Below are 288,358 nucleotides of genomic sequence, written 5' to 3'. Positions count from 1 at the left end.
ATAGTCATGGTGAGAGTGAGAACTCTTGTCTTATTCCTGATTTTAGAGGAAATGCTTTCACTTTTTCATCATTGAGGATATAGTGTTTGTTGTTGGTTTGTCATATATGGCTTTTATTATGTTGAGGTATATTTCTTCTATGCCTACTTTCTGGAGAGTTTTGACCATAAATGGGTGTTGAAATTTGTCAAAGGCTGTCTCTGAATCTATTGAGATAATCACATGGTTTTTATCTTCCAATTTGTTAATATGGTGTATCACACTTATTGATTTGGAAATATTGAAGAATCTTTGATCCCTGGAATAAAGCCCACTAGTCACGATGTATGGTCTTTTTAATATGTTGTTGGATTCTGCTTGCTAGAATTTTGTTTAGGATGTTTGCATCTATGTTGATCAGTGATATTGGCCTCTAGTTTTATTTGTGGCATCTTTGTGTGGTTTTGATATCAGGGTGATGGTGGTCCCTTAGAATGAGCTTGGGAGTTTGCCTTCTGCAATTTTCTGGAAGAGTTTGAGTAGGATAGGTGTTAGTTCTTCTCTAAATATTTGGTAGAATTCACCTGTGAAGCCATCTCATCCTGGGCTTTTGTTTGTTGGAAAGTTTTTGGTTACAGTTTTGAATTCCATGTTTGTGATGAATCTGTTCATTTTCTATTTCTTCCTTGTTTAGTTTTGGAATGTTATACTTTTCTAAGAATTTGTCCATTTCATTGTTGTGTTTTCATCATCATTCGTTTCTATGCACATTTTGATTCCTTCCATGATCTGTTGGTTTATTCAGGTGTGTGTACTTTAGCTTCCATAAGTTTGTGTTTTTTGTAGGTTTTTTTTCCCCCTGTAATTGATATCTAATCTTTCCACACTGTGATCAGAAAACATGCTTGAAATGATTGCAGTGTTTTTTTTTTGTTTGTTTGTTTGTTTTTGTTTTTTACTTTATCAAAGCTAGATTTGTAGCCCAGGATGTGGCTGTCCTGGAGAATGATCCGTGTGCACTTGAGAAAAAGGGGAAATCCATTGTCTTTGGGTGAAATGCCCCATATCAATTAGGTCTAACTGGTCTATTGTATCATTTAAAACTGTGTTTTCTTGCTAATTTTCTGTTTCATTGATCTGTCCATAGGTGTGAGTTGAATATTAGAGTCCCCCACTGTTACTGTGCTGCTGTTAATTTCCCCTTTTGTATTCGTTAGCATTTGCCTTACATATTGAGATGCTCCTATGTTGGGTGCATATATATTTATAATTGTTATATCCTCTTCAGGATTGATCTCTTGATCACTTTGTAGTGTCCTTCTTTGTCTCTTATCACAGTCTTCATTTCAAAGTCTATTTTATCAGGTATGAGTGTTGCTACTCCTGCTTTCTTTTGGTCTCCATTAGCATGAAATATCGTTTTCCAGCCCTTCACTTTCAGTCTATATGTATCCCTAGGTTTGTGGTGGGAATCTTGTAGATGAAATATATGTAGGGGTTTTGTTTTTGTATCCATTTGGCCAGTCTATGTCTTTTGGTTGGAACATTTAACCCATTTTCGTTTAAGGTAATTATTGATAAGTATGATCCATTACCATTTACTTTGTTGTTTTGGGTTCAGTTTTATAAACGTTTTCTGTTTTTCCTGTCTAGAAAAGATTCTTTAGCACTTGTTGAGGAGCTGATTCGGTGGTACCAAATTCTCTGAGCTTTTGCTTGTCTATAAAACTCTTGATTTTTCCTTTGTCTGAAAGAGATCTTTGCTGGGTAGAGTAATTTTGGTTGTAAGTTTTTCTTTTTCATCACTTTAAATATGTCCTACCATTCCCTTCTGGCCTCAAGAGTTTCTATAGGAAGATCAGTTGTTATCCTTATGAATAGCCCCTCGTGTGTTATTTATTGCTTTTCTCTTGCTGTTTAATATTTGTTCTTTGTGTTCAATTTTTGTGAGTTTGATTAATGTGTGTCTTGTCATGTTTCTCTTTGGGTTTATATTGTTTTGGACTCTCTGGGTTTCTTGGACTTGGGTGGCTCTTTCCTTCCCCATTTTAGGGAAGTTTTCAACTATTATCTCCTCAAGTATTTTCTCATGCCCTTTCTTTTTGTCTTCTTCTTCAGGGATACCTATGATTCACATATTGTGGCATTTAACATTGTCCCAGAAGTCTCTGATGTTGTCCTCATTTCTTTTTATTCTTTTCTCTTTTGTCCTCCCTGCTTCATTTATTTCCACCATTCTATTTTCCACCTCACTTATCCTATCTTCTGCCTTAGTTATTCTACTATTGGTTCCCTTCAGAGTGCTTTTAATCTCAGTGCATGCATTGGTCATCATTGATTGACTTTTTTTTTTTTACTTCTTCTAGGTCCTTGCTAAACATTTCTTGCATCTTCTCAACCCTTCTCTCTAGTCTATTTATCTGTAACTCCATTTTGTTTTCAAGACTTTGGATCATCTGTACTATCATTATTCTGAATTCTTTTTCAGGTAGACTCACTATCTCTTTTGTTTGGTTTGGTGGTTTTTTTTTTTTTTTATCATGTTTCTTCACATGCTGAATATTTTTCTGCCTTTTCATTTTGTTTGGATTGCTGTGTTTGGGGTGCCCTTTCTGTGGGCAGGAAGGTAGTGATTCCTCTTAATTCTGAAGTCTTCTCCCTGTGGGTGGAGTTGGACCAGTGGCTTGTCAAGGTTTTCTGGTTAGGGGAACTTGTGTCTGTGTTCTGGTGGTTGGGGCTGAATCTTCTCTCTGGAGTGCAATGAAGTGTCCATTAGTGAGTTTTGAGGTGTCTGGTCTGGTATGGCTTTGGGCATCCCTGTTCAGGATTGTGTTCCTCTTTTGCTGGAGAATTAGCGTGGTGTGTCTTGTACTGGAACTTTTTGGCTCTTGAGTGGAGCTTTCTTTCAGTGTAGATATGGAAACTTTTGGGTGGGCTCTTGTCTATTAATGTTCCCCAGGGTCTGGAGTTCTCTGATGTTTTAAAGTTCTTGAGTTGAGCCTTCTGTCTCTGAGATTTGGTCCACCTCTTACAGTAGCCTCTAGACGTCTCCATTCATACAGCAGAGAAGATAAAACCCCTATTTTAATGGTAAAATGTCTTTCCACAGCCAGGAACATCCAGGAACACCCAGATATTCACAGAGTTATATATGGAAGAGAAGAGGGTAGAGGCTGATGGCAGTGACCAGGAGAAGAAAAGAGACAGTCAAAAGGGGATAGAGCAATCAAACCAGAAATCAAATCCTTAAGTGAAAATGGACACTGGAGATGAGAGTCTCAAAGGTACAAAATTGATAACAAATATCAAAAAGCAAAAATTAAAAACCTAGAATGGAGGTTAGACTCTCAAAAGTACAATATAAAAAATACAAAAAAATCGATCCCCAAAATTAAAAAAATATATATATGGAATTTGTTTTGAAAAATAGTTTTCTTTAGAAAGGTAGGCTATAAAAATGAAAGAACTGAAATTTTTAAAAAGTTAGAAGTGATAATGGTAAAAATATATATATCTAAGAATTTCTCTGGAGCTGTTGTGGGCAGTGTTGGGTCAGTGCAGTGTCAGATAGTCCCTTGTTCCAGCTTGCACTTGTTCTCAAAGTCTATAGCTGCCCCCTCAAATGCACGGTCTCAACATTAACTGCAGGGTTTTAATCTATTGCACCTGTCACTTTCAGGGCACAACCCCCTCCCTTTTTTTATGTTGGCGTCCTTTGTTTTCAAATCTCTTCAATGCCTTATTTCTGCCCTGATATCAGAGGGTGAAGGTGGACTCTTATTCAGGCTCACTTGTTCAATTGTGCTGTGGAAAGGGAGTGACACTGCAAGCAAATACCACTAGTGTGTGTGGGGAGTGCTTGCAGTAGATGGACCACAGTGGGTTTGCCACAGTTCAAGATAGCATGTCCTTCCTGGGTCCATGCTGCTCAGGCTCCAGGGTGCTCTGTGAGAGTACAGTCCCAGGTGGCCCTGCATTTTTGTGCACTTTCAAAGTCCAAGCCACTCAGGTTTTTGTGTGATCTGCATGGGCACAGAACCAGATGGGCTGTGCGTTTTGTGCCCTTCCCAGGTCCAAGCAGCTCAGGCGACCAGGTGCTTCACGAGCCCACTGTCCCAGGTAGGCCATGCATCTTATTCATTTCCCTGGTCCCAGCAGCTCGGTTTCCCAGTGCACCACAACAGCACAGTCCCAGGTGTGCCAAGTGTCTCCTCTGGGGAGCTGATCTCAGGTTGTGACACTCCTGGCATATGTCAACCATCCAGGATCCCAGGAAGACTTAGTTAGCAACTGGGAACCTGCTCACAGTTTGGTGGAAGATGCATCTCTGGGGCCGAGACTGCAATGGCCTATTGCCTTCCTGCTCCTGCTGTCACACACCTGCCTCTCTGCCTTTGGGAAGGGAGGGCCACAAATGGCAGCCAGGTTGCTCTCATTTGGTATTCTCTAGGGAGCAATCCTTTGTTCTGTGAGCATGTTCTGTGAGCTTTCCAGGGTCATTGTGCTGCATTAGAGCCTTTCCCGGGAAAGATTTTTTTTTTTTTTTTTTTGTCTCTCTGGAAACCCCATGGTTTTGGTCCTCAGATTTTCCTTAGGGCATTCAAGCCTGTTCCTTACCCTAGGGACTGACGAAACAGCACACGCCTCCCTGTCCAACCCCCACTTGCTGCTCATGGATGTGAGTGTCTGAGCAGCTTCTCTGCTGGTAGTTGTGGTTATATGTGTCTTCTGTGTGTGTATACTTTTTGTCCAGTTGTGTTGCTCTCTGAGATTCCAGAGCTCCCCACTGACATGCCTGTGAGAGAGTTTCCTATTGTGTGGAAACTTCTCCTTCTCAACTCCCTCCCCAGAATGGGCCTCCATCCCTAAATCCTTTGTCTCTGTTTTTGTCTTTTCTATTTTGTCCTACCTCGTTTCAAAGAGACTGGGCTGTCTTTTTGGGTGTCTGGTGTGCTCCGACAGTGTTCAGAAGTTTTTTTGTGGGAATTGTTCCACATTCAAATGATCTTTTGGTGATTCGTGAGAGAGAAATTGGTCTCTCAGTCCCATTCCTCGGTCATCTTTGGAGTGCCTCCTGCCCAGTTTTTAACTGGATTGCTTATTTTTTTTTTTTTATGTTGAGTTGTATGAGATGTTATATATGCTGGATATTAACCCCTTATTAGTCATATTGTTTGCAAATATTTTCTCCTATTAAGTAGGTTGCCTTTTCATTTGTTGGTGATTTCCTTTGCTATGCAAATGCTTTTAAGTTTAGTTAGGTCCCATTTGCTTATTTTTGTTTTTGTTTATTTTGTTTTAGAAGATGGATCCAAAAAAATATGGCTGAAATTTATGTCAAAATTCTTTCTTCCTGTGTTTTCCTCTAGGATTTTTATGACAAGTAGTGGATTTTTCTATACCAGTAGTCAAAATGGAGTTTAACAATTTCAATCGGTGGTGAAATAAACTGGGTTCATTGATGTGAATGTCCTGTGGGCAATTCTACCAGGAAATTGATACAGATTACAGATAGGAGTTTTTGCTTAGGCAGTAATGGGGCAGTTCATCTATTTGTTTGTCATCAGTGACTTCCTACAAGAGGCCATAAGTCTGTATTCCATCTCTGGAGGGAAATGAGGTGGAATCTGACAGGCAAATACCACCAGTAAATCAGGCAGCCTGGAGTGAGAACCCAAGCTCTAAGTAGGACTGATAAGAAAAGCAGAATTATAGTTTTAGAGAAATTTAGAGACAGAATATAGAGACAGAAACAAGATGAAAACCTAGTAATATAGGTAGAAACTGTGACAGGAGTAAAGTGAACATCTAACAGCAGAAAATGGATCAGGAGCTCAGAAGAGAACTTGGAGCACAGCTGGTCAGATGCTGAATTACATGGGCTACTTATACTTTCTCTGGCTGAAATCAGATTGTCTTAGAAGCTGAGGTAGGGCTGAGCAACAGGTGGACTGATGGTCAAACTTTAATTCGAGGTAAAGTTCCAGATGGGTAGTCAGACACCCCCTACATCCAATTCTTCACAGCTTTCAGCCGGTTCTTTCACAACTTCATTCCCTTTTGAAATCTGTTTGTATTACCTAAAGTTCCCAATTTCAAGCTCCTTAGGTTGTGTTCCTTCAGGATTCAGTTTAAAAGCATCTTCTCTGTGACATCCTTCCAGGCTTCTCTGGGGTCCAGGAGCACTTCATATACTTCGCTATTATGACACTTACTACATGTTGCCTCATCCTGTTTTTCTTTAAACATCTCTTCCCCTGACCATTCTTCAAGCTTCTTGTCAAATGAGCCTTGGCATTCCCTGAACGTAGCATAGTATCAGCCTAGCATAAGATCTCAATAAATATTTGATGGTAGATAAATGTGTGATGGTAAAAAAAATTTTGATGGTAAATGAAGTTTAAAAAGTGTTCAACAAATAAAAATCAATTAATATACAGGTTAATGAGTAAAAAAAATAGTATATCCCAGGATATTTTTATAAAAAATACTTTTTTCATAAAGTTAAAAGACAAGCATAACTAAGAAATATACTTCCTGAACTTTATATTCCTATACAAAAGTTAGGAACTGCTAAACTCAGGATAGGTAGGGAGAAGGAATTTGAAAGAAGTTCATAAAAGATGCAGCTTTTAGGTAATAGTTTAGATTTTGAAATGTGTAGTAGTTTTTCTGGTGTTTATTATATTATTAAAAGTGTTATGATAAAAATTTAAAAGAAGAATATGGATAATTCTTACTAAGCATCTAGCTAGTTACCATTCAAGATTTGAACATTAATTTTTGAGAGTGGTGAGATCAATAAATAAGTGTACAAAAGAGAAAGAGAACTGTGGATGGTGACTGCAGCCATGAAGTTAAAAGACACTTGTTCTTTGGAAGAAAAGCTATGACAAACATAGACAACATATTAAGAAACAAAGACATCACATTGCTGACAAAGGTCCACATGGTCAGAGCTATGGTTTTTCCAGTAGCCATGTATGGATGTGAGAGCTGGACCGTTAGGAAGGTTGAACTGCCAAAGAATTTTTACTTTTGAGTTTTTTTGCTGGAGAAAACTCTTGAGAGTCCCTTGGACTGCAAAGAGATCAAACCAGTAAATGTTAAAGGTAATCAACCCTGAATATTCCTTGGAAGGAGTGATGCTGAAGCTGAAGTTCCAATACTTTGGCCACCTGATGTGAAGAGCTGACTCATTAGAAAAGACCATGATGCTGGGAAAGATTGAAGGCAGGAGGAGAAGGGGATGACAGAGGATGAGATGGTTGGATGGCATCACTGACTCAATGGGCATGAGTTTGAGCAAGCTCCAGGAGATGGTGAAGGACAGGGAAGCCTTATGTGCTGCAGTCCATGGGGTCACAAAGAGTGGAACACAACTTAGTGACTAAGCAACAACAATGGTTCAAATATTATTATATTATTTGATTGTGAATCTTGAGTTACCATCTAATCATAATTAAAGGCTTTTGTTTTTGCAGTCTTAAAAATAATGCTACTTTCAGTATGTACCACAAAATAGGATCTGATGAGTTAAATAACCTTTTAACTGCAGCATTTTTGTTTTTTAAACATACTGAAAGATTGTTTGCTAGTAACAAGAGAAAGGTGACACAGTAGTTATTCAAATATTATAGCATAGTAATTATAAATGTATTAAGCTGACACATGAATCACAAACATTACTGTGGATTTTTCAAATTGTGATGCTTAATCTTTATAGCATAGATGAAAGTGAAAATGAAGTCGCTCAGTCGTGTCCAACTCTTTGCAACCCCGTGGACTGTAGCCTACCAGGCTCCTCTCTCCATGGGACTCTCCAGGCAAGAATACTGGAGTGGGTTACCATTTCCTTCTCCAGGGGATCTTCCCAAGCCAAGGATTGAACCTGAGATTCCCGCATTGCAGGCAGATGCTTTAATCTCTGAGCCACCAGGGAAGCTCTAGCATTTGTAAGCACTGCGGTGGCTGCGACTGAAACACTAGGCGTGGCGGCGGCTGTGACCTGTGCACTAAGCGCGACCAAACAGGAGCTACCCCACGTCCGAGGGCAGGGGCGGTGGCCGGGAGGAGCAACCCCACGTCCAAGGAGCGGTGGCTGCAAGGGCAAGGAGGGCCTAGAGAAGCTATCCCACGTTGAAGGTCAGGAAGGGCTCAGTGAGGAGATACCCCCTCGTCCAAGGTAAGGAGCAGCGGCTGCACTTTGCTGGAGCAGCAGTGAAGAGATACCCCACGCCCAAGGTAAGAGAAACCCAAGTAAGATGGTAGGTGTTGCAAGAGGGCATTAGAGGGCCGACACACTGAAACCATACTGACAGAAAACTAGTCAATCTAATCACACTAGGACCACAGCCCTGTCTAACTCAAAGAAACTAAGCCATGTCCGTGGGGCAACCCAAGACGGGCAGGTCATGGTGGAGAGATTTGACAGAATGTGGTCCACTGAAGAAGGGAATGGCAAACCACTTCAGTATTCTTGCCTTGAGAACCCCATGAAAAGTATGAAAAGGCAAAATGATAGGATACTGAAAGAGAAACTCCCCAGGTCAGTAGGTGCCCAATATGCTACTGGATATCAGTGGAGAAATAACTCCAGAATGAATGAAGGGATGGAGCCAAAGCAAAAACAATACCCAGCTGTGGATGTGACTGATGATAGAAGTAAGGTCCGATGCTGTAAAGAGCAATATTGCATAGGAACCTGGAATATCAGGTCCATGAATCAAGGCAAATTGGAAGTGGTCAAACAAGGGATGGCAAGAGTGAATGTCGACATTTTAGGAATCAGCAAACTAAAATGGACTGGAATGGGTGAATTTAACTCAGATAACCATTATATCTACTACTGCAGGCAGGAATCCCTCAGAAGAAATGGAGTAGCCATCATGGTCAACAAAAGAGTCCAAAATGCAGTACTTGGATGCAATCTCAAAAATGACAGAATGACCTCTGTTCGTTTCCAAGGCAAACGATTCAATATCACAGTAATCCAAGTCTATGCCCAACCAGTAATGCTGGAGAAGCTGAAGTTGAATGGTTTTATGAAGACCTATAAGACCTTATAGAACTAACACCCAAAAAAGATGTCCTTTTCATTATAGGGGACTGGAATGCAAAAGTAGGAAGTCAAGAAACACCTGGAGTAAAAGGCAAATTTGGCCTTGGAATACAGAATGAAGCAGGGCAAAGACTACTAGAGTTTTGCCAAGAAAATGCACTGGTCATAGCAAACACCCTCTTCCAACAACACAAGAGAAGTCTCTACACATGGACATCACCAGATGGTCAACACCGAAATCAGACTGATTACATTCTTTGCAGCCAAAGATGGAGAAGCTCTATACAGTCAACAAAAACAAGACCAGGAGCTAACGGCGGCTCAAATCATGAACTCCTGACTACCAAATTCAGACTTAAATTGAAGAAAGTAGGGAAAACCACTAGACCATTCAGGTATGACCTAAATCAAATCCCTTATGATTATACAGTGGAAGTGAGAAATAGATTTAAGGGACTAGATCTGATAGATAGAGTGCCTGATGAACTATGGAATGAGGTTTGTGACATTGTACAGCAGTGAGGGATCAAGACCATCCCCATGGAAAAGAAATGCAAAGAAGCAAAATGGCTGTCTGGGGAGGCCTTACAAATAGCTGTGAAAAGAAGAGAAGTGAAAAGCAAAGGAGAAAAGGAAAGATATAAGCATCTGAATGCAGAGTTCCAAAGAATAGCAAGAAGAGATAAGAAAGCCTTCCTCAGTGATCAATGCAAAGAAATAGAGGAAAACAACAGAATGGGAAAGACTAGAGATCTCTTCAAGAAAATTAGAGATACCAAGGGAAAATTTCATGCAAAGATGGGCTCGATAAAGGACAGAAATGGTATAGAGCTAACAGAAGCAGAAGATACTAGGAAGAGATGGCAAGAATACATAGAAGAACTGAACAAAAAAGATCTTCACCACCCAGATAATCACGGTGGTGTGATCACTGACCTAGAGCCAGACATCCTGGAATGTGAAGTCAAGTGGGTCTTACAAAGAATCACTACGAACGAAGTTAGTGGAGGTGATAGAATTCCAGTTGAGCTCTTTCAAATCCTGAAAGATGATGCTATGAAAGTGCCGCACTCAATATGCCAGCAAACTTGGAAAACTCAGCAGTGGCACAGGACTGGAAAAGGTCAGTTTTCATTCCAATCCCAAAGAAAGGCAATGCCAACGAATGCTCAAACTACCGCACAATTGCACTCATCTCACATGGTAGTAAAGTAATGCTCAAAATTCTCCAAGCCAGGCTTCAGCAATACGTGAATCACGAACTTCCTGATGTTCAAGCTGGTTTTAGAAAAGGCAGAGGAACCAGACATCAAATTGCCAACATCTGCTGGATCATGGAAAAAGCAAAAGAGTTCCAGAAAAACATCTATTTCTGCTTTATTGACAATGCCAAAGCCTTTGACTATGTGGATCACAAGAAACTGTGGAAAATTCTGAAAGAGAGGGAATACCAGACCACCTGACCTGCCTCTTAAGAAATCTGTATGAAGGTCAGGAAGCAATTTTAGAACTGGACATGGAACAACAGACTGGTTCCAAATACGAAAAGGAGTACATCAAGGCTGTATATTGTCACCCTGCTTATTTAACTTATATGCAGAGTACATCATGAGAAACGCTGGACTGGAAGAAACACAAGCTGGAATCAAGATTGCTGGGAGAAATATCAATAACTTCAGATATGCAGATGACACCACCCTTATGGCAGAAAGTGAAGAGGAACTCAAAAGCCTCTTGATGAAAGTGAAAGTGGAGAGTGAAAAAGTTGGCTTAAAGCTCAACATTCAGAAAACGAAGATCATGGCATCTGGTCCCATCACTTCATGAGAAATAGATGGGGAAACAGTGGAAACAGTGTCAGAATTTATTTTGGAGGGCTCCAAAATCACTGCAGATGGTGACTGCAGCCATGAGATTAAAAGATGCTTACTCCTTAGAAGGAAAGTTATGACCACCTAGGTAGCATATTCAAAAGCAGAGACATTACTTTGCCAACAAAGGTCCATCTAGTCAAGGCTATTGTTTTTCCATTTGTCACATATGGATGTGAGAGTTGGACTGTGAAGAAGTCTGAGCGCCAAAGAATTGATGCTTTTGAACTGTGGTGTTGGAGAAGACTCTTGAGAGTCCCTTGGACTTCAAGGAGATCCACCCAGTCCGTTCTGAAGGAGATCGGCCCTGGGATTTCTTTGGAGGGAATGATGCTGTAGCTGCAACTCCAGTACTTTGGCCACGTCATGCGAAGAGTTGACTCATTGGTAAAGACTCTGATGCTGGGAGGGATTGGGGGCAGGAGCATAAGGGGACAACAGAGGATGAAATGGCTGGATGGCATCACTGTCTCTTGGACGTGAGTCTGAGTGAACTCCAGGAGTTGGTGATGGACAGGGAGGCCTGGCGTGCTGCGATTCATGGGATCGCAAAGTGTCGGACACGTCTGAGCGACTGAATTGAACTGATAAAGTACAAAAATAATCAGAAAAAAAAAAAGCTTTTTGTTTCTGTTATTCTGTCACTCAGTCATGTATGATTCTTTGTTACTCCATGTCCTTCAGCATTCCAGGCTTCCCTGTCCTTCACCATCTCCCAGAGCTTGCGCTACTCATGTCCATTGAGTCTGTGATGCCATCCAGTCATCTCATCCTTGTCATCCCCTTGTCCTCCTGCCTTCAGTCTTTCCCTAAGTGAGCCTTTAGTTCATAGTAATTCCAACATTAACTCTGGCAAGTTCTTTATTAACTTAATTGGATAAATATTTTTGGAGGGCTTTGAGTTTGTTAATGTCTTGCAACTAAATTTTGTTTTTTATAGTGTGCTATTTGGGGTGTAATTTTAGGAGTGAGCAAAGAACAAAAATGCAGTGCTTCACAGTGTTGGAATAAGGGATCACTAGACTGCCTTTCATTTGTGCCAGTGTTTTAACTTACTTTCAAATTCTTACATAGCATTACCAACCCCTAAATTTTATTACCACCCTTTAATTTGCATAGAAACGAATGAAAATGAAAATACAACAACCCAAAACCTGTGTGACACTGTAAAAGCAGTCCTAAGGGAAAAGTTCATAGCAATACAGGCACACCTCAAGAAACAAGAAAAAAGTCAAATAAATAACCTAAGTCTACACCTAAAGCAACTAGAAAAGGAAGAAATGAAGAACCCCAGGGTTAGTAGAAGGAAAGAAATCTTAAAAAGTAGGGCAGAAATAAATGCAAAAGAAACAAAAGAGGCCATAGCAAAAATCAACAAAGCCAAAATCTTGTTCTTTGAAAGGATAAATAAAATTAACAAACCATTAGCCAGACTCATCAAGAAACAAAGGGAGAAAAATCAAATCAATAAAATTAGAAATGAAAATGGAGATATAACAACAGACAACACAGATATACAAAGGATCATAAGAGACTACTATCAGCAATTATATGCCAATAAAATGGACAACGTGGAAGAAATGGACAAATTCTTAGAAAAGTACAACTTTCCAAAACTGGACCAGGAAGAAATAGAAAATCTTAACAGACCCATCACAAGCACGGAAATTGAAACTGTAATCAGAAATCTTCCAGCAAACAAAAGCACAGGTCCAGACAGCTTCACAGCTGAATTCTACCAAAAATTTAGAGAAGAGCTAACACCTATCCTACTCAAACTCTTCCAGAAAATTGCAAAGGAAGGTAAACTTCCAAACTAATTCTATGAGGCCACAATCACCCTAATACCAAAACCTGACAAAGATGCCACAAAAAAAGAAAACTACAGGCCAATATCATTGATGAACATAGATGCAAAAATCCTTAACAGAATTCTAACAATCAAAATCCAACAACACATTAAAAAGATCATACACCATGACCAAGTGGGCTTTATCCCAGAGATGCAAGGATTCTCCAATATCCGCAAATCAATCAATGTAATACACCACACTAACAAATTGAAAAATAAAAACCATATGATTATCTCAATAGATGCAGAGAAAGCCCTTGACAAAAGGCAACATCCATTTGTGATAAAAACACTCCAGAAAGCAGGAATAGAAGGAACATACCTCAACATAATAAAAGCTATATATGACAAACCCACAGCAAACATTATCCTCAGTGGTGAAAAATTGAAAGCATTTCCTCTAAAGTCAGAAACAAGACAAGGGTGCCCACTTTCACCATTACTATTCAACATAGATTTGGAAGTTTTGGCCAGAGCAATCAGAGCAGAAAAAGAAATAAAAGGAATCCAAATAGGAAAAGAAGAAGTAAAACTCTCACTGTTTGCAGATGACATGATCCTCTACATAGAAAACCCTAAAGACTCCACCAGAAAATTACTAGAACTAATCAATGATTATAGTAAAGTTGCAGGATATAAAATCAACACACAGAAATCCGTTGCATTCCTATACACTAATAATGAGAAAATGGAAAGAGAAATTAAGGAAACAATTCCATTCACCATTGCAACAAAAAAGAATAAAATACTTAGGAATATATCTACCTAAAGAAACTAAAGACCTATATATAGAAAACTATAAAACACTGGTGAAAGAAATCAAAGAGGACACTAATAGATGGAGAAATATACCATGTTCATGGATTGGAAGAATCAATATAGTGAAAATGAGTATACTACCCAAAGCAATTTATAGATCCAATGCAATCCCTATCAAGCTACCGGTATTCTTCACAGAGCTAGAACAAATAATTTCACAATTTGTATGGAAATACAAAAAACTTCGAATAGCCAAAGCAATCTTGAGAAAGAAAAATGGAACTGGAAGAATCAACCTGCCTGACTTCAGGCTCTACTACAAAGCCACAGTCATCAAGACAGTACGGTACTGAAACAAAGACCGAAATATACATCAATGGAATAAAATAGAAAGCCCAGAGATAAATCCACAAACATATGGACACCTTATCTTTGACAAAGGAGGCAAAAATATACAATGGATTAAAGACAATCTCTTTAACAAGTGGTGCTGGGAAAACTGGTCAACCACTTGTAAAAGAATGAAACTAGAGCACTTTCTAACACCATACACAAAAATAAACACAAAATGGATTAAAGATCTAAACGTAAGACCAGAAACTATAAAACTCCTAGAGGAGAACATAGGCAAAACACTCTCCGACATACATCACAGCAGGATCCTCTATGACCCACCTCCCAGAATATTGGAAATAAAAGCAAAAATAAACAAATGGGACTGAATTAAACTTAAAAGCTTCTGCACAACAAAGGAAACTATAAGCAAGGTGAAAAGACAGCCTTCAGAATGGGAGAAAATAATAGCAAATGAAGCAACTGACAAACAACTAATCTCAAAAATATACAAGCAACTCCTGCATCTCAATTCCAGAAAAATAAGTGACCCAATCAAAAAATGGGCCAAAGAACTACACAGACATTTCTCCAAAGAAGACATACAGATGGCTAACAAACACATGAAAAGATGCTCAACATCACTCATTATCAGAGAAATGCAAATCAAAACCACTATGAGATACCATTTCACGCCAGTCAGAATGGCTGTGACCCAAAAGTCTACAAGCAATAAAGGCTGGAGAGGGTGTGGAGGAAAGGGAACCCTCTTATACTGTTGGTGGGAATGCAAACTTGTACAGCCACTATGGAGAACAGTGTGGAGATTCCTTAAAAAAACTGGAAATAGAACTGCCTTATGATCCAGCAATCCCACTGCTGGGCATACACACTGAGGAAACCAGAATTGAAAGAGACATGTGTACCCCAATGTTCATCGCAGCACTGTTTATAATAGCCAGGACATGGAAGCAACCTAGATGTCCATCAGCAGACAAACGGATAAGAAAGCTGTGGTACATATACACAATGGAATATTACTCAGCCATTGAAAAGAATACATTTGAATCAGTTCTAATGAGGTGGATGAAACTGGAGCCTTTTATACAGAGTGAAGTAAGCCAGAAAGAAAAACACCAATACAGTATACTAACGCATATATAGAGAATTTAGAAAGATGGTAACAATAACCCTGTATACGAGACAGCAAAAGAGACACTGATGTATAGAACAGTCTTTTGGACTCTGTGAGAGAGGGAGAGGGTGGGATAATTTGGGAGAATGGCATTGAAGCATGTATAATATCATATATGAAACGAGTCACCAGTCCAGGTTCGATGCACGATACTGGATGCTTGGAGCTGTTGCACTGGGACGACCCAGAGGGATGGTATGGGGAGGGAGGAGGGAGGAGGGAGGAGGGTTCAGGACGGGGAACACATGTATACCTGTGGTGGATTCATTTTGATATTTGGCAAAACTAATACAATTATGTAAAGTTTAAAAATAAAATAAAATTAGAAAAAAAAATAAAATAAAATAAAATTTAAAAATAAATAAATAAATAAGTAAATCTTTAAAACATGCCTGAAAAATGGAAAAAAATTGATAATAAAGAACCTCTAATCCTTTCTGAGTAAACCTGGGAAATAAGAAGCTTATCTATGGTAACTTCTGTATATGACTCACTTTCCAACTTTCATAAACCTACACTTATATTGCTTTCCTTATTATCTTTGAATCTCCCACTGTGATTTTCCTTACTTATTACTTTTAAAATCGTCCATATTCTTTTCCATATGATCCTATTGTCTCTATTGATCATGTTGTCCTAGTGCCCCACCACTTATCCCAGGCTGGCCAGTGTATTTTATTTTCATGGATGTAGAAATTAGACCAGAAGTGAGCCTAAAACCTAAGAAAAGCCAGTTGCCATCTTTAGGGAGAAGACTGATATAGATACAATGCAAGACACTGATCTCTTTATATATAATAGAGTTCTACACCTTCCACTACTGCAAGGGGAAGGAGATATTCTTTGATCTTTGATGAAGAAATTCTAAAATGTAAACTCATCTCAGCCTGCCTATATGAAGGAATACCCAATCTATTTCCCCCTTTTAAAACTCCTGATTTTTCTCTTGACTGTGTTACATTAATTCTCTTTAGCCATGAGCTGAAAGATAGTGTTTTGAATCTTGCTTTCTCTCCCTTACAGTCTAGTTGATAAATCAAACAAATAAACCTCAAGTAGCTAAGTAGTGACTCTTGGCAGTGATTGATTCAATGCCAAAGTGAATACCTGAGACAATAAATACTGGCAGAGTTCAGAGAAAGTATTGCAGTATAGGCTGAACTAATAATTAATGGAGGCTTTATCAAATTCCTAGGGTTTAAGACCTGAAGAGAACTTAGAGGTTTAGCTTCCTTCTTTCACCAAAAGTAGGTGGAGAATGAGGAGGGAGAAAAGGAGAGAAAAATCTTTCCCAGGAGATAGATTTGGAGTGGAAACTGAGAGAGCAGGCATATGTAATGTGAGTCTAGCAATTTAGAGGTTTATACAGACAGGATTTGTTCATGATAAAAGGGATGCATAGTAGATGGTAAGCTAAAGAGATGATATGGAAAAGCTTGTTCTCATTTTAGGATGAGCATATTAATGGGGCAGAGGTAAGAGCTGTAGACATTGAAATCTGTTCATAGTTATAAATACCAAGAGCTTGTGATTTTAGTCCAATAAATTCCTAATGGTCAATTGTTGATAAGGTAAAGAAAGATGGTCAAAATGAGTTTTTTGATAATTGTTTGGAAATCTGATTAGTTGTTCAGAAACAATTTTGTAATTAGCATGTTAGAGGAAAATATGGCCATGGAAGGAAGGAAGGAGATTATTTTAATGAAAAAAATAAATACAAATGAAATGTTAATGAGTTTAATTAATAATATAATGATAAATTTATCTCTCTTGAATAATTGGGTTGATAGTTTATTCTTTTCTTAAACTGTGGGAGAAGACACACAACACACATTTCTCCTCTTAATGTTATTTTGTATTGAGGTATTGACCTACAACACTATGTTAGTTCCAGGTGCACAACAGAATGATTTGCTCTAGATATAACAAAATAATCACCATGTTAAATCTAGTTACCATCTGTCACTATAAAAAGTATTAATGAATATATACATCATCCTGTACATTTTGTAACCTGGATTTATTTATTTTGTAACTGGAAATGTGTACCTCTTGAACACTGTCACCTATTTAAATCATTCCTCCACTGCCCTCCCCTTTGGCAACCACTTGTTTGTTCTCTATATTGATGACTCTGTTTCGATTTTATTTGTTCATTTCTTTTATTTTTTAATTTCCAATATAAGTGAAATTATATGGTATTTATTTTTCCCTGTCTGACTTAGTTCACTTAGCATAATACCCTCTAGGTCCATCCATGTTGTTGCAAATGGCAAGGCTTTATTCTTCTTTGTGGCTAATATTCTATTGTATGTGGCTACCCTGGTGGCTCAGACTCTGGTAAGGAATCTGCCTACAATGCAGGAGACCCGGATTTAATCTCTGGGTCAGGAAGATCCCCTGGAGAAAGGAATACCTGCTCACTCCAGTATTCTTGCCTGGAGAATCCCATGGACAGAGCAGCCTGGTGAGCTACAGTCCATGGGGTCACAAAGAGCCAGACAAGACTGAGCAACTAAACACACACATTCTGTTGTATATTTTTTTTTACTGCATCATCTTTATCCATCTATTAATGAACACAGGTTGTTTCTATTTCTTGGTTATAATAAATAATGCTAAAATGAACATGGTAAATATTTTGAAAATGATAAATATTTTCAAATTATAGTCTGGGGTGTTTTTTTCATTTGTTTGTTTTTTGTTTTTTGTAAAAGTACCCAGAAATGGAATTGGTGGGTCCTACAGTGGTTCTACTTTTATTTTTCCTGAGGAACCTACATAATGTTTTCCATGGTGGCTCTAACAGTTTACTATTCCACCAATGGTACATAAGGATACCCTTTTCTCCACATCTTGGCTGACACTTGTTACTTGTTGTATTTTGGGTAATAGCTACCCTGACAGGTATTAGTTGATATCTCATTGTGGTTTTGATTTGCATTTCCCAGATGATTAGTGATGCTCAGCATCTTTTCATGTTTCTGTTGGACACTGATATGTCTTCTTGGCAAAAATATCTATTCTTGGCGCCTATTCATTTTGTAATCATGTTGTTTGGGTTTTTTATGTTGAATCGTATTAATTATTTTGTATTTAGTATATTTTGTACACTAACTCCTTATCAAGTATATCATTTGCAAATATCTTCTCCCATTTGATAGGGAAAACAAAAACCAAACAAAAACTGTCTTTTGTTGTTGATAGTTTCTTTAGTGGGAAAAACATTTTAGTTTGATGTAGTCTCATTTGTTTATTTTTGCTTTTGTTTCCCTTTCCTGATTATATCAATGAGCATACTGCTTGTTTCCTTCTTGGAGTTCAATGGTTTCAGATCTCAGCCTTTAATGCATTATGAATTTATTTTGTTTATGGTGTGAAAAGTAGATCAGTTTGAATCTTTAAAAAGTAGGTGTATAGTTTTTTCAATGGCATCTATTGATGAAGCTGTATTTTCCCACACTGTAAATTCTTGCTTCCTTTATTGTAGATTAATCAACCATAGAAATCTGGGTTCATTTTGGGGTGCTGTATTATGTTCTCTAATTTTTCCGGTACCATACTGTTTTGATAATTGTAGATTTGGAGTATTTTGCAGCTAGGAAGTATGATACCTCCAGGTTTATTCTTCTTTAATTTTTAAACTTTTTATTTCATATTGGGGTATAGTTGATTAACAATTATGTTATTGGTGAATACTGAGGGGACTCAGCCACAAAAGTACATGTACATATTCTCCCCCCAAATTCCCTCCCATTCAGAATGTCACAAAACATTCAGCAGAGTTCCATGTGCTATACAGTAAGTCCTTTTTACATATTCATTTTAAATGTAACAGTGTGTACATACTCATGGAGAAGGGCATGGCAACCCACTCCAGTATTTCTGCCTGGAGAATTCCATGGACAGAGGAGCCTGGATGGCTAAAGTCCATGGGGTTGCAAAGAGTTGGACATGCCTGAGCAACTAACACACACACGTGCCCATCCTAAACTCCCTAACTATCCTTTCTGCTCATCATTTCCCCCAGCAACCATAAGTTAGTTCTTTAAGTCTGTTAATCTCTTTCTGTTTTGTAAGTACATTTGTATTATTTATTTTTAGATTCCACATATAAAGGATGTCATACAATATTTCTCCCTCTCTGTTTGATTTACACCCAGAATAACAATTTCTGGGTCCATCCATGTTGTGGCAAATGGCATTATTTCATTGTTTTAATGGCTGAAGTATTCCATTGTATATATGTGCCACAGCTTTGTCCTTTTCTTTTTTAATGGCCATCTAGGTTGTTCCCATATCTTGGATATTGTAAAGTGTTGCAATGAACATGGGGATGCATGTATCCTTTTGGATCATGTTTTTATTCAGATATATGCCCTGGAATGGGATTTCAAGGTCAAAGGGTTGCTCGATTTTTAGTTTTTAAAAGAACCTCCATACTGTACTCCATAGTGGCTGTACCTATTTGCATTCCTATTAAAGTAAAAGAAAGCTCTCTTCTCTCTACACCCTTTCCAGAACTTATTGTTTGTGGATTTTTTATGATAGCCATTCTGGCTGCTGTGAGATGATATCTTGTTGTAGTTTTAATTTGAATTTTTTTTGATTTTATTTTATCTTTAAACTTTACAATATTGTATTAGTTTTGCCCAACATCGAAATGAATCCGCCACAGGTATACCCGTGCTCCCCATCCTGAACCCTCCTCACTCCTCCCTCCCCTTACCCTCCCTCTGGGCCGTCCCAGTACACCAGCCCCAAGCATCCAGCATCGTGCATCGAACCTGGACTGGCGACTCGTCTCATAATGGCATTGAAACATGTGTAATATCATGTATGAATTTTTTTTTAATAATTAGGGATGTTGAGCATCTCTTAATGTGCCTGTGCCCATCTGTATGTCTTCCTTGGAGAAATTCCTATTTAGATTTTCTGCCAATTAGTTGATTGGGTTGTTTGTTTTTATGCTATTAAATACCATAAGCTGTCTCTAAATTTTGTAGACTAATCCCTTGTTGGTCACATAATTTTCTAATACTTTCTCCCAATCTTTGGGTTGTCTTTTCATTTTTTTAATTGTTTTCTTTGCTGTGCAAAAGCTTTTAAGTTTAAGAAGATCACATTTGTTTATTTTTTGTTTCATTTCCATTATTCTGGGAGAAGGATCAAAGAAGATATTACTGTGATTTAAGTCAGAGAGTGTTCTGCCTATATTTTCTTCTAGGAGTTTTATAGTGTACAGTCTCACATTTAAGTCTTTAATCCATTTTGAAGTTATTTTTCTGTATGGTGATAAAGAATGATCTAATTTCATTTTTTACATGTAGCTGTCCCGTTTCTAAGCACATGTTGAAGAGACTCTTATTCCAACATTGTGTAGTTTTGCCTCCTTTGTCATAGATTAATTAAACATAGGTGCATGCATTTATTTTTGGGTTTTCTATCCTGTTCCATTGATCTATATTTCTATTTTTGTGCCAGTACCATACTGTTTTGATGACTGTAGCTTTGTGAAATAGTCTAAAGTCAGGGATCCTGATTCCTCCAGCTCCGTTTTTATTTTTTTTCCTCTCTCTCAATACCACTATGGCTACTCAAGGACTTTTGTGTCTCCAAACAAATTGTAAGATTTTTTTGTTCTAGATCTTTGAAAAACACCATTGGTAATTTGATAGAGATGACATTGAATCTATAGATTGTCTTGGACAGTATAGTCATTTTGACAGTATTTATTCTTCCAATCTACAAACATAAATTATCTTTCTATCTCTTTGTGTCTCCTTCAATTTCTTTCTTCACTGTTTTATAATTTTCAGAGTACAGGTCTCCTTAGATAGGCTCACTCCTGGGTATCTTATACTTTTTGTTGAGATAGTAAATGGAAATGTTTCTTCAATTTCTCTTTCTGATCTTTCATTGTTAGTGTATAGAAAGACAACAAATTTCTTTGTATTAATTTTGTAACCTGAAACTTTACCAAGTCCATTGATGAGTTCTAGTAATTTTCTGGTAGCATCTTTAGGATCTTGTTTTTATATTATCATGTCATCTGCAAACAATGACAGTTTAACTTCTTTTCCAATTTGGATGCCCTTACTGCTCTTTCTTCTGTCAGAGTACAGGTCTCCTTAGATAGGCTCACTCCTGGGTATCTTATACTTTTTGTTGAGATAGTAAATGGAAATGTTTCTTTAATTTCTCTTTCTGATCTTTCATTGTTAGTGTATAGAAAGACAACAAATTTCTTTGTATTAATTTTGTAACCTGAAACTTTACCAAGTCCATTGATGAGTTCTAGTAGTTTTCTGGTAGCATCTTTAGGATCTTGTTTTTATATTATCATGTCATCTGCAAACAATGACAGTTTAACTTCTTTTCCAATTTGGATGCCCTTACTGCTCTTTCTTCTGTAGTTGCTGTAGCTATGACTTAAAAAGTTATGTTGAGTAAAAGTGATGAGAGTTGACATCCTTGTCTTATTCCTAATCTTAGAGGAAATGCTTTCAGCTTTTCACCATTGAGTATGATCTTAATTGCAGATTTTTCTTATTTAACCTTTATTATGTTGATATATGGGATTCCCAGGTGGAGCTAATGGTAAAGAACCTGCCTGCCAATGCAGGAGATGTAAAAGACACAGGTTTGATCACTGGGTCAGGACGGTCCCCCTGGAGAAGGGCATGTTGATGTATGTGCCCTCTGTGGCTTCCCAAGTGGTTCAGTGGTAAAGAATCCACTTGCCAAGCAGGAGATGTGAGTTTAATTTTTGGGTTGGAAAGATCCTCTGGAGAAGGAAATGGCGAGTATTCTTGCCTGTGAAATCTCATGGACAAATCTCATGGGAAATCTCTAGCCTTGTGGGCTAGAGTCCACTGGGTCACAAAAGAGTGGGACACAAGTTAGTGACTAAACAACAACAATGTTCCATCTATGCCCACTTTCTGGAGAGTTTTTATCATAATTGGGTGCTGAATTTTATTAATTTTTTTTGTTTCCATCTATTGAGATGACCATATGTTTTATTCATCAGTTGTTGTTTTTGTTTTGTTTTGTTTTGTTTTTTAATATGGTATGTCACATTGATTTGCGGATGCTGAAAAAAACCTTTGCATCCATCGGATGAATCCCACTTCATCATGGTATATGATTTTTTAATGTATCATTGGATTCAGATTGCTAGTATTTTGTTGAGGATTTTTGCATCCATATTCATCAGGGAAATTGTCCTGTAATTTTCTTTTTTTGAGGTATCTTTGTCTGGTTTCAGTATCAGGGTGATGGAGGCCTCATAGAATGAGTTTGGGTTTTCCAAGACCTGTGATTTTTTGGAACATTTTCAGAAGGATAGATATTTACTCTTCTCTAAATGTTTGATAGAATTCACTTGTGAAGGCATCAGGTCCTGGACTTTTGTTTCTTGGGAGTTTTTAAATCACACTCTCTTTTTAAAATTAATTTATTTTAATTGGAGGATAATTACTTTACAATGTTGTGATGATTTTTGCCATACATTAACATGAATCGACCACAGGTATACATGTGTGCCCCCATCCTGAGCTCCCTCCCACCTCCCTCCCCACCCTATCCCTCTGGGTTGTCCCAGAGCACCAGCTTTGGGTCCCTTGCTTCATGCATCGAACTTGCACTAGTTATGTATTTTACATATGGTAATGTACATGTTTAAGTTATATTCTCTCAAATCATCCCACCCTCACCTTCTCCCACTGAGTCCAAAAGTCTGTTCTTTATGTCTATATCTCTTTTGCTGCCCTGCTTCCATGCTTGTGGTTGGACTGATCATATTTTCTATTTCTTCCTGGTTCAGTCTTGGGAGACTGTACTTTTCTAAGAATATGTGCATTTCTCACAGGTTTTCTGTTTACTGGCCTAGAGTTTCTCATAGTGTTACTGAAACCACAAGTCAATGTGCCTGACGCACAGTGAGGCCCATCGATTCTAAACATTAGAGTTTGGAACAGAGAAAGTTTCATTACAGATTTATACACAGAGATGAGTGGTTCATGTCCTAAGAATTTCAAAGTTACTGAAAGCTTTCAACAAGTCCGTATAAAAGAAAAAGATGAGGGATGGACGTGGTTAGTTGTTGCAGAATTCTTGGTATCAGATCCTTTGTTCTTGAGGTCAGGTCATGGTCAGGTAATGATGTTCCTGTAAATCTCTACCAAAAGAATGTTATACTCTGTCCTAACAAGAAAGGGCAAAGTCCCAAGGCACAACTTTTACCCTCTAAGGTCCCAGTCTTAACTAAGAGGAGGCAGATCTCAGTTGGCAGCTACTTCCGGCCAGGTTCCCACATCCTCCCCAGCTGCCATCCCTAAGGGAGCCAGGCATCCAACCCGACTGGCCCTCAGTCTCCTCAGGCCACCCAAATGAGGAGACCAGGTCTCACAGACTGTGACCCAGACAGATGGCCACAGCTATAAGATCACAAAGACAGAGATTGGGGGAAAGTTCACCACTGCCCCAAGGCCTGGGCCAAGGCTAGTTGAGTGCCTTAGTGGGGATTCTGGAGACCTGCAGGATGTAGTCCCCTGTCTATTCCCTGGGCCCTCTAGCTCATCCACTGGCCCAAGTCTGGGTAAGGTGGAGGGCCTCCAGGAGAAGGCTTGAATCTGCCTCTTACCTCACTCTCCACCTAATGACCACCATACCTCTGACCCTTGGCTGAATCACTTCCCCAGTGGCCCTTCATTGACAGTTACTAGTGTGCAGGGCCCACTGCAATGGTAACCAGTAGCTGAGCAGGACAGCTAACAGTTGCTCATTGACAGTTGGTTGCTTGTGGGCAGGGTATACTGAGGCTCAGTCAGGCATGGCTGAGCAAGACCTGTTGCCTAATAACAGGGTGCAGAGTAATGAGGCACTGCAGTGGCTACCTGCTAAGGGCTGTGCTCATCATATTTTCTATTTCTTCCTGGTTCAGCCTTGGGAGACTGTACTTATCTAAGAATTTGTCCATTTTTTCCAGGTTGTCTATTTATTGACATAGAGTTTCTCATAGTAGTCTCCTATGACCCCCTGTGTTTCTGTGGAGTAATTTATAACTTTTCCTTTTTCATTTCAAATTTTATTAATTTGAGTTCTCTACTTTTTTTTTTCTAGATGAGTTTGGATATAAGTTCATTAATTTTGTTTATCTTTTGAAAGGAACAGTTTTTAGTTTCATTGATATTTTTTATTCTTTTCTTTGTCTCTTATCATTTATTTCTTCTCTGTTCTTTATGATTTCTTTCCTTGTACTAACTTTAAGTTTTGTTTTTTCTTCTTTCTCTGGTTGTTTTTTAGGTGTAAGATTAGGTCGTTTATTAGAGATTCTTCTTTTTTCTTGAAGTAAGATTTCATTGCTATAACCTTCCCTCTTAAAACTGCTTTTGTTTGCTATTATTTTCTCCCATGCTGATTCATGTCGATGTATGGCAAAACCCACCACAATATTGTAAAGTAGTTATCCTCCAATTAAAATAAATTAATTAATTTTAAACTGTTTTTGTTGCATCCCATAGGTTTTTGGACTGCTGTGCTTTCGTTTTGTCTGTAGGAATTTTTTATTTCCTTTTTCATTTCTTCAGTGTTGTTTACCTACCATTTGTTTGTGTATTTTGTAGTTTTTTTTTTTTGCCTTGTAGTTTATTCCTAGTGTCATATCATTGTATCAGAAAATATTCTTGATGTGATTTCAAATTTCTTAAATTTACTATGGCTCACCTCATGACCCAGCATGTGGTCAACCCTGAAGAATGTTCCATATGTGCTTGAATAGAGTATTTCATCTAGTGTTTTTGGACAGAATATTCTAAAAATATCAGTAAAGTCCATCTGACCTAAAATGTCATTCAAGGCCTGTGTTTCCTTATTAATTTTCTGTCTGGATGATTTCTCCATTGATTAAATTGTGGTGTTAGTGTTCCCCACTATTATTGTGTTGCTGTCAATTTCGCCCTTTATGTTTGTAGTTGCCTTACATATTGAAGTGCTGCTATCTTGGGTGCACATATATTTATAATTGTTTTATCTTCTTCTTGGATTGAACCTTTAATTATTCTGTGGTGTCCTTCTTTGTCTCTTATAACAGTTTTTTGTTTGTTTGTTTTTGTATTTTGTTGTTGTTAGTATTGCTACTCAAGCTTTTCTTTTTATTTCCACTTACATGGAATACCTTCTCCCATCCCTTTACTTTGTTTATAAGCATCCCTAGGTCTGAAGTAGTTCACTTGTTATTCAGTCACTAAGCCGTGTCTCATCTTTGCTACCTCATGAACTGTGGCACACCAGGTTCCTCTGTTCTCCACTGTCTCCTGGAGTTTGCTCAAATTCATGTCCATTGAGTCAGTGATGCTATCTAACCATCTCATTCTTTGCCACCCCTTTTTCCTTTTGCCTTAAATCTTTCCCAGCATCAAGGTCTTTTCCAACATGTTGGCTATTCACATCAGGTGGCCAAAGTATTGAAGCTTCAGCTTCAGTAATCATTCTTCCAATGAATAGTCAGGGTTGATTTCCTTTAGGATTGAGTGGTTTAATCCCCTTGCAGTCCAAAGGACTCTCAAGTCTTCTCTAGCACCATAATTCAAAAGTATGAATTCTTCAGTACTCAATCTTCATTATGGACCAACACTCACATCCATACAAGACTACTGGAAAAAGCATAGCTTTGACTATACAGACCTTTTTTTTTGACAGAGTGATGTCTCTTCTTTTTAAATACACTTTCTAGGTTTGTCACAGCTCTCCTTCCAAGGAGCAAACATCTTTTCATTTCATTACTGCAGTCATTATATACAGTGATTTTAGAGCATAAGAAATTAAAATCTTTCCCTTTTCCAATTTTCCCCCTTGTATTTGCCATGATATGCTAGGACCAGATACCATGATCTTAGGTTTTTCTTTTTTTTTTAATGTTGAATTTCAATTCAGATTTTTTACTCTCTTCTTTCACCCTCATCAAGAAAGTCTTTAGATCCTCTTCACTTTATGCTATAAGAGTGGTATTCATCTGCATATCTGAGGTTGTTGATATTTCTCCTGGCAACCCTGATTACAGCTTGTGATTCAGCCAGCCTGACATTTCACATGAGGTACTCTGCATATAAGTTAAATAGTACCAAGTATTGCACTTTGAGCTCTTTTGTTGACTATGAGGGCTACTCCATTTCTTCTAAGAGATTCTTGCCCACAGTAGTAGATATAATATTCATCTGAATTAAATTTACCCATTCCCATCTATTTTAGTTCACTAATTCTGAAAACATCGAGTTCAGTCTAGCCATCTTCTGCTTGACCACATCCAATTTACCTTGATTCAAGGACCTAATAGTCCATGTTCCTATGCAATATTATGCTTTACAACATTGGACTTTATTTTCACTACAAGACACACCCAAACTGAGCATCATTTGTGCTTTGCCCCAGCCACTTCATCCTATTTGGAGCTATTCATGATTGCCCTCCACTCTTCCCCAGTAGCATATTAGACACCTTCTGACCTGGTGGTGGGGGGAGGGATCTCATCTTCCAGTGTTATGTTTTGCCTTTTCATACTGTTCATGTTGTTCTTGTAGCAAGAATACAGGAATGGTTTGCAATTCCCTCCTCCAGTGGATCACGTTTTGTCAGAGCTCTTCACTATGACTCGTAAATTTTGGGTGGCTCTGCATGGCATGAATTGAAGCTTCATTGAGTTATACAAGACCCTTTGCCACAATAAAGCTGCAATCCATGAAATAGGGGGTCTCTTGTAAAAAGACTATATACCAGTCTTTTTTTGTATCCACCCAGCCAGTCTATGTCCTTTGTTTGGTGTATTTGTTAATAATCCATTTACTTTTAAGGTAATTATTGATGTGTATGATCCTATACCATTTTAAAGTTTTTTTTTTTTTTTTTTTTTTATGACTGAGTCTTTTTTTTTTTTTTTAACTTTACAATATTGTATTGGTTTTGCCATATATCAACATGAATCTGCCACAGGTATACACGTGTTCCCCATCCTGAACCCTCCTCCCTATTTTTTGTAGTTCTTTTCCTTTTCTTGTGTTTCCTGCCTAGAGAAGTTCCTTTAGCACTTGTAAAACTGGCTTGATGATGCTGAATTATCTCAGCTTTTGCTTGTTGGTAAAGATTTTGACTTCTCCAACAAATCTAAATGAGTCTTACTGGGTAGAGTATTCTTGGTTGTGGTTTCTTCCTTTTCATCACTTCAAATATGTCATGCCATTCCCGTCTGACTTGTTCAGTTTCTGTTGATAAATTAGCTGATTATCTTTTGGGGTTTCTTTGTGTGTTGTCATTTTTCTCTTGTTGCCTTTGATATTTTATCTCTGTCTTTACTTTTTGTCTGTTAGATTTCTGTGTGCCTTTAGTTGTTCATCCTTGGGCCTATCCTGCCTGTGAATCTCTGGACTTGTTTGACTATTTCCTTTCCCATGTTAGTGACCTTTTCAGTTATTGTTTCTTCAAATATTTTCTTGGGTCCTTCTCTCTCTTTTCTCCTACTGGGATCCCAATAATGTGAATGTTGCTGAGCCAGAGGTCTCTTAGGCTGTGTTCATTTCTTTTCACTCTTTTTGCTATATTCTGTTCTGCAGAGGTGATTTCCATCATTTTGTCTATTAGGTCCCTTATCCATTCCTCTGTCTCAATTATTCTGCTATTGTTTCCTTCCAGTGTTATGTTCATCTCTGTTTGATCTTTAGTTCTTCTAGGTATTTGGTGAACATTTACTGCTGTTTCTCATTCTTTTTCTGAGATCCTGGATCATCTTCTTCATTATCATTATTCTGAATTGTTTTTCTGGAAGGTTGCCTATCTCCACTTCATTTAGTTTGTTTGGGGGGTGGGGTTCATCTTGTTTTTTCATCTAGCACCTAATCCTCAACGTTTTCTTTTTGATTGACTTTCTGTAATTGGGTTTTTTTTTCCCCCCCCTGGAGGTTTTGGAATTGTAGTTCTTTTTGTTTCTTCTGTCTTCCCTCTGGTAGATGAGGCTGAGGGTTGTGCAGGCTTCCTGATGTGCTGGACTGGCAGTGGGAAAAACTGGTTCTTGCTATGTTGGGCAGACAATGCTCAGTAAAACTTTAATCCAGTTGCCTTCTGATGGGTAGGTCTGTGCTCCCTCTCTGTTAGTTGTTTGGCATGATGTGTCCCAGGCTTGTTGCCTACAGGATCTATTTTAGGGCTAATGGAAATCTCCAAGAAGGCTTATGCCAAGGGAAACCTCCCAGGACTGCTGTTGCAAGTGTCCCTGTCCACAGTGAGCCATTGTTGACCCATGTTTCCTCAAAAGACTTTCCAACACTAGCAGGTTGGTGTGGTTCAGTCTCCTATGGAGTGACTGTTCTTTTTGCCTGGGTCCTGGTGCATACAAGGTTTTGTGTGTGCCCTCCAAGAGTTAAGTCTCTGTTTCCCTTAGTCCTGTGGAAATTCTGCAGTCAAATACCACTCGCCTTCAAATTCAGATCCCCTAGGGATTCCTAGTCCCTTTGGATGTTCCTCAGGCTGGAAAGCCTGACCTGGGTCTCAGAGTCTTAACAATAGTGGGAGAACTTCTTTGGTATCACTGTTCTCCAGTTTGTTGGTCAACAACCTGGCAGATGTGAAATTTGATTTTATCATGATTGTGCCCCTCTTACCATCTCATTGCAGCTTCTCCTTTGTCTTTGAAGGTGGGACACCCTTTTATTTTATTTTATTTATTTATTTTTTTGGTGAGTTTCAGCATCTTCCTGTTGATGGTTGTTCAATAATTAGCTGTGATTTTTTTGCTCTCTCAGGTGGAATTGAGGGCATATTCTATTCTGCCATCTTGAACAAGTCTCTAAAACTAGCTTTATTCTTCTTTTTCAAGTTTGCTTTGGCTATTCAGGGTCTTTTGTGGTTCCATATAATTTTAGAATTATTGTTCTAATTATCTGAAAAATGTCCTTGATATATGCATAGGCATTGCATCGAGTCTCTAGATTTGCCTTGGGGAGTTTGGTCATTTTAACAATATTAATTCTTTTAATCTGTGAGTATGGTATTTTTTAATTGTTTGTGTTATCTTCAATTTTTTCATCACTGTCTTATAGTTTTCCATATGTAGATCTAATAACATTTTAGTTAGATTTGTACCTAGGTATTTCATTAATTTTGATGCAACTGTAGATGGGATTGTTTTGTTTCTTTTTCTTTCTTTTTCTTCTCTGATATGGCTAAGATTTCTAATACTGTTTAATAAAAGTTGCAAGAGTGGACATTTTTGTCATATTCCTGATCTTAAAAGAAATGCCCCACTCTTTGTGACCCCATGGACTTCAGCATACCAGGCTTCCCTATCCTTCACCATCTCCTGGAGCTTGCTCAAAATCATGCCCCTTGAGTCTGTGATTCCATCCAACCATCTCATCCTCTGTCATCCCCTTCTCCTCCTGCCTTCAATGTTTCCCAGCATCAGAGACACTACTTAGTGACTAAGCAACAACAATGGTTCAAATTTTATTTTATTTTATATTGAATTCTGAGTTATCTTCCAATCATAATTAACAAAGCCAGGAGCACCACATTACCTGGTTTCAAACTATACTACAAAGCTATAATAATCAAAATGGTGTCACTCACATAAAAAAAGACACATAGACAAGTGTAATATATTGAGAGCCCAGATAAACCCCTGCATATAGGGTCAACAAATAATTGTTGAAGAAACCGAAAATAGTCAATGAAGAAATGGTATTATATTCAGTAAATGGTGTTGGGAAAATTAGATATCACACAAAAGAATGAAACTGGACCCCTTATCTTACAGAATTCACAAAAATTAACTCAAACCTGATTCTCCTCTTAAGGGTGAGACCTAAAATATTACAATTCCTAGAAGAACATATAAAGGAAATTTTCTTTAACATTGTTCCCTTAAAAGCTTCTGCACATCAAAGGAAACTATTAGCAAGGTGAAAAGACAGCCTTCAGAATGGGAGAAAATAATAGCAAATGAAGCAACTGACAAACAACTAATCTCAAAAATATACAAGCAACTCCTACAGCTCAACTCCAGAAAATAAATGACCCAATCAAAAATGGGCCAAAGAACTAAATAGACATTTCTCCAAAGAAGACATACAGATGGCTAACAAACACATGAAAAGATGCTCAACATCACTCATTATCAGAGAAATGCAAATCAAAACCACTATGAGGTACCATCTCACACCAGTCAGAATGGCTGCAATCCAAAAGTCTACAAATAATAAATGCTGGAGAGGGTGTGGAGAAAAGGGAACCCTCTTACACTGTTGGTGGGAATGCAAACTAGTACAGCCACTATGGAGAACAGTGTGAGATTCCTTAAAAAAACTGGAAATAGAACTGCCTTATGATCCAGCAATCCCACTGCTAGGCATACACACTGAGGAAACCAGAAGGGAAAGAGACACGTGTACCCCAATGTTCATCGCAGCACTGTTTATAATAGCCAGGACATGGAAGCAACCTAGATGTCCATCAGCAGATGAATGGATAAGAAAGCTGTGGTACATATACACAATGGAGTATTACTCAGCCATTAAAAAGAATACATTTGAAGCAGTTCTAATGAGGTGGATGAAACTGGAGCCTATTATACAGAATGAATTAAGCCAGAAGGAAAAACACCAATACAGTATACTAACGCATATATATGGAATTTAGAAAGATGGTAACAATAACCCGGTGTACGAGACAGCAAAAGAGACACTGATGTATAGAACAGTCTTATGGACTCTGAGGGAGAGGGAGAGGGTGGGAAGATTTGGGAGAATAGCATTGAAACATGTAAAATATCATGTATGAAATGAGATGCCAGTCCAGGTTCGATGCATAATACTGGATGCTTGGGGCTAGTGCAGTGGGACAACCCAGAGGGATGGTATAGGGAGGCAGGAGGGAGGAGGGTTCAGGATGGGGAACACATGTATACCTGTGGTGGATTCATTTTGATATTTGGCAAAACTAATACAATTATGTAAAGTTTAAAAATAAAATAAAATTAAAAAAAAAAAGAACAGATCAAGCCTACTGTAAATGGTGGATTATATCCAAGCAAAAAAAAAAAAAAAAACAAAACCATTGTTCTTGGCAGTGAATTTTTTGTGTATGTAACAAGCAATAAAAAGCAAAAAGTAAATAATTTGGACTACATTATAGCTTCTATAAAAATTTCCCTGATGGCTCAGACAGTAAAGCGTCTGTCTACAATGCAGGAGACCCGGGTTCCATCCCTGGGTCAAGAAGATCCTCTGGAGAAGGAAATGGCAATCTACTCCAGTACTATTGCCTGGAAAATCCTGTGGACAGAGGAGCTTGGTAGGCTACAGTCCATGGGGTTGCAAAGAGTTGGACACAACTGAGCGACTTCACTTTCACTTTGTATAGTTTCTATGCAGCTAAAAAAATAAATAAAGACCAAAAGATATAAAGGCAACCTATAAAATGGGAGAAAATATTTGTACACCATATATCAGATTAAGGGATAAAATGCAAAATACATAAGGAACTCATATAACTCAGTAGCCACTCCCCTCCTAGAAAATACAGTTAAAATGGTTGTGTGCATGCCTGCTCAGTCACTCAGTTTTGTCTGACTTTTTGTAACTCAGTGGAGTGTAGTCCATCATGCTTCTCTGTACATGGGATCTTCCAGGTCAGAATACTTGAGTGGGTTGCCATTTACTCCTCCAGGGGATCTTCTTGACCTGTGGATTATACCCACATCTCCTGCATTGACAGTGAGATTCTTTACTACTGAGACACCTGGGAAACCCCTAATAAGGCTAAAGGACCTGAATAAACATTTTTCCAAATCTCTTTAACAAATAGTGCTCGGAAAATTGGTTAATCACCCATAAAAGAATTAAACTAAAACACTTTCTAACATTATACACAAAAATAAACTCAAAATGGACTAAAGATCTAAATGTAAGAACAAAAACTATAAAACTCCTAGCGGAAAACATAGGCAAAACACTTTCTGACATAAATCACAGCAAGATCCTCTATGAGCTACCTCCCAAAGTAATGGAAATAAAAGCAAAAATAAACAAATGGGACCTAATTAAACTTAAAACATTTTTCACAATGAAGGAAACTATAAGCAAGGTGAAAAGACAGCCTTCAGGATGGGAGAAAATAATAGCAAATGAAGCAACTGACAAATAATTAATCTCAAAATTATACAAGCAGCTCGTGAACCTCAATTCTAGAAAAATAAACGACCAAATCAAAAAATGGGCCAAAGAACTAAACAGACATTTCTCCAAAGAAGACATACAGATGGCTAACAGACACATGAAAAGATGCTCAACATCACTGTCAGAGAAAGGCAAATCAAAAACCACAGTGAGGTGCCATCTCACCCTGGTCAGAATGGCTGCTATCAAAAAATCTACAAACAACAAACGCTGGAGAGGATGTGGAGAAAAGGGAACCCTCTTACACTGTTGGTGGGAATACAAACTAGTACAACCACTATGGAAAACAGTGTGGAGATTCCTTAAAAAGCTGGAAATAGAACTACCATAAGATCCAGAAATCCCACTGCTGGGCATGCACACTGAGCAAACCAGAATTGAAAAAGACACATGTACCACAATGTTCATCTCAGCACTGTTTACAATAGCTAAGACATGGAAGCAACCTAGATGTCCATCAACAGATTAATGGATAAGAGATCTAAGGTACATATACACAATGGAACATTACTCAGCTATTAAAAAGAACACATTTGAATCAATTCTAATGAGGTGGATGAAAGTGGAGCCTGTTATACAGAATTAAGTCAGAAAGAAAAATAACAATACAGTATATTAATGCATATATATGGAATTTAGAAAGATAGTAACGATGACCCTATATGTGAGACAGCAAAAGACACAGATGTAAAGAACAGACTTTTGGACTCTGTGGGAGAAGGCGAGGATGAGATGGTTTGAGAGAATAGCATTGAAATATGTATATTATGATATGTGAAATAGATGACCAGCCCAAGTTCAATGCATGAAACAGGGCACTCAAAGCCAGTGCACTGGGACAACCCATAGGGGTGGGATGGAGAGGGAGGTGGGAAGGGGGTTCAGGATGGGGGACACAGGTACACCTGTGGCTGATTCATGTCAATGTACGGCAAAACCACCACAATATTGTAAAGTCAATAGCTTCCGATTAAAATAAATTAATTAATTTTAAAAAAGAAGGTATATGAAAATACACTGAATATCACTAACCATCAGGAAAATGAAGATAAAAACCACAATGAGATATATTTTCATACTAGTTGTCATCTAAACGACAATTGAAAACTGTGAGTGAGGAAGTGGAGAAAAGAGAATCCTTGTTCACTGTGGTGGAAATATAAATTGCTATAGCCATTACAGAAAACAGCATGATCGTTCATCAAAAAATTAAATGTAGAACTGCCATATGATACGGAAATCCTACTTCTGGGTATTTATATAAATAAATCATTTACATTATGTAAATTTTGCATCAATAAAAAATAAAAGTTAAGATATCAAAAAGATAAAGTTGCACTCTCATGTTTGTTGCAGCATTATAATCAACAGCTAAGACATGTGAACAGTCTAAGTGTCTATCAACAGGTAAATGGATAAAGCATACGTGTAATATATATATATATATATAATTCAGTCATAAAATAGAAGAAAATATTGCCATGTGCAAGAAAATGAATAAAGCTGGAGGACATTATTCTAAGTAAAATGTCAGCCAAAAACATATATTGTATAATTTTACTTATATGTAGAATCTAACAATAACTAAAACTCATAGAAACAGAGAATAGATTGATGGATGCCAGGGGGAGGACAGTGAGGAAAATGGGTGAAGATAAACAAAGTGAACAAAATTCCACATATAAGGTAAATTAGTTCTAACGGTCTAATGTACAGCATGCTGAGTATAGTTAGGAATATTTATTGTATTGTATTGTATACATAATGTCGCTAAATGTGTAGATCTTAACATTTGTCACCACTCACAAAAAAAGTTTACCGTGTGATGGATGTGTTGTTGCTGCTGCTGCTGCTAAGTCACTTGAGTCGTGTCCGACTCTGTGCGACCCCATAGACAGCAGCCCACCAGGCTCCCCCATCCCTGGGATTCTCCAGGCAAGAACACTGGAGTGGGTTGCCATTTCCTTCTCCAATACATGAAAGTGAAAAGTCAAAGTGAAGTTGCTCAGTTGTGTCTGACTCTGCGACCCCATGGACTGCAACCCACCAGGCTCCTCCTTCCACGGGGTTTGTTAACTAACCTTACTGTGGTAATCACTTTGCAGTATATACAAATATCAAATCATCTTGTCATACACATTAAACTATCAAAATGCTATCTGTCAATTACATCTCAACAAACCTAGAAAAATAATTTATGTTAAAAAGATAAAAAGAAAAGAAGGGTTGCTAAGGATGTGAACAAATTGAAACCTTCATAAATTGCTGTTTCAAATGTAAAGTGGTGCAACCACTGTGAAAAGTCTTTTTGATGGATGTTTAAAGATTTAAAAATATTACCATATCACTCATAATTACCAAGGATAATAAAAAGCAAGTGTTTAGACCAAATTATAGACATGATTGTTTATTGAAGCTTCATTCACTATAGCCAAAATGTGGAAGAAAACAAATGTCCAACAACTGATGAATGATTAAGCAAAATGCAGTTACATACATACAATGTAATATTTTGGTAAGAAAAATAATTTAAGTACTATATATCCTGTAAAATGGGTGACCTTTGAAAACCTGTTTAAGTAAAATAATCAGACACCAAAAATTAAATGATCTGAATTATATGAAGTGTCCAGAATAGCTAAATCTATAGAGAAAACAAAGTAGTGAGTGGTTGCCAAATGCTGAGAGGAAGGAAAATGAGTGGAAAGTGACTAATTCATACAGGTTTTATTTGGGGAATGACAAAAATTTTATACAATTAATGGAGATGGTTGCGTCTGTCAGAAAGCCTCTGAATCATAAGCTTTCAGATCAGATCAGATCAGATCAGTCGCTCAGTCCTATCCGACTCTTTGTGACCCCATGAATCACAGCACACCAGGCCTCCCTGTCCATCATCAACTCCCAGAGTTCATTGAGACTCATGTCCATCGAGTCAGTGATGCCATCCAGCCATCTCATCCTCCGTCGTCCCCTTCTCATCCTGCCCACAATCCCTCCCAGCATCAGAGTCTTCTCCAATGAGTCAACTCTTCGCATGAGGTGGCCAAAGTACTGGAGTTTCAGCTTTAGCATCATTCCTTCCAAAGAAATCCCAGGGCTGATCTCCTTCAGAATGGACTGGTTGGATCTCCTTGCAGTCGAAGGGACTCTCAAGAGTCTTCTCCAACACCACAGTTCAAAAGTATCAATTCTTTGGCGCTCAGCCTTCTTCACAGTCCAACTCTCACATCCATACATGACCACAGGAAAAACCATAGCCTTGACTAGACGAACCTTTGTTAGCAAAGTAATGTCTCTGCTTTTGAATATACTACCTAGGTTGGTCATAACTTTCCTTCCAAGGAGTAAGCGTCTTTTAATTTCATGGCTGCAGTCACCATCTGTAGTGATTTTGGAGCCCAGAAAAATAAAGTCTGACACTGTTTCCCCACCTATTTCCCATGAAGTGGTGGGACTGGATGCCATGATCTTCGTTTTCTGAATGTTGAGGTTTAAGCCAACTTTTTCACTCTCCTCTTTCACTTTCATCAAGAGGCTTTTTAGTTCCTCTTCACTTTCTGCCATAAGGGTGGTGTCATCTGCATATCTGAGGTTACTGATATTTCTCCTGGCAATCTTTATTCCAGCTTGTGTTTCTTCCAGTCCAGCGTTTCTCATGATGTACTCTGCATATAAGTTAAATAAACAGGATGACAATATACAGCCTTGACGAACTCCTTTTCCTATTTGGAACCAGTCTGTTGTTCCATGTCCAGTTCTAACTGTTGCTTCCTGACCTGCATGCAAATTTCTCAAGAGGAAGATCAGGTGGTCTGGTATTCCCATCTCTTTCAGAATTTACCACAGTTTATTATGATCCACACAGTCAAAGGCTTTGGCATAGTCAATAAAGCAGAAATAGATGGTTTTCTGGAACTCTCTTGCTTTTTTAATGATCCAGCGGATGTTGGCAATTTGATCTCTGGTTCCTCTGCCTTTTCTAAAACCAGCTTGAACATCAGGAAGTTCACGGTTCATGTATTGCTGAAGCCTGGCTTGGAGAATTTTGAGCATTACTTTACTAGCATGTGAGATGAGTGCAATTGTGTGGTAGTTTGAGCATTCTTTGGCATTGCCTTTCTTTGAGATTGGAACGAAAACTGACCTTTTCCAGTCCTGTGGCCACTGCTGAGGTTTCCAAATTTGCTGGCATATTGAGTGCAGCACTTTCACAGCATTATCTTTCAGGATTTGGAAGAGCTCAACGGGAATTCCATCACCTCCACTAGCTTTGTTCATAATGATGCTTTCTAAGGCCAACTTGACTTCACATTCCAGGATGTCTGGCTCTAGGTCAGTGATCACACCATCGTGATTATCTGGGTCTTGAAGATATTTTTTGTACAGTTCTCTGCACGGGTGCAGGAGGGCCTAGAGGAGCTATCCCACATTGAAGGTCAGGAAGGGCGGTGGTGAGGAGATACCCCTCGTCCAAGGTAAGGAGCAATGGCTGCACTTTGCTGGAGCAGCCGTGAGGAGATACCCCACGCCCAAGGTAAGAGAAACCCAAATAAGACGGTAGGTGTTGCAAGAGGGCATCAGAGGGCAAACACACTGAAACCATACTCACAGAAAACTAGTCAATCTAATCACACTAGGACCACAGCCTTGTCTAACTCAATGAAACTAAGCCATGCCTGTGGGGCAACCCAAGACGGGTGGGTCATGGTGGAGAGATTTGACAGAATGTGGTCCACTGGAGAAGGGAATGGCAAACCACTTCAGTATTCTTGCCTTGAGAACCCCACGAACAGTATGAAAAGGCAAAATGATAGGATACTTAAAGAGGAACTCCCCAGGTCAGTAGGTGCCCAATATACTACTGGAGATCAGTGGAGAAATAACTCCAGAAAGAATGAAGGGATGGAGCCAAAGCAAAAACAATACCCAGCTGTGGATGTGACTGGTGATAGAAGCAAAGGCCCGATGCTGTAAAGAGCAATATTGCATAGGAACCTGGAATGTCAGGTCCATGAATCAAGGCAAATTGGAAGTGGTCAAACAAGAGATGGGAAGAGTGAATGTTGACATTCTAGGAATCAGCGAACTAAAATGGACTGGAATGAGTGAATTTAACTCAGATAACCATTATATCTACTACTGCGGGCAGGAATCCCTCAGAAGAAATGGAGTGGCCATCATGGTCAACAAAAGAGTCTGAAATGCAGTACTTGGATGCAATCTCAAAAACGACAGAATGATCTTTGTTCGTTTCCAAGGCAAACCATTCGATATCACCATAATCCAAGTCTATGCCCCAACCAGTAATGCTGAAGAAGCTGAAGTTGAACGGTTCTATGAAGACCTACAAGACCTTTTAGAACTAACACCCAAAAAAGATGTCCTTTTCATTATAGGGGGCTGGAATGCAAAAGTAGGAAGTCAAGAAACACCTGGAGTAACAGGCAAATTTGGCCTTGGAATACAGAATGAAGCAGGGCAAAGACTAATAAAGTTTTGCCAAGAAAATGCACTGGTCATAACAAACACCCTCTTCCAACAACACAAGAGAAGACTCTATACATGGACATCACCAGATGGTCAACACTGAAATCAGACTGATTATATTCTTTGCAGCCAAAGATTGAGAAGCTCTATACAGTCAGCAAAAACAAGACCAGGAGCTGACTGTGGCTCAGACCATGAACTCCTTATTGCCAAATTCAGACTTAGATTGAATAAAGCAGGGAAAACGACTAGATCATTCAGGTATGATCTAAATCAAATCCCTTATGATTATACAGTGGAAGTGAGAAATAGATTTAAGGGACTAGATCTGATAGATAGAGTGCCTGATGAACTATGGAATGAGGTTCGTGACATTGTACAGGAGACAGGGATCAAGACCATTCCCATAGAAAAGAAATGCAAAGAAGCAAAATGGCTGTCTGGGGAGGCCTTACAAATAGCTGTGAAAAGAAGAGAAGCGAAAAGCAAAGGAGAAAAGCATAGATATAAACATCTGAATGCAGAGTTCCAAAGAATAGCAAGAAGAGATAAGAAAGCCTTCTTCAGTGATCAATGCAAAGAAATAGAGGAAAACAACAGAATGGGAAAGACCAGGGATCTCTTCAAGAAAATCATAAGCTTTAAAATATGTTAAATTGTGAATTTTATGTTATGTAAATTTTGCATTAATAAAATATAAGTAATATAACCTGAAAAGTGATAACCTAACTTTCCACCTTAAATCACTAATAAAATAAGAACAAACTAAATCCAAAGCAAAGTGTAGGGAGAAAATAATAAGAATTGTTGTTCAGTCGTTCAGTCTTGTCTGACTCTTTGCAACCCTATGGACTGTAGCACGACAGGCTTCCCTGTCCTTCACCATCTCCTGGAGTTTGCTCAATCTCATGTCCATTGAGTTGATGATGCTACCCAAACATCTTGTCCTCTTTGTCATCCCCTTCTTCTTCTTCCTGCAATCTTTCCCAGCATCAGGGTCTCTTCCAGTGAGTTAGCTCTACACATCAGGTGAGCAAAGTATTGGAGCTTCAGCTTCAGCATCAGTCCTTCCAATGAAAATTCAGGACTGATTTCCTTTGGGATTGACTGGTTTGATCTCCTCACAGCCCAAGGGAGGATTCTCAAGTCTTCTCCAGCATCACAGTTCAAAGACATCAGTTCTTAGGTGCTCAGCCTTTTTTTATTGTCCAGCTCTCACGTCTGTACATGACTACAGGAAAAAAGCCATAGCTTTGATTATACAGACCTTTATAGGCAAAGTGATGTCTCTACTTTTTAATATGCTGTCTAGGTTTGTCATTGCTTTTCTTCCAGGGAGCAAGTGTCTTTTATTTTCATGGCTGCAGCCACCATCCACAGTGACTTTAGAGCCCAAAAAAATAAAGTCTGTCACTGTTTCCATTGATTTCCCATCTATTTGCCATGAAGTGATGGGACCAAATGCCATGGTATTTGTTTCTTGAATTGTAGGGAAAGAGCAAATTGGCCAAGATGGCATGTTCAGGCACTCTCACCCCATGTTTTGTAAATAATGACTATGTAGCAGCTGAGATCACATAGCACTGTGCATGAGCACCATGAGGTACTCACTTGGTAATGGGTTGTGTGTGGCATGGATCTATGAGCTCCACCTAGAAAGTGGCAGCAATTACTGATGTGTCCATTGGATCAGCCATGAAAGGAGAGAATATAGCATGTCTATTGCTACAGCTGCTGCATCAGCCAGGAGAGAATACTTTTATGGTTGCTGTGCCAGCCAGGAGAGAGGTTGTGTTGTGTTAGGTTATGCTATGGCTTCTTCTATGGCTTCTGTGTCAGTCAGGAGAGAATATGTGTGTCTGTAATTTCTACAGCTCCTCAATTCTCCTTCCATCCTCTTAGCTCATGCCTTGCCTACTCTTCAGTAAATAATGCAGACAGTGTGAACACTGAGACAATTGAACAGGATCAGTGATACATGAATGTTGAGTTTTAAGCCAGCCGTTTCACTTTTCTCTTTCACTTTCATCAATAGGATTTTTAATTTCTCTTCACTTTCTGCCACAAGGGCAGTGTTATCTGCATATCTGAGGTTATTGCTATTTCTCCCCACGATCTTGATTCCGGCTTGTGCTTCTTCCAGTCCAGCATTTCACATGATGTACTCTGCATATAAGTCAAATAAGCAAAGTGACAATATACAGCCTTAATGTACTCCTTTCCCAATTTTGAACCAATTCATTGTTCCATGTTTAGTTCTAACAGGCTTCTCTCTCCATGGAATTCTCCAAGCAAGAATACTGGAGTAGGTGGCCATTCCCTTCTCCAGGAGATCTTCCCCTCCAAGGGATTGAATCTGCATCTCCTGCATGGCAGGCAGATTCTTTACTGTTTGAGCCACCAGGGAGCCTAATAAAGATTAGAGAATAAGTTAATAAAATAGAGAAAATCAACAGGATGAAAATGATCTTAAGAGGAACAACAAAACTGGAAAATCTCTTTCTAGACTGACAAAGAACAAAATGAGAAATTACATTAATTACTAAAAGCAGGAATGAAAGAGGGGACATTAGTACCAAACTTAGAAAAATAAGAATTAAAAGAGAATGCTATGAACAATTGTATGCCAACAAATTAGATAACTTAGATAATGTGGATAAATATCTACAAGGACACATAGAACATATAAATGAATCTATTATGGCCAAGGGAGCTTCCCTGGTGACTCAGATGGCAAAGAATCTGCCTGAAATCCTGGAGACCTGGGTTTGATTCCTGGGTTGGGAAGGTCCCCTGGAGAAGAGAATGGTTACCCATTTCAGTATTCTTGTCTGGAGAATCTCGTGGACAGAGGAGTCTGGCAGGCTACATTCCATGGTGTTGCAAAGAGTCAGACACAATTGAACAACTAACACTTTCACTTTCTACCCACTTTTTTCGTAACAGCTAGACACTGTATTAGAAATATAAAACCTACCCACAAAGTAAAGCACTGGCCCAGATGCTTTGCTTCAGTGGTAAATTCTAATAAAAAAAAAAAAGTTTAAAAATAACTTAACTTCTCACAAAGTCTTTAAACAAATAGAATGGAGAAATCCCCATACTGCTCTCCATAGCAGTTGTATCAGTTTACATTTCTACCAGCATTGAAAAGTGTTTCCTTTTCTTCACATCCTCTTTAGCATTTATTGTTTGTAGATTTTTTGATAATGGCCATTCTGACTCATGTGAGGTGATACCTCATTGTAGTTTTTATTTGGATTTCTCTAATTAGTAATATTCAGCATCTTTTCATGTATTTGTTGGCCCATCTGTATATCTTTGGACAAATGTCTATGTGGGTCTTCTGCGCAGTTTTTGGTTGGGTTGTTTGCTGATACTGAGCTATGTGAGCTGCTTGTACATTTTGTAGGTTAATCCTTTGTCTGTTGCATTGCTTGCAAATATTTTCTGAGGATTGCCTTTTCATATTGTTTATGATTTTCTTTGCTGTGCAAAGAAATTTAATTAGTTTATTAAATTAATTAAGCTAGTTTCAGTTTAATTAGTTCCCATTGGTTTATTTTTATTTTCATTACTCTAGGAGGTGTGTCAAATACTTTGTGATTTATGTCAAAGAATATTTTGTCTATGTTTTCCTCTAAGGGTTTTACAGTGTCTGGCCTTGCATTTAGGTCTTTAATCCATTTTGAGTTTATTTTTGTGTCTGGTGTAAATAGAAATAGAACTACCATATGACCCAGCAATCCCACTACAGGGCATATACCCTGAGAAAACCATAGTTTGAAAAGGCACATGTACCCGAATGTTCATTGCAGCACTATTTACAATAGCTAGAACATGGAAGCAACCTAAATGTCCATCAACAGATGAATGAATAAAGAAGATTTGGTGTGGAATATTACTCAGCCAAAGTAGGAATGAAATTGGATCATATATAGTGATGTGGATGAACCCAGAGTCTGTCATACAGAGTGAAATCAGAAAGAGAAAAACAAATATTGTATAGTAACATATGTATATGGAATCTAGAAGAAGGATTCTACATGAACCTATTTCAGGGCAGGAATAGAGATGCAGATGTGGACAATGGGACTTCTGACACAGCAAGGAAGAGAGTGTAGGACAAATTGATAGAGTACATTGATATATATATATATATATATATACACACATATATATATATACACACACACACACACACACACACACACACACTCCATGCTAAGTTGCTTCAGTCATGTCCAACTCTTTGAGGGCCCCATGGAATTTAGCCCTCCAGGCTCCTATGTCCATAGGATTCTAAAGGCAAGAATACTGGAGTGGGTTTCCATGCCCTCTTCCAAGGGAACTTCCTGACCCAGGGATCAAACCCACTTCTCTTATGTCTCCTGCATTGGTGGTTGGGTTCTTTAACTTAGCGCCACCTCGGATGCCCATACACCAACATATGTAAAATTGACAGCTAGTGGGAAGCTGCCGTATAGCACAGGGAGCTCAGCTCTGTGCTCTCTGATGACATAGAGGGGTAGGATGGAGGGTGTCAGGGAGGCTCAAGAGGTAGGGGATATATGTATACATATAGTTTATTCATTTTGTTATACAGCAGAAACTTAACACATCATTGTAAAGCAATTATAGTCTAATAATAAAAGTTTTTAAAATGATAATAAATAAGTAAACTAGAAAATAATAAAAATAATGATTTGGGGGTTGCACAACACCTACATTTACTTAATATCACAAAACTGTACACTGAAAATGTGGGATTCCTGCCCACAGTAGTAGATATAATGGTCATCTGAGTTAAATTCACCCATTCCAGTCCATTTTAGTTCGCTGATTCCTAGAATGTCAACGTTCATTCTCACCATCTCCTGTTTGACCACTTCCAATTTGCCTTGATTCATGGACCTGACATTCCAGGTTCCTATGCAATATTGCTCTTTACAGCATCGGACCTTGCTTCTATCACCAGTCACATCCACAACTGGGTATTGTTTTTGCTTTGGCTCCATCCCTTCATTCTTTCTGGAGTTATTTCTCCACTGATCTCCAGTAACATATTGGGCACCTACTGACCTGAGGAGTTCCTCTTTCAGTATCCTATCATTTTGCCTTTTCATACTGTTCATGGGGTTCTCAAGGCAAGAATACTGAAGTGGTTTGCCATTCCCTTCTCCAGTGGACCACATTCTGTCAGACTTCTCCACCATGACCCACCGTCTTGGGTGGCCCCACAGGGCATGGCTTAGTTTCATTGAGTTAGACAAGGCTGTGGTCCTAGTGTAATTAGATTGACTAGTTTTCTGTGACTTTGCTTTCAGTGTGTTTGCCCTCTGATGCCCTCTTACAACACCTACCATCTTACTTGGGTTTCTCTTACCTTGGACGTGGGGTATCTCTTCATGGCTGCTCCAGCAAAGCACAGCCACTTTTCCTTACCTTGGACGAGGGGTATCTCCTCACTGCTGCCCCTCCTGACCTTGAACGTGGAGTAGCTCCTCTAGGTCCTCCTGTGCCTGTGTAGCCACCAATCTTTGGATGTGGGGTTGCTCCTCCCAGCCACCGCCCCTGACCTCGGATGTGGGGTAGCTCCTCTTGGTCGCCGCCCCTCAGGCATGGGGTCCTCCTGGCTTCTGCCCCTGACCTCGGATGTGGGGTAGCTCCTCTCGGCCGCACTTGTGTGCCGTTGCAGCCACCCGTGCTTGTGCACTGTCGATGTTGATGAAAAACATCAACATCCTTAAATTCATTATAGGTTCTTCACAATTCCCATAAAACTATCCAGGGTCTTCTTAATTGCAAAACTAGTTCTCAAATTTATACAGTGGTTCAGTGTACTCAGAATAATAAAAATGCTCCTGAAAATAAAGGAGAAAGTTAGAAGACTCACATTTCCAAAGTTTAAAACTCACTACAAAGAAACAGTGACCAAAAAAAAAAAAAAAGAAGAAGAAGAAGAAAGAAAATTGTAGTATTGGCATAAAGGTAAACATATAGATCAATTATATTGAACTCAGAATCTAGAAATAAACTTTAACATTTATAGTCAGTTGATTTTCAACAAGGGTGCTAAGGCAATTGAATGGAGAAGGAACTTTTTTTTTTTTTGTATGTTTCAAAAATTTGTGCTAAGGCAACTGGATATCCACATGCAAAAGAATAAATTTCTTTTATTCACTATAAACAAGACCTACCTCACACCAAAAACAAACTCAAAATAGGACAAAGAACTAAAGGGAGAACTAAAACTAGTAAATTCTTGGAAGAAAACCCAGGTGTGAATTTTCATGACCTTGGCTTGGATAATGGTGACAGATATGATACCAAAATCACAAGTAACAAAAGAAAAATAAATAAATTGTACTGCATCAAAATTTTTAAAAGTGTAGGCTCCAAATGATACCATGAACAATATTAAAACACAGCTCACAGATTGGGGAAAATTTTTTGCAAATTATGTCTCTGATAAGGGCACTGTATATAGAAGATAAAAAGAAATCCTAACCTCAAGAATAACAATAAAAACAGTCAACTACAAACTGGGCAACGGATTTATATATAGAGAGAGAGATAGTTGATTTAAAATGTTATGATAGTGCTTGCTTTGGCAGCACATATACTAAAATTGGAATGATACAGAGAAGATTAGCATGGACCCTGAGCAAGGATGACACGCAAATTCATGAAGCGTTCTATATTTTTTTGTGTGACTTTTTTTTCTCTTTTTCTTTACTATTGTATTTTTGAAAATCCAACTTTTACTCTAGATTTTTAATATTTGCTTTTTGGTATTTGTTATCGATTTTGTACCTTTAGGAACCCAATCTTCAGTACCCATTTTTACTTGAGAGCGAGATTACTGGCTTGACTGCTCTCTTCCCCTTTGGACTCTCCTTTGTCTCCACCAAGTCGTCTCTATCTCCTCCCTCCCCTTCTCTTCTCTGCCCAACTCTGGGAATCTCTTTGTATGTTCCAGATGGTGGAGAACACTTAGGGAACTGATTACTGGCTGGATCTGTCTCTCTCCTTTTTATTCCCCCCTTTATCTTCCCGGCCACCTCTGCCTCCTTCTTCCCTCTTCTCTTCTCTGTATAATTCCGTGAACATCTCTGAGCAGTCCAGACTGTGGAGCGCACATAAGGAAGTGATTACTGGCTAGCTTGCTCTCTCCTCTTTTGATTCCACCTCATCTCATCCTGGTCACCTCTATCACCCTCCTCCCTCTTCTCTTCTCTGTGTAACTCTGTGAACCTCTCTGGGTGTCCCTCACTGTGGAGGAACTTTTCATCCTTAACCTAGATGTTTTATCAACAGTGCTGTGTAGATGGAGAAGTCTTGAGACTACTGTAAAAATAAGACTGAAAACCAGAAGCAGGAAGCTTAAGTCCAAATCCTGAGAACACCAAAGAACTCCTGACTCCAGGGAACATTAATTGACAAGAGCTCATCAAATGCCTCCATACCTACACTGAAACCAAGCACCACCCAAGAGCCAACAAGTTCCAGAGCAAGACATACCATGCAAATTCTCCAGCAACACAGGAACATAGCCCTAAGCTTCAATATACAGGCTGCCCAAAGTCACTCCAAACCCACTGACATCTCATAACTCATTACTGGACACTTCATTACACTCCAGAGAGAAGAAGTCCAGCCCCACCCACCAGAACACCTACACAAGCTTCCCTAACCAGGAAACCTTGACAAGCCACCTGTACAACCCCACCCACAGCGAGGAAATTCCACAATAAAGAGAACTCCATAAACTGCCAGAATACAGAAAGGCTACCCCAAACACAGCAATATAAACAAGATGAAGAGACAGAGGAATAACCAGCAGGTAAAGGAACAGGATAAATACCCACCAAACCAAGCGAAACAGGAAGAGACAGGGACTCTACCTGATAAAGAATTCCTAATAATGATACTGAAAATGATCCAAAATCTTGAAAACAAAATCGAATCACAGATAAATAGCCTGCAGACAAGGATTGAGAAGATGCAAGAAAGGTTTAACAAGGACCTAGAAGAAATAAAAAAGAGTCAATATATAATGAATAATGCAATAAATGAGATAAAAAACACTCTGGAGGGAATCAACAGTAGAAAAACAGAGGCAGAAGATAGGATTAGTGAGGTAGAATGGTAGAAATAAATGAACCAGAGAGGAAAAAAGAAAAACGAATTAAAAGAAATGAGGGCAATCTCAGAGACCTCTGGAACAATGTTAAATGCCCCAAGATTCGAATCATAGTAGTCCCAGAAGAAGAAGACAAAAAGAAAGACCATGAGAAAATACTTGAGGAGATAATAGATGAAAACTTCCCTAAAATGGGGAGGGAAATTATCACCCAAGTCCAAGACACCCAGAGAGCCCCAAACAGGATAAACCCAAGGCAAAACACCTCAAGACACATATTAATCAAATTAACAAAGATAAAACACAAAGAACAAATATTAAAAGCAGCAGGGGAAAAACAACAAATAACACACAAAGGGATCCCCATAAGGATAACAGATGATCTTTCAATAGAAACTCTTCAGGCCAGGAAAGAATGGCAGAACATACTTTAAGTGATGAAAGAAAATAACCTACAGCCCAGATTACCGTACCCAGCAAGAATCTCATTCAAATATGAAGGACAAATCAAAAGCTTTACAGACAAGCAAAAGCTGAGAGAATTCAGCACCACCAAACCAGCTCTCCAACAAATGCTAAAGGATCTTCTCTAGACAGGAAACACAAAAAGGGTGTATAAACTTGAGCCCAAAACAATAAAGTAAATGGCAATGGGATCATACTTGTCAATAATTACCTTAAATGTAAATGGGTTGAATGCCCCAACCAAAAGACAAAACCTGGCTGAATGGATACAAAAAATAAGACCCCTATATATGTTGTCTACAAGAGACCCACCTCAAAACAAGGGACACATGCAGACTGAAAATGAAGGGCTGGAAAAAGATATTCCACACAAATAGAGACCAAAAGAAAGCAGGAGTAGCAATACTCATATCAGATAAAATAGACTTTAAAACAAAGGCTGTGAAAAGAGACAAATAAGGACACTACATAATGATCAAAGCATCAATCCAAGAAGAAGATATAAAAATTATAAATACATATGCACCCAACATAGGAGCACCGCAATATGTAAGACAAATGCTAACAAGTATGATAGGGGAAATTAACAATAACACAATAATAGTGGGAGATTTCAATACCCCACTCACACCTATGGATAGATCAACTAAACAGAAAATTAACAAGGAAACACAAACTTTAAATGATACAATATTAAAAAGAATACATTTGAATCAGTTCTAATGAGGTGGATGAAACTGGAGCCTATTATACAGAGTGAAGTAAGCCAGAAGGAAAAACATAAATACAGTATACTAATGCATATATATGGAATTTAGAAAGATGATAACAATAACCCGGTGTACGAGACAGCAAAAGAGACACTGATGTATAGAACAGTCTTATGGACTCTGTGGGAGAAGGAGGGGGTGGGAAGATTTGGGAGAGTGGCACTGAAACATGTAAAATATCATGTAGGAAACGAGTTGCCAGTCCAGGTTCAATGCACGATGCTGGATGCTTGGGGCTGGTGCACTGGGACGGCCCAGAGGGATGGTATGGGGAGGGGAGGAGGAGGAGGGTTCGGGATGGGGAACACATGTATACCTGTGGCGGATTCATTTTGATATTTGGCAAAACTAATACAATTATGTAAAGTTTAAAAATAAAATAAAATTAGAAAAAAAATAAATGATACAATAGACTAGTTAGACCTAATTGATATCTATAGGACATTTCACCCCAAAACAATGAATTTCACCTTTTTCTCAAGCGTACACGGAACCTTCTCCAGGATAGATCACATCCTGGGCCATAAATCTAGCCGTGGTAAATTCAAAAAAAATTGAAAGCATTCCAAGCATCTTTTCTGACCACAATGCAGTAAGATTAGATCTCAATTACAGGAGAAAAACTATTAAAAATCCCAACATATGGAGGCTGAACAACAATGCTGCTGAATAACCAACAAATCACAGGAGAAATCAAAAAAAAAATCAAAATATGCATAGAAACGAATGAAAATGAACACACCACAACCCAAAACCTGTGGAACACTGTAAAAGCAGTGCTAAGGGGAAGGGTCATATCCTCTCCCTTTTGAATCTCCCTCCCATCACCCTCCCCATCCCACCCCTCTAGGTTGATACAGAGCCCCTGTTTGAGTTTCCAGAGCCATACAGCAAATTCCCATGGGCTATCTATTTTACATATGGATTCATGTTGAGGTTTGACAGAAAACAACAAAATTCTGTAAAGCAATTTTCCTTCAATAAAAAAATTAATTTTAAAAAACCCTGCACTTTAGTAGTGTATATCTTACTGCACTCTACAAATCTTCTATCTTCTTCATGAGAGTGTGAGCTCCTTGAAGATGGTATATGTCTTTGCACCCAAACATACTAAACATAGACATTCAACAAATGTTTTTAGGAAGAAAGCAGAGTAAAGCTAATCTGCAGCCTTAGGTTTATTTATAGCATATTATTACAAACTGTACTGAGAAATGGTGCAGGGCGTGGGGGGGGGGGGAGGACTATGCAAGCAGTTCAAAACTCTGTTCAATTATCAACATACTTCCTATCTAAAGTGAAAAGATCATTGGACAGAGAGGTTAGAATACCCAGATCCTTTCTTGCAATGGCATTTAGGGATAGAAAGGGATACTCAGATCAGATCAGTCACTCAGTCCTGTCTGACTCTTTGCAACCCCATGAATCGCATCATGCCAGGCCTCCCTGTCCATCACCAACTCCCGGAGTTCACCCAGACTCACGTCCATCGAGTCAGTGATGCCATCCAGCCATCTTATCCTCTGTCGTCCCCTTCTCCTCCTACCCTCAATCCTTCCCAGCATCAGAGTCTTTTCCAATGAGTCAACTCTTCGTATGAGGTGGCCAAAGTACTGGAGTTTCAGCTTTAGCATCATTCCTGCCAAAGAAATCCCAGGGCTGATCTCCTTCAGAATGGACTGGTTTGATCTCCTTGCAGTCCAAGGGACTCTCAAGTCTTCTCCAACACCACAGTTCAAAAGCATCAATTCTTTGGCGCTCAGCCTTCTTCACAGTCCAACTCTCACATCCATACATGACCACAGGAAAAACCATAGCCTTGACTAGATGAACCTTTGTTGGCAAAGTAATGTCTCTGCTTTTGAGTATGCTATCTAGGTTGGTCATAACTTTCCTTCTAATGAGTAAGCGTCTTTTAATTTCATGGCTGCAATCACTATCTGCAGTGATTTTGGAGCCCAGAAAAATAAAGTCTGACACTGTTTCCACTGTTTCCCCATCTATTTCCCATGAAGTGATGGGACCATACTAGTTAATATTAAAAAGCTAATGCAGACAGTATAGACATAGCACTAGATGGCAGCAGAAGAAACCTTGAAAAGGCAGTATTCAGTTCAGTTCAGTTCAGTAGCTCAGTTGTGTCCGACTCTTTGCGACCCCATGGCCTGCAGCATGACAGGCCTCTCTATCCATCAACAACTCCCAGAGTTTGTTCAAATTCATGTCCATCAAGTCGGTGATGCCATCTAACAATCTCATCCTCTGTCGTCCTCTTTTCCTCCTGCCCTCAATCTTTCCCAGCATCAGGGTCTTTTCAAATGAGTCAGTTCTTTGCATCAGGTGGTCAAAGTATTGGAGTTTCGCTTCAGCATCAGTCCTTCGAATGAATATTCTGGACTGATTTTTTCTAGGATGGACTGGTTGGATCTCCTTGCAGTCCAAGGGACTCTCAAGAGTCTTCTCCAGCACCACAGTTCAAAAGCATCAATACTTCGGCACTCAGCTTTCTCTATACATGACTGCTGGAAAAACCATAGCTTTGACTAGATGGACCTTTGTTGGCTAAGTAATGTCTCTGCTTTTTATATGCTGTCTAGTTTGGTCATAGCTTTCCTTCCAAGGAGCAAGTGTGTTTTAATTTCATGACTGCAGTCACCACCTACAGTGATTTTGGAGCCCCCCAAAAATAAAGTCAGCCACTGTTTCCCCATCTATTTGCCATGAAGTGATGGGACCAGATGCCATGATCTTAGTTTTCTAAATGTTGAATTTTAAGCCAACTTTTTCACTCTCCTCTTTCACTTTCATCAAGATGCTCTTTAGTTCTTCTTTGCTCTCTGCCATAAAGTTTGTGTCATCTGTTTATCTGAGGTTATTGATATTTCTCCCAGCAATCTTGATTTCAGCTTGTGCTTCATCCAGCCTGGCATTCCACATGAGGTACTCTGCATATAAGTTAAATAAGCAGGGTGACAATATACTGCCTTGACATATTCCTTTCCTGATTTGAAACCAATCTGTTGTTCCATGTCTACTTTTAACTGTTGCTTCTTGACCTGCATACAGATTTCTCAGGAGGCAGGTCAGGAGGTCTAGTATTCCCATCTCTTTGAGAATTTTCCACAGTTTGCTGTGATCCACACAGTCAAAGGCTTTGGTGTAGTTAATAAAGCAAAAGTAGATATTTTTCTGGAACTCTCTTGCTTTTTTCTATGATATAATGGATGTTGGCAATTTGATCTCTGGTTCTTCTCCTTTTTCTAAATCCAGCTTGAACATCTGGAAGTTCGTATTTCATGTACTGTTGAAGCCTGGCTTGGAGAATTTTGAGCTTTACTTTGCTAGGGTGTGAGATGAGTGCAATTGTGCGGCAGTTTGAGCATTCTTTGCATTGCCTTTCTTTGGGATTGGAATGAAAACTGACCTTTTACAGTCCTGTGGCCACTGCTGAGTTTTCCAGATTTGCTGGCATAATAAGTGCAGCACTTTCACAGCATCAACTTTTAGGATTTGAAATAGCTCAACTGGAATTCCATTAACTCCATCAACTCCACTAGCTTTGTTTGTAGTGATGCTTCCTAAGGCCCACTTAATTTCACATTCCAGGATGTCTGGCTCTAGGTGAGTGATCACACCATTGTGGTCATCTGGGTCATTAAGATCTTTTTTGTACAGTTCTTCTGTGTATTCTTGCCACCTCTTCTTAATATCTTTGGCCTCTGTTTGGCCTATGCCATTTCTGTCCTTTGTTGTGCTCATCTTTGCATGAAATGTTCCCTTGGAATCTCTAATTTTCTTGGTATTAGGTGATATATATTAATATTAGTCCACTGATGCTCTTCATTTGGCTACAGAGTTCAATTAACATCATCCTGGGGTGTGAAGTATATTAAAGTATGGTGCTATAGGCCTTATCCAGTTTTTATCACAACTAAAAAGCAGCCGAATCTTGGCAACTGTTTATTTAAGCGATTATTGTTGTCTTTTAGTTTCTACTTTAATTTGTTCCTTCTGATTATGAAATGGAGATAGATTATTATTTTAGAGTTGTTCAAATATGAAACTTTTAAAACTTAAAAATTAGCCCGATGAATATTGTTTTGTTATGAAAGTGAAGAAGAGGAGTGGACAGGGGTATGTTGTCCTTTTTTTCCCTGCTTTTCAGTCTTTCTACTGCTGCCATCTAGTGTTCTGTCTTATACTGCTTGCATTTGCTTTACCACATCAGGGATAAGATAAAGTAGAACATGATCATAACAACTGTAGCTCTCATTTGTGATGGTCCCTGTAGTTTACAAAATACTTTCACACATGTGTAATCATAGATTACTCCTAAGCAGCATTTCAATGATCCTATATAGCTAGCCCAGTGGTTTTCAAGTCATGTTTCTCTCTGTCTTGGGGAAGTGACTTGGGGGTAGAGGCAGGGGTAATGGGACTTCCTCCCTTCACTCCTACCACCATAAAATATACCTCCTTTATATATAGCACAGTTTCATTTATATGTTTTATCTATCTGGGTACTAATATGATTTTATTTTTCAGTATGAGGTTTTGTCCACTGCCATGATTCTACTACCTAAAAGTAAAAATTGATAATTCATACAGATGAGAAAACTGAAGCTCAGAGAGTTTCAGTCATAAGTCAAAGATCACATAGCTAATAAGTAGCAGAGCAAAATATGCCTGATTCCAAGGCCCAAGTTGGCTTCCTAGACTATAGAGTTGCTTATAATGAAGTAGATTAAATCCAGATTGTTAAAGGAAAGGAAAGATCAAACAGATGACTCTTTAAAAACTGTGGTAAAATATATATAACAAAATTTACCATTTTAATCATTATTTTAAGTTTATAATTCAGTGTCATTAAGTACATTTACAATGTGTATCCACATTGAATTCACCACTATCTATTTCCATTACTTCTTTTGTCATCCCAAAAAGAAACTCCATACCCATTAATCAATAACTCCTCATTCTCCTCTCGATCCAGTCCCTGGAGACCAACAGTTATTCACTGTGTCTATGAATTGCACTGCTCTAGGAACCACATATAAGTGGAATTATACAATATTTGTCCACCTGTGACTGACTTATTTCAGTTAGCATAATGTCTTCAAGGTTCATCCATGTTGTAGCATGTGTCGGAATTCCCTTGTTTTTTAAGCCTGAGTAATATTACATTGTATATTATATACTACATTTTGTTTAGTCATTCATCCATCAGTGGATATTGGATTGTTCTCTACTGTTGAATATTGTCAATAATACTGCTGTGAATATTGGTGTACAAATATATGTGACTCCCTGATTTCATTTACTTTGGTTATACCTGGAAAAAAAAAAAAAAACACTAAATCATGCAGTATTTCTATATTTAACTTTTTACAAAACTACCAAATTGCTTTTCACATTGAAGTACATTTTTTTCTTTTATTCATTAAAAAAAATTGTAGTATAGTTTATATACAAAGTTGTGTTAGTTTCAGGTGTATAGCAAAGCTCCCCTGATAGTTCAGTTGGTAAAGAATCCACCTGCCATGCAAGGGACCCTGGTTTGATTCCTGGATTGGGAAGATCCACTGAAGAAGGGATAAGCTACCCATTCCAGTATTCTTGGGCTTCCCTTGTGGCTCAGCTGGTAAGGAATCCGTCTGCAATGCGGGAGACCTGGGTTCAATCCTTGGGTTGGGAAAATCCCCTGGAGAAGGGAAACGCTACCCATTCCAGTATTCCAGCCTGGAGAACTCCATGGACTGTGTAGTCCATGGGGTCGCAAAGAGTTGGACATGACTGAGAAACACTCACTTTCATATATATTTATATGTATTTCCCTGGGTATATTTGATTCCTAGGTCAGGAAGATCCCCTGCAGTAGGAAATGGCAACCATCCACTCCAGTATTCTTGCCTGGAAAATTCCATGGACAGAGGAAGCTGATGAGCTACAGTACATGAGGTCGCAAAGAGTTGAACACAACTGAGAAAATACAACAGTATATGTCTCTGTATATATATATATTCTTTTTCATTTCCCTGTGCTATGCAGTAGGTCTTTATTATCTATTTATATGATATTACTTATATGTGGAATCTAATAAAAATCATACAAATGAAATTATTTACAAAAGAGACTTACAGTTCTCAAAATCAAATTTATGGTTACCTATGGGGAAAGGTGAGGAGAAGTGATAAATTAGGAGATTAGAATTAACATATACATATTGAAGTATTTTTAAAAGCAATGGATTATAAATTCAGACAATATGTTTTCCAAATAGTTATTTACCACTGCCAATAAAGATTTTCCTTTTATGTTAAACTGTTTTTTCATAGAAGATTGTTGTCTATAATCAAGAAGACCTTATGTGTTGATGGATTAACAGATAAAAAAAAAAGTGGTATACACGTACAGTGGAATATTTTTCAGCCTTAAAAAGGAAGGAAGTTCTGGCACATCTACAACATGGGTAAACCTTGGGGACATTTTGATAAGTCAAATAAGCCAGACACAGGAGGACAAATATTGTGTGAGTCCACTCAGGTGAGGTATCTAGAGGAGTCAGATTCTTGGGACAGAAAGCACAATGATAGTTCTTGGGGTTTAGGGCATGAGAATTGTTTAGTGGGACAGTGTTTCAGTTTTGCAAGATGGAAAGAATTCACAAGGTTGGTTACACAACAACATGAATGTACTTAGTACTGAACTGTACACTTAAAAATGGTTAAAGTGGTAAATTTTAGGTTCTGTGCATTTTACCACAATTACTTCTTTAATAAAAAGAAATTTAAAAGAAAAAAAAAAACACCTTATGTGGTTTTTATCATTGCTTACATGAAGATTCTCTTGCTCTGCATATAGTTACAGTGAATTGAATTTTTTGTTGATAATTATTGCTGAAGTTATAAGTCCTATGTTGTCTATGAAGATGCATTTCTTTACAACCTCTTCCTTTTTGTCAACCTTCCCTAACTTATTTTGGCAAGGCCCTAATCTAATAGCAAGTCTGACAATTTATCTAAGCACATCTGCCTCCAAAAGATGGAAGAATAAGACAAATATATCACGCCATTTTTTTGAAATTGCTCCAGATAAATTAAATGTCCCTTTCTCAGTGTTAAGTCTTCAGGTTTCCTAAAGCATAAATTTTTTAATTAAAAAAATTTTTTTTTCACTTGGATCCATTAATTAATGAACTGAATGATCAATTTACAGTATTATGTCACAATGTCTCCTTTACCTGAAGTAACTTTATGGTACAAATAAAACGTCCTTTTTACTTTTAACCCCACCACATAATGTGAAAAGTTTCCAATGGATGCATAATATAAAATCAAGTTGACCAGGATTAATTCTATCATTATTGCTAATATCAGTGAATATGACAAAAATAAATTTGCTTGAAGGAAGTATTAGTAGACAAATTGATTCCTAAAAAATAACTCTACCAACATACTGACAGGTTCAGGCAATTAATTAACCAAATTTTTGCCCAAGATCTACTAATCTTCTGAGTTAACAAGAGAGGATGATCCCTGTTTTCATGGAGGTTCTAGTCTAGTGCCATGACACAGACAAAGCACAAATAAGTATAAAATAGATTAAAATAGTGACAAGTACTAGCTGGAAAGAGTTATTCTTTAGGTAAGATGGCCAGGGAAGACTTTTCTGAAGAAATATTTGAGCTGAAACCTGAATGGCAAGTAGGAGGCAGCCATGCAAAATATGATCCTGGCAGAGGGAATGGAAAGTGTAAAGACCATGAGGTAGGAGAGGAAAGGTACATATTTATGAGATCATGTAGGATCTTGAAAACCACAAAAAGGAGTTTAAACTTTGATCTCGGTTCAACTTATATCAATACAGTACAATCACCAGGTATATAATCTACTATGAAAGAGTCTAAATCTTGATTCAGACTTTTACAGGAGAATTTGCAATTTCCCTCATTCCTGTGGTGGAGAACAAGTCATTAGAAGTAAATCCTAAGATCGAAAAGTGGTCATAACTTTGTACCTTTATTACTACAAATTTATGGTTGGACACTACTGATGAAAAGGTAGGAAAATAGGTCAGTGGTATTGCTGCATTTTTGTGATGCTCTCAAGTAAAGTGTGTTGCAATAAGAGAAAACAGGGGATTTTATTTTGAAGAATTTGAAAGCCACATGATTTTATGGTTCAAGCCTGAGACACTTTGGGCCAGAGGGAAATAGTAAACCAATTATGACTTTCAATGCAAACCTAAAGGGTAAAAAATTTGCAGTTAATCCTTATTCTTTGGAATAAATGAGGTTTGGAGTTGGTGAAAGGAAATATGGACAGTCATTGGAGTTTTGCTGTTTTTATGGCACTTTCCTACCTTGCCACCAAAGTCTGCTCCCTACTTCCTATACTGCTTCAGGAGAAAAGTTGAAAAAAGCTAAAAGTGTTACCTTAGAAAAGGACCAGAATTCCTAGTAACCAGAGGGATGATTTTTTTGCAGTTGAAGATGGAGAAGCTCTATACAGTCAGCAAAAACAAGACTGGGAGCTGAATGTGGCTCAGATCATGAACTCCTTAATGCAATATTCAGACTTAAATTGAAGAAAGTAGGGAAATCCACTAGACCACTCAGGTATGACCTAAATCAAATCCCCTATGATTATACAACAGAAGTGACAAATAGACGCAAAGGATTAGAACTGGTAGACAGAATGCTACCAGATCTGGTAGAAGAACTATGGACAGAGGTTTATGACATTGTACAGGAGGCAGTGATCAAAACCACCCCCAAGAAAAAGAAATGTGAGGAGGCAAAATGGCTATATGAGGAGACCTTACAAATAGCTGAAAAGAGAAGTGAAAGGCAAAGGTGAAAAGGAAAGATATACCCATCTGAATGCACAGTTCCAAAGAATACCAGAGAGAAATAAGAAAACCTTCCTACATGAAAAATACAAAGAAATAGAGGAAAACAAAAGAATGGGAAAGACTAGTGATCACTTCAAGATAAATAGAGATACCAAGGGAAAATTTCATGCAAAGATGGGCACAATAAAGGACAAAAACGGTATGGACTTAACAGAGGCAGGAGACATTAAGAAGAAGTGGCAAGAATACACAGAAGAACTATACAAAAAAAGATCTTCATGGCCCAGATAATCATGATAATGTGATCATTCACCTAGAGCCAGACATCTTGGACTGTGAAGTCAAGTGGGCCTTAGGAAACATCACTACAGACAAAGCTAGGGGAGGTATGGAACTCCAGCTGAACTATTTCAAATTCTAAAAGATGATGCTGTGTAAGTGCTGCACTGAATATGCCAGCAAATCTGGAAAACTCATCAGTTGCCACAGGACTGAAATGGTCAGTTTTCATTCCAATCCCAGAGAAGGGTAATGCCAAAGAATGCTCAAACTACCACACAATAACTTTCACTTCACATGCTAACAAAGAAATGCTCAAAATTCTCCAAGCTAGACTTCAAAAGTATGTGAACTGTGAATTTCCAGATGTTCAAGCTGGATTTAGAAAAAGGAGAACTGGAGATCAAATTGTCAACATCCATTGGATCACAGAAAAAGCAAGAGAGTTCCAGGAAAATATCTACTTTTGCTTTATTGACTGCACCAAAGCCTTGACTGTGTGGATTACAACAAACTGTGGAAAATTCTTCAAGAGATGGCAATACCAAACCACCTTATCTGCCTCATGAGAAACCGGCATGCAGGTCAAGAAGCAACAGTTAGAACCAGACATAGAACAACAGACTGGTTCCAAAATGGGAAAGGAGAACATCAAGGCTGTATATAGTCACCCTGCTTATTTAACTTCTATGCAGAATACATCATGCGAAATGCCAGGCTGGATGAAGCAAAATCTGGAATCAAGATTGCTGGGAGAAATATCAATAACCTCATATATGCAGATGACATCACCCTTATGGCAGAAAGTGAAGAAGAACTAAAGAGCCTCTTGATCAAAGTGGAAAAGGAGAGTAAAAAAGTTGGCTTAAAACTCAGCATTCACAAAACGAAGATTATGGCATCTGGTCCCATCACTTCATGGCAAATAGATGGGAAAACAATGGGAACACTAAGAGACTTTATTGTGGGGGGCTCCAAAATCACTGCAGATGATAACTGCAGCCAATAAATTAAAATATGCTTTCTCCTTGGAAGAAAAGCTGTAACAAACATAGACAGCATATTAAAAAGCAAACACATTACTTTACCAACAGTCTGTGTAGTTAAAGCTATGGTTTTCCCAATAATCATGTATGGATGTGAGAGTTGGACCATAAAGAAGGCTAAACACTGAAGAATTAATGCTTTTGAGGTGTGGTACTAGAATTGATGCTTTTGAACTGTGGTGTTGGAGAAGACTCTTGAGAGTCCCTTGGACTGCAAGGAGATTCAACTATTCCATCCTAAAGGAGATCAGTCCTGGGTGTTCATTGGAAGGACTGTTGTTGAAACTGAAACTCCAATATTTTGGCCACCTGATGCGAAAAGCTGACTCATTTGAAAAGACCCTGATGCTGGGAAAGATTGAGAGCAGGAGGAGAAGGAGACGACAGAGGATGGGATGATTGGATGGCATCACCGACTCAATGGACATGATTTTGAGTAGACTCTGGGAGTTGGTGATGGACAGGAGGCCTGGTGTACTCCAGTTCATCTGGTCACAAAGAGTTGGACACGACTGAGTGACTGAACTGAACTGAACTGGACTCTAGAGTCCCTTGGACTGCAAGGAGATCAAACTAGTCAATCCTAAAGGAAATCAATCTTGAATATTCACTAGAAGGACTGATTCTGAAGCTGAAGCTCTGATACTTTGGCCACTTGAAATGAAGAACTGACTCATTGGAAAATACCCTGATGCTGGGAAAGATTGAAGGCAGGAGGAGAAGGGGACGACAGATGATGAGATGGCTGGATGGCATCACTGACTCAATGGACAAGGGTTTGAGAAAGCTCTGGGTGATGGTGAAGGACAGGGAAGCCTGGCATGGTGCAGTCTATGGGGTCTCAAAGAGTTGAACACTATTGAGCAATTGAACAACAACTACAGAAGGGTGATGGAAGTGTATAGGCCTTAAAGAAATGCCACTTCATCTGATTAAGGCCTAGATGTAAGACCAGAAACTATAAAATTCTTAGAGGAAAACACAGGCAAAACAGTCTTTGACATAAATTGCAGCAAGATCCTCTATGACCTACCTACTAGAGTAATGGAGATAAAAACAAAAATACACAAATGGGACCTGCTGCTGTGCTGTGCTGCTAAGTCGCTTCAGTCGTGTCCAACTCTGTGCAACCCCATAGACGGCAGTCCACCAGGCTCCCCTGTCCCTGGGATTCTCCAGGCAAGAACACTGGAATGGGTTGCCATTTCCTTCTCCAATGCATGAAAGTGAAAAGTGAAAGTGAAGTTACTCAGTCATGTCTGACTCTTAGCGACCCCATGGACTGCAGCCTACCTAATTAAACTTAAAAGCTTTTGCACATCAAAGGAAACCACAAACAAGATGAAAAGACAACCCTTATAATGGGAGAAAATAATTGCAAATGAAGCAACTGGCAAAGATTAATCTCCAAAATATACAAGCAGTCCGTGCTGTTCAAAATGAGAAAAGCAAACAACTCAACCAAAAAAAATGGACAAAAGACCTGAACAGATATTTCTCTGAAAGATGACATATAGATGGCCAACAAACACATGAAAAGATGCTCAGCATCACTTACTGTTAGAGAAATGCAAATTAAAACTACAATGTAGTGTCACCTCACACAAGTCCAAATGGCCATCATCAAAAAAATCTACAAATAATAAATGCCACAAGTATGTGGAGAAAACGGAACCCTCCTGAACTGTTAGTAGGAATGTAAACTGACACAGCCACTATGGAAAACAATATGGTGATTCCTTTAAAAACTAGAAATAAAACTATCATATCACCCAGCAATACCACTATGGGGCATATACCCTGAGAAAATCCTAACTCAAAAAGACACATGTACCCCACTGTCCATTGCGGCAGTATATACAGTAGCCAAGACATAAAAGTAACCTAGATGTCCATCAACAGATGAATGGATAGAGGATTTCTGGTACATATATACAATGGGATAACACTGCAGTAATTGGTTGCAGTCTCAAAAGTGACAGAATGACCTCAGTTCATTTCCAAGGAAAAACATTCAACATCATAGTAATCCAAGTCTATGTCCCAACCATTAATGCTGAAGAAGATGAAGTTGAATGATTATATGAAGACCTACAAAATGTCCTAGAACTAACACCAAAAAAAAAAAAAAAAAAAATGCCCTTTCATCATAGGGGACTGGATTGCAAAAGTAGGAAGTCAAGAGATACATGGAGGAGCAGGAAAGTTTGGCCTTGGAGTACAAAATAAAGCAGGACAAAGGCTAACAGAGTTTCACCAAGAGAACACACTGGTTATAGCAAACACACTCTTGCATGAACACAAGAGATGACTGTACACAGGAACATCACCATTCATTTGGTCAATACCAAAATCAGATTGCATATATTACTCACAGAAGAAGATGGAGAAACTCTATACAGTCAGCAAAAACAAGACCTGGAGCTGACTGTGGCTCAGATCATGTGCAAAATTTAGGCTTAATTTGAAGAAAGTAGGGAAAACCACTAGGCAATTCAGGTATGATCTAAACCAAATCCCTTATAATTATACAGTGGAGATGACAAATACATTCAAGGGACTAGATCTGGTAGACAGAGTACCTGAAGAACTTTGGATAGAGGGTCATAACATTGTACAGGCGGTGGTGACCAAAACCATCCCCAAGAAAAAGAAATGCAAAAAAGTAAAGTGGTTGTCTGGGGAGGCTTTACACATAACTGATAAGAGAAGCAAAAGGCAAAGGAGAATGGGAATGATATATCCAACTAAATGTAGAGTTCCAAAGAATAGCAAGGAGAGATAAGAAAGCCTTGTTAAGTGAACAATGCAAAGAAGTAGAGGAAAACAATAGAATGGGAAAGACTAGAAGTCTCAAGAAAATTGAGACACCAAGAGAATATTTCATGCAAGATGGGCACAGTAAACGACATAAACAGCAAGGACCTAACAGAAGCAGAAGAGATTAAGAAGATGTGGCAAGAATACAAAGAAGAACTATACAAAAAATCTTAATGAACTGGATAACCACATGGTGTTGCCACTCACCTAGAGCCAGACATCCTGGACTGTGAAATCAAGTGGGCCTTAGGAAGCATTACTACAAACAAAGCTAATGGAGGTGATGGAATTTCAGCTGAGCTATTTCAAATCCTAAAAGACAATGCTGCGAAAGTTCTGCACTAAATACGCCAGCAAATTTGGAAAACTCAGCAGTGGCCACAGGACTGGAAAGGGTCAGCTTTCATTCCAATCCCCAAAAAAGGCAATGCCAAAGAATGTTCAAATTACTGTACAATTGCACTCATATAGCATGCTAGAAAAGTTATGCTCAAAATCCTTCAAGCTAGGCTTCAGCAGAATGTGAATGGAGAACTTCCAGATGTTCAAGCTGGATTTAGAAAAGGCAGAGGAACCAGAGACCAAATTGCCAACATCTGCTGAACCATAGAAAAAGCAAGGGAATTGAAAAAAAAAAAAAAACTTCTTTTTCATTGACTCTGCTAAAGTCTTTGACTGTATGGATCACAACAATCTTGGAAAAATTTTTTTTCTTTTTCCCCAGCTTTATTAAGATATAATTGACATACAACATTGTGTAAGTTAAAAGTACATAATGTGATTGATTTTATACATGTGTCCTTTGTGAAACAATTACCACAACAAGGTTAATGAACACTTCCATCACCTCACATAATTACAATATTTCATAGTGAATACATTTAAGATCTATTGTCTTAGCAACTTGAAAGTATTGTTAACTATAGTAAGCATAAAATACATTAGAGTCCTCAGAAATTATTCATCTTATATCTGGAAAGTTGTACAGTTTAATCAGTATTTCTTGATTTCCTCCACTCCTCAGCCCTTCATAACTATCATTCTATTCTCTGTTTCTATGAGTTCAACCTTTTCAGTCTCCATGTGCAAGAGAAATCATACAGTACTTTTCTTTCTCTGTTCGACTTATTTCATTTAATATAATGCCTTCAAAGTGCATCTAATTTGTTGCAAATGTCAGGATATTTTCTTTTTATGGCTATATATATAGCCATATTATATGTATACACACACTATTCAATCCATTCGCGTTAACTTTTCTGAGTGATGTAAGATAGGGGTCCAATTTTAACCTTTTGCATATGACAATCCAGTTTGCCCAGAGCCATTAATTGAATAAACTATCATTTCTCCATTGAGTGTTCTTAGCTCTCTTGTCAATATTAGTTGACATATATGTATGGATCCATTTCTGGGCTCTCAATTCTGTTCCGTCTATTTTCATGCCAGTACCATACTGTTCTAATTACTATCAATTTGTAACATGGTTTGAAATCATGAGGTGTGATACTTCTGGCTTTGCTCTTATATCTTGAGGTTGCTTGGGGTCTTTGGGATCTTTTGTGGTTCCATGTGACTTTTATGGTTGTTTGCTCTATTCCTATAAAAAATGCCTGGAATATTGACAGGAATTGCATTGACTCTATAGATGGTTTGGGGTACTACAGACATTTTAAAACTATACACTTGGTGTTAGGATACATGAGAAAGCAACTCTCTCTGCAGACAGAACAGTAACAAAACTTACCTTATACAACTATGGTTCTGGATAGGAGAAAGGAAAATATCATCCTTGTGAAATAATAACCACAAATTGGCCCTCATGTGAATGTTCAGCTAAGATTGTAGTCCAGACAAACCACAGCCAGACTTTCTTCTTTAATGTGGACCTAGGTTGATAGTGACCAGAGGGCACTGGGAAAAGGAAAGACAAATCCTCACTGGGGAATGGAATTTCAAGTTAGGCCTCAAACAGTTCCCACTAAAATGTTTCAAAGAATATACAACCACAGTCAGAAATCACCAAACACCCTCCTCTGCCCAAAACAAGCAACTATAAGTAAGCCAGTAGGAGAAAGAGAGAGAGACAATAGAATTAGACTCAGAGACTTCAGATGGTGGAGATTTAGATACTTAATACAAAATATGTATATTTAAGAAGTAAAGGGGGACTGAGAATATTAGCAAATAGTAAGAAGTTATGAAAGTGATTATGCATATTTTAAAATAGAAACAATCAGAGATTTTCTGGAAATAAAAATATAATAATTATAGTGAAATAATCATTAGATGCATTGAACAATAGAATGGGTACAGCAGACGTTTAGTGAGCTGAAAAACATGTTCATATAGTTGATCAAGAATGAAGCTTAACAAATACAATATTGTAAAGTAATTAGCCTCTAATTAAAATAAATAAATTTAAAAAAAAGAATGAAGCTTAAAGAGATAAATAGATGACAAGTATGAAATTCAATTTAAGAAACATGGAGAACAGAATATGAAAGTGTAATAAATTCTAACCAGGATTAGAGGAGATAGTGAAGGGAATAGAAACATATAACTTTCAAGAAATATAGGGTTGATAATTGTCCAGAAATGTTGAAAGTTGCTGATTCTCAGATTCAGAAACCTACAGCTTGCCTCCTTAAGGAATAAGATTCTAGAAAGAATGTTTGACTTACAAGAAGAAATTGTGAGTAAAATACTGAGAAGTATGTGAGTAAATAAAAACAAACATTGAATAATGTAGCATGATAATGTCTAATTTGAAGGTTAAATAGTTAAGTAGAACTAAAATATGGGACCATAATAATATCTAAGTTGGGATGATGGACCTTAAAGTGCTCTATGAACATCGTGTCCTTAGTATCTCCTTTGTGTCCAAATTTCCTCTTCCTATTTTTTTTTAATTTTATTATATTTTTAAACTTTACAACATTGTATTAGTTTTGCCAAATATCGAAATGAATCCACCACAGGTATACATGTGTTCCCTATCCTGAACCCTCCTCCCTCTTCCCTCCCCATACCATCCCTCTGGGTCATCCCAGTGCACCAGCCCCAATCATCCAGTATCGTGCAGTGAACCTGGACTGGCAACTCGTTTCATACATGATATTATACATGTTTCAATGCCATTCTCTCAAATCTTCCCACCCTCTCCCTTTCCAACAGAGTCCATAAGACTGTTCTATACATCAGTGACTCTTTTGCTGTCTCGTACACAGGGTTATTGTTACCATCTTTCTAAATTCCATATATATGCGTTAGTATACTGTATTGGTGTTTTTCTGTCTGGCTTACTTCACTCTGTATAATAGGCTCCAGTTTCATCCACCTCATTAGAACTGATTCAAATTTATTCTTTTTAATTGCTGAGTAATGCTCCATTGTGTATATGTACCATAGCTTTCTTATCCATTCATCTGCTGATGGACATCTAGGTTGCTTCCCTGTCCTGGCTATTCAGAATGGGAGAAAATAATAACAAATGAAGCAACTGACAAACAACTAATCTCAAAAATATACAAGCAACTCCTACAGCTCAACTCCAGAAAAATAAATGACCCAATCAAAAAATGGGCCAAAGAACTAAATAGACATTTCTCCAAAGAAGACATACAGATGGCTAACAAACACATGAAAAGATGCTCAACATCACTTATTATCAGAGAAATGCAAATCAAAACCACTATGAGGTACCATTTCACGCCAGTCAGAATGGCTGCGACCCAAAAGTCTACAAGCAATAAATGCTGGAGAGGGTGTGGAGAAAAGGGAACCTTCTTACACTGCTGGTGGGAATGCAAACTAGTACAGCCACTACGGAGAACAGTGTGGAGATTCCTTTAAAAACTGGAAATAGAACTGCCTTATGATCCAGCAATCCCACTGCTGGGCATACACACTGAGGAAACCAGAAGGGAAAGAGACACGTGTACCCCAATGCTCTTCCTATTTTTTTAAATTAAATTTATCTATTTTTTAAATGAAACAAAGATGAGTATATTAATGATGAAGAAGAAAGTTAAGTGAAAGCCACTCAGTTGTGTCCAGCTATTTGTGACCCCATATAGTCCATGGAGTTCTCCAGGGCAGAATACCGGAGTGGGTAGCCTTTCCCTTCTCCAGGGGATCTTCCCAACCCAGGGATCAAACCCGGGTCTCCCACACTGCAGGAAGATTCTTTTACCAGCTGAGCCACAAGGGAAGCCCCTATATTTCTTCTGATTTTTGCTTTATGCATCCCTAATGATACATAAAGCAAAAATCAGAAGAAATATAAAGGAAAATAAAAATATATAATCATGTGAAAGTGAAATCTGAGAATATTTTATCAAGTGTAGAAAAAATAAGAATCAGAGCATCTTGAATAATGTCATTAATAATTTAACTGTAGTAGATTTCTACTTATATTAATTTGTATTAATCTTATATCCTACACATATACACTTAAAATTTTGTATCTCGTAATGTCATTAGGTTTCCATAGGATATTTAGAAAAACTGGCAAAAAGATAAACTATTAAATTTCAAAATGTAGAATTCTTTTTTTTATTCAGTTATACAGATATATTATTTTGAAATTATTTCCGTTATAGGTTATTACAAGATATTGACTATAGTTCCCTGTGGTATACAGTAAACCTTTGTTGCTTGTTGCATATCAATTTTTTAAATTAGAAATCTAGCATTCTATCCACACTAAGTCAAACAAGTAGAATCCAAATGTCATAAATTTTTATTTAGGAAAAAATTCATGTTTTCTAATATATATATATGTTATACATATTATTTATATGTATGTATAGAAGAGCTTTTCTACTATGCTTGATAAAGGTTTGAGAAAGAACATAAAAAGAAGAGATGGAGAAATTGGAAAGCATAAACTAAATGAAATGGGAGCATTGACATGAAATAGAAAAAGTGAAACAAAGTAAATGAAAGTAAAATATCCTCATATAGTCCAGTTGTTTTTAAACGTGACTGCTCTCTAGAAACATATCTGGAGCTGTAGCCAAAAAAAGCAATACTTGAGCATTTGTATTTTTCAACAAATTCCAAGATAATTCTGATATGCATTTGGATTTTTAAAAGTGATTACAGGTTTTTGTATTAAATGGTAGTTTTAGTGACACAGAATTCTATTATTTTTCTGTTGATCAATCATGATACAATGGTATTAAGTGAATAATAGTTCAGTCAGTTCAGTTCAGTTGCTCAGTCATGTCCAACTCATTGCAACCCCATGGACTGCAGCACACCAGGCTTCCCTGTCCATCACCAATTTCCGGAGCTTGCTCAAACTCATATCCATTGAGTCTGTGATGCCATCCAACCATCTCATCCTCTGCCATCCCCTTCTCCTCCTGCCTTCAGTTTTTCCAAGCATTAGGGTCTTTTCCAATGAGTCATTTCTTTGCATCAGGTGGCCAAAGTACTGAGTTTCATCTTCAGCATTAGTCCTTCCAACGAATATTCAGGACTGATTTCCTTTAGGATTGACTATTTTGATCTCCTTTCAGACCAAGGGACTCTCAAGAGTCTTCTCCAAAACCACAGTTCAAAAGCATCAATTCTTCAGTGCTCAGCTTTCTTTATGGTTCAACTCATACATCCATACATGACTACTGGAAAACCATACCTTTGACTAGACAGACATTTGTTGGCAAAGTAATGTCTCTGCTTTTTAATATGCTGTCTAGGTTAGTCATAGCGTTTCTTCCAAGGAGCAAGCATCTTTTAAGTTCATGGCTGCAGTCATCAGCCAAAAAATCATTTTTGGCCTATTTTTGAAGCGATGTTTCCATCGTTTCCCTACATATTTGCCATGAAGTGAAGGGACCAGGTGCCATGATCTTAGTTTTTTGAATGTTGAGTTTTAAGCCAAGTTTTTCACTCTTCTCTTTCATTTTCATCAAGTGGCTTTTAAGTTCTTCCTCTCTTTCTGCCGAAAGTGTGGTGTCATCTGAGTATCTGAGGTTACTGATATTTCTCCTGGCAATCTTGATTCCAGCTTGTGCTTCTTCCAGCCTAGAATTTTGCATGATGTACTCTGCATATAAGTTAAATAAGCAGGGTGACAATATACAGCCTTGACATACTCCTTTCCCAATTTGGAACCAGTCTGTTTTTCCATGTCCAGTTCTAACTGTTGCTTCCTGACCTGCATACAGATTTCTCAAGAGGCAGGTCAGGTGGTCTGGTATTCCCATCTCTTCAAGAATTCTACACACTGTTTGTTGTGATCCATACAGTGAAAGGCTTTGGCATAGTCAATAAAGCAGAAATAAATGTTTTTCTGGAACTGTCTTGCTTTTTGTATGATCCAGCAGATACTGGCAATTTGATCTCTGGTTCCTCTGCCTCTTACAAATCCAACTTGAGCATCTGGAAGTTCACGGTTCATGTAATAGTAACATAATCACGACAGTGAAAGGTATTTATCAGTTTTCACAATCACTAGCCAGACAAAAAATAAAAGATTATTACAATTGCAAGCCATAATGGGGACATGATTAACCTAACAATATAAAATAATTACATGCAATTTGAGGGGTCAAGCAGAGTGATGTGGTAAGTGGAGTGCATACATGCACATGTTTTCATCTGCTCAGCCAAGCTATGTATTTTGGTTGGTGCATTTAATCCATTTACATTTAAGCTAATTATTAATACATATGATCCTCTTGACATTTTCTTAATTGCTTTGGGTTTATTTTCTGTAAGTAGGTTTTTTCCTTTTCTTGTGTCCTACCTAGAGAAGTTCTTTAGCATTCACATGAAACTGGTTTGGCGGTGATGAATTCTTTTAACTTTTGATTGTCTGGAAAGCTTTTGATCTTTCCATCAAATCTGAAGGAGAGTCCTGCTGGGTAAAGTTATTCTTGGTTGCTGGTTCTTCCCTTTTATCACTTTAAATATATCATGCCATTCCCTTCTGACTTGTTGCTTCCTGACCTGCATACAGATTTCTCAAGAGACAGGTCAGATGGTCTGGTATTTCCATCTCCTGAAGAATTTTACACACAGTTTGTTGTGATCCACACAGTGAAAGGCTTTGGCATAGTCAATAAAGCAGAAACAAATGTTTTTCTGGAACTCTCTTGCCTTTTCAATGATCCAGCGGATGTTGGCAATTTGATCTCTGGTTCCTCTGCCTTTTCTAAAACCAGCTTGAATATCTGGATGGTCACAGTTCATGTATTTCTGAAGCCTGGCTTGGAGAATTTTCTAGCATTAATTTACTAGCTTGTGAGATGAGTGCAATTGTGCAGTACTTTGAGCATTCTTTGGCATTGCCTTTCTTTGGGATTGGAATGAAAACTGACCTTTTCCAGGCCTGTGGCCACTGCTGAGTTTTCCACATTTGCTGGCATATTGAGTGCAGCACTTCCACAGCATCATCTTTCAGGATTTTAGATACCGCCACTGGAATTCTATCCCCTCCACTAGCTTTGTTCATAACGATGCTTCCTAAGGCCCACTTGATTTCACAGTCCAGGATGTTTGGCTCTAGGTGAGTGATCATACCATCATGATTATCTGGGTCATGAAGATCTTTTTTGTACAGTTCTGTGTATTCCTGCCACCTCTTCTGAATATCTTCTGCTTCTGTTATGTCCATAACATTTCTGTCCTTTATTGAGCCCATCTTTGCATGAAATGTTCCCTTGGTATCTCTCATTTTCTTGAGGAGATCTCTAGTCTTTCCATTCTATTGTTTTCCTCTATTTCTTTGCATTGATCACAAGAGAAGGCTCTCTTATCTCTCCTTGCTATTTTTGAATACTCTGCATTCAAATGGGTATATCTTTCCTCTTCTCCTTTGCTTTTCACTTCTCTTCTTTTCACAGCTATTTGTAAGGCCTCCTCAGACAACCATTTTGCTTTTTTGCATTTCTTCTTCTTGGGGATGGTCTTGATCCCTGTTTCCTGTACAATGTCATGAACCTCTGTCCACAGTTCCTCAGGCACTCTATCAGATCTAGTCCGTTAAATCTATTTCTCACTTCCACTGTATAATCGTTAAGGATTTGATTTAGGTCATACCTGAATGGCCTAGTGCTTTTCCCTACTTTCTTCAAGTTAAGTCTGAATTTGGCAATAAGGAGTTCATGATCTGAGCCACAGTCAGGTCCCAGTCTTCTTTTTGCTGACTGTATAGAACTTCTCCATCTTTGGCTGCAAAGAATATAATCAACCTGATTTTGGTGTTGACCATCTGGTGATGCCCATGTGTAGAGTGTTTTCTTGTGTTATTGGAAGAGGGTGTTTGCTATGACCAGTGCATTCTCTTGGCAAAGCTCTATTAGCCTTTGCCCTGCTTCATTTTGTACTCCAAGGCCAAATTTTCCTGTTACTCTAGTTCTCTCTTGACTTCCTACTTTTGCATTCCAGTCCCCTATAATGAAAAGGACATCTTTTTTGGGTGTTAGTTCTAGAAGGTCTTGTAGGTCTTCATAGAGCCGGTTAACTTCAGCTTCTTCATCATTATTTGTTGGGGCATACACTTGGATTACCGTGATATGGAATCCTTTGCCTTGGAAGCGAACAAAGATCATTCTGTCATTTTTTAGATTGTATCCAAGTATTGCATTTCGGACTCTTTTGTTGACTATGATGGCTACTCCATTTCTTCTAAGGGATTCTTGCCCACAGTAATAGATATAATGGTCATCTGAGTTAAATTCACCCATTCCAGTCCATTTTAGTTCGCTGATTCCTAAAATATCAACATTCACTCTTGCCATCTCCTGTTTGGGACTTTTGGTACGTTTAATTTTGTCCCAGTGGTCTCTTAGGATGCCTTCATTTCTTTTCATTCCTTTTTTATATTCTGTTCTGAAGCAGTGATTTCCACCATTCTGTCCTCCTGGTCATTTATCCATTCTTCTGCTTCAGTTATTCTGCTGTGGATTCCTTCTAGTGTGTTATTCATCTCTGTTTGTTCTATAGTTCTTGTAGGTCTTTGGTAAACATTTCTTGTGTCTTCTCAGTGTTTGCCTCTGTTCTTTTCCCAAGATCCTGAATCATCTTCACTATTATTATTCTGAATTTTTCTTCTGAAAGGTTGCCTATCTTCACTTCAATAATTGTTTTGGGGTTTTATCTTGTCCCTTCATCTGGGACATATATTTCTGCTTTTTTTGTGCTGATTAACTTTCTGTAATGTGGTTTTTGTTTTAGTCACTCTGGGACTGTGGTTCTTCTTGCTTCTTCTCTCTCCCCTCTCATGGAGGAGGCTAAGATGCTTGTGTAAGCATCCTGATGGGAGGGACTAGTGATGGGAAAACTTGGGTCTTGCTCTGGTGGGCAGGGCCTTGCTCAGTAAAGCTTTAAATCCAATTATCTGTTGATGGGTAGGGTTCATACTCTGGTAGCGTTTTTGGCCTGAAGTGACCTAGCCCTGTGGCTCTATAGAGACCTCCAAGAGGGTTTACACCAAGGGGGCACCTTCCCAGGCTGCTGGTATCAGTGTCCCCATCCCTATGGTGAGCCCTTTCCAACCCACACTTCCACAGGAGACCCTCCAATACTAGCAGGTACTTTTGGTTCAGTCTCCTATGGAGTCACTGTTCTTTCCCTCTGAGTCTTGGTGCAGGCAATGTTTTGTTTGTGCCCTCCAAGACTGGAGTTTCTTTTACCCCTAGTTCTGTGAAAGTCCTGCAATCAAATCCCACTGGTCTTCAAGTTCAGATTCCCTGGGGATTCCCAGTCCGTTTGTCAGAACCCCAGGCTGGGAAGCCTGATGTGGGGTTCATAACCTTCACAAAAGTGGGATAAATTCTTTGGTGTTATTGCTTTCCAGTTTGTGGGTCACCCACTTGGTGGGTATGGGATTTGATTTTATCGTGATTGTGTCCTTCCTACCATCTCAGTGCTGCTGCTTCTTTCTTTGGATGTGGGGTATCTTTTTTTGGTCAGTTCCAGTGTCCTCCTGTTGATGGTTGTTCAACAGCTAGTTGTGATTTTGGTGCTCTCACAGGAGGAGATGAGCGCACGTCCTTCTACTCCACCATCTTCAACCACAATTCTCTATGGAAAATTCTTAAAGAGTTGGGAATACTGAGGAGGAAAAGTTAAAATTTTTACATAACCTCCTGCTCTTTTTGTCTCTGTAACTCAGCTTGCTCCTTACAAAGTCTAGATCACATAGGTCTTAGAAAGTGGGGACTCACTAGGAACTGGAGCTTATCTCACTCACCCTTGTCCTACTCTTTGCCCTAGCCCCTGAAAACCCACAAATCCACTTAATCATGCCTGTCCATGTATAGAAACTTTGTAAGCCCTTTTTTCAGGGTTCTGCCAGTGTACTAAACCTGAGTTCTCCAACTCTCTGAGTGTGGTGCTTGGTTTCTCAAGAACTGGTTTCTGCAGCATTTCTGGAGGCCCCAGAGGTTCCAACCATGCTGGCCCCTTGAGCCACCAGACTGGTGGCTCAGCCGGGTCAGAGCAGAGGAGCCCTTAGACAAACAAGGAGGCATGCCACCTGACGGTATTCTGGATTCTCTTTTGGACTGGTGTTCCAACTCTCTGGATGGTCGAGCCCTGACTGGACTCATTTGAGGGATGGACCAACTCACCAATAATGTCCACAGGATAAGGTAAGGCCCCAGGGCTGGTCCCTAGGCAGGAACCTACCCCAATGGGTAGAAGAATGGACTGATCACCTCCTTGGGCTCCCAGGAAGGGAGCATCAGATAGGGAGACCTGGGGACTCGGGAAAAGGGAGGTACTGTGACAACCTCTGAGTGATTGTGTGTGCATGATTGCTGATTGAAGGAAGAGATAATGAGCTCCACAGTCCTTGGACTATGGAATCTGAGAGGGTCCAAAGCCTACTATTCCATGATGACCTTATAGGGCTGAAATGTGGTGCCAGTCTCTGGGGGATTTGATCCCTCCCTGAGAAGCTGGTCCAGGTCGGGGGTTTATACCGACTTGCCAATGCTAAGAGGCATCTTAAATCTCCCTGAGGAGAGCAGCCAGGCAGCAGAAAAATGAATGTGAATGAGTGTGTTGTCTGACTCGCTTGCGCTTCAGGCTTGACTGTGTGGCTTCACGGCCTTCATGGCTATGGAGTCCAAGTGGGCCTTAGCTTGCGGTTCCATGGTGTCCTCATATGGCTCAAGGCAATGTCCATCTTTGGGGGACCAAGTTCCTCCCTGTGAGACATATCTGGATAAGGGTTTTATACTGATCCACCAATGCTAAGAGGCACCTAAGTTCCCCCTGGGGATGTGGCCAAGTGGGCACCTGAATGGTGTCCTCTTTTAAGGGGTCACCCACCCTTGTTTGTCTTTGCACCACCAACTCAGGGAGGGATACACAGGAAGGGAGAAATTATTGGTCACCAGTTATTCTCCTGTTGACTGACTCCTTGAGCTAACATCTAAGAGATTAGGTTTTCCTCAAAATCCTGCCAGGTAGATTACATTTGTCAACGTGGGGGGAAGTTCCTCTAAGCCAATGGTTTTAGATTGCATGATAAAGAACTTTAAGAATGGTTTTGGAGAAGGCGATGGCACCCTACTCCAGTACTCTTGCCTAGAAAATCCCATGGACGGAGGAGCCTGGTAGGCTGCAGTCCATGGGGTCGCTAGGAGTCGGACACGACTGAGCGACTTCACTTTCACTTTTCACTTTCATGCATTGGAGAAGGAAATGGCAACCCACTCCAGTGTTCTTGCCTGGAGAATCCCAGGGACGGGGGAGCCTGGTGGGCTGCCATTTATGGGGTCGCACAGAGTCGGACACGACTGAAGTGACTTAGCAGTAGCAGCAGTAAGAAGAGTTTGGTAGGAGATTATGGAGTCAAGATGACCCCCAGGAAGCTTTGTAACTTATGCGAGCTTGATTGGCCATCTTTTGACATTGGATGGCCGCCGGAGGGCACTCTCGACCTGCCCACTGTTCAAGAAGTATACCAGGTAGTCACTGGGACTCCAGGACATCCAGATCAGTTTCCATACATAGACTCCTGGCTTCTAATGGCACAGACCCTGCCCCCATGGGCAAGATTTTGCATGAACAGACAGGGACAGAGTAGGGTATTTGTGGCCCATCCACTCAGAAAAAAGGAAGAAGAAGGGGGAAAAACCTATATTTCAGGGAGATCCAGTGGAAGACCCACTACTGCCCTGGCCACACATTCCCCTGATTCCACAAACCCAGGCACAGTCAGCATCAGACCTATAGCCAGGCCGTCCACCTCCCTCTGTGTCCCCTGCACCACCTCATGAGCAAGACTCCAGCCCCGAGCCAGTAGGGAAGTGGCTCTGCTTGGCCAGACAATCTAACCTGCTGGCCACAGTCCATCAGATGCCACTGCGAGAAACTCAAGGTCCTCAACAAGTGAATGAGGATGGCTCAGTCTATCCTGGTCACTCCATCCTCTATTACCAGACCTTCAGCACTACTGATCTCCTAAACTGGAAATAGCTTAGAAACCAGCATACCCTGATAAACCACAGGCTATGATTGATCTCCTAGAATCCATTTTCCACACCCATCAGCCTACATGGGACGACTGTCACCAGTTCCTTATGTCTCTCTTCACCACTGAGGAAAGGCAATGCAGCTCAACAGAAGCCCAATAATGGCTCCAAGGACAAGCCTCCACAGAGGTCTTAGATGTGGAAGGATGGGCATAAGAAGCAATGCTGGAGATGAGACCTAATTAGGATTTCAATACCAGAGAAGGACAAGAAACCCTGGGTTGATACCGTGATGCCCTTCTACATGGACCTCGAGCAGGAGCCAAAAAGCCCACCAATATGTCCAAAATTACAAGGATAATCCAAAAAGCGGATGAGACCCTCCACCAAATTTTATGAGAGACTGTGTGAAGCATTCTGGACATACACCTCATTCAACCCTGAGACAGCCAAGAATCAACAGATGATTAACACTGCCTTTGTGGCTCAATCCTGTGTAGACATCCAATGAAAGCTCCAAAAGCTGGAAGGCTTCACTGGGATGAATGCCACATAGCTTTTGGAAGTAGCAAATAAAGTCTGTGTGAACCAAGACCATGAAGTCCAATGAGAAGTAGGTAAAAAAAAATGAAACAGAAAGCAGCCCTGTTTTTTAAGGAATCTCCACACTGTTCTCCATAGTGGCTGTACTAGTTTGCATTCCCACCAACAGTGTAAGAGGGTTCCCTTTTCTCCACACCCTCTCCAGCATTTATTATTTGTAGACTTTTGGATCACAGCCATTCTGACTTGTGTGAAATGGTACCTCATAGTGGTTTTGATTTGCATTTCTCTGTTAATGAGTGATGTTGAGCATCTTTTCATGTGTTTGTTAGCCATCTGTATGTCTTCTTTGGAGAAATGTCTATTTAGTTCTTTGGCCCATTTTTTGATTGGGTCGTTTATTTTTCTGGAGTTGAGCTGTAGGAGTTGCTTGTATATTTTTGAGATTAGTTGTTTGTCGGTTGCTTCATTTGCTATTATTTTCTCCCATTCTGAAGGCTGTCTTTTCACCTTGCTAATAGTTTCCTTTGATGTGCAGAAGCTTTTAAGGTTAATTAGGTCCCATTACTGCCTTATGATCCAGCAATCCCACTGCTGGGCATACACACTGAGGAAACCAGAAGGGAAAGAGACACGTGTACCCCAGTGTTCATCGCAGCACTGTTTATAATAGCCAGGACATGGAAGCAACCTAGATGTCCATCAGCAGATGAATGGATAAGAAAGCTGTGGTACATATACACAATGGAGTATTACTCAGCCATTAAAAAGAATTCATTTGAAGCAGTTCTAATGAGGTGGATGAAACTGGAGCCTATTATACAGAGTGAAGTAAGCCAGAAGGAAAAACATAAATACAGTATACTAATGCATATATATGGAATTTAGAAAGATGGTAACAATAACCTGGTGTACGAGACAGCAAAAGAGACACTGATGTATAGAGCAGTCTTATGGACTCTGTGGGAGAGGGAGAGGGTGGGAAGATTTGGGAGAATGGCATTGAAACATGTAAAATATCATGTAAGAAAAAAAAATTAAAAAAAATAAAAATAACTGCAAAAAAAAAAAAAAAAGAAGAAGAAGAAAGCAGCCCTGCTAGCAGCAGCATTGAGGAGCTCAGATCCAGTGAAACAGACTGTTCTCTAATGGAAAGGGGAAACTAAGAAGAGACCACCACTACACTACGACCAGTGTACCTAATGCAAAGAGACCGGAAATTGGAGGAATGAGTGCCTCCATCACAGAGGGACTTCTAAAGGATCAAAGAAGTTCAGTCAACCCAACAAAGAAAGGTACCAGCCTGAGCCAGCTGTCCAAAACCTTATCAGTCTAGCTGGAATAAAATCAGACTAGGGAAGACCAGGCTCCCTGATCCTGAGCCCCCGGGAGCCCACAGTCACGATGAAAGTAGGGGGCCAATCAATGACTTTTATGGTGGATACTGAACACTCTGTGGTAACCACACCTGTGGCTCCCCTTACAGGCCGAACAGCAACTATTGTTGGGGCCACTGGGGACATGGCAGCCCACTCATTTTGCAAGGCCCATTCGTGTCAGGTAGGGGGCCATCTGGTGACTCATGAATTTCTGTACTTACCAGAATGCCCCATTCTCCTGCTGGGTAGAGGTTTACTGACAAAATTGGGGGCACAAATCAGCTTTAACCCCAGAAAGCCTGTGGGTCTCACCTTGGGGAGCCAATCAGGTCTGATGATGGCCATGACTGTGCCCAGGGAAGATGAATGGCATCTCTATTCTTCAGGGAGGGAACAAATAAATCCCCCCCGAAGTCTGGGCAGAGAAGGGGACCCCTGCTGCTGCTGCTGCTGCTAAGTCGCTTCAGTCGTGTCTGACTCTGTGTGACCCCATAGATGGCAGCCCATCAGGCTCCCCCGTCCCTGGGACTCTCCAGGCAAGAACACTGGAATGGGTTACCATTTCCTTCTCCAATGCATTAACGGGAAAAGTGAAAGTGAAGTCGCTCAGTAGTGTCCGACCCTTAGTGACCCCATGGACTGCAGCTTACCAGGCTCCTCTGCCCATGGAAGTTTCCAAGCAAGAGTACTGGAGTGGGTTGTCATTTCCTCATCTGGAAGGGGACCCCAGGTTTGGCCAAAAACCATGCCCCTATTGTAGTGGACCTGAGGCCAGGAGCCACTTCTGTTAGACAAAAACAATATCCAGTACCATGGGAGGCATGCCTGAGAATTCGGGACCACATCTGGAGCCTATAAGATGTGGAGATCCTAATCAAATGTCAGTCTCCTTGGAACACTCCACTCTTACCAGTCAAAAAGTCTGGAGGAAACGACTACTGCCCTGTCCAGGACCTCTGCGCAGTCAACAGTGCAGTGATCACAATCCATGCAATGGTCCCAAATCCCTACACTCTCCTGAGTCTCTTGCCCACTCAGGAAAGCTGGTTCACCTGCCTTAATCTCAAGGATGCATTTTTCTGCCTCCGGCTGTCATCAGCCAGCCAACCCTTGTTTGCCTTGGAATGAGAAGACACCAGGAGACAGACACAACTGACTTGGACTCGACTGCCACAAGACTTTAAAAACTCACCTACCCTGTTCAGTGAAGCCCTGGCTGTGGACCTTGCTCCCTTTCCCAGAGAAACTTTAAACTGCACCGTATTCCAGTATGTGGATGACCTGTTGCTAGCCAGTCCCACCCAAGGGGACTGCTGGAGAGGCACCAAAGCCCTACTGGCTCTACTCACCACATCAAGGTACAAGGTGCTATGGAAAAAGGCTCAGATCTGAAGACAGGAGGTCAAGTACCTGGGGTTTGTCATCTCAGAAGGTCATCAGACATTTGGATATGAGAGGAAGCAAGCTGAACACCAAGAAACAAGTCTGTGAGTTCCTCGGGGCTGCCAGATTCTGCCAGATCTAGATACTGGGTTTCTCTGAAATTGCCAAGCCTCTGTTTAAAGCCACAGCAGAGTCTGATAAGGATCCCCTAGAGTGGGGACCTGAACAGGAAAAGGCCTTCAAGAAGATAAAGAGACTCTTGACTAGCGCTCTAGCATTAGGGCTGACAGATGTGACTCGGGACTTTAACCTCTTTATACATGAGAAAAGTCACACTGCACTGGGGGGTCCTCACACAAACAGTTGGGCCATGGCAGCACCCAGTCTCATACCTGTCCAAACAACTGGATCCAGTGGCAGTGAAATGGCCGCCATACCTCTGGGCATTAGCTGCCACTGTGGTTTTGGTCAGAGAAGCAGATAAGCTTACTCTAGGACAAAATTTAAATGTAAGTGTTTCCCATGCTCTTACTGCCCTGATGAACAGCCAGGGGCATAAGTGGCTGACCAACTTCAGGATGATTCACTATCAAGGACTGCTTTGCGAAAACCCATAGGTCCAACTTGAGACTGTGCAGATGCTGAACCCCACCACTTTTTTACCTACAGAAGCAGGAACCCCTGATCATAACTGTGAGGAGGTCATAGATGAAATTTGCTGGATCAGGTGGGACCTGACAGACATTCCCCTCCAGAACCCAGAACTTGAACTGTTCACTGATGGAAGCAGTTTCATCCAAGACAGGCAACACAAAGCAGGCTATGCCATAACAACAACTGATGAGATAGTGAAGGCTGAGGCTTTGCCACAAGGGTGGTCACCACAACGGGCTAAGCTATGGGCACTCACCCAAGCACTAAAGTATGCCAAAGGGAAACAGTCAACATCTATACTGATTCAAGGTATGCCTTTACGACTTTACTTGTACATGGAACCATTTATAAAGAAAGAGGACTATTGACAGCAGTGGGGAAGGAGATTAAAAACAAAAAATGAAATCCTTCAGCTGTTGGAAGCAGTCTGGAAGCCTTCCCAAGTGGAAATCATCCATTGTAAAGGCCATCAGCGAGGAACTGATCCAATCAGCAAAGGAAATCCATTGGCAAACCAGGCAGCCAAGGAGGTAGCAACCCAACAGAGCCCCACAGTGGGCCCCAAGTCAATCTTTAAGGTCCTCTTGGCACCAGAATTGCCTCCATCCCTGAAATACACCGAGGAAGAAGATCAATGGACAAGGAAGAGATCAATGATGGAGGAATAAAAGAAAAGAAGGGCTGGTGGAAGCTCCCAGACTAAAGACTCTTTGTCCCCAGAAATATAGCAATCCAGGTGGTAAAAAAACATCATGAGACAACTCATTTAGGAAAAACTGCACTGAAGAGTTTACTGAGCTGCTACTATTTCATTCCTAAGCTCCCATCTGTGTGTGCACAGATCAGTGCTAGATGTGTAACTTGTGTGCAAAACAATACCAGCCAAGGACCAAGACCCAACTCAGAAGTGCAGACAGTTGGGACACTGCCCTTTGAAGATCTAGAAGTGGACTTTACTGAAGTCAAGTCCGATAGGAGCTATAAGTGTTTACTTGTGGTAGTCTGCACCTACTCGGAATGGGGTGAAGCCTACCCCACACACTGAATGGACATGAGAAGTGGCCAAGGCCTTATGAAGAGACATAATCTCAAGATATTGGCTGCCTCTCTCCATAGAGTCTGACAATGGGCCAGCTTTTGTGTCTGAGCAAATCCAAACTTTATCCAGTACACTGGGAATCAGATGGAAGCTTCACACTGCTTACAGGCCACAGAGCTCAGGGAAGTTGAATGCATGAATTGGACCCTCAAGACTACATTAGCTAAACTCTGTCAGGAGACCCAGTTATCTTGAGTCGACATTTTACCCTTAGCCTTACTCCAAGCCTGATGCACTTCAAGGTCCTCCAGGCTATTCTCCCTTTGAGATCTTATATGGAAGAATGCCCCCAGTGATAAGAAAACTCAAAGGAAACCCCCAACAATTAGCTGACCTGGAGATGTCCTGACACCTCCAGGCCCTAGGAAAAGTCTTCCACCATATCACCCGAGAAACCTTAGAAAGGGCACCCATTCCTCTGGGCAATTGGGTTCATCCCTGTCAGCCAGGAGATGAAGTATGGGTTAAAGATTGGAAAAAAGAACCATTTCAGCCAGTTTTGATGGGCCCTCGCATGGTTGTCCTGGCAACCCCTACTGCTGTTAAAGTTACAGGTGTCATCCCTTGGATCCACCACACCAGCATCAAGAAGGCAGAGGCTTTCTGTAATGAGGACACCTGTAAAACAGTTCAGGATCCCCAAAACACCATCAAGGTCTGGTTCCAAAAACAACGACCCTCACCTACGAAGGATGCTGAGCCCTGCTCTAGTCACTCCAGAAGCTGGCTATTCAATGCACAGCAGAAGCTTGAGGATTCTTCAGCCTTGCTCCAGCCACATTCTGGCAGCTGGCTGGTCAATGTACAGTGGAAGCTTGAGGATCCCGCTATCAAAATATCAATGGATTTTCATTGTCAACCCTGGACTCTATCCCTGATTGGTATTGCTGCTGTGCTCTTCACTACAGGACTAGCTTCAGTCACACCCGAGGACTGGGGTTTGGGTCAGAAGCTGTGGTTAGCTCTCTATTATCTCACTGTAGTGGAAAGCCTCATTCTTATTAGATGTCACTTATGATCAATTCTCCCTACTAACTAAATTTCTCCACAGTATAGCTGACCCCCCTTCATGATAGGCTCAGTTGCTATAGCCATGACAATCCAAAGATGGGGAGAAAACCTTTTGCTAGTATTTAGTTATCTGTTATGTGCAGGCTGCTTTGCAGCCTTTTGGTGTCCCTTGCTGTAACAGATGGTGCCATTCCTTATCCATCATGTACCTGTCAACATTACAGTCTACCCTTGGAAAATCACTTACTTAACCATCAGCTAGAACAATGTATAGATAGCCAATCCTATCACCTACTGCCTTCATAACCATATGATGTATATCCAGGGGACTTGGTGCAAAAAATGTTTTCCTGTCATGCCGCCTACTGCTGCTACCTTTCCCCCACCAGAGGATCCAAACCCCGGGTAGTATCCTGACACCATGGCATTGCCATCATGCCCCTGTGCCTCCGTCTACCCCTAATGCCACTCAGATGTTACAACCCAGTAAAGGCATCTGTCAAATAAATGGAAAAACCTACTAGACAGGGAAAATAATACAGACAAACAAAATCACAGACCAACTTTGCCCTAAAAAATCAGGCTCTACCTGTTGGCAGTATAACCCAGGTTACAGAGTTAACTCCCCCTTAGACCTTAGTCTGTACCTGGTTCTCAATACAACTCATCACCTCCTTAATGACACCAACCCCCAGCTGGCCAAGGATTGCTGGCTTTGCTTATCCTTAGGAGCTTCATTGTACTTAGCTACACCAGTACTATTAATACAACAGCCACGGGAACTCCTATAGATCCATCCTTACAAGGGCCAGTCTTAAGGGCAATTGAGTTAACTCAAAAGGCTACATGAGTTAAATCAAAAGGCTACAGAATGCTTTACAAATGATGGAGGAACTGAACCTGTAGGCAATTTAGCCAGGGACCAATGCAATAAAACTTTAAAAGGTGAGTGGCTCACTCATCCTCACACAAACACAATGTGGTGCCGCTCCCAAGGCCTTTTTGTTTGTGAGGCAGATGCTTACTTATGTCTACCAGTCAATTGGATGGGTATCTGCACCCTAGCTTTCCTCACTCCCCAGATAAATATTGTCACTATCAATCAGACGGAGAAGGCAATGGCACCCCACTCCAGTACTCTTGCCTGGAAAATCCCATGGACGGAGGAGCCTGGTGGGCAGCAGTCCATGGTGTCGCTAACAGTCAGACACGACTGAGCGACTTCACTTTCACTTTTCACTTTCATGCATTGGAGAAGGAAATGGCAACCTACTCCAGTGTTCTTGCCTGGAGAATCCTAGGGACAGGGGAGCCTGGTGGGCTGCCGTCTATGGGATTGCACAGAGTCGGACATGACTGAAGCGACTTAGCAGCAGCAGCAGCACTTGGTCTAGGAATCATTGGTCTAGGACTCACGGCTGGGATAGATATAGGAATAGGAGGAATTGCTTCATCAACCACCTTTTACCATACACTATCCAAGGACTTCACAGACAACATTGAGAGAATAGCCAAATCTTTAGTGGCCTTACAGGACCAACTAGATTCCCTGGCTGAGGTGGTTTTACAGAATAGGAGAGGGCTAGACCTACTGACAGCTGAAAAGGGAGGACTCTGCCTCTTCTTAAATGAAGAATGCTGCTTTTATGTAAACCAATCAGGAATAGTCAGGGACATGGCCCAACAGCTGAGGGAACAAATCATGAAAAGGAGAGAGGAACTAGCAAATTCCTGGGGTAATTGGAACAATATCTGGAGCTGGGCATCGTGGCTTCTCCTTTTAACCGTCCTCTCTTCATGTTCTTTGTGGTGCTCTTGTTTGGCCCTTGTATTCTGAATGCAATTACCCAGTCCATAACCTCTTGGATTGAATCCATAAAATTACAAACAGTAATAGCTCAGTATAGCCCCCTAAACAATGAGGAGCTCTAAATGTTATACTAAAACATGAAATGGTGCTTTCTACAATGAGTGATAGAAGCATCAAGAGGGGGAAATGAAGAGTAAAAGTTAAAATTTTTACATAACCTCTTGCTCTTTCTGCCTCTGTAACTCAGCTTGCTCTGAACATGTAGGCCTCAGAAAGTGGGACTAACAGTACTAGGAACTGGAGCTTATCTCACTCACCCTTGTCCTACTCTTTGCAATCACCCTAGCCCCTGCACAACCACAAACCCACTTAACCATGGCTGTTCATGTATAAAAACTCTGTAATCCCTTTGTTCAGGGCTCAGAGCTTGGAGTGTTAACTCCTCTGGGCCTGCCGGTGTAATAAACCTGAGTTCTCCAACTCTCTGAGTGTGGTGCTTGGTTTTTCGAGTACTGGTTTCTGCAACAATATAAGACCACCTTACCCGCCTCCTGAGAAATCTGTATGCAGGACAAGAAACAACAGTTAGAATTGGACATGGAACAACAGACTGGTTCAAAATTGGGAAAGGAATATGTCCAGGTTGTATATTATCACCTTGCTTATTTAAATTATATCCAGAGTAGAAAGTGGAAGTATTAGTCCCTCAGTCATGTCTGACTCTTTGCAACCCCATGGACTGTAGCCTGTCAAGCTCTTCTGTCCATGTAATTCTCCAGGCAAGGATGCTGGAGTGGGTTGCTATTCCCTTCTCCAGGTGATCTTCCTGTTCCAGTGATTGAACCCTGGTTTCCTGAATTGTAGGCAGATACTTTACAATCTGAGTCATGGCCTGGATGACTCACAACTAGAATCAAGATTGCCAGAGAAATAGCAACAGCCTCAGATATGCAGATGATACAACTTTAATGGCAGAAAGTGAAGAGGAACTACAGAGCCTCTTGATGATGCTGAAACAGGAGAATGAAAAAGCTGGCTTAAAACTCAACATTCAAAAAACGAAGATCAGGCCTTCCCTGGTGGACCAGTGGTTGGAAGTCAGCCAGCCAATGCAAGGGACATGGGTTTGATATCTGGTCCTGGAAGATCCCACATGCCTTGGAGCAACTAAGCCCCTGTGCCATGGATGTTGAGCCCATGCACCTAGAGCCAGTGCACTGCAACAAGAGAAGCCACCACAATGAGAAACCTGTGCATGGCAACTAGAGACTAGCTCCCACTCACTGCAACTAGAGAAATCCCTCATGCAGCAAAGAAGACCCAGTGCAACAAGAAAATATATAAATTAAATTAAAAGAAAAATGAAGATAATGGCATCTGGTCCCATCACTTCATAGCAAACAGATGGGAAAATGTGGAAACAGTGACAGATTTAATTTTCTTGGGCTCCAAAATCACTGTGGTTGGTAACTGCAGCCATGAAATTAAAAGACGCTGGCTCCTTGGAAGAAAAGCTATGACAAACCTACACAGCCTATTAAGAAGCAGAGACATCACTGTGGTGATGGTCCATCTAGTCAAAGCTATGGGTTTTCCAGTAGTCATGTACAGATGTGAGAGTTGGACCATAAAAAGGCTGAGCACCAAAGAATTGATGAGTTCAAACTGTGGTGGTGGAGAAGATTCTGGAGATTCTCTTGGACAGCAAGGAGATCAAACCAATCAATCCTGAAAGAAATCAACCCTGGATATTCATTGGAAGGACTGATGCTGAAGCTCCAATACTTTAGTCACCTGATGCGAATAGTTGAATCATTGGTAAAGAACCTGATACTGGGAAAGACTGAGAGCAAGAGAAAAGGGCGACAGAGGATGAGATGGTTGGATGGCATCATTGAATCAGTGGACCTGAGTTTGAGCAAACTCGGGGATATAGAGAAGGACAGAGAAGCCCCGCATGCTTCAGCTCATGGGGTTGCAAAGAACTGGACATGACTTAGAGAATGAACACAACAACAATCCCGTTGTCACAGCACTATTCTTATTCCAATTGAATTACCTTGGAACCACTGTGAAAAATCAGTTGATAATAGACGTACAGTTTATTTCTGGACCCTGAATTCTATTCCACTGATTAATATGTCTGTCTTTGCATCCATACCACAGTTTTACTTTATAGTAATTTTTAGCCATGAAATTAAAGACACTTACTCCTTGGAAGGAAAGTTATGTCCAACCTAGATAGCATATTCAAAAGCAGAGACATTACTTTGCCAACAGAGGTCCATCTAGTTAAGGCTATGGTTTTTCCTGTGGTCATGTATGGATGTGAGAGTTGGACTGTGAAGAAGGCTGAGTGCCGAAGAATTGATGCTTTTGAACTGTGGTGTTGGAGAAGATTCTTGAGAGTCCCTTGGACTGCAAGGAGATCCAACCAGTCCATTCTGAAGGAGATCAGCCCTGGGATTTCTTTGGAAGGAATGATGCTAAAGCTGAAACTCCAGTACTTTGGCCACCTCATGCAAAGAGTTGACTCATTGGAAAAGATTCTGATGCTGGGAGGGGTTGGGGGCAGGAGGAGAAGGGGAAGACAGAGGATGAGATGGCTGGATGGCAGCACCGACTTGATGGACGTCAGTCTGAGTGAACTCCAGGAGCTGGTGATGGACAGGGAGGCCTGGCGTGCTGCGATTCATGGGGTCGCAAAGAGTCGGACATGACTGAGTGACTGAACTGAACTGAACTGAATTTTTAGTAAGACTTGAAACTGAAGAGTGTGAATCCTATAACTTTGTTCTATTCAAGATTGTTTTGGCTATTCTAGGTGCTGTGCATTTCCAAATGAATTTAAGTTTCTGAAGAAAATCCAGTTAGGATTTTGCTAGAGATTGTGTTGAATCTGTAGATCATTTTGAGCATATTGCCATTTCAATATTCTGTCTTCTAAATCATGAATGCAAAATCTTTCCAATTGTTTAGATCTTTAATTTTCCTTCAACAGTATTCTGTAGTTTTCAGTGTACATCTCCTATACTTTTGTTAAACTTATTCTGAAGCATTTTATTTTGATGCTGTTGTAAATGGGATTACTTTCTCTATTTTATTTTTGAATACTTCACTGATAATCTATAGAAATATAAATATTTTAATTTTAAATTGTTTTAATTGGAAGCTAATTACTTTACAATATTGTAGTGGTTTTTGCCATACATTGACATGAATCAGCCATGGGTGTACATGTGCTCCCCATCCTGAACCCCACTACTAGTGCCCTCCGGATCCCATTCCTCAAGAACATCCCAGTGCACCGGCCCTGAGCACCCTGTCTCATACATCAAACCTGGACTGTCGATCTATTTCACATATGGTAATATACATGTTTCAATGCTATTCTCTCAAATCATCTCACGTTCACCTTCTCCCACAGAGTCCAAAAGTCTGTTCTTTACATCTGTGTCACTTTTGCTGTCTCATATATAGGGTCATTGTTACCATCTTTCTAAACTCCATATAAATGCCTTAATATACTATATTGGTATTTTTCTCTCTGACTTACTTCATTCTGTATGATAAGCTACAGTTTCATCCACCTCATTAGAACTGACTCAAATGCATTCTTTTGAATATCTAAGTAATATTCCATTGTGTATATGTACCACAGCTTTCTTATCCATTCATCTGCTGCTGGACATCTAGGTTGCTTACATGTCCTGGCTATTATAAACAGTGCTGCAATGAACAGCCAACAGTACTCAATATATTATAATAGCCAACGGTACCTAATACCTTGGGGTACACGTGTCTCTTTTAATTCTGGTTTCCTCAGTGTGTATGCCCAGCAGTGGGATTGCTGGATCATATGGCCATTCTATTTCCAGTTTTTTAAGAAATCTCCACACTGTTCTCCATAAAGGTTGTACTAGTTCGCATTCCCACCAACAGTGTAAGAGGGTTCCCTTTTCTCCACACCCTCTCCAGCATTTACTGTTTGTAAACTTTTTGATAGCAGCCATTGTGACCAGCGTGAGATGGTACCGCCTTGTGATTTTGATTTGCATTTCTCTGATAATGAGTGATGCTGAGCATCTTTTCATGTGTTCGTTAGCCGTCTCTATGTCTTCTTTGGAGAAAAGACTGTTTGGTTCTTTGGCCAATTTTTGATTGGGTCGTTTATTTCTCTTGTATTGAGCTGCATGAGCTGCCTGTATATTTTTGAGATTTATTCTTTGTCAGTTGCTTCATTTGCTATTATTTTCTCCCATTCTGAAGCCATCTTTTCACTTTGCTTATAGTTTCCTTCATTGTGCAAAAGCTTTTTAAGTTTAATTAGGTCCCATTTGTTTATTTTTGCTTTTATTTCCATTACTCTGGGAGGTGGGTCATAGAGGATCCTGCTGTGATTTATGTCAGAGAGTGCTTTGCCTATGTTTTCTTCTAGAAGTTTTATAGTTTCTGGTCTTACATTTAGATCTTTAATCCATTTTTAGTTTATTTTTGTGTATGGTGTTAACAAGTGTTCTAGTTTCATTCTTTTACACATGGTTGACCAGTTTCCCCAGCACCATTTGTTAAAGAGATTGTCTTTTCTCCATTGTCTATTCTTGCCTCCTTTGTCAAAGATAAGGTGTCCATATGTGCATAGATTTACCTCTGGGCTTTCTATTTTGTTCCAGTGATCTATATTTCTGTCTTTGTGCCAGTACCATACTGTCTTAATGACTGTAGCTTTGTAGTATAGTCTGAAGTCAGGAAGGTTGATTCCTTCAGTTCCATTCTTCTTTCTGAAGATTGCTTGGTTATTCGAAGTTTTGTATTTCCATACAAATTGAAATCATTTTTTCTAGTTCTCTGAAAAATACCATTGGTATTTTTCATATACATAGGGATTGCATTGAATCTATAGATTGCTTTGGGTAGTATATTCATTTTCACTATATTGATTCTTCTGGTCCATGAACATGGTATGTCTCTCCATCTATTTGTATCATTTTTTGTTTCTTTCATCAGTGATTTATAGTTTTATATATATAGGTCTTTTGTTTCTTTAGGTAGATTTATTTCTAAGTATTTTTTCTTTTCATTGCAAAGGTGAATGGAATTGTTTCCTTAATTTCTCTTTCAGTTTTTTAATTGTTAGTGTATAGGAATACAAGGGACTTCTGTGTGTTAATTTTATATCCTGAAACTTTATTATGTTCATTGATTAGCTCTAGTAATTTTCTGGTGGTGTTTTTAGGGTTTTCAATGTAGAAGATCATGTCATCTCTAAACAGGGAGACTTTTACTTCTTCTTTTCCAATCTGGATTCCTTTCATTTCTTTTTCTTCTCTGATTGCTGTGGCTAAAACTTTCAAAACTATGTTGAATAGTAGTGGTGATAGTGGGCACCCTTGTCTTGTTCCTGACTTTAGGGGAAATGTTTTCAATTTTTCACCATTGAAGATAATGTTTGCTTTGGGTTTGTCATATATGGCTTTAATCATGTTGAGGCATGTTCCTTCTATGCCTGCTTTCTGGAGTTTTTTTTTTTTTTTTAATCATAAATGGATGTTGAATTTTGTCAAAGGCTTTCTCTGCATCTATTGAGATAATATGGTTTTCATATTTCAATTTGTTAATGTGGTGTATCACATTGATCGATTTGCAAATATTGAAAAATCCTTGCATCCTTGGGATAAAGCCCACTTGGTCATGATGTATGATCATTTCAATGCTGTTAGATTCTGTTTGCTAGAATTTTGTTAAGGATTTTTTCATCTATGTTCATCAGTGATATTGGCCTGTAGTTTTCTTTTTTTTTGTTGCCTCTTTGCCTGGTTTTGGTATTAGGGTGAAGGTGGCCTCATACAATGAGTTTGGAAGCTTACCTCCCTCTGCAGTTTTCTGGAAGAGTTTGAGTAGGATAGGTGTTAGCTCTACTCTAAATTTTTGGTAAATTCATCTGTGAAGACATCCGGTGTTTGGCTTTTGTTTGTTGGGAGACTTTTGATTACAGTTTTGATTTCTGTGCTTGTGATGGGTCTGTTAAGATTTTCTATAACTTCCTGGTTGAGTTTTGGAAAGTTATACTTTTCTAAGAATTTGTCCATTTCTTCCAAGTTGTTCATTTTATTGGCATATAGTTGCTGAGAGTTGTCTCTTATGATCCATTGTATTTCTGTTGTGTCTGTTGTGATTTCTCCATTTTCATTTCTAATTTTGTTGATTTGATTCTTCCTTTTTTTCTTGATGAGTCTGGCTAATGGTTTGTCTATTTATCTTTTCAAAGAACCAGGTTTTGCTATAGTCTCCTTTGTTTCTTTTGCAATTCTTTCTGCCCTAATTTTTAGGATTTTTTTCCTTCTACTGACCCTGGGGTTCTTCATTTCTTTTTTTTTTTCTAGTTGCTTTAGGTGTAAAGTTAGGTTATTTATTTGATTTTTCTCTTGTTTCTTGAGGTAAGCTTATATTGCCATGAACCTTCCCCCTAGAACTGTTTTTACAGTGTACCATAGGTTTTGGGTTGTTTTGCTTTCATTTTCACTTGTTTCTATGCATATTTTGATTTCTTCTGTGATTTTTTTGTTTATTCAGAAGCGTGTTGTTTAGCCTCCATGTTTGTATTTTTAATAGGTTTTTTTCCCCCTGTAGTTGACATCTAATCCTACTTCATTGTATTAAGAAAAGTTGCTTGAAATGATTCCAGTTGGTTTTTTTTTTTTTTTTTTTTGGTTTGGTTTTTAATTTACCAAGGCTAGATATATGGCCCTGGATGTGACCTATCCTGGAGAATGTTCTGTGTGCACTTGAGAAAAACATGAAATTCATTGCTTTTGGGTGAAATGTCTTACAGATATAAATTAGGTCTAACTGGTCCCTTGCATCATTTAGAGTTTGTGTTTCCTTGCTAATTTTCTGTTTATTTGATCTATCCTTAGGTGTGAGTGGTGTATTAAAGTTTCCCACTATTATTGTGTTACTGTTAATTTCCCCCTTCATACTTGTTAGCATTTGCCTTATTTATTGTGGTGCTCCAACATTGGGTGCATATATATTTATAATTGTTATATCTTCTTCTTGGATTGATCCTTTGATCATTATGTAGTGTCCTACTTTGTCTCTTTTCATGGCCTTTATTTCAAAGTCTATTTTATCTGAAATGAGTATTGCTACTCCTGCTTTCTTTTGGTCTCCATTTGTGTGAAGTAACTTTTTCCAGTGCTTCACTTTCAGTCTGTATGTGTCCCTTGTTTTGAGGTGTAGACAGCATATATAGGCGTCTTGTTTTGTATCCATTCAGCCTGTCTTTGTCTTTTGGTTGGGGCATTCAGCCCATTTACATTTAAGGTAATTATTGATAAGTATGATTCTGTTGCCATTTACTTTGTTGTTTGGGGTTTGACTTTATAAACCTTTTCTGCGTTTTCTGTCTAGAGAAGATCCTTTAGCATTTGTTAAAGAAATGGTTTGGTGGTGCTGAATTGTCTCAGCTTTTGCTTATCTGTAAAGCTTTTGATTTCTCCTTCACATTTGAATGAGATCCTTGCTGGGTATATTAATGTGGGTTGTGAGTTTTTCTCTTTCATCCCTTTAAGTATGTCCAGCCATTCCCTCCTGGCCTGAAGAGTTTCTATTGAAAGATCAGCTGTTATCCTTATGGGAATCCCCTTGTGTGTTATTTGTTGTTTTTCTCTTGCTGCTTTTAATATTTGTTTTTTTGTGTGTTTGATCTTTTTAATTTGATTAATATGTGTCTTGGGGTGTTTTGCCTTGGGTTTATCCTGTTTGGGACTCTCTGGGTTTCTTGGACTTGGGTGGCTATATCCTTCCCCATTTAAAGGAAGTTTTCAACTATTATCTCCTCAAGTATTTTCTCATAGCCTTTCTTTTGTCTTCTTTTTCTGGGACTCCTATATTTCGAATGTTGGGTCATTTCACAGTGTTCCAGAGGTCTCTGAGGTTGTCCTCATTTCTTTTAATTCTTTTTTCTTTTTTCCTCTCTGCTTCATTTATTTCCACCATTCTATCTTCCACCTCACTTATCCTATCTTCTGCCTCAGTTATTCTACTGTTGGTTCCCTCCAGAGTGCTTTTGACCTCAGTTATTACATTATTCTTTATTGATTGACTATTTTTTTATTTCTATGTACTTGTTAAACATTTCTTGCATCTTCTCAATCCTGTATCCAAGCTATTTTTCTGTAACTCCATTTTGTTTTCAAGATTTTGGGTCATCTTTACTATCATTATTCTGAATTCTTTTTCAGGTACACTCCCTATCGCCTCCTCTTTTCTTTGGTTTTGTGGGCCTTTATCATGTTCCTTACCTGCTGAATATTTCTCTGCCATTTCATTTTGTTTAGATTGCTGTGTTTGGGGTGGCCTTTCTCTATGCTGGAAGTTTGTGGTTTCTCTTTATTGTGAAGGTTCCTCACTTTGGATGGGGTTGGACTAGTGTCTTGTCAAGGTTTCCTGGATAGGGAAACTTGCATCTGTGTTCTGGTGGAGCTGAGTCTGTTCTCTCTGGAGTGCAATGAAGTAATGAGTTTTGAGGTGTCTATGGGTTTGTTGTGACTTTGGGCAGCCTGTATTTTAATGCTCAGGGCTATGTTCCTGTGTTGCAGGAGAATTAGTATGCTCTGGAACTTATTGGCTCTTGGGTGGAACTCGGTTTCAGTGTAGGTATGGAGGCTTTTGGATGAACTCTTGTTGATTAATGTTCCCTGGAGTCTGAAGTTTTCTGGTGTTCTCAAGTTTTGGATTTAATCCTCCTGTCTCTGGTTTTCAGTCTTATACTTACAGTAGCCTCAAGACTTCTCCATCCATACAGCAATGATGATAAAACATCTAGGTTAATGGTAAAAAAGATTCTCCACAGTGAGAGGCACCCAGAGAGGTTCACAGAGTTAAATAGAGAAGAGAAGGGGAGGGAGGAGATAGGCTGGCCTGGGGGAGAACAGGGAGAGTCAAATGGGGAGATAGGAATCAAGCCAGTAATCACACCCCTAAATAAAAATGGGTACTGAAAATTAGATTCTTAAAGGTACAAAATTGATAACAAATATCAAAAAGCAAAAATTAGAAATCTAGAGTTTAGACTTTCAAAAATACAATATTAAAAATACAAATCAAAATCAATCACAAAAATTATAAATATATATATATGCAATTTGCTTTAAAAATAGGGTCTTTTTGGCAAGGTAATAGTAGGTTATAAAAATGAAAATTAAAGGAGTAATAAAGAACTTAAAATTTTAAAAAAATAATAATAAAAAAATATATCTAGGAATTTCTCTGGAGCTGTTGAGGGCAATGTGGGGTCAGTTCAGTTCCAGATACTTCCCTGTTCCTTGTTCTTCTCAAGATCTACAGGCACCTTCCCATGCTTGGTCTATGCTAACTACAGGGTTTTAATCTGTTGCACCTGTCACTGCCAGAGTGGTTCCCTCCTCTTTGTTTATTTTGGCTTCCTCTGCAAGTCTCTTCAGGGTCTTATTCTTACCCTGATACAAGGGGGCAAAGGTGGTCACTTATTCAGGCTCACTTGTTCAGTTGTGCTGTGGGAAAGGACGAAAACTGCAAACAAATATCACTGGTATATGTGGGAAGTACTCACAGTGTATGGTCCACACCGGGTTTGCCCCAGTTCACAGTGCATGTGCTTTCTCAGTCTACACTGATCAGGCTCCAGGTTGCTCTGCAGAGGAGCTCTCCAAAGCCGGCCCTGGATTTTGTCCACTTCCCAGGTCTAAGCTGCTCAGGTTCAGGTTCTCAGGTACTCCACAAAGGCACAGACTTGGTTGGCCATGCATTTTGTGCCCTTCCCAGGTGCGAGGAGCTCGGGTGACCAGGTGCTCAGCTAGCATACTGTCCCAGGTGGGCTGTGCATCTTAATCACCTCCCCAGTCATGGCTGCTTGATTTCCCGGGTGCACGGCAAAAGCGCCGTCTCAGGTGTGCTGTGTGTCTCCTCTGGGGAGCTGATCTCTGGCTGCAACAATCCTGGCAGATGTCAACCGTCCACGATCCCAGGAAGACTTGGTTAGCAACTGGATGCCTGCTCACAGTTTGGTGGGGGATGCCATCACTGGGACCAAGATTGCCCCTTGCCTTCCAGCTCTTGCTGTCACCCACCTACTTGTCTGCCTCCAATGAGGGAATGGGCCAGTCCGCAGCCAGCTAGCTTGCCTTTGGTGTTCGCTCAATCCTTTGTTCTGAGGGGTCCCGGATGTGCCTTATGTTAGAGCTTTTCATGGGTAAGTTCTCTCTCTCTCTCTTTTTTTTTTTCTCTCTCTCTGGCTATCCCACAGTTTGGGTTGCTATCTCATGTTAGCTCCCTCAGATTGTCCTCTGGGCATTCAGGCCTGGTCCTTACCCAAAGCATGCAACCCATGCCTCCCTGTTCAGCTCCCACTCGCTGGAGGCAGACAGGAGCATCTGGGCTACTTCTTTGCTGGGAGTTGTGGTTAGGCGTGTATTCTGTGGGTTTTCTTTTTTTCCTCCCACTTACATTGCCCTCTTAGATTCCAAAACTCCCCACAGACCTGCTGTTTGGAAAACTCTCCTCCTTCATGACTCCCTCCCTGGGATGGGTATCCATCCCTCTTTTGCCTCTCTTTTTGGTTTTTATATTTTATCCTCCCTCTTTTCCAAGAGAATGGGCTGCCTTTTGGGGTGCTTGGTGTCCTCTGCCAGTGTTCAGAAGTTATTTTTTGGAAGTTGCTCAGCATTCAAATGACCTTTTGATGAATTTGTGGGGGAGAAATTGTTCTCCCCATCCTATTCCTCTGCCATCTTAGGACTGCCCCTCAGAAATATAACTATTTTTTAATACTTATCATGTATCATGCAAACTTGGTGTAGTCATTTGTCCTAATACTTTTTATATTCATTAGGATTTTTAATATACAGAATGATGTAATTTGCAAATGGAAATAGTTTTACTTCTTTTCCACTCTGGTTGCCTTTTTTGTTTCCTTACTCAAACACCCATGGGAGGACACAGAAGACACTGTTGAATAGAAGTGGAAGAGGAATAAATCCTTTCTTCTTGATCTTAAGTGGAATGTATTCAGTATTTCTCTATTAAGTATGATATTAACTGGGTTTTTTCATAGATATCCTTCATCAGGCTGAGGAAGTTCCCTTTTGTTTGCTGCACATTTTTGTCAAAAATTGGTGTTGAATTTTATCAAATAATTTTATTAATTCTAATGACAAGATAATGTAGTTTTCATTTTATTCTATTAATATGGTGCATTCAGTTCAGTGCAGTCACTCAGTCGTGTCTGACCCTTTGCGACCCCATGAACCGCAGCATGCCAGGCCTCCCTATCCATTACCAACTCCTGGAGTTCACCCAAACCCATGTCCATTGAGTCGGTGATGCCATCCAACAATCTCATTCTCTATCGTCCCCTTCTCCAGCCCTCAATCTTTCCCAGCATCAGGGTCTTCTCAAATGAGTCAGCTCTTCGCATCAGGTGGCCAAAGTACTGGAGTAGCAGCTTCAACATCAGTCCCACCAATGAACACCCAGGACTGATCTCCTTTAGGATAGACTGGTTGGATCTCCTTACAGTCCAAGGGACTCTCAAGAGACTTCTCCAACACCACAGTTCAAAAGCATCAATTCTTTGGTGCTCAGTTTTCTTTATAGTCCAACTCTCACTTCCATACATGACCACTGGAAAAACCATAGCCTTGACTAGACAGACCTCTGTTGACAAAGTAATGTCTCTGCTTTTCAGTATGCTGTCTAGGTTGGTCATAACTTTCCTTTCAAGGAGTAAGTGTCTTTTAATTTCATGGCTGCAATCACCATCTGCAGTGATTTTGGAGCCCATAAAAATAAAGTCTGACAGTGTTTCCACTGTTTCCCCATCTATTTGCCATGAAGTGATGGGACCAGATGCCATGATATTACTTTTCTCAATGTTGAGCTTTAAGCCAACTTTTTCACTCTCCTCTTTCACTTTCATCAAGAGGCTCTTTAGTTCTTTGCTTTCTGCCATAAGGGTGGTGTCATCTGCATATCTGAGGTTATTGATATTTCTCCTGGCAATCTTGATTCTATCCTGTGCTTCCTCCAGCCCAGCGTTTCTCATCATGTACTCTGCATAGAAGTTAAATAAGCAGGGCGACAATATACAGCCTTGACGTACTCCTTTTCCTACTTGGGTTCAATGTCCAGTTCTAACTGTTGCTTCCTGACCTACACACAGGTTTCTCAAGAGGCAGATCAGGTGGTTTGGTATTCCCATCTCTTTCAGAATTTTCCACAGTTTATTGTGATCCACACAGTCAAAGGCTTTGGCATAGTCAATAAAGCAAACATAGATGTTTTTCTGGAACTCTCTTGCTTTTTCAATGATCCAGTGGATATTGGCAATTTGATCTCTGGTTCCTCTGCCTGTTCTAAATACAGCTTGAACATCTGGAAGTTCACAGTTCACATACTGTTGAAGCCTGACTTAGAGAATTTTGAGCATTATTTGCTAGTGTGTGAGATGAGTGCAATTGTGCAGTAGTTTGAACATTTTTTGGCATTGCCTTTCTTTGGGATTGACAGTTCTGGAGGCTGGAAAGTCTAAGATCAATGTAATGGGAAATTCAGTAGCTGGTGAGCATCATCTTCCTGGCTTGCAACAGCCATCTCTTATTGTATCCTTACATGTATATAGAGCAAGGCTCTAGTCTCTCATCTTATAAGGACACTATTTTTTAGCAGGTTAAAATTTTATTTATTTTTTTTGGCTACATCAAGTCTCAGTTGAGGCAAGTGACATCTTCACCACATCATGCAGGATCTTTTGTTGTGGCATATGAACTCTCTACTTGTAATGCATAGGTTTCAGTAGGTGTGGTGCATGAGCTTCAGTAGTTATGAAGCACAGGCTTAGTTTCTCTGAAGCACGTGGAATCTTAGTTCCTTGACCAAGGACTCAACCCATATCTTCTGCAATGCAAGGTGGAGTCTTAACCACTAGGCCACCAGAGAAGTCCCAACAGATTAAAATTTAATTGCACAGTATTCTTGCCTGAAAAATCCCATGGACAGAAGAGCCTGGCAGGCTATAGTTCATATGGTCACAGAATCAGACACAACTGAAGTGACTTAGCATGCACAAGGGGCTCCACAAAGACAATGAGACCTAAGAACAAGTTGGGCAGTTGAGGTTTATATGCCATGTTGAGGGATTCCAAAGTGACTCAGTGGTAAAGAATTCACCTGCTGATGTAGGAGACTTAGGTTCGATCCTTAGGTCAGGAAGATCGCCTGGAAGAAGAAGTGGCAACTCATTTCAATAATATTGACAGGAAAATGTCATGGACAGAGGAGCCTGGTGGGCTACATTCCATGGGATCACAAAGAGTTGGACTCAACAGAGCAACTGAGCATATTCCATGTTGAGCTAAGGAACGGGATTAGGGTCTGGACCTTCAAAGGGGAGGTGGGTGATTCACAGTACTGTATGGGAAGATGGTTGGTAACTAGATGTTTATTCTGCCATACAAATCAGTCATTCATAGAAAAAGTGATCTCTTGGAAATAAGTATTTCACAGGGCAGGCCCACTATCTAAATTACTTTAGGTACTAAGGGAGAGGTAAAATTTTTTAAGTCTTCTAGTTCTTGATTGCCTTCAGCTCAAAATAGTCTACATTCCAATGTGCCATATTTTTGGGAGGTTCATTCTGAACTCCTTCAGGCTCATTCATGTTGTTACCAGTCTTGTCTTGCATGGTAACAAAAATCATTTAAAGTAAATCCACCATCTGTTGCTGCTTTTGCTTTGGCTGATTCAAAGTTTAATTAGTCTCTCTCAAAACTTTTAAGTTCAATTTAATAAACCGAACTCAAGTCAGATGTTCTTTGAATTAAAAGATATCTAGGAGATAGGAATAACCTGAAGTAGCTTCAATTGACAGCATACTAGACAGTGTATTAAATACTAGACAATATACTAAAAAGCAGACACTACTTTGCTGACAAAGATTCATCTAGTCAAAGCTATGGTTTTTCCAGTAGTCATATAACGATGTGAGAATTGGACCATAAAGAAGGCTGAGCACCAAAGAACTGATGCTTTCAAACTGGTGCTAGAGAAGACTCTTGAGAGTTCCTTGGACAGAAAGGAGATCAAACCAGTTAATTCTAAGGGAACTCAACCCTGAATATTCATTGGAAGTACTAATGCTGAAGCTGAACCTCCAATACTTTGCCAGCTGAAGAGCTGACTCGCTGAAAAAGTCCCTGGTACTGGGAAAAATTGAAGGCAGAAGGGGGTGACAGAGGACGAGATAGTTGGATGGCATAACTGACTTGATAGTGAAGGACAGGGAAGCCTGGTGTGCTGCAGTCTATGGGGTCGCAAAGAGTCGGACATGACTGAGCAACTGAATAGCAACATACTTCAATTGAAAAGAGATTTCAATGTATTCTGGGATTCTGACTGCTAGTGTTGGAGGGTCTCCTGTGGTGGCATGGGTTGGCAGTGACTCACTTCGGGGACAGGGGCACTGGCAGCAGCAGTCCTGGGAGGTGCCCCTTGGTTAAGTCCTCTTGGAAGTCACCACCTACTATAGAGCCTGTAGACCTGGCTCTGCTCAGGTCAAATAACTCTTCAGTTCAGTTCAGTTCAGTCCCTCAGTCATGTCTGACTCTTTGCAACCCCATGGACTGCAGCACGCCAGGCCTCCCTGTCCATCACCAACTCCCAGACCTTGCTCAAACTCATGTCCATTGAGTTGGTGATGCCATCCAACCATCTCATCCTCTGTCATCTCCTTCTCCTACTGCCTTCAATCTTTCCTAGTATCAGGGTCTTCTCAAATGAGTCAGCTCTTTGCATCAGGTGGCCAAAGTATTGGAGTTTCAGCTTCAACATCAGTCCTTCCAGTGAATATTCAGGACTGATTTCCTTTAGGATGGACTGGTTGCCGTCCAAGGGACTCTCAAGTCTTCTCAATATCACAGTTCAAAAGCATCAATTCTTCAGTGCTAGCTTTCTTTATAGTCCAACTCTCACATCCATACATGACTACTGGAAAAACCATAGCCTTGACTAGATGGACCTTTGTTGGCAAATGTCTCTGCTTTTTAATATGCTGTCTAGGTTGGTTATAACTTTTCTTCCAAGGAGTAAGTGTCTTTTATTTCATGGCTGCACTCACCATCTGCAGTGATTTTGGAGACCCCCAAAACAACTCTTATAAGGACCCTATTATTATCATGAGGGCCTCACCCTATTCACCTCACCTAAACCTAATTACGTCCTAAAAGCATCACATCCTAATATCACCCTGCTGGAGTTGTGGTTTCAACATGTGAATTTCTGGCAACCAGAAACATTAAGTCCATAACACTTGCTAAAGTTCTATTTGGATTTTCTATTTATTCTGTCAGTTTGGGCAGTTTGTGTCATTTTAAGAATTTGTGCATTTAATGTGTTATCTAATTTGTTGGTATGCAGTTGTTATGGACTGAATTGTGGGCTCCTGCCCTGTATGTTGAGGACCTAACCCCTAGGACGACTGTATTTTGAAAGGGTCTTTAAGGAGGCAATTAATGTCAAATGAGGTCACAAGGATGGGGCCCTAATACAGTATGATTGGCGTCCTCCTAAGATGAGAAAGAGCCACGAGGGATGCATGCTCCTCAGTGTGAGGAAAGAGCAAGAAGTCTTCCATTTGTAAGCCAAAGAGAGAGGCCTCAGAAGAAAACATATCTGCCAGCACTTTGGTCTTCTAGTCTCTACAGCTGTGAAATTTCTATTGTTTAAATCCCATGGTCTGTGGTATTTTCTTATGGCAGACATAGCAGACTAATACACCATTATTCATGGTGTATTCAGTTCAGTTCAGTTCAGTAGCTCAGTCGTGTCTGACTCTTTGTAACCCCATGAAACCCAGCATGCCAGGACTCCCTGTCTATCACCAACTCCCGGAGTCCACTCAAACCCATGTCCATTGAGTCGGTGATGCCATCTAACCATCTCATCCTCTGTAGTCCCCTTCTCCTCCTGCCCTCAGTCTTTCACAGCATCAGGGTCTTTTTCCAATGAGTCAGCTCTTCACATCAGGTGGCCAAAATATTGGAGTTTCAGCTTCAACATCAGTCCTTCCAATGAATACCCAGGACTGATCTCCCTTAGGATGGACTTGTTGGATATCAGTGCAGTCCAAGACACTCTTAAGAGTCTTCTCCAACACCACAGTTCAAAAGCATCAATTCTTTGGCGCTCAGCTTTCTTTATAGTCCAATTCTCACATCCGTACACGACCACTGGAAAAACCATAGCCTTGACTAGACGGACTTCTGTTGACAAAGTAATGTCACTGCTTTTTAATATGCTGTCTAGGTTGGTCATAACTTTCCTTCCAAGGAGTAAGCGTCTTTTAATTCCATGGCTGCAATCACCATTTGCAGTGATTTTGGAGCCCAGAAAAATAAAGTCAGCCACTGTTTCCACTGTTTCCCCATCTATTTGCCATGAAGTGGTGGAACCAGATGCCATGATCTTACTTTTCTCAATGTTGAGCTTTAAGCCAACTTTTTCACTCTCCTCTTTCACTTTCATCAAGAGGCTCTTTAGTTCTTTGCTAAGGGTGGTGTCATCTGCATATCTGAGGTTATTGATATTTCTCCCGGTAATCTTGATTCCAGGTTGTGCTTCTTCCAGCCCAGCATTTCTCATGATATACTCTGCATAGAAGTTAAATACGCAGGGTGACCATATGCAGCCTTGACATACTCCTTTTCCTATTTGGAACCAGTCTGTTTTTCCATGTCCAGTGCTAACTGTTGCTTCCTGACCTGCATATAGGTTTCTCAAGAGGCAAGTCAGGTGGTCTGGTATTCCCATCTCTTTCAGAATTTCCCACAGTTTATTGTGATCCACACAGTCAAAGGCTTTGGCATAGTCAATAAAGCAAACATAGATGTTTTTCTGGAACTCTCTTGCTTTTTCCATGATCCAGCGAATGTTGGCAATTTGATCTCTGGTTCCTCTGCCTTTTCTAAAACCAGCTTGAACATCTGGAATTTCATGGTTCATGTATTGCTGAATCCTGGCTTGGAGAATTTTAAGCATCACTTTACTAGAGTGTGGGATGAGTGCAACTGTGCGGTAGTTTGAGCATTCTTTGGCATTGCCTTTCTTTGGGACTGAAATGAAAACTGACCTTTTTCAGGCCTGTGGCCACTGCTGAGTTTTCCAAATTTGCTGGCATATTGAGCACAGCACTTTCACAGCATCATCTTTCAGGATTTAAAATAGCTCAACTGGAATTCCATCACCTCCACTAGCTTTGTCCATAGTGATGCTTCCTAAGGCCCACTTGACTTCATATTCCAGGATGTCTGGCTGTAGGTGAATGATCACACTATCATGATTATCTGGGTCATGAAGATTTTTTTTTGTACAGTTCTTCTGTGTATTCTTGCCACCTCTTTTTAATCTCTTCTGCTTCTGTTAGGTCTATACAATTTCTGTCCTTTATTGAGCCCATCTTTGCATGAAATATTCCCTTGGTATCTCTAATTTTCTTGAACATATCTCTAGTCTTTCCCATTCTGTTGTTTCCTCTATTTCTTTGCATTGATATCTGAGGAAGGCTTTCTTATCTCTCCTTTCTATTCTTTGGAACTCTTCATTCAAATGTGTATATCTTTCCTTTTCTCCTTTGCTTTTTGCTTCCCTTCTTTTCACAGCTATTTGTAAGGCCTCTTTAGATAGCCATTTTACTTTTTTGCATTTCTTCTTCTTGGGGATGGTCTTGATTCCTGTCTCCTGTACAATGTCATGAACCTCCGTCCATAGATCATCAGGCACTCTGTCTATCAGATCTAGTCCCTTAAAACTATTTCTCACTTCTACTGTAGAGTCATAAGGGATTTGATTTAGGTCATACCTGAATGGTCTAGTGGTTTTCTCCACTTTCTTCAATTTCAGTCTGAATTTGACAATAAGGAGCTCATGATCTGAGCCACAGTCAGCTCCCAGTCTTGTTTTTGCTGACTGCATAGAGCTTGTCCATCTTTAGCTGCAAAGAATATAATCAATCTGATTTTGGTGTCAACCATTTGGTGATGTCCATGTGTAGAGTCTTCTCTTTTGTTGTTGGAAGAGGGTGTTTGCTATGACCAGTGCACTCTCTTGGCAGAACTCTATTACTCTTTGTCCTGCTTCATTCTGTACTCCAGTGCCAAATTTGCCTGTTGCTACATTTCTCTCTTGACTTCCTACTTTTGCATTCCAGTCTCCTATAATGAAAAGAACATCTTTTTTGGGTGTTAGTTCTAGAAAGTCTTGTAGTTCTTCATAGAACTGTTCAACTTCAGCTTCTTCAGCATACTGGTTGGGGCACAGACTTGGATTATCTTGATATTGAATGTCTTGCCTTGGAAATGAACAGAGATCATTCTGTTGTTTTTGAGATTGCATCCAAGTACTGCATTTTGGACTCTTTTGTTGACTATGATGGCTACTCCATTTTTTCTAAGGGATCCTACCCACAGTAGTAGATATAATGGTCGCCTGAGTTAAATTCGCCCATTCCAGTCCATCTTAGTTCGCTGATTCCTAGAATGTCGATGTTCACTCTTGTCATCTCCTGTTTGACCACTTCCAATTTGCCTTGATTCATGGACCTAACATTCCAGGTTCCTATGCAATATTGCTCTTTACAGCATCGAACCTTGCTTCCATCACCAGTCCCATACACAACTGGGTTTTGTTTTTGCTTTGGCTCCATCCCTTCATTTTTTCTGGAGTTATTTGTCCACTGTTCTCCAATGGCATATTGGGCACCTACTGACCTGGGGAGTTCATCTTTCAATGTCCTATCTTTTTGCCTTTTCATACTGTTCATGGGGTTTTCAAGGCAAGAATACTAAAGTGGTTTGCCATTCCCTTCTCCAGTGGACCACATTCTGTGAGACCTCTCCACCATAACCCATCTGTCTTGGGTGGCTCCACATGGTATGGCATAGTTTCATTGAGTTAGACAAGCCTGTGGTCCATGTGATCAGATTGGCCTGTTATCTGATTGTGGTTTCAGTCTGTCTGCCCTCTGATGCCTTCTCAGTACCTACTGTCTTACTTGGGTTTCTCTTACCTTGGATGTGGGGTATCTCTTCATGGCTTCTCCAGCAAAGTGCAGCTGTTGCTCCTTACCTTGGACTTGGGGTACCTCCTTTCTGCCGCCACCCCTGGCCTCAGGCGTTGGGTAGCTATTCCCTAATAATCCTTTGGATTTCTTTACGGTAGAAGGTAAAGTCTTAAACTTTTGATTTTAGTAATTTGAGTCTATCTCATTTTTTTCTCGGATAAGACAATGGCACCCCACTCCAGTACTCTTGCTTGGAAAATCCCATGGAGGGAGGAGTCTGGTAGGCTGCAGTCCATGGGGTCACTAAGAGTCAGACACGACTGAGCGACTTCACTTTCACTTTTCACTTTCATGCATTGGAGAAGGAAATGGCAACCCACTCCAGTGTTCTTATCTGGAGAATCCCAGGGATGGGGGAGCCTGGTGGGCTGCCGTCTATGGGGTCACACAGAGTCAGACACGACTGAAGCGACTTAGCAGCAGCAGCAGCATTTTTTTCTTAGTGTAGCTAAAGGTTGGTCAGTTTTGTTGATCCATTCAGAGAGTTGACTTTTTTTTTTTTTTTAATATTCTCTATTGTTTTTATATTCTCTATTTCATTTATTTCCACTCTAACCTTTACCATACCCTTCTTCCCCTTGCTTTGGGTTTATATTGTTCTTTTCTAATTTCCTAAAGTGAAAGTTTAGGTTATTGACTTGAGAGCTTTCTTCCATTTTATATATATTTATTATTTATTATTTTTGGCCTGCTGTGCAGCATGCATGATCTTAGTCCTGCAACCTAGGATTGAATCCATGCCCTTTGCATTGGGAATATGAAGTCTTAACCACTGAACTGCCAGTAAAGTCCCTCTTCCATTTTATATAGGTATTTACAAGTATAAATTTTCCTTTGAGTACTCCTTTTGCTGGTTTTGTGTTTCATTTTTTCTCATATCAGTTATTTTCCAATTTCCCCTATAATTTCCTTTGGTCTATTGGTTATTTAAGAGTGTTGTTTTACTTCTACATAAAATTTTCAATTCCCTCCTGTTGTTTGCTTTCAATTTCATTCCACTATGGTGGGAGGACATACTTCGCATGATTTAATCCTTTAAATCTATTAAAACTTGTTTTATGGCTTTGCATATGGTATATTCTGGAGAATATCTCATGTGTTCTTGAAAATAATGCATATTCTGCTGTTTTTAGATGGTGTTCTATATATGTCTGTTAGGTCTAATTGGAGTAGAGTGTTGCTTGAGCCTTTTGTATCTTTACTTTTCTTCCTAGTTAGTCTATTCATTATTGAAGGTGGGGAACTGAGTCCCAAAATACTGTTCAACTATCCTTTAATCCCGTCACTTTTTGCTGCATGTGTTTGGGGCTGTTGTTAGGTACATGAAGATTTATAATGATCTTAAAGACTGACCCTTTTATTATTCTAAAATATACCTTTTTATTGCTAGTACGTTTTTGTCTTAAAGTCTACTTTTGCTTATATTTACTATACCCTCTACTTTTTGCCATCCTTCTACTTTTCATCTATTTGTATGTTTAAATCTAAAATATCTCCTGTATACAATGTATAGTTTTTTTTTTTTTTTTTTTTTTTTTAATCTAGTCCAGCATATCTACCTTTTGATTGTATTGTTTAATCCTTTCACTTCTAAGGTCACATATACAGGTGAGTTTACTTCTGCCATTTGCTTTCACTTTTTGTCTCATGACTATTTTGTTGGAAACTGGACATTTAAAACAATATATTGTAGCAACTCTGGGCTTGTTAATGTTACTTGCTTATTTGTTTAGTAACTGATTAGATGATTTTAATGAGGTCTATTTCTCCTCCCACAGTCTTAAGAGTCTAATGTTGTGCCTCAGGGAGTTTGTTTCTAGTATGCCTATAATCACTCTGGGATGACAGCGATTTGAGAAGGGGTCTCTTCCTCTTTTCCTGACTGCACTCAGCTGTTAAACTCCACTAATTAGATGATTCAGTTCTTTTCAACAAAGACTATTTGCATAAATTGCTCTACAAACTAAAGGTTTTGTATTTTGTGTTTGATATTTGCCCTGACCTGAAGAATTCTCATTCCCCAGCTCTCTCCTGCAAACTAGCCTGCCTACGTATTGGCCTGATTTTTGTTTTTCACCTGAGTTCTGTTAATTTTTTATTTGAGTATAATTGCTTTACAATATAGTGTTAGTTTCTGCTGTACAACAACGTGAATCAGCTACATGTATACATATTTCTCTCCGTCTTGAGCCTCCCATGGTCATGCTAAAAATTAATCTTTTAAATTCTTTCTTTACACTTAAAATTGTATTTTATAAGCCTTCCTTTATGAAAATGGAAATATCCTAAAGTAGTTCAGATATTTGTCTTCAAATGAATAACTTTAATCCATACAATATAAGGGTTATCAAAAATCTAAGAAAATCAAGTCTCCAATGAAAGTATATTTTAGAGATTAGGAAAATGCATAAAGAATATGCAAAAAATTGAGAATAAACTCACAAAGACCTTAGAAATCATTTAGTGATCAACTTCACCCTTGTATAGCTAAAGAAAACTGGAACCAAGAAAGAAAAGGAAATTGGCCAAAGCCACTTAGTCAGTCTCTGACAGATCTAGGGTTAAAATAGACCAATGGGAAGTGGCATGTGTAATAACAGTTAAGTATATATACAGGCTTTGGAAACAGATCTGAGTGTAAACTCTGCCATTTATTAGCTGTGTGATATTGGGCAAGTTGTTTGCTTTTCTACACCTCAAGTTTCCTCATTTGCAAAATAGGGCCAATAGTACCTTCTCAATAGTGTTGAGCTCTCAAGAAATCTATCACTAATGTATCAATTCTGACATTAAAATCTCACCCATCACAAACAACCCCTTTCCAACCCACTCCCTTCAAAAAAATAAAACTCAGATGGAGCTTCCCCTAACCTGTTTCTGAGGCTGCTGTGCTTGAAGGTATCGACACTTAAATCCTAAACACTTGGTCTTCAGTTGCGAAGTCTGTCTGACTCTGTGAACCTATGGACTGTAGCATGCCAGACTCCCCTGTCCTTCACTGTCTCCTGGGGTTTGCTCAAATTCATGTCCATTGAGTTAGATAGTGATGCTATCAAATCACCTCTGCTACCCCTCATCTCCTTTTGCTTTCAATCTTTCCCAGCATCAGGGTCTTTTCCAATGAGTCAGGTATTTGCATCAGGTGGTCAAAGTATTGGAGCTTCAGCATCAGTCCTTCCAATAAATATTCAGGGTTGATTTCCTTTAAGATTGACTGGTTTGATCTCCTTGCAGTCCAAGGGAATCTCAAGAGTCTTCTCCAGTACCATAATTTGAAGACATCGATTCTTGGGTGCTTAGCCTTCTTTATGGTCCAACTCTCACATCTGTACATGACTACTAGAAAAAATATATTTTGACTAGCTAGACCTTTGTCAGCAAACTGATGTCTCTGCTTTTTAATATGCTTTCTAGATTTGTCATAGCTTTCCTTCCAAGGAGTAAGCATCTTTTTAATTTCATGGCTGCAGTCACTATCCACAGTGATGTTGGAGCCCAAGAAAATAAAATCTGTCACTGCTTCCACTTTTCCCCCTTCTATTTTTCATGAAGTGATGGGACCAGATGCCATGATCTTAGTTTTTTAATGCTGAGTTTCAAGCCAGCTTTTTCACTCTCCTCTTCCACCCCATCGAGAGGCTCTGAAGAGCTTCTAAAGTTACTCTTCACTTTCTGCAATTAGAGTGGTATTATCTGCATATTTTAGGTTGCTATCTTATCTGGTATCATTGGCAACCTGAACACTAGAGAATTTTATTCCTTATTAACACACCAAATCCCATTCCTCTCTCTCCTCTAGTTAAGATGATTTAGAAATTTCTAAGTTTCCCCTCAGCTTCCCTTTCTCCCCTTACCCTCCACCATAACCACAGTACCTGACTCTAGAGTCAGACTGTTTCCATCAAAACACATAAGCTAGGCCACAGAATGGTGTCCAACCACAGCACAAGGCCTCAACCCAGGTTTCTAGGTTATATTATCCTAATGCAAGCAAAGATTATCAAAGGTATACTAGGTTAGCCAAACCAGACTTGCTCTATTTAGCTAGAAAATAAATTATTCATTTTGATGCCCAAAATAAAGTAGAATTGACTTACTAGAAATTAGGCAGCAAGCCCGAAGAAAATTAATATATTCTATTTTTTACTCTCTTTCTGTTTGATTTTTACAGTAATCTTTGTTGACAGAAGAACTGAATAGTCAATCTGTTAGAAATCAACATTTCTGTTCCTTGAATGACAATGAATGGAATGTGGTTAGAAAAGGTGGCATGATGAAATATGAATGAGACCAATGTAAAATGCCATAACAAAATGCAACTCAGGCAGTCCTAATGGCTTTTCAAAACCCACTGAAGAATTCCATTACTTAAGAATAACAAGGGGAAATCTACTATGTAACAAAGACATTAGCTCTGAGTTTTTGAAGCTTTCCCCCCAATAACCACAAAAACAGGACTGCTATAAAAATAAAATACAAAAACTGTTCTAAAATTCAAATTAGCAGGGGTTCAAATCAGTTTTACTATACTTATACAGCTACTTGAAACCCACTAAATCATCCCTGATCCAAAGTCTTACAAAAAAATCCAAATTAAAATGGTACAAAAGAGGTATGAAAGATGGGTTAAAAACTATTTCCTTTCTGAAACAGTCTTATTTTCCCTAGACATTTTCGATTTAGGAATTTTTTTTAAATGAGGGTAAAAGAGAAGAGTGACAAAGTAAATGAGTGAAACTTAGAAGTGATTCAAGGAATGGAAAAAAAAAATGAAAACACTTAACTAAATTAAACCCATGGCTTAAACCAGGAACTTCCTATATTCTCTGAGAACTGTACTTAAAACCATTCAAACTCCAAAGGAAAAAGAAAGTCTAGGTTTTGCAGCTGGAAAGAGACCACATTGTGTAAAATAGCGGTAACCAATAAATTTTGTATCATGAACTGAAAAGGATACTTGTATAGACTATTAGCAGAATTAATCCTTAAAATAAGATATAAGTAAATTCTTTGATTTTCCTTGGATATTACCTTTGTGTAAGTATGCATAAGATATGTATTTTCCTACTTATAAATCTGATATCTTTAAAATTTTTAGCTCCTAACTACCACCTCCCCAAAGTACTAAGATGCATAAAGATCCACATCTTAATGTCTCCTTTATTAAATAATCTTAGCCTTAAGCAAAAAGAAATGTGACCTTCAAAGTACACACTGTATGACTTTGCAGCCTTCATTTCATGGACAATGGAAAAGAGGAAAATGGAACCAAATATTACCCCATTAATAAGATACAAAAGTTAAGACTAGAAACCTGGAAGCAGATAGTCTGGATTAATCAAGGCTTTTCTATTTATTAGCCATGTTACCTTCAGTAAATTATTAGATTTCACTGAAACTCACTTTTTTTGATCTGAAAAACAGAATTTACTGATAGTATCATTCTGGTGCTTGAGTATATACTTAAAGATGAAATTTGTAAACTGCAAAGTTCTTTTAAAAAAATCACAATGCTTGGCACATAACAAGTAGTCAGTAAAGGCTGAAATTAATTAATACATGTTGACTGAATTAATAAAACAAATAAACAAGCCTGAGAAGGAATAAATCAGTCTTCTTTTAGCCACCTCTTATCATTGATATGAAGAATATAGGCTATAAATTCCTGGTTGTAAGTATTTCTTTTATGAAGGAGATCTTCATACGTATCTGGAAAAAGAATGTAACTCATTATCTCAGATTTTTTTCCAACAACTTTTACCTGAATAATTAAGCAAAGTGATAAAAGATGAATATTTTGACAATGTTGAAACATATTTACCAGTCATATTTTTGAGGTGACTGGAGAATAGAAATATATCACTTAATAAGTATTTTCCTATATTATGATAACTACTCAACACAATTAACAATAAAAATGAATAGCATCCTTCAAAAGTGAAAGGCAATGTGACTATGATCAAGCACTTACTACTCCATACCATCAGACTAGATAAAATTAACACTTATGTTCTTGTATACAAGGTGTGCTCTAATTTATAAATTAAAATTTAACAAATAGGGACTTCCCTGGTTGTCCAGTGGTTAAGACTCTGCACTCCCAATGCAGGGGTCTGGGTTTGATCCCTGGTCAGGGAACTAGATCTCGCATGCCTCAACTAAGATCTGGAGCAGCCAAATTAAAAAAAAAATATTAACAAACAGAAACAATTCAGAACGACCAGTATGTCATTAATGTTTTAGGTGAACAATACCCAACAGTTATCAAAAAAAAAAAAAAAAAAAAACTTCTAATAAATGAATTAATGTATAATTTGGGCTGAAATATCTCATTTAAGCATGATATTCTAAACTTTTTCTAAAAAGCAAAGAAAAATGAAATTAAAAAACACCTTCAGAGTTTTAATACCTTAAATTACTTGACAGAATACACAAAATACCAAATATAAATTAACATTGTGATATACAAATACTACTTAGAACTGTAACATGACAAAAATCAACCACAAAAGCATTCTTAAAAATGAACCAAGTAATATTAGTAACCTAAATCAAGCAATTTAAAATGTTTTTATTTCTTCATATATTTACTATAAAACTTATTCTCTGAAGAACATAAACATGCTGAGAAGGCAATCTAACAGTATATAAAGTTTACAAATTAAAGGATACTAGTTTAAAAGTTGTTTTTAAAAGTGCTCCAATGTCAAATTAAGGTTTAATTTGTTAATAATTAATAAAAGTTAGAATTATTTATTAGCTGTTTTATAATTGATAAGTGAGAGGTAACTTTATTAAGGCAACTGACATAGCTGGCAAATACTAAAGTTACAAAAATAGGAAAAAAATTTTCTTCAAAATTCAGTAAAATATTGATACCATAAAAAGTTCTTTTTATTTAATGATATATTTGGTTTACTGACAATAAGTAGCATTAAAAAAATCATTTTAAGTACTTATATAAAAGCCCTAAGAAAGCAACCATAAGTGTATAGGCTTAAGTATCCAAAGAGAACCAACCCACAGGCTTAATACATAGGTTTTAATTTATTTTGTGCATTTATGGAAAGTAGTTTTAAATTATCAGGGACATATAACTCAAGAATAGGGTAGACAGCACTCTGTCCTTGACCTTCCCAACTAGGAAAAAAATGGATCCTCTAAATACTGCTGTAAAATTTTGTTACAAAAAATTTTACTTTTTCTATCTTAAAAGGGCTTCCCCGTTGGCTCAAAGGTAAAGAATTCACCTGCAACACAGGAGAGGAGGGGCTCAATCCCTGGGTCAGGAAGATGCCCTGGAGAAGGAAATGGTAACGTACTCCAGTATTTTGGTCTGGGAAATCCCATGGACAGAGGTGATGGGCTACAGTGCATGGAGTCACAGAAGAGTCTGACAAGACTTAGTGACTTAATAACAACAATCTTAAGGACACGGAAACAACCTAGATGTCCATCAGCAGATGAATGGATAAGAAAGCTGTGGTATATATACACAATGGAATATTACTCAGCCATTAAAAATAATACATTTGAATCAGTTCTAATGAGGTGGATGAAACTGGAGCCTATTATACAGAGTGAAGTAAGCCAGAAAGAAAAACACCAATACAGTATACTAACGCATATATATGGAATTTACAAAGATGGTAACAATAACCCTGTATGCGAGACAGCAAAAGAGACACAGATGTATAGAACAGTCTTTTGGATTCTGTGGGAGGGGCGGGGGGATGATTTGGGAGAATGGCACTGAAACATGTATAATATCATATAAGAAATGAATCGCCAGTCCAGGTTCGATGCAGGATACAGGAAGCTTGGGGCTGGTGCACTGGGATGACCCAGAGGGATGGTATGGGGAGCGAGGTGGGAGGGGGGTTCAGGATTGGGAACATGTGTACACCCGTGGCAGATGCATGTTGATGTATGGCAAAACCAATACAATATTGTAAAGTAATTAGCCTCTAATTAAAATAAATAAATTTAAATTAAAAAAAAAAAACTATCAGGTGAAGTCAGAAAACATCAGAGCCTGTTAATAAGTAATTTTTAAGGTACACTTCTGTATCTTTAAAGAAGACTATCTTTAACCAATCAAGCAACTACACATAAATACCAAACAATGTATCTCCACTTCAATCTCCAAATATTGCAAAAATGTGGACTACTCTCATAGCCATAGGATGATGCTGGAAAGCAAAGGTAGTAAGTTTTTCTAAATACCTTATTTCTTAATTCTAAATGCACAAAATACAGTATATGTATAAAAAATACAGTCTTTAGCCAGCTTACTTACCTTGAAGCAAATGGAGTTCTGACCATTGGGAAGAAAATTCTCAGCAACCATTTAGTTGCAGAAGTGGAATATTCTTGTTAAACAACCCTTCACTTCCTGGCTCAAAAGTTACCTCTAACCTTACTTCTCTCCCTCTTTTACGTACATTGAATCAAAGCACCATTTATAATAGAGTTAAGCCTCTGTGGGCAATTTTACTACAAATAAGAATGGTAGAGATTCATAAGCTCAGCTGCTACAACTTGTAAGAAGCTTTAAACACATCAGAAATATATTCATTTCAAAGAGCTCTCTCTATAAAACAAAATGTTAAATAAAGCTTTGCAGGCTGTTTTTTAATGCACCAAGCAGCCCACATTTGAAATGTTAACATAGTTATTACCTAAAAATGACCCAAAGAATATCTGAAACAACTAAGGAAAAAAAAAAACCTTAATTCTTTGATAGGAAGAAGCACCCTAATTTCTTAGACTAAAATAATAACAATGAAATACTATATTACAAGAAACAAGAAAGGAAAGGCCTAAGAGTTACATGTTACAGTCTCTGAAGCTGGATAATGGAAAGGTAACTCCATATTTCTTTCTTCTTGTTAATTTATCTCCAGTATCTGAGTTGAAGCACAAAGCAGCAAGAGTGCAACTGATTCCAAACAACTTGGAATTTTATTGTAAACATCCCATAAAGAATGGCAACAAATTAGTCCAGTTTTTTTTTTTCTTTGAAGATAATTGCTTATAATGACTAATAACTGCCAAACAAAACATCTTTTATAAACCAAGCCAGTTTAGTTTACCTTTCTTTACTGAATTTTAGTTTAATGGACATTTTGTCCATATACAACATCACATCAACTATTAACTGAATGATTTTCCACCTTAAAATTTACGGATACTAAGAACAAACATAAGGTACAATTTTGTTAATACTTTGTTAGGAATTACAAAAGACAAGGATGATAAGTTACAGGACAAAGAAATAAATTACTGATTGCCATCACCACAGTATTGTTTAAAGAATTAACATTTGTAGTACTGCCTAATATGTATCTGGTGACACATGTAAACCACATTTCCCAAGTGGGTTTCTAAATATTCTTGTATGTGATTTCAAAAGTCAATTACCAATGGCAATTTTAATATGTATCAATAGTTTTATTTTTTAGAAAATACTTACAATGCTTTTATGTCAAAGTATCATATTCTAAATTTAATTAAGATAGGTCTAAGAGTAACAAATGGGCACACATATAAATAAACAAACACATCTTAACTCTAAACTGCAGGGCCTTTCTACTGTACTTCTCCCATCAATGAATCATAAATTGCCAGTTTTGTTGAAGTTTGCTAAATTAGGTACAGTCTTCATTGCAGAAAGAGAAATGAAGGTAAGAGCAAGCAAGAGAGAAATGATGGAATAGGAAATAAGGATAAGACTATATGAGAAATAAATGTCAAGAAATTTGAGGACAATAGATATTATACAAAATACAGCACCATAAATATAATTTAACTTCATAATTAAAATTTAATCAAAACGTTAAATTTGGGAAAATGATCTTTGAATATTCTACTTTCAATAACTTTCATAAAGCCTCACGTAACACAAAAATGTTGGGGATGGAATTAACATTTAAAACAATGAACTTTAAATGTTAAAAGTTCCATTTCTTCCCCCAGAAGTAATTATGTATTTCCCAACTCAAAATGTTGGTTATTGTTTAAAAGGCAGGATATCAAAGTATACTGAAAATTATGTAGTTAAGTCTCCCTTCTGTGGATGTGAAAATTCCAACTTAAAAAGAAAATGCCAACTTTAAACCTAAGTACCAGTTGATAAATGTGCATAAAATAATTCCCGAGATATATAAGCAAGTAATAGATGTTTAATTTTATCACTACAAGATACAAATTTTGAAAAATTCTCCAAAAAGTTTTTGTCAAAAGTTAGAAGTGGCGTACACATCTTTCTATTTCAATCATTCTGTTATTATCTGATGACAATCTAGGATTACAACAAAAGCAATGACAAAGATAAATCACTCAAATTTACTTTAAAATATCGGAAGGCTGAGTTAGATATCTGAGCACACAGTTGTGCAGAATAAGATTTAATAATTTTACTCAGTTTCCTAGCCTCTGGGTGAAACAAAGTGCTGTATGGAAGAATTCTAGCACAAGCCTGATCTCTGGGAAAGGAAATGGACAAAGAAACACATGAAAGAAGGGCAAATTAAATTTTAAAAATAGGGCATATGTACACAACAAAACGTAGATTGTTTATCTAGAAGGCATAATGATATGGATAATCAAGCAGTATATATACTGGGTAAGTGCTTTACAACAGAAGCAATGAATTGGTAGACAGTGAATACAGCTGTCTTCCATATAAACTTTTTTTTTTTTTAATGTCTGAGATAAAACATGTTAAATTGAGGGAAAAAAAATCTACATATAGATCTGTGCACACACACACATGAGTGCATGCGTGCACGCACACACACACAAATTTAGTCATTACACTAAGAGGCCAGTGAATGTTTTAGAGAGCATCCTGTTGCTGGAAGAGATACACACAGCAAGCCATAGAAGCAACACAATCTGTTTCATAAACAGATACACATGCTAGAATCTTAAAGCTGGGAATTTAAACATTATTAGCATTCATGAGAAACATTACAATTCATTGACTATTAATATCTAGAACGGGAATAGGCTTGTACATGTATATGCTCTCATGGACCTAAATGTAACTTTTTTCTTAGAAATTCATTTAAAATTTAGACTTTTTTTTTTTTCCAAATTTCTTAGCTCATTTCCTACTTGCTTTGCTATGGCTAAACCCAGATCTTATTTAGGTTTAAAGAACCTCTAAAAAATTAAAGTGATAAAATATCAATGCAATACAAATTACAACACATTCACAAGAGGTGATATTACAAAAAAAAAAAAAAAAAAAAGTATAAATTGGGGGGTGGGAATCCAGATATAAAGGTAAAAACACTGTCTTCCAAACTTTTATTTTTACACTTATTAAAATAATTTGCATGCAAACAGAAAATTATCTGTTTTGTAGTAAGTGAAAACTATGCTCATCTAACATACCCTGGTGACTAACTCTTTACATCCTAGTAACTGAAGTCAACATTACAGCAAAATGCTGTTCACTAGTATTTTCACAGTATCTCACTACATATAAAATATTCTTTAAAATGTCTTCACCCTTTTTATTCTAATTATCTAAACCTAGAAAATCTTGACATTTGGGAAATAAATGTGCCATTTTTATTTTTCAAAATAAATTATAAATAAAGCTTGAGATAGCTAAACCACACAAATGGCAATTCTTCTACATTTCAAGAGGTCAGCTCTTCATAGAAGAATGTCAAAAAAAATTTTCACACTACAACGATATACATGATACACATTTGGATATATCCATGAATTTAAGTAACTATGTTACTTTGAATAGGGTAGGCCAAAGTGTTATCAATTCCAGGAAAACACAGGCACAAATTTAGTCTAAATGTCCAAGATATGAATAACTAAAATAGTACATTTTATCAAAAATCAAATGTAGAGTTTTAAACATGAATGTTTTTAAATATATATATTATGGGTTAAAAGTGGCAGCTGAGTTACAACCAGAAGTAATTTTGGTTTAGTGAAAAGTAGACTACAACAACCAAAAATAAACTTGATCTACTGTCAGGAAATATAAATTAGTTCCATTAATAATTTGCAATACTTTCTTAAAGCCTGAACATCATTTCTACTGCAAGTGAAAATTGTTTAAAGATGTTAGTCCAAGAAAACCCTCTACCCAACCCAACCGAAAAAGCAATGCTATGTGTGTACTCCTTCCTCTGCACTTAAGGATTTTCAGATGCATGAAATGAATGAAAACATGAGACAAATACATTAGCTTATGAAATATCCTGGGATTACTAAGCATATATTAAGAAGTTCCTTTTATTCCATAAGTTTGATTTATGGGCAAACTGGTTGTTACAAAAACAGAGATCAATATTATTCTTACCTCAAAAATCTAGGGTATCTAATGAATTAGCAAATTTGCAACCCCTCAAATTTGAGGAGTAAAATTGATCTTGGAACTCAAGCTCACTTATGGAACCAATGTGCACTCTACTGCTGTAAACAAGACCATAGGGTTTATTTTTAATCTATAAAATAATGACTCAAAATATCAGTGTGCAGTGCAACCAGGTTCTATTCTGAAAGATTAACAGAAGAACCCTTTGGAATGGTATGAGCTGAACCTACATTGATTCAAAATATTAGCTAGCTAAAACATTCCAACTCAAACTAGGTGCTGTGCTACATTTTAAAATTCAATACCAGTCACTCACAGCTGTTAAATAGCAAGTGGTAGCAGGGATATATAAGCAGTAGATCAAGTCTACTTACACAAATACGCTCTAAGAAAAGCCTAATAAGGTAGAGCTTATGATACTTGAGAAAATTTAATTACAACTATTCATTTGAGAGCCAATACAATTATCAACAACCTCTCAGCTTATAACTTATGAGTATTCATTCCTACCATGCTTGTTCTATTTCTCCTTAGTTTCTCCTTATAATGAATAACAGCATCTATTTTTCTTAATGTTTCCAGTAGTTGTAGTTAATAGAGGTAGCTGAGCTACTATTCAGTTATTCTTTGTGGATGAGGATTTTTCAAATGTTTAAGTTATTCTTTAAGCTACACAAGTTCTATTAATGCAATAAAATTTAACAGAAAAAAGAAAATGGATGCAAGAAACTTTTGCATTTGGCACCTTGTCTAGATCGATACCTCAAGTATTCTTTTTTAATAAAGTTAATGCACACATCAGGACACACCACAAAGATCTGCTACATATTTACAAGGCACCAACCCTTTCTTACCTTTAACATGAATTAAGCAAATCAATGAAAAGCATATTAAGAACCCCCCACCCCCCCAAAAAAAAACTGTAGTATAAATATATACTTCAGTTCAGTACAATTCATGAAAGTTTGGCCTGGGAAGAGTAAAATAATCCAGATCGTTCTTACAATATAGAAACTGTAAACATTTAATAGCTGCCTTTAGGATTGGTGTATTGTGCAAAAGTTATTATTACTGGTACAAGAATCAAAATGGCAAAAACAAACTATATAAAACTCTGTAAGAAGGTGCTATACTTCTGTGATACAAAAGCAAAAGAGGGATATTCCATTTAGATAAAAATGTCATGCTACTCTTAAGAAGCTGAATGCTCCCTTAATGTAGTAAATCTGTAGTGTGTCTGTGGTTTGTGTGTGTGTGTGTGTAGAATTTTTTTTAAAATTTAAGGCCTAATGAGTAAGGCTTGTTTGAACAAATGAAGTGTGGAGATCAAAAGTCTTGAAATAAATGTATACTGGCATAATGGAAAAGCACCAATGTGAAAGGAAGCAGAAGTCCCCACACAACTTGCTTTGTAGATTTCCTGGTAAATTCCCTGCAGTAGAAGGCCATTGAATTTTTTAAATTATTCTAAATTTATTAACTGCTAATAATTCCATCCCATGAGATGGCTAACCCTGGCTTTTTCTGTCATTTTACGCACTCTGCCTGATCTGGATGTACCAAGATTCAGAGGATCTTCAGTGGACACAAAATTGTCATTATCAGAATCATCATTATATAAAACAGTCCTCCTGCCTTGGTTTCTTGTTTTAATTCGAGGCAGTCTACTGAAGCGTCCTGAAAACATAGTATCAAATTCATCATCTGTAATACGTGCACGTTTGGCTCTGGTGGCTCCTCTAGAAGCACCTCTTCCGCCTCTCCCTCTTCCTCTCCCTCTCCCACCACCTCCACCTCTTCCTCGACTGCCTCGTCCCCTGCCTCCTCTTCCTCTGCCTCCTCTACTCCATCTACCCCATCTTCCCCATCTGCCCCTTCCTCCCGTGCCTCTCGTTTTCCAGTTTCTTTTGCCATTGGCATACTGCTTTCTGAGTTTTCTTTTAGGCCTAGTTTGTATGAATTTGCTATAATCATGGTCTCCATCTACATAATCTTGATCTGTTCTGGAAGTTGATTCAGAGTCAGAATCAGAACCACAGGTACTTTCAGAACTTAAACTGGATTCTAACTCTCCACTCTCTGAGGAGGATAAATGTGATTTCTCTTTTGTTTCTTTTTTTTCTTTCTCTTCTCTTCCCATGATTTCATCTTCTTCTGATGCACTAAGTAGTCTTCTCTTGATTCCTGTCCGGGGCTCTCTGCCATCACCATTTGTAAGGGGTCCATCAATGGAGTGATCTAAATCAAGATGAATAAATTTTTTTAAGTTAAGCTTTGACACTGATAAGATGATTATGTATGTTCAAAAATTAAGAAACTGTCAAAAAATATTTCGTGCCCAAATATAGATGGTGTAAAACCATACAGAGTGTTGGTGTATGAATTTAAATCTGTTTGAAATGGAAGATGTTGTTGTTTAGATGCTAAGTCATGTCTGACTCTTTTGCAACCCCGTGGACTGCAGCCTGACAGGCTCCGTTGTCCATGGGATTTCTCAAGCAAAAATACTGGAGTGAGTTGCAATTTCCTCCTCCAGAGGGTCTTCCTCACCCAGGGATCGAACCTACATCTCTTGTATTAGTAGGCAGATTCTTTATCACTAAGCCACCAGGGAAGCTCCTGAAATGGAAGATACTAAGGATTTTATTTTTGTCTGACTAATTTTCGCAGGGATGAAGGGACTGTGTAGGGATGACAGGGGATGAAAAAGCTAGGCAAAAATTTAAGGGCTTGAACTCTAGGAGGGAACATGGGCACATGTTCAGAATAATCTTATGCATTCATTAGGCATTGCACTGGAATTGGCATTGATGGAATGCCACTGGAATACGGCAATGGACATTGGAATATGGCAATGATGAGACAAAGTATTTGCTCCTTGAATTTATATTTTATATTTTAGTGTGAAACCCTGATAGACAATGAAGCAGACAAATAAATAATTTCAAGTACTAAAATGGGTTATAAAGAAAAGGAAAAGTGGGTAAAGAAAAGAGTGTGAATGTATGTATAATAGCTAGGGAAGACTTTTCGGCTGAGGCAGTATTTTGGAAAAAAACTGAATGAGGTGATATCTGGACTAACACTGGAGGAAACAGAAACCAGTAAAATTAAGAGTAGAAGAGAAAAATAGGAAATAAGTTGGAGATGACAGCCAATGTAGGATTTTAAAGCTAGAGAATGACAGGATTCAATTTACATTAAAAGAGTGCTATGGTTGCTATCATCTGAGTTAATATTAGCCATTCCAGTTCATTTTAGTTATCTGATTCTAAAATGTTGACGTTCACTCTTGCCATCTCCTGTTTGATCACTTCCAATTTGCCTTGATTCATGGACCTAATATTCCAGGTTCCTATGCAGTACTGCTCTTTACAGCATCATACTTTGCTTCCATCACCAGTCACATCCACAACTAGGTGTTGTTTTTGCTTTGGCTCCATCTCTTAATTCTTTCTGGAGTTATTTCTCCACTGATCTCCAGTAGCATATTGGGGACCTACTGACCTGGAGAGTTCATCTTTCAGTGTTCCATCTTTTTGCCTTTTCATACTGTTCATGGGGTTCTCAAGGCAAGAATACTAAAGTGGTTTGCCATTCCCTTTGAAGTGGAACACATTTTGTCAAAACTCTCCACCATGACCCATCTGTCCTGGGTAGCTCTACATGGCATGGCTCATAGTTTCATTGAGTTAGACAAGGCTGTGGTCCATATGATTAGATTGGTTAATTTTTTGTGATTGAAGGCAAGAAACCCTTAGAAGAAATGGAGTAGCCATCATAGTCAACAAAAGAGTCCGAAATGCAGTAGTACTTGGATGAAATCTCAAAAACGACAGAATGATCTCTCTCCGTTTCCAAGCCAAACCATTCAATATCATGGTAATCCAAGTCTATGCCCTGACCAGTAACACTGAAGAAGCTGAAGCTGAATGGTTCTATGAAGACCTACAAGGCCTTCTAGAACTAACACCCAAAAAAGATGTCCTTTTCATTATAGGGGACTGGAATGCAAAAGTAGGAAGTCAAGAAACACCTGGAGTAACAGGTAAATTTGGCCTTGGAGTACAGAATGAAGCAGGGCAAAGGTTAATAGAATTTTACCAAGAGGACACATTGGTTATAGCAAACATCCTCTTCCAGTAACACAAGAGAACACTCTACACGTGGACATCACCAGATGGTCAACACCAAAATCAGATTGATTATATTCTTTGCAGCCAAAGATGGAGAAACTCTATACAGTCAGCAAAAACAAGACTGGGAGCTGACTGTGGCTCAGATCATGAACTCCTTTTGTCAAATTCAGACTTAAATTGAAGAAAGTACAGAAAACCACTAGACCATTCAGGTATGACCTAAATCAAATCCCTAACAATTATACAGTAGAAGTGAGGAATATATTCACAGGACTAGATCTGATAGACTGCCTGATGAACTATGGACAGAGGTTCATGACACAGTATAGAAGAGAGGGATCAAGGCCATTCACAAGAAAATGAAAAGCAAAAAAGCAAAATGGCTGTCTGAGAAGGCCTTAAAAATAACTGTGAAAAGAAGAGAAGCAAAAAGCAAAGGAGAAAAGGAAAGATACACCCACCTGAATGCAGAGTTCCAAAGAACAGCAAGGAGAGATAAGAAAGCCTTCCTCAGCGATCAATGCAAAGAAATAGAGGCAAACAATAGACTGGAAAGACTAGAGATCTCTTCAAGAAAATTAGAGATACCAAGGGAAAATTTCATACAAAGATGGACTTAATAAAGGACAGAAATGGTATGGACCTAACAGAAGCAGAAGATATTAAGAAGAGGTGGCAAGAATACATAGAAAAACCATACAAAAAAGATCTTCATAAACAAGATAATCACAATGGTGTGATCACTCACCTAGAGCCAGACATCCTGGAATGTGAAGTCAAATGGGCCTTATGAAGCATCACTATGATCAAAGCTAGTGGAGGTGATGGAATTCTGGTTGAGCTATTTCAAATCCTAAAAGATGATGCTGTGAAAGTGCTGCACTCAGTGTGCCAGCAAATTTGGAAAACTCAGCAGTGGCCACAGGACTGGAAAAGGTCGGCTTTCATTCCAATCCCAAAGAAAGGCAATGCCAAAAAATGCTCAAACTACCACACAATTGCACTCATCTCACACATTAGTAAAGTAATGTTCAAAATTCTCCAAGCCAGGCTTCAACAATACTTGAACTATGAATTTCCAAATGTTTAAGCTGGTTTTACAAAATGCAGAGGAACCAGAGATCAAATTGCCAACATCCACTGGATCACTTAAAAAGCAAGAGAGTTCCAGAAAAACATCTTCGGCTTTATTGATTATGCCAAAGTAACTGTGTGGATCACAAGAAACTATGGAAAATTCTGAAAGAGATGGGAATACCAGACCACCTGACCTGCCTCTTGAGAAATCAGTATGCAGGTCAGTAAGCAACAGTTAGAATTAGACATGGAATAACAGACTGGTTCCTAATAGGAAAAGGAGTACATCAAGGCTGTATATTGTCACCTTGCTTATTTAACTTATATGCAGAGTACATCATGAGAAACACTGGGATGGATGAATCAAAAGCTGGAATCAAAATTGTGGGGAGAAATATCAGTAACCTCAGATATGCAGATGACACCACCCTTATGGCAGAAAGCAAAGAAGAACTAAAGAGCCTCTTGATGAAATTGAAAGAGGAGAGTGAAAACGTTGGCTTAAAGCTCAACATTCAGAAACGAAGATTATGGCATCTGGTCCCATCACTTCATGGCAAATAGATGGGGAAACAGTGGAAACGGTGGCAGACTTTTTTTACTTTTTTGGGCTCCAAAATCACTGCAGATGGTGACTGTAGTCATGAAATTAAAAGACACTTACTCCTTGGGAGAAAAATTATGACCAACCTGGAGAGCATATTAAAAAGCAGAGACATTACTTTGCCAACAAAGTTTCATCTAGTGAAGGCTATGGTTTTTCCAGTATGAATGTGAGAGTTGGACTATAAAGAAAGCTGAGTGTTAAAGAATTGATGTGTTTGAACTATGGTGTTGGAGAAGACTCTTGAGAGTCCCTGAACTGCAAGAAGATCCAACCAGTCCATCCTAAAGGAAATCAGTCCTGAATATTCATTAGAAGGATGGATGTTGAAGCTGAAACTCCAATACTTTGGCCACCTGATGTGAAGAGCTGACTCATTTGAAAAGACCCTGATGCTGGGAAAGATTGAAGGTGGGAGGAGAAGGAGACGACAGAGGATGAGATGGGCTGGATGGGATCACTGACTCAATGGACATGAGTTTGGGTAAATTCCGGGAGTTGGTGATGGACAGGGAGGTCTGGCGTGCTGCAGTCCATGGGTTGCAGAGTCGGACACTACTGAGCGACTGAACTGAACTGAACTGAGGGTTGCTGTGCTATGGCAAATAGTTGTGGAAACAATGGAAAAAGTGACAGACTTTATTTTCTTGGACTGCAAAATCACTGCAGGTTGTGACTGCAGCCATGAAATTAAAAGACACTTGCTCCTTGGAAGGAAAGCTATGACTAACCTAGACAGCATATTCAAAAGCAGTGACATTACTTTGCCAACAAAGGTCCATCTAGTCAAACCTATGGTTTTTCCAGTAGCCATGTATGGATATGAGAGTTAAATCAAAAAGAAGGTTGAGTGCCTAAGAACTGATGCCTTCGAACTGTAGTGTTGGAGAAGACTTAGACAGCAAGGAGATCAAACCAGTCAATCCTAAAGGCAATCAACCCTGGAATATTCATTAGAAGGACTGATGCTGAAACTGAAATTCCATTACTGTGTCCACCTGTTTCAAAGAGCCTGATGCTGGGAAAGATTGAAGGCTGGAGGAGAAGGGGATGACAGAGGACGAGCTGGTTGGATGGCATCATCACTGAGTCAATGGACATGAGTTTGAGCAAGCTCCAGGAGATGATGAAGGACAGGGAAGCCTGGCATCCTGCAGTCCATGGGATCGCAAAGGGTTGGACATGACTGAGCATCTGAACACCAACGGTTGCTGTTCAGAGAACAGAACAGAGAAGGGGCAAGACTGGAAGCAGAGATCAATTGACAGTACACTGTAATAGACATGATATGTAATATATCATGAGAGATTTACCAATTGAGGTGGTGAGAAGTGATTGGATTTATATATTTCCTTCTGGAGGAGCTATCAGAACCAACATTTATAGTTCGAACTGACAGGATTTGTTGACTGTCTGGATATGAAATACTAAGTAAAAAGGAAAGTCAACTCCAAGGTTTTATGGCCTGAATAACTTGGTGGATGGTGGAGATATTTTGCTTGGTTAGAGAACAATGAAGGAGAATAGGTTTGGGCAAGCTGTTGAAAAAAATAGAGATTCCAGATTTAAATACTATCAGAAATCTTAAGGCATTTTAAGAAGAAAAAGAAAATCAGGTGGATATCACAGTCTAGAAATCAAGGGAGACCTGAATAGAGCTGGAGATATAGTTTTGGAAATTTTCAGTAAAAAAGTAACATTTAGGGTGAAGAGAACTGAGAAAGCTCATCGAGAGAGCAAGAAGTTGACTGAGGACTAAGACTTGATATATTTCAACATTTAAAGATAAAAAATAATTGGCAAAGATAAGCAGGGTAGGAGGAAAACAGGAGAGTGGACTGGAAAAACTGGAGAGAACAAAGAGTAGGGTTGTATGGTAATCATAACTACAAGATTGGCATAAGTGTTATGGACTTAATTTTGTGTGCCCTCCCACCTTTTGCCAAATACATATGTTGAAGCCCTAGCCCCCAATATGACTATATTTTGAGACAAGACCCTTATAGAAATAATTAAAATTAAAAGAAATCATAAGGGTAGATGGGCCCTAATACACTAGGACTGGCATCCTTAGAAGAGAAAGACACACCAATGCTTTCTGGCTCTCCCTGACTGTGTATATAAAGAAAAAGCCACATGAGGACACAGGGAGAAGGTAGCCATCAGCATGCGAGGAAGAAAAGTCCTCACCAGACACCAATCCTGCTGGCACCTTGATCTTGGATTTTGAGCCTGCAGAATTGTGAGAAAATAATGTCTATTGCAGATTTATGAAAAGGTGCACAACATCTCTAATCATCAGGGCAATGAAAATCAAAACCACAATCAGGTATCAGTTCACAGCTGTTAGGATGGCTAATATTGAAAAGATAAAGACTGGCAGTGGTTAAGACTACACACTTCCAATGCAGGGGGTGTAGGTTCAATTCCTGGTTGGGGAACTAAGAACCCACATGTTGCACAGCACAGCCAAAAAATTTCTAAAAACTAAATAATAAAATACAAAATTGAAAAAAGATAAGTGTTAGGGAGGATAAAGAGAAAAGGGAACCCTCGCACACTGCTGGAGAGAAAGTAAATCAGTACAGCCATTATGGAAATCAGTAAACATGTTCTCTAAAACAGAACTACCATTTGATTCAGCAATCCTACTTCTGGGCATATATCCAAAGAAATAGAAATCAGGATCTTGAAGATATGTCTGTATTTCCATGTTCAATATAGCAGTATTCATAAGAGGCAAGACATGGAAACAGCCAATCTTCCTACAGATGAATGGATAAAAGAAAGAAATCCTGCCATTTACAACATGCATGGAACTGGAAGACATTAGGCTAAGCAAAATAAGCAACATACAGAAAAAGAAATATTGCACAATATCACTTATATGTATAATTTAAAAGAGTCATACTCATAGAGGCAAAGAGTAGGATGGTGGCTGCCAGGAGCTGGAGGGAGGAAAAATGTGGAGGTGTTGGTAAAAGGGTCCAGAGATTCAGTTATTCTGGATGAATAAATTCTGGATATCAAATATACAGCATGGTGACAACAGTTAATACTGTATTGTATACCTGAAATTCACTAAGAGTCTAGACTTTAAACCTTCTCCACACAGGCATGCGTGCACACACACACACACACACATACACACACACAGTGGCTATGTAGAGGTGATGGATAATGTTAGCTTGACTCTGGTGGCCATTTCTCAGTACATATATATATATATATATATATATAACAAAATATCAAGTGGTACACTTTAAACATACAATTTTTAAATGTCAAATGGTATCTCAATAAAGCTGCTAAAAAATGAGCATCTGTTGTTTAAGCTACCCAGTCTGTAGTATCTTATTGTGACCACCCACGCTGACTACTAGATTGGCAAAAAACTATGGGGATAGCAATATGAACTGTAGACAAGAGATTTAAGTGATATTAAAAAGTTGTAGAATTTACAAAACTTAGAATGTGACATTTATGAGGGATAAAAGGTGAGTCAAAGAACACTAAGATTTTAAGCAGGATGACTCAGAAGATGACGGTGTCATTAAAATAGTGAGTGCAGAGAAAGAAGCACACTTGAAACAGAAAAATGGATGCTAAGCACACAAGGCAACCTTTTTTTAGGAAGTACTATAAATTATACTGATAGAACAAACAGATGTTAGGGCTAGATACATGAATTTGGAGTTATTAGCATAAAGACCGGAGAAGGCAATGGCACCCCACTCCAGTACTCTTGCCTGGAAAATCCCATGGATGGAGGAGCCTGGTAGGCTGCAGACTGTGGGGTCGCTAAAAGTCAGACATGACTGAGTGACTTCACTTTCACTTTTCACTTTCATGCATTGGAGAAGGAAATGGCAACCCACTCCGGTGTTCTTGCCTGGAGAATCCCAGGGATGGGGGAGCCTGGTGGGCTGCCGTCTATGGGGTCGCACAGAGTCGGATACAACTGAAGCGACTTAGCAGCAGCATAAAGATGACTGATGTAGTTATTAGATTCCTTTATTTGTAAAAGACAAAAAAAAGTGAGAAACTGCAAATAGGAGGCATGAAGGGCCAAAGAAAAGAAAAAATATAGAAATATAGGCAAAACAGAGATATACAATCAGTAGAGTATAGAAGCTAAGCAGTGGAATTCCTAAAGCAGGTAGTCAATAGCATGCAAAGATATAGAGAGATCGAGGAGGTGGGGTACTAAGAAAAGGACACTGGTTGGTCACTGAAGATTACTGGTGATTCTGAGGAGAATAGCTTTTGGGGAGTGGTGGCAGCAGAGGTAAGACTACAAAGGATAAAGGGATGTTTAGATTGAAAGGAAACAGAGGTGAAAAGTAGAAGCTATACTTTCTAAAAGCTTGACAGTGGAGGAAAGGACAAAAAGAGAAGTGGCAATGAATATACAATGTATAGCAGGATCAAAGGTGAAGGTAAAGATATAGACCGGGAAAAATGAAGCCACTAATTATTTTAAAGTAATCAGACGCTTCAATATTTGTCTTATAACATAAAATATAACTTTAGAATATATATTTTAAGCTATTTAATACTTTAATAATAATAAACAATGTAATCTTTCATTAAATTTATATAAATTAGAATGTATATATTCCAAAAAAGGTATTTGTAAAAGAATATTAATCATTCTTCCAAACTTCAAACAGATGACTACATCAGAACTTCCTTTGAACATGGTCAGGGTCTATAACAAAGTTTGCATAACGTTCAGTATTTATAACTGATGCCGCCAGACATGGTCCAAACTGGATGTACATGATAATGAATTATTAGGTCAGTGATTTCCTTTTTAGCAATGAAAATTATTCTTCAAATGAAAGCTATATGAAAGCTCAAAGCTCATACATGAAATTAAAAACAAAAAAAAGAGTTGTTCTGGTTGAACAGAGAAAGTTCTTCTGCGACTTTCTGAAGTACCTCTGTGGATTACCAAGAAATAGGTAGAGCAGTCTGAAAACCCCTTAATTATTGAGACAGCAGGCCCCGGAGAAAGATAATAATTTGAGTTATATAACTGGAAAACAAAAAGAAAGTTTCAAAAGTGGGTGTTGACTGAAAGAAGGCTCATTTCTTGACATAAACCCTTTGTAAAATACAGGTAGCCCTTAGAAATATTAGGCCTATTTAAAGATGATACTGAATTTTTTTCCCTTTTTTCTTAATGTGGTTTAATAAAATGAACAATCTTAAATATGTCAAACAGTCTGGGTTTTATATGCTCAGGGAAAGATAACTTTATTTAGTTTTTCTTCCCTACTCATTTTAAATTTTATTTTAAAAAACTAAGATATGTTTGGAAATGTACATATGAAATCCTATCTGCCTCAAATTTGACAATATTGAAATCCTCATTAATTTTAAGGACATGCTAAATTTTACTACCTAAATATATCAGCTTTTAAAGGATTTGTGATAAAGGAACAAAGAATAAATGCCCAGTTCATATTTATTTCTTACCTTGCTTAATTGGCAAAACTCTATTTCGAAATGATTTGGCTTTCCCTGGGTCATGGCTATTTCCACTTCGGTTATATCCACTGAAGCTCGATGAAGAAAATGGCCCGTCTGGTTCATCATCAAGTAAATACAGTGAAAGCCCTTCAGCAGCATCTGAAACTTAACATTTAAAAAAAGACTAATGTTAACATAATTATGCTTTCATAAAAACTAAAAAGGCTGCTTTTAAAACTATAGCTTACTCAGTTATTTCACTCTAACATCAAAATTACAAGTTGTTTGAAGGAAAAAATATGAACATTTTGAGAACAAATGGTTTATTACATCATTAAATTTTCAGGCTCCACCCATCAACACAAAATTGGATTAAAGATTTACTAAGCATAGCCCCTCACATCAGAATAAGACCCAGTTTCTCCTTCAGTCAGTCTCTCCCAGCAGGAAGCTTCCATAAGCCTCTTATCTTTCTCCATCAGAGGGCAGACAGACTGAAAACCACAATCACAGAAAACTAACCAATCTAATCACGTGGACCACAGCTTTGTTTAACTCAATCAAACTATGAGCCATGCCCTGTAGGGCCACCCAAGACGGACGGGTCATAGTGGAAAGTTATGATAAAATTTGGTCCACTGAAGGGAATGGCAAACCACTTCAGTATTCTTGCCTTGAGAACCCCACGAACAGTATGAAAAGGCAAAAAGATAGGACACTGAAAGATGAACTCCCCAGGTTGGCAGGTCCCCAGTATGCTACTGCAGATCAGTGGAGAAATAACTCCAGAAAGAATGAAGAGATGGAGCCAAAGGAAAAACAACACCAAGTTGTGGATGTGACTGGTGATAGAAGCAAAGTGTGATGCTGTAAAGAGCAATATTGCATAGGAACCTGGAATGTTAGGTCCATGAATCAGGTTAACTGGAAGTGGTCAAACAGGAGATGGCAAGAGTGAACGTCAACATTTTAGGAATCAGAGAACTAAAATGGACTAGAATGGGTGAATTTAACTCAGATGACCATTATACCTATGACTGTGGGCAAGAATCCCTTAGAAGAAATGGAGTAGCCATCATAGTCAACAAAAGAGTACGAAATGCAGTACTTGGATGCAATCTAAAAAATGACAGAATGATCTCTGTTCGTTTCCAAGGCAAACCATTCAATATCATGGTAATCCAAGTCTCTGCCCTGACCAGTAATGGTGAAGAGGCTGAAGTTGAATGGTTCTATGAAGAGATAAGAAAGCCTTCCTCAGCAATCAATGCAAAGAAATAGAGGAAAACAACAGAATGGGAAAGACTAGAGATCTCTTCAAGAAAATTAGAGATACCAAGGGAACATTTCATGCAAAGATGGGCTCGATAAAGGACAGAAATGGAATGGACCTAACAGGAGCAGAAGATATTAAGAAGAGGTGGCAATAATACACAGAAGAACTATACAGAAAGATCTTCATGACCCAGATAATCACGATGGTATGATCACTCACCTAGAGCCAGACATCGTGGAATGCGAAGTCAAGTGGGCCTTAGGAAGCATCACTATGATCAAAGCTAGTGGAGGTGATGGAATTCAAGTGGAGCTATTTCAAATCCTGAAAGATGATGCTGTGAAAGTGCTGCACTCAATATGCCAGCAAATTTGGAAAACTCAGCAGTGGCCACAGGACTGGAAAAGGTCAGTTTTCATTTCAATCCCAAAGAAAGGCAATGTCGAAGAATGCTCAAACTGCCGCACAATTGCACTCATCTCACACACTAGTAAAGCAATGTTCAAAATTCTCCAAGCCAGTACTTTCTGATGAAGTACTTCCAGATGTTCAAGCTGGATTTAGAAAAGCCAGAGGAACCGGAGATCAAATTGCCAAAATCCGTTGGATCATCAAAAAAGCAAAAGAGTTCCAGAAAAACATCTATTTCTGCTTTACTGACTATGCCAAAGCCTTTGACTATGTGGATAACAATAAACTGTGGAAAATTCTTCAAGAGATGGGAATACCAGACCACCTGACCTGCCTCTTGAGAAATCCGTATGCAAGTCAGGAAGCAATAGTTAGAACCAGATATGGAACAACAGACTGGTTCCAAATAGGAAAAGGAGTACATCAAGGCTGTAAATTGACACCCTGCTTATTTAATTTATATGCAGAATACATCATGAGAAACACTGGGCTGGAAGAAGCACAAGCTAGAATCAAGATTGCCGGGAGAAATATCAATAACCTCAGATGTGCAGATGACACCACCCTTAAAGCAGAAAGCAAAGAACTAAAGAGCCTCTTGATGAAAGTGAAAGAGGAGAGTGAAAAAGTTGGTTTAAAGCTCAACATTCAGAAAACTAAGATCATGGCATCTGGTCCCATCACTTCATGGCAAATAGATGGGGAAACAGTTGAAACAGTGACAGATTTCATTTTTTCAGCTCCAAAATCACTGCAGATGGTGCCTGCAGCATGAAATTCAAAGACACTTACTCCTTGGAGGAAAAGTTATGACCAACCAAGACAGCATATTAAAAAGTAAATACATCACTGCCAACGAAGGTACATCTAATCAAAGCTATGGTTTTTCCAGTAGTCATGTATGGATGTGAGAGTTGGACTATAAAGAAAGCTGAGCACTGAAGAATAGATGCTTTTGAACTGTGGTACTGGAGAAGACTCTTGAGAGTCCCTGGACTGCAAGAAGATCCAACCAGTCCATCCTAAAGGAAATCAGTCCTGAATATTCATTGGAAGCACTGATGCTGAAGCTAAAACTAAAACACTTTGGCGTCCTGATGCGAAGAGCTGACTCATTTGAACAGACCCTGATGCTGGCAAAGACTGAAGGCAGGAGGAGAAGGGGCCAACAGAGGATGAGATGGATGGATGCCATCACCGACTCAATGGACATGAGTTTGAGTAAACTCCAGGAGTTGGTGATGGACAGGGAGGCCTGGAGTGCCACAGTCCATGGGGTCACAAGGAGTAGGACACAACTGAGCTGAACTAAAATTGAAATTTTCAAGCACAGAATATCAAAAATGTTTCCAAGAAAACTACTTCCTCAAATAATGACTTTTCTGGAGAAGGAAATGGCAACCCACTCTAGTATTCTTGCCTGGAGAATCCCAGGGACAGAGGAGCCTAGTGGGCTGCCATCTGTGGGGTCACACAGAGTTGGACACGACTGAAGCGACTTAGCAGCAGCAGCATAATGACTTTTTAACTTTTATGTTGGAAAATATATAGCAGATGTGTGGTCTGAGATATTTCAGATGTTAAAAATCATAAAGACATAATTTTAAAGTTGTTATTTTAAAATTCATCTAGTCTTAACACCCTCACTTTAAAAATAAAGAAACTATGACCTAATATCTTACCTAGGGCCACAGAGATAGAAGCACTGAGGGTAACATGCAACTTTTCTATATCCAAATCCATTGCCCTTTGCATTTTAAACCATGCTGCCTCTTCTATATCCTTAGTATTTAGCTAAAATACAGAATACCAAAAATAAAAGACATATTTACCAGGAGATGAGAAAGGAGTGCTATTCCTGGCATAAGACACTGAGGTATTCTGGTCATTTTTAGGCTGCAGCTTCATTTGCTTCTGTTTCCCTTTTGGACTGTAAGTAAAAATATATAATAATGAGCAGTTTTTTTCTAGTAGCAATATGTTATGATAGATAGTATGTTACAAAATGCTTAAACTAAGCATAGAAGAAATGCAATATAATTTAAATGAAATACTTCAAACTAGTAATAGGACAAAGTTAAATTTCAATCATTAAAAATTTTTTAAAAAAGGTTTTGGTATAGTAAAATTCATATAAACAAAGCTTTAGGTTACCAGCTCCATCTTTATACAGGTTTAAGAGTTTTTAAAAAAAATAAAAAACCTCTTGGGTGTTGAGATTCCCTCAAAGTAGTTAATAAACTTTAAGAAGGTAATACATACAAAATGTTTTGAAAACTAAACTGCTACATTAATGTAATATACCTAGGAGCTCTGTTACTAGATAATGAACTGCTGCTGCTTCTTAGACGTTTTCTGTACCGTGGCCTTCTCCTCTTCTGACTCTGGATTGCTGACTTATATTCAGAGATGATATTTTTAATACGACTTTCAAATAAGGCAGACAATCGCAGTGTCATGCTATAGATCTGCAAAGGCAGAAATTAGTCTTGTTTTACCAACCATTTTAATTATATAAAAATAAAAGGTTATAAACATGCTTGAACAATATCAGCATCATCCTTTCAGACATAATATATGTGCTACTTCTACACTTGAAAAATTCTTCCTGAAGAATTAAAACAAGAAACCATTTTCACTTACAAATAATAAGGATTTTTAAAAGATAATATCCAGTGTTGGGAAGGGTAGGAAAAAACATTCTTATACATTGCCAGTGGATATTTTAACCTGAACAACTTTTTAAAGACAATTGGCTATACATGTCAAACCCTTAAAATATACACATCCTTTGGCTAATAATTTCTTCACTAGGAATTTATCCTATGGTAACATCAGAGAATTACACATGCTCATCATATTCAAGGATGTTAAAGATGTTAGCCACAGCATTATCCATCTAAAGTGAAAAATTACAAACAACCTGTATCTCTAGCAATAGGATGCTGGTTAAACAATACAAAACCACCTGTATGGTGGAATACAATGGAGACATTAAAACCTCTGTTTTCAAAAAGTAATGATAAAATTGGAAAATGTTCATTATGTATTTTTAGAAATGCTTCAAAATGTAAAACCTACTAAAAGATATATAAACATTTATAAGTATGAATGTAAATGTAGAAAATAAATCTACATTTATTTTAGAAATATGCAGAAAATGTAGGGAAAATATGAAAAATTATGTTCAGAAATCAGTAAAAATTCATTTTATATGGAGTAGAACCGACCATGTATATACCTACTGTGCAACTGATTTAAAAGTTAATCAGATACTAGTGATAAAAAAAACATGAAAATTACCTTATTATTCTTAAGATGTGTAAGTTATGATAGAACATAAAAAACTATTACATTAAATGTGAGTATGAATAAAGTTATAATTTCCCAATATAGTTCACTAATTTGTTATAATAAAAGGAACATAAATATTCATAGCTAATCTAAATACTTCATATAAATTAATCCTCCCAACCATTTTTATTAAATTATTTATTGAACATATTAAAGAATACTCAAATTTCTACTATTCCTTTCTTTGACTTCTTTTTGGCAAATATAGGTGTTATTTAAGAGAAAAGAAGAGGCAAGTAGGAGAAAGCAAGAGGGGCTGCTTAATTTCTCTTTAATGCTTGCTTGATAAACTGTTTCAGAGAAAGTACTGAGAATCAAACTTTAGAAACTACATCAGAATGATAGTACATACTTGTTTAGCAATTTTAAAACTGGTTATAGAAAACTGCCTGATATATAACTAAATGCTTAGGTAATTAATCCACCTATTAATGGTTCTTCATACCCGTGACTTTTTATTAGAGGTGTAAGCTTTGGAGTTGCTGAATATTTGGCGAACATCCTTATAAAATTCCAGAGGACTACCATAGTTTCCTGTTTCCAATGTTTCTTTCACAGTGCTGAAGTCCATAGGAGTGTCTATAACATCATGATAATCCTACAAACAAGAATGTGTTATTAAACACAAAGGCTAAGTAACAATACTACACAAAACAATGGGACTGAGATTTGCATCGCCATGAAATAAATATACTGCTTTTTAATCTGCCACTTACCTCTTCCTAGCCCCCAAATCATCTTTTTAATAGAGGTCTTTTGGTGGCTCAGGGAAATAGTAGGGTTCTGTGGAAGAGTCTTAGCCTTCACCCTTCAATGAAAAACCATTATGACTCTCTCAAGGGACAGAGCAGAAAATTCAGAGCCACTGACTTCATCACTACATAGTTTAGAGTATCTTGAAAATACGTAGCTAATTTGTGACATCAAATTATTTAATTCTGTGTGAACAATCCCATTTTCTACTTTCATTGAGCAATTTGCCAGGGAGTTGGCATGAGGGCATTCTCCCTAAACTGTCATTAGTTGAAGGTTATAATCAAATTGGTCATGTCTGTGTATTTCTCCTTTTTGTTTTTTAATAAATGTGACACTTTTGCTTCATCTAAAGTCTTCAGTCTCAGATTCATAATTAGTTTGATTTTCATTTGGTTGGCCAAAAAGTTCCTTCAAGTTTTTTGTAACACCTTATGAAAAACCCAGACAAACTTTTTGGCCAACCCAATAGTTAAAGGTGGGAGAAGATTCTCTCTATTTTAGCCTAAATATTTCAAGTTTACTTAAGATGTTCCTAGAGTTATCATACGGAACTACATCTGGAATTTATATCTTATATATACCACTACCACCAGTAATAAACATGTTTTGGAGTGAAAACCATAGCCAATATTAACTCCTTCATCCTATTTAGAATCATTAAGAAGTAAAAGCACATTTCTCTCAAAGGAGAAGCCAAAGGGCCAGAAGACGGGGAGAAGAAAGGTATTATAAAAAGAGGGGAAAAATATTTTTCTAAGTACAAGAAAACACAATTGATCTTATTGCATTAATATATTTTCAATTTTTTGGCTTAAATAAAAAAAGTGTATTCCAATATAATATGGTGTATGAAACAAAGATTTCTCATAGAGAAAAATTATAGGTAATTTGTATAACATGATGGCCAAAACTCAAAAGACCCACTCAGCCCGCTGAATGAAGTCCTACTCAGAATAATCAGCTGCAATTACAGACATAGTTCTGTTGTGTAATTGATGTTTTCTACTCTGCTACAGTAGCTTTAGACTTATAGAAACAAACACCTGCCTAGATGCTACAATGAACTCTTGAGAACATGCACTATTAAAAAAAAAAAAAGTAACAACAACCAAAAGCTTAAGCAAAGGTAAAAAGGCAGTGAGCAAAGTTGGAAAATAGTTTTACAAATTACAAGAGGTTTATTTACAGTATGGAAATTTTAAAAAGTAAAATAATACAAAAACAATCAGAACATATATACCTTTTAAGAGATTACTATGCATACCTCACAAAGAGATGAATCTTGTTGTTGTCCTGGAATAACAGACTCAGAGGATTCACCCTCGTGCTCTTGATAGCCCTATTAGGGTAAAAAAGATATATTGTGTTTCAAGACTACCACAACAAAATATCAAAATTTATAATACAATTATGATCTAATGCACAAAGATCCATAAATTGGAATGTTTTTACTGACTATAATTTAAGATGAAGGAGGAATTCTACATTCACCATTCTCTATTATGAAAAACACAGGACTAATTTATTCTACCTAAATCCACTACAAAAAACAAATCAAGCTTTGTTGAACATAATTTTGATCCTTATTTGAATGACATTTTCCCCCAACAGAAACCAGTGTATATGGAGAAAATACTGATGCTTGCTAATTTCAGAGGATGGTCTGATGGTATTTCTGAAATATTGCTGTTATCATTTTTCTGAAAAACTTAAAACAGATTTGCTATCTGTAATAAAGGTTATTCAACATATAAATAGATACACTTCTAGAAAAGGTATCCTATAATTTAAAGATCTCACTCTTTTATCTTTGAAGAAAAGTAATATGGTATACTGGTTATTCAATAAGTGACCATATTGAATAACATGTTTTTTTACAAATTAAATAAGGCCGACATATGTTATGAATGGACTCTAGTATGTAGGAGTGTATTAGAAGTTAGCAAAAAGCATTAAATAAATATCCAAAATAAAAGCAGGAAGGAAATGCAAAGATATTTAGATTAAAATTTGGTTTACAACTGTGTATTTATACACAAAGTACGGCAGCCGTTTTAAAAAGTCAGGACTAATCACACTATTCACTTTCACAATTCAGAGATGCACTAATAAAGAAGGAAGGAAAGAAGAAAGGGGAGGAAGAGCTCTTAACTAGACCTTAGCATAGTCATTTATGGGAAATTAAAATACATATTGGTAATTATTTAAATAACTATGCTTACTGGGTAGGAAAGAGGATCAGATGGTTGTCGAAATGGCTCTGAGTCTTCACGTTCATAAATGAGGCCCAATAGTTCTTTGCACTGTTTTCTCCAAGCATCAGGATTAAACCTTAAAGACTGTCTTCTGCCTCGGCATTTGACCTGTAGATTTTTAAAGAATTATATTTAAAAGCTCTTTCCTTAAGTCTTTATTGATTTTTCTCCTGTCTTCCTAATGTTAATATATCTATATAAGATAGAGCACCTGATAGGGGCTACATGGGGTCTCATTGATAAGATGGCTCATTATGTTGACTTCGCAAACAAAGAATAAATCACAGTGATCTGTGAGACTGACCAAATTTCCCAAATGGCATCCTGTTATCTCACTGGTGCCTATTTTCTCAAAGCTGCGAGACCACCAGATTCTAGACCTCCAGCTATGTGACCATCCCTTCAGAGAATTTTTCTTTGGTGGACTCCATCAGAAAGGGAGAATGCTGGTTCTCCTTAAGAGCCAGTCACCCTCTCTTTTCTCTCTAATAAATTTCCTTTTCTTGCCTGACTGCCTGGCTCAGTCTCTTTTTGTCTGCACTCGCCTTATAGCATCCATTTAAAAGTTTCTTAGTTTTGATTAAATATCATTCCCCCTTGCAAAAATATAAACAAAAACTAGATTATTATATTCACAGAAACAGCAAGAACACTAGTATTCTGAATTCTCATTTTGAGAAAATCCAAATCTTAAATTAAACACAGAGGAACAAATTTTTCCTGAACAAGGGCAATAATTTTAACACCTTAATCTTTGCTGGTAGTTAAGAATATTTGACAATGGCACCATAATTTTCTCAAAATAACACTTGAACAATATGTATATTTTTAAAGTAAATTCTTTGTCATCAGAATATACTCTGCTGCTGCTGCTAAGTCGCTTCGGGCATGTCTGACTTTGTGCGACCCCATAGACAGCAGCCCACTAGGCTCCTCTGTCCCTGGGATTCTCCAGGCAAGAATACTGGAGTCAGTTGCCATTTCCTTCTCCAATGCATGAAAGTGAAAAGTGAAAGTGAAGTCGCTCAGTCGTGCCTGACTCAGCGACTCCATGGACTGCAGCCTACCAGGCTTCTCTGTCCATGGGATTTTCCAGGCAAGAGTACTGGAGTGGGGTGCCATTGACTTCTCCAGAATATACTCTAGCCTTTACTATTCTGATGTCTTTTGTATACATTCTCTTTCAGTATTTGAAAGGAAATATTTTCCTTATATATAACAAATGTTTGTCTAATTATCATAGAGTAGAAATGTGCAGAACAGAGTTAACATAAAAGACCTGAAGCTATCTTTAACAGGCCTTGCTTCTCAGGTTAGCCCTTGATTGATGTCTAGGAACTTGGGACTTGAACTCTTTCTTAAATGATAAAAGTAGTTTACTCTGCCCAAGTTAGTACAAACAATGTTATTTGTGCTGAATATCCACTTTCCTGTAAATTTCCAGTGCTTTCCTGCTTTCTGAGAGTCTGGAATCTTGGCATGGACTAGTCAGATGAGGTAGACATAACAAGTTCCCAATAAATTCTTTGGGAACTGAGTCTCTAGTCACTCACATATTGCTACATTTTCATTGTGGGGAAAGAGCGTACTCTGTGTGGCCTTTCAGAGGAGAGAGAGTGCATAAGGAAACCTGCACATAGATTCCTCCAGGCTCTGCCAGTATCTTTTTTTCTGTGTTTCAGCTTTGTATGTTTACTTTGTCACTGTCATAAACCTTAGCAATGAGTTAACAAATATACATAGGGCTTCCCTGGTGGTTCAGTGATAAAGAATCCACCTGCCAACAGAAGAGACAAGGGCTTGATTGCTGGGTTGAGAAGATCACCTGGAAAAGGAAATGGCAACCCACTCCAGTATTCTTGCTTGGGAAATCCCATTGATAGAGGAGTCCGTCAGGCTAGAGTTCATGGGGTCGCAAAGACTCAGACACAACTTGGTAACTAAACAACAGCAACAAGTATATATACTAAGTTCTATAAGTCTTTCTAGCAACTCTCCAAATTTGTGGAGTTGGTCTTAGGGATCCTTGATGCAGGAAGCTTGAATTTTTTCTTATTAACAGTTCATTTATCCACTCACCCTTCTTCCAGATGAAGTACCAGGTCCATCTGAATCTAAATCAACCATTTCTGTATCCTAAAATTAAAAGGGAAGAGTGGGAGAGATATTGTTATATTTAGTCTTATAAACTAGATAAACATTTACAAAGAAACGGCAAATACAATCATAATTAACTGCCTCATTGAAGCAGGCAGCAGAACAGAGGTGGGAGAAAGATTCACTCTAAACTTCAGCTGCATGCTATAATCTTTTGCTACTTCAAGAAACAAACCTCTTTTCTATAGGGAAAATAAGAATATGTATTAAAAAATAAGATTCAGTGAAGTATCACCCCAAGGGATAGTTTTTTAATACAAAGAGACAAGTCCCACACACCACTACTAATCTGGTGATGGTGAAGCACATAGGTAATGCCTGCTGCTGCTAAGTCACTTCAGTCGTGTCCGACTCTGTGCAACCCCACAGACAGCAGCCCACCAGGCTCCCCTGTCCCTGGGATTCTCCAGGCAAGAACACTGGAGTGGGTTGCCATTTCCTTCTCCAATGCATGAAAGTAAAAAGTGAAAGTCAAGTCGCTCAGTCATGTCCAACTCATAGCGACCCCATGGACTGCAGCCTACCAGGCTCCTCCGTCCATGGGAGTTTCCAGGCAAGAGTACTGGAGTGGGTCACCAGTGCCTTCTCCATAGGTAATGCCTAGGAGAATCTAAAACAATGCTACAAATACGTTTATCTACAAAACAGAAATAGAGCTATAGGTGTAGAAAATAAACTTATGGTTACCAGGGGTAAAGGGATGGGATAAATTGGAAGATTGGGATTAACATATACATACTACTATATACATAATAAATAACTAATAAGGATCTACTGTATAGCACAGGGAACTCTATTCAATACTCTGAAATGGCCTATATGGGAATATAATCTAAAAAGAGTGGGTCTATATATATATGTACAACAGATTTACTTTGTTGTATACCTGAAACTAATACAACACTGTAAATCAACTATACCTTAATGAATTTTTTTTTTCAAAAAGAAGAGAAGTAGCTCACAAGCCATTAGTTTCCCTTTCTGAAGTTGCTGAATTACATTTTAGTTTAATTTTCTATTCTAAACCAGAATGCTACTCTGAGGAGAGCAATATCCATCCATGATATAAACTCTCAATAAAATAGGTATAGAGGGACTGTATCTCAACATAAAAAAAGGCCATATAGGAAAAACTCACAACTAATTTATGGTCAATTGTAAAAAGCTGAAAACTTTTCCTCTAAGATAAGGAACAAGACACGAATACTCACTCTTTTATTTTATTTAACATAGTATTGAAAGTCTTAGCTGGAAAAATTAGTCAAGAAAAACAAAAAAATTTAAATCAAAAAGGAAAAATTGATAGTGTCTCTATTAGCAGATGACATGATATTACATATAGAAAAGTCTAAATACTCCACCATAAAACTGTTAGAACTAATCAACAAATTCAGTAAAATTGCAGGATATAAAACCATCATACAAAAATAAGTTATGTTTCTGTACACTAACAGTGGACGATCAGAAAGAAAAATTAAGAAAACAATGCCATTTATACTTACATCAAAAAGAATAAAATACTAGGAATAAATTTAACCAAGGAGTTGAAAGATCTGTACACTGAAAACTATAAGACATTGATGAAATAGAATATACAAATAAATGGAAAGATATCATATGCCACAGATATGAAAAATTAATGCTGTTAAAACATTTGTACTATTTAAAGCAATATACAGATTCAATGCAAGCCCTACCAAAATCCCAACAGTACTTTTTGCATAAGTAGAAAAACAATCTTAAAACTCATATACAACCACAAAAAAGAATTCTAATAACCATCTTGAGAAAGAATAAAGTTGGAGGCATCACACTTCCTGATACCAAACTGTATTACAAAGTTATTATAATCAAAATGTATGGTATTGACATAAAATATATAGATCAAGGGAACAGAAAGTACAGAGAAATAAACCATGCATATTGGTCGATTAATTTACAACAGAGGAACCAAGAATATAAAATGAAGAAAGGATAATTTCATCAATAAATTGTGCTGGAAAAACTGGAAAAAAAATCCACCTGCAAAAGAATGAAACTGGACCCCATCTTACACCATACATTAAACACAACTCAAAATGGATTAAAGACTTGGATATAAGACATGAAACCATAAAACTCCTAAAAGAAAACACAGGGGTAAGCTGCTTGACACTGGCCTTGGCAATGATTTTTTTTGGATGTAACAAAATTCAAAAGTCATAAAAGGCAACAAAAGCAAAAAATAAAAAATTGGGACTACATCAAACTACAAAGCTCTTCACAGCAAACAGTAACCATCAACAAAATTAAGGCAATATACCAAATGGGATAAAATATTTGCAAATCATATACAGGGAGTTAATACCTAAAATATATAAACAACTTGATAGCAGGAGAACACATAACCTAATGAAACATGTACAGAGAAACTGAATAGACATTTTTACAAAGGAGATATCCAAATGGCCAATAGGTACCTGAAAAGGTACTCAGTATCTCTGATCATCAGGGAAAAGCAAATAAAAACCACAATGAAATATCACCTCTCACCTATTAGAATGGTTATTATCAGAAAGACAAAGAAATAAGAAGTGTTGACGAGGATGTGGAGAAGAGAGCCTTTGTGCACTGTTGGTGGGAATATAAATTGGTACAGCCACTATGGAAAACAATATGGTAGTTCCTCAAAAAATTAAAAATAGAACTATTAACACCATATGATCCAGCAATTTCACTTCTGTAAATAATACTGCTACTGCTACTGCTAAGTCACTTCAGTCGTGTCCGACTCTGTGTGACCCCATAGATGGCAGCCCGCCAGGCTCCCCCGTCCCTGGGATTCTCCAGGCAAGAACACTGGAGTGGGTTGCCATTTCCTTCTCCAATGCATGAAAGTGAAAAGTGAAAGTCAAGTCGCTCAGTCATGTCCAACTCTTAGCGACCCCATGGACTGCAGCCTACCAGGCTCCTCTGCCCATGGGATTTTCCAGGCAAGAGTATTGGAGTGGGGTGCCATTGCTTTCTCTGCTGTAAATAACAAGATATCAAAGATATAAAGTTGCACTCCCATATTCACTGAAGCATTATTCACAATAGCCAAGATGTGGAAACAATCTAAGTGTCTGTCAACAGATAAACGGACAAAGAAAATATGGTGCATATATATATACACACACACACACACACATATACACAATGGAATATTATTCAACCATAAGAAAGAAGGTAGTTCTGCCATTTGTGACAATGCAGATGGAACTTGAGGGCATTTTGTTAAGTGAACTAAGTCAGATAGAGAAAGACAAACACAGCATGGTATCACTTATATGTAATTTTTTTTTTAGGTCAAACTCAGAAACAGAATACAGAAATGTTGTTGGGTAGTGGACTGATGGTGGGAGGGGACAGGGAGAAGGTTGTAAACGGACACAAACTTCTAACTATAGGTTGAATAAAGGCTGAGAATATAAGGATCTAAGGTAAAACACGGTGACTCTAGTTGATAACACTGTATTGTATAACTGCAATTTGTTTAAAGCGTAGAACTTAAATGTTGGAAGGAAGGGAGAGAAAGAAAAAGAAAAAATAAGCTTGCTGAATTATATTTTACTTTACTTTCCTATTCTAATCCAAGTTATGTTATTTTGAGGAGAAATTCTTGCTACATCAAATTCTGAGTCAAAATGCATTTATACTAAAGGTTAGAGAAAATATCAGGTATAAGAATGATAAATTTTTTATTAGTTTCAGGAGGATAATATCTAATTGGCATATCTGAGTTGTCTTTAATATGTAAATAGCATTTAACTTCAATAATACTTAAAACATTTTACAGTCAAACACATTTTTGTGAAATTGAAAAACTATTAGAGATTTACCATTCTGAGAATTAACAGTACAGAAAATATAAACATGTAAAATACCTCTGTATAATCATACCCACTGCAATAAAATCCAGCATATTTGAGTCACTTATCCCTGGGATGAATTGTTTTCCATAAAATATTTTTGAATTGTCACTTTCCATTATTGTTTCAGCCTCTTAACCTGGTTTTTGCTTCTATCATAGCCTCTAGTCAAAAATAACTTAATATAAATTAGGGATATGACTGGGTGGGGAAATAAGACACATGAGGGTCTGCTGACAATACTAATTCACTTCATTAAGAAAAACTGGTTTATGTTTATAAATTTCCACAAAGGAAATCAAACAGCAATTCCATGAAACTACTAAAAATATAGACTTTCAAGTTTAAAATTATAAAATACTTTAATATTATATATATACATATATATATATACACACACATGTATATATATGTATGTAGTATAGAAAATTAATCCCTACTAAAATTCCCATCAACTAACCATTCTTTTAAAACACAGTTTAGTGCTTTGTCCTGTTTTCAAGGGCTGGAAAATAAAGTATTGATTTCTCAACACTGAAAACACTGTGTCCAAAGGGTGAATGGCCACCTCTCTCTGACCAAACACTGCAGCACCACTACATTTTTGGTATACACTATCTAAATATAGGTTAAAGAGCTTAATACAAAAAGATGCAGGTGTTCAGCGAGCTTTCAGAAATCAGATTCATTGCTAATACCCAGTTACAACACTTACGTATAATACCTAATGTACTTTAATGTACTTTAAATGACAGAAAAAGAATTAATGCCTACTGGTCATGCTGTGATTCTTACCTCCTCTGCATCAGTACTGTTTAGTTCTTCTGCTTTAATTTTATTGTAAGTATCCAGTATATCAGTACAGCTCTGATCCCTGAGAAACAAGTTAAAATATACTTCAATAAATTTTAAAAACTCAGAAGTCAGCCTCTATAGAAGATAAAACTGCTTCTTACCCAATAAATCGAAGTAAGACATCAGTTACAATTTTGGCTGCTTTAACTATAGGACTGTCTGGCTCATTGAAAGTCCTAGCATTATGCTCAATATAGCGTACTTCCCACATTAATGCTGATATTCTCCTATGAAAGCAAAAATACCCTGTTACTTTTGGTCGATACATTTAAAGTCTATTCTAGAATTAGACAATATAGAACAACTAGGCATTTAATCATGAAACGTCAAAGGTGTTCAAATATATGTTTGTGACTCAATATATCTGTGTGACTAATATGCACCAATAAAAGTATATAGTTACAGTATTTGAAGCACAGGCAAGAATTCAGAACCACTGGATTATAAACTTGGATATTAAAACCTGAAAGAGAACTGACCCATGACATTATGGGTAAATAATGATTTGACCAAATACAAAGAAACAAACAGAAACAAAGAGTGCTTTGATAAAGTCAACAAAAAAATGTTTAGTTTTCAGAGAAGACCAAAAATCAAGAAGCCAGGTTGTAGAAAAGAAGACATATTTTAATGTAGTTGCTGTTATAATAATACACTACTAAAGAAATTATAGGTAATGTTATAAGATACACCCACATGGTGTTATTTATAACAATTTCATGGAATAATTGTTGTTAGGATGCTGTAGACTTGAGGGTGAGAGAGAGAGAACAAAAGCTGCCCTCTACCGCCTCCCCATAATCACATAACTTCCAGCAAAACCAAAGAAAAAAATAACTTGATTTTTTTTTTCTTTACACATTTTGGAGCTGGTGATTAAATCTAATTAACTGCTGCCTAATTTCCCAACAGGGGATTTAAAACATGCTCAAAGCTCTGGAGCACCATAATCATGATGAATCCACAAACCACTTAATCTGCCTTTAATAAACTAAGAGTTAACTGTAAAAAAAAAAAAAAAAAAGAGTTAACTGTAATTATTGTTTCATTTGTGACTTTTACTAGTCATAATTTTATCCCTGTCCATACTCCTTTTTACCCTGGAAGACTGAGAATCTCCTGAAGGAAAGGAAATCAATTGTTCCAAATTTTCAAAAGAAATTTTGAGGTGGGTCTTCCGAGTGGTTATTTTACACTATGAAAACAAAGATCTCAGTGTTTCGTCATGCAAAAACGAAAGCAAAAGACATAAAGCTATAAGCTTTATAGGAAATGGTAAAAACTAAACAAACCTGTAAAAGCGATTTTCAAGTCTCCGCCTGATGGTGTTGAGGTCAGTTGGATAAGCAACTACAGTACAATACAAGGGGTAGGCACTGAGATCCACTGGAACAGCAAAAGGGCTGGCAAAATCTACAATATTTACAAAATCAGAAAAGATAGTTATAAACAACACTAACATCTCATGTTAACAAACAAAAACCACATATAATCAGGAAGTGTGGGCAATATAAAACTATATTACTAAAATGAGATGATTAAATTATGCAAAAATTAGACCAATACTATTATAATGTTATTCTTTTTATTCGGACATATTATTTATGAATCATGCATGATACACTGGTTCAAATCAGATAAAAACAAGACAAAATTATTGGAGAACTGTTTTTAACTTCAAATTTATGTCTTTTCTGGATAAATGCCAAATGTCTCATGTGATATACTTCAGAAAATATAACTAGTCATGGAGTAAAACTGATTACTCCACACACAGTCTTTACCAAAAAAATCCATCCAAAGTTAGGCTTAGGGAATAGCTAGAGAGCCAAAATGACTCACAAAAGTAAAAGACACTTATATGTCTTCACTATTATAACCCCAGAACTGAAAAGGTTTGCAAGTCATTACTTTGACCAAACATATAAAAATATTATTAAAACTAGAATTCCTGTGCCTTTTGAGTTAGAAGTATATAGTGAAAAACTGCATTTCCTTTTACAGAACTTAAAATTCTGCTGGTTTTCCTTATTCCTTCTCATCTTCCTAATATTCTTTTCTCATCTTCTTAATATTCTTTCACATTCACCATACCCAGGGAAAGAAGGTGGTTGATTCCCTGAATAACTCGTTCACATTCCTCATCTCTGGAATGAGCCCCCCACTCTCCTTCCTGAGGTTTGTATAGCAAAGCAGTCAGTTCCTCCTGGGACACAGGAACACCAGCACCAACTTCATCTGGAAAGGCAGCTATGCATAAGGTGAAAAATCAGAAATAATTAGTTTTCAGAATAATGCTATTGCCATTCTTCTTTTAGAAAAATTATAATTCATTTTTTAAAAGCATATTTACTTCCTTCTGGAATTGGCTCCATATCCCAGGGGCTCATCTTTTCTCTTTCATTATTGTCCCAGCTATTAAAAAATAACAAGATACAAATCAAATTCACATGATACTTTTACATACTAGCATAATTTGGAGGACTTCTTCGGGGTGAAATCTGGAAAGGGGCAGTACAATTTCTTTAAAGTGTAACTGTGCTTATACAAAGATAATGATAACAACCCTCTAATACAGAAAACATGGTCCACTAATATGAAAGTTAGAGAGCCCTAAGCTTATTCTTAGTTCTGTTTTTTTGTTTTTTTTTTTTTTAATTCCAACCAAGCATACATTCATTGTTAAGCCAGGGTACAGAATAAAAAGTTCTCACTGGAAAATTCCTTTTAGGTTAAAAAATCAATTTAATATATCACTTATTTCTGTGAGACAACCTACTTTTTTCTATCAGGTTGACTATTATACCTTCTCCAAAAGTTTACTATTCCCTTTTGATCTACAATATGAAGACTAAAAGTCAATCTTCACAGAATAAACATATGTTTTATCATTCTTAAGAAGAAAGTTGTATTTATTAGGAATCTTACAACTCTGGTATTTCATGAAGAACAAAAGTAAATGTAGACAAATAGTATCAATATATCCAAAAGTAATGCACTCACCCTTGACTAGAACTTATACCATCAAATAAAAGACTATATAAATATTCACTATTATATTCCAGCTGAAACAATTACTTTAAACACTGAATTAATTTCAGTATTCTTTATGAAATAGTTGTAATTCTTATCTAAAGTAGAAATATTTAAGAGAAAACACAGGAATTAAGGAGGCAGAAATAAGTATTCAGTTTCTGCTTTGTTTTAGCATGCATATTGCACCAGAAAGTTTATCATCAAATTTCTTCCTTAAAAGTACTATGATTCCTTCCTTACAGGTATAGGTCTTATAAGACTAGGTAAGGCAGGGTTTATAGAAAGTCCATATAGTACTAAAGTATTTTATCAGGTGTAAAAGACCATAACTGTACTTACTGAACACTGTAACACTGGAAAGAACTATCAGGATACTCTGGTTGAAAAGGTTGCTGACTTTCCACAGTCCCAAACCACCAGGCATCATCTATTATACTGCGGAATCTATCACCTACAATGTTTTTAAAAAAATTCTTAAAAGAGTGCTCTTGAGAATAATTGCTATGTTCCCAGTCTAAACTATACATTTTGATGAATACAATAGCATCATTGTATCCAGTATTATTACAGATTTCAATCTGAGTATTCCATATTACTCTCTTCAAGGATTTTGATTTCCAAGTGCTAATAATTATTATGAAATAAAATCACAGATTACCATATATAATTTAACTTCTTTCAATTACTTGGAATCATCATTAGACAGTCTGCTTTTTGTACTGCACATATAATACCACAGTTGTTTCTTATTTTTTTTCCTTCCTCTTATTTTTTGTTTTACCATTTTGTTTCTAAAAATCTCTTCATACTAGTTTTGTGCCTCTAAATGGCTAAGGAATATAAAACCAACCATGTGGATAAAAATGTTTCTTTCACATTAGAAAAGATAGAAGATACTAATAGAAAAAAAAAAAAAAAAAACTACTAATAGCAGATAACTATACAGTGTTTGCTCTGTGGTACATTTTAAGTTCTTTCTACATATTATTTATCATTCGTATCAACCTTATAGGTATGTTCAGATGTGATTCCCATTTTACAGATAATGGAAGTGAGGCACAGAGAGGTTAAAATTGTGCCCAAGATTAAATAGCTAGAGAAGGTGGAAGGAATAGACAGGGAGACAACAGGAGGGGTAAAGAGAGAAAGGGAGAAAAAGGGAGAGAGGTGGAAGAGGCGAGAGAGAGAGTCAAAGCCACAATCAGTAAAGGTCTGTTAAGAGCCCAAGTGGTAAGTACTCCATGTGAAGGCAATGAAACTTCAGATTTTCATTTTAATTTAGATTTGTATTCTAATAGAATAGATAGTCACAGAGAAGGTTTTATAACACATACAAAGTACATAAAATCACCTAAACATAACTGAAAATAAAAATTTAATTTTTCTAATTTGGCTAACAGCTTTTTCAGTCTAAAGTTTCTCAATGTTAATTCAGTTTAAAAGTTACTCTGCTTCAAACAATATTTAAGTGGGAATTCTATATTTACCTATCTGCCAGTTCCTTTCTTTGGCTTCATTATAAAACTGATGTAGCACAAGGAAGTCAATGACATCTGGCATGTCATGATATCTGAAGAGAAAATAAAGTACATGTGATTCCGTATACAGATACAACAGTATATGTCACTTTCTAAATATCCAGGGATATATATGCTTAATGCGGAGCTATTGAGCAAACTGTTGCAAACCTCAAGGTCCTTACAAATGCTTTTAATTAAATTAAACCCCATGTGTTTGATCTGTTTGTCTTAAATATTTACTTATGACCTTAAATCACTAACTATATTACTTTTATCCTATCTTGTAAGACTGTTATTTCTTACATTATCCAATGTGTAAGTATATCTCCAACAAAACTAATGATGCCTAAATGTCTTGAGACAATTGATCATATACTGTGTTGGCCAAAATCCTCCTTTGGTTTTAAAGTAAAAATTAAAGGCCCATTTTTCATTTTCACCAAGAACTTTAAGTGTATCACCATTTTGTTCCACTACCTTCTGCCATTTTTCAGGCAAATTGATAATTCCATCTTCCCAAAACTTTTCATTTTTTTTGAACAAAAAAATGTTTCAGATGCCTTTTACGGTATTCCAGGGAACTGAAATATTTTCCATTCAGGTAATTTTGTAAAGACAGAAATAAATGGACATCTGAAGGTGCAATGTCTTGTGAACACAGTGGATGAATCAGAACTTTCCAGCGAAGCTGTTAACAGTTTTTGCCTGGTCATCAATGGAACATGTGGTCTTGAGTTATCCTGATGGAAAATTATGCATTTTCTGCTGACTAATTCTGGAAGCTTTTTGTCACGTGCTGCTTTCAGTTGGTCTAACTGGAAGTAGTACCTGTTGGAATTAATCAGTTGGTTTTCTGGAAGGAGCTCATAAGTCCCTTCCAATTCCACTATATGTACATAACCTTCTTTGGAATGAAGACCAGCCTTTGGTGCGGTTGTGTGATAGTTCATTTCACTTGCCCCATGATCTCTTCCATTCCACATTATTGTACAATATTCACTTTTCATCATCTGTCCCAATTTGTTTAAAAAACAGAGCATTTTTGCCTTGTTTCAGTAGAGAATCACACACAGAAGTACAGTTAAGAAGATTTTTTTCACTTATGTGGAACCCAAACATCAGAGTGATTAACATTACCAAGCTGGTGCAAACAATTTTCAACACTTGATTTGGATATTTTGAGAATGTCTGCTATTTCCTGTATGGTATAACTTTGATTGTTCTCAATTAATGTCTCAATTTGACCACTATCAACTTCAACTGGTCTAACTGACCACGGAGCATTGTCCAACAAGAAATCTTCAAAACAAAACTTCGCAAACCACATTTGATATGTTTGATCAGTCACAGCACCTTCTTCATATATTGCACAAATCATTTTTTTTGCCTTTCTTGAAACAATAAAGTATCATATGCCAAAAATGTTCCTCTTTTTCTTCCATCTTCAATATTATAATGGCTACACAAAAATTCATCAGTTTGATGTGTTTTTTTTTTTTTTTTAATGCTCACTGATATGACAGCTGTCACAATACAACCTAACAAAACCATTCTGAATGAAGTTAAAGACAATGAGAGTCATATTATGGGAAAAACAAAAAAAAAACAAAAGAACTCTGGCTATGCCAATAAAAGAATCAAGTCATTAGCCACTGTAGTTGTTGACCTACAGTTCACCCTGAAAGGAATTCAAGATGAAGCATTCTGTGTTTTGAATATATGGACTCTTAGATAGTTAAGATGCATATGTAAGGAAGAATTTCAATGACCCTGGACTCTTGCATCTTTCCATATATAGAACACTAAAATCACTGAGATATTTGATCCTCGTGACTACCAATAACTAGCGAGATGTATGCTTGACTACATGTATTTCACAGCCAAAAAAATTTCAAATATACCCTGGCTCTGCCCCTGCTACCTCTTGAGAACATCTTGTCAGAGTTGTCTAAGGCTATCTCCCAGACTATAGTCCTCAGCAAGCTCCCAAATAAAACTGAAACCTATAGGTCTCATGCTGTATGTTTTTATTTCAGTTAATCTATCTATCTATCTATAGTATGCGTGCTAAGTCGCTTCAGTCATGTCCCACTCTTTGTGACCCTATTAAGTGGAAAAACAAAACAAGAATTAAACATTAAACCATGGTCTTTAAAACTCTAAAGCCCCTAGTGCTGTCATGTTTTCTTTACCATCAAGAATACACGTTAGGAATTAAAATACACACACACACACACGAGCCAGCATAGATACTCACTTAATGGAAAAAGATTCTCCAGTCATTTTGCCTGAAATGGGGTCCAGAAATGCAAGCTTCAAGCAGCATAGTGTAGGTGGTCCAATCTCATATTTGATTCCTACAATCTTAACAAACTCTTGTTCCTATTCATGAGAATACCAAAAAATTATTAATTTCAATATAAATAATTGCCTAATATTTGCATATTATTTTATTATTATTTGAACAATTTAAAAATTATCTGAAATGTATTGTAAATCAACTATACTCCATTAAATTTTTAAATTATCTGATAAATTTTATTTTAAAATTATTAAATTTTAAAATTATCTGAATATCCACCAGATTTGAGGCATTCCACTAAGTGTTAAAGGTAATAAGACATGGCTCTTGACTCCTTAACAGCAATTTGTAGTTTAGTGCATGGCTCTAAACTGAGGATAAGCAGAAGAATCCCCTTGGTAATCTTTTTTAAAATTCATGTTCCTAAACCATACTACTATGGAACTGAGTTCACTATATCTAGGGTAAAGCTCAGTCATATGTATTTTGAACAAACTCCCCCAGGTTTTCCTCTGGAGAGTTAAGAAGTTTTCTGCTGGTTAAGAATCACTCCTCTAGTCACTACTTCTCCCTTGGACTCCTTGGTAGTCTGTTGGTGTGAAATCTTTGTGGCCTTCCCCTCACCTCCTCAAGTCCCACAGAACCCTACAAGTTTCATTCATGCGTGAGTACATCTTAATCCACATTAGCCAGGCTGTGGACAGACTGGCAGTGCCTAATGGGAGCTCTACTGCTTGGAACATGGCATTTTTGGCATATGATACTTTATTGTTTCAAGAAAGGCAAAAAAAATGATTTGTGCAATATATGAAGAAGGTGCTGTGACTGATCAAACATATCAAATGTGGTTTGCGAAGTTTTGTTTTGAAGATTTCTTGTTGGACAATGCTCCGTGGTCAGTTAGACCAGTTGAAGTTGATAGTGGTCAAATTGAGACATTAATTGAAATCACACAGGCTCAAGTGATAAGACCACTGGAGGAGGAAAAGACTCCTTCAACACCTTGTTCAGTGAGACAGACACTGGCAAGCATTTGCCCAGGGCAGTGTTTGTAGACCTGGAACCCACGATCACTGATGAAGTTGGTACTGGCACCTATCACCAGTTCCTCCACACAAAGAAGCTCATCAGGGCAAGGAAGATGCTGCCAATAATTATGTTCGCAGTCACTACATGATTGGCAAGAAGATCATTGACCTCGTCTTGTACTGAATTCAGAAACTGGCTGACCAATGCACAGGTCTTTAGGGCTTCTTGCTTTTCCACAGCTGTGGTGGGGGAACTGGTTCTGGGTTTACCTTCCTGCCATTGGAACATCTCTCTGTCAATTATGGCAAGAAGTCCATGCTGGAGTTCTCCATTTACCCAGCCCCCAGGTTTCCGCAGCTATAGTTCACTAACCCTACAACTCCACCCTCACCAACCACACCACCCTGGAGCACTCTGTATCTTCATGATAGACAATGAGGCTGTCTATGACATCTGTCATAGAAACCCCGATATTGAGTGCCCAATCTATACTAGTCTTAATTGTCTCATAAGCCAACAAGTAGTGTCTTCCATCATTAGTTCCCTGAGATCTGATGGAGCCCTGAATGTAGATCTGACAGAATTACAGACCAACCTGTAATTCTGTACAGTACCCTTTCCCTGCATCCACTTCTCTCTGGCCACATATGCTCCTGCCATCTCTGAGAAAGCCTAAAATGAACAGCTTTCTGTAGCAGAGATCACCAATGCTTGCTTTGAGCCAGCAAACCAGATGGTGAAATGTAACCCTCACCAAGGTAAATACATGGCTTGCTACCTGTTGTACTGTGGTGATATGATTCCAAAAGATATCAGTGCCACCACTGCCACAATCAAGACCAAGTGCAGCATCCAGTTTGTGGACCAGTGCCCCACGGGATTCAAAGTTGGCATTAATTACCAGTCTCCCACTGTGCTACCTGCTGGAGACCAAGCCAAAGCACAATGAGCTTTGAGCATGCTGAGGCCTAGGCTCACCTGGATCACAAATTTGACCTGATATATGCCAAGCTTGCCTTTGTTCACTGGTATGTGGGTGAGGACATGAAGAAAGAAGAGTTTTCTGAGGCCCATGAGGACATGGCTGCCTTTGAGAAGGATTATGAGGAGGTTGCAGTGCATAAGGCTGAGGGAGAGGATGAGGTTAGAAAATATTAACCTATTACAACTTTAAACTCTTGGGATTGTCTAATTTGTATTCTATGGAGCTGCCCATTGTGGCCCTATCTTGTCATAATATTAAATTCTATTGATAACTCTATTAAAAAAATCATTCCTCTAGCAGAAATACAGTCTGTAATTAGGCAGGTGGACATATTATGTATATGTTTGGGAAAAGGACTTACAATTTTGAGTGCTACAATATTATTTTAAATACCATCCTTAAACACTGTTATTAATCACATTTAATGATGACAAAACAGAGCCTCATGGGTACAGTGATGTTTTTAGAGTTACACACTTGTATACAGCAGAGCTGGGATTGGAATTCAGATCTTATTCCAAAGTCCAGGGTCTTATTATACCACAAGTAAGTTGACTTCTAAAATTTACTATAAACACAGGGTTAGAATTTAAAATAAGAAATCACACAGGCTCAGTGAACTGCTGCTAGATGCCCAGTAGGCCAGGCTGAGCACTCAGAAATGGCCTTCCTTGGGAGTCAGCATGATCCTGACTCCACCACGACCTTGGTGACCCGAGGCATCTGACTTGCAGGCACTGTGTCCAATGCCACCCAGTCCGAGGATGTGGCTTCATGAGGCTGTGGGCTCTGGGCTGTGAAGACAAACCCCACACATCCTGGTGACAGAAACACCCCATGAGGGCACGTTCTCTCTGATGATTAGTATTTATTTCAGCACTTTGTTAATGTGGTTGTTTTATTTTCCACCTATTGCACTGTTGTGACTTGTTCACCATTATTTGATTTTTGTATGAATAAAAGCTTTGTTACAGGAATCAGCATACTATTTTTTAAACCTAGAGAGAAGGTATTATGGTGACTGAAAGTTGTAAAGTAATTAGCTTCCAATTAAAATAAATAAATTTAAAAATAATAATAATAAAAAAGAAAATGTGATCAGGTGTCAAATATAAATGTATAAAAGCCAAAAAAAAAAAAAAACATAAAACATATGGTTTATTCATTCCTATAATTCTAAAAAAAATCTTATTTTTCACCTAATTCACAATAGATGTTAGCACCCCTATTTCCCAGGAGATGATTATGTAAAGCTCACTTTATATTTTAGTAACTTATAGCCTTAATACAATTTTTAGAAGTGCCTAAATCTTTATTTCAATAAATACACACATTGTCTCTTCTATCCTTCCTGTTAAGCATCATTACAAAACAACTAAAGAATGTGCTAATCATTATAATTGCACTCATCTCCCATACTAGTACGGTCATGCTTAAAATCTTGCATGCTAGGCTTCAGCATTACGTGAACCAAGAACTTCCAGATGTTCAAGCTGGATTTAGAAAAGGAAGAGGAACCAGAGACCAAATTGCCAACATTCACTGGATTATAGAGAAAGCCAGGGAATTACAAAAAAAAACCATCTACCTCTGTTTCAATGACTATGTCAAAGCTTTTGACTGTGTGGATCATAATAAACTGTGGAAAGCTCTTAAAGAGATGGGAATACCAAACCATCTCACCTGTCTCCTGAGAAACCTGTATGCATGTCAAGAAGCAACAGTTGGAATCCTGTATGGAACAACTGATAGGTTCAAGATTGAAAAAGGAGTACAACAGGGCTGTCTGCTGTTACCCTGTTGGAGTAATCTATATGTTGAGCACATCATGAGAAATACCAGGCTGGATGAGTTACAAGCTGGAATCAAGATGGGCAGGAGAAACATCAACAACTTCAGATATGCGGATGATATCACTCTAATGGCAGAAAGTGAAGAGAAACTAATGAGCCTCTTGATGAGGGTGAAGGAAGAGAGTGAAAGAGCTGGCTTAAAAATAAATATTAAAAAAAACTAAGATCATAGAATCTAGCCCCATTACTTCATGGCAAATATAGAGGGAAAGGTGGAAGTAGTGACAGATTTCCCCTTCTTGGGCTCTAAAATGATTGTAGATGATGACTGCAGCCATGAAATCAGAAGAAATTTGCTTCTTGACAGGAAAGCTATGACAAACCTAGACAGTACGTTGAAAAGCAGAGACATTACTCTGCTGACAAAGGTCCGTACAGTCAAGGCTATGATCTTCCCAGTGGTCATGTACAGTTATGAGAGCTGGACCATAAAGAAGATGGAGCATCAAAAAAATTGATGCCTTCGAACTACAGTCCTGGAGAAGACTCCTGAGAGTCCCATGGACAGCAAGGAGATCAAACCAGTCAATCTTAAGGGAAATCAACCCTGAATACTCATTAGAAGGATTGATGCTGAAATTGAAATTCCACTATTTTGGTCATCTGATGTGAATAGCTGTCTCACTGGAAAAGTCCCTGATGCTGGGAAAGATCAAGAGCAGAATGAAAAGAGGTCATCAGAGGATGACATGGTTGGATGGTATCACCAGTGCAATGGACTTGAACTTGGGCAAACTTTGGGAGATGGTGAGGGATAGACAGCCCTGGCATGCTGCCATCATCCATGAGGTCACAAAATGTTGGACACAACTGGGCGACAGAACAACAATAACCACAAAGTTATAGGTTTCTTAGGATTTATGATATTTACTATATCCTAAAGCTGCCAGAATCTTGAGGGTGTCTGTGGTCCACACATGCAGTCAATTTATAGAGCCTTCAGAAAGCACAAAGCTGCTAAGGAAAATATCCACATCATGGAACTACTGCACTGCTCGAAGTACATGGTATACACCAGAGAACCTGAAGCCTGAAGGAAATTAGGTCAAATAAAGACAACAGGTGACATACAAATTCCAGGAAACAAAATGCGGCCCACAACATTCAGCTGTACAGGAGTATGGTACAGTATGGTACACCTTATCCTGGGCATACAATCAACACTGAAATATCCAGAAACTGAGAATAAGCATACAGGAAAGTAACTTAATTCCAAGATACTTCAAGTACACAGCTTATTAATTTGGCAAACTTACCCTGAGATCCATTTTATTCCATGGCTGTTTTTGTAAATTAACGCTGTATGTTTTTGATTTTCTTACAGCCCGTACATAAGCTTCATGTCCTTGCCTAAAATATATAAGCTAAAACAAAAAAGAATGAGTTATTAAACAGCAGCATCCCATTTAGCCACTCTATACATCCCAATATATTCCCACAAATGTCCTCTTCGATTAACAAAATATGTAATTCTAATTTTGAAAAAAAAAAAAAAATATACAATAAAGTTACTTGTCAGCGTCAAATAATGTCCATTCAGTACTTACACCTATGCAGCCCTGCACTAAGCACTGCATAATAAAAACAGAGAGAAAGTGAAAGTTGCTCAGTCGTGCCCAACTCTTTGAAACCCTGTGGACTATACAGTCTACGGAATTCTCTAGGCCAGAATACTGGAGTGGGTAACCTTTCCCTTCTCCAGGGGATCTTCCCAACCCAGGGATCGAACCTAGGTCTCCTGCATTTTAGGTGGATTCTTTACCAGCTGAGCCACGAGAGAAGCCCAAGAATACTGGAGTGGGTAGCCTATTCCTTCTCCAGGGGATCTTCCCGACCCAGGAATTGAACTGGGGTCTCCATTGCAGGTGGATTCTTTACCAACTGAGCTTTCAGGGAAGCCCCAAAACACAGTTCTCCTCCATAAATTTCTGAAGAAACAGACTAATGACAAATGTACACAAAAGCAGTCATCTTTTAAAATAATATATTTCAAACTATAACTGACATTCTAAAACATCAACATATTAATAGTGAGCCCATGTATGTGTGTGAACACACATATTTGTTACTGCTGTTCAGTCGCTAAGTTTTGTCTGATTCTTTTGCCACCCCATGGACTGTAGCCCACCAGACTTCTCTCTCCATGTGATCTTCCTGGCAAGAATACTGGAGTAGGTTGCCATTTCTTCCTCCAGGGAATGTTCCCAACTCAGGGATTAAACCTGTGTCTCTTTTGTCTTCTGCACTGACACAGGGGGAGTTCTTTACCACTGAGCCACCTAGGAAGTGTATATATATATATATAAAAGTGTATGTGTGTGTGTGTGTGTGTGTGTGTGTGTGTGTGTTAGTCATTCAGTCGTGTCCAACTCTTTGTGATCCCATGGTCTGTAGCCCATCAGGCTCCTCTGTTCATGGAATTCTCCAGGCAAGAATACTAGAGTGGAAAAAATAGAAACAGAAAAGGAAACAGTCCCATTCACCATTGCAACAAAAAGAATAAAATACTTAGGAATAAAGGTACATAAAGAAACAAAAGATGATGAAAGAAAGAAAGAAATCAAAGATGACAAAAATAGATGGAGAAATATACCATGTTTGTGGATTGGAAGAATCAATATAGTGAAAATGAATATACTACACAAAGCAATCTATAGTTTCAATGCAATTCCTATCAAGCTACCAGTAGTATTTTTCACAGAACTACAACAAATAATTTCACAATTTGTATGGAAACACAAACAACCTTGAATAGCCAAAGCAATCTTGAGGAAAAAAAATTGGAACTGGAGGAGTCAAGCTTCCTTACTTCAGACTATATGACAAACATACAGTCATCAAGACAGTATGGTACTGGCACAAAGGCAGAACTATAGATCAATGGAACAAAATAGAAAGCCCAGAGAGAAATCCGTGCACCTATGGACTCCTTATCTTTGACAAAGGAGGGGAAAATATACAATGGAGAAAAGACAATCTCTTTAACAAGTGGTGCTGGGAAAACTGGTCAACCATGTGTAGAAGAATGAAACTAGAACACTGTCTAACACCATGCAGAAAGATAAACTCAAAATTGAGTAAAGATCTAAATGTAAGGCCAGAAACTATAAAACTCCTAGAGGAAAATATAGGCAGAACACTCTCTGACATAAATCACATCAAGGTCCTCTATGACTCCCCTCCCAGAGTAATGGAAATAAAAACAAAAATAAACAAATGGGACCTAATTAAACTTAAAAGCTTTTTCACAACAAAGGCAACTATAAGCAAGGTGAAAAGACAGCCTTCAGGATGGGACAAATAGTAAATGAAACAACTGACAAAGAATTAATCTCCAAAATATACAAGTAGCTCATGCAGCTCAATACCAGAAAAATAAACAGCCCAATCAAAAAGTGGGCAAAAGACTTAGACAGACATTTCTCCAAAGAAGATACAGATGTCTAATAAACACATGAAAAGATGCTCAACATCACTCATTATTAGAGAAATGTAAATCAAAACCACAATGAGGTATCATCTCATGCTGGTCAGAATGGCCACCATCAAAAAGTCTACAAACAATAAATGCTGGAGAGGGTGTGGAGAAAAGGGAACCCTCTTACACTGTTGGTGAGAATGCAAAGTGGCAAAGCCAATATAGAGAACAGTATGGAGATTCCTTAAAAAACTGGAAATAGAACTGCCATATGAGCCAGCAATCCCACTGCTGGGCATACACATCAAGGAAACCAGAATTGAAAGAGACACGTGTACCCCAATGTTCACTGCAGCACTATTTACAATAGCTAGGACATGGAAAGCAACCTAGATGTCTATCAGCAGACAAATGGATAAGGAAGCTGTACATACATATACACAATGGAATATTACTCAGCTATAAAAAAAGAACACATTTGAGTCAGTTCTAATGAGGTGGATGAGACTAGAGCCTATTACACAGAGTGAAGTAAGTCAGATAGAGAAATACCAATACAGTATACTAACACATATATATGGAATTTAGAAAGATGGTAATGATGATCCTATATGCTAGGCAGCAGAAGAGACACAGATGTAAAGAACAGACTTTTGGACTATGTGGGAGAAGGAGAGGGTGGGATGATATGATAGAATAGCATTGAAACATGTATATTACCATAATGACCAGTGCACGTTTGATTCATGAAGCAGAGAAGCTGGTGCTCTGGGACAATCCAGAGGGATAGGGTGAGGAGGAAGGTGGGAGCAGGGGGGGTGGTTCAGGATGGTGGGACACATATGCACCTGTGGCTGATTCATGTCGTTGTATGGCAAAAACCGCCATAATATTGTAAAGTAATTATTCCCCAACTAAAAATTATAAAAAAAAAAAAAAAAAAAAAAAAGAATACTAGTGTGGGTAGCTACTCCCTTCTCCAGGGGATCTTTCCAACCCAGGGATTCAACCAGGGTCTCCTGCACTGTAGGCAGATTTTTTTTTTACCATCTGAGTCAACAGGGAAGCCTGTCTCTGTGTGTGTATACCACAGTCTACTGCTAAATACAGTAATTTCCCAATTAAAATTGTTCTTTTTCAAAAATTAACATTAGAACTGGCATAGTATGAAAGAAAAATTAATCCAAGTGTTTGGTAAAACCCTTTGCCTCCTTAAGACAGCATTCACTATCATATAGATTCATTAAAAAAGTTTCTTTCCCACAGTAAGTCTTTTTTCAACCTCACACCCTACTGACAGGTTTGAATCACCTCCCAACCACAAAAGTCTTAGTTTCCTTTAAAGCTAGGAATACTAGATCTGACTAAACAATCAGCAAACATTTCACAAGTAAGTGCCACTCTGGATACAGTTTATTGTCCCAAGCATGTGCCCACCAGGGTAGAACAATGCCAGAGTGAATGGCCTTGCACAGTATTGGTCCTCAAATACCCCTGGGGGCACTCTGTACCTGAGAAGCTAAAGAACAGCTTGCATGTAAAATAGGTAAGTAGGTCTACCCTTCTTGTACACGTAGCTACTTCCTAACAGCAGACCCATTTTGGAGAAGTTTTTCCCATTCTACTTCATTGATTTATTATTACTCCAAACACCTCACAATCATTACACAGAGGCAACTCTAGGGACAGGGAAAAAGTCAGGAGACCTGATTGCTGTTCCTACTACCTTTATAGGCCATGTGACTCTGGTCTTTCACATGCTCACCTATCAAATGAAGAGAACATTCTGTTGCCAGCTGTGTTTTAAAGATTGATAACAATAACAAGAGATAGAGAAGCATGCCTCAGGTATTATCCTAAATGCCTTACAAATATCCATTAATTTAATCCTTCTCAGAACCCTATAAGGTAGATACCTTTTATCCCCATTGTACAGTTGAGGAAAGTAGGGCACAGAGAGGTTAAGTAATTAGTCAAAATTTGGTCAAAATCTTATGTTTCATGAACCTCAATGTTCACTGCAGCACAATTTACAATAGTCAGAACATGGAAGCAAACTAAATGCCCATCAACAGTGGGATGGATTAAGAACATGTTGTACATATATGCAATGGAATATTAATCATTTATAAAAAATAATGAAATAATGCCATTTGCAGCAACATGTATGAACCTAGAGATTATACTCAGTGAAGTAAGTCAAACAGAAAGGCAAATATCATATCACTTATTTGTGGAATCTAAAAAAGATACAAATGAACTTATTTACAAAACAGAAGTAAAGTCACAGATACAGAAAACAAACTTATGGTTATCAGGGATAAGGAGGAAATGGATAAATTGGGAAATCAAGACTGACATATACATATACTATGTATAATATAGATAACTAATAAGAACCTACTGCATAGCACAGGAAATACTATTCAGTACTCTGTAATAGCCTATATGTAAAAAGAATCTGATAAGAAAAGTGGATATATGTATAACTGATTCACTTTGCTGTACACTTGAAGCTAACACAACATTGTTAATTAACTATATTCCAATAAAAATTTTTAAAAAGTAAAAAAAAAAAAAAAACATATTTATACAATAATTTTAAAGTGGTGGTAGAGATAAACAGAAGAAAGTAACACAAAAAATACCATACTATAGAGATTTCTAAAATACTCTGACATATATCTATCAACACTAAGTCAGAATTTCTAATAGTTAAAAATAAAGGTAAAAATTTTAAAGGTTTAAATATTAGTATACAAACACAGGGGCTTCCCTGGTGGCTCAGATGGTAAAGAATCTGCCTACAGTGCCAGAACTCAGGTTCAATCCCTGGGTCAGGAAGATGCCCTGGAGAAGGGAATGGCTACCTACTCCAATATTCTTGCCTGGAGAATTCCATGGAAAGAAGAGCCTGGCAGGCTATAGTCCATGGGGTCACAAAGAGAGAGACACAACTGAATGACTAACACACATGCACACATAAACACAACCACAGTGGTTAAGAAAAAAAATTCATTACCATGCTTACCAATAATATGATAAACATGTTATTCAGTTATCCTTTATTGTTTATTTCTGTACTCAACAAATATTGAACAAATATGTATGTATGTACAGGGCACATAATCAAAATAAAATCTTTTCCCTCAAGGATATGGACAGACGTGTAGATACACAATGCATGGCAGAAAGTAATATGTATCATGAGAGAAATAATTTAGATGCGAAAGTTCATGAAGAAGGAGTGGAAGCAAATGGAAAGTAGGGATAACACGCAGAAGAAATTGGTATTTAAGTTAAACCTTGAAAAATGAGCACTTTGAGAGGTAATGATGTGTGGGTAGGAATATTCCAGGCAAAATAATGAAGACTTAACATTTAAAAAGTAATGCTGTCATTAAGAGAATGATTATATAAAAAGTATATTTCTGCCCTTATGAGTTCTTTAAAAACAGTCTTTAATTCACACATTTCATTGTTTGATTCACTTATACACCTTTCCGATTCCCTGAACAACTGTCGTTACCTAACACACATTAATCTTGAAACATATAAGCATGTGCTAAGTTTAATAAAATAGAAGGAAAGGTAAATACATTCCTATAAAAGAGAAAGGAGTCTCAGATCACAGAGTATACAAATTCTTATTCTGTTCTAAGATTAATTCAAAAATATTTCTCCTAAGCTCCCATATAAAAGGCAATAAATACAAGAAACTTGATTTTGGATAGGCCCCTAAAAAGCTCTTCTAACTTTTTTCATACAACATTCCTTCAGAGCAAATATTTGCTCAAAAGTCCAACACATATTAAAAAAAAACCACACTTAGGCAAGGAGACATTTTAATAAAATCAAAACATATTCAGCAAGTAATAGCTTAATTGTAAGGTTACTACTCCACAGCTGTCTCTCAAAGTACCTATAAAAGACAATTATAGAAATGTTTGGTGAAATTGTTATATGGCCCAAGACATTTAGAACCATTTCCAAGGTTTTGCTCCTTCTTTGTTACAATGATAATATTACTTTCCTATTATCTGTCTTAAGTTGAAAACTGTGGGTAAACATTTAATGATTCAAAAATGAATGATTAGTCAATGTATCTAATTGACTATACAAGAAACTATACAAGTCAACTAGGGCTCAAAATATAATAACGCTACCATAATTTTTACAAGAAAATCAAATTTTGTCACTGTATAGAATTTAAATCAATTTTTGACTGACCAATCATAAATATGGCTGTTACTTGATCACTGGTTCAGCAGGAAGGCCTTGTTTGTGAAATGACATTCTCCTGAGCACCAAAAGGGGTGATTATCCGCTATAATATTTTCTATCAGGTTGACTATCGGCTTCTTTAAAAAAAATATTAGGATTTGATTAGGATTTAAAACACACTGACGATGAAAAATCAGAAAGAAAAATTAAGGAATCATTCCCATTCAGCACTGGAACAAAAGAATAAAATATCTAGGAATAAACCTACCTAAGGAGACAAAAGAACTGTATACTGAAAACTGAAGACACCGATGCAAGAAATCAAAGACAACATAAACAGATGGAGAGATACTCCATGTTTCTGGGCTGGAAGAATCAATATTGTGAAAATGACTATAGTACCAAATGCAATCTACAGATTCAATGTAATCCCTATCAATTACCAATGGCATTTATTATAGAACTAGAACAAAAAAATTCACAATTCATATGGAAACACAAAAGGTCCTGAACAGCCAAAGAAATCTTGAAAAAGAAGAATGGAGCTGGAGGAATCAACCTTTCTTACTTCAGACACTACCTCAAAGCTACAGCCATCAAGACAGTATGGTACTGGCACAAAAATAGAAATACAGACCAATAGAAAAAGATAGAAAGCCCAGAGATAAGCCCATGCACCTATGTGTACCTTATTTTTGACAAAGGAGGCATGAATATACAATGGGACAAAGATAGCCTCTTCAGTGAGTGGTGCTGGGAAAACTGGACAGCTATTTGTAAAAGGGTGAATTTAGAATACTTCTTAACACCATACACAAAGATAAATTCAAAATGGATTAAAGATCTAAATGTAAGACCAGAAATGATTAAACTCTTAGAGGAAAACATAGGCAGAACCCTCTATGACATAAATCACAGCAAGGTCCTCTATGACTCACCTCCAGAGTAATGGAAATATAAAACAAAAATAAACAAGTGGTACCTAATTAAACTTAAAAGCTTTTGCATAGCAAAAGAAACTATAAACAAGGTGAAAAGGCAACCCTAAGAATGGGAGAAAATAATAGCAAATGAAACAACTGACAAACAATTAATTTCCAAAGCATACAAGCAGCTCATACAACTTAATACCAGAAAAACAAACAATCCAATAAAAAAGTGGGCAAAAGACCTAAACAGATATTTCTCCAAAGCACACATATATGTGTATGATAACAAACACATAAAAAGATGCTCAACATTGCTCATTATTAGAGAAATGCAAATCAAAACTATAAAGGGATATCACCTCACACTGATCAGAATGGCCATCATCAAAAAGTCTACAAACAACAAGTGCTGGAGAGGGTGTGGAGAAGAGGGAATCCTCTTACACTGTTGGTGGGAATGCAAACTGGTACAGCCACTATGGAGAACAGTATAGAGATTCCTTTAAAATCTAGGAATAAAACTACCATATGAGGCAGCAACACAACTACTATGCATATACCCTGAGGAAACCAAAATTGAAAAGACACATAAACCCCAATGTTCACTGTAGCACTATTTACAATAGCTAGAACTTGGAAGCAACCTAGATGTCCATTGACATATGAATGGATAAAGAACCTGTGGTACATATATATAATGGAATATTACTCAACTATAGAAAGGAAAGAATCTGAGTCAGTTCTAATAAGGTGGATGAACCTAGGATGAACCTGTTATACAAAGTGAAGTAAGTCAGAAAGAGAAAAGCAAATATCGTATACAAAGACATATTTATGAAATCTAGAAAGATGGTACTGATGAAATTATTTACAGGGCAGCAATGGAGACTTACAGACATGGTGTAGGGGAAGGAGAAGGTGGACTCTATGGAGACAGTGACATGGAAGCTTATTATTACCATTTGTAAAAATGATACCCACTGGGAATTTGCTGTATGACTCAGGGAACTCAAACCAGGGTTCTGTAACAAACCAGAGGGGTGGGGTGGGGTGGGGAGGGAGATGGGAAGGAGGTTCAAGAGGGAGGGGATATATGTATACCTATGGCTGATTCATGTTAACATTTGGCAGAAATCAATACAATTCTATAAAGCAATTACCCTTCAATAAAAAATAAATAAATATTAAAAAAAAAACTTAGGACTTGATTAGGATTCAAAATACCACTCAATTCAACTATGGGGCAATTAAGATAAAAACAAAGAAAATTATGTTCATGGCATCACAAGCCAATCAATTTATCTCAATGTTCATTGAGCACACATGAAATTAAAGACTCTGTGTCAGGTCCTACAAAGGACACAAAAATTAGTAAGATTCAGTCATTGTACACAAGAAATATATAATTGAGCAGCACACTTAAGATGGCATACATATAACTATGATAGAATTGAGAATATAAATAACCTAAGACTGATTAAAGTGAGTGCTCTTGAGATTACAAGATAAAAATGTTACAATAGGAAACAATTACCTCATCTCCCATCTGTGGGACAAATGGTGAACGTCGTGGTATGGTATCCAAGATCCACTGAGGGGCAAACCATTCTTCATTGGGCTCTCCTGCCATAGAAACTAGTCCTCCTTTCTAAAATAGAGTTCACAAATTTATAAACTTTAATATATGAACAGTTACAGGAAAAATCGCAAGTAGAAAATGGTAAAAAAAAAATCAGGTTATAATAAAACAAAATATATACATTTTAAACATTTTAATTACCAATTAATTATTGACAACTTTTGTACCAATAAAACAGTCAAGTGAGTAACCTGTTGCTCAATTTTGGTTGACAGATAATATGACACTATATACTATCTAAAAACCATAAATGTCACTCTTCATGCCCCTGCTGCTGCTGTTGCTGCTAAGTCGCTTCAGTCATGTCCAACTCTGTGCGACCCCATAGACGGCAACCCACCAGGCTCCCCCGTCCCTGGGATTCTCCAGGCAAGAACACTGGAGTAGGTTGCCATTTCCTTCTCCAATGCATGAAAGTGAAAAGTGAAAGTGAAGTCGCTCAGTCGTGTCCGACTCTTAGTGATCCTGTGGACTGTAGCCTACCAAGCTCCTCTGTCCATGGGATTTTCCAGGCAAGAGTACTGGAGTGGGGTGCCATTGCCTTCTCCATCATGCCCCTAGTATATCATATAAATTCAAACACAAGTAACACAATAACTTTTTGCCAAGAAAATGGTGACCATCAAGAAGATAATTCTATTTACTAAAGCAAGAAGTTAGAGCATGCACATATGCATATTTAAATTAGTATTCAAAGAATTACGTGGATTAAGTTTTTATATCATTCAAATGAAATTATAGTGGAGAAAAATCCATCACTGGGGTGAAATAAAAACACAAAGAAATATAAGAGCCCTACAGGATTTACAACATCCTTCCATTTTACAAGTCAACAATGTATAGAAATGTATTACTCAAAACATTGACAAGAATAATCCTTTCATACTATAGTAGCTTATTTAAAACTCTACTACATTTTAATAAACTGTTAATATGTTTTAATTTATTAATTAAAATAATTAAAATATTCTAGCTTCTACTTTCAAAAATTTCAAAAGGTCTTTACATTTCAAAGTCATTATATATAATTTTACTTAGTTTCTCAGATGGGATATTATTTTTAGAGAAATGTGAAGTGTTATTGCTAAATATTTAAGTGAAAGAAAGTGAGTGTTAGTTGCTCAGTCATGCCCAACTTTTTGTGACCACATGGACTTGGGTCCAACAGGATCCTCTGTCCATGGAATTCTTCAGGCAAGAATACTGGAGTGGGTAGCCATTCCCTTCGCCAGGGTATCTTCCAGACCCAGGGATCAAACCCCGGTCTCCTGCATTGCAGGCAGATTCTTTATCATCTGGGCCACTGTGCTGTGTGCTTAGTTTGACTCTTTGTGACCCCATGGACTGTAGCCCACCAGGCTCCTCAGGCTCCTCTGTCTATAAGGATTCTCCAGGCAAGAATACTGGAGTGAGCAGCCATGCCCTCCTTCAGGGGATCTTCCCAAACCAGGGATTGAACCCAGGTCTCCTGCAGTGTAGGTAGATTCTTTACCGTCTGAGCCACCAGGGAATCCCAGGAATATTGGAGTGGGTAGACTATCCATTCTCCAGGGGATATTTCCAACTCAGGAATTGAACTGGGGTCTCCTGCATTGGAGGTGGACTCTTTACCAGCTGAGCTACCAGGGAAGCCTATATGAGCGACTAGGGAAGCCCAAATACAAATATTTAAATATCAAAGACAAAATCAACAACCAAAAAAAAAAAAAAAAAAAACACAAAACAAAAAACATGTAAACTCACAAACCTTCTTTCTAGTCTGTTTAGGCTTCTTCTGCCTTTCTTCAAGTGACTTCAAATTTTCCTCCTCAGAGCTGCTGCATATTTTCTGTGTTGCCTGTCTCGTTTGCCTTTTTGGAGGTTGCAAATTTATTCCAGCATCTGCTGTCCAATCAGAATATTCACTTGATGAATCACTGTACATAAATCAAAATTATGAATACATAAGTTTAGAAAAGGAATAGTTTTGCTTCATGATTGAAAGATGATCATTTTGTAATCAAACAGTATTATAAATGACATTGTTTGATTTTGTTCTGACCAAAGACAAAATAAATCAATACAGACTTTTGACCATTACCTAAGTGATTTTAATGAAATGATTCTTGGATAAAGTATAATGCTTAATTTCCCATAACAGTATTTAAAATTCAAAATTCCTGTCCAAACCACAAAAACTTCTTTAAATAAAGATGTTCCTTATCCCTAGAAATGCTTAAATATAGTTGTTTTAACCCTGAAATAAATACAGATAGCCTGCCAAGATGTTGAATCTTGGATTTATAAAGAATCTTACTTTAGGGATGAGGGAACTAAATTCTATGTGCAAAAAGATATTGGTAGAGCCAGGATAACACAACAGATCTCTGGGCTTCCAACCTAGTACTCTTTTTACTATAAATACTATTTTAACTGGATTTACCCAATTTCTATAAGAACATACATAATTTCACATTAAAACCATCAAATAATTTTGACCAAATCAAAACCATTAAAACTACCTGGAGGAACTTTCACTTTGCCATTCAATAACAGGATCCTCTATAGAAGCATCACTTGTGCCAACCGTTTCATCTTCCTGGAAGAAAGAGCCAGCAATTGAGATATATGGTTATTATTAACTAGTATTAATTAGCATGTTCTATTTGTTTCATAAAACGTTTTGTATTCTTCCCTCCAAAAAAAAAAGTTCTGGTTAAAATGTACATAATCATTATTCTATATAACTCACAACTAAGCCTACCAAGTATTTAAAGATTTCTAGCATCTACTATTTTATTGATATGAGGCATCTATTATTATTTCAAAGGTTCAGTAGATTCCTTAAGAATCCCAAATATAACTCTCTTAAATTTTGTTAAAATTTTTTTTTCAATTTAAGTATAGCTGATTTACAAGGTTGTGTTAGTTTCAGGTATACAACACAGTGATTCAGTTTTTTTTTTTTAGTTTTCTTTTTTTTTTTTTTTTTATTTTTTAACCTTACAATATTGTATTGGTTTTTACCATATATCAAAATGAATCCGCCACAGGTATACATGTGTTCCCCATCCTGAACCCTCCTCCCTGCTCCCTCCCCATACCATCCCTCTGGGTTGTCCCAGTGCACCAGCCCCAAGCATCCAGTATCGTGCATCGAACCTGGACTGGAGACTCGTTTCATACATATACACATATGTTTGTATACATATAAAAATATATTCTTGTTCAGATTCTTTTCTTATAGAAAGCCATTATTTTTTAAAAATCTATATAAAAAGATAAAAATACTTATATGCCTCTACCAAGTTAGCCTAATTACTTTCTATAAAAAAGTTAATAAGCCTTTTATTATATAAGATCTCAAACATACCAAAGTAGAGAAAGTAGATAACACCCTTCTATATACAATCACTAGTTTAGACAGTATCACATTGCCTATTTTATTGTATATATACTCTTACCAACTGCCTCATATCTCAGGGATTATTTTTTGGGGAAAAAAAGCATTTCTACTATAAATATTTATTAAGACCAGGAAACATTTTTAAAGCACAACCACAATTATTATACTAAAAAGACAATATCAATTCCTGATTAAGTGATAATTCTTTGCAGATCAAGATTTTCATGAACAGGGGTAGAGAAGGAGGCATATCATTGATAAGAATTAAAGAACTGTGAATGCTGGGAGAAGAATGGGGGTACCATATATTGTCAGTACATAATGAAGCCTTCATTGTTCATTTAACAATGACAGTTGTTTAAAAGAACAAAACCAAAGGACTGAAGAAGAGAGGAACATGAAGAAAAGAACTGCTATGGTCTTTATTCCATTACCATGAAAAGGGTTAGGTCTGAGAAAAATCATTACTCAATAATCTCCATGACGAGTAAAGTCAACAATAACAGAAAACATGTATATCATGATTACCCTGTGAACAAGTTCTGGGACTGTATAACTAGTTATCTCTGTTAATATTTACTTTTTTTCATTTCTAGGCAGATTTCCTCTCACTCTCTTTTCTGTCCCGAAGTCAAACTTTTCCTGGCATATTTGATACCCTCAACCAAGATAATATCTTAGGTACAAATAAGAGAAGATACCTAAAGGAATTCGATATAATGCTCAATTTGCCTACTAAATGCCTTATTAAAGAATAATCCTCTTATAAGAAAGTTAAATAATTTTCTATTAAGGTGACCCTTAAAAGTAAATCCAGATTTTATCAAATTCCTGTTTCTTTTGTGATGTGTAGATCTTCAGCCTTCCATAGACAAAAAGAACTTTGAAAAGGAATCTAGGTATCAAATATTCATTAACTTCTTTGTGATTTTACAAGATCTCAGATATTGACTTCATTGATGGTATCATGTTATTAAATTTAATTGAAAAAGCAATATTGACAAAGCAAAAACAATAAAAAGTAAATCCAAAATGATGATATTAACTGGGAAACAAAAAATTACACTAAATAAATAATAGCAGATATCTAACCTCTGAGGAGCTATCTGAATCTTCCTGTACACCTGAATTTTGACATGATGCTCGTGAATTATGTTCTATGTTGGATCGTGTTTGGTAAGTATGTTGTCGTTTGCGTTGTGTTCTTCGTAAAGACCGCCCATAGCTAGGCTGATAATCACTCTGTACAACAGAAGGAAAACAAATTTAAAAAAATGAAAAGCTCAGTGAATATGTACAAAAGAATATATATAAAGCAAATCAATTGAGCAGGGGTAGAGTAAGAGTGGAGGTGACAGACAGGAATGAATACTCAAAAGAAAACCCAAGATATACTTTTACACTATATTTTTATATAAAATATATTTCATTTCTATATATTTAACCCATTTCCATTAATATTGATTACTTTTCTATTTTGAAAACATTGTGATCAAATTAGACAGTGCTGAAACTTTAAGCTAGAAGAATTTGCCCAGAATTTACATATACCATATTATCTACAAATTATTATAGGTAAAGCAAGCTATCTATATATTATATATATATATATAATTTTTAATATAACATGTATTTCTTTAGTTCTATAAAAACTACATTTTCAGTAAACAAGTCAAAATAAAAATGTAATTTTTAACAACTAAAACATAAAACTGTTTTATTCTAAACTTTACAAGTATAAAATATTATTATTGATATATCATATGTCAAACCTATAACCCTAATATGTCATCAGAAGTAAACAATTTTAAATTTCTTATAAATCAGTATCAAGGGCCAGGTCTTTATCTTATGTGTAAATGTTTCTCATTTTCCGTATAAATAAAAATGCTTACAGAGTCAACTCCCCTGTTTATTAGTCTTAGACAAGTCTGATGTCTGATAAATCAGCTTAGCAGGAAAAAAGAATATAAATCATGGATATGAGTTATTCATAATCTCTAAGAAAATAATCTTATCAGAGAATATCAAATAAGCTAATAAAATTTGAATAGAAATTAAGAAAATGGGTATCAAAATGATCTAAGAATATTTAGAGAGTAATATACTACCTAAAACTGTGTTTATTGATACTGAAAGACATTTAAAATTCAGCATCCATCCCCTATATTTGTTTAATAAAATTAAAATCAACCTAGATTTCCCTATTTATCATACTCTTTAGGAGTTACATTTATTAGATCTGGGAACAAAACTATATACTCTTATGTGCCTAGTTTGTTCAACCTCTAAGAACTAGTAAGGGGTTTTCCTATTGTTGTTGTTCAGTTGTTAAGTTGTGTCCAACTCTTTGTGACCCCATGGGCTGTGGACCACCAGGTTTCTTTGTCCATGGGATTTCCCAGGCAAGAATACTGGAGTGGATACCAATGCCCTTCTCCAGGGGTATTTCCAACCCAGGGATGGAACCCATGTCTCCTGCATTGGAAGGTGGATTTTTTTTTTTTAATTTAAATTTATTTATTTTAATTGGAGGCTAATTACTTTACAATATTGCATTGGTTTTGCCATACATCAACATGAATTGGCCACAGGTGTACACATGTTCATCCTGAACCCCCCTCCCACCTTGCTGCCCATACCATCCCTCTGGGTCATCCCAGTGCACCAGCCCCAAGCATTCTATATCCTGCATCGAACCTGGACTGGCCTACTGAGCCACTTGAGAATTGGTAAGGGGTTTACTATGTACCTAATGGAGTACAGGCTCTTACTCCCTGATTACAAGTTTCTACTGGTATATATTAATCTTGCTAATGTATAGATCAGATTTTGCACCTGTTTAGGTAGGCCAGAAGTAAGCCTATAGCAGGGGTAAGCAAACTTTTTCTGTGAAGGGTCAGAGTATAAATATTACGGCTTTGCAGGTGATATGATCTCTGTGGTAACTACTCAACTCCATTGAGCATGAAAGCAGCCATAGACAATATATAAATAAATAGGTATAGCTGTGTTCCAATAAAACTTTATTAATAGGAATAGGCAGTAGACAAGATTTAGTACATGGGCAGTAGTTGGTCAACCTCTGGCCTAGGGTATCTCAGCATTTGTTTTACATTGTGATTAGTGATCAGGCAATAATTTTCAGGTTCTACTTTAACCAAATGAAAATGGTATTTTAATGCAAATATCTTATATCTACAATAACCACATCCTAGACTTAAGGGGACAGCCCTAATGCTGTGCAATTTTATCCTTATTAATAATAATCATATCTCAATATGGGGTTCAAAAAATAGTTTCCCTATATATAGACACCTATCAAAATAATCATTTAATATAATGGCCACCTTTCAAACACTTGGTATTTGCAAATAGTGTATTGCAGAGTACTTTGTAGATAAACTTACCCTTTGGGTAGTATAAGATGGTTTTTTCTTCTTTTCAACTGTATAAAGACTGATTTCTATGTCACCTTTTACAGTTCGACATTCTTCCTGAACCCTAGTAATAAATTGAAGGTCAAAGTAATAGAAGATCATCAAAAAGCAAACCAAATGGTTTAAAATCAGATAATAAAAACATTTTTAAATGTAAAATTTTTAACCATTTTAGGTGTATAATTCAGTGGTACTGTTGACATTTACAAAGTTGTGTAACCAACTGAAACTTTTTCATCACTCCAAACATAAACTTTGTAACTATTAAGCAATAACTCTATCTCTCCTCCTACCAGTGCCTGTTAACTGCCAGTCCACTTTATGCCTCTATCAATTTGTCTACTTTAGATATTTTATATAAACAGAATTATACATTATTTGTCCCTTTGTGTCTCGCTTATTTCATTTAGAATAATGTTTTTGATGTTCAAGCATGTAGCAAGTATGAGAAGTTTATACGGCTGAATTTCATTCCACTAAAGTACATTGTTGTTGTTGTTCAATTGCTCAGTCATGCCTGACTCTTTGCGACCCCATGGACTGCAGCATGACAGGCTTCCATGTCCTTCACCAACTCCTGGAGCTTGCTCAAACTTATGTCCGTTGGGAAGGTGATGCCATCCAATCATCTCATTCTCTGTCATCCCCTTCTCCTGCCTTCAATATTTCCCAGCATCAGGGTCTTTTCCAATGAGTGAGCTCTTTGCATCACGTGGCCAAAGTACTGGAGCTTGAGTTTCAGCATCAGTCCTTCCAGTGAATATTCAGGACTGATTTCCTTTAGGATTGACTGCTTTGATCTCCTTGGAGTCCAAGGGACTTTCAAAGAGTCTTCTCCAACATCACATTCAAAAGCATCAATTTTTTGGCACTCAGCCTTCTTTATGGTCCAACTCTCAAAACCATACAGGACTGCTGGAAAAACCATAGCTTTGACTAGAAGGACTTTGGCAGCAAAGTAATGTCTCTGCTTTTTAATACACTGTCTAGGTTTATCATAGCTTTTCTTCCAAGGAGCATCTTTTAATTTCATGGCTCAGTCACCGTCTGCAGTGATTTTGGGGCCCAAGAAGATAAAGTGTCTCAGTGTTTCCATTGTTTCCCCATCTATTTGCCATGAAGTGATGGGACCCGATGACACGATCTTAGTTTTTTTAAACGCTTAAGCCAGTTTTTTCACTCTCCTCTTTCACTTTCATCAAGAGGATCTTTAGTTCCTCTTCACTTTCAGCCATAAGGGTGGTGTCATCTGCATACCTGAGGTTATTGATATTTCTCCTAGCAATCTTGATTCCAGTTTGAGCTTCATCCAGCCCAGCATTTCGCATGATGTACTCTGCATATAAGTTAAATAAGCAGGGTGACAATATATAGCCTTGACGTACTCCTTTGCCAATTTTAAACCATTCCGTTGTTTCATGTTTGGATCTAACTGTTGCTTCTTGACCTGCATACAGGTTTCATAGGAGACAGGTAAGGTGGTCTGGTATTCCCATCTCTTCAAGAATTTTCCACAGCTTGTTGTGATCCACACAGTCAAGGCTTTAGCGTAGTCAAAGAAGCGAAGTAGGTGTTTTTTCTGGAATTCTCTTGCTTTTTCTATGATCCAATGGATGTTGGTAATTTGATCTCTGATTCCTCGCCTTTTCTAAATCCAGCTTGAACATCTGGAAGTTCTTAGCTCACGTACTGCTGAAACCTAGCTTGGAGAATTTTGAGCATTACTTTGCTAGCATGTGAAATGAGTGCAATTGTGTGGTAGTGTGAACATTCTTTGGCACTGCCCTTCTTTGGAATTGGAATGCAAACTGAACTTTTCGTGGCCACTGCTGAGTTTTCCAAATTTGCTGGCATATTGAGTGCAGCACTTTAACAACATTTGGATTTGAAATAGCTCAACTGGAATTCCATCACCTACACTAGCTTTGTCTGTAGTGATGCTTCCTAAGGCCCACTTGACTTCACACTCCAAGATGTCTGGCTCTATGTGTGATCACACCATTGTGGTTATATGGGTCATTAAGATCTTTTTGTATAGTTTTTCTGTGTAATCTTGCCACCTCTTCTTAATATTTTCTGCTTCTGTTAGGTCCATACTGTTTCTGTCCTTTATTGTGCCATCTTTGCATGAAATGTTCCTTTGGTATCTCTAGTTTTCTTGAAGAGATCTCTAGTCTGTCCCATTCTATTGTTTTCCTCTATTTCTTTGCATTGATCACTTAGGAAGTCTTTCTTACCTCTCCTTGCTATTTTCTGGAACTACAATCAGTTGGGTATATCTTTCCTTTCCTCCTTTGCCTTTCCTTTCCTCCTTTGCCTTTCGGGTCTCTTTTCTCAGTTGTATGTTAATGACTCCTCAGACAACCATTTTGCCTTGTTGCATCTCTTTTTCTTGCGGATGGTTTTGATCACCACCTCCTGTACAATGTTACAAACCTCTATCCATAGTACTTCAGGCACTGTATCAGATCTATCACATTTTATTTATCTATTCATCTATTGACTTATATTTGAATCGTTTCTACCATTCAGGTATTATGAATAATGCTAAATAAATATTGGCATACAAATATCTGAGTCCCTGCTTTCAATTCTACTTTTAACACTTTGAGCAGAGAATTACATTAAATTGTTGTACTGCCAGGGGGTAGCATTCAGTTCATAAATTAGCCATGTCTCCCTTTTTCTTTTTACTGCTAAAGAAATATTAAGGTGAAACCAAATTAATTTTGCTACTTGTTGGCTCAGCTTGTGAAAACGTCTACTGGGACGATATCATGATTTAAATGGAATTTATAGGTCCTCTGTCAATGTACTTTCTCTTTTCCAAATATATTTCCAGTTGTTGTGCATTATTTGAAGTCAATATTATAGTAAATGTTAAGGTTTACAGATAAAGATAGGGATTCCAAGTTTGAAATCCATCCTAATGAAATCCTTTCATCCAAAGAAGTCTACTTAAATATATTTCTAAAAATACACTATGCACTGGGCTCTACTATATATCTGTACTGCACTCCCAAACTGTTCCAATTTTGAGTTTCCTCAGAATCACTGTTAAATTTTGGGGTCCATGTATCATTGACATATTACTCACATACGGCCTCATGTTCTTACTTAATAATATTTTATTCTTATCTTCTAACCTAGACTATAAACTCAAAGAAGACAGAGATCATATATTTCACTTTTCATTATTCCCCAACCCATTTAGTAACAAGCTAAGAAAATTTAAGATAATCTTTAAATAGTTGTTATGGAATGAACGAATGGAATAATGTGGAAAAAATAATGCATGACTCAGCTAAATTTAAAAAAAAAATCTTAGTTATTAGCCTAACATAGTACATTTTAATTTATTTACTAAAAAAGAAAACTCTCAATGTTCTTATGAATGTTACCATATTGACTCACCTACTAACCCCATTATTTAGCTCATTGACTACCACTCTTCTGCTCCATGCCATGAGATCTCGTTCAGTGGCCATCTGGCTTCTAGGAGCATTGTTATGCATTTGTCGGACACCTTCAATCTGACCACTACGTCGCAGTCCAATATTTGGGGAAGCAGATATGTCCATATCTGGATTTCTCAGAGCTAAAACAAAAACAAAGGAATGCTCCATGCTCTAAGCAAAGAAAAATATCAAACTTTTCCAGATCAGAGCTCTAAATAAAATAAGAGATTCAAAGATAATACTGCTAGACAATACTGCTGTTCCTTTAATATATTTTCTGTATCCCCTTTATGGTCTTTATAGTCTTATAAAGCAGGTACTCAATAAATGTTTATTGTCTCTTTTCATACCCTCCCTGGAATACAGGCAAAAAAAAAAAGTTTATTGTCTCTATAGCTCTTTTAATTTTTTTCAAAATACTTTCACATCTGTCATCTACTAAATGCTCAGTAAATACAAAAACTGTATTTAATGTATTTGGTAGATTTATACATGTTATTAGTACTAGTTCAGAAAGCAGCTTTTTAATCTAAATTCTACCTTTAGTCCATTAAAAGGTTTCTGAATAAAACCCCAATAAACTTTTCAAAAATAGAAGAAAAAATTTATAGGACTTCCTGTGTGGTCCAGTGTTTGGGAATTAGCCTGCAAATGTAGGGGACATGGGTTCTATCCCTGGTACCGGAAGATTCCATATGCTGTGGAACAACTAAGCCCATAAGCCATGACTACTGAGACTGTGGGCCACAGTTTTACTGAAACCCTTGTGCCTAAAGTCCATGCTCTGCAACAAGAGAAGCCATAGCAATGAGAAGCCTGAACACTGCAACAAAGAGTAGCCCCTACTCGCTGCAACTAGAGAAAACTCAAGCAAAGCAATGAAGACTTAGTGTAGCCAAGAATAAATAAATAAATAACATAAATATCATTTATTAAAAAAATAGCTGAAGGGAAAATGAGAAACTGTGCACAACTACTGAGTCTATGCTCTACAGCCCATAACCACTACTGAGCCCACACGTGGCAACTACTGAAGCCTGCACACCTAGAGGCTGTGTTCTGCAACAAAGAGAATCCACTGCAATGAGAAGTCCATGCACTGCAATGAGTAGGAGGCCCTGCTTGCTGCAACTAGAGAAAAGCCCTCCTGCAGCAATGAAGATCCAGGGCAGGCAAAGATTTTAAAATAAAACAATAAAATAAAAATAAAATTATAAAAAAATTTAAACTATCAAAATTTCAGTTTCAAAATTAATAAGGAAGGAAAGAAAAAGGAAATAAGTAATAGAAATGTTACTTTTCTTTTTAATCCTCCACAAAAGTTTCAGATTATTTTGTTCTATTTGCAAATAAAACAAAAATGGAAACTGAAACACTAAACTGTTAAACCATGCATCACAAAAAACTCAAAACAAATGAACACTGCAAAGAGAAGACAATGAAATCTCTTTGCTTAACAGCATTCAAATCTATTCATGCAAACCTAGTAATGAAGTTACTGAACTCTAAATCAGGGTTCTAAGAAAGTTTTATGTCTTAGAAACAAAAGGCTTGGACATATAGGATCATCAGTCCATGTCTTATCTTATTCCAGGTTAAGGAAAGTTATATGAGATAGGTGCTCCAAATTACATGAACAAATAATATTTTTATTTTAATTTTATGGGATACTAAACAAATCAGAAAGTGAGTAGAAGACCCTGTGAATCACCTCAAATTTATATCGCATTTCTGTGGACTCCAAAACGCTACACTACCCAAATCAATGACCACAATTATGTAAACATAAAAAGAAACATGTGCCAAAATCCCATAAGAGGATACATTTTTAAAGTTGAACAGTTCTTAACAAAAGTAAAACTAACATAGCCTAAGATTATATAAAACTCAGATGCATAAACACATTTCATGTAAAGTGAAGGAAGACCTACAATAGATTAGAATGATACTATGAGATCAAACTTGTGAGAGTTGATTAAGAAACTGTATTCCCTAAGAAGAGGGCTTGTTGTCTGCCAGTGTTTTTGTAAACTCAAGAGAGACAGATAATATGTTGCTGTTTTGATCTCTACCATCTGAGCCACCAGGGAAGCCCACTTTTTCAATAAATGAGGGCAAATATTTCTGAAAGTAATTTTTAAATTTAAAGTGATTTTAATTTTTAAAACTTTATAGGTTGGTTCCCCTAGAAGGGACTGGATTTGTTATAGCACCTTGCTTATTAGAACAAGACTGCAAATACATTACTAAGCTAAAATAAAATAGTATATTAAAATACACGGTCTGTATTCCTTCAGTTCAGTTCAGTTCAATTGCTCAGTCATGTCCGACTCTTTGCGACCCCATGAGTCACAGCACGCCAGGCCTCCCTGTCCATCACTAACTCCTGGAGTTCACTCAAACTCATGTCCATCAAGTTGGTGATGCCATCCAGCCATCTCATCCTCTGTTGAACCCTTTTCCTCCTGCCCCCAATCCCTCCCAACATCTGAGTCTTTTCCAATGAGTAAGCTCTTCGCATGAGGTGGCCAAAGTACTGGAGCTTCAGCTTTAGCATCATTCCTTTCAAAGAACACCCAGGGCTGATCTGCTTCAGAACATGCTAAATTACTTTACTCCCAAATGATAATGAGATCATGGCACTTTGGTGTATCTGATATCAAAACTTTAACAAAATGTTGCTTTTATTTAAAAACCTAAAATGTTCCTCATGTGTAATTATTTGGTATAGATAAAATAAAGTACATTCATCATATCTTTCACAAACATATACATACTTACCACCATTAGAAGAATATGATCTATTAATTGGAAAATGTGGAGCATCTCCTTCATTAATTAGCCTCAGATCTTGTTCTCTTTGTAACTCCCTGATTATTCCATCAAGAATGCTCTCATCTTGATCATTGGTTTGTTGCCCAATTACCTGTTCTACTACTTCACCGTCACCTAAATCAAGCCAAAGATATAAAGCCACAAAATTATTTACATTTTTGTATACCATAAGTAGAGTAAAATCAAGGTCAATCTATAAGTTGCTAGACAAATAATTTTTAAAGTATTAAGATGAAAATAAAGCATACAGCAAACAAAATATTTTTAAAGAACTTTTAAGTACATCATCTTGTGTGTTTAACTTAACCAATGTCCCCAATGTCAGACATTTTGATGAGGACCTTCTCATCTTACAGAAAAAAAAAGTGATTAAATTATTAAGAATGAACTTTCTCTATGGAATATTCAAAGCTAAAAGTTGTGTGTGTGCTCATTTTCCCAGTCATGTCTGACTCTTTGTGATCCTATGGACTGAAGCTCATCAGGCTCCTCTGAAGCTAACAGTTAGGAGTAAATATTTGAGTAAGGTTTTAATAAGTTCAACTGCAAATACCGAAAATGCTTTGCATCTTTCATGAGAACTTCCTTTCTGAAAGAAATCAAAATTACAGTCTTTATAATATTGTCTCTTTTGATAACATCTCAATAGACAGATGTGAGGGCTTCCCTGATAGCTTAGTTGGTAAAGAATCCGCCTGCAACACAGGAGGCCCCGGTTCGATTCCTGGGTTGGGAAGATTCCCCTGGAGAAGGGATAGGCTACCCACTCCAGTATTCTTGGGCTTCCCATGTGGCTCAGCTGGTATAGCATCCGCCTGCAATTCGGGAGACCTGGGTTCCATCCCTGGGTTGGGAAGATCCCCTGGAGAAGTAAAAGGCTTACCCACTCCAGTATTCTGGCCTGGAGAATTCCATGGACTGTATGGGGTCGCAAAGAGTCAGACATGACTAAGCAACATTCACTTTCACTTTTCATACATTTGAATATAAAAATTATTTCTTATAATGAAATTCAATTATTACGTCTGAACAAAAATTTTATTTATTTCTATTATCTTTTTCTTTCTTAACTACATCTTAGACCTGTTTTTCATCTTGTCTTCTAGTCAGAGTAAATGGTATCTGCTAAGAGTAGCCAAGTGATCAGATCTTACAGGAAACAAAATATGATAAAGTATAGATTTTTTAATTCATATGTTTTCAGCTCTACCTCCTATTTAATATTCATATTTCCCCTTGTTTAATTAAATATGACATCAACAAAGTAACTATTATCACGTTTAACACCATTTCATTGCTCTACAAATCTTTATGAGAGAATATAAAAAGGATATGTAACATTTCATTCTATAAAGATCATCTTAATTTGTAAGTAAGGATATAAAATTCCATTTGCAAATAAATAACTCATTGCCTCATACTTGGAAGAAAACCTACAAGTAACAAACTAACATATGAAGACATTCTGCTGTCAGGGTGGGATGGAGGCAGTATACCTAAGGGAAACATGTTAACCAAAAGAGTTGTTTTTTAATGTCTTTTTCTACTATGCTCCTATCATGCATTACACTCATCACTGCATCGGCAATATCCTCCAATACTATTGTTATTTAAACACTTAGCATTCTCCTCCCGAACACTTAATAATTCCTTACATTTCAAACATGAGGGTGGTGGGTAAAGAGCCACCTTCCAGTTTATAGTTCTTTAAATTTCCTCTTCTTCAGTCCATTAACTATGTACTCTCAAATTAAAATACCAATAATAAGAGCAGTAGAATTTCACCAATTATAAAAGCTTGACACATTAAAGTTAGTAAATTTAATCATCACTTTTGTGGTTCAGTCACTCAGTCGTGTCTGACTCTTTGCAAACCCATAGATTGCACCCACATGGACTGCAGGAAGCATAGACTTCCCTGTCCTTCACCATCTCCTGGAGTTTGCTCAAATTCATGTCCATTGAGTCAGTGATGCCATCGAACCACCTCATCTTCTGTCGCCCTCTTCTCCTCCTGCCCTCAAACTTTCCCAGCATCAGGGTTTTTTTTTTCCCATGAGTTGGTTCTTCACGTCAGATGGCCAAAGTATTAGAGCTTCAGCATCAGTCCTTCCAATGAACATTTGGGACTGATTTCCTTTAGAATTGAATGGTTTGATCTCCTTACGGTCCAAGGGACTCTCAAAAGTCTTCTCCAACACTACAGTTCAAAAGCATCAATTCTTCAGCACTTGGTCTTCTTTTACGGTCCAACTCTCACATCCATACATGACTACTGGAAAAACCATAGCTTTAACTATACAGACCTTTGTAGGCAAAGTAATGTCTCTGCCTTTTAATGTGCTTTCTAGGTTTGTCATAGCTTTCCTTCCAAGGAGCAAGCATCTTTTCATTTCACAGCTGCAGTTCCTGTCCGCAGTGATTTTGGAGCCCAAGAAAATAAAGTCTGTCACTGTTTCCTTTGTTTCCCCATCTATTTGCCATGAAGTGATGGGACCATATGCCATGATCTTAGTTTTTTGAATGTTGAGTTTTAAACCAGCTTAAATTATCACTAGAAGTCAATTCTAAAAGCATCAGGATTATACACATGTTCAGGTTTCTAAGGAAGCAGGTCAATACATTCTCTGCTTCATTGTATTCTTAGTGTTTGCCCTAATCCATTTATCTGTGTCCAGATGAGATAAACAATGTAAAAAAGTACATTGGTAAGATAAAAAAGTTCTATGCCACTGAAAATTAATAAGGTATCAGATAAAATATAGGGCTTCCCTGGTGGCTCAGATGTAAAAAATCTGCCTACAAAACCCAGGTTGGGAAGATCCCCTGGAGAAGGGAATGGCAACCCACTCCAGTATTCTTGCCTGGAAAATTCCATCGACAGAGGAGCCTGGTGGGCAATAGTCCACGGGGTCACAAAGAGTTGGACATGACTGAGCGACTAACACTTTTCACTTTCAGGTAAAATATATTATAACCTACTACATAGTTTATCATGGGGATATATTATGGAGAGAAGAGTAAGTTTAACACTTTACAAAACATTTTAAATTTAATTTAGTTGATAACATACCATTAGCCACATATCCCAGCTGTGGTATAAGTTGTTCATCTTTACAATTTTCCCGTCCTGGTACCAGTCTTTGAAATTTTGTGGGATGAGGATTTCCATCAACATCCACCAAGAATGGTGGAGGCATGAGATGAGGAGCTTGTTGGGTTTGTTCATCCAATACATAGTTGTTGGCATCACGGATAAGAGGTCGATAATCAGTATGGAAGAACATCTGATCTGGAATCTTTATGATAGATTTTAGTATTTAATGTGCACAGGAAATTTATTAAGAAGCATTTATTTTCATTCCTAGAGCATGTTTGTTTTTCAAATCAGACAATTTTTGCATTATCTATATACTCCTCTGTTGTCATGTGTTTTCCCTAGGTAGAAGTGAATCACCTAGATCATAATCCTATTTTTCTCCACAAAACCCTATAATATATATTATTTTCTGGCCCATCCCTATCATATTTCTCCAATTAGGATAAGAGGAAGCAGAACAATAATGTAGTAGATAAAGTTACTTATTTTTAAGTTGCAAAAAACTGACAAAGAACTAATCTCAAAAATATACAAGCAACTCCTACAGCTCAACTCCAGAAAAATAAATGACCCAATAAAAAAATGGGCCAAAGAACTAAACAGACATTTCTCCAAAGACATACAGATGGCTAATAAACACATGAAAAGATGTTTAACATCATTCATTATCAGAGAAATGCAAATCAAAACCACAATGAGGTACCATTTCACGCCAGGCAGAATGGCTGCTTTTATCCAAAAGTCTACAAGCAATAAAAGCTGGAGAGGGTGTGGAGAAAAGGGAACTCTCTTAAACTGTTGGTGGGAAGGCAAACTAGTACAGTTACTATGGAGAACAGTGTGGAGATTCCTTAAAAAACTGGAAATAGAACTGCCTTATGACCCAGCAATCCCACTGCTGGGCATACACACTGAGGAAACCAGAAATGAAAGAGACACGTGTACCCCCAGTGTTCATCACAGCACTGTTTATAATAGCCAGGACCATGGAAGCAACCTAGATGTCCACAGCAGATGAATGGATAAGAAAGCTGTGGTACATATACACAATGGAGTATTACTCAGCCATAGATCAGTCTTATGGACTCTGTGGGAGAGGGAGAGGGTGGGGAGATTTGGGAGAATGGCATTGAAACATGTATAATATCATGTATGAAACGAGTCGCCAGTCCAGGTTCAATGCACGATACTGGATGCTTGGGGCTGGTGCACTGGGACGACCCAGAGGGAGGGTATGGGGAGGGAGGAGGGAGGAGGGTTCAGGATGGGGAACACATGTATACCTGTGGCAGATTCATTTCGATATTTGGCAAAACTAATACAATATTGTAAAGTTTAAAAATAAAATAAAATAAAATAAAAAAAGGAATACATTTGAATCAGTTCTAATGAGGTGGATGAAACTGGAGCCTATTATACAGAGTGAAGTAAGCCAGAAAGAAAAACACCAATACGGTATACTAACGCATATATATGGAATTTAGAAAGATGGCAACAATAACCCTGTATGCGAGACAGCAAAACAGACGCAGATGTATAGAACAGTCTTTTGGACTCTGTGGGAGAGGGAGAGGGTGGGATGATTTGGGAGAATGGCATTGAAACATGTATAATATCATATATGAAACAAATCGCCAGTCCAGGTTTGATGCATGATACTGGATGCTTGGGGCTGGTGCACTGGGATGACCCAGAGAGATGGTATGGGGAGGGAGGTGGGAGGAGGGTTCAGGACAGGGAACACATGTACATCCGTGGCAAATTCATGTTGATGTATGGCAAAACCAATACAATATTGTAAAGTAAAGAAAAAAAAAAACATACAAACTTTAATAACTATTTTTCTTGCTTGTTTTTATTCAAACAAGAATAGACGGAGTATAATATAAATGGTGAGACAGGTAAATATCAATGCATGAAAGACACAAAGGTGATTAAGTATCGAGATGAACTCAAAGATTCTAGTTCTTTTCCAACTCCAAGATTCTATCATCTATCCTAAACTCACAGCTAATAAAATAAAAGAAACCAATTAAATTAGCTTCTTAAGTATTTTAACAAGATCAATAATAGGTAAAATAAACATTCAGCAACGAGCTGTTTATTCCTAATGTAGGATAAGTAAAGGATGTAACCTGGTCAAGTTATTCTCTTATTACACCTAAAAGGTAGTACAGAGAAAGAATATGTACTAAGCAAGAGTGTTTTCCAATGAATTTTTATATCCACATCACCGTATATCTTAATAGTAATTTGAACTGCCAAGCCTTATATTCTAGCAGTGATGAAAAATTTTACAAAAAAAAAGCGACTTTGTTATTTTTTATCTATTGAAACATAGTGACCTTTATTAACCAAAAAGCTTCAAATAAGATGTATGAATGATACTATCAAAAATCACAATCTATAACAACAATTAAGTATACTAACCTTTTCATAGTATTTACTGCATCCAAATCCAAAAAGCAGCAAATGCCCATGTGAATCAGTGCAGGCAAAATGATTTCCATCTGGTGAGAATTTACAGTCAAACACTGCACCATGGCCTTGGCCTTCAATCTGAAATTTAGAAGTCACTTTAAGTCACCTTAGGAGGTAATTTTCAAATAATAAATAGTCAATAGCTTCTACTTGGTAATATCGTGGATTCTGTGATACATCAACATTCCAGCGTACTCTCTGACTTCTGTAGCCAGAATCCTACTGTAATAGTAAAGCTCTGAAAGAAATTAGGGAGATTCAATATGAAATGCATCATATCAAACATTACTAGCAATGCCCTAACTGAAGAAGGACTGCATGAATGACTGAGGAAAATAAAAAAGACCTAAACACAACCAAATTGACAAAGGTGCTACTTCAGGAAAGTCAAGATATTATCTTCATATTTAAACTGCAAATCAAACTTTAAAAAAAACCATCCTAAAATTAAAGCACACAAATCAATCTCACTGACAAAAGACAAAGGGTTATTATTAACACTCTGAATCTGTATAAAGCCTATAAAAGGGAGCTCAAAGGCCAACAATTTAGAAATATTTAGTCAGAACTATTTTTCAGAAAGGAACAATAAATATGGGAAATATGAGTATTCTCATCAACATAGGAGGGTGTTCAACTGGGAGAAGAGATACTTCAACATATTTTTCCATTGTTTGTACAAAATATATTTTAGGAGTATCCACATCTCCAATTCCATGTGTGCCAAACAACTTCCTGATTACTAACTAAGCTATATAGGATTTATCAGAGACAGATACAATACAGTCACTGTTGTGATTCATTCATTAGGATTATAGTTTAAACGTTAATTTTTGGAATTTTGTTTAGTGTTAAATCCAAATGCTTATTCAATTTGAGTTTCTAGAATTAAGAGCTGGGAAACAGAATTTGGAAAATGTTAACACCACAAAACAGAGACACCCTGAAAGGCGTAGTTCTCAACTGGCCTTACTCTCAGATCTTGAGCCATTCTCTAAGTTATTATATGGATTTAAATAGAGGGCAAGAGGTTCCTTGGCACTAAGTATACTTTAATTACCAAATTATCATAGTCTGCTTTTTTATTAACTAAACATAGATTGGGCTTCCCTTGTAGCTTAACTGGTAAAGAATCTGCCTGCAATGCGGGAGACCAGGTTTGATCCTTAGGTTGGAAGATCCCCTGGAGAAAGGGAAAGGTTACCCACTCCAGTATTCTGGCCTGGAGAATTCCATGGACTGTATAGAACATGGGGTTGCAAAGAGTCGGACATGACTGAGCGACTTTCACAAGCATAGATTTCCCTTACCATGTTAAAATAATTCCGAATTTTGGTCCCCCGGTCAAGGTCCCAAACAAAAATGTTCCCATCATGACCTGCTGAAAGTATGATCCTTTGATCAAATGGATGTGCTTCCAAAACAAATACTTCATCATCATGTCCCTGTGATAAAATCAATATTAAAAATGAAAAGCAACATTGAATATCTGTCTTATTTGGTTAAAAGATCTCAGGATATCCTATCAATCTAGTTCAGATGAATTCATGTATGCAAATTTAACAGCATTTACAAACATGGACACTACAAGAAATAGTTGTCGGAGTTCCTTATATGTTTAAATGCTGATTTCATAAAATATGGCTTCCCTAATAGCTCAGTTGGTAAAGAAATCCCCTGCAATGCAGGAGACCCCAGTTCAGTTCCTGGGTTGGGACGATCCACTGGAGAAGGGATAAGCAATCCACTCCAGTATTCTTGGGCTTCCCTTGTGGCTCACATGGTAAAGAATCTGCCTGCAATGTGGGAGACCTGGGTTCAATTCCTGGGTTAGGAAGATCCCCTGGAGATCTTCCCTATTCCAGTATTCTGGCCTGAAGAATTCCAGGGACTATATAGTCCAAGGGGGCTCAAAGAGTCGGACACAAGTGAGTGACTTTCACTTTCACTTCATAAAATATTCAATAGACAGAAGACCTGAAAGGTATTTGAAATACAATCCAAAATCAGGCCTCTGAAATGGTATTCATATTTCTAGGACTTTGCTATTAAAAGGTCACAGAATATGTAACAAACAAAATCTTTTATTAACACCCAATTCTGACACAGTGATAACAGAAAAACCTTCATTATTCTTCGTCCAGTACTCACTGATATTCATATTGTATCATGGGAGGACCTATGATATGTTCAAACAACAAAGTATAGTTTGTCTTTTTTACCTTTATCTACTTTATAGTTGAAGGTTTCATTTAATATTTTACCTGAAAAACAGGTATGCTGCTAAAAAAAAATAATAAGTTTGGAAACCAACATTCCTATATTTCCCCAGTAATAAATCAATATCAGCATCTCTACAGACTTTAGATCAGGAGTCTGGGAACTTTAGGCCAACTAACTCCCCAGTGTTTCTGGACAGACAGCTTAAGGAATGATTTTTACATTGTTTAAAAGGTGGTAAAAAATGAAAGAATATTCAACAGAGACCATATGTGGCTTGCAAAGCCTAAAATATTTACTATCTGGCCTCTTAAAGAAAAAGTTTGTCAACACCTAATTTAGATCACTGTTCATTTTTGTTAATTCCTGGCTAGAGAGTACAGGCTCCAAGTTTTAGAGAAGCATGCCAGACATCCTGAAATTGTATTTCACTTAGGAACATATCAGCATATTTCACATCAGGAGCTTCCAGAAATAATCACATGTTGTGAACCTAAAAAGTGCATTTTACCCCCAATCATTGCATAAAAATAGAAGAGTAACCTGCCCTACGACCATTATGTTAAAAAATGTAGCTTATTAAAAAGTAACTTTAGAATGTCTCAAAATGAAAAGTGGAAGATAAAGAGGTAAAATCCTTTTTGATAAATACCAACAAAAAACTTTTTTCCCAGTGATTATCAAAAAAATTATTTATTTGTCATAACAAAATCTGTTACTGAATATCCAATTTGATATAGTATATACTTTCTCAGGTTCCTAATCAGTAAGCAGTAAAATTACTCTGTTAAAGTCAAATGATAATGTTACAACTATATTAGCATACATTAGCAAAGAGAGATTTTTAAATAGGGGGTTCCATTTTTGGTCCTTGGTCATGGGAAACAAAACCTAGTCAGATTAAGTAATGTCTTAAGATTTATCATCTGCCCTATTTTTATTTATTAAGCACATCTCTATTTCCACCACTACCATACAAATCCAAGTTATCATTAAGGCCCATCCTATCATAGAATCCTACAGTATACTCAGAGTCATCCTTATCTCATTCCAATCTATTCTCTCTACTCTGTTGCTACAATTAGGAGGCAGTTTTCAAAAGCAAAATTCACATGCTATTCCTTTGCTTTTAAACATTTTCATGGTACCTATTGGTCTCAGGATAGATCCTACAAGATCTTGCATGGTCTGGCCCCTGCCTATTTCTCCTCCTATCAGGTGATACTCTTTCTGCTGTCTGTGCTATAGCCAAAAAATTGGCTTTCACCTCCTTTCTACTTCAAGACCTTTGTACATGTTTTTCCCTCTTCTTGGAAGGAACTTTCAACCTCCTCAACACATGTAATTTACCAAATATTTATTGATCCTCTACCATGCTGAGACAGAAAATAAACAAAGAAAAAATACAGTAAGAAAATACTAGGTAGTGATCAACACTACGGTGAAAATAAAGCAAGACGATGACTGTGAGGCTACCCAAGATTGTTTGCTCAAGGAAGGCCTTGTCAAGGAGGTGACATTTAGGATGAGAGCTGGGAAATTTTTACCTATCTTACAAATCTTAACACAAGCTTCACCTTCTCAGGAAGCTTTCTCTGACCCTTCCAGACCAAGTTTGGTTATCCTACTAGAAACTTGTGTTGTGCTCTTCTTAGCATTTATCTGATTAAATGCTTGTTTTTTGTTTTATTTAATAGGCTATAAACTCTAGGAGGATAGGGACTCTTTAATCTACTATTTAAACCCATCTCAGTGGCTGGAACAGGCTTCCCTGGTGGCTCAGAGGTTAAAGCATCTGCCTGGAATTCAGGAGACCCGGGTTTGATCCCTGGGTAGGGAAGATCACCTGGAAAAGGAAATGGCAACCCACTCCAGTACTCTTGCCTGGAGAATCCCATGGAGGGAGGAGCCTGGTAGGCTACAGTCCATGGGGTCATAAAGAGTCGAACAGGACTGAGCGAGTTCACTTTCACTTTCCTTTCAGTGGCTGGAACAATGGGTACTCAATAAGTATTTGTTGAATTGAAGAACTTCACACCCTAGTAAGACTCTGGTACACAAATTCTTAACATACAAAATATAAATTCTATACCAAAACTAAGCAGATTTAACTGTTACAAGGACTAAAAATAGTCTGTTTTAAAATTTCTTCAGTAAAATCCACTGGAAAGATGACCCATGAATCAGCCCATGGGAAGAGTACCATTGAACAGAACTGTAAATTAAGATACTAATTAAGACAGAGTTTTACACGGATTTTATAAAAATGATGGCTACAAAATGGCCTGTGAAGTTGTGATTTTTAGAGATAAAGACCTGTAGCCACTGGCCACATGTGGCTAGTGGAAAATGAGATGGTCTGTAAACTTAAAATACACACTAGATTTCAAAGATTTAGTATGAAAAAATGTCAACAATTTCATTAATATTTCTTATATCATGTTGAAAAGCTACTATTTTGTATATACTGGGTTAAATAAAGCCAGCTCTATCCTTAAAACCAACAACAAAAAAATCCCAACTCATGCTACAAACAAATAACTTATATACCCTTGACTTTATATGATAACATAATGGGTAAATAAATATGGGAAAAGATCCTGAAAAGTTTTCATACCTGCTTTTAGTAGCTACACCATACGCCATCCTTATTTTGTAAATATGTCAACAAAGGTACTTTGAATAATTCTCCAAGCAACAGTAAGCCATAGAAAGCAAACTAGAAAACTTAAAATTTCCTCTCTTCTAAAATAATGCCCTTTTCAATCATTTGTAATTATTCCAAAAATAGAATACTTACGGATAAAGTATGAAGAAGCTGGCCTGTGATAGAATTCCATACTTTCAAAAGGAAATTGTTCACTGCAGTAATAACTGTGGTGTCATATCGATCCCAGGCCACCATAGTCACCTTAAGTTTGGTGACCTTGTCTTCTCCAGATGGCAAATTGTTCCTAAACAAAATAATTTCAGGGTTAATAGATATTGAACAAAGGAGCATCTAAATAGCAAATTATGAAAAAAAAATCTCTCTAGAAGCATGCAACTTTTTAGATAAAAAAATCCTAAACTATCTTTAGGATTTTTATCTAAAAGGTTGCATGCTTCTAGAGAGATTTTTGGGCTGGTGCACTGGGGCGACCCAGAGGGAGGGTAGGGAGGGAGGAGGAGGAGGGTTCAGGATGGGGAACGGGTATACCTGTGGTGGACTCATTTTGATATTTGGCAAAACTAATACAATATTGTAAAGTTTAAAAAATAAATAAAAATTTAAAAAAATCCTAAACTATCTTTAACTACACATGAAATAAAATAATAAAAGTATTAATATCACATAGGGCAACATCTATAGGCTTATTTTATGGAGGAAAAAAAACACAGAATGACAAAAATTTTATAGTTAGCTAAATGAGAGCAATAAAAAAGTGAAGTTAGAAAGGAATCTTTAGATACCTTGAAAAGTAAAATACAAGGCCATGTTGGCTACCAGAAAATATGAGGAAAACATAATTAAATGGATACTTTATTCCTTTAAATATTCATTTTTTGAAACTAAAATAGGTATACAAAAAAGCAGTAAGAAATTCAGTTAATTGATTTAATCAAATGACATTATCAGTAGCTGACTATGACTACAAAGTTGATTCTATATTGTTATTAATGGGAAAATAATTAATTTCAGGATCATACCCTAAAGAAACTGTTGTATCCTAAAGAGATAGGTAATTACGTATCTTCCAGTTAACAGTGAAGATGATCAAATGTAATTCTGATTAACTGTATTTATAATGTTGAGTAGAATACTAACGGAGAAGGCAATGGCACCCCTCTCCAGTATTTTTGCCTAGAAAATCCCACGGATGGAGGAGCCTGGTAGGCTGCAGTCCATGGGGTCGCTAGAGTCGGACATGACTGAGTGACTTCACTTTCACTTTTCACTTTCATGCATTGGAGAAGGAAATGGCAACCCACTCCAGTGTTCTTGCCTGGAGAATCCCAGGGACGGGGAAGCCTGGTGGGCTGCCGTCTATGGGGTCGCACAGAGTCGGACATGACTGAAGCGACTTAGCAGCAGCAGCAGCAGCGGGAATACTAACAATATGAAACATAAAGGTATTCTCAGTAAGTCAGGGAAATATCTAAAAATATGGTGACATTTAATATGGACAACCATCAAAGCTGCCTAGTATAAAAAAATATAAAAATGACTTATAGAAAACTAGGGCAGAGAATGATTCTATAGGCATTAGTAAAGCACAGAGATCTTTGGATCACAAGAGACCAGAAGTTTGAGTGACTCAGATATGTTCCTATCACCCAATCTGTCAATCAACGGTTAAAGACAGTGTTCTTAGAGACTAAACACAGATACAAATTTCTACCAATTAACTCCAAATTAAAAATATATTTGTTTTCATTATTAAATAGAACACAATAATGTAAAAGATAGTATACTATATGAGAATTACTAAAATATCTAACATCCAATCTTACCCAGTCATTTTAGTAGCCATATCTAGTACTATACTCTTCCATTCTTGTTGCTGATATTGCCAAATTCTTGCTGTTCCATCTCTACTTCCACTAACAAATCTTAAACTGCAAAAAAACAGTTAAAATATTCTTATTGCCTTTCTCTAGAATGGAAATCACTACTTTTCTAATTATAAAAGTAATACATTCATCCTCATACACTTCTGTGGATAATGAAAATGGTACACTTTGGGAAGCAGTTTGGCAGTTCCTCAAAATGATAAACAGTACCACATGACTCAACAATTCTACTCCTCCATAAGTATACAAGAGCAATGAAAACATAAGTTCACAGAAAAACATCTACACAAATATTCATTGTATTATTCATTATATTTCAAAAGTGATGACAACCTAAATGTTGATCAACTGGTAGATGGATAAACATATTGTATAGCCATACAATTGAATTCTTGACAGCCATAAAAGGAAATCAAATTCTTATACATGCTTCAACATGGATGAATCTTGAAAACATCATGCTAAGTAAAAAAAAGTCACAAAAGACCAAATACTGTATGATTCCATTTATATTAAACATCCAGAATAGGCAAATCTGCAAAAATAAAAAGTGGATTAATGGTTGTTCAGAGCTGAGGGTAGGGGTGTAGAAAGATGGGAAATTGAAAGCTAAAGGGTATGTATATTGGAATTCTTTTGGGGGCGATGACAATGTTCTAGGGATATGGGATTAAGAGATGCAAACTACTATGTATAAAATAGATAAGCAATAAGGATATAAGAGTAAAGCATGGAGAAATATAGTGATTATAATAACTTTAAATGAAGCATAATCTATAAAAATATTGAATCACCATCTTTTATACCTGAAATTAATATAATCTTATAAATCAAAAATATTTTAATTAAAAAATAAAATAAAGGTGATCATAGTGAAGGCTGCACAGCCCTGGGGATATATTTAAAACACTGAATTTTATGTGGAATGCATCTCAATAAAACTGAATAAAAATATATTCGTTAACCTATAACTATAACGTATCACTATCTGGAACTTAGTTTCTATTCTTTCAGACTTCATATATACACATACATTTATATATTCCTACTACAGGGAATAGAATTACAATACAAAGGAAGATCCCTTGGAGGAGGGCATGGCAATCCACTCCAGTATTCTTGCCTGGAGGATCCCATAGACAGAAAAGCCTGGCGGGCTACAGTCCATAGGGTCACAAAGAGTCGAACATGACTGAAGCGACTTACCACACACACACACACACACACACACACTGACTTATAGTGTTTTTCCAGATGCTGCAACTAGAGTTTGCATACCACAACGAAAATGGAAGATCCCATGTCCCAATGAAAATGGAAGACCCCATATCTTATGTGTTATACATATATCTACATATATTTTATGCATTCATGGCATACCTTTCTCTTAATATTTTCAATATTTCTAAGCTATGTGATTTGTCTGAGTTTTTTCAAATTATCACAAATCTCCAAAAAGTTTTCTAATGTATTAATTTAAAAAAGTATTCATAAGTGGACCTGCACAGTTCAAATCTATGTTTTTCAAAGGTCAACTGTATTTTATAGATATATTTCTCTGTTTACAAATATAAAAGTTATCATCCCTTTCAATAATTATTCAACAATTGGATCTATCAAAATTTAATCAACCACTTAATGAACATTTTTACTATTTCCAGTCTTTGCCATTATAAATAATGCTGTGATGGATATCTCTATACACATCTTTGTGAAACCTTATATATATCTTTGCTGAGTCAAAGGACAGGCACATTTTTTAAAAAACAAAAATCTTGTTCCAACTTCAGATTTGGCCACAGATGCGCACACTAGGAGCTGTCAAATCAAGGACATTTTCCTAGTTTAATGGTATAACGGACTCTTTCATGAAGAATTTATACTTTTTCTGCATCTTTTCTCTATAATATTCCCCCTTCAGGGTAGGCACATTTTGAAAGCTTTTGACATACTGCCAAATTATTTCCCTAAAAAGTTCTTTTTTAAAAAACAATTTACAGTTATCATCAAAGTTGTGGGATAGTGCCTATTTTTCCTAAACCCTTGTCAATACTGGATGCTATGATTCTTCAATATCTTGTCATTCTGAAAGAAAAAATTGTTATTGTTATTCTAAATTGCATTTCTCTTGATTATTAGTAAAATTAGACATCTTTTGATATATGTACTGGCCACATAATTTAGATAAAATAATGTTTTACATTTAAGGAAAAAGGTAAAGAATTTTAAAAATTCAGATACTCCTAGTATGAAAGAATAGTAGCTATACAAACCTTTACATGTATACTCAGTATGGTACAATAAAACAACCTTAAAAATTATTTGAAGGTTTTTTCATTCCTAATAAATATATCACTCTTGGTGGATCATTATTATTTACTCTTGCATTGAATGAAGATGAACATATTTATCATAGTAATCACCCGGTGTTTGAAAAGTATTTAATAGTAAAACATGGTCACTCACATAATGTCCTTATAGACAGATAAGGATACAAATTTATGCCAAGTGGATAAATTTTAAAATCTATTCTAGGTCAATCTGTAGGCCAAGGCAGAAAGTTATCACCTTCTGGGGATGATACATTTGAGAGGGTGCAAGAATACTTGTCTATAATTTCTGAGTTAACAGACATAGGAAATGTGTATCATATGAATAGTAGAGACAGTAACCAATCTAGATATTCAGAGGAAGACAGACAGCTAAAATCTAGAGGAGTCAGGAAAGGCTTCAGGTAGGGTATGAACCTTAAAAGAAAGACAGAACTTAGAGAAGAAAAAGAGACAGGAAGGAGAAGGAAATAAAAGGAAGGAGAGCAGAAGGGAAAGGGAAGACATAGGAGGGATAGAACAGGAGTGAAAGGAAGTAGGGTATGATTATTCCTGGTATTAGGTAAAGTATAAGCAAAAGAATGGATGAGAAAATGCATATGGACTATAATAATAATGATGACTAAATCAATTGGGCTGGATCTGAGTATTTAAATAGGGAATAGTAGATGAGAAAAGAATGTAGGCCTAAGTCAAGTTGTAGAGAATTCTGAATGTCAGGCTAAAACATCTGAATTCTATCCTACAGACAAAGAGGAAACACTAAAAATTTCTGAATAGAGCAAAGTTAATCTGACAGAAATGGATAAGACACATTTAGAAGGGAGAAGAATATTGAAGGTAATGGGTCAAATAATGGAATTCTTGACCAAGGTGGATGATAACAGAAAGGGAAAAAGCAAAATAAACAAAAAAAGAAATCATTCATACAGGAAGAATTGATAGACTATGGCTACTATTTGGATGGGAGCTTAGAAGATCTGGGATGAGAATGTCATCAAAAAGAGACAACAGCTTTCAGTTTAACTAGACAGAAATAAAACATCTATAGTAGACGTAGCTTTTTCTGAAGACATAGAGGTAAAATATGTGAAACATCTGTTTATACAGATATGCACTACATAATTACCTGTCTCCATTGTTACAGAACTGAACAGCAACAACTTTGTCCTAAGACATAAAACAAAAGGTTTGTGATTAGAATTAATTTATTTTTAAAATAAAGTACTCTTTTCCTCAAATTCACATGCAAAAGTATCATTAAGTGGATTTTTTTAATGTTATAATTTTCTTTTAAAAAAAAATCTCTAATTTTCTTTAAAAAAATTAATAAAGACTGAAATTATTAACTAAGGAGGAATAGTTATCAGCAGTAATTTGAGACAAACTTGTTTCTAAACATAAGCAAATCTGTTTCTAAACCAAAATCTCAAGAGACAAGATAGTTCTGAATAGGTATTAGTTTATTATATTCCCCATAATAAAACAACACACTAAAATGCCACTTTAAAATAATTCATTTAATAGTAGTTGAATTAAATTTTTCACTTAACCTTTTTTTAATTTCAGAAAACAAATCAGTCATTTGCTGTTTCTCACATGGTTTATTTAATTATTTTACAATGAATTCATTTGACAGTCTTTAGGTATCTTAACTTAGATACTGTTGTTTGAATCTTCCTTTATGACTAAACTACACTTATTACAAATATAATGTGTACTGTAGTGATTATACTATAGTAATGCACCTTCAAATGTGGTGAACATTTTCACAAACCACAATTATTGAACTAAATTTGAACTTAACTTCTTTTAATTTTTTTATTTGCACTTAAATTTTAATAAAAACCTCAGATACTAAATGTCTTCATATTTAGTTACTTTTTCATTTTAAAACACATTAAACCATCTTCATATGTTCAGACATATCTGTGATTCACACTGTTCCATGATTTCACTGAGTATTTTTATCTGATAGATTCAGGACACTCACTGTCAGTTCCAATAACTAGTTTTAGATGTTAGGAAAGGACATCTTATTTTCAATGACTAACAGCTGCCACTAATTTCAACAGGGAATGTTTAAGTTTTCTGACCTTTTTTATCTGGGCCTCTGCCAAAAACCCTCTACCAATCAATTTTTCTTCATCTTTTCTCCCTCAATTATTTCCCATTTATTTATTACTTCCTCTTTTCTCAGCTCTCAATAAATGTGACCATACTGTATATACACCTTGCCTGGGTGGTAACTGTAAAGATGCCTCCTTTGTGTGGTCTAGCACAACTGGATTTTTCCTACTGGATACTCTCAAGATTGAGATTGTTATATATTTCCTAAGTTTTTGTATTTCACAATTTAAATAATATTCCAGGATTTTAGTATCTAGGAATAAGTTACAGCAAGTTGAGAGCTCAGCTTGGGTCAGTAACTCTTCATAAGCTGAATATTCAATTATGTTCATATGATAAGACAAAAGAAGGAGGTTGTTTCCAAAAGTTCAAGGAAAAGTTTCTAACAGGGGTCTCTGTTTTACTCAAGTTTCAGGAACATGAATGATTCTGGAACTCACAAAGTATCTTTTTTAAAATTTATCTTTCAGGGAAATTTTGTGTTTTACTGATATGTACTAATACTATTCCAAATCAATTAAGCATCAAAAGTAGTAGGAACAGTAATAGTAAGACTTGTAAAGCTGAGTACGTTCAGATGCAGACTATATAGCTTTGACAATGAGGAACACGAGATCCACAGTGAGTTGAAACAAATATTCCCATTTTCAACAGTAAACAACTGTCTGGAGAAGAAGGTAAGGAAATAAAGAGGAGGAAGAAGTAAAAGGTATACAGGGATATAAATAAACAATAATGGCTCCAAAATTTCTTGTAAATGTCACACAACAGTGGAGAGAGCTTAAGAAGAAAATTCCCAGGCACCAATGGCTGTCACCCTAGTATAAAACTTCCCTGTATGGAAGGCTGTTGTTGACAATTAAATGGGATTAGATTTCAGGAGTCTGATGGCATTCTGAAAATAATCAAACTAAGACCAATGAGCTAAGTTCAGTAAAAAGAATTTTCTTCCTAAGATGTACCTTAATATGTCTTTTAATAAGTAGACTTCAAAGTAACAAACACTTATATGATTAATAAAGCAGGCTAAAACATGATTTTTTTAATAAATTATTACTGTAACATATATTTTTCCCTTCTCATATAGTCAGAAATTGTCTTAAATACTATAAGCATACTAAATCAGAATTTCATACCAATCTTCACCACTAAAGAGACATCTTACCATACAGTCTCAGGACCAATCTATATTAGATTAGAGATCAGCAAAGAAGAAATAAAACCGGCTTCCCATGGGTGTTTAAAAAGAAAGCATGATATTCAAGTTTTTCATTTTGTTCTTACCGTATGTGACTCTAATTCGGCAATTTTCTCAGGGATCTCAGAACCCAAATAATATATTCTAATCACATGGTCAGTGCTACCTGTTGTAATAAACATACCACCTAGAGGATTAAAAAATAAACAAACATTTAAGAAAATTATACCAAGAAACTTTCAAAACCCTCTGATTGCTTCCTTAGTTATACTTTACCTTATTAATAAAAAAGTCTTCAACAAACACAAAGTTATCTTCTAACTAAGGCATATTAATATCTCAGAGAAAAATAAGTAAAATTCAAGAAAAACAAGAGGAATATTTAAGGAACAACTATATCACTCACCCAATAAAAACACAACTTTTACACCAAATACAGGCCTTTGGATCATAAACACTAAAAGCCTTGAGGAATTCATTTCTTTATATCTTATAAAAACATAATGTTCCAAACTTATTTATAAAATAATCTATATTTACAATTCTCTGTATAGTGGCTGTAGTGGTTAAGGGTGAAAACTAGCAGCTTTTGGGATGATGAAAAAAATTCTAGAGATGGATGGTGGTAATATATGCAGAACAATGTGAATGTATTTAATGCCATAGAACTGTACACTTAAAAATGTTTCTTAAAATGGAAAATTTAATGCTATATTTTACACCAACAAAAAATAGAAGGTTAATTAGCATACAATTCTTAACAGCAGTAGAAAAACACTGTTTACATACTGAGAACAGGTCTTCTATACGAAGCCACAGTACATGTTTTCTGAAAAGTCAGGGTAGGATTTTCATGTTGAATTATGTGTGAGTGTTGGGGGAAGGCTGTACTTTCTACCAACTAAATTCATTGTTACATAAAAACATATTAATTGTAAATAAGAAAAAAACTCAAATTCTATGATATGTTAATTAGAATTCACAAAGGTCTACTATAACATTTTTAGTATGTGTCTATTAATTCTTGAACATAGGCATTTTCTCCAAAAACCTGAAAAATATTTTACAACTGAAAAATCTTTTATAACTGGATTATTCAATATTTTAGGCACTAAAAAAAACACTCAATTTTTATACATACCAGAACTGAAAGATGAACAAGATATCTGAACTCCAGGTCTAGATCTCTCAGTAAATTTCACTGGGCGATCTCTAAGAGAAAAGTAAGATGTTTTTATTTTTCATCATGTTCTTTTAATGTACAAGAATTTTAGCACACTGCTAGACATTGACAGATTTATCATCAATATTATAGAAAGCACAAAACTGAGGTAGTCAAAAGGTACTATTTCCACTATTGAAGTTAAAAATGCATTTAAACTTACAAACATACTTTATGCCACCAGTATTATTATTTTAGCTTTACAAATAAGTTACCATGTTACTTACTACCACCATGAAAAAAAGTTCAAGGTGTTCTTACCACAGTAAGAAATGAAACAAATACTCCTTATCAAAATTTTGTGTATAGTCTCTTCAACATTGGTTTCATAAAAAATTTACTCTAAAATCTCTAACATCCAATTGAAGTCAGTATGGATGTGTACACACACATCCATGCACACATAATTTACATATTTAATACATGAACTATCAAGAATCTCTCAAGATGATAAAGAAATATGAACATTCTTTTCATAAAATTTTTAACAAAATTCTCAACTTACTTAAACTTCATTGTTTTCACATGCCATTGCCAGAAACAGATTGTTCCATCAGCACCAGTAGAAGTGAGGTATCTGGTTGTGCCTTTAGTTGATGGACAAAACTGGAAAAAAAATTCTAATTAGAATAGAAATCTTTCATGTTTCAACTTAATCTCAGTTTCAAGAAATTAGTTATTTAAATTTCCTAGATTAATGGACATCTTATTAAAAATTAAAATATAAAAAAACTGTAGAGAAAGTCAGTCATTTAATTTAGGATGAAATATTTTAGTCCTAAAGACACTTATTTAAAAATTATTCAATACAACACTTAAAGATTATTATTTCACTGCTTTTAAAGGAGAAAACACAAAGTCATTACTAGTTAAACCATTATAAATCTGAATACATGCTTATATACCAACAACATAAAATTTTTATAGTTTATCCGAAAAAGGCATCAAAAGAAAATCTAAAAATCAGTAACTAGGAAGGTACAAGTCTAAGTATTTGGGTTTTAACATTTTAAACTCTTAACTTCAATGAAGTACAATGGAAATTTTGGCATTTTTAAATCTAAATCATTTTCATGTACATGGATAATATAAGTCAAATGTCTGTATGTATCATTGTGGAAAAAAGATTTAAAAATATAAATTGAGTTGCCAATTTGAAGTATGACTACTATTCTAGATAAACCACAGATGGTCTTAGTCACGTAGGATTCTCAAGCTCTAACGCTCAATATTTTAGACATCCTCAGAAGAGAATAAGGGGAAAGTTAACTGTACTCCTGATGTCTGGCACACAGGAAGACTGAAAATCAAACCAGGGTCTCGAGCATGCCCATGAGTTTTAAAAATCCCAAATGAGGAATTTCCTGGCAATCCAGTGGTTAGGACTCAGTGCTTTCACTGCCGTATCCTGGGTTCAATTTCTGGTTGGGGAACTAAGATCCTATAAGCCATGCAGCATGGCCAAATAAATAATTTTAAAAAATTAAAATTCCAAATAAACATAATGAATACCTTCCACTGAGATGAAGATTAAGGATTAAGATGAATATGACTTGAATAAATTTTAAATTCATATCAAAAGCAAAAAATCATTATAGGTATTAGAAGTCATTTATTTAGTTTTCTTGTTTGGAAGCACAGAACTTCTAAATACTACAAAGCTTAAATCAAACAAAAAATATCAATTAATATTATCCATTAAGAGCTGATAAATAGTAAAGAAACCAGTGCTCAGGTAGTACACTTATATATTCATTTCTGAGCTACAGAAGCTTGCATCAGAAAGCTTAATCCACAATCTATAGCAGAAGCCTCCAAATTATAGCCCATACACCAAATCCAGTTTCCTGCTTGTTTATGTAAATAAAGTTTTATTGGTACACAGTCACCTTAAACTGGCTGTGGTTGCTTTGCACTACAACAGCAAAGTAGTTGCTGCTGCAGCTGTCGCTTCAGTCATGTCTGACTCTGTGCAACCCCATAGATGGCAGCCCACCAGGCTCCCCCGAACCTGGGATTCTCCAGGCAAGAACACTGGAGTGGGTTGCCATTTCCTTCTCCAAGGCATGTAAGTAAAAAGTGAAAGTGAAGTTGCTCAGTATGAAATAGAGGCCATATGGTCTGCAAAGCCTAATATATTTACTATCTGGCTGGTAAATATGCTGATCTAGGATCTACAGGAATGAGACAATAAAATATGAAATAGTATGATTTTATGCAGATGACACCACCCTTATGGCAGAAAGTAAAGAAGAACTAAAGAGCCTCTTGATGAAAGTGAAAGAGGAGAGTGAAAAAGTTGGCTTAAAGCTCAACATTCAGAAAATTAAGATTGTGGCATCCAGTCCCATCACTTCATGGCAGATAGATGGGGAAACAGTGGAAACAGTGGCCGACTTTATTTTTCTGGGCTCCAAAATCACTGCAGATGATGATTACAGCCATGAAATTAAAAGATGCTTACTCCTTGGAAGGAAAGTTATGACCAACCTAGATAGCATATTAAAAAGCAGAGACATTCTTTTGCCAACAAAGGTCCGTCTAGTCAAGGCTATGGTTTTTCTAGTGGTTATGTATGGATATGAGAGTTGGACTATAAAGAAAGCTGAGCGCCGAAGAATTGATGCTCTTGAACTCTGGTGTTAGAGAAGACTCTTGAGAGTCCCTTGGACTGCAAGGAGATCCAACCAGTCCATCCTAAAGGAGATCAGTCCTGGGTGTTCATTGGAAGGACTGATGTTGAAGCTGAAACTCCAATATTTTGGCCACCTGATGTGAAGAGCTGACTCATTGGAAAATACCCTGATGCTGGGAAAGATTGAGGGCGGGAGGAGAAAGGGACAACAGGATGAGATGGTTGGATGGCATCATCGACTCGATGGACATGGGTTTGGGTGGACTCCGGGAGTTGGTGATGGACAGGGAGGCCTGGCATGCTGTGGTTCATGGGGTCACAAAGAGTCGGACACGACTGAATGACTGAACTGAACTGAACTGATTAAGTTTGAAGAAATACTAAAACCTTTATTATCCTCATTATACTTTAATTTTTTCAATCACAAAGGGGAATTCAGTCCATAAATGTATCTATTTTTGTATTTAATGTATTTTTAATTAATTAATTATTTTTGGCTGCACTGGGTCTTCATTACTATGAATGCGCTTTCTCTAGTTGCAGCAAGCGGGGACTACTCTTCATTATGGTGCATAGGCTTCTCATCATAGTGGCTTCCCTTGTACAGCATAGGATCTAGACATGTGGGTTTTAGTAGTTGCAGCTTGCCGGTTCTAGAGCATGGACTCAGTAGTTGTGGCACCTGGGCTTAGTTGCCCTGCAGAATGTGGGATCTTCTGGTACCAAGGACTGAACTCAAGTTCCCTGCATTAACAGGCAGACTCCCAACTACTGGACTACCAAGGAAGCCCCATTTTTGGGTTGTTTTTAAATGAGAAATCATGTTTAAGATTAGAAAATTAAAACACATGTGCATTTTTGAATATAATTTTTATTACATTACAATTACAATTTTAATACATAGTTATTGAATAAAAGCTAGGAAATACAGAAAAACAGAACAAAAGCTATTCATAATCCCACTATCCAGAGGCAACCACTATTAACACCATACCATGTTACTTCAATTTTATTTAAAGAAGAAAGAAACTGAAAAAATAATAATATACTACAATGTTAATAGAGATAATTAGCAAAGAATAAAACATATAGAATGCATGCTAAATGATGATTATTACTATGAACAATAGTAGTAACTGTTTGGCTGCGACGGCACAGAGCGTGGTCAAGAGACCTACCCCACATCCGAGGTCAGGGGCAGAAGCCGGGAGGACCCCATGCCCGAGGGACAGTGGCCAGGAGGAGTTACCCCATGTCCGAGGTCAGTGGCAGTGGCCAAGAGTGCCATGCTGCGAGGGCGCAGGAATGGCCAAGAGGAACTACCCTACGTCTGAGGTCAGGGGCGGCAGCTGAGAGGAGCTACCCCACGTCCGAGGTCAGGGGTGGCGGCTGAGAGCGCCAGGCTGCGACAGCCCAGGAGAGGCTGAGAGGAGCTACCCCACGACCGAGGTCAGGGGCGGCAGCCGGGAGGAGCAACCTCACATCCAAGGAGTAGTGGCTGCGGGGGTGGCAGGAGGGCCTACAGGAGCTATTCCACATTCAAAGCAGGAAGGGCGGCGGTAAGGAGATACCCCTCATCCAAGGTAAGGAGCAGCGGCTGCACTTTGCTGGAGCAGCAGTGAAGAGATACCCCACGTCCAAGGTAAGAGAAACCCAAGTAAGATGGTAGCTTGTTGCAAAAGGACATCAGAGGGCAGACACACTGAAACCATAATCACAGAAAACTAGTCAAACTAATCACACTAGGACCGCAGCCTTGTCTAATTCAATGAAACTAACCCATGCACTTGGGGCCACCCAAGACGGGTGGATCATAGTGGAGAGGTCTGACAGAATGTGGTCCACTGGAGAAGGGAATGGTAAACCATGTCAATATTCTTGCCTTAAGAACCCAATGAACAGTATGAAAAGGCTAAATGATAGGATACTAAAAGAGGAACTCCCCAGATCAGTAGGTGCCCAATATGCTACTGGAGATCAGTTATTTCTGGAGAAATAACTCCAGAAAGAATGAAGGGATGGAGCCAAAGAAAAAAGAATACCCAGCTGTGGATGTGACTGGTGATAGAAGCAAGGTCCGATGCTTTAAAGAGCAATATTGCATAGGAACCTGGAATGTCAGGTCCATGAATCAAGGCAAATTGGAAGTGGTCAAACAAGAGATGGCAAGAGTGAATGTCGACATCTAGGAATCAATGAACTAAAATGGACTGGAATGTGTGAATTTAACTCAGATGACCATTATGTCTACTACTACGGTCAGGAAACCCTCAGAAGAAAGGGAGTAGCCATCATGGTCAACAAAAGGGTCCGAAATGCAGTACTTGGATGCAATCTCAAAAACGACAGAATGATCTCTGTTCGTTTCCAAGGCAAACCATTCAATATCACAGTAATCCAAGTCTATGCCCCAACCAGTAATGCTGGAGAAGCTGAAGTTGAACGGCTCTATGAAGACCTAAAAGACCTTTTAGAACTAACATCCAAAAAAGATGTCCTTTTCATTATAGGGGACTGGAATGCAAAAGTAGGAAGTCAAGAAACACCTGGAGTAACAGGCAAATTTGGCCTTGGAATACGGAATGAAGCAGGGCAAAGACGAATAGAGTTTTGCCAAGAAAATGCACTGGACATAACAAACACCCTCTTCCAACAACACAAGAGAAGACTCTACACATGGACATCACCAGATGGTCGACACCGAAATCAGATTGACTATATTCTTTGTAGCCAAAGATGGAGAAGCTCTATACAGTCAGCAAAAACAAGACCAGGAGCTGACTGTGGCTCAGACCATGAACTCCTTATTGCCAAATTCAGACTTAAATTGAAGAAAGTAGGGAAAACCACTAGACCATTCAGGTATGACCTAAATCAAATCCCTTATAATTATACAGTGGAAGTGAGAAATAGATTTAAGGGCCTAGATCTGATAGATAGAGTGCCTGATGAATTATGGATGGAGACATTACATTGCACAGGAGACAGGGATCAAGACCATCCCCATGGAAAAGAAATGCAAAAAAGCAAAATGGCTGTCTGGGGGGGCCTTAAAAATAGCTGTGAAAAGAAGAGAAGCGAAAAGCAAAGGAGAAAAGGAAAGATATAAGCATCTGAATGCAGAGTTCCAAAGAATAGCAAGGAGAGATAAGAAAGCCCCCACCTCAGTGATCAATGCAAAGAAATAGAGGAAAACAACAGAATGGGAAAGACTAGACATCTCTTCAAGAAAATTAGACATACCACGGGAACATTTCATGCAAAGATGGGCTAGATAAAGGACAGAGATGGTATGGACCGAACAGAAGAAGAAGATATTAAGAAGAGGTGGCAAGAATACACAAAAGAACTATACAAAAAACATCTTCATGACCCAGATAATCACGATGGAATGATCACTCACCTACAGCCAGACATCCTCGAATGTGAAGTCAAGTGAGCCTTAGAAAGCATCACTACGAACAAAGCTAGTGGAGGTGATGGAATTCCAGAAGAGCTATTTCAAATCCTAAAAGATGATGCTGTGAAAGTGCTGCACTCAGTATACCAGCAAATTTGGAAAACTCAGCAGTGGCCACAGGCCTGGAAAAGGTCAGTTTTCACTCCAATCCCAAAGAAAGGCAATGCCAAAGAATGCTCAAACTACTGCACAATTGCACTCATCTCACACGCTAGTAAAGTAACGCTCAAAATTCTCCAAGCCAGGCTTCAGCAATACATCAACCGTAAACTTCCAGATGTTCAAACTGGTTTTAGAAAAGGCAGAGGAACCAGAGATCAAATTGCCAACATCTGTTGGATCATAGAAAAAGCAAGAGAGTTCCAGAAAAACATCTATTTCTGCTTTATTGACTATGTCAAAGACTTTGACTGTGTGGATCACAAGAAACTGTGGAAAATTCTGAAAGAGATGCGAATACCATACCACCTGACCTGCCTCTTGAGAAACCTATATGCAGGTCAGGAAGCAATAGTTAGGACTGGACATGGAACAACAGACTGGTTCCAAATAGGAAAAGGAGTACCTCAAGGCTATATATTGTCCCCCTGCTTATTTAACTTATATGCAGAGTACATCATGAGAAATGCTGGGCTGGAAGAAGCACAAGCTGGAATCAAGATTGCCAGGAGAAATGTCAATAACCTCAGGTATGCAGATGACACCACCCTTATGGCAGAAAGTGAAGAAGAACTAAAAATCCTCTTGATGAAAGTGAAAGAGGAGAGTGAAAAAGTTGGCTTAAAGCTTAACATTCAGAAAACGAAGATCATGGCATCTGGTCCCATCACTTCATGGGAAATAGATGGGGAAACAGTGGAAACAGTGTCAGACTTTATTTTTCGGGGCTCCAAAATGACTGCAGATGGTGACTGCAGCCATGAAATTAAAAGACGTTTACTCCTTGGAAGAAAAGTTATGACTAACCTAGATAGCATGTTGAAAAGCAGAGACATTACTTTGCCAAAAAAGGTCTGTCTAGTCAAGGCTATGATTTTTCCAGTGGTCATGTATGGATGTGAGAGTTGGACTGTGACGAAAGCTGAGTGCCAAAGAATTGATGCTTCTGAACTGTGGTGTTGGAGAAGCCTCTTGAGAGTTCCTTGGACTGCAAGGAGATCCAACCAGTCCATTCTAAAGGAGATCAGCCCTGGAATTTCTTTGGAAGGAATGATGCTAAAGCTAAAACTCCAGTACTTTGGCCACCTCATGCGAAGAGTTGACTAACTGGAAAAGACTCTGATGCTGGGAGGGATTGGGTGCAGGAGGAGAAGGGGATGACAGAGGATGAGATGGCTGGATGGCATCACTGTCCCTATGGACATGAGTCTGAGTGAACTCCGGGAGTTGGTGATGGACAGGGAGGCCTGGTGTGGTGCAATTCATGGGGTCACAAATAGACATGACTGAGCAACTGAACTGAACTGAACTGAACTGACTATGAACAAAAATGAAAGAGTGCTGGTGTGGTAATGAATACAATTTTAAAATAGTAAGTTAATCAGAGAAAGTTTCCCTGGGAATAGTGACAGGCATTTCCATCATTTGGAAAGTAAGGGAATACATCATATGACGATCCAAAGAGGACCATTTCCAAGATATAGAACAGCAAAAGCAAGGGCAGGGGTGTAGCTAGAGTGGTTTAAAGAAGCAGCTAAAGCAGAATGATAACAAGCAATAGGAGATATGTTCAAAGAGAGCAGGGGGCTGAGAATGTAAGGTTTTGTGGGTCACTGTAAAACCTTCGGCTTTAACTCTGAATTTGGAGGCTATTAAAGCTTCTGAGCACCAGTGACATGATTTAATTTCCTTTTTTTAAACCTCCGTCTTAAAATCATTTATGTATCTATGCAGAGGCTAGACGTGGGCAGGAAAGAGGGATGGGAAGAAACAGGTAGATCAGTTAGAAGTCTGTTTCAATAATGTAGGTCACAAATGATGGTGGTTTGAAATACAGTAGTAATGACAAAGGTCATGAGAATTTGTTCAGATTCTGGATATATTTTGAGGGTAGAGTCAACATGATTTGCTAACAAGTTAGATATGCAATGTGAGAAACAAAAAGTCAGGGATGATTACTCTGAGCAACTGAAAGGATGAAGTTGTCATTTGTTTATATGGGAAAAGGTTTGGGAGGAGCAAATATGAGGAAGGAAGACAGGGATTCAATTTTGAAGATGTTGAGTTTGAGATGCCTTGCAGACCTTCATGTGATGATGCTAACTAGGTAACTGAATGTACAAGTATGGAGCTAAAAGATAGGCCCCAAGATGGAAGTACACATTTGGAGTTATCAGCTTACAGATGAAATTTAAAGCCATGAGACTTGATGCGATTACTAAGGGAAAGAATGTTATAGAAAAGTGGTCCATACAAAAGCAACACAAAAAACAAAAACAAAAGAGGTCCATGGATCTCTAGGGCACTTACACACACAAATGAAATGAGATAGAAACTAGAAAATGAAACTATGATGGAGCAAAACAGTTCCATAAACATTTTCAGTAGTAACAAATATTCATATTTTTCATGTTGTATGAGACTATCTCCAAATTTCAGAAACAGTCTGTCAGATAGGATGGTGAGAACACAAGTAACCAGTAATATCCCAAAACAAAATCCAATAGATAATTTCAACCAATCAAAAATTTGACGTATAAATTTTCAAATCCAATATACATTGAACCCAATTCTTGCTAGTGCCTCATAAACAGGTGATATTATTTAAATATTAAAACAAAAATTGCCTGGCATACTTTTTAGTGACTAAAGAACAAAGAAAATTCAATGGGAGTAATTATCTCATCCACAAAAGTGGTCTCCTTGACCAAACTAAAAGAAAGTGTCAAAAGGATTCCTCTGTTTTGCTGTCAACACAAAGAAGAAAACAAAGTTCTTTGAGGAGTATCCAGGACTTTCACTACCAATGTCTGGTAAAAACACTATATGGACAAATATTTAAAAAGCTGATGTACGTCAAACATCAAGTTGAAATAAGAAATTACTGAAAATAAGAATAAAAAATTCCCAAATATTAAACTACACACAACACAAAATCTGAACTGACAAGCATTTTGCATTAAATATTAACACACAGTATGCCAATATTCAAGTTAGAACCTATTCGTATCCTGCCTAAAAGGTATCAGTGTTCCTTAAGGCAATTCCAAGTCTTGTCCCTTGTTCACAAATACAAATGAGATAAATAAGATGTCTTACACTGTACTCAAAAAACCTTTTAAATAACCGTTTTACTTGTCTCTAAACAGAACAGATTTATACGAAAAAGGAACTTTAAACTGCATACCTGTCTGCAAGATAGGGACAAAGCCCTTAAGAGATGAAAATTTTTCTGTTGCCATTCTTTATATTATCCAAACAATGTAACAAAAAACAAGAAAATTCTCATTCTTATATATATTAGAGGTATCTTTGTATTTTTCTTACCTGTATGGAAGTGATAGAAGCTGAATGTCCCTGAAGGACTGCAACTGGCGCACAAGTTCGAAGACACCACACTCTCACAACTTTATCACAACTGCCTGCGGCAATGAGAGTATTTTCATAGTTAACAGCCATGTCAGAAATTTCAGCAGAGTGCCCTCGAAGTGTAGCAAGAAGGCGTCCATCATCTGTTGCCCAGATTTTCACCAAACAGTCATCGGAACCCTACATCAACACAAAAGGACAAAAGATTTACAATGAAACAGAAATTCGCCCCCTCACAAAGGGGTCCAAAAAAAAAAAAAAGCAAAAACGAAGTGAGGATTTTATTAAGGTTGCTTCTAAGCATTTACTTTTTAGTCTATTTTCTTCATATAATATGGATCTAATAGCAAATATAAAAGATGTCCAAATAATAGCACTGACACTCTAAAATGATAATGGCATATGTGAAGAACTCCTCAAAGCTACCACCAATTCTGACAATTCAAAACATTTTTAACTCACATTTAAGTGTGGTGGCATTAAGTATATCTGCCATTATTTCTTTCCTTACACCTGACAGTCTTTTTTCTTAATTGCTTGAATATTTTGAATATTTTTTTCTCTACAAATACTTAAAACTTTAACCTAAAATCTACATGCATTTCTCAGTAAACATGAGGCTATGTTATAACCTCTGGTGAAACTATTATGAACTTCCTCATGAGAATTTCGAAAGAGCTTTAAAATATTAAAAAGCAATTCTACTCTAATGTGGTAGATAAGCTATCTGTTTATAAAAAAATTAAAATCATCATCCTCATCTTCATCATCAACAACATCCATATATTCATTTTGAAGTCATGAAAACCTCAGTGGAAGAATCTGTAATGAACTCCAAGAAGTCGAACTACTCAAAATACAAACCACTTCCTTTGTTTTAGCATAGGAATTTAAAAAGAAAATTATGCCATTACCTACACTTTTACATTAACTTAGTACTGAAACAATGAGACTAAGCCTTAACTTGGAAACATTAGTGTGCTACAATTTTGTACAAAAAAGCATACAATATGATCTAGTTAATAAAAATCCAATTTTAAAAATACTGCTGAATACAGAGAGAGATATATACAATATTACAATATATAATCTTTGTTACTAACTGTGTAGTTCAACTACTCAACTATAAGGATGATGTAATCATTAATTAAGCGGAACTGACACCAATTATGCTAAATGGCAAATTAAAGATGCATTTTAATGTTTGCTAAAATAGAATGAAATCAAATTAAGTAGATAAAACTTCATTCACATAAATTAACCACCTCTAGAATATAAGGCCTTCTGATGATTTAATTTTTAAAAACATTAGATTTCCCAAATGATATAAGTCATTATAGTTCATCCATTTACTTACATAAAAAGAGAAAAGATTTTCAATTTCAATTTATTTTTTTCTTGCATTCATGTGTCTAAAAAGGAAGAGCTGCTTACAAAGCATAATTCAATGCCATGAAGCCTAGCTTCCATTGTTGTAAATCTCTAATATGCAAGTGTCATAAATTTTAAACTCACTGTAAAAATTCTTCTCCCACTTCTGTCAAATGCTACACAGTAGACAGATGACAAGTGACCCAGAATTCTCTTATGCATCTTAATGTGCTGGTAAGCAGCTGAAGGGAAAATATGGCTGAAACGACTACATCCGGTTAATTGCCTGGCTGAGGTGATATTCACTGAAAAACATAAAACAGAAGATTCACTTCTTAAAACCTAAAAGCAAAACCTACATTTAAAGTTAAATCACCAATATTATGATGAAACAAAAGAGGGTACACACACAACAGCAATTCTATGCTGTGAGAAGTCTAAATTCCATCATACATTTCACGATTTACAAACTCAAGTTCATTACCACAAAGCCCCTAAGAATACTTTGTTTTAAATCCCAGAAGTCTGATTTTCTGTTTGCTTTCCTATGGTTTCTCAAGTACAATCCCATTTTGCCTTCCTTGGTTCACTATAGTCAAAGAAACTGTAAATTTAAATATATAAATAAATCTTACTATAACATGAAAGAACTTTAGAATAAAGACAGCATTTGGTTAAGTATAACACATCTTATAAACTATATAGGAAATTTTATGAACTCCTGTCCTACCTTCTCACACCTGTCCACACCATAAACAGTTGTCCCTAAAAATTTATTAAGAGTATTACAAGAGGTTCATACAGTAAAAAGAGGAAGAAGCCTATAACACCACATAGGTTTTCAGTAATAATGCTTTCTAGACTTATCTATAGGTTTTCCCCATTTCTGGTTTCAGAAACTATAGACTACCCCTCTAGTTATCAATGAACTTTTGAGGTTTCATCTCCTATAAGATCATCTTAGATCCTGTCTCCTTTTTTGTTTTGTGATCTAATTTTCTTAAAAAGCAGCTAGAATAAAGCATAAATCTGCACAATTCTCCAAATACTATGTGGATTCTTCTCACTTCCCTAAAACAAAGATCTTGTTCCCTATGTAAGCATATACAAGCATCTACTTGCTGGGTGAAATTCCTCCGGTATTCCACATCCCATAAACTGTATTTTAATCAAAACATAGAAACCTTCTGATCTTGAGGCAAGGCAAAATTTTACCACACTGCATAAATAACAGTATAAATAATACCTTTATGTTGAAACAAGGCAAAATTAAGCCAAGAACTGTGATTAATACAATTAGAACCATGCCACAAATAAAAATAAAAAACCTTTCAACATCTCAATCTTTTTTCAGGCAGAGGTCAACTTAACAGTCACCTTAAATTGACAAAATTATAAAAAACGAATGATGAATGGCAAAATCCAACTTTGAATGTAAAACATAAGAACACATTGGAGATCTGAGGATTTATATCGAGATGCTAAGTAAATAATGGTAGAAAATCCATAACCATCAGTACTATGTAAGAAGATTCCTTTTTGGCAGTTGCTTCCTATCCCAAACTCTAGAAATATCCACAACTCTAAGTTGGGAAGAGCAGGCATTAAAGTCTGAAAATTATAGAAGTTATCTTCATTCTCTAGTCAAATATTTCTTACTGCTCTGAGTTCCTTGAAATAATCAACCATTACTTCTGCTTTGCTTTTCTACGTTCATATTTTGTAAGTAAATAGAGGAAAAGGTGTATTACTTTAAGGAAGGATTTCTCAACCTTGGAACTACTGGACTTAGGAACTTTGAGACTGGTGAATCTTTGTTGTAGGGGGGCTATCTGTCTATTGTAGAATGTTTAGCAGCATACCTGGCCTCTACCCAACAGATGCTATTAACACCCCTTCACCAAAAACTTGTGACATGCAAAAACATCCCAGACATTGCCAAACATCTCCTCGGGGGAAAAATTGCCCCTGGTTAAAAATCAATTTGAAGTTTAAGAACTAAAAGCAACATAATCAACATGAAGAATAAACCAGAAAATCAGATGGAGAAAGAATCAGAATTATAGAATATATGATAAACTATTCTATAAAAATTAATAATTAAAATTGAAACTACCTCAGTGTGGAACAATTATGAACTACAAAGCAAGAAATATGAACTTCAAAATATATGATGACTTAAATTATTTAAAAATACATATATATGTGCATAAATACCAGAAAGGAAAAGAAAAATGAAACCAACCACTTTGTGATAAAAGTATAGATTTTTTTTTTTAAGTTTCATTTAAACGCTCTTCTATGGGCTTCCCTGGCGGCTCAGACAGTAAGAATACGACTGCATTGCAGGAGACCTCAGTTCAACCCCGAAGTTGGGAAGATCCCCTGGAGAAGGGAACAGCTACCCACTCCAGTATTCTTGCCTGGAGAATTCTATGGACAGAGGAGCCTGGCAGGCTACAGTCCATGGGGTTGCAAAGAATTGGACACAACTGAGCAACTTTCACTTTCACTAACCATCTTTAAACATACATTTTTATCTCAAACACAAGTTTTCTATTAGGTTCTGTAGTCCACTAACAGCTATTCAAAAAATTCCAGTATAAGGTATATTGCATATTCGACAGCATAAAGTATTCCTTGTTTCCTAACTCAGCAATCTTTTTTATATATAAAATGATATATATATTATCACATGAAATGATAATATTTGTACATTTTTCTCAGACATTTGGTAATGTCAACAGGCCTTAGGTTCTATATTCAATAAGGAGTTCTGTCAACACTCTTCTGCATGTATTCTCCATTTAGCCACTATTTTTGAGCACTGATGTTTTTTGTTTTTCTCACATCTTTAAAGAGCATTTTATCAAGAACATTTTCTGAAATTTGTAATGGCTGATAAATGACTATAAAAATACAATTAAAAAGAGTTAGCTTTTGACCAATCCTTGAGTATTTTACTAGAAAGAAGTGAATCCCATTCTTCTAGCATGAATATATATAGCTCCTTTGGGAGAGAAGGATGCTTGAAGTTCCTTTCCTCAAAAGTAACAATAAAATAAAGGGACACACATACACAATTATTACTGTGTTGTATTTAAATGTCTCTATCAAGATTACTATGGAAAACTATATGCCAATAATATGGACAACCTAGAAGAAATGGACAAATTCCTAGAAATGTACAATCGCCTAAGATTAAACCAGGAGGAAATAGAAAATATGAATAGTCCATTAGCAACCAAATCAGCGGTTACCAATGAAGAGAGGAAAAGGGGTAAGAGCAACTTAGGGACAGGAGATTAAGAGATACAAACTACAATGTATGTAAGCCACAAGGATATATATTGCACAGCACAGGGAAATATCACCAATATTTTATAATAACTATAAATGCAGTACAATCAATAAAAATTTTGAATCAATTATATACCTGCAAATAATATTGTAAATCAATTATATGTTAGCTAAAAATAAATAAAAATAAAACAGTCAAAAATAAAAAGTATATGCCAAATTTTTAAAAATCTTTAAAAATAAATGTCTATTAAATACGCTATTTGAACACATTAATTCTTTTGTTAAGGTTTTTAAAATAACATTTATTTCTTAAAAGTTAACATGTGCATATCAGGAAATCAAAAAACACAAGAAGCAAAAAACAAAATCATTCACAATCACAAGCAGTTTACCATCTGATGCGTTCTAGGTCTCATTTTTGCATTTTCACAACTAAGCATCCATTTTTATGTAATTAAGATCTTACAGTTAAGTATCATGCTGTTTCACACATCATAAATATTTACCATTCCAAAGTCCCAAAGCTATGAGTATTTTGATAACCAAGAATACATCACACCAACTCAATCTGGAAGGAAAAAAATGTAATCCTGCCTTTGTTGCTGACAAAAATTTCAGAAAAGATAAAAATGGCAACAGGTCTTTAGATAAAGATATTGGCAGTTATGATTAAAACACTACATTGTTTCTTCTTCTATTATAAGCACAAGATAAGAGATGAACAATTTAAACTTTCACTCTAACAAAGTAAAATTAATGAGAATCAACTACAAATAAAAAATTCCCACAAACTCTATACCAGTATATCGAGTATTCATTATCACACTCTCAATATTTAACCTTCTATCTACAGTATTTCAAAAGCAGGTAACAGTTTTAGTATATATAATTAATTACCTTGATTAAAGTATTTTAAAAACACTATAAGAGTAAATGTTATCTCAGCCTCTATTTACTAAGGACTTTAGCTCTCAAAGTTAAAAAAGTGAGATTACAACATTCAAAACACTGGTAAGAACAGGGCAATCAAGCAACACAACTTTAGTCAGAACAAAATGTCTGCTTCTTCATCCACTGTTGTAAAGGATTTGGCAACCTTTGAAAAATAGCACACATTAATTAGGACACCTTTCTATCTAGGAAGCTAAGATAGTTATAGTCAGGTTCGAACAATCAACCACAGAGTATTTTCTTAAGTAGTGATGTGAACATGCCAACTTTATCTTGAAATTCATTAAGAATTTTTGAGAGAAACATCTTTGATGTCACAATAAAATGTTGACAAATTACTCAAATATAAATATGCATAAAATTTAAGTACAAAATATTATATTCAGAATCCATTATGTCTCCTAAATTTTTTTTTAATTTTTGTAGAATAAGCTTCCAAACTGTTCTCTAAAAAAATGATATATGAACTAACTCAATAAGAGACCAAAATGCTTAAAGATTCAAGTAATAACAAGATAAGACTTACTCTACGTATTTATAAACTTATTAAGTCACAAAATTAATAAACAGCTACAAATAAAGTTATTGCTATATTTCTTAAAACATATTTGTTCACAACCTACTATGAGCTAAGCACTGTGACAGATTGAGGAAATACAACTTATAAGTCAAACAAGATCCCTATCCTTCTGGAATTTACATTATTCTACTGGGCAAAAGCTTTAATCATTTACTTAACTATAGGAATGAATAAGATATTTTAATGAAATTGTCTACAGAAATATATATAGCTCTCAACATGTTTTTTTTTTTTTTAATAATCTCTGCAAGTGATGCTGATACTGTGCCCAATTAGGGATCTACTCCAAATTCTCTCCCCACAAAAGTATCCTTTCTATAACATATCTGTTTGAAGGCCTTTCAGACTCTTCCTATACACTTCTAATAAAGAAGAGATTACTTCTCAAAAATTGCTCTAATTTTGGAAAGACTCTTTCTTTAACTAAACTCAATTGCTTTCCCCATAACTTTCAGAGAATAACAGTTTAGCCCTTGAGAGCTACACATAAAAGACAAGTCAAATCCCTTTGCTATATGGTAATTCATGAAATATTTAAACATCACTATCATTTGCACCTTAATTTTGTCCCTCAACATGTGAGGTCCCCCTTTACATTACTCACAGCAATAATTTACAAACACCTTTCTTTCCTATCATTCCCTATAGAAAAAACACTTTCACCATAAAACTACTGTGTCTGCTTTTTTTTCTGGGAAATACCTAGTTCATCAATATCTGAGCCTCTTAAAACAGTAAGAACTGAGCAAAATATCCCGGTAGTCTAATCAGCACAGAATACAGGGGATTATTTCCAGCTACACCTCTACTACATTAGATTTGTAAAACAGCTGCCTTACACTACCTTACATTAGCCAGATTAGTTTGACATTCCTTTTTAGTATACATATTTAAGTTCCAGTGACAACCTCCTTAAAGAACATATCTGAACCATTTTTCTAGATTTCACATATATGCATTAATATATGATATTTGTTTTTTTCTCTTTCTGACTTACTTCACTCTGTATGACAGACTCTAGGTCCATCCACATCTCTATAAAAGCCCCAAATTCGTTCCTTTTTATGGCTGAATAATATTCCACTGTATTTATGTATATCTTCTTTATCCATTCATCTGTCATTGGACATTTTGATGGTTTCCATGTCCTGGCTATTGTAAATAGTGCTGCAATGAACATTGGAGTACATGTCATTTTGAATTATGTTTTATTCAGGGTATATGCCCAAAAGTGGGATTTCTGGGTCATATATAGTTCTACTTTTACTTTTTTAAGGAACCTTCATACTGTTCTCCACAATTTACATTCCCACCAACAATGCAAGAGGGTTCCCTTTTCTCCATATCCTCTCCAGCATTTATTGTTTGTAGTTATTTTTGATGATGGTCATTCTGACCCGTGTGAGGTGATACCTCATTGTAGTTTTGATTTGCATTTCTCTAATAATTAGTGATGGAGCCATCTTTTCATGTGACTCTTGGCCATCTGTATGTCTTCTTTGGAGAGAGGTCTATTTAGGTCTTCCGCAGAACCTATTTCCAGGGCAGGAATAGAGACACAGACATTGAGAATGGACATGGGGACACAGAGGCAGAAGGGGAAGGTGGGACAAACTGGGAGATTAAGATTGACATATATACACTACCGTGGGAACCTGCTATAAAGTAAAGGGAGCTCAGCTCAGTGCTCTTTGATGACTTAGATGGGTAGGATGGGGGAGGTAGGAGGGAGGTTCAAAAGGGAGGGGATATATGTATACATACAGCTGATTCACTTTGTTGTACAGCAGAAAAACAACATGGTAAAGCAATCATACTCCAATGAAAAATTAAAATTAAAAAAAATAAAAGTACACAAACAGTTATTAAATAAGCTTGTCTAAAATTTTCCTGGGGTTAAAGCTAAATTCACCCATCAATAATTTCAAGATCTATTCTTTGTTGCTTTTTGTATACTTGTTCATTGGGTATTCCCATTTCTTTTGTCTACTCTGTTTGCACAAAGAATACCTAAATTAGTTCAGTATACCAGGACTTAATTTATTTGAAACTCTTAAAGTAGCCAGGTACTCACTCATATATGAGATTTTTTTTTTCACCACACTAGCTCTACCCTCTACCCTTTACAGTTTAGAAATCTTTCTCTTGGATAGAGAAGACTAAAGCAAAATATAATTATCCCCAACAGTTAAAACTTTAGTAGTTAATTTATCCCATCTATTCCTTTTTAATAAATCTATAAATTCCTTCCCCATATGCTAACTGGAACTTTAAATGTGTTTTGAGGGTATTCTTACATGGATTAACCATATGAAATTGTTAATATGCAATCATTTTCTACAAACAGAAGTAGTAGTTTTAAATGCCTCAACATAATAACTAAATTGGACTTGGGAGGAATGGGGAACATTCATTTTTAGTTTGATCTAGATACCTGCTTTTTTACCTCTTTACTAGGAAAGCATCATTCATACTGCCCAGTCTTTAATATAATCCTATATAAATTTATCACTCAATTTCTACCCACTGTAGTACAGCCAAATTTTCGTCCATAGGTTTGTAAATACATTTAACTTGCACTACTATGCCTCACCTTCACAATAGATATGTTTGTTTAGGACCAAATATAACCACTCATCACATTTTAAGCACTAATACTATTTCAAGTTTTGAATCTCTTTATGTTAAAATTTCTAGTTCACTCTGTTGCATTATATCCAATATTTAAAAATATCCTGTCTAACTTAAATGTTTTCTATTGTGAATTACTGGTCACTTTCTGCTTTATAGGTCTTTTCCTCATGTTATACCTGGAATACTTAATCACATCATTGGATAATTTTCTTACAGGTAACTTTACTAGTGTCACTAAAAAACAGTAACTTAAACTTATTTTGGCTTAATATACTGCGCTTTCTCAACATCTGTTAGAAGTGGTAATGAAGAGTAAAAGGGAGAGAACACAGTAATCCCGTAAGAAGCCTCAAATTTTATAAAGAACATATTAAAGAAATTAATTAAAACTGAATAAAATTCACATAAATGTTCTCCTGAAATCTGTCATTTTATTCTATTAACATTTTAAATGCTATTTAGTTACATTGAGAAATGGATAATGATGGCCTTTGAAAAAAGAAACAAAATCTCATAATGCAAAGCAAATAATATTCTACTGTATTATTGGATATTAATGCACCATTTAATGTAATCAAGTTCTATTTGTTTCAAAATTACAATACAGAACACTGTATTTCAAATTAATAAAGTTAGAATCACACTGACTTTTTTCATCTAGTGTTCAATAATAGCTTGAACTTCCTCATGCTGTGACATCCTGAATTTTTTATAAGGATGTGCTTCTTTTCTTATGTTACTCTTTTCTTCACTTTCCTCTCCATTAAGTGGTCATCCATCATTTCATATGAAAAAAAAATTATAAAGTATCAATAGCTGGTAAAATTCTACTGTTAGAAAGAAGTGTGCATATTTTAGAACATTTGTTGAGTATAGCACAACATGTACTATTTGTTATCTTGACTTCAAAGGTCAGTGCGAGACCTTCAAATATTAAATGATTAAAAAAAAGACCTAAAAAATATTAGAAGAAGCAATAACAAGGACAGCAAATCCAAATCAAGGACTTATTACAGGGTGGTTGTATCAAGAAAACTTTCATTAGTACATCAGCTTATTTCTACAATTGTTCAAGACAACACAGTCTGTTCTCCTAAATCCAGTCAATAATATTAAAGCACCTAGATCAGTAAGCAGGAAGAAAGAGAAGGATCATTGCAATTGAAAATGCACAAATTCTGTGGGGGAAAAAGTAAACACAAAGTACATTTCCTTCTATTATCTCCATACATGAAAAATAGAATATTATTAGACCAAAAAAAAAAAAAAAAAAAAGATTAGGAAACCTCTGCTAAAACATGTTGAAACAATCATATAACAGCAGACAAAGACTACAAAGTAGCAAATAATTTTAAAATTGGGGAAATTAGTAATAAAGTATAAAAGATTTATCTTATACTAAATTTAAGGTTTTGTATTTTACATACTTAATAAAAAATGTTGATTTAAAATGAACATTTCTTTAAAAATAAAATGAATATTTCTTTTAAATCTCATAGTAAACATGATTTCTTGAGAGGATACAGCTATCAATAGCAGAATCCAAACTTAAAATGCACTAGGGGATTGATGTCAGCATTGTAGCAGTTGAGTTTTTTCTTTTTTTTCTCTCCCCTTTGATGAAAAACTAATTGGACAATGATAGCTGAAAACACTGCAGTCATGGGAAAGGACATGCAAGTACATGAAGCTAATAGAAAACCCTATTACCACAATTTAAAAAGACCTTCTGTAAAACATATTATAATGAAAATTTCAGAAATCAATGATAAAGAAAGAATATTAAAGGCAGCAAAAGGAAAAAAAAATAATCTACAAAGGAAATCCTATTAGGCTATCAGCAGATTTCTCAGAGAGACTCTATAGGTCAGGAGAGTGTGGAATGATACATTCAAATTATTGAAAAACAAACATTGCCAGCCAAGAATACTTTACCCAGCAACGTTATCCTTCAAAAGTGAAGGAGAAATAAAGGATTTCTAAGGCAAACAAAAGCTGAGGGAGTTCAACACCAGTATACTTGCTTTGAAAAGATATGCTAAAAGGAGTTCTTCAAGTTGAGGAAAAAAAAAAAAAAACACTAAAAAGCAAGATGATAACATATGAAACACTCTGGTAAAGGTTAAAAATGGACAGAGTTAGAAAACTATAATTCCATATTAGAATGGTATGTTAACTCCTTAACTTTAGTATACAGCTTAAAGGAAAAGACTATTAAAAAAGACGCTTATTCCTTAGAAGATCATATGACAGGACACAAAACAAGTCCTAGCAAATTTAAGAAGACTAAAATCATTTTGACTATCTTTTCTGACCATAATGGTATGAAACTACAAATCAACAAAAAGAGCAAAACTGGAAAGTTTACAAACATGTGAAAACTAAACAACACACTTCTGAACAAGCAATTGTAAAAGGAAAAAACCAAAAGGAAATAGAAAACTATATGTAAATAAATGAAAATGGAAACATATCAAACCCAATGAGATGCTGCAGAATGTATCAAAAAATTAGAACAATTGGGAATAGACAACATCACTTCAAGAAACTAGAAAGAACAAAGTAAAACCCAATAGCAGAAGGACAGAAATAAGAGATCAGAGGGAAAATAAGTGAAACAGACAAGAAAAACAGTAGAAAGGTCCAACAAAACTAAGAGCTGGTTCTTTAAAAAGATAAACAAAATTGACAACTGTAGCTAGACTAAGAAAAAAAAGAGAAGACTCAAATAATACTGCAGAAATATTTGGTTGGCCAAGAAGTTCCTTTGATTTTGGATTAGAAATATTTGGTTGGCCAAGAAGTTCCTTCAATTTTGGATTAAAGACACATTTTTTTCATTTTCACTGAGAACTTTATTGCACAGTGTATCACTATTTTGTTCCACTACCTTCTGCCATTTTTCAGGCAACTTTATAATTCCATCTTTACAAAACTTTTTATTTTTAAGCAAAGAACTATTCCAGGTGCCTTTTAACAGTCTTCCAAGGAACTGAAATTTTTTCCATTAAGAGAATTTTGTCAAGATCGAAATAAATGGAAATCCAAAGGTTCAGTGTCTGATCAATATGGCAGATCAGTGAGAATTTCTCAGCCAAGCCATAACAGTTTTTGCCTGGTCATCAAAGAAACATGTGGTCTTGCATTAGCCTGGTGAAAGATTATGCATTTTCTGCTAATTCCAGATGCTTTTCATCAAGTGCTGCTTTCCATGGTCTAAATGGGAGCAGTACTTATGGGAGTTAATATTTGGTTTTCCAGAAGGTTCTCATGATAGAGGACTCCCTTCCAATCCCACTATATGCACATCATTTTCTTTGGGTAAGACCAGCCTTTGGTCTGGTTGGTGGTAGCTTATTTCATTAGCCCCACACTCTCTTCCATTCTACATTATTATACAGTATCCACTTTTCATCATCTATCACAATTTGTTCTAAAAAACAGAACATTTCTGTTATGTTTCAGAAGAGAATAACATGCGGAAATATGGTCAAGAAAGTTTTTTCACTGAATTTATGTGGAACACAAACATCAAAATGATTAATTTACCAAGCAGGTGTAAATGATTTTCAACACTTGATTTGGATATTCTGAGTATGTCAACTATCTCCTATGTGGTATAAAACTGACTTCTCAATTAACGTCCCAATTTGATCATTATTACTTTTGACTCGTCTCTGCAACCATGGAACATCATGCAGTGCGAAAAAAATCCAGGACAAAACTTCACAAATCACTTTTGACACATTTGATCAGTCACAGCACCTTCTCAATATACTGCAGAAATCTTTTTTTGTATGTTTAAGTTGCATTTTTACCTTTCTTGAAATAATAAAGCATCATATGTCAAAATGTTGCTTTTCATCTTCAATATTAAAATATTAAAATATCTTCAATATTAAAATGGCTACACAAAATTCACCAACTTTTGGTAAGTTTTTTTTTTAATGCACGCTGATATGACAGCGTCATTATACACAATACAACCTAAGAAAACTATTTCAAATCAAGTTAAAGACAACTAAGAACCATCTCTGGGGAAAAAAAATGATAGATCTTTTTGGCCAACCCAACACAGAGGTTCGTAAGAGACTACAATGAACAATTACATGCCAACACTTAGATAACCTAGAAGAAATGGATAAATTTCTAAAAACGCATAACCTACCAACAATGAAGCAGGAATAAACAGAAAATCTGAACAGATCAATAACGAGTAAACAGACTGAATCAGCAATCAAATAGCTCTGAAAACAGAAAACCCTAGAACAGATGATTTCACAGGCCAGTTCCACCAAAACTTTCAAGAAGAATTAATGCCATTCCTTCTCAAACTCTTTCAAATTGTAGAGAAGTGAACACTTCCAAATTCATTCTACAAGGCCAGGATTACTCTGATACTACAGTCAGATAATGACATTATAGGAAAACTGAAGATGGATATCTTAATGAACACAGATGCAAAAAATTCTCAACAAAATATCAGCAAACCTAATTCAAGAAAACATTAATAGATCAAGTGGAATTTATCCCTAGGATACAAGGATGGTCCAGCATATGCAAATCAATAAATATAATGTAAAACAATAATAGAATGAAATATAAATATCACATAATCATCTCAAAAGATGAAGAAAAAGCATTTGAAAAATCCAACATCCTTTCATGGTAAAAATTTTCAATACATTGGATATAGAAACAGCATGCCAACATAATAAAAGCCATATGCAACAAATCCACAGTTAACATCATATTCAATGGAAAATATCAAAAATTTTTCCCGCTAAGACTAGGAGCAAGACAAGGATGCCTACTCTCACTACTTTTATTCAGGTTAGTACTGAAGTCCTAGACAGAGTAATTACCTAAGAAAAAGAAATAAAAGACATCCAAATGGGAAAGAAAGAAGTATAACAGTTGTTATTAGCAGATAATAGGATTTTTCTTTTTTTTTGAGATGATATGATTTTATACATGTTAGAATAAATCAACACATTCAGTAAAGTTTCAGGATGCAAAATCAACATAAAGATAAAAGTTTCACTTCTAAACACAAAAATTAATGAAACATCTGTAAACAAGCTTATTCCATTCACAACAGCATCAAAACCAACAAAATAGGAATAAATTTAACCAATAATGTAAAAGATCTATGCAAAAAAAAAAAAAAATACCATAAGACTTCTTTGAAAAAAATTGAAGAACAAATGGAAAGAAATCCCATGTTCATGGATGGAAAGATTGTTAAAGTGTCCATGCCACCAAAAGCTACCTATAGATTCAATGTAACCACTAATGGCATAGTTCAAAGATATAGAAAAGACAATCCTAAAATTTGTACAGGAACCACAAAAACACAAGAATAACCAAAGCAAGCCTGAGAAAGAACAAAGCCAGATGCACCACACTTTCTGATTTCAAACTATACTACTAAGATATAGTAAAACAGTATAGCACTGGTATAAACACACACCCACATACAAATGGAACATACTGAGAATCCAGAAATAAGTCTCTATGTGATAGCTTATGGAGAATGATGTTGGATTTATGACCTCCAAAGAAGATTTAGCTTTGGGATCAGGGACCAGGCTTGATTACGCAGAGCTTTCGTGTGGCAGAATTTTTATTGCAGTGAAAAAGCACAGAGAAAGCTTCTGACATAGACATCAGAAGGATGGAGAGTGCCCCACTTGCTAGTCTTATCAAGGCCTTATATACTTTTACCAGACCCACTCCCACAACATAGATCTTGAGTGAACAAGGTTATAACTAACAATAGAAAGGTCTTACCAGACCCAGTCCCAAAACATTTCTTAAGAAAATAAGATTAGAGAGGCAGTCCTAAGATCGCAGAGGAATAGGACACGGAGACCATTTTCTCCCCCACAAATTCATCAAAAGAACATTTGAACCCTGAGTAAATTCCACAAAACAACTTCTGAATGCTGGCAGAGAACATCAGGCACCCAGAAAAGCAGCCCATTGTCTTCAAATGGAGGTAGGAAAAAATAGAAAAGACAAAAAGAGAGACAAAAGAGGTAGGGACGGAGCTCCATCCGGGAAGGGAGTCTCAAAAAGAGAGAAGTTTCCAAACACCAGGAAACACTCTGACTGCCAAGGCTGTGGCGAGCCTTAGAACCACAGAGGACAACATAACTGGGAGGAAAAATAAATAAATAATTAAAACCCACGAGATTACATGCCCAAGGGTAACACCTCCAGTGGACAAGCAGCACAGATGCCTGCATCCTCCACTAGCAAGCGGGGGCTGGGCAGGGAGGCTCGGGCTGCATCGCTTATAGTAAGGACTGGGCCCAAATGCCCCGAGGGCAATCTGAGGGAACTAACTTCGGCTAGCAAATCAGACTGTGGGATAATTACCACGGGAAAAGCCCTAACCTAAGACACCACCAGGCCTGCTCACAGAACAAAGGACTGAGCAGAGCTAGCTGGCTGCAGACCATCCCCCTCTGGTGACAGGCAGCCAGAGCTGGAAGGGGGCAACTGTGGCCCCAGAGAGGCATTATTTACCAAACTGCAAGCAGGCTTCCCTGCTAACTAAGACTTCCTGGGATTCTGGATGGTCAATAACCGCCTGAGAAGGTGCGCCGGTTGTACACCAAGAAAACAGCGGCAGGGACAGGTGAGGCGATAAGTCGCAGGAACCGCGCTCGCCAACACCTCATCACCTGAACTGCTCAGACCTGGGAAGGGCACAAAATGCAGGATCAACCAAGTCTGCGCCTCTGAGGACTACCCAAGTACCTGAACCTGAGCAGCTTAGACCTGGAAAATGCATACAACACAGGGCCGGTCTCAGACAGTTCCTGACAGAGCAACCAAGAGCCTAAGCAGTGTAGACAGGGAAAGCACACACACCATGAGCGGGGTCAAACCCAATGTGGCCGAGATACTGCCAGCACGTGCCAGTGTTATTTGTTTGCAGGATCCCTCCCTCACCACAGCACAACTGAACAAGTGAGGCTAAAAAAGTGTCCACCACTGCCCCCTTGTGGCAGGGCAGATATTAGACACTGAGTTCAGTTCAGTCGCTCAGTTGTGTCCGACTTTTTGTGACCCCATGAATTGCAGCACGCCAGTCCTCCCTGTCCATCACCAATTCCCGGAGTTCACTCAGACTCACGTCCGTCAAGTCAGTGACGCCGTCCAGCAATCTCATCCTCTGTCGTCCCCTTTTCCTCCTGCCCCCAATCTCTCCCAGCATCAGAGTCTTTTCCAATGAGTCAACTCTTCGCATGAGGTGGCCAAAGTACTGGAGTTTCAGCTTTAGCATCATTCTTTCCAAAGAACACCCAGGGCTGATCTCCTTTAGAATGGAAGAGACCAGCAAACAGAAGAAGCTAAAACAGAGGGAACCACCTTGGAAGTGACAGGTGTAATAGATTAAAACTCTTTGTTATTACTGACTACATAGGAAGGGGCCTATAGATCTTGAGAAATATAAGCTTAACAAGGAATTATCCGAAAATGAACTGACTCCACAATGCCCACAACAACACCAGAGAAAGTCCTAGATATATTTTTACTGTTTTTACTTTCTTTTTTTTCAATTTTTAAAAATTTTTAAGTCCTCTATTACTCCTTTATTTTTCATTTTCATAACCTACAGTTACTTTGCAAAAAAAAAGATACCTAGTTTTTAAATCAAACTTTATATATATATATATATATATATATAATAATTTTGTGACTTTTTCTTTAATATTGTATTTTTGAAAATCCAAATTCTACTTTAGATTTTTAATCTTTGCTTTTTGGCTTTTGTTATCAATTTTGTACCATTAAAAACCCAATCTTCAGTACCCATTTTTACGTGGGAGCAAGATTACTGGCTGAACTGCTCTCTCCCCCTTTGGACTCTCCTTTGTCTACACCAGGTCGCCTCTATCTCCTCCCTCCCCCTTCTCTTCTCTATCCAACTCTGTGAATCTCTTTGTGTGTTCTGGATGGTGGAGAACACTTAGGGAACTGATTACTGGCTGGATCTGTCTCTCTCCTTTGGATTCCATCCTTTATCCTCCTGGCCACCTCTGTATCCTTCCTCCCTCTTCTCTTCTCTGTATACCTCCATGAACATCTCTAAGTGGTCCAGACTGTGGAGTGCACATAAGGAAGAGATTACTGGCTAGCTTGCTCTCTCCTCTTTTGATTCCACCTCTTCTCATTCGGGTCACCTCTAACTCCCTCCTCCCTCATATCTTCTCCATGTAACTCTGTGAACCTCTCCAGGTATCCCTCACTATGGAGAAACCTTTCATCATTAACCTGGATGTTTTATCATCAGTGCTATATAGATGGAGAAGTCTTGAGCCTACTGTAAAAATAAGACTGAAAACCAGAAGCAGGAGGCTTAAGTCCTAATCCTGAGAACACCAGAGAACTCCTGACTCCAGGGAACATTAATCAACAGAAGCTCATCAAACGCCTCCATACCTACACTGAAACCAAGCACCACCCAAGGGCCGACAAGTTCCAGAACAAGATATACCACACAAATTCTCCAGCAACACAGGAACACAGCCCTGAGCTTCAATATAAAGGCTGCCCAAAGTCACTCCAAAACCAATGACATTTCATAACTCATTACTGGACACTTCATTGCACTCCAGAGAGAAGAAATCCAGCTCCACCCACCAGAACACCAACACAAGCTTCCCTAAGCAAGAAACCTTGACAAGCCACCAGTACAACCCCACCGACAGTGAGGAAACTCCACAATGAAGGGAACTCCACAAACTGCCAGAATACAGAAAGACCACCCCAAACACAGCAATATAAACAAGATGAAGAGACAGAGGAATACTCAGCAGGTAAAGGAACAGGATAAATGCCCACCAAACCAAACAAAAGAGGAAGAGATAGGGAATCTACCTGATAAAGAATTCCGAATAATGATAGTGAAAATGATCCAAAATCTTGAAAACAAAATGGAATCACAGATAAATAGCCTGGAGACAAGGATTGAGAAGATGCAAGAAAGGTTTAACAAAGACCTAGAAGAAATAAAAAAGAGTCAATATGTAATGAATAATGCAATGAATGAGATCCAAAACACTCTGGAGGCAACAAATAGTAGAATAACAGAGGCAGAAGATAGGATTAGTGAGGTAGAACATAGAATGGTAGAAATAAATGAATCAGACAGGAAAAAAGAAAACCGAATAAAAAGAAATGAAGACAATCTCAGAGACCTCTGGGACAATGTTAAACGCCCCAACATTCGAATCATAAGAGTCCCAGAAGAAGAAAAAAAGAAAGGCAATGAGAAAATACTTGAGGAGAGAATAGTTGAAAACTTCCCTAAAATGGGGAAGGAATGATCACCCAAGTCCAAGAAACCCAGAGAGTCTCAAACAGGATAAACCCAAGGTGAAACACCCAAGACACATATTAATCAAATTAAAAAAGATCAAACACAAAGAACAAATATTAAAAGCAGCAAGGGAAAAACAACAAACAACACACAAGGGGATTCCCATAAGGATAACAGCTGATCTTTCAATAGAAACTCTTCAGGCCAGGAGGGAATGGCAGGACATACTTAAAGTGATGAAAGAAAATAACCTACAGCCCAGATTACTGTACCCAGTAAGGATCTCATTCAAATATGAAGGAGAAATCAAAAGCTTTCCAGACCAGCAAAAGCTGAGAGAATTCAGCACCACCAAACCAGCTCTCCAACAAATGCTAAAGGATCTTCTCTAGACAGGAGACACAAAAAGGGTGTATAAATTTGAACCCAAAACAACAAAGTAAATGGCAATGGGATCATACTCATCAATAATTACCTTAAAAGTAAATGGGTTGAATGCCCCAACCAAAAGACAAACACAGGCTGATTGGATACAAAAACAAGACCCCTATATATGTTGTCTACAAGAGACCCACCTCAAAACAAGGGACACATACAGACTGAAAGTGAAGGGATGGAAAAAGTTATTCCACGCAAATAGAGACCAAAAGAAAGCAGGAGTAGCAATGCTCATATCAGATAAAATAGACTTTAAAACACAGGCTGTGAAAAGAGACAAAGAAGGACACTACATAATGATCAAAGGATCAATCCAAGAAGAAGAGATAACAATTATAAATATATATGCACCCAACATAGGACCACCACAATGCATAAGACAAATGCTAACAAGTATGCAAGGGGAAATTAACAATAACACAATAATAGTGGGAGATTTTAATACCCCACTCACATCTATGGATAGATCAACTAAACAGAAAATTAACAAGGAAACACAAACTTTAAATGATACAACAGACTAGTTAGACCTAATTGATATCTATAGGACATTTCACCCCAAAACAATGAATTTCACCTTTTTCTCAAGCGCACATGGAACCTTTTCCAGGATAGATCACATCCTGGGCCATAAATCTAGCCTTGGTAAATTAAAAAAAAAAAAAAACTGAAATCATTCCAAGCATCTTTTCTGACCATGATGCAGTAAGATTAGATCTCAATTACAGGAGAAAAACTATTAAAAATTCCAATATATGGAGGCTGAACAACATGCTGCTGAATGACCAACAAATCACAGAAGAAATCAAAAAAGAAATCAAAATATGCATAGAAATGATTGAAAATGAAAACATAACAACCCAAAACCTGTGAGACACTGTAAAAGCAGTGCTAAGGGGAAGGTTCATAGCAATACAGGCATACCTCAAGAAACAAGAAAAACGTCAAATAAGTAACCAAACACTACACCTAAAGCAATTAGAAGTGAAGAACCCCAGGGTTAGTAGAAGGAAACAAGTCTTAAGAATTACGGCATGAATAAATGCAAAAGAAACAAAAGAAATCATAGCAAAAATCAACAAAGCCAAAAGTTGGTTCTTTGAGAGGATAAATAAAATTGACAAACCATTAGCCAGACTCAAGAAACAAAAGGAGAAAAATCAAATCAATAAAATTAGAAATGAAAATGGAGAGATCACAACAGACAATAGAGAAATACAAAAGATCATAAGAGACTACTATCAGCAATTATATGCCAATAAAATGGAAAATTTGGAAGAAATGGACAAATTCTTAGAAAAGTACAACTTGTCAAAACTGGACCAGGAAGAAATAGAAAATTTTAACAGACCCATCACAAGCACAAAAATTGAAACTGTAATCAGAAATCTTCCAGCAAACAAAAGCCCAGGGACAGACAGCTTCACAGCTGAATTCGACCAAAAATTTAGAGAGGAGCTAACACCTATCCCACTCAAATTCTCCCAGAAAATTGCAGAGGAAGGTAAACTTCCAAACTCATTCTATGAGGCCACCATCACCCTAATACCATAGATGCAAAAATCCTTAACAAAATTCTAACAATCAGAATCCAACAACAAATTAAAAAGATCATAAACCATGACCAAGTGGGCTTTATCCCAGGGATGCAAGGATTCTTAAATATCTGCAAACCAATCAATGTAATACACAACATTAACAGATTGAAAAATAAAAGCCATATGATTATCTCAATAGATGCAGAGAAAGCCTTTAACAAACTTCAACATCCACTTATGATAAAAGCAGAAAGCAGGAATAGAAGGAACGTACCTCAACATAATAAAAGCTATATATGACAAACCCACAGCAAACATTATCCTCAATGGGGAAAAATTGAAAGCATTTCCCCTAACGTCAGGAACAAGATAAGGGTGCCCACTTTCACCACTACTATTCAACATAGTTTTGGAAGTTTTGGCCACAGCAATCAGAACAGATAAAGAAATAAAAGGAATCCAAACTGGAAAAGAAGAAGTAAAACTCTCACTGTTTGCAGATGACATGATCCTCTACATAGAAAACCCTAAAGACTCCACCTGAAAATTACTAGAGCTAATCAATGAATATAGTAAAGTTGCAGGATATAAAATCAACACACAGAAATCCCTTGCATTCCTATACACTAATAGTGAGAAAATAGAAAGAGAATTAAGGAAACAATTCCATTCACCACTGCAATGAAAAGAATAAAATACTTAGGAATATATCTACCTAAAGAAACTAAAGACTTATATATAGAAAAGTATAAAACACTGGTGAAAGAAATCAGAGAGGACACTAATAGATGGAGAAATATACTGTGTTCCTGGATCGGAAGAATCAATATAGTGAAAAAGAGTATACTACCCAAAGCAATCTATAGATTCAGTGCAATCCGTATCAAACTACCAATGGTATTTTTCACAGAGCTAGAACAAATAATTTCACAATTTGTATGGAAATACAAAAAACCTCGACTAGCCAAAGCAATCTTGAGAAAGAAGAATGGAACTGGAGGAATCAACTTGCCTGACTTCAGGCTCTACTACAAAGCCACAGTCATTAAGACAGTATGGTACTGGCACAAAACAGAAATATAGATCAGTGGAACAAAAGAGAAAGACCAGAGATAAACCCATGTACCTATGGACACCTTATCTTTGACAAAGGAGGCAAGAATATACAATGGAGAAAAGACAATCTCTTTAGTAAGTGGTGCTGGGAAAACTGGTCAACCACTTGTAAAAGAATGAAACTAGAACACTTTCTAACACCAAACACAAAAATAAACTAAAAATGGATTAAAGATCTAAACCTAAGACCAGAAACTATAAAACTCCTAGAGGAGAACATAGGCAAAACACTCTCCAACATACACCACAGCAGGATCCTCTATGACCCACCTCCCAGAATATTGGAAATAAAAGCAAAAATAAACAAATGGGACTGAATTAAACTTAAAAGCTTCTGGACAATAAAGGAAACTCTAAGCAAGGTGAAAAGACAGCCTACAGAATGGGAGAAAATAATAGCAAATTAAGCAACTGACAAACAACCAATCTCAAAAATATACAAGCAACTCCTGCAGCTCAATTCCAGAAAAACAAATGACCCAGTCAAAAAACAGGCCAAAGAACTAAACAGACATTTCTCAAAAGAAGACATACAGATGGCTAACAAACACACATGAAAAGATGCTCAACATCACTCATTATCAGAGAAATGCAAATCAAAACCACTATGAGTACCATTTCATGCAAGTCAGAATGGCTGCAATCAAAAGTCTACAAGCAATAAATGCTGGAGAGGGTGTGGAGAAAAGGGAACCCTCTTACACTGTTGGTGGGAATGCAAACTAGTACAGCCACTATGGAGAACAGTGTGGAGATTCCTTAAAAAACTGGAAATAGAACTGCCTAATGACCCAGCAATCCCACTGCTGGGCATACACACTGAGAAACCAGATGGAGTATTACTCAGCCATTAAAAAGAATACATTTGAATCAGTTCTAATGAGATGGATGAAACTGGAGCCTATTATACAGTGAAGTAAGCCAGAAAGTGAAAGAAAAAAAAGTTAAAGTGTAGTCGTTCAGTTGTGTCCAAGTCCTTGTGACCCCATGGACTGTAGCCTACCAGGGTTCTCCCTCCATGGGATTCTCCAGGCAAGAGTACTGCAGTGGGTTGCCATTTTCCTTCTCCAGGGGATCTTCCCGACCCAGGGATCAAACCCAGGTCTCCTGTAATCCAGGCGGATGCTTTAACCTCTAAGCCACCAGGGAAGCCCGAAAGAAAAACACCAATACAGTATACTAATGCGTATATATGGAATTTAGAAAGATGGTAACGATAACCCTGTATGCGAGACAGCAAAAGAGACACAGATGTATAAAACAGTGTTTTGGAGTCTGTGGGAGAGGGCGAGGATGGGATGATTTGGGAGAATGGCATTGAAACATGTATAATATCATATATGAAACGAATCACCAGTCCAGGTTCGATGCATGATACAGGATGCTCGGGGCTGGTGCACTGGAATGACCCAGAGGGATGGTATGGGGAGGGAGGTGGGAGGGGGGTTCAGTATGGGGAACATGTGTACATACATGGTGGATTCATGTTGATGTATGGCAAAACCAATACAATATTATAAAGTAATTAGCCTCCAATTAAAATAAATTTATATTAAAAAAAAAAAGAAAATAAGATTAGTCAGAAGGTTCTTGTTAAGGAGAAACATGTCCTTTAGCAAGATATACTGTTGTTATATAATCAGTAATACAGAGCTTAAGGAAAAACATACCCTTGAGAAAAATGTATTGTTTCCTTGTATAATCATTAGCTCTTGGCTTAAAAAAAGTTAGTCTTAAAAATTGTTGCCATAACAACTCAAGAGTTTAAGAAAAAAATGTCTTATGTGACTAAGACAAAGCAATGTAGAAATAAAAAGTATGTCCTTTTCTCCTCCTTGAGAGCCCCATTCCACTTTCTCCTCCTTGGAGACTCAGAACTTCTTATCAACCTACCTTAGAATTAATTCTCTCACATTTAAAGTTAACTGATGTTCAAAAACAAAGTCATTGGAACCAAGGACACTCAATGGGGAAAGGACAGTTTCTTCAACAAATGGTGCTGAGAAAACTGGATAAACACAGGCGAACAACAACAACAAAAAATGAAACCAGATCCCTATCTTGCATCACTCACAAAAATTAACTCAAAATGTATCAAAAATGTGATACCATAAAACTTCTAAAAAGAAAATATAGGGAAGAAGCTCCTTGATATTGGTTGTGGCAATGATTATTCAGATGTGACACCAAAAGTATAAACAACAAAAACAAAAACAACAACAACAAAAAAAAAACAGCTAGTACTTCAAACTTAAAAGCTCCTGCTCAGCAAAGTAACTGACAAGATGAAAAGACAAACTACAGAATGGAAAACATTTTTTGCAAGCCATATATCTGATAAGGGGTTAATATCCAATATATATAAAGAACTCAAACTCAATAACAAAAAAAAATATTATTAAAAAGTGGGCAGAGAAAAAAAAAAAAAAAAGAGGAACTAAAACCAAAAAAGACACCCAAATGTGAACCAGGTAAATGAAAGGAAGTTCAACATCGTTAATCACCAGGGAAATGCAAAGCAAAACCACAATGAGATATCACCTCACACCTGTTAGAAAGGCTATCATCAAGAAGACAAGAGGTAACATGAATTGGCAAGGATGAGGAGAAAAGGGAACCCTTGTACACTGTTGGCGAGAAGTAAATTGGTTCAGTCACTATGGAAAACAATATGTAGGTTTCTCAATAAATTAAAAATACAACTACCAGGGAATTCCCTAGCAGTCCAGGGATTACAACTCTGCGCTTCCACTGCAGGGGCACAAGTTCAACTCCTGGTCCGGGAACTAAGATTCTGCATGCTGCACGGTGCAGTCAAAAAACAAGAACTACAATATGATCCAGCAGTTCCACTTCTCATTATATACTCAAAAGAAATGAAAACAGGACACTGAAGAGATTCACTCCCATGTTTACTGTGTTATTACTCACAATAGCCATAATATGGAAACAATCTATGTACCTACCTATCAACAGACAAATGGATAAAGAAGTTATGGTATATAAATATATACACAATGGAATATTATTCAGCCATGATAAAGAAGGACATCTTGCCATTTGTGACAACATGTATAGACCTTGAAGACTTTAATAAAAGTGTGATAACTCAGACAGAGAAAGATAAGTACTATATAATATCACTTATAAGTGGAATCTAAAAAAAACCAAATTCATAAAGAGAGTAAAATAGTGGTTATCAGGGGCTGGGGACTAGGGGGATAGACAGATATTTAAGGGTATAAACTTCTAATAAGTAGTAAATAAGTCCTAGGGGCAGCATAATGCACAGTACAGTGAATATGGACAACAGAATTAATTTATAATCATCAAATTTGCTAAAAGACTAGAACTTAACTATCCCAATCGCTAACATAAAATCATAATTATGTAATGTGCTAGAGGCGTTAACTATCATTACAATGCACATCATATTACAATATGTAAATGTATCAAATCAACATGTTGCAATCCTTAAATTTACACTTTATGTGCAACAAATTACTTCAATTTTTAAAATGTGCCTTAAAAATGTCCATTTTGTAAAAAGCATAGGCTCAAATAAGCATCTGATTCAACCACATGAAGAAACATTTGCCCACAAGTACAATTAGAAATTTAATATTTGTAATCATTTTCTGTCTTATGAAATTTTTCATTGAGATTTACATTTAAAAAGTAACTGACCTTTGTGCTCTTTAATTCTCGATATAGGAAATGCAGGAGAGAGGGAAAACAGCTGCCTTTTGCAATGAGAAAATGCAAACCTGCCATCTATGACAACATGGATGAATCTGGTGGACATTATGCTAAATGAAATAAGCCAGAAAAAGATAAATATTACATGAGTTCACTCATACATAGAATCGTTTTTAAAAATATTGAATTCATACTAACAATAAAGTAGAATGCTAGCTTCCAGAGACTTGGGGGAGACAGAAAAGGAGATACTATTCAAGGAGTACAAACATTCAGGTTTAAGATGAAAAAAATTCTGGAGATCTAATACATAGCTAATATATAGCTTAGTGACAATAATTAACAATAATAATCTAGTGTATACTTGAAATTTGGTAAGAAAGTGGATCTTAAGTGTTCTCATCACACACACAAATGTGGTAATCATTTCACATGACAGACATATATCAAAACACCACGTTGCACAACTTAAATGTATACAATATTTATCTGTCAAAAATAAAAAGGAAAAATGCAAACCAACACTAGTGAAGATTCTGAGAGGCTAATCACCATTTCTGAGGGCCTAGAAAGTAATCTACAAGCAACCATGCTCTACCTTTCTCTCTTTGAACTAGTGTACATTATAGAATTTTGCCAGAGCTTGAAAGGACTTTATAGATTAATTTTTAGTCCAACCACTCATTTTACATATAAATAAACTGTGATTCAGGCTGGTGAAGCAAGTTTTCCAAAGTCATACAGGTGATAATAAACAGAGAAGGAGGATACTTGATCTTGGGTCCAACATCTTTCTTCTTATATGATACCTGCCTCTTCAGTTAGTGCTTTATGTTTAAACATATCAGCAATACTTATCTCCCACCACATAAAAGATATTGATGATCAAAGCAGTGAACTCGTCTCCTTGTTTTTTTGGGTACCAAGTCACTATTCAATACAAAATGGTAAACAATGAGGACATGTGTCTGACGGGCAAGGAGTGCAGGGGTAAGGATATATACATCAGTAATCCTATGGGAAAAATCAAAGAGCCAGGCATGTACCTCAACAGGTATGGCAGAATGGGTTCTGCTAATTCCCCCTTTTTTGGCAGAATGATGAAGTAAAATGGTAACACAGTATTGAGAAAAGAACAAATGACCTTTCTTCTTCCCTACCTATAAAATCTATAAACATAATACCACCTACCTTAAAAAATAACTGAAGCCAATTTTGTAGCACATCGACATTATACGTTTAACTTATATAACCCCATAATTACTATTAATATCCACCTTTTTAAGACACGGAAGCTGAGTCATAAAGGGGTTTAACAACTTCCCCCAGGTCCCAAGCTAGTAAGCAATACAGACAAGATTCACTCTGACCTCAGAGGCTGATTTCTTAACCAATATTCTATAATAGGTCTTCTGAACAAAAGAAAAAAATTTTTTAAATTAGCATTTGACCCAATACGTAAACTATGCTAAAATGACTATAATAGGTTTCACCACAAACCTTAACTTCTAGCCCAAACCAACTCAGAACATAATCATTTCAGTTGAGTCGCTCAGTCATGTTCAACACTTTGCGACGCCATGAATCGCAGCACACCAGGCCTCCCTGTCCATCACCAACTCCCGGAGTTCACCCAGACTCATGTCCATCGAGTCAGTGATGCCATACAGCCATCTCATCCTCTATTGTCGCCTTCTCCTCCTGCCTCCAATCCCTCCCAGCATCAGAGTTTTTTCCAAAGAGTGAAATCTTCGCATGAGGTGGCCAAAGTACTGGAGTTTCAGCTTTAGCATCATTCCTTCCAAAGAAATCCCAGGGCTGATCTCCTTCAGAATGGACTGGTTGGATCTCCTTGCAATCCAAGGGACTCTCAAGAGTCTGCTCCAACACCACAGTTCAAAAGCATCAATTCTTTGGCACTCAGCTTTCTTCACAGTCCAACTCTCACATCCATACATGACCACTGGAAAAACCATAGCCTTGACTAGATGAACCTTTGTTGGCAAAGTAATGTCTCTGTTTTGAATATGCTATCTAGGTTGGTCATAACTTTCCTTCCAAGGAGTAAGCGTCTTTTAATTTCATAGCTGCAGTCACCATCTGCAGTGATTTTGGAGCGCAGAAAAATAAAGTCTGACACTGTTTCCACTGTTTCCCCATCTATTTCCCATGAGGTGATGGGACCAGATGCCATGATCTTCGTTTTCTGAATGTTGAGCTTTAAGCCAACTTTTTCACTCTCCTCTTTCACTTTCATCAAGAGTCTTTTTAGTTCCTCTTCACTTTCTGCCATAAGGGTGGTGTCATCTGCATATCTGAGGTTATTGATATTTCTCCCAGCAATCTTGATTCCAGCTTGTGCTTCTTCCAGCCCAGCGTTTCTCATAATATATTTTGCATATAAGTTAAATAAGCAGGGGGACAATATACAGCCTTGACATACTCCTGTTCCTATTTGGAACCAGTCTGTTTTTCCATGTCCAGTTCTAACTGTTGCTTCCTGACCTGCATACAGATTTCTCAAGAGGCAGATCAGGTGGTCTGGTATTCCCATCTCTTTCAGAATTTTCCAGTTTATTGTGATCCACACAGTCAAAGGCTTTGGCATAGTCAATAAAGCAGAAATAGATGTTTTTCTGGAACGCTCTTGCTTTTTCGATGATCCAGCAGATGTTGGCAATTTGATCTCTGGTTCCTCTGCCTTTTCTAAAACCAGCTTGAACATCTGGAAGTTCATGGTTGACGTATTGCTGAAGCCTGGCTTGTAGAATTTTGAGCATTATTTTATTAGCGTGTGAGATGAATGCAATTGTGTGGTAGTTTGAGCATTCTTGGCATTGCCTTTCTTTGTGATTCGAATGAAAACTGACATTTTCCAGTCCTGTGGCCACTGCTGAGTTTTCCAAATTTGCTGGCATATTGAGTGCAGCATTTTCACAGCATCATCTTTCAGGATTTGAAATAGCCCTACTGGAATTCCACCACCTCCACTAGCTTTGTTCGTAGTGATGCTTTCTAAGGCCCACTTGACTCCACATTCCAGGATGTGTGGCTCTCGGTCAGTAATCACACCATCATGATTATCTGGGTCGTGAAGATCTTTTTTGTACAGTTCTTCTGTGTATTCTTGCCACCTCTTCTTAATATCTTCTGCTTCTGTTAGGTCCATACCATTTCTGTCCTTTACTGAGCCCATCATTTGCATGAAAGTTTCCCTTGATATGTCTAATTTTCTCAAAGAGATCTCTAGTCTTTCCCATTCTGTTGTTTTCCTCTATTTCTTTGCAATGATAGCTGAAGAAGGCTTTCTTATCTCTTCTTGCTATTCTTTGGAACTCTGCATTCAGATGTTTATATCTTTCCTTTTCTCCTTTGCTTTTCACTTCTCTTCTTTCACAGCTATTTGTAAGACTTCCCCAAACAGCCATTTTGCTTTTTTGCATTTCTTTTCCATGGGGATGGCCTTGATCCCTGTCACCTGTACAATGTCACAAACCTCAGTCCATAGTTCATCAGGCACTCTATCAGATATAGGCCCTTAAATCTATTTCTCACTTCCACTGTATAATCATAAGGGATTTGATTTAGGTCATACCTGAATGGTCTAGAGGTTTTCCCTACTTTCTTCAATTTAAGTCTGAATTTGGCAATAAGGAGTTCATGATCTGAGCCACAGTCAGCTCCTGGTCTTGTTTTTGCTCACTGTATAGAGCTTCTCCATCTTTGGCTGCAAAGAATATAATCAATCTGATTTCGGTGTTGACCATCTCGTGATGTCCATGTATAGAGTCTTCTCTTGTGTTGTTGGAAGAGGGTGTTTGTTATGACCAGTGCATTTTCTTGGCAAAACTCTAGTAGTCTTTGCCCTGCTTCATTCCGTATTCCAAGGCCAAATTTGCCTGTTACTCCAGGTGTTTCTTGACTTCCTACTTTTGCATTCCAGTCCCCTATAATGAAAAGGACATCTTTTTTGGGTGTTAGTTCTAAAAGGTCTTGTAGGTCTTCATAGAACCGTTCAACTTCAGCTTCTCCAGCGTTACTGGTTGGGGCATAGACTTGGATTACTGTGATATTGAATGGTTTGCCTTGGAAACGAACAGAGATCATTCTGTCGTTTTTGAGATTGCATCCAAGTACTGCATTTCTGACTCTTTTGTTGACCATGATGGCTACTCCATTTCTTCTGAGGGATTCCTGCCCGCAGTAGTAGACATAATGGTCATCTGAGTTAAATTCACCCATTCCAGTCCATTTTAGTTCGCTGATTCCTAGAATGTCGACATTCACTCTTGCCATCTCTTGTTTGACCACTTCCAATTTGCCTTGATTCATGGACCTGACATTCCAGGTTCCTATGCAATATTGCTCTTTGCAGCATCGGACCTTGCTTCTATCACCAGTCACATCCACAGCTGGGTATTCTTTTTGCTTTGGCTCCATCCCTTCATTCTTTCTGGAGTTATTTCTCCACTGATCTCCAGTAGCATATTGGGCACCTACTGACCTGGGGAGTTCCTCTTTCAGTATCCTATCATTTTGCCTTTTCATACTGTTCATGGGGTTCTCAAGGCAAGAATACTGAAGTGGTTTGCCATTCCCTTCTCCAGTTGACCACATTCTGTCAGACCTCTCACCATGACCCACCCATCTTGGGTTGCCCCACGGGCATGGCTTAGTTTCACTGAGTTAGACAAAGCTGTGGTCCTAGTGTGATCAAGCACAGGCGGGTACGACTGGCGCCCTAAGCACAGGCGGCTGAGACTGGAGCACTAAGCGTGGCCGAGAGGAGCTACCCCATGTCCGAGGTCAGGGGCAGAAGCTGGGAGGACGCCATGCCCGAAGGGCGGCAGCCAAGAGGAGTTACCCCACGTCCGAGGTCAGGGGCAGTGGCCGAGAGTGCCAGGCTGTGACGGCGCAGGAACGGCTGAGAGGAGCTACCCTTCGTCCAAGGTCAGGGGGTGAGGCCGAGAGGAGCTACCCCGCGTCCGAGGTCAGGGGCGGTGGCCAGGAGGCCAACCCCACACCAGAGGCCGGGGCAGTGGCCAAGAGGACCAACTCCACGCCCAAGGAGCCATGACTGCGCGGGTGCAGGAGGGCCTAGATGAGCTATCCGACGCTGAAGGTCAGGAAGGGCAGTGATGAGGAGATACCCCTCATCCAAGGTAAGGAGCAGCAGCTGCGCTTTGCTGGAGCAGCCATGACGAGATACCCCACGCCTAAGGTAAGAGAAACCCAAGTAAGATGATAGGTGTTGCAAGAAGGCATTCAAAGGGCAGACACACTAAAACGGAGACCTCAATAGAGACATACCATGTTCATGAATTGGAAGTCTCCACAAAGTAAACATCAATTCCCTCAAAATGATCTTACTGCAATTAAGTAAGCTCTTACTGCAATTCCTTTCCAAAGGCTTCCTGCAATTCCTTTCCAAAGGCTTTTACAGACATAACGTCCTTGTCCTAAAATTTATGGAATGACACTGGCTGGCCCTAGAAGGCCCTAGCATGCTGAAAACACTCTCAAAAAATAATAAAGTGGGAGGGATTACTCTTTCCAATGTTAAGGCTGACTTTGTATGTACAGTAATCAAAACAATACAGTACTGGTAAAGAGTTAAATACATAGGTCAATGGAACAGAACAGAGGACCAAGAAGTAGATTCAGACAAACATTTTTAACTGATGTTTTAAAAAAGTACTAATCAAATGCAATGGAAGAAGCTATAATTTTAAATAAGTGGTACTGGAACAACTAGACATCTTTTGATTTAAAAAAATTAACTTTCTCCTCAACTTCAAACCTAAACTTCTCCAAGTTTTCCAACCCAGCACCTTTGCTTATGCTATTCCCTTAGTCTTATGCCACACTTCAGCCATTTCAGCTTGTCAAGATCCTTATCCTTGGAGGCACAACCTAAAACCATTCTCTTCCATGAAATATTTTTCAGTCACTTCAACCAAAAGTAAACTCTCCAGCTTCACTTATCGTAATCCTAATATTAGTTATTTGTGTACATCTCTGATCTAAGATTAATTACCAGCACTTTAAGGACAGAGATTAATGTCTACTGTATCATGTACTGATTCAGCTCAGTCCCTTGGAAGCAAAAAACAATCAAATATTTGTTTAATTAATCCAGTCCCATCTTTCCCAAAATATTCAACCATAATTCACACTACTCCAAGGTATAAATTTTCCATTTAAAATCAGACGAGCCTTTTTTTTCTGTCCTATGCAGATATACTCTCACCTGGAATGGTCCCCTCTTTCAGTTATAATTTATCCTTCAAAGTTCATTTCAAAGATCACTTATTCCTTAATATCTTTCCTTATTTCTCTTAATCAATTCAATCTCTTCTTCCTTAATGTTCATTATTGTATTTCCCTTAAATCAGTTAGTCTGTGTCTGCTTTAGACTGAACTTTTATGACAGTCCCTTGGACAGCAAAGAGATCAAACCATTCAATCCTAAAGGAAATCGATCCCGAATATTCACTGGAAGGACTGATGCTGAAGCTGAAATTCCAATATTTTGGCCACCTGATGTGAAGAGCCAACTCAATGGAAAAAAGCCTGATGCTAGGAAAGACTGACGACAGGACGAGAAGGAGGTGACAGAGGATAAGATGGTTGGATGGCACCCCCAACTCAATGGGCATGAGTTTGAGCAAACTCCAGGAGACAGTGAAGGACAGAGAAGCCTAGTGTGCTGCAGTTCATGGAGTCACAAAGAGTCGGACATGACTTAGTGACTGAACAACTGATGTGGAACCTTCAGGGAAGAAAATTAGCAGCCTTATAAAAGAGGCCTAAGAAAGTTCCCTTGCTCCTTCCTCCATGTGAGGTATCTATGAACCAGAAAACTGGTCCTAATTAGACACTAAATCTGCTAGAGCCTAATTTTAGACTTCTCAAACTCCAAAATAGTCAGAAATAAATGTTGTTTCTAAATAACTTTTGTCTATACTATTTTGTTATAGCAGTCTAAAAGGACTGAGACAATGTCTTGTACTATAATCATACTTCAGAATCTGTCTAAACTTTCCCAAAAGTCAAATCCTTGAAAGCAAGTGCTGCCCTGAACACTTAGAAAAGGTTTTGTATCAATTTGGTGTTCAAGTGTACGCTGAATTGAATAAAAATTATTTCTAGTGTTAAACCTTCTAAACCATTGAGAATATAAATTTAATAGCAAATTTTATAAGGAATATTGATCAAATTTATAATTCTCTTATTATGACTTCCAAAATATAATTTCTGATTCTCCCCTGCCTCTCTAAACCTTGGCTTTTTATTTTCTTATATTGTTTTTCTTTACTCCAACTCACTCTTGATGAAATGCTTACAGTTCATTCAAATTTTATCCTGGGCTTTCTTCTCTGTTTTCATGCTGTCCCTGCAATCTTACCTACTCACATACTAATTACTGTGAAATCTTTACCTAGAACATTATCTTTCACCTTAGCTCTGGGACCACATTTTCTACCTAATAGACATCCTTCCCCTCTACCTAGAGGTGTACCACAGATGGAGAGTTCCCAAATCAAGTTCATTATTCTTTCATCACAAGTTTTCTATATTCTCCTTCTCTTCAATTTTGTTACTGATAGATTTTTTTTTTACTCTTCTCCTTTATGCCCCATATCCAATCAAACTGTTCATCTCACCTCGAAAATTTAGCTTGAATCAATTTGTTAATGTCAATTTCTATTGCTACTGCCCCCACACTCATCATCTTCTGTCTACATCTACACTAACAGCCTTCTTTGATTTTCCAGCCTGCCTCCTCCAGTCTCTCTCTTCTCCAATTTACCCTAATCTCTGTCTCTGTCACCTGAGTTATCTTTTCAAAATAAAAAATTCAATCATATAATTTTCCCATTCAAAAGTATCCAATATTTCCTCAGTACCTATAAGATAAAATCTAAATTCAAAATTTTAGAACGGGTTGGCAAACTGAGTCAGTAGGCCAAATTCAGCCCACCACCATGCTCATTCATTTATACATTATCTAGAGCTGTTTTTACACTACCACAGAGTCGAGTAATTTTAACAGAGACCAAATGCCAAAAAATTAGACTATCTGCCCCTTTTATCCAAAAATTTTGCTGACTCCTGACATGGACAGTTCAGAATAATTGGGTCCTAATCTCACTTTGGCTCACCAAATGGCTTAGTGGTAAAGAATCTGCCTGTCAAGCAGGAGATGTAGGTTCAATCCCTGGGTCACAAAGATCGTCTGGAGAAGGAAATGACAACCCACTCCAGTATTCTTGCCTGGGAAATCCCAAGGACAGAGGAGACTGGCAGGTTACAGTGATGGGGTCACAAAAAAGTCTAACACAATTTACTGACTAAACGACAATAAACCTCCCTTTCCCATTTCACCTCCCACCACAAACCCTAAGCTCTTACAAGGGGTTCTATTATGGCGACTAGGAAATATACATTACTTACTTTGCTGAGACTTTTGCGGAAAGGGCACTGGATTTGGAGACAAAGAACAAATCCTAAAACTTAAGTTTAGATACTAAAAAAACACCCCACTACAGCTGCACATGAGCTAGATATTCTTTTTGTGATGATAACCTGAATACTAGATCTTTAATCTTTGAGTCATTATTATTATTTTCAACATTATAATCAACATCTGTGACCCGATATCATGGGTTTCCCCAGTGGCTCAGTGGTAAAGAATCCACCTGCCAGTGCAGGGGTTCAATTCCTGGGTCAGGAAGATCCCATGGAGTCAGAAATGGCAACCCACTCCAGTATTCTTGCCTGCAAAATTCCATAGGCAGAGGAACCTGGCAGGCTGTGGTCTATGGGTTACAAAGGATTGAACACAACTAAGCAACTGAGCCTGGAGAAGGAAATGGCAACCCACTCCAGTATTCTTTCCTGGAAAATCCCAGAGACAAAGGAACTTGGTGGGCTGCTGTCTATGGGGTCGCACAGAGTCGGACACAACTGAAACAACTTAGCAGCAGCAGCAGCAAGCAACTGAACACACACACATGACCCAAAATCTGAATTACATGTTATATTTGCATAACATTTTAAAGGTTATAAAGTAATTCTACAGACATCTCATTTGAGTTCACAGTATTTCTGTGAGATGTGAAGGCAAGCATTTTGTTCAATCTGTAAATGAGGAAATTAAAGCCCAAAGGAACTAAGTATCTTGCCTAACATCAATACATGGCAGACCCTTGGTTCAATCCAGGTCTCTTGATTCTAGTTCAATAGTCTTCATACATTTCAATGCTGTTTATTTAATGACATTATAGGAAATACAACCTAATATAATCCTGAAACAGAAAATAACTTCAACATCAAAAATTCTATATTATATTCTTCAATATTCCCTCTACCTGCAAGACAATGAACAAAAAATCAGCAGGGATTCTGGTATCTATTAAATTGGGTTTTACTGGAAAGTTTACCAAGATCCAATGAGTATTCTGAAATGGCCATATCAGAGTTGTTAGACCACTCTTCTACTCCACTCATTCTCTATTTACATTGGAGAAAAATCTGTTTTAAAATTATTTTACATTGGCATGGAATATTGAGCTGGTGTTAGAAAATATTTCTAGGCTAAACAAAGGATTGTCGATTCAACAAACAAGAACATCCAGAAAAGCCTTTGTTGCTCACTCAGTCATGTCCAACTCTTTGCGACCCCATGGACTGTAGCCTGCCAGACTCCTCTGTCCATGTAATTCTCCAGGCAAGAATACTGGAGTGGGTTGTCATTCCCTTCTCCAGGGGATCTTCCCAATCCAGGGATCAAACCCAGGTTTCCTGCATTGTAAGCAGATTCTTTACTATCTGAGCCACTATGAGAAGCCCTTAAACAAAATAACAAATTTTTGTATGCTGACCATGTGTTTCTAAAAGACTTACAAGAACAAATGTTGAAAGAATCAAAATCTATTTGGGACTGAAAGAGCAAACTATCAGCTAGGACTGAAAAAGAAAAAAGCAGCTCTGCAATTAATCAGGCTGTGAAGACAGACACAGATAAAGCCAGCTGCAAAGTTAATAGGAAACACTGTTCCTCCCAAGGTCATGCAGCAGTTGTAAACTATCATAATGACCCCTTCTTTGGGTGATGACTGCTTTCTTACCAATGATGCCCCCATCCTCACTTTGTTATTTTCATTTCTTACAAGAATAAGATACCCAATTCCTATACTTCCTTGTTTCATGACAGCACCCAACCCCTAGTTAATCCCCACTTCTCTCAATTTGCCTCAGAAGCAGCCACCAATCCAGAACTAATCCTGGCTTCCTTCAGATTGACCTCAGAATTCTTCAGTGGTAAGCCAAAATTCACAAAAGACACTTCCCTCCTCCCTCTTGTCCAAAGGCCTTCCATGGTCCCTCAGGAGTACACTCCCTCACTATGAGTCAATAAATTTGATTTTGTCAGACTACAGGCTTGTTCCTGTTGGTCTCTGTCTGATAAGACCTTAACAAGGTAAGTCATTTTGAATTACCCAACACATTCAGCAGTTTAGTACTGACAAAAGCCCTCTCCACTCCAAAACAAAAAATTCATGAACCTAAACCTGAAAATCATTAAGCAGAAGAAACGTCACTTCCAATAAAGATGAACAACACACTGAATTCTACTCCTCATATCACAGGAAATATCAATGGTGCTAAGAGAGAATAATATTTAACCAAAACCAGGTAACTACTCTGTGCAACCCTATGGACTGTAGCCTGCAAGGCTCCTCTGTCCATGGGCTTCTCCAGGCAGCAACACTGGTGTGAGGTGCCATGTTCTCCTCCAGGGATCTTCCTGACCCAGGAAGGGATCTTCCCGACCCAGGAATCAAACCCGTGTCTCATACATCTCCTGCATTGGCAGGCAGGTCCTTTACCACAAGGGCCACCTGGGAAGCCTGGTAACTACTATATCTGCTAGAAAAAACACTGTATCTTCAACTTGGCATTAAGTTCGAGATAGCAGACTCTAATATGATGTCCTGCTTATTTAACTTATATGCAGAGTACATCATGAGAAACGCTGGGGTGGAAGAAGCACAAGCTGGAATCAAGATTGCTGGAAGAAATATCAATAACCTCAGATATGCAGATGACACCACCCTTATGGCAGAGAGTGAACAGGAACTAAAAAGACTCTTGATGAAAGTGAAAGAGGAGAGTGAAAAAATTGGCTTAAAGCTCAACATTCAGAAAACGAAGATCATGGCATCTGGTCCCATCACTTCATGGGAAATAGATGGGGAAACAGTGGAAACAGTGTCAGACTTTATTTTTCTGTGCTCCAAAATCACTGCAGATGGTGACTGCAGCCATGAAATTAAAAGATGCTTACTCCTTGGAAGGAAAGTTACGACCAACCTAGATAGCATATTGAAAAGCAGAGACATTACTTTGCCAACAAAGGTCCAGCTAGTCAAGGCTATGGTTTTTCCAATGGTCATGTATGATGTGAGAGTTGGACTGTGAAGAAGGCTGAGTGCCAAAGAATTGATGCTTTTGAACTGTGGTGTTGGAGAAGACTCTTGAGAGTCCCTTGGACTGCAAGGAGATCCAACCAGTCCATTCTAAAGGAGATCAGTCCTGGGTGTTCTTTGGAAGGAATGATGCTAAAGCTGAAACTCCAATACTTTGGCCACCTCATGTGAAGAGCTGACTCATTGGAAAAAACTCTGGTGCTGGGAGGGATTGGGGGCAGGAGGAGAAGGGGACGACAGAGGATGAGATGGCTGGATGGCATCACCGACTTGATGGACATGAGTCTGGGTGAACTCCGGGAGTTGGTGATGGACGGAGGCCTGGAGTGCTGCAATTCATGGGGTCACAAAGAGTTGGACACGACTGAGCGACTGAACTGAACTGAACTGAATATTCTGCCTATAGCATCAAGAAGAAATGTTTTAAAATCCAGCAAAACTCCGTAACAGTAAAGCAAAGTTGTGACCTTCTAGGAAATAACAGCTATACACCTACCTCAAAGACAAACCTCAGGAATATGGGGGTAGGGTAGAGGATGAAACAGGGAGAAGCCTGCTTTCAGCAAAAGCTTAAGACAATCAAAACAGTACCAGGCTCAGCCAATAACTGCTAACCAAATAAAAGACTTAAGGCTTTATACACACAAGGTAGAAAAGATTATTGTTCACAGATCAGGCTCCTTATACCAGACCCATCAACAACATCTTCAAGTACAGTTTTTCAGAAAACAAGCCTTATTTAAAGAGGGCTAAAATATTCTTGGATTAGTCTTTTCTCTTTTATAAAAAAAGTCACATGATTAACATTTATAGTTATATATTTTAATTTTAATTAGAAAATAGAATAGCAGCATATATACCACTTTCTAATTGGTTAAAATGTAGTTCAACATATCATTCAGCTCCTGTAAACAGAGAGGACTATAACAAACCAAGAAAATACTCTGTCAAAAACATCAGACTTCCCTGGTTGTACAATGGATAAGAATCCACCTGCCAGTGCAGGTGACATGGGTTTGATCCGAGGACCAGGAAGGAAGATCCCACATACCATGGAACAACTGTGCCAAAACTACTAAGCCCACAAAACTCTAGAGCCTGTGAACTACCCAAGTGCCACAGCTACTGAAGCCTGCACACTCTTGGGACCTGAGAGCTGCCAACTACTGAAGCCCATGTGCTTAGAGCCTCTCCTTCACAACAAGAGAAGCCACCGCAATGAAAAGTCTGTGCACTACAATGAAGAGTAGCCCCCACTCCTCGCAACTAGAGAAAGCCACATACAGCAGCAGAGACCCAGCGCAATCAAAATAGATAAATAATTTTAAAATGTATACATAAAAAAAGAACATTGGAAATTGACTCATGAAATTCAGTGTTAACTCAAGATTTAAAATGACTAGTAGTGTTTTCTGTGTGAAGCTTGGCTTTGGATTTCCCAAAATAGCTCTGCATGCATGAGTGCCTACTAAGTCACTTCAGTAGAGTCCAGCTCTTTTGTGACCCCATGGACTGTAGCCTGTCAGGCTCCTCTGTCCATGGAACTCTCCAGGCAAGAATACTGAAGTGGGTTGCATGACCTCCTCTAGAGTATCTTCCCAACTCAAAGATCGAATCCATGCCTCTTAGGTCTCCTGCATTGGCTGGTGGGTTCTTTACCACTAGAGCTAACTGGGAAGCAAATTAACATAAAGTCTCAAAAGAAGCCAGAAAAAAAAAAAAATGAATTTTAATGAAATCTGAAAACTGTAGTAGAAGCAAAACAGAACTATTTCTTCCATGTATTTGATGCTATTATGAATCAAATTAGGTCTCTGAAACCTTAATCACATAGAGTAACAGCTTTACAGTCTTTAAAGCTGAGGCCATTCCAACCCCCTAAACACCCATCCACAGTACAATTTAAATAAAACTAGTAAGTCCTAAGGCTATTGGTATTCATGGTCATTGAATGTCTTATTGCTAGATAATATTAAGATACGGCAAAGAACAGTATTTCTAATTCCATTCAGCCTTTCTGCAAAGTTCACTTAATTTGAGGATAAATATTCTAAATCTTCATTTGACTATATTCTTCTAAACCATTTCATTTGATTTGGTTATTATACACAGACATTTTAGACTGCCTTTTCTTCCAACTAAACAAATCTATAACTGTTTACAGCTTCCCTTTGTGAACTATAAATATAAAATTCTATTTCTATAAGGTACTGAGTAAATATATATAACAAGTACTAAAAGATCCTTTTAGAATACTTTGATGTATGTTGAAAGAAAAAGTGAAAGAAATGACAAAGAATGATAAGGAAAGGAAAAAACTGTCCATAACAGAATTAAACAGAAACTCTTTTTTCATTATACTTTACATGATCATACTAAGACAATAAAATCTATTTTCCTTCAAATAAAGCAAATAAAATTATTTGCCCTAATATTAATACGTCGATTCCAGAAATGAATATGAGGGGCTAGAAACTCACACAAGCTATAAAAAACCATAAAAATGCCTTTAAAAGGGATGCTTCCATTTCCATGTAACAGCAATTATAGCACTTCCATTCATTTAATATTTAGTGAGGACTCACAATGTAGAACATAAAAAAAGACTGAGTTTATATTCCACTTCTAATCACTTGCAGGTGTGACAGGAATTCCTTGATCCTCTCCAGATATTAAAAAAAAAAGGTAATAACTTTAGAAGCAACTTGCTTCGTGCAGAATTATCAAGCACAAAAAGGAGGAAGGTGAAGTGGAGGGAAGAAAGCAACAAACAGCAAGGTCTAGCCGAAGACTGATCCATGGGCAAGAGATAAAAACTACATAAAATCAGAGAGGAAGGATGACAAATATTTCTGGCAGAAACCCTGTCACCTCAGCCAAATAAGGCATAAATTAGACTCCTTTCTTTCAGTTTATATTTACATATTAACACGAGGCAGATTTCCCACCTCCAAGTGAATTCTGGCTTTAAGTGTGACATATAACCATACAGTGGCCAATAAGTCAAGAGCCAATCAATGCTAAATGGAAGCTTATGAAAACAAATAAATATTAATTTGTCTATAGAGTGGATGAGCTCGATAAAGGACGGAAATGGTATGGACCTAACAGAAGCAGAAGATATTAAGAAGAGATGGCAAGAATACACAGAAGAACTGCACAAAAAAGATCTTCACGACCCACATAATCACGATGGTGTGATCACTGACCTAGAGCCAGACATCCTGGGATGTGAAGTCCAGTGGGCCTTAGAAACCATTACTACGAATAAAGCTAGTGGAGGTGATGAAATTCCAGTTGAGCTATTCCAAATTCTGAAAGATGATGCTGTGAAAGTGATGCACTCAATATGCCAGCAAATTTGGAAAACTCAGCAGTGGCCACAGGAATGGAAAAGGTCAGTTTTCATTCCAATCCCAAAGAAAGGCAATGCCAAAGAATGCTCAAACTACCGCACAATTGCACTCATCTCACACACTAGTAAAGTAATGCTCAAAATTCTCCAAGCCAGGCTTCAGCAATATGTGAACCGTAAACTTCCTGATGTTCAAGCTGGTTTTAGAAAAGGCAGAGGAACCAGAGATTAAATTGCCAAAATCCGCTGGATCATGGAAAAAGCAAGAGAGTTCCAGAAAAACAACTATTTCTGCTTTATTGACTATGCCAAAGCCTTTGACTGTGTGGATCACAATAAACTGTGGAAAATTCTGAAAGAGATGGGAATACCAGACCACCCGATCTGCCTCTTGAGAAATTTGTATGCAGGTCAGGAAGCAACAGTTAGAACTGGACATGGAACAACAGACTGGTTCCAAATAGGAAAAGGAGTTCATCAAGGCTGTATATTGTCACCCTGTTTATTTAACTTATATGCAGAGTATATCATGAGAAACGCTGGGCTGGAAGAAACACAAGCTGGAATCAAGATTGCTGGGAGAAATATCAATAACCTCAGATATGCAGATGACACCACCCTTATGGCAGCAAGTGGAGAGGAACTAAAAAGCCTCTTGATGAAAGTGAAGGTGGAGAGTGAAAAAGTTGGCTTAAGGCTCAACATACAAAAAACGAAGATCATGGCATCCGGTCCCACCACTTCATGGGGAATGGATGGGGAAACAGTGGAGACGGTATCAGACTTTGTTTTTCTGGGCTCCAAAATCACTGCAGATGGTGACTGCAGCCATGAAATTAAAAGACGCTTACTCCTTGGAAGGAAAGTTATGACCAACCTAGATAGCATATTCAAAAGCAGAGACATTACTTTGCCAACAAAGGTCCGGCTAGTCAAGGCTATGGTTTTCCCTGTGGTCGTGTATGGATGTGAGAGTTGGACTGTGAAGAAGGCTGAGTGCCAAAAAATTGATGCTTTTGAACTGTGGTGTTGGAGAAGACTCTTGAGAGTCCCTTAGACTGCAAGGAGATCCAAACAGTCCATTCTGAAGGAGATCATCCCTGGGATTTCTTTGGAAGGAATGATGCTAAAGCTGAAACTCCAGTACTTTGGCCACCTCATGTGAAGAGTTGACTCATTGGAAAAAATTCTGATGCTGGGAGGGATTGGGGGCAGGAGGAGAAGGGGACGACGGAGGATGAGATGGCTGGATGACATCACTGACTTGATGGACGTGAGTCTGTGTGAACTCCGGGAGTTGGTGATGGATAGGGAGGCCTGGCGTGCTGCGATTCGTGGGGTTGCAAAGAGTCGGACATGACTGAGCGACTGATCTGATCTGATCTGATCTGAGCTGTGCAAGGTATAAATTACAAGCCTACTATGCAAATTATAGGACACCACTATATGTCAACTATACTAAAGATAAAAGGGGTAAAACAAAAAAAGGTTTAGAGTGTTACTGCATCATACTCTTCACTCAGTTTAGAAATACAGGAATGTACATTTGTTCCTTGGGTATTACATTAAGCCACAAACTAAAATGAACAAGCTATCTTGCTGCCATTTCTATAATTTTATGAAAACTGTTCAGATTGTGATAATTAGGACAATTTCTGACATCTTTACCATTATGGGTAATAACTATAATACTAGTTCTTCCAAATACCCATTTTGAACAGACATGAAACAGATTTTTAAAATTATTTCTGTACTGAAAAACTAGCTCATAGCAGATTTGTGTTGGTGTGAAATTATATTTTCAAATTTTAGTGTGACCACTACACAGTTTCCAAGACAACTACTAATTTTTAAAGGGATAAAGAAGTAAAAATACGTAGTGACTAGAGTGTAAGATCTCAAATAATACTACAAATATTAATTACATATGCCCCAAGATTTCTTTGAGTGGCATTAGGTATTAATACTGTTTTGAACAAAAAAGGACTCACAGACATAGGAAACTTATGAATACCTAAAGGGATAGTGGACAGGAAGGAAGAAAATTTAGGAGATTGGGATTAACCTATATACACTACTATTTATAAAATAGATTAAATAAGGACCTACTGTATAGTACAGGAACTATATTCAGTATCTTAACCTATAATGGAAAAGAATCTGAGAAGTAGATAAATATACATATAACTGAATCACTTTGCTACACACCTGAAACTAATATATTATAAATTAACTATACTTCAATTTTAAAAAAAGGTTAAAAAAGATTAAGACAGAGACTTAATATGAAAAAGGACTATTTTTAATTCAGTTCAAGTTTCTTCCTCTGATTTAATTTGACACAAAGCAAAATCAACTTGATTAGTTAAGCATACAGCTAATGAGGTAGAATGACCAGAGCTTAATAATAATATAATATACTGTAAATATAGGCACTGTCCCTGCCCTATAGGAATTTGGAAATTTACTCCTGGTACACTTAAGTCACATACATTTAAAGTACTACAGTTGTTAGCCTGAAGAGTATGTGGGAAGTAACTCCCAAATTTCATTCCATGCTCCCTCCCCTCCATTTCATTAAATTACTAAATAATGTTGCTAACTGCACAGAAGATGGAAACATTTGAATACATAATCCAATATAGTAGAGAGTCCAGATAAGGTCAAAATTTCTTGGATTTGGCCAAAGACAACTGTAAAACTCTGACTGGAAAAAAAAGTAGCACAATGTGATTTTTAAAGGGAATTACTAAACTCATAATAGGAAAAGTTAAAGTCAGCTTTTAAGTACAAAAATTGGAAACACTCCAGGTTAAGTATGTAGAGTGAATATTAGTCAATAGATTATTAGCAAATTATGCACCTATCCAGAGGGCTGCTTACTGGTTCCCACATAGGTCTAGATATGCACTGTCCATTAGCTATATGTGCTTACAGAATGTCAAATTACTTAAAATTTCACAAAATTAAAAACTTAGGGGCTTCCCTGGTGATACAGTGGTAAAAAATTCTCCCTCTAATGCAGGGGACACTGGTTCTATACGTGGTCCAGGAAGATCCCACATGCTGCGGAGCAACTAAGCCCATGTGCTATAACTACTGAGCACTCTAGAGCCAGTGCTCCACAACAAGAGAAGCCACTGTAATGAGAAGCCTGCATATTGCAACCAGAGAAAAGCCCGCCAAAAAATAACTAAAATTAAAAAGAAAAACTTAGACCTCAGATACAAGAGCCACATGTGACTAGTGGCTACTGTTTCAGATATCACAGGATAGAACATCTCCATTATCACTGAAAGTTCTATTGGACAGCACTATTCTACATAAAATGTCAGTTCAAATGAGTGCCAAGAAATGACTAGTAAAATTCTAACATTACTGAATAAAATTATAAACGTAGGACATATCTATTTACAATAAAAATTCTAAAGAAAGTAGGAATAGAAGGGAACATTCTCAACCTGATAAAGAGCATCTATAATCATACTTAATGGTGAGATTTCCCACTTTCCCTCTAAGATCAGCAACAAGGCAAGGACATCCAGTTTCATTACCTCAATTCACCAGTGTACTTCAGGTATTAGCAGTTCAATGCAAAAAACAAAAACAAAAACAAAACAGTAAAAGGCAAACAAGATTAGAAAGGATAAAGTAAACCTGTTTTTACTTGAAGATAAAATGATCATCTATGTAGAGAATCCCAAAGAATCTCAAAAACTAGAGGCTATTTGATGTAGTTAGTGGAACTGTAGATTTAGTGAGATATATATATATATATATATATATACACATATATATATATATATACACACACACACACACACATATATATACACACACACATACATATATATGTATATTTTCTATTTACTGAAAAATGAAATTTTAAAATATCATCAGAAACCCAGGAAATTCTGAGGGAAAAATTTCATCACAAAACATTGCTGTGAGAAATTTAAAAAGATTTAAATAAATGGAGAATTATACTATGTTCCTGGAATTGAAGGCTTAATGTTGCTACAATATTAATTTTCCCAAAATTCATCTATAGCTTCAAAGTAATCCCAAACAAAATCTATGTCACTTTTTTTAAATAGAAATTGATACTCTAATTCTAAAATTATACCTTGCTAGTAGAACACAGAATGAGATAGCTACTTTTGAAATAATTTGACAGTGTCTTAAACTTAAACATGCACTTACCAAAGGATCCAATAATCCACTACCTAGCTATTTACCCAGAGAAATGAAAATAGATGTTCATGCAACAATGTGTACAAGTATATTTATAGGCCTTTATTTATAAAATCCAAAATACGGAACCCAAATGCCCATCAACTGATGAATGAACAAACAGACTGTAGTATATCCATACAACAGAATACAACTTGGTAAAATGATATGCATGAATCAGAAGAATTTGATCTAACCAAAATCAAACAAGCACAAAAGGCTACATACTGTATAACTGCATTAAGATAACATTCTAAATAAGGCAAAAGTACAGTGATAGAGATTAGTGGTTTCTAGGGATTGAGGAATAGGGGACTGACTCTAAGGAGGCAGGAAAGAAATTTAAGGAGTGATACAAATGTTCCATATTTGTATTGTGCTAGTGGTGGTTATATAAATGTATACATTTGTCAAAACTCATTGAACTGCACATTTAAAAAGGCAGAACTTGGGAATTCCCTGGTGGTCCAGTGCTTAGGACTCAGCTTTCACTGCCAGCCAGGTTCAATCCCCGGTTGTGGAACTAAGATTCCACAAGCCTCATGGCAGGGACCAAAAGAAAAAAAGGGGAGAACTTTTTATGTGAATCGTACATACACCGTAATGTACTTGACTTAAAAAAAAAAAAAAGTAATGTGGCTAATTCTCAATCTTCTGAGTGCTGTTACAAAGTATTGGTAACATCTGTTGGTTCTGGTTTGTTTTTCGGGCTGGGATTGAACCAGGACCTTGGCAGTGACAGCACAAAGTCCTGACCACTGGACTGTCAGGGAACGCCCCATGAAATGGTTCAGAAATAAACGAAAGACAAGCAGTGTAATGTATGCCAGCCACATAAGCAGTGTAATGTATGCCAGCCACATACTTCTCTGGGCTATGGATTTTTCTTCTGTAAATAGGGGTTTACAACCCAGTTTCCCAAATTTGTTACCAGGAAACTTTCAGAATGTTACAGGGAAAATGATTTCTACTGTCAAACTACTTAGATAATGTTTTCCCAAAGATGATTCACAATGCATTTTAGTATATGAGCAGTCCTACATGTAGTCATTTTTTCCCATATTTTTTTAAACTCAGTGTTTTTCACATTTACTTGACCAAGATAAGAAATAATATTAATAAAAGATCTTTCTAGTACTAAGATTCTTATAAAACCTTTAAGACTTACTTTCATGATTAAGCTTTATTTACATAGGGGAACTATAAAACTAACTGTTTTGGAAAACTATACCCCACCATGAGAAAACTATTTCAAAGGACAAATTTTAAAAGATCTTCTATTCATCTTATTTACTTTCCTAGTCAACTCCCTTGAGTTTTTATCAGGTTCTGAATTCTAAATATGTTGAATTTAAGTATCTTGACTAGTACATACTACATGAAAATATATCATATTTGAATTATCTCTATTCTAATAGCTCCTCCCCAAATAACATGGCAGATTTAAGAATGTGAAAGCATCAATGACAGGGACACTAAAATTCCTAAGCAATTAACATTATGATTAACAAAGTGATTAAATCAAATTATCTAAGTAATTTGACAGTAGAAATCATTCTCCCTGTGTAAAAAACCAATAAAAGTTCAAATGCATATGTGCAGTATTAGAATTTTTTAAAAGAATAAAGAAATATTGAAAACCTAATACTCTAAAGACTGTTCTTCAGGGCTTCACATGTGACCACTGAAGGAAGCATAAAGCATATAAACAATACTGATAGTGTAGCTAAAACTATTATATCATCTGAACATAAATTAATACATGAATAATAAAAGCTATCTCAATTTATTCAATCAATTATCAATAAAGCTTAAGGGAAAAGTGAACACCAGAAAAATTCTGGATGGTGAACAAACTACTCCGGAAAATGAAAAAAAGTGTTAAAAACACCATGTTAAATTAGACCGAACCTAGCAATGGCAACCACTCCAGTATTCTTGCCTGGAAAATCCCATGGACTGAGGAGCCGGGTTGGCTGCAGTCCATGGGGTCGCTAAGAGTCGGACACGACTGAGCGACTTCACTTTCACTTTTCACTTTCATGCATTGGAGAAGGAAATGGCAACCCACTCCAGTGTTCTTGCCAGGAGAATCCCAGGGACGGGGGAGCCTGGTGGGCTGCCGTCTATGGGGTCGCATAGAGTCGAACACGACTGAAGCGACTTAACAGCAGTAGTCTACTTTTTCTGGTAAAATCCAGGCTATCAAAGAGTACTGTTGGCAATACAGATAAAAGAATCCAAAATTATCTTAATAATGCTTATGAATCTTTTATCAATGACTTCATCTAAATATTTTAATAATTATTTCTAGTCTAAATTTATTTAACCTTTTTGGGTAAATAAGTTCTACAAGCTAATTATGTATTCTTATTTTTCAATTTGAATTTAAGGCATATTCTCTAGGCACTAGGCACTAAATAAAGTAATTTAATTTTTCAGAAGAGTGAGAAAACAGGAAAACAGAGTGGCAGTTACTCATCTATCTGCTTGGTTCTATACAGTCTTTATAAATGGTTTTGTTAGCTAGATCTTCTCAGGAACCACTACTAGCATTTCTTTATGATGTTTTGGCCAGAGATGACCCAGGATAATATGTAAAGGACATATGAATTTCAGTAAACTACATATGGGAAGGGTGATATTTCTTTCTTTTAATAAAGATAAAACTTATTACATCATTATAAGTTTGGCAAGCAGATATAAGAAAAATGTATTTTTATTTCCTTCTAAAATCTGTCTTTACATAGTTCCCTGTAAAATCTTTGAGCTTGGCACAGAAATATGTAAATACACTTCCATATGGCTAAAAACACCTGAAGTATATAAAAAAGGAAATGCTTCTGCTAAGAAAGAAAAAGACAGGAGAGGAGAGAAGTGGAAGGGGGAGGGGAGGATGGGGGAGGCAGAGAGGGGAGAGGAGGAAGGGGGATAGGGAGGGGAAGGGGAGAGGAGCAAAAAAGGAGGGGTCTTAGGGAGGGGAAGGAGAGGGCAGAGGAGGGAAAAAAGAAGGGAGGAGGATGTGGGGAGGGGAGGGGAGGAGGGGAAGAAAGAAAATGAATTAAAAAAAGTCACCTTTTACAAAACTATGATTATATTTGCTTTAAGTAAAAATGCTTTAAAAAAAATCTGGACCAACCATGAAACACCTCAAAATGTAAGCATTTACATTTCAAATTTAATTCTGGTACGTATTTTTGGCTTTATAATGAGTTCAAGAAGGAACAAATCAAGAATGTGTTTATACCTCACATGGACATTACTCACCCACATTTGGAGGTTTCACATAATTTACAGGTAGTTCTGGAGGTCTGCCTCTATGTAGAGCTGCAAAAGCAGAGCCATTCCATAGTGTACTCTTACAGTCTATACAAAAAGATTCAAAAGTTAGTCAAGGCGTAGAATATTTTTTAAACTGTACTTCAGAGGCAAATGTCTATTTTCAATTTCATTTGTTGAAATACATTTATAACTATTAAAACCACAATAAGAAAATAACATATATATGTTTAAACATGCTATAATCTATATTATGAAAGGTAAACACCAATGCCTTCATGTTATCATCAGGATATTTTATTTTCTGTGCTGATCTAGAATCAAAGCTCTTATTATACATATATTTGAGTCTTATGTAAATATGTCATGGATTAATAAGGTTTTAAGTTTATATTGGTCCCCTTCTGGATCTTTAGGCTTACACATGTCTACTCATATAAAACTGTATAAGCAAGGAAATGAATACAGCACAAGTATGCCAGGTAAAGTTCAGAAATTTATACTTTGTGTATGCTCATGTTATAGAGTGACTGCCAGTACTGTAACAGGTAACAACACTACGTATCAGGTGAAAACTGAGTAAAAATAGTTGTGTTTTTGTCTTTAATGTTTATGTCAAAATTCAAGCAAATATGAAATATTCCTAATAATTCAACTTTGAAACAAAAGTATTCTACTAATCTCCCGAAAGATGTCAAGCTACTGAATTGAAGAATTTCCTTAAATTATAAAATGAGATAATAAAAAACTGGTATCATTTATGCAACCATTTCTTTATCTTTGTGAATTAGGATTTTTAAAAACATTTGCTAAAAAAGCAAAACAGAAATAAATTGGTTGCTGGATAGACCTGAAGTATTTAATTCATTAAGGCATCCTTAACACCTAATTACACATTTTTATGTTCAGAAAATTCTATCTGTATAATTTACATACTGGGGTTCCACGTAAAACTTTGGGGAAGACTTCCCTGGTAGTCCAGTGGTTAAGAATCCATCTGCCAATACAGGGGACACAGATTCAATCCCTGGTCCAGGAAGATTCCACATGCCATAGGGCAACTAAGCCTGTGTACCACAACTACTCACATGAGCTCACATGCCACAGCTACTTAAGTCCTAGAGCCTAGAGCCTGTGCTCCGCAACAAGAGAAGCCACTGTAATAAGAAGCCCAAGCACCAGAACTAGAGAGGAGCCCCTGTTCACCACAACTAGAAAAAGCCTGCACACAGCAACAAAGACCCAGTGCAGCCATAAATCAATTAATAAATTAAAAAAACAACTTTGGGGAAAATCTGTAAAAGAATGAAAAAGAGTGGAGTAGAGAAATTGTTACTGAAAAATGAAGGATTGATACTTTTGTTTAAACATCTTTAAATATAAACATCTTGACAGATAATAAATTTACTTGTTATGAAATACCCCTTGTGATTAGAATATCAAGAGTCAAAGATTAAGAACATCAAAATGTAATGAAAGAATATTTTACATATTTATACTGTACTAATCAAAGCAGTGATCTTTTGAGATCTCTATTCCACAGGATTACAAAGAGATTTTATATTCTTTACCTCTACAGTATTCACTGTTTTATAGAAAAGGGCTCCATTTAGGCCTCTAGAAATTTACTTGTACACTAGGAAAATAAAAACAAGACTGGCAAGATAAGAAACACTAGAATAAAATTAGTATTTAGAAAAGCCTAGGAACATTTCATTCACATAAAAATATTCCTTTCTCTAAAAACTGTAAAAATCTTACCTTTGGCATCCCTTAACAGAGACTGCCGACCAACACCGAGTAATGTCTGTACCCCAGGAACACTCTGAGGGATCTCCTTATCTAGTAAGGGACCAATCCGCTCACAAATTTTAAGGAGGTAGTCTGGAGGAATGTGTGCATTGGCTGCCACCTAAAAAGCATAAATAAAATACAGGAAAACAAATTTGGTTTAAAAACATTACCAAACTGCTCCAACATAGAACAAAGTACAATTTTAAAGTACACAACAAGGAAAATAACATTTACAATATTTAACACTTCAACAAAATTTAGGAAACAGCTACAAAGAATTAAGGACCATTTAAACAAATATTAACATGTAAATTAATTTTGGGCTCCAAAATCACTGCAGATGGTGATTGCAGCCATAAAATTAAAAGACGCTTACTCCTTGGAAGGAAAGTTATGACCAACCTAGATAGCATATTCAAAAGCAGAGACATTACTTTGCCAATAAAGGTCCATCTAGTCAAGACTTTGGTTTTCCCTGTGGTCGTGTATGGATGTGAGAGTTGGACTGTGAAGAAAGCTGAGCACCAAAGAATTGATGCTTTTGAACTGTGGTGTTGGAGAAGACTCTTGAGAGTCCCTTGGACTGCAAGGAGATCCAACCAGTCCATTCTGAAGAAGCTCAGCCCTGGGATTTCTTTGGAAGGAATGATGCTAAAGCTGAAACTCCAGTACTTTGGCCACCTCATGCGAAGAGTTGACTCATTGGAAAAGACTCTGATGCTAGGAGGGATTGGGGGCAGGAGCAGAAGGGGATGACAGAGGATGAGATGGCTGGATGGCATTACTGACTGGATGGACATGAGTCTGAGTGAACTCCGGGAGTTGGTGATGGACAGGGAGGCCTGGTGTGCTGCGATTCATGGGGTCGCAAAGAGTTGGACACGACTGAGCCACTGAACTGAACTGAACATGTAAATGACAAGGCAGTTTAACTTACTTTTACATGTTTTGATTAAATCATTTGCTTAGCTGTTAATCTTATACAAATAAGTGTTACAAAACAGCAAAAATGAGCATGTCTAAAACCTAAAGAAGTACAAAGAGGATGGCTTAATTCTACTAGTACTTGATCAGCAGTGATAAACTAATCAAGAATCAGAGAATCTAGATTCTATATAAATGATAATGCAAACAAAGGTAGTACATCCATAAAACTCCCACTTAAGCCCCTTTAGGATCAACAGTACATATTTGCTTAATTAAAGCAGCACTCTTTCCCTAAAAAAGCTAATTGGTTTTCAAAAGAGTATAAAATTAATGATAATTTTATATACCATGTTTTAAACAACTAAGCTATATACTCAAAATTCAATGTAACAACTCATTTTTAAAACACAGTTTTTGAAGATGGTTAACAAATGCAGACAGGAATGAGACAATAAAACAACAAAAGTGGTTTCCATTTTTTATCTAAGCTAGTGTTAAAGTTACTGATGTGTTTCATCAATACCTAATTATTAAAACAGTAAACAGAGTAAACTAGAATATTAAAAATCCTTAGACAAAAAGAACATCTACATTCTCATCTTGATAAAAGGTCCTAAAATCTATCTAGTTATATAGTTACAATGCCAATCTTTATAAGTGCTATAGAGAGAGCAACACCTATGTGTGCGTGTACCTGCCATCACATAGAACACACATCAATATATTACCACCAAATCAAGAACAATATAGTACAAAAGATAATTTTGTAACTCAACCTTAATGATCACCAGCAGAAGAGATTTTGTCTGTTCTTGATAAATATTGGTTCATTGAATCAATGAATAAATAAAAACCAAAGTCTACTTATAAGCAATATCAGAAGAATTCACAGAGGAAAAATGTTTCTCCTATCAGATTGTTTTCTTAGGAAACACAGGTTGAAGAACTACAATCCAACATGTACGTAGGATCTGAGGATAAGTGATCCACTATGACTTTTTAAAATTACTTATTGCCAATTATCTTTTACAAACCCCCTCAAAAACCTTTTTTTTTTTTTCCCACATGACATGACATGTGGGATTTTAGTTCCAGACCTGGGATAGAACCCATGCCTCCTTCAGTGGAAGTATTAACCACTGGACCATCAGAGGAGCCCCCACAAACCAATTTTGATCTACCCAAATCACTGGGGCCTGCGCAACTGTCATGATGGTCAGGAAGAATGGCAAGTTAATCTGATTACCTTTCATTTGCATCTGGATTGGGACAAAGGATCAAGCAAATTCTTTCAGTTATTTCACACAACTCTAGTTGTGTTTCTAAGCAATTAACTACATAGAACTAAAATAATACATGCAATATTGAAGTCAAAGCAGGTGATGATTCAATTTAAAAGCCATTTTTTGTTGTTGTTGTTGTTACCTAGAGACACTGATAGACTTCCTTTAAGAATCCACCTGCAATGCATAAGACCTGGGTTGGAGACCTGGGTTCAGTCTCTGGGTTGGGAAGATCCCCTGGAGAAGAGAAAGGCTACCCACTCCAGTATACTGGCCTGGAGAATTCCATGGACTGTATAGTCCATGGGGTCACAAAGAGTCGGACACAACTGAGCAACTTTCCCTTTTCAGAGACACTGATATCCTAGAATCCTAGTTTGTAATTCATCCTCTCCACAAGAGGGCATTCCTAAATAGGCCTACACATAAATATAATTAGTACTCCCCAAAATATATACATCACAAATAAAAAAGCCTTAAAATACAGCATATTAACATCTATAATAGTCTGTGCCTTTTTCCCAAAAAAACTGTCTTGTGTAAACTGGGCTTCTGTTAACATTTTCCACCAAGTAAATATTATAAGAAGGCTTTACACATGATGGTAGTTGATGTCTTCAGGGGCATTTTCTTTTTCTCATTTCATTACCATCTCAAGAGTTACAAAAAGCTAACTACCCTGGAACTTGTAATATACAGTAATATATACCCAGAAAATAGGAGTTCTCTGATATGAATTTTTAGAATTACTGTCTTATAGAAACCTGTCAGATTTATGTCTTTTTTATGATTATATAAATTTTATTAAGAATCAAGCAGCAAGAAAAGGAAAAAAATAAATAAATATAATCTTACTTCAAAAAACCCTTACTACTTAAAGTTGAATATTCCAACAATTATGTCTTAAACTGAAATCTTAGGCCCCCTGGCTACTTCATTTTATAAAAACAATGATGTTTAGGGACTTCCCTGATGGTCCAGTGGCTAAGACTCCAGGTTTGACCGTTGGTCAGAGAACTAGTTCTCACATGCCACAACTAAGAGTTTGAATGCAATAACTAAAGATCCCACATGCAGCAACAAAGATCAAAGATCCTGCCTGCCGCAACTAAGACGGATGTCTGTGTACACCCAAATAAATAATGAAAACAAATTTTTAAAAAAATGATGTTTGATTTTCAGGTGTGTGTGTGTACGTGTATGTGCGTGCACACACAGGTGTGCACGTGCACGCTCATTTCTGTCTGACTCTTTGTGACCCTGTGGACTGTAGCTACCGAGGCTCCTCTGTCCATGGAATTTTCCAGACAAGAATACTGGAATGAGTTGCCATTTTCTCCTCCAGGGGATCGTCCCAACCCAGGGATTGAACCTACGCCTCTTTTGTGTCTCCTGCATTGGCAGGTGGATTCTTTACCATTTGCACCAACAATCATATAAACTTTTTATCATTTCCTCAGTAATTTTAAAACACAGAATCATTAATTGAGCAACTAAAACAAGGCTCATCTACTCTTAAATTCTCCCCCTTGAAAATCTGCATTATAAACTATTAAATTTTTTCACAAGTTTGCTTTTCACCCTATACAACAGAAACATTACTCAACTTCTAGGCTGCTGCTGCTGCTGCTAAGTCGCTTCAGTCGTGTCCGACTCTGTGCGACCCCAGAGACGGCAGCCCACCAGGCTTCCCCGTCCCTGGGATTCTCCAGGCAAGAACACTGGAGTGGGTTGCCATTTCCTTCTCCAATGTGTGAAAGTGAAAAATGAAAGTGAAGTCGCTCAGTCGTGTCTGACTCCTAGCGACCCCATGGACTGCAGCCTACCAGGCTCCTCTGTCCATGGGATTTTCCAGGCAAGAGTACTGGAGTGGGGTGCCATTGCCTTCTCCCAACTTCTAGGCAGTCCCATTCAAAAATTCATTCCTCTAAAATCAATAAAAATTTGATTATAAAACAGTACTAGAGGAACATAGATTCTATCAACACAATGGCAATAACAATATTTTTGAGTTTGAACATGCTCTTCTCCTTTAAATAAAATTAGCAGGCTTCCAGACTTTATCAGCACAGTTCTTGCAATAAGTTTCTTCTAAATCAAACTTCAGGACTTTTAAGTGGTATAAACGTTTACTTCAATGCATTTTCTTTGATTAAAGCTGGAATTTCTTAAAGGTGATCTTTTTAAACATAAGAACTCTTATCTACACTCAGTAATTATATTTCTAAGTTTTTAAAAAAATTCTGTATTAGAATTACAGGTGAATATAATGCAATATATAATAAAATATAATATCAAAAATATGTATTAAAATATTCTATGAAATTAATGCCTTATTAAAAGCCATTTTTTGACTAAAACTCAAAGCATTCTAATTTCAATTATTTAACCAAGTTTCTCTTTCTGGAATATAATGACCAACAAGTAACAGAACAAGTGCTTTCGGATTGGAAGAACAAAACCATTCTCTAAAAACACAGTTCAAGAGTATAATACAAACTTCTGCATTATTTTGTAAAAAAAACTCCAAGGAGTTAAATTATAAAACTTTTGAACTGGAAGGATCCTTATATATAATTAATTCCACATCTGAGTAGGAAAAACAGATTCAGAGAAGTGATGTCCAATGTCACAATGAATGGATAGCAATCTGGGTCTCTCTGCCCACTGTTATTTCTATTACTGCCCCATTAAGGCAGCTGAAAAATAATGGTAATTAACACAAAGACTGCAAAAAATTAAAACTATAAATCTAAATAAACTGAAAGAAATTAAATGAAACCTAGATTATAAATAAACCTTCATAACAGGAAGACTAGCTGACCTAAAGAGCAAATCTAACAACTGAAATTACCACACTTCAGAATCATTATGACTACTGAGAAGACCAGAGAGATCCTACTAGTCATAATTAGTTAAAAGAAATCCAGTTGGGCACTGAATAAAACACAAAGGGTCCCTAATCTCAGGGGGCCAGGCCTGCACCAAGAGCTATATTTGAAATACTAATTTTCTGATGGCCATGATAATATTTTTACTTTGGCGTTTTGAAATAATAGGATCAGACAAGTAACTAAAATACGAAGAAAACAGAATTGTGTATTTTATTTTCTAACTAAAATCATGACTACACAGGAAAAATGAAGAATGAAACTGAGAAATATGCTCAAGAAGTAAAATGCAACATTTTATCTGAGATTTAAAATGTTCTTTTTTCTGGTGGAGGAGGGGGAAGAGAAAAAGCACATGCATAGTTTATCACAGGACTTTTTGATATATAGGTACAGAAAACGAAACAGATTTTGAAAAATACAGCAAGGCTTTAAGATAAGCATGATACTCTGAAGTCTAAGAGCCTGAATTACTCAGGTTCTAAAACTGACTAGCTGTTACTCCTTTTGGGAGTGTGACACAGTAGAAAAGACTTGGATTTGAATTTTTCCAGCATCCCCAGGCTCCTACTTATGTGACCTGCAAAGTTATTCAGCCTCTCTGACTCTGAGCTCCCTCATCTGTAAAACAGGGAATAATGATAGCTACTTAATATTATTTGTAAAACAAAACAAAACAAAAAAAAACCATTCACTTATGCGTTCATTCATTCAGATGTTTAAAGTATAGGGATATAATGAAAGATTAAATTGCTGCCCCAAGAGAATCCATAATCCGAGTTGGGAGAACTAGTAGATAGAAACAAATCAAATCTACAAGTGCCCAGAGGTTTGGTACAGAGAACTAAAGGAATAAAGTACAGTACCTCATTCACCCTGGGGTAGGGGTTCATGTCCAATTTCACACCTGGATTCAAAGTGAAAGTTAACAAGAGAGACAAAGAAAAAGCATTCCAGGCAAAAGAAAACACTTTGTATAGTGCCTAGTACATATATCTCCTCAAGGTTTAAGATGTACCTCCACAACATTAAGTTAAAAAAAAAAATCAAACCCTATCCAAAGTACCATCTGATTTTGAAGGAAAAAAATGCATATACTTGTACAAAAAAGAATGAAAGAAAACATTAAAAATTAATAGTTTATTTTCTGCTTGATACATTCCAATAAAATATAAATGTCTACAATATTGAATACCTTTATAATTTCAAAAAATTTGTTTTAATATTTAATGAATTTGAAGGAGAAATGAAAAACTGGGCAGCAAAGGAAAGAAAACAGGCCTTCCCGTTGTAGTAATAATACTGGTTAACAGGGTGGGCTACAGTGTTAAGACTTCCTATCACTTTCTTTTGAAAATATTAATCATTGTTCATAGCATCTTTTTATTAGTTTTAAGATTTCCTCAGAAATGAAACAGGCAGAGCAATCCACCTAGGGCTCAAGTATTCTCTGGGTTATACTGCCTCAAGAAAGTACTAAAAGTACTATAACCTTGAGGTCAGATGATATCAAGACAAGAACTAAGGACCCACCCACATTCTAGAAGTTTCTCAGGAGAGAAAGATCCAATGAAAAGAACTCCATACTAGCTAGCAGATTAGCATATGTAAAAAGGCATATACCATGAAACACTTTTTTAAAAAGTTAAGAAAATTGAACAAATAAGAACTAGCTAATTATAAAGTGCCATGGTAGGTACTAAAAGGCATAAGAAAAACACTTTCAACAAGGTAATACAAAGTACAAGAAATAAATTAGCAATCATGTGTAGAAAATAAGATTAGGATAAGAAGAAATCAATCAGAAGGGTTGAGGATCCGTGCAACAAGACATGAGAAAAACAGCTCCCCACTTCTTAAAAATCAGTGAATACTGTTCCAGTATTACACTGAATTATTTTCTATAATTCATAAAAATGCAAATAACACTAAATATCTTTTGATATAATGATCATTCTTTGTTTGACTTAACACAGATGCACTTCAAAAACACTCATTTTGGGCTCAATTCTGACACTTTCTAAATGCTCTTTTTTTAATATTACTATTATATATGCCCCTTACCTTATAAAAAAAAAACTACTAGGAAAATTGGGTAGTGATAATTAGCTAGCTAAGAAAACATAAATTCTGGGGTCACAGTTCTTCAGATTTTAATGCTGGTCATTCAAACTCTCTGTTCTATTTTTAAAATATAGTAAAATGTAGTAACCAACTTATTTGCACTCATTTGCATTCTTTCATATTTAACTCATTTGGTCTACATAATAACCTTGCAAAACAGGTAGGGGTTCTTATTTTATAAATGAAGAAATTGATTCTCTGAGAGGTTAAGTAACTTGCCCAGGGTGGCTCAGCAAGTAATGACTAAATATTATGGCCTTTTCTACTACCCACAAAATTATATTTGAAAAATGTTAAAGGCATCTGTAAAATATGACATATACATTAAATTGACTTTAAATTACTATTTTAATCCTTACAAAAATTTATTAATCAATCAATAACCAACATCAGTAAAACTTTAACAAAAACACACAAACTAAATAGTCAAATGTCACAAAGGTTCTTTCGGGACAAAATTTTATAAGAAACATTCATCCAATACAAATTCTTATTCTCTTCATTTCCTTAATACCATCTCATTTGTACTGAGATACCAGTTTTCCTAGGACTAATGAGAAATCTCCAAAGGGATTTTAATCACTGAAAATGTATTCCTAGAGCCCAAGTGTGGGGGGAAAAAGCCAAAGATCAATCCAGATGAATAGCTAAAACTGATGTGGCTCAAGCAAATCAGTACCGAAGAATATCAGTTTCCAGACACTGATTGCTGTCTGCCATACCTATCAGTTAGCATGATATCCACAAGGGGGTCAAGCAGCACAAGCCTTTTGGTTTCCCACAATGCATTCTGTTCCTAACTATGGCTGTGTGTTCACATAACAGTTAATAAGTCACACATGCTTAAATTGCTTCCACACTTAGAGATGCAATAACCATGCTACTAGCACTCAAAGATCATTCTACAGTTCTACTGGACAATTTAAGCTATTACTAGTAACTAGAGAACAAGAGCTGGGTAAGAGGAGAAAAAAATACACATATGTCTGTAATTCAAATGTGGTATTTAAAAGCAGTTGGTGAGGATCAAATGAAATAATGTGAAAACATTTTTAAACTTAAGTATGTTAAATGCAGGTGTAAATTCTTATAATGGCATATATCACCATAGATGTATTACTTTTAAAGATACGAGTGAAGATTAAAATCTTGATAAAGTTTTCTTTTTTTAATATAGCATAAAACTGCTTCAAGTCTTTTCCATATAAAACAAAGGCAATACAATCTATGCCACTCCTAATGTAAGCACTAATTGGGTGCTTTCAATTCTATGGATGAAAAATGCTGAATAAATGTAAAAATATACATCACACCTAAAGATAATTATGTCTCTGGTTCAGTCTTATGATAGAAGTACCCACAAAATGATTCAAAAATCTTAAGGTATGTCTTTAAAAATGTTCCCAAGTCATCTTTCCAATATGTAAAATTTGTGTATTAACAAAAACTATCCTCACTGCTCTGTCATTCCCAATGATCATCCCAGTAAAGCTCCAAGGAGGAAGCAATAAAATAGTGAACAATTCAACAGGGTCACCACAAATGAAAGGACATTTGTAATTATTTAAATTATCTACCTTAAGAAGAAGCAAATCTAATTCTATTATGTTGTAAATAAGTCAAGAAGAAATAAAGAAAAATACTCAGATCAAACTTCAGAAACAATCATTCTGACTTCAAATCTCTCCCTGTATTATTACAAAACTCTGAAAGTTAGTTTAGAATTTTCTAATGTCATAATCAAAAATGTTACAGTTCAACATATACTGACAAACATTCACCAAGACTCTTCTTTAAAAGGCACTTTATATTCCAATATGTTGATATTTGGCTGCAAGTAGGTTTAACAAAAAAAGCACCTTTCCTGGTGTTCCAAATTATAAGTAAAAACACTAAATCAGATTTAAGAAAGAAAAAGAGGGATTTTTAGACTATGTAATAGTAACAGTAGTAATAAGTGCTGAAGTAATCCAACATATTATCTTAATATTCTTCTGGATAAATTAAGTTAAGCAGTATAGTTTTTTACAATTCAATTAAAAATATACATATGGACAGAAAGGCAGGATTTTTGTTTCAAGTAAGTAGTATACATGACTATGCAACTTCAGTATTTTGATATCCTTGTTTATACTCCTTTGCCTCTTTATTATGCACTTATATTCTTTCCTTTTAATATCCCAGTACATTTTAAGTTTGAAATTCTGCAATATAATTTAACATATAAGGTTACACTAATTAATAACACTTTATCCTAAATTTCAATCAAAAATATGTAGCTAAATCAAAGATAACAGTTTAAATCCATTGTTCTAACAGCACTTTAAAAAATACCCCAAGAAAAAAATCCATCTCTCCTACAATGAAGCCACTCAAAATCTCACATCAGATTTGAAATCATTTTTATCAACAACTGATGAATCTAGCAATCAGTCTAACACTACACACTCAGTTCTCAGCCATTTCTTTTCCTTCTGTTCAAATTCTCATTCAGCTCTGCTTCATCTCCCCTTACAAAGAAATCTATAGGTAGAGAACAGACATATGACTAAAAATAAAACCATATTATCAAAATGTATTATCCCTAGAAAAATTGGATCCTGGTGTAGAAAAATAAAAGCATATATGTACAATATAAAAATTAAGTTAAAAACAAAAAAAAATAACACTAAACTAAGGATAATATTAATAGAGAAATTCTGTGTATATAAAAATTAAAAATGTATCAGGAATTATAAAAACAATAAATTAAAAAGATAAAGGTGAAAATCAAGTATACACAGGAATATACAAATTAACAATAATTTAAAAATAACTTGCTAAAGTAAAAGCCTCACTAACAGAAAAGAGCTAATTAAATAAATAAAATAAAGAGGATTATTTTCACCTATTAAAGCCACCAAAAGATTTTAAAAATTCATTCTAAGTATCTAGATGGTTAGATTATAAATTAGTACAATCTCCTGGAGAGCAATTTTATAATATATAAAATGGATGAGACCCCTGACCTGATAACTCCACTTCAGAAATATAGCCCAGGAAAACTGGGGAAAAAACGGGAAAAAGCAGAATGACTACTTAACTACGCAAAGATATTAGTGAAAAACTGCAAGTAACCCAAATGCTCAACTAGCAATTGAATTCTAATCACAGCAACTTAAATAAAACTGAACCTTTCCTTGCCATTAAAATAACAATAGCTATTCAAATATAGATAAGTATATGTAAAAGTGTTAAGAAAACATAAAGCATGAAGTGGATACTTATTGCAAATACATGAAAATATGCCTTTACAATATAAGGAAAGGAAGTCTAGTAAACTGGGCTTTGTTTAGTTTTTTGTTTTTCTCTGTGTGTGTTTGTGCGTATATGTGTGTGTGGTTAGAAGACTGTATTTTTAATACTTTTGATGCTCATTTCCTTTTTACCACATCAAGTTAATTTTTAAAAAGTGTTTTCCTTTTAAAAAATGCTACTTGTTTAAAATGGTACACTTAGAGACAAATGTTAACCAAAAAATTTGTCAATACAGCTTAGTATGAAGCACTATTTTCAAAACCACATTAGTCATGAAGTGTTAGAACATATTGGTAGGCATTGTTGTTTTTGCCCTTTTTTGGCAGGACTTCAGTCCAACAAAAAGTTCTGACTACAGATTAAATAAACTGGAAATACATGCAATTTTTCAGAAATAATTTTTATCCGATAATTTTTGCCATTAATAATAGTGCAGATGATGGAGTTTATCCTTATCGCAAGTATTATACCATTTTCTGTGCTTTGCAAAACTAAAAAATTTAGATTGGGTAATTAGCATGGCTTCATTCTTGTAATTTAATACAAAGAAAAATCAAATGAACACCAAAGTAATTTAAATATTGTCTTGCTGAAAGCAAACTTTAAATTATGTTATTTATATTTATAATCTACCATATCCCTCCAACTTTCTTTAATTTTCCTCCATTCGGATCTTATCGGAAGGAAAAGTGGCTGAATTTAGATTTTAGCAACATCATATCTTTCTCCTTCCACTTCCTTCCAACTGACTGTGCCAGTGGATAACACAAGGTAACACACCCCCCCCCCCCAAATAAAAAGGATCACCTTTTTGTGTGTGTCAATGCCAAACAGAAGATGCATTTACACTATGAATTATATCTATAAGACAAACAACAGTCAATCCAAAGCTTTTGGTCCTTAACTAAACTATATTCTATTTTAAAATTTTAAAAACCATTGTTGTCTCCTTGTAAATCCCAAACCGTGTTTCATTAATCCTCAAAAAACGCATATAGTTCTTATCTAGTGAAATTTTAACTACACAAACGCAATTTAATAATGACTAAAGCTATTTTCTAAAATCTGAGCTATACAAAGATTATGCTATTATTCCGCAGTCGATTATCTAAACCTGGCAAATTTTGGAATTGGCTCTAAGCTCCCTATTATTTTTAACTGTGCCGTTTTTCTCTAGTCCCGTGTCTGTCAATTCCCCTTCGGAAGCCCCTTCGCAGTGCCGCCCGACTGCTCCCCACTAAAAAAAGGCTAAGCCTGGCCTCAGTTCCCGTATTTTAAGCCAGGACCAACCAGAGACCAGATTTCTTCCACTAATCCGGAACTCCCGGCTGTTACCAACGCTGTCATTGGCCAGCGTCAGTCCTTGGTACGTGCCCCAAGATAACCCCCGGGTTTCTCTCCTTTTTCCCCCTACAATAGGCCTTTCCTGATGTTTGTAACATATTTATAAACCACAATACGGCATCTCTGATAACCAACTCACATTCTTCAAAGTTTTCGAGTGGAAACAAACGAGGCCAAGGGGAGGGCAAGATACCTTTTCTCCGACTCGCCAAGAGGGGGGAAGGGACGTTCATCGGCTCAGCACCGAGCTCTAGAGCCGCGTCGGTAGAAGGGTCGGGGGTATGCTGGGGGTACAAGGTGGTGGAAAGGGAGTGAAGAAAGAGTTGGGTTGAGTTGAAATGAAAACTTTACTCACCAGATCCTCGAAGCTTCTTCGGTGCTCTCTCCCCTCCCAGTCTAAGCGGCGCGGAATAAGCTGGGGGCCGGCAAAAAGAAAGGGTGGAGGGGGCAACGATAAAGGCCAAGCCTCTGCTCCGCATCAACCCGACCCAGCTTGGGTCCGGGTCCTCGACCCTTGGCGTCTTTATTTCTCTGGCCTGATAGCTGTTGTCTCAGAGCTAGACGACTGTGGGGGGGAAGGAGGCCGAGGAGGAGGAAATCCTGAAAAACCACCTCCCACAAGCATAAAATGGGGTGAGTTAGGACCCCAGAGATATCCGCCCCCTTTGAGGGAAGGAGCCGGTTCACCCCTGTAGCAAACAGCTATGAGTGCCCAGATCCGAGGCTCCCTCCCAGCCCTTGCCCTCCGCCCCTTACTTGCCCTCCCCTTCCTCCAGTCTCACCCAAACCCTACCCACCTCTTCCCGAAGGGGCTACGTACCTGATGCTCCTCGAGTTCCTGCACTAGCACCTGAGCAAAAGGGAAACACGGATTATGACGAGCAGCTCGAGCCATCACCCATTCCTCCCTCCCCAATTCGAACCCAGCCGCTGACTGTAGAGCTACTCAAGGCCGGCCTTTACCTCAACCACAACGAAACCGCACACTCTGCTGCCTCGATTTCCCCATTGGAACCATTCCCCAAGACTCCCAGATCTCCTTCCCCTTCTCACCTGAGCGGATTTGTTGCAGGGTCCGGATTGCAAGAATCTAGCGATCAGGTAATACAGCTCTGAGGAAAAGGAGAGGGGGTGGGGGTGGGAAGAGGTTGAGAGGGAGGCAAAGAGAAATAGAAGCTTTTTCAAAAGAAACTGACAGCCGCCGCGCTAAGCCCCCATCCTCTTAACCCGCGGACACAGCCACCCACCGGCTTCGATCTGGGTAGGTGCCGCCGCCATCCTTTTCCTGGGGGGGTTTGGGGGCTTCGCTCCAGAGGGGCTGGCGGGGGAGAGTGGGGGCGCTGTCTCTATTGTGGTGAAGCCCCCATGCCCAGGAGTCCCGCCGCTTCCGCCGCACTCCGCGTCCCAGTTTCGGTCTTTCTCGGATTCATCGCATCACGTTTCGACCCATAGATATTCTAGCCCAAGAGCTGAGGAGGCGGAGGAGGAAGGAGAGTAAGAGAGAGAAGAGGAGGGAGGAGCCGAAGTGTCGGAGGGGTGGGCGGGGGCAAAGGGGGTGGAGAGAGGGGAGGGTAAAAACTGTAAGAGGTAACTGCAGCGCTCGTTGTTCCCCGCCAGGGGCACTAACGCAGCCGCCAGTCCTCCTCTCTCCTAGACGGCCACGGTTGCCTAGCTACTACTCCCAAAAGGAAGGGGAGGTGCTAACTGATGGCCGACGCTCTGGCAGCCGCCGCAGAACTCGGTGGTGACGTTCCCTTCCGCGAGCGGCTGAATCCGTTGCCCTTCCTGTGAGAGCAGTCAGGTCCTTTCCTGTTAAGGACTTTTCCCTCTGGCTGGTGATGAGGGACTTATGAGGAGCCAACTTGACTCAGCGTCTTTCTTAGATTTCCTCACGGCACCAAAGTGGCTTTATTTTTTTGCCTCTCTTCCACCGAAAGGAGGTTAGCCGCTAAAGGATCTTGTGACTGAGAAAGAAAAGGATCCCCTACTTCGTGGTCACTTGTTTTTCTTTAAAATGATTTTTGTACGGGATGAAAATGCTGTGTAGTTAGCAGTCCAGAGGGCAGGGCTCATATTGTTACAGAGAAAGAGCAGCTATCATATGTCCCCTGGTTCTGATAAATATTTCAGGAAGAATTAGCTGTCAGACATGAAGCATTTTACTTTTCCACTTCTGAATGGTTCAGTTCAGTTCAGCCGCTCAGTCCTGTCCGACTCTTTGTGACCCCATGAACTGCAGCACGCCAGGCCTCCCTGTCCATCACCAACTCCCGGAGTCCACCCAAACCCATGTCCATTGAGTCAGTGATGCCATCCAACCATCTCATCCTCTGTCGTCCCCTTCTCCTGCCCTCAGTCTTTGCCAGCGTCAGGGTCTCTTCCAGTGAGTCAGCTCTTCACATCAGGTAGCCAAAGTATTGGAGTCTCAGCTCAGCATCAGTCCTTCCAATGAACACCCAGGACTGATCTCCTTTACGATGGACTGGTTGGATCTCCTTGCAGTCCACGGGACTCTCAAGAGTCTTCTCCAACACCACAGTTCAAAAGCATCAATTCTTCGGCGCTCAGCTTTCTTTATAGTCTAACTCTCACATCCATACATGACCGGTGGAAAAACCATAGCCTTGACTAGATGGACCTTTGTTGGCAATATAATGTCTCTGCTTTTTAATATGCTGTCTAGGTTGATCATAACTTTCCTTCCAAAGAGTAAGCGTCTTTTAATTTCATGGCTGTAATCACCATCTGCAGTGATTTTGGAGCCCAGAAAAATGAAATCAGCCACTGTTTTCACTGTTTCCCCATCTATTTGCCATGAAGTGAATGTTTAACACATGTCATATCTGTCCCTTTCCTATAGAGTAATTTTCAGTTGTGTTTTCAAATACTGCCAAAATATTTTTATGTTAACCATGGATTTTTATGCATTATTTCATATCTGTATGCAAGGTATTTTACAGGTTTGGGGCAACGTTTGTTATTTAATATAAAACGCCTAACTCTTAGTATAATACTGATTTTCAGTATTTGGTTACTGAACTCTTTAAGTGATGAAAGGATTTGTAGAGTAATTGACACATATAATGAACAGTCTTCTTCCCTATTTTCTCTTTCAGTTCAGTTCAGTTGCTCAGTCGTTTCTAACTCTTCACGACCCCATGGACTGCAGCATGCCTGGTGTCCCTGTCCATCACCAACTCTTGGAGTTTACTCAAATTCATGTCCATTGAGTTGGTGATGCTATCCAGTCATCTCATCCTCTGTCGTCCCCTTCTCCTCCTGCCTTTAATCTTTCCCAGCATCAGGGTCTTTTCCAATGAGTCAGTTCTTTGCATCAGGTGGCCAAAGTATTGGAGTTGCAGCTCAGCATCAGTCCTTCCAATGAATATTCAGGACTGATCTCCTTTATGATAGACTGGTTGGATCTCCTTGCAGTCCAGGAGACTCTCAAGAGTCTCCTCTAACACCACAGTTCAAAAGCATCAATTCTTCAGTGCTCAGCTTTCTATATAGTCCAACTCTCACATCCATACATGACTACTGGAAAATCCATAGCTTTGACTAGACGGACCTTTGTTGGCAAAGTAATGTCTCTGCTTTTTAATATGCTGTCTAGGTTGGTCATAGCTTTTCTTCCAAGGAACAGGCATCTTTTAATTTCATGGCTGCCGTCACCATCTGCAGTGATTTTGGAACCCCAAAAAATAAAGTCTGTCACTGTTTCCATTGTTTCCCCATCTATTTGCCATGAAGTGATGGGAACAGATGCCATGATCTTGGTTTTCTGAATGTTGAGTTTTAAGCCAGCCTTTTCACCCTCCTCTTTCACTTTCATCAAGGCTCTAGTTTTCTCTTATGTAATGTCATGTTCCCACCTCAGATCAGAGCAGATCAGATCAGTCGCTCAGTCATGTCCGACTGTTTGCAACCCCATGAATTGCAGCACACCAGGCCTCCCTGTCCATCACCAACTCCCGGAGTTCACCTAGACTCACGTCCATCGAGTCAGTGATGCCATCAAGCCATCTCATCCTCTGTCATCCCCTTCTCCTCCTGCCCCCAATCCCTCCCAGCATCAGAGTCTTTTCCAATGAGTCAACTCTTCGCATGAGGTGGCCAAAGTACTGGAGTTTCAGCTTTAGCATCATTCCTTCCAAAGAAATCAAGCCCTGACCAAAAAGTTCTTAATGGAAGCTGAACCTGATGAAACCAAAAATGCTATTTAAGCTGCATGTACTGTTTAAAATGAAATATTCCGATTTGAAGGTTCACCTTTTAAGGTTAGGGCTGGATTCTTAGGAATTTGATTTCCTCCCACAGAGCTCAGCTAGTGACCACAGTGGGCCTAGAATTACATCATACTTACATAAACTTAGCATACAGTTAGCTCTCACTCTAGCCATTATTTTCCCCTCAGAGAGAACCACACAAGATATGTGATATGATAGGTCTGTCTTAGGTCATTATGCTATAGTACTTGATAAGACAAATGCCATTAACTAAAAAAAATTAGATATTGAAAATATATATAAGCCCTATATAAGTAATTGCAAGTAGCTCAGCTAAACACCAGACTGAATACATTTTACAGATCAAGTATAATATATATAACAGTTGACATTAAGCCATTACCATATACAAAGCACTTTACATAATTTATCTCATTTAATCTTTATAATGACACTAGGAGGTAGTTTCTATTGTTATCTGCATTTTACAAATGATAAAAATAATGCATGACTTTGTACAACTCACATATTCTTTGTGTATAAAATGTAATAATATTTGCCATCCCACTTCAAAGGAACTGCTGTAAAAGTAATGTGAATATATTTGTGTCATATTTCAAATTTTATAGGGCATTGTTATTTCCATGATCCTCAGTATCAATCTAGGTACACACAGGAGAGAAAAAGCACACAATAATTTGAATAGAAAAAGTTTAAGGTACAGAATTATTAACAATAACAGAAGATTGGAATAATGCGGAATTACCTAATAAGGTGTAATGAGAACTCAAAAAAAAAAAAAATAGAAATAGAAGACATAGTATATAATATAATGTGCTCAGTCGTGTCCAGCTCGTTGCGACCTAAGGGACTGTGGCCTGCCAGGCTCTTCTGTCCATGGAATTTTCCAGGCAAGAATACTAGAGCTGGTTTTGATTTCCTACTCCAAGGGATCTTCCCAACCCAGGGATCAGGCCTGCTGTCCCCTGCTGTCTCCTATTGGCAGGCAGATTCTTTACCACTGAGCCACCTGGGAATCCCTGCATCTGTTTTTTAGAATAAGGCTAATGCTTTGAATTATTTTGTTGCAATTAAAATCACCTGTGGAGCTTTCCTGGTGGCTCAGTGGTAAAGATTCCACCTGTCAGTGAAGGAGATGGGTTCGATCCTTGATCCAAGAAGATTCCACACACCTCAGAGCAACTAAACCATGTGCCACAACTGTTGAGCCTGTGCTCTAGAGCCTGGGAGCCACAAATACTGAAGCCCACATGCCCTAGAGCCTGTGTTTTGCAAGAATACCCAGCACAGACAAAAATGAATAAATAAATAAAATTATTAAAAAATCACCTGTGGCTAAAGTCTTAACCCTGTAGCTAAAGGCTTAACTGGGAAGAGAAGGAAATTTTTATAAATTAAAGCAAATATGGATTTATGTAGAAAGAGTCAGGAATGTTTACCTGATAGGTGTGTTAGTTACAAGGGCTGCCATAACAAATTATTGGGTTGACCAAAAAGTTCCTTTGATTTTTAAGTAAAAATTAAAGACACAGCTTTCATTTTTACCAAGAAATTTATTGAATAGTGTGTCGCCATTTTGTTCCACTACCTTCTGCCGTGTTTCAGGTAACTTCATAATCCCATCTTCACAAAACTTTTTATTTTTTGAGCAAATAACTGTTCCAGGTGCCTTTTTACAGTCTTCCAGGGAGTGTTCTTGCCTGGAGAATCCCAGGGACAGGGGAGCCTGGTGGGCTGCCGTCTATGGGGTCGCACAGAGTCGGACACGACTGAAGTGACTTAGCAGCAGCAGCAGCAGCAGCAGGGAATTGAAATTTCTTCCATTAAGAGAATTTTGTCAAGACTGAAATTAAATGGATATCTGAAGGTGCAGTGTCTGGTAAATACAGTGGATGAATCAGAACTTCCCAGCCAAACTGTAACAGTTTTTGCCTAGTCATCAATGAAACGTGCAGTCTTGCATTATCCTGATGGAAGATTATGCATTTTCTGCTAATTCCAGATGCTTATCATTAAGTGCTGCTTTCAGTTGGTCTAATTGGGAGCAGTACTTATTGGAATTAATCATTTGGTTTTCTGGAAGGGGTTTATAATAGATGGCTCCCTTTCAGTCCCACCATATGCATAACATCACCTTCTTTGGATGAAGATCAACCTTTGGTGTGGTTGATGGTAGTTCATTTCACTTTCCTCACCATCTCTTCCATTCCATATTGTTGTACAGTATCCACTTTTCATCACTGGTCACAGTTTGTTTTAAAAACAGAATGTTTTTGCTATGTTTCAGTAGAGAATCATATGATAAAATGGTCAAGAATGCCCCCCATCTCCCCCCTCCCAACTTAACTTACTGCAACCCAAGCATCAAAGCGATTAACATAACCAAGCTGGTGCAAATGATTTTTGACACTTGATTTGGATATTTTGGGTATGTCAGTTATCTCCTGCGTTGTCTAACATTGATTGCTCTCAATTAATGTCTCAATTTGATCATTATAAACTTCAACTGGTCTACCTGACTATGGAGTGTTTTCCAACCAGAAATCTCTAGCATGAAACTTTGTATACCACTTTTGACACATTTAATTAGTCACAGCACCTTCTCTATACACTGCACAAATCCTTTTTGTGTGTTTCAGTTGCATTTTTTACCTTTCTTGGAATAATAAAGCATAATATGCTGAAAATGTTGCTTTTTTCTGTTCCATCTTCAATATTAAAATGGCTACACAAAAATTCACCTATTTTGATTTTTTTTTTTAATTCATGCTGATATGACAGCCGTCAAAATACAATCTAACAAAATTGTTCCAAATGAAGTTAAAGACAACTTAAGCACTATGAGAGCCATATTAAGGAAACTACCAAACAAACCTTTTGTGGTATTTAACCCAATACTACAAACTTGGCAGCTTAAAATAACAGAAATTTGTTTTATGAGAGTTTTGGAGGCCAGAAGTCTGAAATTAAACTGTCACCAGGCCAGAATTCCTCAAAATTTCTGGTGAAGAACCCTTTTTTCAGCTTTGATGGCTCCTGGCATTCCTGGAAATTATGGTTGCCTAACTCATATATCAGGCTTCCCAGGTGGTGATAGTGTTAAAGAACCTACCTGCCAATGCCAGAGACTTAAGAAAGATGTGGGTTCGATCCCTGGGTCAGGAAGATTCCCTGGAGGAGGGTATGGCAACTCACTCCAGTATTATTGCCTGGAGAATCCCATGGACAGAAGAGCCTGGCAGGCTATCATCCATAGGGTCACAAATAGCTGGACACCACTGAAGTGACTTAGCATGCTTGAACTCAAATTTATGCCTCTGGCTTCACATGGCCTTCTTCCTTGTGTGTCCCTGGGTTAAACCTCCTTCTCTTTGTTCTCTTACAAGAATACCAGTCATTGGGGTTTGACCCCATCCCAAACCCAGAATAATCTTGAGCACCTTAACTTAGCTACATCTGTAAAGACTCTGTTTTCAAACAAGGTCATATTCACAGGTACTGGAGGATAAGGCATAGACATATTTTTTTGGATAATGCATAACTAAACCCACAAAATACTTATTTTATTCTGACTCTATAAAAATCACATTTTAAGGGAAGATCAAAGTTGAAAATTTAATAGTTCTCCCCAGGATGGCCAAAAATAAAAAACAAAAAAAAGATAGGAAATTCTGAGATGGAGGGACAGAAGTAGTAAATAAGGAGATTAAGAGACTTTCCTGGCTTTCCAGTGGTTAGGACACCATGCTTTTACTGCTGTGGTCCAGGTTCAATCCCTGGCCAGGGAACTAAGATCCTGCAAGCAACTCAGCACTGCCAAAAACGTTTAAAAAAAAATTAATATAACAAAATTTGTAAATAAATAGTTGCTTTCTTTTCTTGTCTCCATTTCTTAAAATAACAAAACTATATATTTTGATAATTAAAATAACATGCTTTTACATTAAAAACATATCACATGCATTATAATATGTTATTAATAATTTATTTTAACACATGCATAGGTGTAATATAACAAAAATAGAGAAAAAAAGAGGGAAAAGAACTATAGAAGAGTATCATTTGTAGATCTCAAAAGAATGAATTTGGTATAAAAGCAAACTGTATTCTATTAAGAGGTACACAGTCAGCCCTACATGAACCACTAAGAAAATAACTTTAAAAAATAGTGAAAAAAATAAAAATTTTTAAAGTTCAAAAAATAAAATCCACTAAGAAGTATTTGCTTAGTGCAAAAGAAAGGAAGAAAGTAAGAGTAGGACAAAAAAGACATGAGATGTATAGAAAAAATATTAAAATGGCAGACATAAATCTAACTACATCAATAAAAACATTACATATGGATGGATAAGTTTCACTTTTGGCATGATAGCATGAAGAGCTTTGTAGACCAGCTCCTCAGTTAAACTAGTAAAAATTATAAAGTGTAAACAATCATTTAAAATTTCTGAAAATGGTCCTAATGGCATAAAAGAATTAAAAAAAAACACATGTTGAAGAAATCTACTAAAACTTTAATAACAGTGAAAGTTTATGGTATTTGAACCAAGACCCACTTCCTTCCTCTACCTACTGAAGCTTATCACTGCAGAGTAGAACAGCCAAGAACACAGGGCTCCCTCTCCCCTTGCTTCTCAGTTGAAGGGCTATATTCTTGTGTGGGAAAGGACATAAGTGTTTCTCATACTTCTGCCAGCTACCTATTGCTGAGGCTAACTTCTGAATAACCAAGAGGTGGTAGCCCCCTTCTTTTACCCAACCCCCAGTCATGGGATGTAGATCTTGGACACGATGGGTAGTATTGGGAATACTGGGGTCTCAATCACCCTTGCACCAGATTGAGGCACAGGAGATATATGCTAAATAGGCAAGGCAAAGAGACCTAGGCCTGTTGCTCCCTTCCTACACAGAGCACTCATCTCCAAAAGCAGAGATGTCAGAGAGAAGTGTGCTATTGTCCTGGCCCTCAGTACCAAAGCTGTAGCTCAGATATTTTGTCCTAGGGAAAAAACTGAGCTAAGAATAGAAAGCTCTTAATCTTCACCCAGAAGAACTGATTTCATTTGCAACAGAATAAAGAAATTCAAACCTAAAAGCACTCTAAAAAACAGTGAAGATAGTGGTAAAAGAGGATTTTAAGAAAATTGGTATATTCTTTGGAATTATGGGCTAAACCATAGGCTGGTTAGCTTGCAGAAAATAAACATAGGAAAAAGACAACTGAAAAAAGCCCTCTTGGGAATTCCCTGGTGGTCCAGTGGCTAGAATTCTGCACTTTCACTGCAGAAGTCCCAGGTTAGATCCCTAGTTGGGGAACTGAGATCCCAGAAGCTGTGTGTGAGACAAAAAAAAAAAAAAAACTCTCCAGAAGTCAGAGCAAATCTCAAACACCAGCTTAGGGAAATCCCTCTTCAAAGGAGCCCAAATTTGACTGGATCAGACTGTGAAGCAATAATACCCAAGGGTATTGTTGAAAACAGTGGAGCAAACAGCAGGAAAATAATGAAATTTAAGAGCTGGAAGTGGTCAGAGAAAGACAAAGAGAACCCTGCCAAAATTAGTGTCATCCCAGGGTGATTGTATGCATACTCAAAGCTACACCCTCTGAGGGTCAACATCAAGGTCTTCACATAGTGAAGTAAACAAGCACATAACAAAGACATGGAGGTGGAGGGAAAAAACAGTACCCAGAGTTGCTGCAATATGTCTAAAAGTCCAGTTTCCATTAAAAAAAAAAAAAGACATGCCAAAAAATAGGGAAGTATGAACCATATACCAGAATAAAAAGGGGGGGGGCAACAAAAACTTCCTGTGAAAATAATCAGATTATATTAGATTTAATAGTCAAAGCCTTCAGAGTAACCATTATAAATATGCTCAAAAAACTAAAGGAAGCCATGATTAAAGAAGGAAAGTATGGTATCAATGTCACATCAAATAAAGAGTATAAAGATAACTTATATTTATAAGCTCCATTTATAAAAAATGGAGATTTGGGGTTTCAACAGAACAATAACTAAAATGTAAAACTCACTAGAGGGAACAAGACTACATTTGAACTGGCAGAATAAAAAAATAGCAAAATAAAAATAAACCAGTAGGACTACATCAAATTAAAAAGGTTCTTCACAGCAAAGGAAGCAACAAATTAAAAAGGCAACCTACTAAATGAGAGAAAATATTTGCAAGTTATATATCTCATAATAGGTTAATATCCAAGTATATGAAGAACTCACACAATTCATTAACAAAAAACCAAACAATTTGACTTAAAAATGGCAGAGAGGGAATTCCCTAGATATCCAGTGGTTAAGACTCAGTGGTTTCAATCCCTGGTCAGGGAACTAAGATCCCCCAAGCCACAGGATGCAGGGGGAAAAAGGGGGAGGGCAAGAATCTGAATACACATTATGCCAAAGAAGACATAATAGTTACATGAATAGATGCTCAGCACTGATAATCATCAGGGAAATGCAAATCAAAACCACAAGGAGAAAAAAAGAAACACACAATGAGATATCACTTCACACCTGTTAGAATGGCTATCATCAAAAAGAAAAGAAATGACAAGTGTTAGCTAGGATGTGGAGAAAAGGGAACCCCTGTGCACTGCTGTGGAGAATGTAAATTGGTGAAAACACTTTGGAAAATGATATAGAGTTTCCTTTTAAAAGCTAAACACAGAGCTAGCATATGATCCAGAAATTCTGCTTCTGGGTATTTACCTGAAGAAAATGAAACCATTGTTTCAAAAAGTTATATGCACTCCCAAGTTCATTGCTGGACTTCCCTTGTGGCTCAGCTGGTAAAGAATATGCCTGCAATGCTGGAGACCCCGTTTCGATCCCTGGGTTGGGAAGATCCCCTGGAGAAGGGAAAGGCTACCCACTCCAGTATTCTGACCTGGAGAATTCCAGGCCAATGCAGGGGACATGGATTTCATTCCTGGTCTGGGAAAATTCCACATGCCTTGGAGTAACTAAGCCTTGCGGGCCACAAGTACTGAGCCTGTGTGCCTAGACCCAGAGCTGGGCAACAAGAGAAGCCACCACAATTGCACACCACAACTAGAGGATAGCCCCCACTCACCACAACCAGAGAATGCCCTCATGCAGCACTAAAGACCCAGTGCAGCCAAATATAAATAAATAAATATTTTTTTAAAGAAGGAGTACTAACATATGTGGCTTGGGAATATTAGAAGGAAAGAAGAGTGAGAAAAGAGAGAATAAAAAAAATTAGAAAAAATGATGACTGTTTATTTAAAAACAGTACTCAAAACATGCAGGAAGCTTGGTGAACTGCAATTAGGAAAAATGCAAAGAGATCCACAAATAGTCACATTATAGTAAAAATTCTGAAAGATAAAGACAAAGAGGAAGCCTGGAAAGCAGCAAAAGAAAAATTATTTATGTCATACAAAGGATGATTAAAAGCTGATTTCTCATCAGAAACAATGGAGGACAGAAGGCAGTGGACAACATATTTAATGTGCTCAAAGAGGAAAAAAAAATTAAAGGTGAATACTATATCCATGAGAACTATCTTTTAAAATGAAGGTGAAATAAAGAAATTACCAGATAGAAAGTGAGACAATTTGTTGCTAGCAGACCCATATTACAAAAGCTATCAAGGTGTCAGGAAGCATTTAACAGGAGGCTTCCTGTGTGCTGTTTTGGATCTTTCAGGAATCCTTTGTTCCTTATTAATTCCTGAAGGAGAGGCAAAGCCTCTCTTGGGGCTGAGGGATCCAGGCATTTCCTTCGTTAGTTTTTCAATATGGTGATAAGTACCCTCTTCCTTCTTGTGAACCATATGGTAAAAGTGATTGCTTACAACTCTCTCTCTCTTTAATATGAATCGCCTATGTTTTGTAAGTCTGGAATTTTAATCTTTATCTGAAAATAACTACCTTGTAAGACAGTATATATGCCCATACCATGTTGATTAAAACACCTCTGCTCCATCAGAGCTTTGGTCCCCGTGTCTTGCTTTCTTTCACTCTCTCTTTCTCTCTCTCTCATTTTCAGGCTAATTCTCTGGAGCGCAGAGGCCCTCTGGGTTCACTTTCCTGCCCAGGCTTCTAAGACCCTCTTGAGAAGGCACTCTGCACCTTCACCTGCCTCGAGAGGGCGCCTGAGGCCTTCGTGAACAGAGCAAGCCCCATGTCAGGGACTTTATTGGTTTTCTGCATAAACCAAGGAATATCAGCCTCTTTCTCTATCCTTTACTTTCTTATCATCGACTCCGGACCACCAGGTTCAGTCCATTAAAGGACCTCAACACAAGGGAAGTTATTTTGTCTGAAAGCAACTGAATCCAGATAAAAAAAATTTCAAATCCATACAGAAAACAAAACTCAATGGCAAAGATAACTGGATGAATTACAAAAGACAGTAAAAATATATTTCTCCTATATTGTTGAATTATTTTATGATTGTATAAAATAAAATGTTTAACATATCACATATAGAAGTGTAATATATTTGCAGATAACAGCAAACAGAAGGTGAGGAACAAAGCTGCATTGGGTTAAGAATGTAATACCATAGTAAGTCAGATCTGTAGGAACAAATGCAGAGTGCAAGAAATAACAAATAATCACATTAATATAACAAAAGCTATAAATATATACTAGTTCTTCTCTTCACTTCTTTAAAAGATTAAATTACATAAGGTAATGGTTATAATAATATATTGTGTGGATTGAAAAATTTATAAATGTAATATGTTTAACAAAGGGGGAATGGAGTAGAGTCATATAGGAATAACATTTCTATATCTCCACAAAATTAAGTTAGTATAAACCTTAAGATGATTCTGATGATTTATAACGTACATAGTAAGCTTCAGAACCACTATGGAAATAATTCCCCAAAATGTAGTGAAAATATTATTAAATAAATTTGAATGCTGTATCATAAAATATTCACTTTAATGCAAAAGAAAGAAACAAATAAGGAGTAGAGGGACAAAAATGAACAAAAAGTAAAATGATACAACTGTTGGTAGGAATGTAAATCAATGCAGTCAGCAGGGAAAACAGTATAAGTTTCCTCAGGAAATTAAAAAAAGAACTAACATATGATCCAGAAATCCCACATCTGTGTATATATCTAAAGGAAATGAAATCACTTGTGCAGATATCTGCACTTTCATGTTCATAACATTATCCTCAATAGCCAAGACAGGGAAACATCCTAAGTGTCAATCAACAAAGGATAGAGAATATCTGGTATAGGGACTTACCTGGCTGTCCAGTAGGAAGGTGTCCCAAGCTTCCAATGCAGGGGGTTCAGGTTCCATCCCTGGTTGGAAAACTAGGATCCTATATGGCACACTGCTGCTGCTGCTGCTAAGTCTGCTGCTAAGTCACTTCAGTAGTGTCCGACTCTGTGTGACCCCATTGACGGCAGCCCACCAGGCTCCACTGTCCCTGGGATTCTCCAGGCAAGAACACTGGACTGGGTTGCCATTTCTTTCTTCAATGCAGGAAAGTGAAAAGTGAAAGGGAAGTCACTCAGTCGTGTGCGACTCTTCGCAACCCCATGGACTACAGCCCACCAGGCTCCTCCATCCATGGGATTTTCCAGGCAAGAGTGTGGAGTGGGGTGCCATTGCCTTCTCTGATGCCACACAGTGCAGACAAAAAATGAAAAAAAAAATCTGATATATACATATATATAACATTATTCATCCATAAAAAAACATTATTCATCCATAAAAAAGGAAATTCTACCATTTGCAACAATATGAATAAAATTTCAGGGCCTTTTGCTAAGTGAAAGAAGTCAGACAAAGAAGGTCAAATACTGTATAATCTCGTATATTTTTTGATTCACATTTATATGTGAACCTAAAAAGGCTAAATATAAAAATAAGAGTGGAATGATGGCTGCCAGGAGCAAGGGAGTAGGAATACAGGGAGATGTTGATCTAAGGGTACAAACTTCTAGTTATAAGACAAAGAAGTTCTGGGAATCTAATTGTTGTGTTAAGTTATTTTTAAGTAGAGCCTCAGTGTCAGGTGGTGAGCCTCAGCTCAAGAAAAGACCACAAGAGGATTAAAATAGAAAAGTTTTGAGGGCTTCCCTGGTGGACTGTGAAGAAAGCTGAGCGCTTCTGAACTGTGGTGTTGGAGAAGATTCTTGAGAGTTCCCATGGACTGCAAGGAGATCCAACCAGTCCATTCTAAAGGAGATCAGTCCTGGGTGTTCTTCGGGAGGAATTATGCTAAAGCTGAAACTCCAGTACGCTGGCCACCTCATGCGAAGAGCTGACTCATTGGAAAAGACTCTGATGCTGGGAGGGATTGAGGGCAGAAGGAGAAGGGAACGACAGAGGATGAGATGGCTGGATGTCATCACCGACTCGATGGACGTGAGTCTGAGTGAACTCCGGGAGTTCGTGATGGACAGGGAGGCCTGGCCTGCTGTGATTCATGCGGTCGCAAAGAGTCGGACACGACTGAGCGACTGAACTGAACTGAACTGAACTTGCAGTCTATTGTTTAAGACTCTGCCCTTCCACTGCAGGGGGCACAGGTTAAAATCCTGATTGTAACATATATGGAATTTAGAAAGATGGTAACAATAACCCGGTGTACGAGACAGCAAAAGAGACACTGATGTATAGAACAGTCTTATGGACTCTGTGGGAGAGGGAGAGGGTGGGAAGATTTGGGAGAATGGCAATGAAACATGTAAAATATCATGTAGGAAACGAGTTGCCAGTCCAGGTTCGATGCATGATGCTGGATGCTTGGGGCTGGTGCACTGGGACGGCCCAGAGGGATGGTATGGGGAGGGAGGAGGGAGGAGGGTTCGGGATGGGGAACACATGTATACCTGTGGCGGATTCATTTTGATATTTGGCAAAACTAATACAATTATGTAAAGTTTAAAAATAAAATAAAATTGGAAGAATAAAAAAAAAAATAAATAAAAAAAAAAATAAATAAATAAAATAAAATCCTGATTGTAAACTAAGATCCCACAAGCTTTGCAATGCAAGACCATCAAATAAAAACAAAAAACAAAACTAGTGAAGTTTATTCCTTACAGGCCCTGGAGGAGGTACACAACATGCCTCAAGGGACCGTGTGTAGCATGACCTAAGATCCATGCCTTTATCAGAGTCCGAGGGTGCAGTGCTTTGAGATTTCCAGGCTAAAGCCAGACTAATCAATTCAAACCAAATAAAGAAGGTGCTTGGTCTGTTTTACAAAGGTTTTATCTAAGGACTGCACAAGGGGAAGGCCCTGTGAGGTGGTGGGGACTGTTTATCACAAGTGCCTTTTGGGCAGTCATGCCAGGAACTTGTGGTTGCTTGTGACTCTGCAAGTTGTTTCTAGGGCAGGTGCTCCCAGGAAGACCGAGACCTAGTGTCAGTTCAGGAACCCTGGATGCCACTTGGCTACACAAAATGGATACCAAAGAAGCGATGTTGTAGAGTACTTTAACTAAACCCTCAACACTAATGTACAACATGGTGATTATAGTTAACAATACAGTATTGTATGCTTGAAAGTTACTAAGAAAATAAATCTGAAACGTTCTTACCATAACAACAAAAATTGTAATTATGTAAAGGATGTGTTAACTAATCGTATATGATAATCACTTCACAATACATATTTGTATCAAGTTATCACATTATACATCTTAAACTTACACAATGTTATATGCCAATAAAGCTGGGGAAAAACAAAAATGATATGTAAATCCAAATATATCAATAAAGCCATTAAATATGAAGGATTAAACAATCCAGTTTGTCATACTGGATTTAAAAAAAAAAAAAAAACATTATCCAACTATATGCAGTCTATAGGTAAAACACTTTTGATTCAAAGATACAAACAGATTAAAATGAAATGGATCAGAAAATATATATCATGCAAACAGCAGTCACAAGAAAGTTGAAGTCTATACTAATATCAGAAATAAAATTAAAAATAAAAAATGTTACTAGCGATAAAGAGGGACATTGTATGATAGAAGTTTCAATACATCAGAAAGAAGTATATTCTAGGCCATTAAAAAGACCTTAATGAACATTGAGTTTAAGCAAACTCTGGGAGATAGTGAAGGACAAGGGAGCCTGGTGTGCTGCAGTCCATGGGGTCACAAAGAATCAGACATGACTGAGCGACTGAACAACAATAATTTGTAAAAGATAGAAATGCAAGCAGTCCTCAACTTAGGTTGGTACTTATGATTTTTTCAAATTTTCAGTGGTGTGAAAGAAGAAATTATACTTTGCATTCTGAATTTTGATCTTCTCCTGGGCAAGCAGTATCTAATACAATACTCTGTCATGATGATGGGCAGCAGCAGTGAGCTGCAGCTCCGAGTCAGGCATGCAATCACCAGGGTAAACAGCTGATACATAAGGTTTTGTACCCACACAATCATCTGTTTTTCAATTCCAGTACAGTATTCAAGAAAACACATGAGATATTCAACACTTAATTGTAAATAAGTTTTGTGTTAAATAATTGTGACCAAGGCTGAGTGCCGAAGAATGGATGCTTTTGAACTGTGGTGTTGGAGCAGACTCTTGAGAGTCCCTTGGACTGCAAGGAGATCCAATCAGTCCATTCCGAAGGAGATCAGCCCTGGGATTTCTTTGGAAGGAATGATGCTAAAGCTGAAACTCCAGTACTTTGGCCACCTCATGCAAAGAGTTGACTCATGGAAAAGACTCTGAAGCTGGGAGGGATTGGGGGCAGGAGGAGAAGGGGACGACAGAGGATGAGATGGCTGGATGGCATCACTGACTCGATGGATGTGAGTCTGGGTGAACTCCGGGAGTTGGTGATGGACAGGGAGGCCTGGCGTGCTGCAATTCATGGGGTCGAAAAGAGTCGGACATGACTGAGTGTCTGATCTGATCTGATCTGATCTGAACTCCACCATAAGTCAAGGAAGGCCTGTAACACAAATTATGTTCTCTGACCACAATCGAACGAAATTAGAAGTCAATAACAAACAACACTGTAAAGTAATTATCCTCCAATTAAAACAGTTTAAACTAAAAAATTTTGGAAAGTTAAAAATATGTGGAAATTAAACAGCACACTCCTATATTACCAAGGAAGAAAAAACCAAAAGGAAACTTTATATTCTATTTTATCTATTCATTTATTTGATGAAATCACTGAGATTGTATTTCTCCCAAACAATATTTATCTGATGATTGTTGCGTTTAAATAAATTGGATTTCTTTTAAAAAGAAATTGAAATGTGAGCTACATTTCTCTTTTATTATGAACCAGATTTTAGGGACAGTCCTTGTCCATGTTTCAAGAGGTAATATACGTGAAATGTCAGATATTCTGATCTTTTAAGGAAACAAGTCTTTGAGGAAATCAGTACCTAATGATAAAACAAGATGTTTATAGCATGACTTCAGTTCAGTTCAGTTGCTCAGTCATGTCCGATTCTTTGTGATCCCATGGACTGCAGCATGCCAGGCTTCTCTGTCCATCACCAACTCCCGGAGCTGGCTCAAACTCATGTCCATTGAGTCAGTGATGCCATCCAACCAACTCATCCTCTGTCGTCCCCTTCTCCTGCCTTCAATCTTTCCCAGCATCAGGGTCTTTTCCGATGAGTCAATTATTCGCATCATGTGGCCAAAGTATTGGAATTGCAGCTTCAGCATCAGTCCTTCCAATGAATATTCAAGAATGATTTCCTTTAGGATGGACTGGTTGAATCTCCTTGCAGTCCAAGGAACTCTCAAAAGTTTTCTCCAACAACTCAGTTCAAAAGCATCAATTCTTCAGCTCTCAGCTTCCTTTATATCTAACTCTCACATCCATACATATCTACTGGAAAAACCATAGCTTTGATTAGACAGACCTTTGTTGGCAAAGTAATGTCTCTGCTTTTTAATATACTGTTTAGGTTGATGATAGCTTTTCTTCCAAGGAGCAAGCCCATGAACTGTATGAGAACCCCATGAACAGTATGACTTCAAAGAACATCAACACCTTCAGTAGAAACTTTAAATTTTCTTGCATGCAGTTATAAACTCAGTAAATGATTGCTAACTAGATGAACAAGAAGATAAAATATTGATTCTTTTCATCAACTTCAGTAGTAGTCTTTGTACAAAATTTCTCAAAACTTTATTCAAATTCATTTTGTAGACATCTGAGGCTATCTGTGAAGTACAGAAATATACTTTAAATCATTGATTGACTTTAGAATTGTATTACTCTGCTTTCACAGTGTCCTCTCTATGACATAATTTTCAAATGAAAATAGTGTTACCCTCATTGTTCACTTTCTTCTTCCCATTGTAGACTTTCTTGTACCTCAAATGGTAAAGAATCTGCCTATGATGCAGGAGACCAGGGTTTGATCCCTGGGTCAGGAAGATCCTCTGAAGAAGGGAATGTCAATCCACTCCAGTATTTTTACCCAGAGAATCCCATGGACAGAGAAGCCTGGCAGGCTACAGTCCATGGTATTGCAGAGTCAGACATGACTGAGCGACTAACACACACAAACACACATACACACACACAGTTCACTAGACTTGGTTCTGAATTACTTTTGAAATATCTCCAAAACTGGTTTCACCTTCAAAAGATAATGTTATTGTTCAGTCGCTAAGTCATGTCTAGCTCTTTGCAACTCCATGAACTGTATGCAGCATGCCAGGCTGCCCTGTCCTTCACTATTTCCAGGAGTTTGCTCAAACTCATGTCCATTGAGCTGGTGTTGCCATCTAATTTTCTCATCCTCTGTCACTCTCTTCTCCTTTTGCCTTCAATCGTTCCCAGTATCAGGGTCTTTTCCAATGAGTTGGCTCTACGCATCAGAGGGCCAAAGTATTAGAGTTTTAGCCTCACAATCAGTCCTTCCAATGAATATTCAGGGTTGATTTCCTCTAGTATTGATTGGTTTGATCTCCTTGGAGTCCAAGGGACTCTCAAGAATCTTCTCCAGCACCACAATTTGAAAGCATCAGTTCTTTGGCACTCAGCCTTCTTTATGGTCCAACTCTCACATCCATACATGACTACTGGAAAATACATAGATTTGACTATATGGGTCTTTGTTGGCAAAGTAATGTTTCTGCTTTTTAATAAGTTGTCTCTGTGCATGCTAAGTTGCTTCAGTCATGCCTGACTCTTTGCAACTCTATGCCCATCAGGCTCCCTCTGTCCATGAGATCCTCCAGGTAGCAGTACTGGAGTGGGTTGCCATGTCTTTCTCTAGGGGATATTCTTGACCCAGGGATGAAAACTGTGTGTCATGTCTCCTGAATTGACAGGTGAATTCATTACCATTAACACCTCCTGGGAAGCCTCTCCCTTTTCTAAGTCCAGCCTTTACGTCTGGAAGTTCTCATTTCACAAGCTGTTGAAGTCTAGCTTGAAGGATTCTGAGCATAACCTTGCTAGCATGTGAAATGAGCACAACTGTTTGGCAGTTTGAACATTCTTTGGCATTGCCTTTCTTTGGGTTTAGAATGAAACTGACCTTGTTCAGTCCTGTGGCTGCTGCCGAGTTTCCTGATTTGCTGACATATTGAGTGCAGCCCTCTAACAGCATCATCATTTAGGATTTAAAATAGCTCAGCTGGAATTCAATTACCTCCACTAGCTTTGTTCATAGTAGTGCTTCCTAAGGCCCACTTGACTTTACACTCCAGGATGTCTGGCTCTAGGAGAGCGACCACACCATCATGATTATCCAGGACATTAAGAGCTTTTTTTTTTTTTTTTTTTTTTTGTATAGAGATCTCTTCAAAAAATTGGAGATACCAAGGGAAAATTTCACACAAGGATAAGAACAATTAAGGACAGAATTGGCAAACACCTAGCAGAAGGAAAAGAGATTAAGAAGTGGTGACCAGAATACACAGAACTATACTATAGATAATGTATCACCTGTCATTGAGACTGTCCAAAACTATTTAACTTAAGTTTGAAAAGCATTGTAAAAACTTTAGAATGTGTCCTAGTGGCGGTTTTACCATGCTAAGTGCATAGCCATAGTCCTGTTGCTTCTTCAATTGCATTAAAAATATTTTAGATTAACTCAATGAAGCAAAACCTTATGAAATGTATCTAAAGCAGTGCTTAGAGGGAAATTTAAAGTTGTAAATGCCTATATTAAAAAAGAAGAAAACTCCAAAATCAGTAATCTAACCTTATACCACAATACACTGGAAAAAGAAAAGCAAATGAAATGCGAAACACACAAAAGGAAAGAAATGATAAAAATTAAAGAAAAATTAATGAAATGGAAAATGGGAAAATGGTAGAGAAAAACCAATGAAAGAAAAACGTGATAACGTGAAAAACCAACAAAACTGAGAAAATTAGATAGGCTGACCAAGAAAAAAATGAAAGAGGAATCACACTACTAAAATCAAGAATGAAAGATGAGGCATTATTGCCAAACTCACAGAAACAAAAAATAATCAAAAAATTTCCAAAAAATAAAGCCCAGACCCAGCTAACTTTACTCTTGAATTCTAACAAACATTTAAATTATTAATGGCAATTCTTCACAAATTCCTCAAAAAATAGTAGAGGAAACAATACTTTATAAATCATTTTATGAGGTATTACCCTGACATCAAAAGCAAAACAATACATCACAAGAAAACTATAGACAGTATCTCCTATGAATATTGTGATAGTTAATTTAATGTGTCAACTTGACCAGAAATAGGTGACCAGATTAAACAATACTGGGTTTGTTTTTGAGGCTGTTTCTGGATGAGATTAACCTGTGAATTGGTAGACTCAGTAAAGTGGACTGCCCCTCCTAATGTGGGTAGGCATCGTCCTATCCATTCACAGCTTTAAAAGGACCAAAGGCAGGGAATGGAGAAAATTGACCCCTCTTTTCCCATTTCACTCTTCAAGCTGGAATATCTCATCTCATCTTCTCCTGCCCTCTGCATAAGTATGACAACACTGTCTCCATTCATTCTCAGGGCTTCAGACTTAAGAGTGAATTATACCACAGTCTCTAAACTGGAGACAACTGGGACTTCTCAAGACTTTGTAAACATGTAAGTCATTTTATGCATCTGTTTTCTGAAGTTGTTATGAGGTTTGTTGTTCAGTCACTAAGTTGTGTCTGATTCTTTGCCACCCCATGGACTGCAGCATGCCAGGCTTCCCTGTCCTTCACCATCTCCTGAAGTTTGTTCAAACTCATGTCCATCAAGTCGGTGATGCCATTCAACCATCTCACCCTGTCGTCACCTTCTCCTTCCTTCAATCTTTCCCAACATCAGGGTCATTTCCAACCAGTTGGCTCTTCCCACTTAAATGGAGCAGGATCATATGGTCCTTGTCTATACCCCCCATCCCCCACAGCATGTCCTCTACCTGGCTTTTGTCTATGGAAAAGAATAAGTTTAATCAAAGAAGTGTGAAATGCTGAAACAAAGGAAGACAGCCAAAGGAGACTAAATAATAATAATGTAGTCATTAAGCATAGTCAAGGACCTTTTGTTCTTTAAGGTCTGTAGACAATATTCTGAGTCATATCCTGTGAGCTGTCTTACAGATACTAAAACCCCAGGTGGATAGACATGACTGTGCAGTTTCTGCATGTAGCCCCCCTCTCCACTCTAAAAAAGCTCTCACCCCCCTGCTTGTCAGGTAGGGGGAGTCAGCCTTTGGACATATGTCTGCCACCCTCCCCACCCCCCACCCCCCAGTTGCCAGCATATGAAATAAAACAAACTTTCTTTTTCACAACCTGCCTTGTTTATTGGCTTTTGAGCAGTAAGAAGACAGACCCCACACATATATGCTCCTTCAGTAACACCATAGGTGGCCAAAGTATTGGAGTTTCAGCATCAGTCCTTCCAGTGAATATTCAGGGTTGATTTCCTTTAGGATTGACTGGTTTGATTTCCTTGCTGTTCAAGGGACTCTCAAGAGTCTTTTCCAGTGCCGCAGTTTGCAAGCATCAGTTCCTCCATGCTTGGCCTACTTTATGGTCCAACTCTGACATCCATCATGACTACTGGAAAAAACATAGCTTTGACTAGACAAAACTTTGTTAGCAAAATAATGCATCTGCTTTTTAATATGCTGTCTAGGTTTGTCATAGATTTTCTTCCAAGGAGCAAGTGTCTTTTAATTTCATGGCTGAAGTCACCACCTGCAGTGATTTTGGAGCCGAAGAAAGTAAAGTCTGTCACTCTTTCCATTATTTCCCCCTTTGATTGCCATGAAGTGATGGGACCAGATGCCACGATCTTAATTTTCTGAATGTTGAGTTTCAAGCCAGCTTTTTCACTTTACTCTTTCACCTTCATCAAGAGGTTCTTTAGCCCCTCTTCCCTTTCTGCAATTAGTGTGGTATCATCTGAATATCTGAGGTTGTTGATATTGTTCCTGGCAATCTTGATTTCAACTTGTCACTCATGAAACCTGATATTTTGCATGATATACTCTGCATATAAGTTAAATAAATAGGATAACAGTGTACAGGCTTGACATATTCCTTACCCAGTTTTGAACCAGTCTGTTGTTCCATGTCTGGTTCTAACTGTTGCTTCTTGACCTGCATACAGGTTTCACAGGAGGCAGGTAAGGTGGTCTGATATTCCTATTTCTTTAAGAATTTTCCAGGTTGTTGTGATACACACAGTCAAAGATTTTTGCATAATCAGTGAAGCAGAAGTAGATGCTTTTCTAGAATTCTCTCGCTTTTTTTTTTTTTTTGCAATCCAACAGATGTTGGCAATTTGATCTCTTGTTCCTCTGTCTTTTATAAATCCAGCTTGTACATTTGAAGTTCTCAATTCACATAATTATTGAAGCCTAGCCTGAAGAATTCTGAGTATAACTTTGCTAGCATATGAAATAAGTGCAATTGTGCAGTAGTTTGAACATTTTTGGCATTGCCCTTCTTTGGGATTGAGGTGAAAATTGACTTTTTTGGGTCCTGTGATCACTGCTCAGTTTTCCACATTACTGGCATATTGAGTGCAGTACTTTAACAGCATCAACTTTTAGAATTTGAAATAGCTCAGCTGGAATTCCATCATCTTTACTAGCTTTGTTCTTAGTGATGCTTCCTAAGGCCCACTTGACTTCACTCTCTGGGATGTCTGGCTCTTGGTTGTTGACCACATCACCATGGTTATCCAGATCATTTAGACTTTTTTTTTTTTTTTTTTTTTGGTACAGTACTTCTGTGTATTCTTGTCACCTCTTCTTAATCTCCTCTGCTTCTGCTATGTCCATACCATTTCTGTCCTTTACTGGGCACATCTTTGCATGACATATTCCCTTGGTATCTCTAATTTTCTTGAAGATCTGATCTTTCCCATTCTACTGTTTTCCTTTATTTCTTTGCATTGTTCACTTAAGAAGGCTTTCTTTTTTTAAATTAAAATTTATTTGTTTTAATTAGAGGCTAATTACTTTACAATATTATGTTGGTTTTGCCATACATCAACATGAATCCACCACGGGTGTACACGTGTTCCCAATTCTGAACCCCCGTCCCACCTCCCTCCCCATACCATCTCTCTGGGTCATCCCAGTGCTCCAGCCCCAAGCTTCTTTCTTATCTCTCCTTGCTATTCTTTGGAACTCTACATTCAAATGGGTATATCTTTCCTCTTCTCCTTTGCTTTTGCTTCCCTTCTTTCTCAGCTTTAAGGCCTCCTCACAACTGAAGCGACTTAGCAGCAGCAGCAGCAGACAACGGTTTGCCTTCTTGCATTTCTTTTTCTTGGGGATGATTTTGGTCACTACCTCCTATACAATGTTACATACCCCTTTGGTTCTAGGGTTTAAGCTTTCAAATCTCTAATCAATTACATTGAAAGATGACACTGAGCAAGAGCTAGGTAACTGGTATATGATACTTTCCAGTATTTTTGGAAAACTAGAGTATAATGATGTTGGTTTATTGCTCTTAATGTCAGTAATGGTGAAAGAAAAGGATGAGATTCAAATTCACACATTCAAGGGACACATTGGCAGGGTCACCATGATCCAAGCAACTGCCTGAACTCTACGCTCAATCTCCACTGGGACAGTGCTGCCAGAGGCTAGGAAAAAACCCCAAGATCACCATATTTCCTGCTGCCCTAGCCTCCAGCTCCCCTGAGTAACTGATGCTGCCAGGGCCTCAGTGATCCAAGCAGCTGTACCACCAAAACATCTGGTCCTCACTCGGTCAGACCCAGGTCCTCCAGGGCAGCCTCAGGAGCAAAACCTTGTGGATGACTCACATGAAGAATTGGAGTTAAAACCACAATTGGAACCCAGGGACAGTGTGGCTAAGGAAGAGGACCTAAAACCTTCCCACCAGTGGTACAAGTTGCAGATTAAATCCACATGATCAACTAGGCAGACTTTGTGTCTATGGAATAAATAAAAGGAAAATGAGAAATCCCACAAAAGAAAATGCCCTAGCCCTGGCACTTGTGGACATTGTAGGCAAGCACATGCAAGAGTAGGACCACATTAGAGTCTGAGCTGCCCTCACAGCAGGTCCACAGACCAAGGGCATCCTAGGGAGGTGAGGCGGACTGTGACTCACAGCAAAGAAAAAGGACACTGACAGCTGAGATCCAAGAAAAACATTTATTATTCTTATATTTTGGTTGTTGCTTCTGAATTTTTTTTCTTTTCTTTTTTCCCCTTCTGTTGTTGAAGTTGTTGATTTTATTAGTACTATTAAATTTATTTACACTTTAGAGAATTTTTTTAATCTCATTTTTTATTTCCTTTAAGTAGTTCTGCCTCTATGTTGGCCATTTATGAGTTTATACAGTTTTTTCTTTTTTTTTCTTTAATTTTTTTAATTATTATTTTTTATTCAATTTTAATTAAAAAAATTATACATGTGTTCCCATCCTGAACCCTCCTCCCTCCTCCCTCCCATACCATCCTCTGGGTCGTCCCAGTGCACCAGCCCCAAGCATCCAGCATCGTGCATTGAACCTGGACTGGCATCTCGTTTCATACATGACATTTCACATGTTTCAATGCCATTCTCCCAAATCTTCCAACCCTCTCCCTCTCCCACAGAGTCCATAAGACTGTTCTATACATCAGTGTCTCTTTTGCTGTCTCGTATACAGGGTTATCGTTACCATCTTTCTAAATTCCATATATATGCATTAGTATACTGTATTGGTGTTTGTCCTTCTGGCTTACTTCACTCTGTATAATAGGCTCCAGTTTCATCCACCTCATTAGAACTGATTCAAATGTATTCTTTTTAATGGCTGAGTAATACTCCATTGTGTATATGTACCACAGCTTTCTTATCCATTCATCTGCTGATGGACATCCAGGTTGCTTCCATGTCCTGGCTATTATAAACAGTGCTGCGATGAACATTGGGGTACACGTGTCTCTTTCCCTTCTGGTTTCCTCAGTGTGTATGCCCAGCAGTGGGATTGCTGGATCATAAGGCAGTTCTATTTCCAGTTTTTTAAGGAATCTCCACACTGTTCTCCATAGTGGCTGTACTAGTTTATGCTCCCACCAACAGTGTAAGAGGGTTCCCTTTTCTCCACACCCTCTCCAGCATTTATTATTTGTAGACTTTTGGATGGCAGCCATTCTGACTGGTGTGAAATGGTATCTCATAGTGGTTTTGATTTGCATTTCTCTGATAATGAGTGATGTTGAGCATCTTTTCATGTGTTTGTTAACCATCTGTATGTCTTCTTTGGAGAAATGTCTATTTAGATCTTTGGCCCATTTTTTGATTGGGTCATTTATTTTTCTAGAGTTGAGCTGTAGGAGTTGCTTGTATATTTTTGAGATTAGTTGTTTGTTGGTTGCTTCATTTGCTATTATTTTCTCCCATTCTGAAGGCTGTCTTTTCACCTTGCTAATAGTTTCCTTTGATGTGCAGAAGCTTTTAAGTTTAATTAGGTCCCATTTGTTTATTTTTGCTTTTATTTCCATTATTCTGGGAGGTGGGTCATAGAGGATCCTGCTGTGATGTATGTCAGAGAG

At 37.5% G+C, this 288,358-nt stretch overlaps 1 protein-coding gene, 1 non-coding gene and 1 pseudogene across 8 annotated transcripts; 2 read left to right on the top strand and 1 right to left on the bottom strand.

Annotated features, from left to right (window-relative positions):
- The first annotated feature begins 44,366 nt into the window (after positions 1-44,366).
- LOC138986596 (U6 spliceosomal RNA) lies at positions 44,367-44,473 on the top strand. Its single transcript, XR_011463400.1, has one exon. It is a non-coding gene; the product is annotated as a U6 spliceosomal RNA (small nuclear RNA).
- Positions 44,474-107,582: 63,109 nt separating this feature from the next.
- BRWD3 (bromodomain and WD repeat domain containing 3) lies at positions 107,583-263,599 on the bottom strand. 7 transcript variants are annotated; one of them, XM_005908810.2, is made up of 41 exons: positions 263,371-263,599; positions 263,177-263,235; positions 262,944-262,973; positions 262,479-262,538; positions 250,225-250,375; positions 248,452-248,550; positions 202,650-202,810; positions 201,093-201,314; positions 192,017-192,117; positions 191,431-191,501; positions 190,376-190,476; positions 188,091-188,131; positions 184,572-184,676; positions 182,878-183,031; positions 179,168-179,302; positions 177,807-177,935; positions 175,350-175,575; positions 172,223-172,390; positions 169,398-169,581; positions 165,954-166,047; positions 163,636-163,785; positions 161,660-161,736; positions 160,906-161,074; positions 159,054-159,167; positions 150,205-150,312; positions 145,037-145,161; positions 142,747-142,829; positions 141,599-141,710; positions 140,577-140,638; positions 140,318-140,473; positions 139,516-139,636; positions 138,325-138,450; positions 138,164-138,242; positions 133,401-133,457; positions 131,289-131,429; positions 130,331-130,405; positions 128,756-128,908; positions 127,261-127,424; positions 126,789-126,886; positions 123,276-123,434; positions 107,584-114,209 (listed from the first exon to the last, which is right to left on the bottom strand). In XM_005908810.2, the coding sequence occupies exons 1-41, from the start codon at positions 263,399-263,401 to the stop codon at positions 113,455-113,457; spliced, it is 5,406 nt and encodes a 1,801-aa protein (XP_005908872.1). In that variant the 5' UTR covers positions 263,402-263,599; the 3' UTR covers positions 107,584-113,454. The 7 variants fall into 7 exon arrangements, with proteins under 7 accessions (XP_070221490.1, XP_005908872.1, XP_070221489.1 ...); XM_070365389.1 differs by lacking the exon at positions 179,168-179,302 and having other exon boundaries at positions 107,583-114,209; XM_070365388.1 differs by lacking the exon at positions 262,479-262,538.
- On the top strand, positions 145,742-147,268 carry LOC102278291 (tubulin alpha-1C chain-like; annotated as a pseudogene).
- Positions 263,600-288,358: the final 24,759 nt, after the last annotated feature.

This window comes from Bos mutus, chromosome X (genome assembly GCF_027580195.1).
Source record: "Bos mutus isolate GX-2022 chromosome X, NWIPB_WYAK_1.1, whole genome shotgun sequence".
Lineage (NCBI taxonomy): Eukaryota > Metazoa > Chordata > Mammalia > Artiodactyla > Bovidae > Bos > Bos mutus.
Note: the sequence above shows the minus strand (reverse complement) of the source record. Positions and strands in the feature narration are given on the sequence as shown.

Bases quoted from the DNA above. Each gene is read 5' to 3' on its own strand.
- BRWD3 (XM_005908810.2), bottom strand. From the start codon at position 263,401: ATGGCGGCGGCACCTACCCAGATCGAAGCCG. The intron at 177,936-179,167 runs GTAAGGGAAATC...TCTAAATTTCAG, and splicing joins TTCGGAATTATTTTAACATG to ATTGAAGGCCAAGGCCATGG. The intron at 139,637-140,317 runs GTATGGTGAATG...TAAATATTGTAG, and splicing joins CAACCACCTTCTTTCCCTGG to ATTTTGCCAGCCCTTTTGCT.